The sequence below is a fragment of the Hetaerina americana genome, unplaced genomic scaffold (assembly GCF_022747635.1).
Source record: "Hetaerina americana unplaced genomic scaffold, ioHetAmer1.1.p SCAF_3, whole genome shotgun sequence".
In the NCBI taxonomy this organism is placed as follows: Eukaryota; Metazoa; Arthropoda; class Insecta; order Odonata; family Calopterygidae; genus Hetaerina; species Hetaerina americana.
This window is the reverse complement of record NW_027286874.1, coordinates 73,943,494-74,207,651: the sequence shown is the minus strand read 5'-3', so window position 1 is coordinate 74,207,651 and position 264,158 is coordinate 73,943,494. Positions and strand designations below refer to the sequence as shown.

At 39.2% G+C, this 264,158-nt stretch overlaps 3 protein-coding genes and 1 non-coding gene across 4 annotated transcripts in view; 1 reads left to right on the top strand and 3 right to left on the bottom strand.

Moving 5' to 3' along the window:
• Positions 1 to 26,911: 26,911 nt before the first annotated feature.
• stg1 (stargazin-like protein) lies at positions 26,912 to 160,657 on the top strand. Its single transcript, XM_071587887.1, has 5 exons — positions 26,912 to 27,188; positions 134,024 to 134,116; positions 139,242 to 139,382; positions 158,669 to 159,388; positions 160,530 to 160,657. Exons 1-5 carry the CDS (start codon positions 26,912 to 26,914, stop codon positions 160,655 to 160,657), a joined length of 1,359 nt encoding a protein of 452 aa, XP_071443988.1.
• Positions 160,658 to 205,105: 44,448 nt separating this feature from the next.
• On the bottom strand, positions 205,106 to 205,225 carry LOC139691102 (5S ribosomal RNA). Its single transcript, XR_011701563.1, has one exon. It is a non-coding gene; the product is annotated as a 5S ribosomal RNA (ribosomal RNA).
• A 16,505-nt stretch (positions 205,226 to 221,730) lies between these two features.
• On the bottom strand, positions 221,731 to 228,487 carry LOC139690435 (zinc transporter ZIP2-like). The gene is made up of 2 exons (XM_071587886.1): positions 228,107 to 228,487; positions 221,731 to 222,432 (listed from the first exon to the last, which is right to left on the bottom strand). Exons 1-2 carry the CDS (start codon positions 228,485 to 228,487, stop codon positions 221,731 to 221,733), a joined length of 1,083 nt encoding a protein of 360 aa, XP_071443987.1.
• A 14,998-nt stretch (positions 228,488 to 243,485) lies between these two features.
• LOC139690434 (C-Maf-inducing protein-like) overlaps positions 243,486 to 264,158 on the bottom strand; it is a 191,540-nt gene continuing 170,867 nt past the window's right edge. The window contains exons 9-16 of the mRNA XM_071587885.1: positions 263,638 to 263,741; positions 255,790 to 256,590; positions 254,926 to 255,018; positions 252,412 to 252,808; positions 249,822 to 250,946; positions 248,183 to 248,434; positions 245,147 to 245,252; positions 243,486 to 243,859 (exon numbers count right to left, since the gene is read on the bottom strand). Coding sequence (XP_071443986.1) covers positions 243,735 to 243,859; positions 245,147 to 245,252; positions 248,183 to 248,434; positions 249,822 to 250,946; positions 252,412 to 252,808; positions 254,926 to 255,018; positions 255,790 to 256,590; positions 263,638 to 263,741 — 3,003 coding nt within the window. The 3' untranslated portion in view covers positions 243,486 to 243,734. The remainder of the gene's footprint in view (positions 243,860 to 245,146; positions 245,253 to 248,182; positions 248,435 to 249,821; positions 250,947 to 252,411; positions 252,809 to 254,925; positions 255,019 to 255,789; positions 256,591 to 263,637; positions 263,742 to 264,158) is intronic.

The following is a 264,158-nucleotide window of genomic DNA, read 5'->3' as shown; positions in this document are numbered from 1 at the left end:
AGCTTTTCTGCCAATAAGGACCGAGCAAAAAGGTATTCATTTTGCACCTCATGGCCAATTTCTTAATTTTTTAAAAGGAGAACATTTCACAGCAATGGACACCAGATTAAAAACCACTGTCGCTTGCACTCCCAATTTCCGTAAAGGTCATTTCACACGGGAGGACTATTCTTACGTTTGGCATGAGTAAGCATCCAATAAGATTTCTCCTTTGTCTTCTCATCTACAAGAATTACGTCTCGGTGAAAATAATGCCAGCCAGTGAATTAGAGAGGATCCCAATGGAAATTTTATCTTACTTTTTAAGGCTAGTATAATCCTTCGGATTGTGAATTAAAATTTACGACGCGTATTCGCTCTAGTTCCTATTTTTATTTAGGTAGTATTTTAGCATGCTGTCGCCTCGATTCAATTTCGCGCTGCAGTCCTCTTTTGTTAGCGAGCACCGCACGCTTTCGCGCACAAACTCCCTTCCGGTCGGAGGTGGTCATACGCAACGCAAATGGGAAAATTCTGCTCGCTCCATCCCATTTTTCGCAAATATTTCTCGTGAGACATACTTTAATTAATATAATTAAAAAATATATAAAAAATTCAATTCCACAGACGCGAGTCGTTCTTTCTTCGATGCGAGCGGTGCGAAAATTCGTCCCGTGCGTCGAAAACGGACATTAAAAAGACGCCCAGGATCAATTCATCTTGTTCTCATTTGGAACTCCCACAATCCAGAGAAATAATTAGACAACCTGACGACGGCTCTGGCTGACACACATAATTAGGTGCAGGGATTGTGTCGAGAAAAACGTTTAAGGAAAAGGAATAGAGGACGAGCCTTCCCTCCAACACGGGCGTCGGAGTGATGGACGGAGGAGCGGTGATGGCGTTCGGCCGGCGGACGCAAAGGGGGGGAGGTTGGAGGAGGAAGTGGAGGGAGAAGGATGTGCGGCGTGGCTGTGGCGACCGCCGGGAGAGCAAGTGAGGTACTCCAGTCGCCAAACCTTGAGCGCCGAAGGGGGAAAAAAAACGCATACCGGGAAGTAGGGCGTGAAAATCCCGCGGAAACCAAGGTGATGGCATCGGGAAAAGTCCCGATGATGGGGAGGGAGCGAGCAAAGCAGAGGAGAGCTCTGAATCCGCTGCGGAGAGGAGGAAGAGAGAGAGAGAGTAGCCGCAGGAAGGAGGGACGTTTACGGGCGGATGTTCGGTTTTAGGATGCCCAAGGGTGCTGTGCCTGTGTGAGTAAGTATATACGCCATTCTGTGTGAAAAGAGTGGAAGGGAAGGGGATAGAGGAGACGGGTTAGCCGTTCGCTCCCCTCCCCCAACGGCTTATCTGATATAACGTCCGTTTGGTTTGGATCAAGGGCTAGGTGCTCTCTCCTTAAGGCGTTGGTTCTGTCGGAGGGTGGTGAGATGCAAGGGAAAAAATATAAAAGGGCACACAAGGTCGGGGACCCTGAAAGGGGGTTGGGGAGGGGGAAGATGTGGGTGATGAGTCGAAGCTTAATGCCTTTTGCGGAGGAGCGTATGCAACTAATGCTCTCAAAGCCCTTCGCAGACTCGTGTCGGGGTAGAGCGCCCACGGGCGTCCTTCTACCCGTCGTCTCACCCATTCTCCTCCTTCCCGTCTCGTTCCTATTCCTTCCCCCGGACGGGAGAGGTCAAATGGACGGGGCATGTGCCTTCCCGAGCGCCGCCGCCACCGCCGTCGAAGACCAAGACGAAGCCCGATAAGGGTTTTTGACTCTTTCTCCTCGCAGACTGACTGAGGCTACATCACTCCCTCCCGACTCCCACACCGGACGTACGGATTCGACGGGAGGGATTGAGGCGTCGACGGCGGAGGTCTCACCATAAAAACCCAGGTTCCTTCTCGCCCAGCGTTTCAAAAAGAGGGCGAGTAGAGGGGGTGGATTCAACCGCATTCGGGAGATATCTCTCCTCTCCCCCCCCCTCTTTTGGGGAGGATTTTGAGTCTCGGGAAGATTCAGAATATTCAAAGGTAGCTCTCACCGTACAATCGGAGCCGTTCCCGTCGCAAAAACACCCCTCGATTAGGTCTGGTGAGAGATGCCGATCCGCGCGTTTACTAAACTTGCCGTTGAAACTAGTGGTAGAGTTCTCCCATTTCCTTTTTTTCTGCACCCCCCCCCTCTCTCTCTCTCTGCCCCCCCCCCCCTTTTCCTTCCATTTCTCACGGGTGAGCTGCTTCGGACCTCTCTTTTTGCTGAGGGGATCACATCCAGGGAAATTTTGGGATTTCCGCTTTTTTTAATGTTCCTCGGATATCATCCACTACACCCCGCCGGTGGAACGTACGATGACGTAACTTTTTAAAGCATACGTTCCTCCAAGTAGATTTCGTAGCTGCTCAAAATTTTCTGCAAATATGCCCGTTTTAATTCCTGCCATTTATTCGGTTCTGAAGGAAAAAAAGGATATGATATGACTTTATTTTAATTATTTGGCCAAAATTTGTCACTTGATACCTAATTAGAGCTAAAAAAAATAGCTGTTGTCTAACATTTATTTGATTTTTCCGATATGAATAACAAGATCAAGGGCTAATAGAACATACAAGAGGTAATTCACTGTCGTCGTCACGTTATGAAATATTTGAAGACTTAAAATAACATTGTACCTTGATCAAAAGGTTCCCGGAATAACCACCGTGTGGCGCTCCCATCGTTCCGATTTGAGTTCTGTTTTTTTTGTTAAATTGGTACATCTGTTGTTGATATTCCCTTTAAATCTTAGTGTCATAACTTGACATTTGCAAAAGTTACGTAGCCAAGAGTACATCTATCTCTGTGTGTGTTGGCGATTTTTTACAATTTCAGAAATGGATTTAAATTTGCAACAACGAACTTGTATTAAATTTTGCGTAAAAAACGGATTTAGTGGCGCACGGACGTTGGAAATGTTGGAAAAGTGTTTCGGCAACGATTCTCTAAAAAAAACGGTCGTTTACCAGTGGCACGAGCGGTTCAGAAGTGGTCGTGACTCAATCGAAGATGATGAACGCAGTGGCAGACCATCGACATCGAAAGTCGGTGAAAAAATTGATAAAGGAAAAGAAATGTTGGTCAATAACCGCAAATTAACCATCAGAGAAATAGCGGAGGACTTGAACATTGCCTATGGATCCGCCCAAGACATTGTGGTTAATGATTTGGGTTTCCGTCGTGTAGCAGCAAAGTTGGTGCCGAAAGACCTCAATTTCATGCAAAAAAGAGACCGTGTTGACGTCGCAAAAGACATGATTTGCGAGGCCCACATTCATCAAAAGGATCATTACTGGAGACGAGACGTGGGTTTATGAGTACGACACGCAATCCAGACATCAGGCAAGTGAATGGCGTTCACCAAATGAGCCGAGACCAAAAAAACCACGTCGTTTTCAGTCAAAAAAGAAGGCAATGCTGACGGTTTTCATGGATTACAACGGTGTAGTGCATCATGAATTTTTGCCAGAAGGCACGACAGTAAACAAAGAGTATTATTTGGGCGTTATGAGACGTTTGCGTGAAGCAATTCGCCGAAAGAGACCAGAAATGTGGGCAGAAAACTCGTGGATTTTGCACCATGATAACGCACCGTCGCACAGTGCTATCATTATTCGTAATTTTTTGACGAAAAATGCAACAAATACCATCCAACAGCCACCGAATTCACCTGATTTGGCTCCCTGTGACTTCTTTCTGTTCAATCGAGTTAAAAAACCATTACGGGGAACGCGTTTTAGCAGCCGAGAGGAAGTAATGGAAAAATCGCAGGAAGCACTGATGGACATACCGAAAACCGACCGTAACTTTTGCAAATGTCAAGTTATGACACTAAGATTTAAAGGGAATATCAACAACAGATGTACCAATTTAACAAAAAAAACAGAACTCAAATCGGAACGATGGGAGCGCCACACGGTGGTTATTCCGGGAACTTTTTGATCAAGGAGTATTGAATAAATTAAGTTGGTGTGAAGTCCTAATTGAAGAGTATAAATCAAATAGTGAGGTCGGGAAAACTTTACCGAAAGGCATTTATCATAAAAAAACAATTAATATTTATTCTGGTACCATTGCGCAGGATATTTTGTTTGAAATTTGTAATTAAAAGTTAATACGCTGATTTGTAACGTAAAAAAATGGTTTTACGAACGTTTATCGCAATGAAACTCTGCCTTATTTTATTGGCTTAGAAATATGAATTTGTCTCTACGATCGTCTCTGATAATGCTTCATTTTTAAAGCAAAGAGACTAGATGCGTGTTTTTTACAAATTTATTGTCTTCTATCCTTTATTACCTCCGGAGAGAGGTAGTATAGGATTCCTCGAAAGGATTACAAAAAAATAAAAGAATGGAACCGGTTTCTAATAGAATGAATACCCCCGAATTTCGCTCTCATTTTTTTTTGTTTGAGATCTATTATTTTGATGACTACGGGTCGGTACATACCCTGGCCTGCGAAAGGGTATTACGTTGCATAATTTACTGTTATGAACGGAAACTCTTCAGTTTAAATACAGTTGAGAGGTAGGTAGTTAGATCTCTCTTTCTCTCTCTCTTTCTCTCAGAGGGGTCTGAAAGTGAGTGGATTCTGCATTTACACTGGAACCATTCCGCGGGAGAATATTTTTTCGGATGCCATCATCGTCATCACACCATGCCCAGAGGCATAATCCCATCTTTCCCTTCCCAGCCACGTTGAAGTGGTTCTTCAATTTGAGTTGTAATTGTGTGAATGCTCGCCGAGTGCTTTCGATAATCAAGTTGCGAACGGATAAAGTACCCTCCGCTACTGCGAGTTATCTAACGTACCCGAAGTAAAATAGTTAAACGTACGATCCTTTCCGCTATTTAGATTTTCGGGGAGATCTAGAAGTGAGTTAACAATTTTAGTCTGGATACTTAGATAAAAATTGGGGAGTACCTTTTTCAAAATACATCTCTGACCGTTTAAATGTTTCAAACTCAAGTGTAATTTTAACCCTAGAACGGTGACGCTATTTTTTCACCTTATTCTGCTAACGTGGGATGACAATTTTTTTTTTGATCGTATCTCACACCCACTATGACTATGAGAGTCCTACGGGAGCTTGTATTTTTTTCGTTTTTTAATGTATAATCACGTGCTACATTGATTGGCGTGAATTTTGGTAAAAATCCAGAGTCGCAAACGTAAGCTGTTTTCGTTTGTCGCGGAATTTCAACCCGCTCTGGGGTGTTTTTTCACCCCCGTTACCGTTCTAGGGTTAATTTTATACCGTGTAAATCAGTTTTCCGTCTGGCGTCGTCTGTCGATGGAATATGCATGAACATTAAAATTACAAACAGAGTAACAACTATCAACAGTATAACTTGATTTTCAACAACGATAGATTAAGTTTTAAGCAAGTAAGTAACGATATATCTTGTACATCGTTCTTTCAGTATGAATTCAATTCCATTTCAGTATTTTTTCTATGATTTTGGATGTAGATCCGTATGTAGATTTCAACCAAATTCAGTATATACTCGAAGCACAGTATCAAAATTGTGTATATGTTTGCATGTAGATTTTTCGAATTATTCCCTACAGAAATTTTTACATGATATATTCTTGTTGGCCAAATATTTCGTCGACAGGAAATTATAATTTTCATACAAGTATTTTTAATAGGACAAATATTTTAACCTATAGGATAGTGATCTGCATAAACTATTCCCTTCCACAATTTCCTTTGGATTGTTTCCATTTTATTCGCATGAGATATTTAAACAACGCTCCGCATTTCAATCTAATATCTTATCCTAGACTCAACTGTTGCGAAGTAAAGTACTCAAGTGGAAGAAGAGCCTTACAATTTTCCAATCTTATTAAATAGCATCGAATATAATTTATTCATGATTTTGAATTTTTACAATAATCAGTTATTTTATAGATTTAAGTTGACTAAGTATGTGTTTAGTAACTTAGTAGTAAGTATAAAAGGCATACAAGGTCTCTTCCAAGGGTAGTAGGACATATTTTGTCCCAGATAGAGGGACGAACTAGTGGCGATTTCTCTAGCTGAGCTCGAGAGAGGCTGAAAGCCAGTGGTAGTTGGCTCTAAGCCTTTAAAAATTGGGGATCGTTGGTTTGCAAAACTTCTAAAGCGTGACCCCGTTACACTCCGCAATGAACAGGTTATTGAAACATCTATACACCATCAAATTGTGCGTGGAACTGGGATAAACCGGGAAAACGACCCAACACATGCTTAAGGTAGCTTATGGTGATAACGCCATGAGTAGATCGGGTATTTCGGAGTGGTACAAGTTGTTTCGGGAGAGTAGAGAAGATGTTGAAGACACCGAACGTTCAAGGCACCCTTTGACCTCAAAAAGTGTCGAAAATCCTGTAAGAGTGAAGATTTCGTTGGACAGGGATCGTAGATTAAGTTTTTGCATGGTTTCTGATGAACTTGGTATCCCTAAAAGTGATAGGAAAAGATGTGTGAACATAAACATAGGCATGAGAAAGGTATGTGCAAAGTTAGTGCGGCGAGTACTCTCCAAGTAACGGACTACCTGGCCCGGCAAAATGTGGCAACCCTACCTCTGCCATTATACAGCCCTGACTTTGCCCCACTAGACTTCACCCTCTTATCCCGCCTAAATTTGGTGCTGAAAGGACGTCACCACGGCTCGGTGTGGAAGCGTCACAACAGGCCGTGACGAGAAAGCTTAGCAGCATTCTGAGTGTCCCTCATTCCAGAAGGCGCACGAGGCGTGGAAACCCCGGCAGCAGCTGTGTGTGGACGCAAAAGACGTACTACTTTGAAGAATTTTTAGTAAATGCACCAACTCTGGTAATAATTTTTTTAAATCGACTCAATCCTACTATTGTGGAAAAAAATGTGTTTACTGGTTTTCTCATTTTTTTTACATAGAATAAAAGGACGAAATATTTAATTTTATGATTAAATTCGTGAATTGAATAATAATACCATAGAAATAAAAAATGAAAAAAATATGGAAAGTTTACGCTGAAAAACATATCCATAATTTGTCACCAACTTGTGAATACCAAATGATTGGTTGGCACCTGTTTTAACTAGCTAATGGTCAAATGATATTGGAGAAATCAGTTTAATTTTGGTAATTGTCTTAATTGATCGAATTATCCGATTCATTTGGTTCGGGTGGGACGGATCGTGTGCCACTTTCACACAACGTGCACGCACATATTGATTGAATATCAAGCGCTAAGTCCGAAGTGAACGTGGTGCCTATCCGTTCAAATAATACATTGAAAACAAAATATAATATTTGCTATATAATAGAATTAATGGGATTCATAAAGTGAATTTTTTAAAAGTATATTTTCACTGTCTCTGTGATGAATTAGATTCATAAAATCAATCCCGAAATGTATCCTCCGTAAACAATAATATTGTAGACCTAGTGTTTAATAATACTTCTACGAGTCTACGATAATCTACGATGATATTTCATTGGATAAGCACTTAGGCAAAGTGGGTCATAGAGGGGAGAAAAAATCCTTGATCCTAGATTCCTTTAAGTCCAAATTACCCCATTGTTGGGCCCTTCCCAGGGCTCTTATGGGAGGAAACCCGGAGATTGGTGATGGTGAGCAATACCATCGTGAGGACACCGGCCAACGTTCGTCCCCACAAGTCCCGACATGGCACGCAGCGGATCGGACACGAGAGTCGGATGAGCCGGAGGGATGGCCGGAGACCTCGTCGCTTCCGATGGGGAGCGGTTCATACGAGCAAGGGGGGCAGGATGATGGAGGGAAAAAGAGTTAGCGGGGAGCCGGGTTGGGGGGGGGTGTTTAAAAGTTTCCCCGACGACCGCCGTGCGGACGGCCGGCTTCGTTGGGAGAGAGAGATTTTCGCCTCTTCCCCGGGAAGTTGGCTCTCGTGGGCGGAGTAAGAGGATTCGAGGTAGGGCGAGGGGGATTTCCTGCATCGCCGCTTGCGGTTGTCGACCGCGAGGAAGGGGGGAGTGGGTGGCTGAGAGGAGAGGGGGTCGTGCTGGTGTGTGGAAGCGGAATGGGGGTGGTATGTGGAGTTCCCACCGATCGTTCGTCCCATGGAGATACACCAGACATTTTTTGAAATGGGAATTCAATTGGTTCCCACTCACCTGACATCGGAAATCTTTAAAACATCACTCACTAGAACAAATTCCAAAGAAACTGCGGGAGATGCCTCAACAGTAACTTTTAACGGAGTCATCCGCTAATGTGCATTTCAATGCAACAATTTCAGAGCGTAAAAATCATTCGCCTTGACTGGGACCCGAACCCAGATCCCTCAATATCCGGTCGAGTGCTTTAGCCACTTAAGCTACCGAGGCGTCCTCTTAAACTCTGAAATTTTGGGGCTTTTTTTAAAGGAACTAGATGTTATGACGAAATACCGTACATACAATGTCACATGCATTCGTAGTCGTGCGCGAGGCGCCACTGTCCACGAGGTTAAAGCCAACTTTAAACACTTATGGTGTTTTCCCTTTGACAAATTCCAAAGAAACTGCGGGAGATGCCGCAACAGTAACTTTTAACGGAGTCATCCGCTAATGTGCATTTCAATGCAACAATTTCAGAGCGTAAAAATCATTCGCCCTGACTGGGAGTCCCAGTCAAGGCGAATGATTTTTACGCTCTGAAATTGTTGCATTGGATCACTCACTAGATTTTAAAAATCTCTGTCTACTCTTCTCACACGTTCAGTCGTTTGGCTTAGTAGTAATCTTAGCATTCCTGTTACATTTCTATTTAACACGTTCAGCAGCCCTAATGCTTGAAACATATGTCCCTTTCTGGTGGAGCAATAATTATGTATTCAAAATTGACAAATAATTGATGATATCCGGCGTAACTTTACGGAATCGATTCGCATTGGAAATGAAAAAAGACTAACTTTGTCGTCATCTTTATCTTCAGGTAACAACTCTTACAGACATCCATTTATATATGTATACTACGCGAGGTTCTATACTCGTATATAGACAGATTTATGTAAGATTTGTTACCTGAAGATGGCGTTGAACGTCGAAACCCGGGTCGTATCGTAACACATTTTTTGTGGAATCACAAAGTTACTATTTTTTCATTTCCAATGGTCAGTGAGTGACAATTAAATTAAATAATGTTCTAATTTTAAATGGCATTGCATCAGAAGCGTATAAATAAAAATTTCTTCTCCCATCATTTTCACCTCTCCTCATAAACGGTATTTCATGGAGTCTAAGCTCGTGCAAAAGTATAATGAAATGACCTATTTAGGCTCCTCTATAATTTTTTTTAACTACCATCGTCTTCTAATATCATATTAAAATGTTTTCCAATTCATTTTCAGTTTGCATAGTAAAAGCGTTATTTTTCAACTTTTGGCCAAAAATGAAAATTTTTTTAGTCTCCATTTGTTCGTGGTTGGTAGACTTAAATTGAAAATTGGTGAGAGATGAGATCCGAAAGAACATCCATTCTTCGCATTTACAATATTTTAATAATATGTTATAATCTAATAAATTTCGATTGTAAATGAGAATATGTGCCATTAATTCCAGTTCCTTAAACATAACGGGCATTTAAAATTAACGAATATAGTATTATGCGTTCTCAAAATAAATATGAAATCCATCTCAGAATAAAACACTGAATTATGAGAGAAAATCGGAAAGTTAAGCATGTATGTATAAAATATGATGCATGCGATCGTATTCGTGGTAATATTTCAATAGCATTTTACAGGTAAATTTAAATTCCCTCGACGAGCTGTTTAGTTGCTCGAATAAGGAAAATCCCTGAATGTCATGAAGGTGCTACCAGGGTGTTATTTGGAACAAAAGTGGAGAAGGGAGGAATGAAGGGGTAATGAGGCGTAACTGCCGACCCAAGACATCAATTCGAACTGAAATTCCCGGGGGGCGACCCTGGGAACGGGGTTGAATGGAGAGTAGGGTGCGAAAGAACCTACGCTTCGTTTGTTGTAGGCTTATGATAGATAGGAAAGGAAAACTATACACATGAATAGTAATAGCTCTATCAACGGCATTCCAACCCTCGCAATGATATAATAATATATTATAATGATAAGAGTACGCCCAACCCAATGCTCCTTCGTGGTTAGAATACATTCTCGATGAAAGGCACAGATTAGATGAAGGGAAACCATAGAGTTTCATCTCACGAAACGAAACAAGAAAGAGTTTTTTTCATCTCGTTTTGTGCGATTACCAACCAAGAGTTTGATTTCATACCTAGAACCCCTCTTCGTGAAAATGAAAATCGTATTATTCCAAAATTTTTCCACATTTATATGAGTTTCAATCACAGGACCTCAGCAGACGAGGAAAAGGGAGAAATATGAATTGTTCTGATACAAGGGTTAATCGAACCTCCTCTTATCGAAACTTAACAATATTTGTGCGTCATTATGGAAGGTTATCACCTGTTCACGAAAAGTTCAACTTTCATTTAAAATATCAAAATCAAATGTATATGTACTTTAAAATGAAAAACTTAAACTTAAAAATCTCTCTTAGAAGAGCTTGGTCGATGTCAATATGATTGATTCCTGATAGGTTTAACAATTTGCCAGCAAATATACATGAACACCCAACCCGTACCTTGGATGGATTGTGATATAAAACTTATTTAAACTGAAATCCGTAAAATAAAAGTTGCTTCCAAGACTTTCCTATCAATTGACTGAACATGGCCGACGGATAGGTTGCCCCCGTGCATAGTGGTAATATCTGGTGGCCATCTGGGAAGCTTTTTACAATGGCATTCCTTTTCAAATTTTCTTATTCACGTACGTAAATTTAATCTATTTGAAAACGAGGAGGAAAATTTTGCCTTTTTTTATGTGATGTGATGGTCTGTGGAGGAATAAGCATCCATTAAAAATTGTAATGTACAAGTGATTCATAATTTTCCTGAAATAGTGCACTAAAAAGAATGTATAATTAATTGGTGCTAAAAATTATGCAGTGCTTGTAAAAAGGAACCAAACAAACCTTAATGCACCCAAAAATGTTTTAATAAGTGTTAGTTAATATTTGTTTTGGATTTCACACTCACATCTGGCCTGTAATAAAATAAGCGCATGCTTCAATGGACTCCCTAATTTTAAAAAAATACTGAAGATGGCGAAGATAAATTAGCGGTATGGGAATAATGGCGCCAACTGACACTCATAATGCTTATATGTCACACAATACGCTAATCACATGAGGTGGTTTTGTAGCCTTTACGTAGGATATATCAGCTAGTTTCAGAGCTTCCTTCCTTAGGATACTTGTGAACATATTGGTAACATCGAAGGACACCGTAATACATTTTGGCGGTAGTACTATATCTAAGAACCTTTTCGTGAGCTAGTATGAGTTCTTGATATCGTATTTTTGGGTAAAATGAGCATGTTATCTAAGTATGTAGTTGAACGTATGAGCAAGTAGGTGGGCTGGTGCGGAGTCACTACATACCACTGGTCGGATAGGGATATCACTTATGTGTACTTTTGGAAGACCAAATAATCTGGGCGATTTGGGATTAATTTGTACAAGTTCGATAGCATCACTCGGCTTTAGCAACACTTCACATCTGAACGATAATGTATTGACTGCTTTCTGGTGTTCTGCTGTGGGATCACCAGGAAATCTGACTATTTTATTAGACAAAATGAAGTCTTCAGATATTTTTACATAGGACTCCTTGTCCATTACCACCACTGAACTCCCCTTATCTGCTTTCGTGACAATAAACTCATTTTTAATGGACTGTTTTAGGGATTAGATAGTCTTAATTACTTCTCGTGATCCCACTTTTGAAATTTAAGGAATTCCTTTATTTCGCTATTTCCCTTGAAATTAACTCTTGTGATCCTACGTTTTCATTGCCGAGAGCCAAATCACAATCTACAGAGAGATTTTTTAGATCCTTAATGGTTATTCGGACATTGGAACTGTATATGAGGTCTTTCTGGAGAAGACTCCGTTCCTCGGGCTGAAAAGTGTGATTAGAGAGATTGATAACCCTTTCATTGAATCTTATGGTTTGAGGGGGCAGTTTGAACTCAGTTTCTTTGTCTTTGGTTGACATTTCAATGTTTTTACTCAGGGCAGCCTTTTTAAACGCGACTTCACTCGCTCTCTAACGGACACTATTATCCAAGACCGACCATTCCACCCAATCAATGCGGGGAACAGGTCAACTCTATGAATAATGAAAACAGGCAGTGGAAGATGGAATCCCTCTTGATATATACCATTCGTGTAGTTCTCTCTTGATCTAAGCTCGTCTTGCGGTTGCACCGGCGAAATTTGCTGCCGAAGAATTTTAGCTGCAGGTGACGTAATAAACGAAAGTAAGGAATCATGAAGAAATAAATCTTTGCGTGTAAGTCCAACATTTCTTACTCTACCCTAATCATGAAGGAATTCCACAAAGTTTAGCCTGAAACTATCTCGTACTCTCGTATTCACTACGTACCTCTTACTTCCCTCTTAAAACTCATCATCATAATACCAAAAGAGTGAAAACCGAACGAATGTATACAAATTCTCTCTTTCAGGAATATGTTTTCATAGATTTTATCTTAAAATTCCTTTTGGAAAGCTTTACTGGAATCAAGTATGCATATGAAGACAACTTTGTAAATTAGACTTAATTGAAAGGGAATTGGGGTGGAGCGGTGTCTAAACGTACTGGCTTCCCACCCAGAGGGTTCGGGTTTGAATCCTGAAGGCGGTGGCTACATTGCAGTGGTATCCCGATCCCTAGTTGAGGTGATTTGTGGAGAGCACTTTCAGTGACTATGCCGTCCGTCGGATGGGACGTTTAACTATGGACCCCTTGGCGCCTTTCGTTAACAGCAGGCTAATGCCGACGCTAGGTTTCTCTCCAACCTTCCTCCTTTCTCATTCATCCCCTATGGCACAAATGACCACAGCTGTCTGTCGACTTCCATGAAAAATACTGCAAAACTGAATTGAAGAGAAATAAACCCATGTTGGTTGTCACTACTAATAAATGTTATTTGGCCAAAAATTATGGTGGTTCTTTCGATCAACTTACATAGAAGTATCGAATGATTTCAACATTAACAACCATATTTATTTTTGTTTAATGAACTGAATGAATCCAAAGCAATTTTAAATTCCTTTACTTGGTTGAGGAATTTTGTGTATCAATACTTATAAGCCCTTGCCTCTTATTTTCTCTTTATAAGCAGAGTAGGTTTCACATTAATTAATTGGAGAATGAAGACTTGGCACAGTATTTACGTGAATTTAGCGAAAATCTCCATGTCCAAGTGGTTAAACTTTTAAATCAAGGGGGAGGGATATCACGTGATGAACAAATGAAGGATGGGGATGAGGGATGAAATGATGAACAAATCCCCAGGTCCCGAAAATATACCAGCTAGGGTGATAAAACATTTAGCTCCAAACATCGCCTCGTACCTCGAAGTTATATTTAACAAATCCCTAACAGAGTGCAAAGTCCCTTAAAGTACGAAAACCGCGCAAATAACGCCTATTTTTAAAAGTGGTGCTATAGGGGATATCAGTAATTACAGACCATTTTCTCTCACTTCTACGTATGTGTTATTAAATTTTGGAGTACATAATTGTCATTTCCATGATGAAATACCTTGACAACGTTAACTTTTTAAGTAACAATTAACACGGATTAAGGAAACCCCGCTTATGCGAGACCCAATTAGGATTATTCACATATGACATAGTTTTATCGGGTGAAAATGGTAGGGAAGTGAATGAGATCTTTTTAGATTTTCAAAAGGCTTTTGATAAGGTTCCCCATGGCAGACTTATTCATTAATTCAAGGTTGAACGTATGAAAACGGGCGTAATAAATTGGATTGAAGACTTGCTTTCAGAGCGGGAACCGAGGGTAGTCCTTAACGGCGCTACTTCCTATAGCATACAAGTGACCTCGGGGGTGCCTACTTACTAAATAAATTCAGATCCGCATGTTTCAACATCGAGGTCTCGCAAATTATTTGTACTCCAACATATATTGGTCGCTAAGATCATGTAAATGAAATTCGGGAAATGAACGCCAGAATCAGCAGACTCAAGAACTCACTCTTCCCACGGACAATACGGGATAACAACTGTAGGGTTATAGATAGGCAATAATTCCACTTGCAACCCTCAGCGTCTAGGGAAAAATTGGTTCTACTCAGCCCCTCTCCCCCCTGACACCATACTCAACCGCCCTCTCCGCCTCCCCCATACACACACACCTATTTCCCTTCTCTTTCCCCTCCTCCCACTTTACCAGCACCTCCCCCCTCCTCTCCTCTGTCTAGTATACAAAGCTGTGTCTTCTGTACCTCACCGGATGATGACTTTGCAAGTCAAAACCTAGGTTGAGCATAGTAAAATGTATGTGGAAGAAAAAAGTATTTTCTTTTCCAATAGCTCTACTCAATTTCATGCACTTTCACCAACCTCGTGTGCTTCGTGGTCAAAACCCTTCTAGTATGACCGCATTAGAATGCCATTAAATAATGCAGTGCTCTTTATAGTATTGCTTGCTCTGCTTTGCCTGTTTTTAAGTTTTCCCTTCCATTCTTCTATGGGGGGGACACTCCCGCTATCTCCAGCTAACAGCGTTGGGTCATATTTCCTACCTGTGTCCTTGAGGGAGGAGACCTTTGTATGTTGCATGTTCATATGGCAGTGGGATATCGCCTTCCTACTTTTCAAACTCTAGCTTGCACGTAATTGGATAATTTTTTTAATGCGTCCTAAGGTACAATAGTTTATTTGTTGATAGTATATGTATTTGCATGCGTGTAAGTTGAAAGGATTTTTGCATCAATGTATGCGCCACTGTGGGTGTAGAATTGCTTGAATGTGTTGATTTTGTATATGGTTTTGTTCCCTTTTACGGGTGGTGGCCTTACACCCCCCGCCACACGCCCTTGTGGCGGCTTTCGGGGTATTATGTAGATGAAGTGCATGTGACAAAATTCAGCACTTCATTCCCCTTTCCTTATTTTTCCTTTATCCTACGATCCTCGCCTTACTAGTTCTTGAGGACTCTTGTGGGATCTAAGTATTTATATCAAATTCTATATTAACCATGTTACCCATAGCTGAGGATTTAAATTGATATTTTGTACATTTTATGCCTTCGATTTTATTTCTTCCTAGATTTAGACTCCAACAATAACAAATCTTATAGGGAGAGCACTTCCCTTTTTCCTTACGAAGTTCCTTTTTATGACCAAAGGATAAGGACAGCACAACTTATTATTATTTGGTAGTCTACCATTTAAGGTAGGGCTTGAATGGACGCGGAATGAACACCGCTAAATTTATAAGCCTCTCAAAACAAGGTCTAACATGAAAACGGTAAGACATCACGGCCTCGATCTCGTCCTCGGTAATATGCACGCCCGCCATGAAGGCAACGCCGCGCGTATCTCTATCATAAAGCATGATGATCTCGCCCCCCACCCCTGCGCGGCTGGATAGAGGAACGCGGCAGCGACGGAGCTAATCGCTGACCCGCCTCGTTCGCCCACTCCTCCCGACGCGCGCGATCCGGAACAAACGCCTCTAACTCGGAGTCAATCCCGCTTCCCCGCTTTGTTTGAAGGGCACTCACGGTACGAAGAGCGTTTGTGTGGATGAGGGAATCGAGGGGGATGGAAAGGATTATGAAGCGAGGTGACGAACGGAATTGCCTGAGTTGCCACAAGGCGTCACCGTTGCTGCAGCACTGGTTGGTGGAACGGAAGCAGTTTTGGGGTTCACACATTGGGACACCGCGCCCTAAAATAGTTGGAAAGTGGTTTCTGAGGCTTCCAAAATGGGACGGAAATTGTGCCAAGTGTTGGGAAGTGGTTAGGATGGTCGCAAGGCGTGACGGCCTAGACATGAGGGCGTCTCCCGGACGATAAGTATATTCAGGGGCGACACTGGAATGATCTCTGTCCTGCAGCGAAGTAACTTGATAACGGCGCTAAGTTGGGGAGGACACACGTCGTTCGTTGGAAATGGCCAAAAACCGTTGGCACCAGTTTATGTATCCTTTCCATCCGTAGTAGTTATTTTTTTTCAAGTTTGAAGCCATCATAATCTTCGCTTGCCAATTTCTACTGAGCTAGTAATCTAATAGGTGTTATAAAGACTAGAACACGTTTAGCGGTTTGCTTAACGGAAAAATTCACTATAACTTCCCTGAAATGTTAGAATTTATCTTTACAGTAATGCGTCCTACTCTATCCGATATACAATATTGACCAAAGATTAATGCTCATCAAAGATCATGTTCATAAGTCCGAATAACGTGTTCATTAACTTTTCCGCATATCATTAAAGGTAAAAGATCTCTTAATTATTAATTGTCATTCGGGCATTTTTAATTTTAAAAAATTTAATAACGTGAACTCCAAAATGCACTCTACTTGAGAGACATCTACATCCACATATTTTATGTAATTTAAGAACTTTCGTGATGGTAAAGGAACTTCTATAAATTTCTGTTGCGCCGAGATCGTTTTGCAAGGACTTTTCTCCTTATCTCTTTTTCTGAAGAAGTTGAGCATCTGTTATGTTCCCTCATAAATTCCTATTATAATATTTATATCAACCTCCATTACGAAATTTTCCGGGATGTTTTTAAAGGATAAAGATAACTCTTACAGATGCAAAACCCTAGCTATTTCCGAAAGTTTTCCTGAACAGTGGGACGCTTGTTAGATTTTATGTTCGGGTCCTCCAAATCCCTCCAGCAGCTCCTCCTACAGGAAGTTATCGTATTTTGTCAGACACAGGAAGTTTCCTTCGGAATTCAAACTTCTTGAGCCTGGGTTTACTTTACGAAGGCCTGGGTTTGAACGTACGCATCGGATGCCGTTCTTTCATTGATCGTCTTGACATTATTCTTCGGCTCTCGCGATTGATGAATACGGCAAAGCACCCTTGGATGTAATCGCCGACATGTGGCATGAGGTTCAACTATGGAAGTTGTTGTCAGCTGTTTCATTTTATTCCCAGATTCTACATAATCCCTTTTACGCTTCGAATAGCCGTTATGTTAGATAAAGAAAGAAAACTATAATTCAAACAGACTATTCTATTTCCCTACTCTAATTTTGCGTGACAATTTTTTAAGGAATTATTTAACGTCATTATTAGAAATTATGGCTCAATTTTAACTCTTTTTCAAATTATTTTTTTCATATTCGTACGATTATGAAAAAAATCAGAGTAATTACATTGTAGTAATTAGTTGAGTGAGGGACTGAATAATATGATTAACTCCTAAAAATAAACGTTAAATATGGTTACTTAACTGTCATATTTAAAAATCATTGACGCATTTTTGCTGACCTTAGCTGCGTGATGCTGCTTTGTTTGTACCTCTCCGTATAATTGTTAGCTACATAGTTAATAGTAATGAAAATATCTCATAAATTTTACATTTTTCACAGTGTATTAACATGTCGACTGCATCTTTTCAAGTAAACCGGTTAGTTGATTTCGTGCCGATAAATGGCTAAAAATTTGTTCACATTAGTTTGAACTTATAAATATTCCTCAAGGAATTAGACATGAATTAGATGAGTAAATGGATTTATTCAGTCGGTGATTGAGGTATCATTGCCAAGATTTTGGGTGAAATAAACGCATTAGTATTTCTCTTTTGATCTTGAATCAATCCACATGAACCTAATTTTGCTAAAAGCGTATAAGTGAGCGTTGAAGTTTATTTTTGAACTGCTTCCCTTCAGAATGTTGATGATGGATGATGATAAAAGAAACCAAAAGGCAATGTGTTAGTAATAATGAATCTGTTACGGCATATGATGAAAAATAAAGCCTGGATTTAGTAGGTCTTTGGCATAATCTTAATGTCTTTTGCGCCTCCTCTTCATCTACGATAAGTGCATCTAATAATAGCCACAGTCGAAGAAGGTTCCTTAAACCGTTGTCTGTTTATCCATTATCCATATAACATTTTCCCTGGTTGCCTAGAGAGAGATTTTAAACACGAAAGCACTGTCGCGTTTAATCATCGACGCTGTATCGTTCTTCGTCGCCATTTCAAAAATGCATGAAAAGGTAAATGAGATGTAAATGTGAGGAAAAGAGGATCCGGGAAGTGGTTTTATTCAATAGCACGAGGTCCAAGAGGCTTCACTGAAGGTTTATAAGAGACAGAAGCACTCCTATCTCTCTCTCTCTCGCACGAGGAAGATAGAAGAGTGCAGCCGTAAAATGTAAAAAAAGGTAAATCCCGTCCCGAGCATTATACTACCAGATTAAAGGAAATAAAATCCACACGCAGTTGGAATCCGTCGCCTCTCCGAAGGTACTATAGGAGAGGGAGGGAACATGGCACTGAGAATGTAAATGAGGAGCTTTGGTTGCACCTTACCTCGCCCGGGCTGTGGTGACCCTATCGGACGAGGATCGAGCCAAAATTGTGTCTCTTATGGTCGCTACGAAGTTCCAACTACATGGCTGGAAATATTTTGCCGTTTTCAAAAGTTTTTTCTTGTAATTTTCGTCTAAAGATGTAATAATTTTCGCTCGAGCGCCTCTATATACAACGCCGACCTATTGGAGATTAACCTACCAACATATCAAGAATTTTCTTATCGCCCGAAAGGTAGATCTGAAACGGTAATGTGAAAACTATTACGCATCAATCAGCGATTACCAAACAGTTATGAAAGATGGAAATCAGTATTAAACCTACTTACACTATTTTTCCACATAATTTTATTCTTTCCTTAATCACTACAAAATGCACATGATCTTCCTACCTCTCTGCCACTTGCCTAAAATTCTCCCTTGTGTTACCTTATTTACTTCTTCATTGTATCTTAATATCTTCTTCCTTTAACCCCTCGTCGTTCTCCAACACCCCCATTTAATAATTTCCTCTGAATCTCATTTACCTTTTCAACATTTGTAGGTAGATTTTCGTTACTTTGGATAAGACTCATTCTTTCTTTCGGATCGGTTTGTCTGAAATAATATTGTAAAAGTACGTGTATCCATTCTACGCATGACAAAACCCATTGAAAAAATCATAAAAAAGACAAAGATATCTTGAACGCCTCCTTTAAATTGAACGTCTCACTACTGCAATTTCGTTAAGAGTTGCCATCCACTTTCTAAAACCAAAAATGTTGTCCACATAAATTTTCATTTCCCCTGATCGCCATTCTTCTCTCCATTAAACGATCCTATATTGATAATTTGAAAACAATTACTTTAATGGCGTGCATTCAACTGCTGCCACATGCGTACTTCCTTTCCAAGTAAAAACTCTAATAATTCTCCTTTATTATAGTTCATTACAATTGCTTAAGGGCAGGAGTTACTTTACTTGCCACTCTCCGTTCAATTAATGCATGTAGACCTTCTCTCAAACTATTTATCTTCCTATCAATTAATACAATATTCTAATGCATGTATCCCATAATGTATGAGAAAATCGTCACATTTCTTTACCTTTTCTTTACGAGAACAAATATATTTTCTTGCTTTTCCATTTATTCTCGTGTTTTTATCGATGCCATATTTTAGTGTGCATATTGGGCTATATCGATTGTTTATTTCTCTATATTCCTTAATTATGCTGATCTCTATTTTCTTCTCTTGGTTCTTTTTTATATGTAAACCGTTTGCTAAAACTCCTTAGTCGGTCTTAAGGAAAGAGTTTTCTAATTGTAAACCATCTCAGTTTTTTTATTTGATTCATACAAGCATGTTACTTCAGTCTTACAGTTTGTTCCAAATACTTCATACACACTTAGGTATGCACTTATCTTTGTCGTCGTTAATGGCAATTACTCTGACTCTGCGTTTACTTTTAATATGTCTTCGCATATTTTCTTTAACCTGTCATTGTTGGTCCCTTGCCGATATAATGTTACGCTAGTATTGCAAATTCGTAATGCAACTAAAATGATACTGCCCTAGCCACTGCTGACGTTCTTTAACGGGGTGTACGATTTTAGTGTAATATTGTCATTATTATTTCTTTATTGCAGTGCGATTTCAGAGGAATATCTGAGCATGATGATGTACATATTTCAAATTCATCACGTATTCGCGTCCATTTCCGGCATACAGTATTATAATTAAGTTACGCACTCGTATTCAAAACGAGATGACCAACCGTTTCCTGTCAGTTCCATGATTTCATTGTATAATTATTACCACATATGTATACCGTTAAAAAGATTAAATGTTCGGGAGAATTGGGCCTATTTGAAAAACCTGGAATACTCGCGGAATTTCAGTAACGGGTAAATAATCCATTTCGATCATTTCTGCTTCCTTTTTCATTTTATTATGATCATTCTGGTGAAATTACTTCGTAAATATTTAAAGAAGTGATTATGGCGAATTCCTTCGTTAAATATTTAGAAAGAAAATCATGATTTTCCTTTTCACGAATCTTATCTATCATATTAATTACCTTATAGGATGGAACATTCCCCTCTCTTTAAATTTCCATATATCTTGGTTAATCGCGATGTTGTTACCATCTTTGAATAGTTTCTATTTTTTCCACTGAAAAGCAGCACTCGGTTTGAGCTCCTTTACTTAGCCCCACGGCAATCTGTCGCTTGTTCTTCTTATGATGAGACTATTCTGATTCTTAAAATTTAAATTCAAAACCCACCTATAAGTTAATTAAAATATTTAACACATAAATTAGCATTGTGCGTATCAGGCTGAGCTAATTTCTTAAACTAGTCATGCACGGGTTTTCATCATGGTTATGCCCCGCAGTATTTTTATCGTGTTCTTATTATTTTATAAATTCTCACTGAGGGAATATAACTTATTCCAAATGTTTCGAAATTGCTGGAAAATTGAACCATCATATCCAAGGAGCAGAATTATTTGCGTAATCAAATGAAATGCTCTGTTCGAACCATCGCATCAAATCGCTTCGCAGGCGTTGTGTATATGTAACACGTGTTACATTTAAGTATGGCGTGCTACCTACGTTCAAGGATACAAAGGGAAATGAATTAATGCGATGTGAATCTGCGGTAGTGATTATTTAAACGGGAAACATTTACTTAGGAAATATTTCCACGTCGGAGAATGCTTTATTAATATCGTACTAATATCTTATTATACTAGTTGTGCAATATATTGGTTTTCAACATTAATATCCCAGAGGGATTAATCTTCTCAAATACATTACTTCGTGAAAATTTTAAGGATGGGGGCCAAACGGCAAATTACCTTTTACTTGGTCATAGCTGTGGACTTGATTAAATAACCTGCCATAAAGGCGAGAATTTAAGTGATTATTTAATTTTTCAGTGGATAAACAAATCCTCAATAAATTAGCACAGCAATGCCCCCCGCCCCAAATTCGTCAGCTGTCGAAAGGTCTCCTGCATTTGGTGTTAATATTTTTACTGTTCAAATATATTATTTTGATTTCTCCTCGCAAACAAAATTTTAACTACCGTCGTTTATGGTAATTGAAAAAGACAATAAAAATAAAATATGTGAATGTTGATTTACAGTCGAAAGTAATGAATTTCGGAAGCGAAATTAATAAAATCAGACATCTCTCTCACGTGAAAAAAGAAAGGTCTCATTAATTGTTAAACATTTATGTTTTTGCTTTGGTTATTCATACATCGGGCAACCTTCTGCTTCAACAATTATGAATATTAGTGACCATCACCACCGCAGCGCCCAGGGTGTAAAGATATTAAGGCATAAGCCACGCACCAGAATATTTCGGATGACATTTTAGAATGGGAACCTTGGCAGTTATCCAATTCAATTAAAATAATTCCTTTTTCAGATGAACTGCAAATTTTATATATCCAAAGTTTCGATTTGGTTGCTTATATTGGAGATAGAAGCTTCAATGGTCCCCAATTTATTTAAGGAGTTTTCTTTCTCCTTTCTCCTTCCTACTTTTAAACCTTATTTTTTTATTAATAATTGATTGTGGAGGAGGCATTTAACATGGAAGCATCATTCCTTTTCCCCTTTGTTATTAACGATTGGATCGTCTCTCCTCTCCTTCGAGAGAGGGGATATTTAGATCTGATAATGCAAATTGATTTCTCAGGGTGGAAACCCCTCTAATTTGGATTCAAATAATCGCTTGGCGGCTTTATTCAATTGAACGAAATATTCCTAAATACGATTTCAATACAAACAAGTGTGTTTGAAGTCACATTAGTACTCTGATTGATATTGGTGAATGAGTATTTGAAATTACTTCGAAAAGGATTAGAATGAAATATTTATTTGGTCTCAATAACCTCCGTTGTCTTCATTTTTCCAAAACATTGCACTACACCTTGTAGTTGCTTAAATATTTATAAAAAACCATGTGTGCCAACATCCATCTCATTTGATGTGATATCGATAAAATATTGAAATGTAATCATTTATAAATGTACCTCTAAACATTTTCTTTTCAAGAAAGAAATTATAGTAATACTTGTGAAACAACAACTTTTATTTTTTTAAGCAGAAAAATTACAAAATATTTTGTTTTATAAGTTTGCAAAAACATAAAAATGCTGGACGATCTCATACAAAAAATTAATTAATTAATAAAATAAAAGCCAAAACAATATATAAAATATTGTGATATTGAGCACAAACTAGTTCGCATAATTCTTTTTATTCTCCCATATAAATTTCTTCTCGCTAATATCAAAATATAACTTCATATAAAAATTGGTGATATGTTTCCACCGATTCATTAATTCATCCAATGGCAGACATAGGTCGGCAAGTACCATGATTTTTATATGTTTCCTATTTTCCTAGGTCAATAAATGAACCTCCTATAATATAAACAAAAAAAATCATTTTTTGTTGCTTTCATTTGAAACAGTTCTAAGTATTAAATTCATCCATGCTAATTATAATTTAAAATTCTTCCAGTAATATCTGTATTGCTCGTAATGGTACTTGTATAGATTTTTTGCTTCATAGCCACTTCATTCCAAAATCAATTGATGATTATTATATCAATTTTGGAAAGTGATAGAGGTGGGAATTTTTAGCAAGGGAGGTGTATGGGAAAGTATCTAGGAACAAAGAAATAGGGGGGGGGAATAAAGTAAGATCAGGTGCTTTCCCAACGTATTGAGTGTAGAAATTCCTCTTAGATCCTCCATCGTGTGATAGTTTCCATTTGGGCCGACGTTTTGATGCTCGACTTGTGCATCGTCTTCAAGCCAAGACAGTTATTTCTCCCTTTTTGGCTGCCTTATATACTTTTACCTGCTAGTAAGGTACTGCGCGATTGGTCGACGCGGAAAGATGAGTTCCATATGATTTTTGTCTTCCCCGTGATTTTTTCCTTCCTTTGGCGTTTGCCGTAATCTATTTAAATTGGATTTCCAGGCATTACCGAGCGAAAACCTAGAATCTCGATTGAAACTTCTCTTTTCAAATCGGATTATGAATCTTTTACATGGCGATCCCAATAGCTTAGGGAGTTGGTATGTGTAGGGAGGAGATGTAAAAACTGTGCATTGAAAAGATTTAGTTTATGCAAAATAATTAAATTTTAATGTTTCAAAAGATATTTATTTAGTACAGCGCGTTTGAATTCTTATGGTTCACCCTCAGCATTCAATGCACGTTACTAGGTCCATAAGAGGTATGCATGCATACTGCAAAATAGGGGTAGATAGGAATTGGCGGCGTGAGTTTACGGAGGGATAGGAGAGCTGGAGGGGTGGTGTGGTCACGGATGGTTATTAGTTGCTATAATGTTTACGGATTGCTGTAATCATAGGAATGAAAGGTTGGCGCTAAGAAGAAACAATAACTGTTAAACCAGAGCAATTCAGAATTTTCCATCTTATTCTATTTCCGTCTCATTCTATTAAATTTTCCATCCTTTCCAATAGTTCCACAATTTTGCAGTTGATTTCGTCGAAGTAACACGGAAGTGTTGAATAGTATTGAACTTGGATAGTAACAAACAATATAAGAGCACATAAAACGTTTGAGTGATCTTTTTATGTGTTCTTATATTTTTTGTTGCTGTCCAAGTTTGTTATATGTATATATATATATATATATATATATATATATATATATATATATATATATATATATATACTCATATATACAGAAACAGATATAAGGAAAAGGGATAGGAGCACATATAAAGGACGAACACAATAAAGGTGTGTGTTTAACACCTTTATTGTGTTCGTCCTTTATATGTGTTCCTATCCCTTTTCCTTATATCTGTTTCTGTATATATGAGTATTTATTCGCCTTTTGGCGGGATTTCGTGTTTGAATGTATATATATATATATATATATATATATATATATATATATATATATATATATATATATATACATACATACAAATTTAAAGTGGTTTGTTGTGAATCATTATTTTTTGTTGTAGAGTAAGTTTGGGGAGCAATCGATTAGTCCCTATCAGGACGCAAAATCTTTCTTAGTTCTACTCATCCGGGATTGTTAGACCACACTGAAATGTAATATTTGATATTTTGATATTTGTGGCTAGAGTAGCAATTTCTTCCGCGTCGCCATCCCTCCTCTGTCTAAGATTCACCCATTAAAAGGGAAATAAGTTAGGAAAACGAAGTTCAATTATCGCGTGCTTCCTGCGTCTTCTAAAGGATATCTTGCATTTGAAAAAATTCACATCTTAGGTGAATTAGTGCTCAGAGTCTATCGGATGTGAATCCGAGCCCTCCGATTTGTGGCCAAACAGTCGACCCTCTCTCTACTGTTGGATTCAAAATGATTGAAACCGTGGATTCAGCAATTTTGTTACTTTGGGCACTTTTGACAAAAAGTAAAAAATTTTAAGGGTTTTGAAAATATCACCTACAAACTATAAACATTGTTTGTAAAATAATTTGCCGACGTAATTTTGACTAAAAGTTCACAAGAAATGACAAGGGAAAAACCACTCAAAAGGGGCCTTACATTACAAACATTACCTTCTCATCACGAGAAGGTAATGTTTGGTCAAATTTTTGGCATTCGTAAATGAATACTGAGATGCTCAGTTAGACTATAAACTCATCGTATATAAAGGCAAATATTGACTTAATGACAGTTCCAAAATATTGAATAAATATTTATTTCTCCAAGAAATATGGATGGAAGGAAAATTGTATAAACTCACTCGGTTTATTAATTATGGTTTTAATTTGATTTGGATTAAAAGAATCACTTTGTACATTTCCACTATTTATTCACACCACCATGGCTTTGCTACTGAGTTTCATCAACTATGTTTTGGGTAGGTGGCCCATAACATGAATTGGCTACATAAGCTTTGGAAGGAGGAAGGGTTTGTTTCTTAATTGGATTGCAGATATTTTGAGAAATAAGACGATATTCAACGACTATACTTGTATATAGGCAGAGAGTTGTTGTTTTGCACAATTAAAAAGCAGAATTACATTCAAAAACAGAATTACATTCATCATATGAATATCTCATGTTATTTATGTCGTTTCTCTTGTTATATTCTGACGTTTCTTATGCTAATTTCTTATTATATTCATTTTTGCCATGATATTTGACAAGAACACATGTAAATATATTCAAAATACATAATTAAGCTTCAAATTGCCACTGGTACTGCATCTTGGAACTGCTTTTGCGCTTCTTCATCAAGCAAAAAATGATACCCTTACAATAGGCCTGGAAAAATAGGGTCTGTTAGGGAGAGGATTCAAGACAGACCTCGAGCTCTCGGTCAGCCACATTTGAATGCTCCTTTCTCTCATCCTCACTGGAACTGGGATTTTTGGCGCCATGCTTTCGGCCAGAATAAAATATAGAAATATAATATATCCAAAATTGTAAGCGATTTTCGCTTCGATAAATTTTCTTGAACACTGTTTTCATACTGTTATGTAAAACTCTCACGATAGAAAATAACAAACTAAGGATTGATGTTTTGCGAGCTAATAGATTCCTTGAATAGGGGATGCCTTGAATAGTAATTTCTTCTTCATTTAAGGATTGAAATCGATTTTGTTTTACTATGTAATTTTTCATGAGGTAAAAACAACGGTTATAGCCTTATATTTACCGCATTGCCTTCAAGTTACCTTTCGCCTTTCCTAGACGTTTTATGTTGCTTTTTCTCCTTAAACATCACTGCCTGATTAGGCAAAACGTGACTGTTTATTGAACGTATAAATGAAGACTTTTTATCTGTGGAATTTGGGTAATTTAAAATCTGGCTCTCTTACTCTATTGGTAAAGTAGGCTAAATGACAAAATCATTTCAAACTCCATGGTTATATTACTTTGAATCCGAGAATAGGTGACCATAAATTTCTAATAATTCTATCTACCAATGTAAAAAGGCACACCGTAATCCCATTCCGTTCTGAGTTCGGTAACATTTAACGTTAGTCTGGCAAGCTTGATCAAATACGCCAAACCCTTTGTCACTTTCGCACGAGAAGGCCGTCAAATCTGTTTGCTCGGTAATATCACCCTCTACTACCGTCAAAACTTATGTCTCATATCGTCTAATGGTCAAATACCCCTTCCGCAGGTCCCACCGGCGACGATGCCTCTAAGAAGCAAGCCGGCCTCCGCTCGTCTCCGGCATCTCTTCTCCACCGCCCCCAGTGACACTTCCGCCCGGCCGTCAAGGGGGTTGGAGAGGCCCGGGAGGAAGAGGCGAGGGGTCGACCCCGCCGGGGGTCCGCCGCCCGGACCCGCACCCCGGTGACTCGCTGCCATGCGTTGGGAGGCGGTGGGCCAGGGGGGAGCGGTGGTGGGCCCGGGGACCCCGAGGGGGCCTCCGCGAGGGGCCCCGCCTCCCGGGGGGGTCGCTCCGCCCGGGCGCAGCTGAGGGCCCGGGCCGGGGCGGGAGGACGTCGGCATGCCCGGCGGCGTCCCAGGCGTGCCCTCGCCAGCCTGCTCCGGACCCCGGGGCCTGGCGGCCGGCAGCAATCTGGACACGGCCGTGAGCGTGCTGTGGCTCGTGACGCCGCTCTCGGCCACCCTCTCGCTCGTCATCGTGTGCATCGCCATGGGAACGAACCAGTGGTTGGAGTCAGAGGAAAAGATGCCCAACCCACACTACAATGGCACGGGGGAGAGGTCGTACCTCTCGAAGCTCACCATCAGCGGACTGTGGACGCTGTGCTACACAGACCGTGAGTCCTGAACTCCCGCACCCTAGAGTGCATTACTTTTTCATTCTCCTAGTTTTTAAACACGATGTGTGTGTATATTTATATATATATATATATATATATATATATATATATATATATATATATAATTATATATATATATATATACATACATACATATATATGTATATATATGCATAAATATTTATTTATATATATATATATGTATTTATATATACATCTATATATATATATATATATATATATATGTTTCGTGGGTTCTATTGAGATAAACTTTAGTTCGTCCAGCTTATAGGAAGCATGTCATTCTTACAATCTTAAATTCTTAAAATTACTAAGCAGGAGGGCTTTTCCCGGGCACGCCCTTATTAGATAACTAAAATTCGAAATTGACCAAATATTTAATGACGCTTAATCTGTAGCATTTGAAATCCTCAAGATAATGAACCGATTTAAATTATCAACTTTTAATAAACTCCACTGCTAGAGTGGTACGACTAAGTGGAATATTTATGCATTCATAGAGCCTAGATGAAGAACAACCTTACTATCGTATTCCAAGGAAAATATTTTTAATGGCACGAGGCGTTTCATCGTTTTATGGCATCATCAGGTACCTGAAATAAAATTAGATTTATGGCGCACTTAAATCACGCGAATATTGCACGGTGCGCCACAGGCTTCTCATATTCCTCGAGCATGAAAAGGTCTTCCAAATAAACCTTATAGAGTTCAGTACGGAAGGATGCTGCAGCATCCAAAAAATGGAAATGAGAACATTTACCATTTACGCTTTCAAAAAAATGTTTCTCTCTCACAAAATCTAAACGTTCTTTGGGGTTTTCCATCAGTATTGCTATATCAACATAAAGGTATATTTCTTAATGAACTGCATTCCTAGCTGTAAATATTGTAAACATTCGCTCGTAACTCAAAATAATCATTCAGATCAAACGCTATAATGTATAATGTTAAAATTGTCTGCTCCATACCATAGAAATAATTCTTCAGAATATATTTTAATATCATCTATCCGAGCAGTGCGATTAAGAAATACAGTTTAAGTAAAGTAAGTAGTTTTATCTTTAAACTTTGGTCTCCTACCTTTTAGATTCTATTTTAATGAAACATATGAAATGCCCATGTCGTCATTTTTGTTTTATCGCCTGATAACGTAATAAGATCGTCATAAAGAAGAACTTATAAAAGAAGAATATAAAAAGCATAAAATCATCACTTGCTTACCCATTCTATTGTATGTAATAAATGGTACTCCTAGGTGATTGTACGAAATCTACCAAATTATGTTCCTTGGATACCTCAGCTGCCATTTAAATTTCAAATTAAAATTTCAGCGTTTTAAAAAAATATTATTTTCAAGTAAGCTATGAAAAAAATTTTTAAGGTTAAGTTGCCACATTTTACGCGAGCTAAAAAAACGAATTCATTGTTTGCTTTTTTTCTCGACTGAAGAAAAGATATCCTTTGACGGAAGTTTCCACTCGGAAACTCCCCCGCTTTTTTCCTTTGATTTTTGGGGCCTCTGCAAAAATATTGGATAATTTTTCCTTAAATCCAAATTTTCCAGTAGTTTACTGGCCAGTAAATCGGTATTTTAACGTTCCATCGGTGTTTCAATCACCTATATTCGACCTTCTTTCCCTCCTTCCATGTCTCCGGATCCTCCCCCTCCTCACCCACTCCCCTGATGACCCCGCTTACAGCAAATTATCCCACCCACTCTTCATGCCAGGGCCACACTCCAACTTCATGAAACTTTTCATTTTCGCCGATAATGCGTTTTCCTCCCGTTGTTGCTAGGAACAACTCGAGATGGCGGCGTAACTGAGGCGAGATAAAGGAATTTTTTCTCCGGACAGACCGGCTTTCAAATTTCTTCATCCAGGAACATTGCGAGGCATGGTGGGGAAATCCGGTGAAAGGGGAGAGAGAAAAAAAAGTCCGGTAGGGACCTTTGACATACACAGCGTATCTTATTTACGAGTCTCCAGTGACGCTCCATAACATAAGTCATACAGAGAGCGCATTACCATATTGTTGGCGGCACGCTTGCGCTTCCGGTCAGTCATTCATTTCGTAAACATGTTTCACTTTCCTTTCTGAGCACTGTCATGAAAAAATCTTTCTTTGAATATTTTTTCTAATTTTGTATGGCGAGTATTTTATAACTTCAAATCGCCTACATGTTATTTTAGAGCCTTAATCTTGCTCTGTATTATGTTATAACTATGTATATTATATGTATAGTTATAACATAATATAGATCTATCTATGTAAAAGCAAATTTTAACGCGTGTGGGAAGAAATGCAAAGAGGAAGGAATCATTAGGATGGAGGTTGTAATGTATCCCCGACCGACTACCTCCGGGACACGTACCTATGTATGCAAGCATGTGAGTGGCAAGGTATATGTGATACATGGTAGATTGAGAGAATTTTCATTGCGAATGGACGAGATAGAAACGTTCAGACGGCTCTGTCTCCTACAACGAGAGGTAATGGACCTTCATAAAGTGTGGAAACATTGCTCTAAACCGCTATCTAACACCGTCACGGCAACCTGATGACTTTAATGGGAAAAAAGAAACAAAACATTTATCCTGAAAAGAATCTCAACCAAACCCGTTTCATTTCAAGCAAACATCCTTTGAATTTTATTCTAGTTTTTTTATTGTTTTTTTTAAGTTTCACTTATTCGAGTATTTTAATTATGATTTGTCCATGGTATGACTAATAAATGGTTTAATTCATACGACTGGTAAAGGTACAATTTCAGAAAATTCCAGTAAAGATTTCTCATCATCAAGTTTTTTAATTCAAGTAATCATGTGCGTTTACCAAGATTTGATGAAGGTTTTGCTCCAAAAGCTTTTCTTTCAAGAATTGATTCTATATTTTTAATTTAATTCGTTCAGTTGTAGCTCCACATTTTAATTCCTTGAACACGAAACCCCAAAGGGTTCATATTAGTTCTGCGTGATCATTTCAATCCATTACTTGGGGCGAATGTTGGAAGAAGAGGGCAAATGGAAAGCATTAATCAAATTTATAAAATTGAAGTAGAAAAAACAGAATCCATTCCAGTCGCTCTAACCTGTGTGCTTACAAAGTTGTCAGGTTAATCGACTATGATGAAATACTTCCAATATTCCGGTTTTTGTGTGTTAAATATTGATTTTGGAAGCGAGATTAAACGACCTTCTCATCCATGTAATTCAATATAAAATTCTTAATTATGCTTAAAATTTTAGCCTAAATGTTGTAGCAAACGTTCATTAGTACTTTGTGGTTTGTTGACATGATAATAATAATTATTTTCACTCCAAGAAAAATTTTATTCTATTATCATTCTCAGTCTTCTAGTTCAGAAAGCCTCAGGGTATTAACCCCCATTTATTAATGTTACAAGCATTTTATCGAGGCTATTGCGAGTACGTTATGCACTTAAAATATTCAGCGAAGACCTTTTACCCATCGCTCCTGAGACTCATACCACGCGCGGCCTTAAGAGAAGATAATGGGAATAAATTAGTTCCGCATTTTTGGCTTTTCAGTGTGTGCGTACATTACACGCGCACCTCCATTTTCATTCAAATTTATTTCGTAAACGGAAAAAGTACATTTTTTTTATCCCTTGCGGCGGCGGCGGCGAAGACGTCAAACAACGAGGTCTGAAGTGCGAGAGGGAGAGAGGAGGAAGAAAAAGAATTGCGGGATGTTCCTCCTCTCGTCCGCTGTGCTCTCTCCCCCGCAAACGCCCCCGTCTCCACACGAAAGGAGAGTGGGGCGGTGTGGTTCTTCCTGTCCGGGTATCCCGAAATATCCACACACACACACACATACACACACCCCCTACGGGCATCACGCTCTCTGCTCCCCCCGCTACCCTCCGCGCACCCAGAAACCGACCGCACCCTCTTCCTCCCTTGCATCCATAATTTCCGCGTCGACTCGCCTCTTCCCTCCCCTGCACCATCCCCTTCACCTCCCTCTCACCCCCACCAACCCCGGCCGCCTCCACACGGGGAGGAGAAGGGATAGAGTGAGATGGAGGGAGTGAGATGGGAGTAAGAGGTGGGGGTGAGTCGGTTCTAAAGAAACGAAGGCGTGCGTGTGCGCGCGTCTGTGTTGGTGTGTTTGCCTGCGTGTCGGAAGCTGTTGAAAGCTCGCTGAGGGACTTCTCTCTCTCCCTTTTTCCCTCTCCCTCCCTCTCCACTTCGACTACCACCCATATTTTTCTCCTTCCTGGTCCAATCCTCCCATTCCTCCATCTCCGTTGTTTTTCATTTACCTCTACGTCATCTCTCTCTCTCTCTCTCTCTCTCTCTCTCTCTCTCTCTCTCTCTCTCTCTCTCAGTCTCCCATTTCTTCCTTCTCTCACATCCCATCCGCCACTTACTCCTCCTCCTCCTTAGTCTTGTCACTAGAGACACGCAAGTCTTACGGGGGTGGGGGGCTTAGGGGTGAATTTGGGTCTTATTTTTACTTCTCGGTGTACACCCTAAGGGAGCATCTATCTTTTCCACTTTCTCCCTCTCCCTTACTCTCTCTCCCTGCCTCGTCTTGTTCAAAAAATTAATGTTTCATCGGCCGAAATTGTGAATAAATTACTTCCTTTTTCCTGCTCGCATTAGTACTCATTTTATTTTCATTCCTTAAATGCATTAATTATTTATTACTGAAACCTTTCAATCATATTTAATGCCTGCATGACCAATGGGTCGGAGAAAAGAGGGAATAATTCTATCCCATCCGGTCCAGTTTAATCGGAAATAAAAAAGAAACAAATCAAATCCCTCCATCTCTTCATCTATCTGTTTTCTGTCTCTCAGTAGTATAGAACTGAAACGTCGCATTCCGATTGTCTAGCTCGAAACGAAACTGGAAGCCTAAAGTACATCATTCCCTCGATCGCTTCGAATTATGTTTCCTCCCCCAGATAGGGGGCTTAGGATTCTCCCACGATGGGCATGGACGCCGGAAATCGGTTCGGGGGACCTAAGGGAGTTAAGAAAATCTTTATATCCTCTCCCCGGGAAGGAAATGGCAGGATTTTTAAAGGCACCGGATGCAGCAACGGAGTGGGAGGGGAGTCTTTCAATCCGAGTCTTGAGCGCTGGACAAGACGCTTGTCCGAGAAAACGAATCCACATGCCACCCCAGGACCACGTCCCGAATTTCCGTGATTAAATTCAGTTTCGCGTAAATACACATGCGCGTACCCCAAAACCCCATGATGCTTAGCGTGCTGCGTTGCCCACTCTCGTCTCGCACACGTAGGCGCGTTGTCCCACGCGATTAATACAGCACACGCGCGTAAATTGGCCCACCCGGGCACTGGTGTCTTCCTTCGAGACTCGGTCAAATGCGCTGTAGTGGAAATTTCAACGTTGAGACGCTAAACACGAAACAAACTAGGACGCCCGACCGCAAATCCCGCTGCCTGGTGCTCGAGGCCCATGTGTTGTCGACCAAGGGCCTAGTTCAATATGGTGGTGGAGTCCATTTGGTAGGAGTGAGGATAAAATTACGGAATTGCTGATTGTATTGAGAAAAAGAATAATAAATAACAAGCCAGAACTTATCTCCAATCAAGAGAGGAAATATAAATTTCGGATAAGTGAGGAAGAAAATACTTTGCTTTTTACTAAATTTAAATTTATCTCCGACCGGTTGCTGCGCAGAGTATCATCATTTGACCCTCTCGGCCCTGTGTGAGATTTCGAATCAAAACTATTTACATTTAGTGGAAGCGTGACGTTTATATTTTGTTGTAAACATTTATGTTTTGAGGAAAAGCAAAGTATTTTCTTCCGTTCTCATCATAAAGGCGTTGTACAAAGTAACATCATCTGCCATAAGTGTTCAATTTAAACGGGCAGTGAAAAGGTTTTGACACCATTTCGTGGTAAAATAAGTTCAAAACATTATCATGCAAGTTCACGTAACGCTATGATTTTTAATAACTACGATAGCTAGGGAGTTCTTTCACTTGGGGAACACTGTCAACTAAGGACTTTTTATTTCCGAGATAAAGATTTTGATATGGGGGAGTGTGTGGGGTAAATGAAGTGTGTGGAGGTAAAATAACATGCGTACTGGATTGAATGAACGGTGTAATGAAGTATTCGGAGTCGAAGAATAATTACTTGCAATGAATATTTTAGAAAGTTTATTTGATCTCTTGTTTTGTGGGCATTATCAACAATACTCATGGGTTTTGGATCCCTCAAAAACTTATCATGATCAGAGGACTATTCTTAAAAATTGTGATCAAAAATAATTTTTTTTTAAAGTGCACCTTTTGTTAAGTTTTTTGGCCTGATTTTAAAATATTCAGTGCTTTAGGAAAACTCACGAAACGATGAATGTAAGTTGAGTTGTGTTCGAGAGAGGAACATACTTTTGAGTCCCATAAATACATTTGTATACATATTCTAGGCATTAATTCATTCTTGTGGAATGATTTCGCAATAATATCTACCGTGGATGGATGGATGGGTCTCAAGATTTTGATGCCTTCTTCATATTTCATTTCTCAGTTCGCAGGAAATATCGCTGGGCGGGATCCCATCGTGGAATTTTTTTTCAAGGCGTCGGGTGAAACTGTTGCTCCTTAAATTTCATCAAAGGCGGCATTTGACCAAGCTCCCTTGTTTATCTCCAACTTATCCAATCCCAGTTCTTGCACCAGTTTTCGACTTCTCACTTTAAGTTCAAGACTTCCAAATGACATAACTCCATTTGAAGTTCTACGGATAAATTCCGAGCGTGTGCCCTTTGGCATAAATGGAGGTACGACCGAAAGGAATGGGTGGGAGAGTGAGGGAGGAGGAGGGTCTTTGGCCTCATTCGTTATATGAAATGGGAAGAAAGTTTTCCGCTTTGAAAGACCCCGCTTTGCTCAAGACTCAAAGTGCTACTTCAAAGGTGTTTGTTTCCTATACATCTCTGCATAGAAAGCCAGCCAGGACATGCGGCTCGCGGTGCTAAGCACAGATGTGGATAAATAAGAGGCTGTAGGGGGAAGTGGGTGAAGAAAAATTAGTTTTGAAGGTGTGCAATTTTGAGTACGGAATTTAAAGTTCGTGATTTGAGGTATTGGTTATATCGGTCTCGGAAAAGAGGAGTCCCAAAACATATTATTTCTGCCATTTCTTCCTTTTTGGTTCAATTGGTAAATTAATTTGGGATTCGACTGATTGCCGGAACATCAGAGACCAACCAACATTTTCTCCTCTATTCTTCATGCTCTAGTTTCAGAACAGCGTTTAATGTTCCACTTGCTAATGACTTAAAATTGAAGTCTCCTAATACTGTCCTGGGATTGACCGGGATAGTATTGGTAGACCGCGATATATCATTTGACCACAAAAATAACTATTTTGCAAAAAAGCTCATTTCGAATAGATGAGTGAATAAAGTATTTTGATTCTGTATTTCGAGTATTTTTTTAAGTTTATCCGAAATAGGTTTATGATAATTGCTGTCAATTGTTATCTACATTTTTATTCCTTTAACCAGAAAACTTCGGAACTCTAGAGAGCTATTAAGTGGGAAGATAAAATTTGAAAATTTTCTCAATCTCTTTCTAGTAATCGGAGAAGGGTCATGAGCATCATGTTGAAATCTTTTAAATTTCCGTGACCTAAAGTCGAATGGCTTATGTCTAAAACCTCGAAATCCAAATTTTGCTTCATTATTCAGTACTCTTGTTAAGACTCTACCGTTAAATAAAGGAAATTGAACTAATCTTTGGTATACGTAAATTACAGAAAATAGCAATCCAATTTTTGTATTTAATGAATAATTTAAAGGAAAAATAATATTGTATTTGACAGTGTCAACAATTAGTGATTAGGTTTTTTAAAATATTTCAATATTATGAACAGAGTATTTTTTTCAATACATCACGTCTTATTAGGATTTAACATTTTTATTGTAACAGCTCGTTGAAATAATTTGGAAGTTATTTTATTTGCACACAAAAATCTACATACGTTTTGTTAAATCAGCAAACTTCCTTCTCCGTCAGGATTGCTTTTTTCCATTAAGATATGTTTCATTGGACACCGTATGAATTTATAAATGTGTATTTTCTTTTTATTGAAGCAGAGAATACCGTCTAGATTCGTATTTTCAGGGCCGTCCGTAGATGAGGACTGGACGCACCTCAGGTTGAGACGGTTTAACATCAATTCGAACCAATACCTTTTTGTGCGGGTCAAAGTCACGCAGTTGACACCGCCCGTGATTATCTTTTGCTATGCACGGCTTCGATTTTTTACGACACGAGGGAGTTTGACAAGCGATGGAAGGGAAAACGTTTCGTGGAACAAAGACTCTGAAACTGAGGCGTCAGGAAAAATTATGGGAGGAAAGTATTTGGAGAGGAACAAGGTCGTTGTGCCAATTAACCCGAATGGCGACTCGAGAACCAAGGATAGAATCCATATCAGGCAAAACCCAAAGGTCAGTCAAATTCACGCGTTTCGGTATATAAGTAAGAGAATTTTCTTGCATAGTTTCTCAATTTTTAACGTGAATTTGGCATTTACTTGCATTTTTTCTAGATTAAACTTTATTTTTAAATTCGTCATAATATATTTTGTCCTCACAATTTTCTGCCAATTTGCACAACATTTTACTTTAAAAAGTTGTCATCTGACCACTTTGTCTCTATGAATTTCAGCTTTTCAAAAATAAATAAATCCATCCCCCTATTTCGCCGGCGTTCCTTCAGTGATCTTGGACTGTGCCTAAATATCACACGGATAGGGCGAAGGAGAGTTTGTCCAGAGGCATTCCACGGGTTCGAAAAATATTATTTATCAGGGGGGGAAGGCAACCGACAGTTGGGTAAGTCTGCATCAGCAAGGGGTATAGGTAGATAATATGGTAGGGCTAGAGTTTTTCGGGGATTGGGAGAAGGGTGAAGAGAACCCCGGTGTCGTCAATAGTCAACTGTTAGCGAAAGGCGCCAAGGGGTCACGAAATTCACCGTCCCATCCGACAGTTGGCGTATTACACGTGAGCTGCTTTCTCCACATGTCACCCAAGTAAGGAATCGCGAGACATCTGACAAACTTGCCTGCCATTGCCGGGATTCGAAGATGGGCCCTCGAGGTAGGAGGCCAGTACACTGTATTTCACGCCAGCCCCTCTCGGTTGTGTCACCGAACACAACCCCGCACTCAATGTGTAACCAAATCAACATGATGATGCGGATTCAAAAAAAGAATGGACCTTTGAAGGGCGGGTGAGTTAGGAGAATGAGAAAAGGTGGAAAATTATTTAAAAAAACCTTTTACGGATACACAAAAATTAAACTAAGAAAGATGGAGAATGTGCGTGGGTGCGGAAAATACGCGTCAGGGAAGCATGAGGGTATTTACCCTATTTTCAGAATGGGGGTGGAATATTGGAGGGATACGTTACGTAGGAGGAGGTCAGGGGTTCATCAGGAGTGTGTTGTGAGGGGGCGATCCGAACGGGTCGCGATGGGAAGAGTGCATGGGTCGGTGGAGATATACCTGGAAATGTATTGTCACCGTAATCGAAACCAACCGCCCACAGACATTCCCAAGTTCCTTGGCTGAGATCCCCTGGGAAACTAACTCTTTATTTCCTTTTGTTTTACTCGCCATTCCCTTCTCCACATGCTTGTGGGTGCTCCTCTCCCCACCCCAGTCAATCCGTCTTCGTATTTATCCTTCTCGCTCCGTTAAGCTTTTCCTCTCGCGATTAGTGGAGAGCACATAAGCATTGAGGTGAATATGTCTGCCTATCTCATCAGGATGGTTGAATGAAGATGTCACACATTCAAAGTTGCATGATTAGCAGCAAAAATAGGGTTTTTTTCATTATAAAATTAATAAAAAATGTATATTTTATCATTGAAACCTATAATTTTTTACCATTTCAATTATGGTGAAAGTTTAAGTTTCACATTTTTGGAAGGATGCATTCGATTGATGGCCACACAACAAGTAAACTAGAAAAAATATATAAGAATATGATCGATTGTGGGCAATAGATAGATAGATCGTCGTCTTTATTTTGGGGCGAGATTGAGACTGTGGAGTCTCTTCTACCACCGAACCCTCAATGATAATAATGTAAGAGAAGGTAAAGAGATTTATCATTTTTTCAAGACGGGATGTCTAAAAAGCCTAAAAATTATTTTCAAACTGGCATGTCCTCTGTGGCATAACAGAGTGGTAAATATAACAAAATATTATTGGACTCTTTTGAATACTGGGAAATATCAAAATTTTGCTTGGCATGCAATTAATATATGGCATAATTAATAAAAGAAGGCATTCCATGCGAAATTAGTTTCTCGGAGATTGATCGAAGTTTATATCGAGGAAATCCGGATAAAGTTGAAAAGGTGGGAGGATGAAATTTTGAAAGATCTGCTGAAGAGCTGTTGAAGGCCGTTATGAGAAGGAAAATTTTGGATAAGCGGGGTAGAAGAGGGAAGATAATGGGCTTTTTATGGACAGCATTAATGAAGGCATGAATTACAAATAAATAAGGGTAGAAATTATTAAGGGCATGGAAAACACTCTACTGGCTCGCCTATAGTCTTCTATAAGCCCAAGGTCAACCGATCGAATTCGGCGATCCAGTGGCAACCCAGGAAACAAAGAAATTATTTAAATTTATTTATTTTAGTACCCTACAAGCCATCGCTATGGTGTGTGGCAGGGGGTGAATACACACAAGACTATTTTTTACCCGAATATGACCCCACGGCGGTTGGATAATGTTTTTCTGATCCCTTTTCGCTCGTGTGAAAAATGACATCTAGAATCTATCTGTTCAACATTTGATCTCTCTAATTTTAAAACATTATTACTCATCATGAGCGCAGGAGAAGCATCATTACATATTAATCGAATATACAGCTGCTTTTCCTATTTCATCCATGCACTCTTACATCTTTAGTTTCACCCAAAATGTCCTCACAGTTCATATCGTTCATGATGTTGATATCGCAATTATATCGACTCAAACAGATGTCGTCATTAACCTTAAGAGCAATCTTAGACCATTTATGTATATGCCTGTTTCTGAAAATTATCCAGATTGACCTGGTGAAACTGAAATTATATCGATACTGTATGGTGGGATATACTGTATCGATAATGTATATGGTGCTAGGCCCACTGTTTCGATATTTTCCTTCCTGTCGACCTCTCACACCCACCCATCGCAATCTCTCACGTCTCTCCTCTTAACTCCTGCCCTTCCTCCGCAACGCCTCTCTCCCCTCACATTCCTTCTCCCTTCTAGTTCCCCTGGCTTACTTAGGTCGATATCAATAACAGTCCTCGGCTCTGGGAGTCGGCGATTTATAAGGGAGCTAATCTCCAGCTTATTTATCTTCTTTAACTTTCGCAGCGTTTTCATACACACACGCACACATTTATAACCCTTCTCACGCCCTTCAGATGATTTTTCATTCAGTTAGGAAAGTTTCTTTGCAAATGTCAGGTGAGCCAACATTTAGGAGGTTTTGCGAGCCAATGAGCGCATTGCAACATCGTTTAGGGGTTCCACTGAATTTGTTGACTCTATGTTCAAATTAAATTTAAAATTCTTCCGTTTAGACGGAGAGGATCATTCTTCAAGGCATTATTTTAAAGAATAATTTTTTTACACAACTATTATTTGAAGCTTTTCCTATCCTAAATAGAGTCTTTACATTGCTTAAAACGTACATTACATAGGTATAAGTGATTATTCTCTTTGCCTCATAATTATTTATCATTTTTGGGAGTCTATCGTTTAAGATAGGTTTTGAATGGGCACAGGCTGATCATTGCTACACTCATCAAGACCCAAAACTTATACCCGATGTTTCATTAAGCTGTTATGCAATTCCGAATACCTTCTTTGTCCTTACATTCTGCCCAACATACTTATCTTTTTCCTTTCCCTTCCTTGCCTGCCTAACGTTCTCCTTTCCGTCACAGTCTTCAGCATTATTTTACCATACATTTTATCGCTGATCAAAATTCTCTGTATTCATCTTCCCTACCTCATTTATACGTCTCCCAACGATTCTCCTTCCTCTTCCATCATGCCTAGCCCGTCCTCAATTGTTTTCCATTGCGAATATTTCACCTTTGCTATCTTTCTACACACACCCACACACACTTAATAAGACACCAATCTACGCGTATCATTTTGCTTCTATGACCATGTTCCCACACCGTGCATAACCACGCTCTATTTAGAAGTTTACACTAAATGTTTCTTAACATCCTTACTCAGCATCCCTGTATCTGTATCAGCATCTGTCACCGCATTAAACTCATGTGAAACAATTCTTATCATGTAACGTCATACGTTTTTTAACTGAAAAAATACACCCTTATACCGATAATAGTTTCGATTAACTTAAGCGTTTAAACATTATTGTAGTGTGGTTTTCACGGAAAATAGAAACCGATATTAATAATTAAGTCGCAATCCTCCATTCAAGTACCGCATATTCATGAATTTCCATTCCATTATAGTCCTCATATAGCTGCTTTAAAGAGCGTTGGTGATTAAGGGCACCCAATCATTCTCAATCCTTACATAATGAATTTCAGCACTTATCCTGCTAATTTGACCCCTTTAGTCATCCACCCCACCCCAACCCTTTCGTTCTCTATCTTTATCCTTCCTAACTCCAGCCCATCCACTCTCCCACGCACTCTCCCCTCCCTTCTTCCACTGAGTCAGCCCCTCCCTTCCCACAAAAAGAACCCTCGGAGGGGGTGGAGTAAATCGAACCTTGGAAATCCGCAGCGGGGCGCAGTCCCCCAAATCCCTGACGCCGTGGGATAATGCGCGATGAGATAGCACAGAGAGCAGTTATTACATCCACGGGTCAATTGCCATCCGCGTGAGAGTAATAGGGATTTTCTACCGGTCAACGTCTCTGTGAACGATACCATTACATTGGCCGACGGTTAATGGTATAATGGTTCCCTCTATCTCTCTCTGCACACGGTGACCGTGTAAAATCCGACTTTTCCACGTGTTGATCGCGATTGCCCAATACTCGGAGTAGGTGCCCCGTTTTTCTTTCCGCTGTATTATCCTAACAGCATCATCCATGCCCTCCTAATCCACCTCGGTGTCCTTCGGAAGGTAGTCAATTTAATCGCCTTCTGCTTGATTAGGGACAACTCCTCTCGACGTTTTTTTCGGTCGTCGTATCCCCAACAGCCAACAATAAATCTTCCCGTCCTACTTATTCGATTCGAAACTAAAGGAATTCTTTACCTTCCGCATTCACATGAGATAACAAATAAAAATTTAGTTTTCGTAAAAAAAAACCATTATGTGAAAAAAAAACAGCTGCACGGGTTTTCTTGCAAAACTTTTAAATTTCCAGCCTTGATTCTATTTTTTTTGTGTTCTGAGGTTTGTTCGGTGGTCGTGGGGAGGGGTCGACGGGAACAGGCAGATTCCCAGGGCCGCAAGCACAAATAGGGTTTCCAGCAATCTTAAAATCTTGCTGAATGTATTCCTTGTTATTTTAACCCAGCGAATTGACACAGTTTCCTCTTTTGTCACTCTGTTAGGGAAATCTACGGTACGCCACGATGTCATTTCTCAAAAATAAGGTCGTAAGTTTTTGTTGGTACCGTCGAAAGACTACGCAATAATCTGGCAAAGTTTCTGTCGCAAATATTTTTCGAATATTTCAATGGAATAATTTGTTTCCATGCTTGAAATTTTACATACTCTACGGAAAATCTTTACATGAATGTGGACGTACCTCATGTTGGGAATCTCTCTACCAGTTCCATAAATTAATGCATGGAATGTCATTCGTTTTCATTTATCTGTGCGACGAAAGAATTCCATCAACTAACGACTCAAATAGTTCCATCATTTGCTGGTCCATCCAAAATTATTGGAGTACAATACGAAATCTTTGAACACTATTTATTCTAACAAGAAATCTCTACATTTAGGCCCAACCTTCAAAGCTAATTGTCGTAACTTTTAACTTTTTCTACTTGTTTCCCCGACGCAATTACCGAACGTGGTGCTAATGAATTGCGTCAAGTAGTTGAACCTGAAACCAATGAGGAAACCGTACAATAATAAAAATACCATTTTTTAAGTCATGTCATTCCTTTTAATTAACACAGTGGGGCGAATTTCATCGAAAGACAGGACAAAATGAAATGTGGAGACCGATACTACCGAAGAAATGATTCTGACAGTTTGATGAAACCAAATCTTTTTTTTCAATTCCTCATCCATTCTTATTATTACCAATAGAACTTCCAAATGGCCATTATTCATTTACGATGCTATTAAACACAAACCGTAGAAGCGGAAAATATTCATCTGAACCTTTATGAAACAAGAATTTCTCAAGAGTAAACAGACCGCGGAGTATTCTCTCGTTTCTGAAGAGCGAGAGAAAATGTAGAAAATGCAAAAAAATGAGTGTAGTTTTTACATTAGTGCACGTGGAATATGAATTTGTGTCATATATAAAACGAATTGCACTGAGATTTTATGAAAAAATTATATTTTTTATTGCACCAATTGCAAACGGCTATATATTTACTATTACAATTGCATGTGCGTAGAATACAAGATATTAAACTCGGAGAGTCTATAGAAATTTCCGTATTCAACGTTACATAAATTACAAACAACTATATTTTCACATTTACAGTGGAAGAATGTAGCATGCAGAACATTTCATATGGAGATGTAAAGAAAAATTCAATATTTATCGCATCGCATCGATTGGAAATGTATATTTTTAAACTTATGGGTGCATGCACGTAGCATACATAAATATCTCCCCGGTAAAACTATGCGAGATTTTTTTAAAATTTAATGTGAGTACAGTCTCTAAAATTCCTCCATCCTTTATATGTGTTCTTACGACGTGGTCTCACCACCGGTCCAGGACCACCGCAGTTAAGTAATAGGGGAAAACCCTTTCCGGCTTCTACTTGGGCAGCTAGGAGGGATTTTCATTCCGAGGTTAGCACTTTCTAAGCCTTTCCCGACCTTTCTTACAAATATTCTAGTCCGGTTTATGACACTACCGCCTGTCTCCAACCAAACATCACGACGACCCAACAGGACTCCTGCGGATACACTAGCCTCCGTAACCTCTCGGATGGAGGAGGTTGGGAGGGAAAGGTCTCTAGGTTCCTGATGGTCCAACCCCCCCCCCCGCCGCCAACCTATAATACTCACGCGGCCGAAAAAAAACGCCCCCCCCCCGTTCGCATTCGCGGAAAAACCGTGGACTCAATCCTCACCCTCCCCTCTCCCAAAGTATCTTCTTCAATCAAGCGGCGGCAATAAGTCGACGGCCTCCACCACCACCATCTCTCTTTAACCCCCTCGAACTTTTCCTCTCGCAACCACTCCTCATCCTCTTTTCCGCGTCTATCTCTCTTTTCCTTAACCGTGTCACCATCCCTCCCCCGCCCCCCTCATCCACTCCCTCGCAGACACGCGCGGGAGCACATCCAACCCTTCTCCCTCACCGTCCGTGTTCCACAATTCCTTCCAACCTCCCCCCCCCCAACCACCCATTTCTCTCTCACGTCTTCCAATCAAAAAGGCTCTCACCTTTTCCTCCCCTACTAAGACACTTTTTTTCCTCTCTCTCCTCCTCCCTGCTGCTCATCGCCAAATATCTCCCGTCTCCCACCCAAGCTTCATCCCCCATATCTTCTCACCCCCGTTACGCCCACATCCATTTCCAGCTCCTCCTCGGCATTCTCCCTCCTTCCCCGCCCCAACTCCATCTCCCCCCTTCCCTCTTCCACCCTTGTATTTGCAATTCTCGCCGCAATCTCCCACCTCACCCTCGCTTCTTCACTACCACCCCCGCAGTCTCTCTCCCTTCCCCCACCTCCCTCCCTCCCCATCTCCTCTCTCTCTCCCTTTCCATTCTGCTCCTCTCTCCTCTCCTCCTCACGAGCAAGTCTCTCCATCTCTCATTCTCTCTAACCCTCCATCTCCTCTTCCTCCTCCTTCCATACCCCATACTGCTGGCTCCGTAACAAGCCGAGTTGTTATTCTCGAGGAAATAATGCAGTCTGGGCGATGTGCCGTGCGGGCCTCATAAATCCACAAGGGGGGAGTGGAAGGTGGTGTCAGGGTGGGGGAGGGTCGTTGTAGATGGGCGGAGCGGGAAGGGTGGGAAGAAGGGTGCGGGTGGGGTGAGCGTGGAGATGGGTGGTTGGCCACGGGGGTGGGACACCCCATTTGAAACCGCGGAGGGAATAGAGGAGAGGGGAGTGGGGTCGGAGAAAAAAACCCGAGGGAGAGATTGTGTGCGTGTGTGTGTGTGTGCCAGTGCAGAGGGGGTGGGTGATCTCACGGGGGCGGGAGGGGGTGTTTTTGATTCTCTAGGAACCTTTCAGGGTCTTGGGGGCCGGGGTGAGGGTAGGGGAGAGAGAGGAAGAGAACGGGGAAGGGGGAAGGAAGAGGTGGTGTGTCTCTGGTCGTGTGTGCGAGACTGACGGAGGTCGGGTTGGGGTGATTTTCTTTATTATATTTTTTTGGGGGCAGTGGATGAGAGGTGTGGGAAGTGGGGGTTTCGAGAGAAAAGATTCACGAGGGGGGGGGCAGGAGAGGGAAGGGAGGTGCAGGAGAAGGAAGGGAGGTGTGGGAGAAGAGACGGGGTTTTAGAGTAAGGGGTGAAGAAGAAGAGTAGTGTGTGCAAGGGGGCGGGGGGTGAGAAAGGGGTGGAAGGGTTGGTGTGTGTATGGTTGCGTGTGTGTGCGTGAGTGTGTCGGAGGGCGTGGACGCCACTACGAGGCTCCGATAAATCTCCAAGGGAGCTCCGGAATAGGGAAATACAGAGAGGGTGTGGGGGAGTCAGGGGATAAGGGTGTGGCGGTGTAGGCGTGAGCGGGTCGGATGATGGTGAAGTAGGGGAGAAATAAGACGTTCGACGCTGAGGAGGGTGCGGTTCGGGCGTGTGTGTTTGTGTGTGTGTGTGGAGTCGAGAGAAAGGGCCGAGGAGAGGAGGGAACTGTGTGCATTCGCGGGCTCCTGGAATCAGACAGACATGGATGCTTCTCTATCTCCATAGAGTACCGCGCGTCAGGCCAAAAGGTGAGCCCCAGAAGGTAACTTCGGTTCCGAGGGCATGTGGCAACTGTCGGGGAAGGTTTATTTTTCCCAACTGATGCCGTGGGGAAATGATCGGGAGATCTTAAAATGGATTGTGAAATCGGGGAAAGTAACTGTCGAAATAGAACTCACTCCACTCCCTGCGGGAGAGTTAACTTTCTTATGTGGGGTACTCACGGCGCATTAAAGACATGGATATTGTACCTTACTTATTACTGCTTGAATTTGAAATATTTTGAGCACTGCAATAAAAGCTCCCCAGGAAAACGGGCTGTATATATATATATATATATATATATATATATATATATGTATAACACTTATTGAAAGTCTCACGGACGTGAAAAATGATGTATAAAATTTATCACTAGAGGACACAGACAAAAACACAAAAACTTAGCGAGTTTCTTCTTTTTTGTGTTTTTGTCTGTGCCCACTAAAGCTAAATTTTATACAAATATATATATATATATATATATATATATATATATATATATATATTATAAATATTATATATATTATATATATATTATAAATATTATATATATATATATATATTGGTATAAAATTTAGCTTTATTGGTATTGGTATTGCACTCTTCCAATAATACAAAGTTCGTTATATGTATATTTATATATAATATATATATATATATAACAAACTTTGTATTATTTGAAGAGTGCAATTCTGTCTCTGTGCAATGTTACACTGGAGCTGTTTTTTCCGATGTGTGATTGAAAGAAAAACGCGGGATTTCCCTTGAAAAAAGAGAGAGAAATTTTTTGTTGGATTAGTATAAGTGTTATGGAACAATATAATCGAAAGGTCATAAGCTATCCAGAGGAAACTTAAAGTGGCGGTATAACTTGTGGAACTTCTCAATTGAATAAATGACTTTCCACAGAAGACTTGATTTCTCGCTCTACCCGTTTATAATGTCAGAGAATCACACCAAGTACTGTGTAAACATTAAAGGCATCACCGCCAAATTTTCTGATCGTTTTCGATTCATTCCGTCGATCTGTTACGTATTTGGAAGGTTGCTATGATTGTGGAGGTGCCGAGGCAAAATGTAACGTATTGTAACAACCTTTTCGTGACGCATGAATTACACTAAAAATAATTTCTTGTCGATGGAAGTTTTAAGCACAGAATTTTCATATAGAAAGAGTGATACAAGGAAATAAATAATCAGGAAAATTTGCCCCAAATGTCAATTAGCCTTATTAGTAATATGCATTCAGGCGTCTTCTTAAAGAAAGAACGCTCCCATTTGGGTACATTAAAATCACCAAGTAAATTTCCTCACTAACTTTTTCTAGCGTATTATGGTTTCATTACTATGCGTAGTTATTATATGTGATGGATAATCAAGATCTTGATAGTGGTACAAAGATCGTTTAAATAAAACAATTGCGGAAATTTACCAATTGATTTTAATTTATCATAATGGGCGCAAACGATTTACCCATAGTAACTCCTACTGCTATTTCTTTTCTAATCATTTCGTACTAATGGATATTTCGTGTGCTTTTTTTCTCAGTAAACATTTGAAACGACGCAAGAAGATGTTAGGTTCGAACAATCGGACGCCTTTCAATGCCATATTCAAAATATTAGAGCAAAAAGGTTTCTCCTGTGCCATGGTATTTGAAAGATGATACAAAAATTCTATGAAAAATATGAAGAATTCAATAAACAGTTAATGTTCCGCCAAAGTCACTTAAAGTGTTGGGAGTACTTATAAGACGCGTCCTCAAATTATACCGAATGGTTTACGATTTGAAGGTTTCACATAAAAAATCGAGCTTGTTCCGATTTTGAACAGCTGAAAAATTGAGTGATGATGGTTGGCTGTTATTGTCGAGAGAAAATAATAAAATTGAAAATGTGAGATTGGGAATATAAGTAAAAGCATCTCTTGGTGATTTTTCTTTTTGAAGAAAATACTCGTGTCATATGCGCTCAAGTAAGACTCTCTTGAGTAATCCCTTAGTTTCACTTTTGATTCGTGAAGAAATGATAGATCGGTGTAATATAGTATATATTCTGGATCAAATATAAAACACACAATGATTGGATATTACAATACTCTTAACATTTTTAAGAAAAAACAACTGGTGTTTCAGTGGCTATTAATTCAGTTCAATTTTTTTAATGCACAAAAAATGCTTATTTTGCCAGATTTATTGTAATGACCCTGCGGTCATCATTCTGGGGAGAGGGGTGGGGGGAGAGGACGGGAGCAAAGGAAGATAAAAACGTAAAGCTGCTGCGTGGAATAAATTCATTGCCTTAAATGGGATTCATCAGAGGTGCCCCTGTTTACACTTCTCACGCAAGGGGATTAAATACGCGACCGAAGAATTACGCGGTCCATATTCTATGCTTCACTTCAGGGATCTCCCACAATTGTTTTTGGTCGCGGGTCGTTTAGTCAAGTTCTGAAGTGTTGGCAGGGCCACGCAAGCCCGTAATTAGTATTCCACGAATACAAACATAGGTATTTCATTATAAATTCAAAGTTTCATCGTCCATGCGGATCCCTGGGATCTGATTGCAAGCACCGCAGGATACCTAGCGACCGCTGCTTTAATGAAACGTTTGTATACGTTAGTGCACTCGACAGTGCTTTGAAGGAAGGTCGTCCGACCAATGCGGTTCCACCGAATGGAAGCAACGTAATGAGCTGCTTTGAAATGGACCAAGTCGTAGTAGGCAATACGTTTTATCCTTCCCTTAGTTCCCTCCTTTTGTTCCTTTAATCATTTCCCGCAATGGACGAAAACCGAAGTCACAAAAATTGATCGACTAAGGTCGTTCACTTCGTCCGCGGAGGTGCGAGTGAGGTATGCACCAAAATAGTATTTTGGCTGATTCAGTGCTCGATTTTCGATATGCTGCAGTGCCGTACGTAAATAGATTTTAATAAAATGTTCGATTAATCGACGTGATGATATTCAGGGCCCACTATGAAAGTAATGCACATCCTCTGGGAGAAATAGTTTTATTAATCACACTCGTGTAAATGCTTTAAATTCTTCAAAATACTCTCCCCCTGCATCAATACACTTAGGGAGACGTGTGTATCTTCCACACCTTGAAGGCATCCTGAAACTCCTCGACGGTAATGTCTCTCAGGAACGTTGTAACATTCTTTTGGATGTTTTCCTCGGTCTCCCAATGCTTTCCATTCAGCACTCTCTTCAGTCTGGGAAGCAAAATAATTATGCTTTTAACATTCAACAAAAAAGTTAATAAATTCTACTTGAATCAAGTGTTGCATCCGTAGCAGAACCAATGAGCATCGGACGTTAGTCTAACGAGAGTAGAACTCAACTGAGACACCCTCCGATCATTAGTCCATAGCACTACCCACTGGATTACCAAAGTCTCTTCAACATTAAATGCATGAAGTAATTTTTTTCCTGAACACTGAAACGGGGACAGATATGGAGGTGGACTGGGGAAGAAGACATCTCTTGTGAAGTCTCGCACCATTCACGCCATTTGAATCGGGAAACATAAGTCAACGTGGCGTCCATTCGCTCTACTCCGTATAGTAGGAATAGTTGTGGTGAGGTTGGGTGGGGTGGTGGGGGTTTGGAAAGGGGGGGGGTGGAGGGGGAGGGGGGGAGGCATACATGTGTAGACAATGCTTCATACACCAGATCTATTCCCTCGACGATTTTTGATTTTCAAATCGACAGTCGATAACCGAGGTGAAATATCGCATCCGCGAATTTACATCTTCCCATCGCAGCTCACCGCCCGGCGTTCCTGCGTCTGGAAAATCCAATGTCGCGTGCACATCGCGGCGACGATAAATCGCCGCATCGTACTGAGAGATGGCAGAAAGGGGTTTGAGAAAGAAGAAAAGGGTTGGGGCGGGAAGGAGGGGAGGAAGGAGTGGATTGGGAGAAGAGGCCGAGGTGTATTGAGGGGAGAGAGAGAGAGAAAAAGAAATATATAAAGGAATGGGTACGAGAAAGGGCGAAATATACGAAGAGGAAGAGAAAGATGGAGGTAGTTGAAAGAAAAATCCTATTCCTATTTCTTCCCCCACTTTCATTCTCTCCTTCAAAACCCCCCTTGAGTCGCAAATATCAGGTCAAAGACCCGTCTGTCCTAGCTTTGGAATATTTCGCCCATATTTTTGCGCGCGGTATTCCTTTCGCCTAAATCCAAAATCCTCTCCGTACCGCTCCCTTCATTCAATCTTCTCCTCCCCCTTATCCTTTGCTCCCATCCTCCTTCGTCTTGCATCAGAATGGGAAGGGTTTTTTTTGGGGGGGAGGGGGTAAGGGAAAGGTTTGGAAATCGGTACTCCACCACCAGAGACTTAGTTCCTTCCTCTCCTTATTTCCTTATATTTTGTTTATTATGAGACCATAAAATAGGCGCATATCCCGTCCCTTTCACTCCACACGAGACGCAGGAGCCAAAAAAGAGAGGGAGAGATATAGTATGGGGGAGTGGGTGTGTGGAGGGAGCCCTAATATTGCACATAAAAAAACACATTAAGGCATTAAAAATCGTCCGGGAAGGAAATGGGCAACTCCCGAAGTCGTGACCTTCGACCTTATTTGAAGGCTTCGGAGGAATATGCCGCATTGAGGAGGTATTCTAGGATTCCCCATAAGGAGTAATTTTCCAGGGTTTAGATCTTGCGAGGTGAGAATCTGCCCATGGGAGTCGATCCCGGGACTGCGGAAGAACGAGAGCTCTCCCTTCAAACTCACCGCTAAAGTCACGGGAAAGGGAGATGGAACCGTTTCCGATTCCTTCGAGAGTGACCCGAGGAAGAGGAAAGCTGCACTGCCGGCGAGGATCTCTCAGATTGAATTTTTTTTCAATATTCCAGCGGCGAAAACGAACCATCCACTCACTTTTTCCGATCTGAAATGTCCTCACCCTTTGCCAAAAAACCTTTGTGCTAGTGATTTAGTGCCGTTTCGTGGCAATACAGTGGAAAGCGTCTGCGCAGATGTTTCTCTGTTTAAAATTCATTCGAGAGCCTGTGAGAGTGGTAACAGTTGGGAGGTAATAAAGGTGGTGGGGGGGAGGGGGGGAGACTATAAACTTAAGTCAGAACCTCGCGGTCGGAGTTAGTTTGGTTTTTAGTCGAAAGGAAAAACCAAATTTTTTTTCTACGCGTGTGCGCCGGAGTGAATGTAGCACCTAAAATCAAGAGTGAGAAGTCAAGAGTCGGCCACGCGCGGTTCTAAGCAATCGCTCAAGTGCGCTGCATACAACTGACGGAGCAGTGAAATACGCACAATGGAGTCTGCCGAAGCCATTGTACGTATTTTTCATTGTTTTCCCTTGAAAGACCGAGCTGAACGAGAGAGATAGCCTCCCAAAAGCTTCCTTTATGCTTTAGAAAACGCGACACTATCCCATTTGTCGGCGTTTCTCCTTCAAAAGCATATCCATTACACCCCAGGCTAGACGAAAATAACAACTCATGACATCCTTTTTAACGGGCGTTAGTTCTATTATAAATCTATTGTTTACCTTAACGTCCGCTTTGGAATGTGTAAAAAAGACAGCTCAGTTCGGGCAGCACTTTCAAGAAGGGGCTGCAACGTCTGCCTTAGGATTCACATGGCTTTGTACCGCGTTATTTTCTACGTTCTCCGATGGATGGAAGACATGCCGTAACACCCATAGAGTACCACATGTAGTATTTAATAAACGCAACTCCATACCCGAACCCAATTAAATTGAAAGAATTAAGGAGTATGCTAAAAAAAAAAGAGGTGACATAAGGGAGGGGGGGTTTTAGGGAATCAGAACCGAATAGAAAAGAATGGAGGGCTGCAATATCGTGAACCAATCTCATGGTTGAAATACTGATGATGATGGCCGAAGTAAGATTCGAGCAATCCAAACACATGATAAAAAACTGGCGAGCTCGAACAACTGGGTATTGTGCTGCTACCATTGAATATTATTTCGATCAAAGCAAGATGAGAGTAGCATCTTCACTCAAAAACTCTCGGTTCCGCGAATTAAGGACTCATGCCTTCGCAATCGGATGCTGATACGTCCCTTGATCGATTCAATCTCCTTCCTTTTACCATTAGGTTCAGTTTTTTTTTTTTTAATTGGGATTCTACCAATTTCACGGTAAACCATTTCAGGAAATCGTTATCCGTAACGACGGGCCAACTGAGAATTCACAAACGTTTCCAAAGGAAAAGTTTGATGGTCTTTATACTCTCATGCTACTCAGGTAGAAAAAAAGGATATTTTTTTAACAATCGCGACACACCTCAAAGCGGCATTTTTAAAGTTTGCGCCCAATCTTGGGCAAGTCTTACATATTCAAGCGAGGTAGTGACAATTCTTGTAGAGTAGGGGAAAGGACGTGAAAACCTACGGAATTGGAGAAAGAGGGCAAATTTTTACTTTACTTTGCCCCAGTTCTCCCTCTCCCTCCCTCTCTCTCTCTCTCTCTCTCTCTCTCTCTTTCTCTCGCCTACTTTCTCTATGCCCCTGCTAAAATTGTAAATATTTATCCGCCGTGCAGCAGTAGAGTAAGTGTGAGTGAGGTAAGGTGAGTTTGGGGTCGTCTTTGGACAGCGGACTCGGTAGAAACAAAAGAGCGAACTCAAATAAAGGAATAGCGGTGGGGAATGCAGAGAGGGGAGGAGGGTCGGGCGGAGGACGGGCCGAGGGAAGAGAGAAGGGACATTTTGAGTGAGACCAACAGCAAAGGGAGGGGGGAGGAGGGAGGAGACAGGTGTTGGACCGACTGTTGTGTACACACCTACGGTTAAAACAAAAAAAAACAGAGGTCTGCGGCACTTACCGACGGCGGAACTGGAAACACTAATGAGACCACGGGAAAGTAAACCATTACGCATTCGTTTTGTTTAAATTTCAAATCTTTTCGCAACACCTTGTGAGTAAATGTGCATTTGCACGAAATAAGCAAATGATCGAGGGATTCAAACGAGAAGAGATTGAAACTACTCCGATGCAAAATATCCCTCCTCGACCGAAGCAAAAAATGCTGCGTCTTTGAAAAAAAAATTAGGAACGTATTTTGGGGAAGAGAGACTCGCTGACTGACACAATAGCTTCCAAACTTAAGGTTTCGACACAGATGTCGAGTTTTGAGTCGTGTGGGTTCCTCGCGAGCGTCGCAAACTTTACGCGAACCAAAAAAAATAATATTCATTAACATGGTGAATAATATAATAGACCTTAGACGAAAATGCAAGTTTAAAAATTTCGCCAACAGTTGGTACGTTACGGTAGCTCTCATTGTAATAAGTGCATACATTGTTCATTGGTTATATTTTCCATCCCTTGGTTCTTTTTCTGGTTTCATGTCGTACGGAATGTTTTAAAAAAAACCCCGAGGGCGTCGTCATGACAAAAACTTCTGGAAAGCAGAGATGGAATCGTGCCGATCGATTGTTACTTCACTACTTTATCAACGCGCACCGGTATTCCTGCAAACTGGAATTGAACCGTGACGTTCATTCAACTCGTCACTTTATTCGACGAGTAAATAATGCATTTTCGATGCTGTAACATTTGTAATGAAACTTATCCCTGCAACATCATTGTTTTTGAATTAGTGCATGCTTGGATTTGGACTTCTGTTTCCCCGAATCCTCCTTACAAATATAACCTCTCAAAAATTCCACAAGGGTCGCAAAGATTTATGAAAGTATTTTTCCTTAACTCATATTCGCCATTGCAGTCTCCCATTATATATATTTCCCATTGCAAAATGCGCATTCCCACATTAATGAATCAATTCAGTGTTCTATCTTCTACTATACAGGGATGTTCTGTTTACAACTTGGAGCATTATAAAATAATATGCCTTATTGTTAGATATATCTGATGTGTCATAATCTTACTGATATATAAATCTGAAAATTAATTATTTTGTTGGTTACTTTCGAGATAAATCACGCCGAGACAGTTAGAGAGTCTAATTTTTTTGTATCAATAGAGTAATAGTACACAAACTAACAAAGGTCAGATCCGATTTGTATTATTTTTCTGAAAGATTTTTGTTTGAAAAAAACGATGTTACTAAATATTTTTCACACACAGATGATGGCTAACTTTTTACTCAAAATCAACATTTTAATTCTTTCAATTCAATGAGGAGCGAGAATTCAACTTTCGCAATAATTATATATATATATATATATATATATATATATATATATATATATATATATATATATATCATATTTATTTATCTTGGGAATGATACACGGCCGATTGGGCCGAGCCCCGAGGTTGCCAGGACTCAAAATCTCTTTAGTGACCATCATATTTATCCTGGGAATGATAATTGAGGTGGTTTCCCGTTACGAGGAAGTGTTTTTAACGTGACACCATCACTTACTGGCCGCCCACTGGGGTCAGAGGCCATTGCAGCCGCCTCACTGAGGAACAAACGCTGCGTGGACTACCTTTCGTCTGGCTCCTAACCTTCGACCTATCTGGCATGGGTGACCCTACCCGGAGAAATTATTATTACTCCCGCCAGCACCGCTCTAGGGGTCATCGGAACGCGCAAGCCCTTCCACCACGTCAAGGTTGTAGTCCGGGGAGGGACTGTAATAGAGGGGAGAATGTTAGGCACATGCGGAAAGGAAAGGAACATTATAGGGATGTTGGACGGGATGAAGGGAGGAAGAAAGTACTCAGAGATGAAGAGAGACCTGATATAGAGTAGGATGCTGGATTTTGTGTTTTACTACGAGTCACAAAATATATATTTAGCATCTTTGTCCATCCAAAAACCTATCTTAACCGGTATATTACCTAATAATAATAATAAGATATATATGTATATATATATATATATATATATATTACTATGTCATTTACAAACGTATTGTACATTTTTATTTATGCTGATAGCTTTGCAGTTGCTTCGTATATGGTAAACAATTGCTTCCAAGTCGAAAGTCACAAATTATTTCTGTAAGGTTCACTTTAAAAGTGCATCGTTTCCATGCCTGGCAAAACCATATACCATACCATACATACCATAAACCATCATACAAATCATTCGTCCTAAACCATCTTCAAGATTACCTACTAGGAGTCAAAAATGTGATAGAGAAACTCTCTTTACATAAAAAGCCAATAATACGGATTAAATTCATTTGCAATCGTACGGCTACATTTGTCCGACGGAGATAGACATAACTCATTGTCTCATAAGAGATGGCACATTGTAATGGCAATAAAGGATATGAACTCATCGTTCTTTTTCGGTGTAAGAAGAGTGAAAATAAATCTAATATTATTTCAGTAATCATTCTCCATTCTGTTATTTTCTTCCAGAATCCTGTTCTTGCAGTCTCCTTTCTCTTCCATAATATTCATTTATTGCTTCGCCTGTTTGAATCTATATCTTCTGTTGCTGAAACTTCAAATATTCAATTCTTTAAAGGTATCTTCGACTACAATCATTCATACTTTCAAACGTTTACCCTTTCTTCGAAAATCAAATAATCTTCTTTCATATAACGGCAAACCACTCCATAATTCACTTATGTCAGTTTTATTTTAACGGTAGATACCCATAATCTAGTAGGTCAGCATTTTTTACTTAAACACGAGTAAATTAAGGGGACTTGCCTAGGAGTAAAATCTTTAAATATTGCACCAATAATGTGCTGCCTACTTCCTAAATGTTGTCTGGTGGCACCTTGTATTTTCCTTCAGTCGAGGCACATCAAAAATTAATGCAATGACTTTTTGCAATTTCGTTTCAATACGTCCCATTTAGGGAAATATTATACATCAACTTCACTGTGATGGCTTTTCCTTTCTAAATTTTCATCTGGAAATAATTGAAAAATAGACATGGAAAGCATGAAAAGATGTGGAAAATTCATAAATCAAATCTTAAGTATATAATGCAACAATTTCAGAGCGTAAAAATCATTCGCCTTGACTGGGACTCGAACCCAGATCCCTCAATATCCGGTCGAGTGCTTTAGCCACTTAAGCTACCGAGGCGTCCTCTTAAACTCTGAAATTTTGGGGCTTTTAAAGGAACTAGATGTTATGACGAAATACCGTACATACAATGTCACATGCACTTAACATGCACTTACACATGTTACTTAAGTATATAGATTTTTTGTACGATTTTCTTGCAGCATGTATTTCATTTTTTGATGAAAATAGAGAGCGCTGATCTTACACCGTGGCTTTCAAGTCCCATATTCATGCGTAAATTCAAACGTTCGAACCTGTGAAAATATATTCGCGAACTTCAATTCTCGACAAACCCCAGAGCAATGCGTTGTTTTCACTCAACTGCGCGCGGTTCTCGTTCTATTGTTCCGACATCGAAGGTCAATAACTCCCCTTAGAAAGTGGTTTCTGGGAAAAATTTTAATTTTTTAGCAGAAAATTATGGGACGCAGAGGTTTCGACGGCCTATCACACGATAAAGGGAGAAACTCCTTTGATGCATGCATGCAGGGTGAGAAGATGACGCACCAGACTTTTCAATGGATATCCGATTATAATTTCAACAATATGACGCGTGCTTTCGTGCCATTGAAATCAGCATTTCATCTATCAAACGGAACTTTTAATTTGGGATACAGTGGATTCTTCCCTTAAAAGTAGACAAAAATTGTTTACTATTCTGACCATAGTGGAGTCTTATCACCGCTCTGGAATGAATAAATAATATTTGTCTCCGATGTCGTCTCTTTTTATTTCTAGTTCGCTTCATTTTCATGGCAGACCATATATTGTGATTTTCTTTGAATGGATACGCAAAAACCGATAAATAATATCGCACAGTATGTTGTCGTCTACGTCATGGGATGGTTTCTTCTTAAAAAGAAGACACATATTTATTCGTAAACCGAACTACTGATTACAACCCGAAGGTTGTTTTGGTAGGTGAGTGTGGAATTATTATACATATAATATATGTATATGTAATGTGATATATATACATATGTATCGGTGTCGTGACCATCCTCTTCAGGTTAACGAAGAGGACCGTAATATATATGTATATGTACTCGTATATATACATATTAATATATATATATATATATATATATATATATATATATATATATATATATATGTATGTATATAGGTGTGTGTATACAAATATAACCATAGGCAGCACAAGGAAAGGAATTAGTCCCCTAACCTGGGGTGTTAACTGACAGGCAATTTCACACGCAGGTGGGGTTTGTGGATCACTGCTTTTCTATATACACACACGTATATGTATATACATACACCTATACATTTGTGTGTATATATACTATATATTATATATGTATATATATACATGTATGTGTATATGTATATATATATACATATATATATATTTGTGTGTGTGTGTGTGTATATATATATATATATATATATATATATATATATAAATGTTTGTTCGGTAGTTGTGTCCATCCAAAAACCTACCTTAACCGGTAGATTACCTTATATATATATATATATATATATATATATATATATATTTATTTATTTATATATATATACATACATACTCGTATACATGGCATGCACGTACTCATATTAATACCTATACCATACCGTTCCAGCCACTCCTGGGGTCGCTTTAATGACCAAATGATTTACGCGGAAGGGAAAGGTTTAATGGAACGGAACAGATTGAAAACTGCGTACAAACCCTACCCTTAATTCAGGTATCCCCCTTAATTCACACATTTTACTTCCGATCAAACCCCCGCGTTTTTTCACCCTCTCCCGTCCTGGGGGTGGGTATCGCCCGAACTCACCTCGGCCCATTCAAAGTCGCCGCCCTCCATTCTCTCAAACGCACCCCTCTTGCTTAAAACTCCGTCCCAATTCACTTCTCTCTCTCTCTTTTCTCCCATAAAAAATTCCCAGGGAAGGGTTTTTCGAACGGCGTGCAACCCATAACTCATTATACCCGCACGCTCCCCTTACCTCCGGCCGAGGCCGGCCCACCCGTTCTCTTTGCCCCCGCTGGTTCTGTACTCTGTCGGCTCCCCACCTCTTCCTCCCTACTCTTTCGCCAGATAAATCTCATCTACAAATAATTCACCTTAAAACAGTTCATTCTCCCCAGGACGATTTCCCGAGCTGAGTTAAATAATTCACCTTCGCCGGCACGGGTTTTCTTCGACCAGTTTCTTTGTGTTACCCCTCTTACCGAACAGTTCACCAGGACTTCATGGGATTTTTAACTAGCTTACCCCCTGAAAATCGAATAAAACTATCCGTAAGGAACCGCCAATCCCTGGGCGGTTCCTTGAGGGGTAGTGATCATCGCTAGGAACCATTGAGATGTGGGAGTGGTGACTCTTCAAAAAAGGCGAAAATGGGTCGAAATTTCCCTCTAGGAAGGGAGTCTGGTAGGGAACTGGTGGAAGAATTACTAGAAGCGTAATTTCACCGGTATCAAATGGACATGTCGTATGGGACGTCCAATCAATCGAAGTATTCGTGAAACTTTCCCAAGATAATTTTTCTGATAAAAAGGCGTGCATTATTGTCCGATTCCGCACCTCACGGACACCCGTTAGGAGGAGAAGATGACTGTCTATTGGCGAAATGCGACAACAGCGAACGCCGTTTGGCCTGCCGATGCAGACAGGTCTGGAAGCTCACTCAGCATGGAGAGATGAAAAAGGGTGGCCCTTTTTAAGACCCCGTTATAAAATCTTTTGCACGACAATGGGACACAATTGACCGGGGAACATGTGACATTTTCTACTTCGGTAGTGTCATCGTCGTCGTCATTGGGTTATTAAAGATTCCAGTCAGGCACTTTTTCCATGCAAAATAATCGCATTCGGTCTCCGCAAAGCCAATCGTTTATTCCTCGTCTCTTTTTTAAGCATTAAAGTCCTCTCTCAGGAAGGGCGCGGAAGTCTGTTCGATTTCCTCCAACTCGACGCCGTTTTCTAAGCGTTTATCTTTTTTTCCCCCTCTCCACCTCCATCGTTCCCGCCGAACGCGGTCTGACGTATGGGCCACCGGGAGGATTGCATTCAACAGGGGATTGTGGCCGTCCAGCGCCGAGGTGCTCACAGTCGCGTTATGCAAATCACCTTGACTCCCGTTCAACGTGAATCTGATTCGAAGCGGGGGAAGTCCCGACTCAATATTTTCCGCGGGCGATGATAGCATCTCCTCTTGTCAGTGCAGTTCGCAACGGTCGAATTCCCTCCCGTATTGAGTAGAAAGTAAAGAGAAGGAACGAGTTCATTCGGTCCGCGATTAATAATGAAAGCCGCCCTTTTTGCTGCTGCGCTCCGATGCACGTTGTATTTTTTCCGAAATTTCTTTGAAACATCGCCGCAATAAATAATCAATTGCCGTAAAGTTTGTTGGTTTTGTCGACTTGATTTCTTTTTTTTTGTCCTATATTCCTCAACATTTCTGAATCTCACCTCCTACCCCAAACCGAAAGACATTTATTTCGCTGGGGCGACGAAATTAAATGTGAATGATTCGTCGTAAAAATTCCATTTGAATGAATTTTTACGAACTGGATTCCTTTCTTATTAAACAACTAACGGCAAATTTTTTATCCGCTTCCCAAATGAATTTATGTATCCTCCCCTGTTCGTTTTTATGGGCAATAATGGTTTTTAAAAAAATCGCACATTACACCACAATAAATAACGTATTCACAGTTGGACTCTAATACTACCAACAGCCCCAGCCAACCTATGTTCAATCTAGACAAAATGTTTCGTAGTCTCTGCATTGGCCTATTATGTGTTATTTTTCATTTATTTTTTCTCTTTAATGGTCAACTATTCTCTCCAAAAATATTGTATTCCAAAAAGATTACTTCCTCTTGAAATCAGTACGAGTAGAAATCAATATATATGGATCAAACACACACACACATAAATATATAAATATATATATATATGTATTTGATATTAATATAAAATATATATATATATATATATACATACATAGTAGCCTTCAAGTCATCACTCGGGTGTATGGCAGGGGATTGCTACAGAAGAAACTGCAATTTTGTTAATTCAGGCGTGATTATGTGACAGGTAAACATGGTCAATTTATAGCAAATAATAATGCAATATTCTGCTGCTAATAAAATTATTATGCCCATTGATCAAATTTTACTAACCGTGAAATAGCGCATTCATATTTGTCGCGAGGGTACTTTTGATTCAAAATACTTTTCTCCCCTAGCGAATTCGAAGCTGTTTTAAATTATTGTTCACTGATGAAATGCAAAACATTTTGAACTATTTGTTGTATCAGGCGTAACTTTGTGGAATTTGCATAACATATTGAAATGTAATGAAATAATTGACTTTGTAATTCCACACACTTTTTATTTTGGGTTTTCTTACACTGAAGGTTGATGTACTTCGGGAAAACTCCAAGGGAGATGCAGCGGCTGTTGAAGAAGATGTTCAATGACGCATTTCGGTATTTTATGGAGAGTCTTCTGTAGAGGCTTGCCATAACTGCGTTACTGGCGCACTTAATAAAATTTGTTGTCTCAGGCGTAACTTTGTGGAATTTGCATAACATATTGAAATGTAATGAAATAATAAAAGTGTGTGGAATTACAAAGTCAATTATTTCATTACATTTCAATTTTGAACTATATTAATTTACCTCGCTTTTATGGGTAATTTTGCCTATTCTGAAAGAGAAAATGTTTAATCATTTCAAATGTATAAATGTTTGATACTCTTAATAATAAGGTTATGTCAGTGTGCTTCGGCCCGTACTTGGGTGTGAGATAAACGTGTTTTTAAAACGGTGCAAGTAGTAACATAAAGCACTTAATCATCTGAAAAGTGTAATACCTCACTTCCAAATATCTAAAGTTCGATAAACTGAATACTAGTCCTCGTAGTTTAACTTGGTTAATAGATAATATAAATGGAAATGTTTTACATTGGTATCGATATTTTAGTTTCACCAATTTCAATGACGATAACTTTTCATGAAATTATAAACCGCATTCATGTGATTTTTCCTCATTCTGTAGCCTCGCGGAATTATATTTTTCTCACATTTTATCTGCGGATTCCGCTAAGTCACCGTCCGCATTTTCTCCGCACCATGTTGTTTCAAGGAATCTTGGTGTCATTTAAAAATTTTTTTGTTAAAATTCATAGCCTTCATTCAGGAAGGATAATGTTACTGTTTTATTTTCCTTACTTCTCGAAGGTGAGCGATTTAAAGGCACATTTTTCACGAGACGCTAAAGAACCGGTACCTTAACAGTTTCTTTATTGCAGGTTAGTCGGCACTTTGTTTTCTCTCAAGACACGCACGTGATAGATTTTCTCCTTTCTCCGTAGGTTAGTAGTTTTTACCAGGAGAGATTGCTTCAGTTAGTTCCCAGTTTCCGTCACTAAATCCTTCACTGCTGAAAGCGGCAGTTTGGTATGTGGCTCCATTCGCTCTTAGCTCGATTTAACTCCAAAACAAGGGTAAAATAAAAACAGCGAAAGTCACGCCTATTGATTTTCCATGTCTATCGAAATCCATTAGTGAAAAAAGTATATCTTTTTGGCAATAAAACGACCTTTTGAGTTAATTATGTGCATGCAGTCATTCAATCCTTCAAGTTCGTTTCAGCTTTCAGAGGTAGTTTTTTTTAAGGTTCCTTATGATTGTATATCGTGTGTATTTCATCTTGTTAACCCCATATTATTTCCTTCTCCAGTATCTTCAGCATAGATATTTACCTGAAAATATCAATGTAAACGAAACCTATCATATTTATTTAAGAATGAATACACTCACCCACACTTTTATAGGCACTCATGTTGTCAAAAGTTAGCCTTCAAATATTTGCCCTCCATCTATCATTTCTATATTTAAACCCGAATATTTTAGCTGAACGAATTTGAGGATAAATTAATAACGTAGCATTTCAATAAACGAAATGTTCTCAAGTTGACAGATGCGCATTAGAGGGTATATCATTTAACACCGTGGGCAGAGTAGTCCAGCGCCTAGAACGCCGAACTACTGAATAGAGGGCCAGGGTTCCAATTCAAGTTTCAAGTTGTATTTTTTTAAACACCAGATCTTTCTGAGGAATCATAGATGGCACAGAGAAAGGAAGTAGCCCTTCTACTTAAACTGTGTGAATTTAAAACGCTGTTGGGCTTGGCACGTAAAAGGTTAGATCTACCATCACCTCTCAAACCAACCTTCGAGTCGATCGATTTAATTACCGGTGAAATTTCTCTACAAAGGTTTTGAAAGAAACTTGTGTCGAAATGAAAATGTATAAAGGTAAAGCGCCATAAATCATAAATGATCGTTATACCTTTTCGCAATTTTTCATTATTTTTCACTCATGAATGAGAGGCGAATTTTAATATCTACTTATATTTGAAAATTTTCATTATTCATTCGTCAAAATCCTTCTCACTTTTTTCGTTAACTTCGAGGACGAAAATCAGGTGTTTTCTATCAATCAATAAATCAAACTCTAAGATTTAATTGCGCCACTATTCGAATTTCTTTTACTCCTTTTCCAATGTCTATTCGACCTCCGTCATTGTTCCCGGCGCGCCCTCCTTACCGTCGCCCTAACCATTCTTTGGGCTGTCCCCCCCACTCTCCCCATCTTTCCCTCTCTCCCATTTTTTCCCGTGTCATTTAACCTTTCTCCCTCTCTCATTACGCTCTCCTTAAACTTTCACCCTCTTCCTTCCCATTTATCCTTCCACAAACCCTTAATCGAAAGCTTTCCTTCAACCAAACCCTCCCTGAACGAACAATCAGTCCCCGGCTGGTCCATTTTTATCTTTTTTATTTTTCTTTTGTCCTTTCTCCCTGCTGCGGTTCCTCCTCAACCCACTTTTCCCGGATCTCCGCTTCCAAAGATCTCGTTCCCTCCCTAAAACCTCCACATACTCACACACACACACACTCCTCTTTAACTCTTCCCCAACCTAAGAGACCACTTTCGTCCCGGAACAATAAAGTTATTTCCATTTCTTTCTATTAAACTTTCTCCTCGTCCATCTTCTCCATCACCCCCTCCCCTTTCCTGATCACCTCCGGGATTTGGGACGCGCGGTGGAAAGATTGCTCAGGAACGTTTCTGTATGTGTGTGTGTGTGTCTTCTTTCATCTCCCTCATTCTGTTTCCCTATATCTGCCTCATCCCTCCACATTCTTTCTCATTCCCTCCCTTCTAGGTCACCCTCTCGTTACGAATAAGCTCGGACGAGACCCAAGGGAGTTGGGCTCGTTCAGATTAAAACCACTCGCATGTCCTTTTCATCCCCCGTCTCCTTCACTCCCTCCCTCTCTCCTCCTTATTTTTCTTCTCCACACACACACACACCCCTCCAGAGCCGCTTTCTTCTTCTTTCACTTCCCGGAAATCCGTTGGTTCTCCGTCTCCGTCTTTGGATTCGCACAACTGGGGGACCTGCACGACGAAGCATGAGCTGAGAAAGGGGAGATTAGGGTGTGTAGGAGCGAAGTGGCCAGGGGAGTGAAAAGGGGGCAGAATAGTGGGGGGGCGAGTTCAGGGGTCGGTAGAGGGCAGGGGCCGTAGAAACCGGGCAAGAGCTCGGGGAGTAAAACTTGATTTAACCCGAGCGTCTCCAAGTCCATATTCCCAACTCGAAACACGGCCCAAGTCTCAAGGATTCGTGTGGTAAATCGGATAGAGCTCGCGCCGCGGGGGTTCAGGGTACATTTTTGCGTGCGATGAACAGAGAGCGGGATCACAGGGGACATCCCCTCGGGGAACGTTTGCGTGCCCGCGCGAGCTTGTCCTTCAGAACGCCGAAGTACATACTTGTACATATAGATGCGTGCGTTGTCGCGGGAGTCCCTTGTGTGTTGTGGTGGCTTTCGGAGTGAAATTTCGGTAACTCAAGACGGGACGTGCGTGGAATTCGTGGAGGGGTCTGAATACTTTGCCTCCCCAGAAAGAGCAGGGGCGCTGAATTTGCAGTCCGTCCGTCGCAAACAGCACGACTGAGTTCGTTTGCGGTGCGTCCTTTGCCTCGAAGCAGAGCGAGTCGGATGGAAAAATGGCCGTTATAAAGGTGAGTGGAATTCGAATAAATGAGCGGAGGATGTGAACAGGAGTGAAGGTAATGGAGTCATAATTCGAGCAACTATCGTACAAATGTTTGATGTTCATTTTTATTCCTTCCTATTTAATACACCCGACAACGTCGAAGGATAATACAGGGCCCGGCAACATAAATTCCTTATTTTCAAACGCAAAACGCTTTCAAAAAAGGAAGTTACGTGGCTGCACCCTGTAAAATAGGTAAAATTGCAACTTCTTTAAAATTAAATTTGTCACTAATATATATACAGGGAAAGGAACTGGTCCCCCTACCATGATGTGTGAATTTCATACGCCTTCGGGCTTAGTACTGGGTGAACTCTACCATCACCTACCAAACCGACCTTCGAGTTGATTACTGTGTTAATGGATTTATGGTTTACATATACATATACATGTATATATATATATATATATATATATATATATATATATATATATATATATATATATATATATAAGATTGTACGAAAAACCTCACACGAGCGGCACAATAATGGGCTGACACAATATAACACAAATAGAATAGAATAACAACATTTAAAAGGACACTCACACGAGCTTTCGGCCCTCTCAGAGGCCTTCTTCAAGTGAGTCTCACTTGAGTGAGACACAAGTGAGACTCCCTTCAGTTCTCAAGTGAGTCTACCGTGTGAGTGTCCTTTTAAATGTTGCTATTCTATTCTATTTGTGTTATATTGTGTCAGCCCATTATATATATATATATATATATATATATATATAATGGGCTTCTTAGTTTCGGTGATTGAAACCCTTCCTAGCCAAACCTATATATATATATATATATATATATATATAGGTTTGGCTAGGAAGGGTTTCAATCACCGAAACTAAGAAGCCGTCATCAAAAGAGGTAAAGTACGAGGTCAATTTTCAGGTGCAATTCATTGTTCACCACAAACGGGCGACCACTTTTGTCATCATCATGGACGTTTTTGTTAACTCATAAACGAACGACCGCATTCACGCACAACTCTAGTCACTTATCACATTTGGTCGGTACAGAGCCTAAATTTCCCGATTAATGCCAGTAACTTTGGAGTTTTTTTATCAGTGAAAAACCTTATCACTGAACGGACTTCAAATTTGACGGGAATTTCAAATGTATTGCTCATTTTTACTTGCTATTTCAAAAAAACTACTGCAGCTCGAGGCTTACTGACCTACTGTGTCCATTAATGAAGCAACCATTCGGTTACCTTCCGCTTCTCACGCCACACGAAAGCGGATGTTACTCTTTGGAGAGCCCTCGTACATACTTATTAATATGTATGTGTGTGTGTGTATGTATATATATATATATATATATATATATATATATATATATATATATATATATATATATATATATATATATATATACATATACATAATATACATATATATATATATATATATATATATATATATATATATATATATATATATATATATATATATATATATATATATATATGTATATATATATTTTTTTTTTCGGGTACCAGATCTTCCTGGGAAACCATAACCGGCACAGGGAAAGGAACTAGCCCCTCTACCCTGTTGTGTGAATTTCACGCGCCGTCGGGCTTAGTACTGGGTGTACTCTACCATCACCTACAGTACTGTGCGGGATGGTTTCCCAGGAAGATCTGGTACCCGAAAAATCACAAAGCTTGGGTGGAGCTGCAGGTGCCCAGAGACAATTATGTATGTATATATATATATATATATATATATATATATATATATATATATATATATATATATACACATATACATATATAGTTTATATCACTACCTTCCACGTTCTTTTCAAGATGCAAGTTGATGTTTTTTTTACTCTTTTCCTAACCCTTTAAACACTCTCCCTAATCCTTCACCCTTTCCACCTGGTGCTTACGCTCCCTGCCGTATACCTTTTTGCTGAATCGCGGGATAATTGTGTAGATGTTACGTAGATGAACCGTCCGATAGAACGGAAGGTTATTAAAGACATGGGAAATCAAAGTTTGCATTAATGTTCTCCATTTTTTAAATATTTATATGTTTTTTAACTTCCACCGTCCACGTTCTTTTCATACTACAATTGGTTACGCCGAATTGGAACTTTGCTGGCGGGACTTTGACGTAACATCTGAACTTATCCGCTGGACCATTAACCAATAATTCAATCTGTGTTCGACCCCTTTCTCCGGGATTGGTTTCTCCATTTCGACTTTTTTCTGAATTCGAGTTTTCTCTCTTGGCGTTCCTGCGAGCATTAGATGGCAGGAAGGGACTGGATCGCGTCGATTTTCCTGTTGAAGGAGAATCCCACATGCATCCTCGACTTTACGCGCCAACTACGCATTGAAGTGGGGAATTAGTGAAATGCAGCCAACCGAACTGGATTTGTGTATTCCTACTCTGGCCGTTATTTAGAGACTCAGTCATTTTTGGCCATGTTTTTGACATGACATTATCCAGCATTGCTTTCAAATTTGCAACTCTGCATATGGAAAGAGAATTAGCACGATTCCACTTCCTAGAAATGTTAATTATGTTCGTCGATATCTGCTCTATGTTATGGAATTTCCATTATGGAACAAATATATTCGTCCTTTTTAAAGGGGAGGGGGCTGACAGCTGAGGTTATTTGCGCCATTAGGAATGGGCAGGAAAGGATGAAGGGTTGAGAGAAACCCGGCGTCCGCATTAGCCTACTCTTAACGAAAGGCGCCAAGGGGTTTAACGTCCAGTCCAACAGACGGCGGACTCTCTCATAGTGCTCTCCACAAAGCACCTAAATTATGGATCGGGATATCACTGAAAAATTTTGGCCGTCTCTACGATTCGAACCTTGGCCTTCTCGGAGGGAATCCAGTATGTTAGTCATGGCACTATCCCGATCCCCTTCATCCTTCATATTTGTGTCGAGATCCTTTTGTTTAGTTTGTTAATAGATGCAGACGAAATAAGACTTTCATTGGTCATGTAAAAATGTAGTGTTTAAAAAATATATGTGTGCTCTGGAGTATAGTGTTAACTGTTTACATTTCATGGGAGCATTTTAAGAAAATTTAATTTTTTTTTTATATTGTTATGGAATTCCGCAAAGTCTCGGCTTCGAACATCTCCCACAAAAATTTAGGATCTAAATGACTCTTCTGTAATCAATAATTTGCCACTTTTTGACACCTCTTATTGCACGCACGCTAATGAAGAAATTATATTCGAAACTTAAGCGAATGATATTGGTTTGCACGCGTGAATTTAGGAAAATGTCTGGAATTATTTTTCAAATGACACGGATTCTTCTTCGAATGGTACAAATTACAGGTTGTTAATTAAACAGAAATTAAAATCCAGGGATAATGTTTTTCATACTCCTTAATGTTCACCCTAAAGAGAGGTAGAACGTATGTGGAATTAAGTAAGGTTTGATTGTAATGTTTAGAGTACCACGTAGCGTCTAGTTTGATGAGGTTTAGAAAAAGAAGGCTGCTAAGTTTGTGTTAATATAAAACCTGCCATAAGTTATATACAACTGACCATCCATTTTACTTTTACGGTAAATGTAACATAATTTGAGAATAATGGAATGCTTTCTAAATATCACGATACAGTATCTCAATATTTAAGATTATAATAAATTTGACTAAATCTTATCAAATGAAGTGTACATTCAAATATATATATAATTAAAACAAATTGGCTTAAAAATGATTAGACATTTTTGTAAATCAAATTTTATGATTAAAAATTTCTCAAACATATATAATGCATGAATTCGTGGGAATAATAATTGTTGAATGATGTTTTTCAATTTCGATCAGTAATTCATTATGTTAATTCATTTGAGGAATCTTTTTGAAAGTCTACAATTGAGCGTTGATTTAGCATATTTTTACATTTGATTGTAAAAATTAGTCTTCGTTTTGTTAAAAAAAATCATGTAATGCACACATAAGTATTCAGTTACACAAAGTTTCCGTTTTTTATGAAGCCTTTGTCACGCATTCGAAGCCTGTTTTTTGCGGAAATGGGTTATTCCTACCATAACGACATCTCATTTCCAAGACCGGGGTTCAGTTCTCATTTTTGACTGGGTTTTGCAATGTCGTCCCTCTTTAAGCCATCGCCAATGATTCTTCAGAAATAAAATCGACAATTATTTTTCATTTCACTCATCCTATTGTCCCTATCCTCTACTATAGAGTAATGGCCAAGCGAGTACAATGGACTTAAACGAACTTCAACAGGGCTTAGTGCATTTTTTTTAAATCCACCAACGGGTGTTATAGTCGATTTAAACAATTCTTATTTAAGATATGAATTCGGTATTGATTTCAAAAATATTCAAATCTAATCTTTTTTAACCGTGGAATCGTACACTAAAAATGAATTTATTTCTTTTTACAATACGAAAAACCAAGTGTCAATGTTATTTATTATACATTCGATTCTTGAATCCAAGCACCAATCACAGACGAGTTGGAGCGGGACTAACAAAAGTCATTATTTTCCCAAACAATTCTGATGTCTAGGGAAAAACAAAACAAAGGTGTTTGCGCATGTGCTGAAAGTCGAAAACAGTACTGGATCGTATAATCAGAATAATCAGAGACTTAACATGGAGTTCGCAGTCAATATTTAACATATTGATTTCAACAACTCAGGTAAGTATCCTATCAAACAGTCTTTTTTGTAGGATGTCTCTTTGTGTCGAATTCAATTGTGGAACTACTGCCTGGATTCTAAATAAATTATCACACGTGCATATTCTAGTCGGTGTGAAGTACTCCAGCACCCACCGCGCATTTCCTCGTCACGAACCACGCGCAGCAAGCGTAAAATAAGTGTTATTTTTTTCCTTCCATTAGGAAGCAGTTTTCCATGGAGTTTTGACTCACAATGACCTACAACGGCGTTAGTGTTTTGTGTCCTCGTCGTTCTTCTCGGCGACAATGCCGCTGCACGCCGCGCAGCCCCCAGGGCCCCTCTTCCATCGCAGGGCCCGGCCCGCCCACTTCCGCCGTTCCGCAGTCGTACCCGGTCACGCCGGAGGGCGTTCCTTGTCCTTTCAGGAATTCGCAAGGACGCAATAAGCACCTCTCCTCCAACCTCTACTACCACCACCCCCCCCCCCACCTCACCCCTTCCCTTCGACTCCCTCACCCCCCCCCCATCCCTCCCCTCCAAATGTTGAATTTTAATCCTACCCGCGCTCGCTAGTTAGCGCACGAACTTCCTACGTTGGCTCATCATCTGAGTTTGTGCGAAATAGTTCCATTTCGGGCTAAGGTACTCGTTTTCTTAACCCTTAGCCGAATGAAGTTATCGCATTAAATGAAAAAGAAACTGCCAGAAAATGAATCGAAACGACAGTTTCAAACTGAATTTTCAAACAGCGTGTAATTGTTCTCGCGAAATGATTATGTTCAGTTCTCCTAGTTAATCTCTTCACTAATGCCAATCAGGTAATATGCATAATGGCAGTTAAGTTACTCGTAGTTTCCCTCATTTGAGTCATATAGGAGAGGTAACTGCAACGGCGTAGTTTAAGTTAAACTGTATACTTGAACTGTATATTTTCATATTTTAGAATTGCCCTAGCGCATTCTCTAAAATTGGTCCTTTCAACCATTGCGATTGCGGAGAATTGCTATGAATATTGCCTGGGAAACGTAGAAAATGGAAGAACACTCCTTCAATTTCTTGAGAAATGGCAGGTTGTTGAAGTAAATTAATTATTTGAAGATATTAATGGGATCGTTTAGAAAGAGAATGGCATTAAATAAAAAATGAATTGTGCGTGTGTGTATATATTTACAGTATATATATATATATATATATATATATATATATATATAGAAATATATAGAAAAAATATATATATATATTTATTTATTTGTACACACACATGATATAGTTTGCAGAAATTATAACTTTGTGGCGTTAAACGTCGTCAATTGCACACACATATAAAAAACATTTTAGCGTTTAAATAATAAAAAATTAATAAAAAAATATAACACCCACTTATGACTTTTATGTTTCGGTGATCTCAGCCTTAGTTTACTGCTCGTAATCTGTCGAAGGTGAATGGGGATACCGAAATATGAAAGTCTCTAAAAAAATACTGAAATACACACACACACGCACATATATTTTTTATAATAATTATATATATATATATATATATATATATATATATATATATATATATATATATATAAACCATAAACACAGAAATCAACCCGAAGGTCGGTTTGGTATGTGATGGTAGAGTTCACCCAGTAGAGTTCACCCAGTACTAAGCGTGATATTCACACATCAGGGTAGGGGGACCAGTTCCTTTCCCTGTGCCGGTTATGGTTTCCCAGGAAGACCAGGTACCCGAAAAATCACATAGCTTGGGTGGAGCTGCAGGTTCCCAGGGACTTTATTATATATATATATATATATATATATACGTATATATATATACGTATATATACGCACATATGTATATGTGTATATATGTGTGTATATATATATATATACATGGGTTGTCTGAAAAGTTTCCAACCTTGAAATTTTCAGAAAAAGTGTCTTGTATCATTGTTAGGTATACCACCACCCTCGAAGATAAATTATATATATATATATATATATATATATATATATATATATATATATATATATATATATATATATATATATATACACGCACAAACATATATATATACACACACATATATACACACACACACACATATATATATATACACACACACACATATATGTGTGTGTGTGTTTATATATGAATATATGACAGTATTTCAATCATAAGAAGATTGGTTTATTCAGGTGTTAATTCCCTCATCCCCTGATAGCTTCTCTGTTTTATGTTCCTCTTAATTTGTCCCTTCCTCGCGGGACCTGCCCTTCAATTTTTCCTTCTTTTATGTTTTTGAATAATCCACTCTACCTTGAAGTGTACCCAATTCATCTAGTTCTTCCTACCCGTGGAGATCGCTTCATTTGGTCCTTTTCTCTTCTGCTCTTTCATATTATTCCTCGTTCCTAACTTATCCTTTTAATCTGCCGCTTTTGGTCTCTGGCTCCTTGTTTCAAATACCTCTCTTCTTCGCTGCTCGACTTTAATTATGTTCCCTGTCTCTGGTCCATAGAGTACTCCTCATGAATATTTTGACGAACTATTTCCTTTTGTTCCAAATTATGTCATTTCTGAAAATTAGATTGAATGCCTTTTTTTCATTGGGTTTTGAAATTTATTTCATTCAGGTTCATTCATACGACCTTGGTGAGCGATTCACATGCTGAGTCGTTCAAAAAGGTTGCCTAAAACTCTTCTCAACGCATCTTGCGTTAATCCAGCGATGACATCTGTAATTGCCTCCTTAAGAGCTACCAAGGTCCTTGATCGAACTATGTAAACCTCAGCTTTTAGATATTCTCAAAGAAAAAAATCACATGGGCTCAAGTCTGGGGAGCAAGGGATCCATGGTACATCCCCTCGTAAGGAGATCCGGCGGCGGGGAAATTGTTCTTGCAGGATTTGGCGTGAATTCCGGGCGGTATTAGCCGCGATACCATCTTGTTGAAATCATAAGGCTTCTGAGTCATATTCCTCACCATACTCTTCCATTTCGGGGAGTAAAAAGTTCTCCAGCATCTCACAATAGCGCAGAGAGTTCACAGTAACAGTTGAACCTCGAGATTCAAAAACGCAAGGCCCAATAATGCCTATTTAGGACACAGCGCACCAAACTGTCACTTTGGGGCTATGAAGAGCTCCTGGGTGAAGTTCGCAAGTGTTGTCAGTCGCCCAATAACGAAAATTAAGCTTATTTACTGAGCCGGAGAAGTGAAAATGCGCTTCATCGCTAAGAGCGCAGCACCCTCTGCGACGCCACTACAATATCATTGTTCTTAAATAACATTTCTCCGATAAAGCCTCGATGCTCACTAGATCACTGCATGCTAATTTATAAAAAAGGCGCTGTTTTTCCCAGCTAACACTACTACTCCCATTCCGCTAATTTATCTGCGCGCTCTTCGGGGTTTTTTTTTAAACTGGGGAGTTTATTCTGTCGCATCCAGTGTATAATGATAAAGAAGGCCAAAAGTGCATGTATTAAAAAAATTCAAGAGCAATTACTGCCAATAGTCTTATTAAATACGATTTTTGTGTATTTAATAAGCAGAAAGTGAGATTTTATGTGTAATCATTGGAACAGTAAGTCTTAGGGGATAATTTGCTCAGAGCACTTATTCTCGTGCTTACAAATAAAAAACAATTGTATTAATACCTGAAATCATGGACTAAATTCAATTCCAATTACGTCGGCGCAAATGAACAAGCCACACGTCTCCACCGTCTCTCGTCTCAGCAGAAACCAAAAACATAAGGAAGGGAGGCGAAGGTGTACGCGGGCATCGTTACTCTTTTGCGGAGGATTTTGAGCAGCTAACATTGCTAATGCTAATGAAAACGCATCGCTACCTTAAAGAGGAAAGGGAGTGGAAGCGGAAGGATGAGGTTGCCGCCGTAATGGTGGGGGATGGCGCCTCCACCCTCTCTCGCTACACCCCCCTCCCACCCTCCGAACTTCCGACCCCCTCTTGTCTTTCCCTCGCGTCCTGAGGAACGCCGCCCCCCTCCCCCGCACACACACACACACACCCTTATGTTCCCCCCATCCCTCCAGCTTCCCAAGCTTTACCTTCGCCACGTTTGACCCGATCTCCCATCCTACCACCATTGGCCAAGCTTCCACCCTTCCCCGACAATGCGCGCTCCTTCTTTCTCCCCCTTCCTCCGCCCCATACCCTCTCACCTCTCCACCACCATCACTCCTTCCCCACGCCGAGACTCCACTTTTGCCCCGGGGTGTAAGAAGTAAGATTAATCGCCACAAATGCCGAAAAAGAGATGAGTTATGAAAAGGATGATGCTCCCCCCCCCTCTCCCCATCCGGATGGATATGGCTTAAATCTTTTAAAAATATTTGGCCCACCGCGGGTGGAGGGTGGGGGTTAAGGAGAAGAAGTGTTTGCGGGTGAGGGAGAAAGATTTTGGAGGGGTAATTCGGAAGGTAAAAGGCTTAGGAGGAGTTTCCTAGAGAAGGAGGGAGAGTGGAAGAGAATGAAGACGGGCGTCGCTCGAGGGAGGGCAGCGTTTGTGGTTGTAATGGGGTGGGTGTGTGTGTGTGTTGGGGCTGATCTTGCGAAAGGTTCAAAAAGGGCAAGTGTGTGCTTGCGTGTATGTGTTCGCATTTTCTTGTTTCGACCTTTAGAAGTAAGGTGAGACTCACACTTTATCGACGTCCTAGCTTCCTTCCTCCCCCCACTTACTCCTCCTTCCTCCTACTTTTTCTTGCTTAATGGCCACTGCTGCCTACGCCGGTTTTCTTTCTTTTCCGTGTGGAAAATTTTTCTTCAAAAGAGCGGAGCCCTTTTGCACGTCCTGAGCAAATTTTTCATGTGACAGGCTCTATTTTCCTCGTCCTTCATTCTAAAGACTTTGGATGCTGGCCTTGAATGGAAGTTACGTCACTCTCACGGTCACGTTTAAATGAACACGCTACGTCACCTCCATCCGTGATATACAGCATCCGAGTATACATGTGTGTGAGTGTGTGTGTATATATATATATATAACACTTTTTGAAAGTCTCACGGACGTGAATAACAATGTATAACACTTAGCACTAGTGGACACAGACAAAAACACACAGAAACACACAAAAAAGAGACTCACTATTTTTCGAATTTTCGGTGGTCGTGACCACCTTTATCTAGGAAGAGAGGGACAGAACTGCAGTTCTGTCCTTCCTTGATAAAGGTGGTCACGACCACCGAAAATTCGAAAAATAGTGAGTCTCTTTTTTGTGTGTTTCTGTGTGTTTTTGTCTGTGTCCACTAGAGCTAAGTGTTATACATATTATATGTATATATATACACATATATACACAAACATACATATATTCTTCTTCAAGTTTTAATGGAATGAGAACCTTCGATAGATTGGATCCTGTGATAGTTGTCAGTGAACAAACCTGTGAAAGAAAATGGCATTGTCCTTGAGATGGCAATTTAACCTTGACCTTTCATTGGACATTATTGTTTTATTATTCCCTGATTATTCATCTGCCTAGGTTCATGCATTCACTGAATCCGAGACGAGAATCATGATCAGTATCGTTTTAACTACAAATAACTCTTTAAAGTTCGTCATAATTACCCTTGAAAATGACACCGGTGTGAGAACGCTTGACAAAAACTAAGACTAAAATTCTTCAACAAAGTTTGCCTGGTCGCTCCTACTTTAACTGACCAAAATATTTACTGCAGAAAATATTTTGCGGAGGCATAGGGAAAATAGAAGCATGGCTGTGTACATTAAGATGTCGTCTAAAGATACGAAAGAAGATCGTCTAATCCTAAAGATTATGCTCGGTCCATTCCTCAATGTCTAAACGTGAATACGTAACATTTCGTTGAATCGAGTTACTCAAGCATCACTCCACACTTCATCTTATCTAATCGGAGTCGTAGGTAGACAAGGCGTCCTTTGAGTTTAATACGAATATATAATAAGAATACGATGAAACATAACAACTTAAAAGATACTTTTAACACAATAATGTGAACAAAAATATTATAACTTAGAAAATGAGTTGTCATGTTCAGTCGCATATATTTAGCTGGTTTTATACGAATATATTTAGCTGGTAATTGTTAAACATTATTATCTGGTAGTTACCTAAATTTGATTGGTTCATTGACTTTTACATTTGCACAACAAAATAATTTTATGACCAAACCCAATCAATTCTAATGTAGAATTTGATGCAAAAAATTGCTGAAAAGTTTCTAAACGTCTTTTTCATCTTATAATATCATTAATAAATGAACAAAAAGGACTCTTTCGTTGAGAAATTAAGTTTTTAGCAATTTTTATCAAATTTCATACGATTTTTATCATCTGGCAAGTTTTCACAATAATTTTATTTCGTATTTTTAAATGTAAATGCCCTTTTCGATCTTACATTAATAGTAAGGTATTGGGAAATTCATTTAAATCAGAATAATAGCATTTTCGCCAATATTAATTACACTGTACACATATAAAAGATCGCAAGTTTTTCTTCTTCTTTGTCAATTTTGAAAATTATTTATATTTTGTCGAACCGAAACAAAACAAAACTTTGTTTTGCCGTCGACATTTTCAGGAGCTGAAAAGTTCGACTGTTTGAAGGAACTGGTTTTTCGAATAAATAATTGTGGAACTAACAAAGTTTTACAATGCAACAATTTCAGAGTGTAAAAAGAGATGATTATGACTCCGTTAAAAGTTAATGTTGCGGTATCTCCTGCAGTTTCTTGGAATTTAACAAAGTTTCGTTTTTCCTCCGTGCATCATTAAATTCTGTAAAATTGATTTGTAGTTGTAGTTTTTAGGGGAGGCGACCGGCAGCTGAGGTCAAGTGCACCATTAGGGATGGACCGGAAAGGATGAAGAGAAACTTGGTGTTGGCATTAGTCTACTCTTAACGAAAGGCTCCAAGGGGTCCGCAGTTTAACTTCCCATCCGACGGACGGCGTACTCACTCAAAATATCCCTCCACAAAGAACCTCAAGTAGGGATCGGGACACCACTGAAAAATATACGTCACTGCCGGGAGTCGGAGCCGGGCCCGGGCGGGAAGCCAGTACGTTAGCCACCGCACCATACCGATCCCCTCCATAAAGTTGAATCTAATACTATTGAATTTTTATCGAAATTTTCATAACTTGCTTAGTTTTCAAAACAGCGAATAAATTTTATTCTGCGTGAAATTGAGAAAACGCAAATATTTTCTGCAAGCTTTCAAAAATTTTAACGCATTTCTTAAAATAGAGATTTCTTAGAATTAAAGCGTGTTCAAATTTACGTAATACAAAAGAGCAGTATATTTTTTTAAGTGTTTATCTGTGAATTTCTTTCCATTAGGGAGACTAGGCAGTCGTTTACTCGGTTTGAATAATACCGCGCTAAAGTCCTTTCCACAAGCATGCCATTCAATTTGGGTAATATCTAGTATTTATTCGTTGTCTCCACAAAACAGTACAATTAATCGGATTATGGTTTTCCATAAACTGCGCGGAAGTTGATTACCTACGTTTCGTTCAAGAGAATAATAATACCCCGCACAATGTACTATTTCATTTCGACTGCAGGCCGCATTCGAATTCTTGAATCACTCCCTCACCCTCCCGCTACGTGCTTTGTCGCTCCTAATTAAATTAATCCTGGCTCTCCCTATTCAACCCATGCAACCTACCCGAAAATTAGTTGCCTAGCAGGCGTTTTAATTACGTCGAATCCTTGCGACTCGAGGCCGAATGTGCCATATTCGCGCTAGAAATTTCAACTATGAGTACGGCACCTCACACCAAGGGCAACTGAGCACAAACCCTTGTTTGATCCCTTTCCCCCATTCCAATCGCCTAGATGACCTTCTCATCTCCCTTCCCTTTTGTCTTCCCTCCGTTGGTATTTTGCGCTTACTATTCCCTGTGTTAAGCTTCATGGATAACGCGAAATTCTGGAGAAGATGTTAATTCAGCGCAGGGATCAGCAATGATTAAAACGGAGGGACTATTCAGTTTCTGTATAAAGTTGCCTCGAATTGAGCTAACATTGTAATATAATTGTCCGGGAAATAGTTTGGGGCGTTTCAACATACGTGTTCCTTTCGACTAGAACGTTTCATTAGGTTGTTATTCGTACTTGAAAGTTATAGGTGGTTTAATTTCGTCGTTTTTGCTCGTCCATTTTATATGCTAACGATGGAAATGCAAAGCTTTAGTTTTTGCCTCCCAACCCCTTCTCTACAGTTGGGACTAGTCCAGTGGGTAACGCATTCCCTCACTGCTCCAGAAACCGCGACTGGACTGTTCGGAGGTACACCTAACCTGGTATTCAATCAATCGTGTCGTTATTGTTTATAGCAGGTCCCTATAGCAATGCTCGCCGTTAAATTATCGGCCAATCAGAGCTGATCATGATCTAGCACCTCACTTCTGAAAAAGTGTCACTTCAAAAGGAATGGTTGACTCTGAATGGAAAATTCATGGCTTGATGTAATTTGTTTTGTCTTGCTAAATACGAAAAATATAATTGAAAATAACCCTTTTTATTTCATCATATTATTTGATACCATTGCTCCCAAATCCATTCCCGGGCAACTTTATTTGTCCAACGCTTTCCTCAGAAGCTCGGCCAAAAATTCAACGTGCGTAGAAAAGTGTAAAAATGGAGGAGTGACAGAAAGTGCAGAAATGTTGGCTTCATTTTCGTAGGCGAGGCGGTCACTTCACTGAAAATTAAGGGCATAATAATAGGAATAATGAGCTTGAAGGTATGAACTTAATAAACATTAATAAATACAAAATCCATATTATTACTCTTAGTAGTTATTAGTAATAGTGTATTGGTTAGTTTAGATTTTTCATGGAAATGCACTAGGAACTGTAAACACGGACCAGTCGTCCGCATGTTCATTGCTATTTAGGTGGTCATCAGTAAGGAAACCAAGAAACTTAATTTAATCCGCATGTTGCACTTGTTCATCACCAATACGATATTTATTGGTGTCATAACTTTTTAAATTTTATATCATTTAATTGTCAGATATTCAAGTTTATGTTGCAATTGAGCTCGCCATTTGTAGTGCACATACATTCATTTACCTCACTTTAAAATTCATTAGTATTTATATATGCATATATAAATAAAATAAATATATACTAGTATATAACTATATTTATATTGCCCCTGAACACAGTAATCAACCCTAAGGTCGATTAAGTAGGTGACGGTAGAGTTCAACCAGTAGTTATCCAGACGTCGTGTGAAATACACTCATCATGGTAGGGGGGCCATATATATAGTATATATATGTATATACACAGGGTTCGTCCGGAAAATAAGTGTACTGATTTTTTCCCGCCGCTCCAGGCGCGCCCAGCACCGCTCTGACGGGCTGCGATTGGAGGGGGGTATGTTGGCAAGCGACGCTGAAAAAGGCAGTCGGCTCTGAGCTGTGGTGTAGTGAGGAGCTCTGTTAACGCGAACCTCCACGCTCGACCCACGTCACGGAACGCGATGCCGAAGTTTTTGGAGCAGCGTTATTCCATCAAATTTGCGGTAAAGCTTGGGAAATCGTCTACCGAAACTGTCGGTATGATTAACCAGGCTTACGGGGAGTCAGCCATGTCCAGAAACATGATCTTTCGGTGGCACAAGATGTTCGTGGAGGGCAGAGAAGAGGTCGACGACGAACCACGGCCTGGACGCCCATCAACGACACTCACCGACGAAAATGTGCGAAAAGTTCGCGATGTACTGAACTCTGATCGTCGTCTTAGTGTTCGGATGATAGCAGAGCAGTGTAATGTGCCAAAAATAATCGCCCGCGTCCGGCCAGCGATCAAAAACATCTGGCGGCTGCATCACGACAATGCGCCGTCTCACACCGCGCTTGTCGTGTCGGACTTCTTGGCCAAGCACGGCGTGGCAACGCTGCCGTACCCGCCCTACAGCCCGGACTTGGCACCACCGAACTTCTTTCTGTTCCCGAAGATAAAGAGGAGTTTGAAAGGAACGCGATACGGGACTTTGGACGCCGTCAAAGAGGCCGTGACGTAGTGTCTTCGAGAGGTTCCCGATGATGCCTTCGCGGGAGCGTTCCAGGAATGGGAACGCCGCTGGAACAAGTGTATCGACTCACAAGGGTCCTATTTTGAGGAATATTAGCTTAAGATATGTAAAAGTGTAATACATTTTTTTTCCTGAGCTCAGTACACTTATTTTCCGGACGAACCCTGTATATATATATATATATATATATATTTCGCAGAACAATCTTTTCTACTTTATCCATGCATAAAGAGGCCTACCTCGAACTTCGAATACACAAGAGATATGATCGTGTGAGTAATATTATTCACTTCGTCTGGTCTATCTTTAGTGCGAAAAACTTTGAAACATTTTTATCTCTCTATCAGATTGAGTTTTCGCTACAAGAAATATACGAGCAACTAGGGGGGGGGTGGACGGCTATTACGAAAAGACTCGAAAATTCCGCTTTATTGGAAAGAACGATCGCACACTTAAAATAAATGTACAGGTAGAGATGATGGAAAATTAGCAAAGAAAATATTCCTCCGTAAACCTTTAGATAGAGGATTGTAATTTCTTGCCTGAAGAAGACTAGAATCCTTTTCTTGATGACCTAAAAATATTGAAGCGGAGGTTTCAGGACAATAGGTAAATTTCAAGCAAAATAGAAGTGTTCTGTGTGTACTTCGTTAATGTACGTTCTTAATATTTATTTTAAAGGGCCAAGTTACCCACACACATTAGCCACGTAATGTGTATTCATGGATATGTATAAGGCTTTGATACTTAGTGGTCAATGCCGTTTTTGTCGTAGTTCTTCATTTAAATTTCAAACTCGTTTTTCCATTCAATGGCTGTTAATTATTTAATAAAATAGGGTAATTATTTTATAAAATATAAATAGAATTCCAACAATTTTCGTCTCCCACTCATTCACCCTAAGCTAACAAATCAGAGTATTTTATAAATAGCTATTGAGGCATAGGAGAGTTGGAGACAGAAATGAAATTCAGTGGATAAATCATTCAATCGGTGAGGTTTCCATGTGATCGAACTTTAGTTTTCCAAGCAGCCGAGGGCTAAAAGTTAGTATAAATCGCATTGGAAAATCAGAGTCTTTGGCTTTGTATGAGGATAAATATTAACAGAACAAAGGTAATGGGGGTTTCGAGAAAGAGGAAAGCTACGTTAGACGTTGAAATAATACTACTAATACAACTACAAGGGTATGCTCTACAGTTGTATTTAATTCATTTCGGTCATTCTGATTTCGTTGAATTATCGTTCAAATTTATTGTTTAGCCATTGGCAGTCGTCTTTCAGGGAAAAAAATAACCGTTTCATTAGAATTACAATTTGTCAATTTCACATCACCTGCGAAATGAAAAGCCTAATAAAACATGAAAGTTTTCTCATTAAATCCTAAAATTTTCTGCACGTCATGCAGAAATCATTTAAGGCATTCCTCCTCATCCTTAGGTGAGGATTTAAGGCATTCCTCCTCCTCATCCATTTTGAGTGACGTAGCCATAATTCAGAAGCCACACGGTATTACGTGTACAATAGCGAAATAAGACTGAATATTTCGAGTGAGCACGCCATTCTATGACTTATAAAAATGTTTGATTGCCTTACAATTATGATATGTGGTCATCTAAAATTTTCTTAGCTAGCTCAATGTCTAGGTAGTGGTTCAGGAAATTACGCCCTCCTTTCCTTCCGTCACAACATTGCAATGATTGATCCAATTTGGTAATAATAGGACTTCACATCAAAGATGATTGATCGTTCACTCAGATTAGTGATCGCATTCACGATCTGTGGATCAGATTAATCTAGCTCGTGACGGTACCTGTGGCCAGTATTGCTGGGGCATGAGTGATTATGCCTCTCGAGCATTCGAGTGCACGTTTAAATACCTTGAGGAGAGTCATCACATTGCTGCCAAGGTGAATCATACTTACCTTTGAATGCCAAAGAGGCTCACATCATCAAGATTTAACTCAATGATTCTCGCCAAATGAAAGCGAATATAGAGGGTAGAGTTGCATGCATCTGTTATTTTTTTAATTGGTAAAATTAGCAGATTGTTTTCCCAATATAATAAGCGGTTCATACGGCCCTTTCCTCTTCTGCCCTCTTATATACTTCCTCGTTCCTCGCTTAGTCCGGCCATTTGATTTTCAACATTCTCCTCCTCAGCACTATGTTTGAAAAGGGTTTGTCTATTCATCACTGGTTCACTTTCCCAACGTTCTCTGTTTCTGATTCATAGAGTGCCATTCTCCATACGAACGTTTTAGCAAGCTGCTTCCTTGTTTGCAACCTCAGGTTCTCTGAAAATAGGAGGTTGCATCTCCTTCATAAATGCCTTCCTTCTACGTCTGAAGTCAGTCGAACTTTTTTCCACCCCATGTTATATTGCTGCCAAGATAAATGTAATATTCCACTTGCTCTAGTTTACTCCTCTTCATCTTCTCCCTTTCACAAAAAATATTTCAGTTTTCTTCTTGATGATGGTCATATTAAAGTCCTGAAGCACTTGGTCCATATCATGTATGGTTTTCTTTAGGCTCTGTTGCGTTTCTGCTACTACTGCGACCTCATCTCTGAGTCGGAGCATGCTAATTTCTTCGCCATTCACCTTGGCTCATTTGATGCCCAATTCTTTTACTTTTATTGTCTCTTCAAGATATACGTGCGTTGAATAGTCCTGGCAAGAGGTTGCATCCTTATCCTTTTTCTATTTTCTTTGGTTTCCATTTCTCTTTTTTCATGTTTTTTTTTATTTTTGTAGAGGCGATGGATTATTTTTCTCTTAATACAGTTCATTCCAAACCATTTTAGCACCTTGAATTTGTTGTTTCATTTGACGTTGTCGGAGCCTTTCTGCAATTCCACGAATGTCAAACGTAGCGTGTGCATCATTTTTTCGGTCGGTGATCTCTATCTGAGTACTGCCTCTCTTGCTTCTTGTTTTCTCTAGAATGTGATTTGGTTTTCTCTTTCGGATTTTTATCTCTTGCAGAATCTAATCATATCGCTATTAAAGAAGCATCTTACTTAATTGTGAGTAACATAGAAGCTCACATGACCAACATTAAACTCAATCATTCTGCCGGTTAAAAGCAAAAATTGGAGAAATATTTGAGGACATCTGTTTTTTTTTAATGGTTAACGTAACAATATTCCCAACTTTTCATTCTCAAAAAAATTGAATGCCATACATTCGACTGCGAAAAGCGGGCATTAAAATCTATCAATGCTGAAGCTTTGAATCTCTCTTGTGTTATCTGGGTGAACTATGTTGCCGATATAGTTACAGAGTCTAATGATATTCTTGTATCAAGAGTTATAGTTGGGGTCTTCTTCAGAAAGCTGATGCCGTTTGTTCGTTTGACAGAGCTTTGGTAAAAAGAATGATTATGCTGGAATGCTTTCGTATTTCCAATTTTGTTTGCTTTGGTATAATTTCTTTGAGTGCTTTAGTAAGTTTCGTTTAGTAAGTTTAGTTTCTTTGAGTGTTTACATTACTTTAATTGTTTACTTTGATCTCAATGTTTGACAGGGTATTTATTGAACTTCGTGAGTTTGATTCAGTTAATGAGGGAATTTACGGATATACATTATGCTTTTATTGGATGATTTCTGAGTGAGAAGAGCTTTACACACCCAAAGACTTTGTATTCAAAATAAAGGCAGGAAATAATTCTGACCAGTAATGATATGGAGGAGTAATGGTGATATCATAAAAGATTCTGTCATACTTCTATACGTCCACTTGGGCCGTCGCAAAAATAAGTAGAATAAATCCGGGTAAAAAAGGTACTTGCAGATCAAAGTACAAATTACTAAATGTCCTCTAAATAGCGCCCTTGTGCATCGATACACCAACGCCAGCGCCTCGGTCAATTTCTGTACGCTTTCTAAAAGACATCGACGGAAACCTCGTTCAGGCACCTAGTCAAGGCATATTTGACGTTATCCAGCGTTCCAAAATGGTTGCCTTGCCAGCTCCTTTTTATTCTTGGGACCAAAAAAGAGTCCGACGATGTCACATTGGGACTTTAGAGTGGCTGGGGCAGCGTTGCCACCTTATGCTAGGTTAGGTACTCGATCACTATGAAGGCGATCTGGGAAAGCGCGTTGTCGTGGTGCAGATACCAGTTAGCAAAGATTTCCTTCCTGCCACGTTCCGCTCTTTATCGCAGCCTTTTGAGGGCTTTCATGTTGAACTTACTGTTACTTGTCGGTTCATGTGGCACAAACTCATGGTGGATAACGCTTTTTTAGTCGAAAAAGGCGATATTATTGATTCCAACGACAAGAATTTCGAGACTACTGCGGATTTCCTGTGCAGTTGGAGTAGACGTATATAAGTATTACATAAGAACAAGTTCTCACACGGTGAGTTTGTAATTTACAACGCAGCAGTAAACTGACAGGAAAAGTGTGCGTATTCCTTACTACAGAAAACAAAACTTAATAGGAGGAGATTGTCCAGAGGTTTAAATTGACCAAAGTGTCTTTTCACGACGGAAATATTAATATATTTTCAACATAAAAACAAACGGCTTTCGCTTTATGAACAAGATTTGAGTATAGCTCCGTAGTTTTCTCATGTCTTAGGCCGGTGTAAAGAAACTGGTGTCTGCTGCGAGTATTTCTTATGGGTCACCTACGTCAAAGATTTATTTGCGAATTTAGGCCCAGAAGTCAACTAAGAGATTCCCATATGCGCGAGACACCTATTTTACTTTAACATTTGATGGTGATTTTTGTTTCCTTTTTTCCCTGCTACTCTGAGTTCAATGGGCAACATTTTTAGTTTAAAAAATCCCTTGAATTATTAGCTTCGATATTTATCAAAGTTCCACAAATTTTCCTGGGCATAAATTGAATTGGGAAAGCAAATGTGACTAAGATCTCTAGCGTGATCTTCAGCGCGAATGAAGGCTTCATTCCTCATTTACTATTTTAGGAAGTCTTCACTTTCTTATGAATGAAACGAGAATAGTGGTGGGAGATAAAAAGCATTGCTGAAACGTTTATAGAGGGAAATAATTGTCGGTCAGGGCCACGTTTAGTAAGCACCTGCTCTGACCACTGTCCCCGCTCTGGGCGGTCGAATTGATGGCGATCAACTAACATCAATATTTCGAGAGTCATTTTCAAAATTATTTAATGTTTAGGCCATATATGTACATTTATCGCTAAGATGTCTTATCCATCACATTGTTAGTGAAATAGGAGGGGTGCCCGTTTGAAATGAACAAATTAAATTAGGTTTTTATGAAAAAATTATTGCGCTTTACATATGGAAGGGGTTTTTACAATTTATATCATATTAATCTTTTGAAACACTTTTTATTTACCTGCATCACTTTTCTCATCAAAATAATTACTGCGTATGATTGTTTTTTTCTATGCTAAAACTTGAGTCACGCATAATTGAAAACATAAATGATTCGTTAGCAAGAATCAGGCAGTTAGGTGGGCAGCAATTCGGTGATTCCAAACTTTTGTGTGGCGAAAGTAATGCTGGAGTGCTTCGGAAAAATGTGACTTCAGCATGATTATTTTTTTAACTCTCGGAACCGTAATACGTTTTTAAAGTGACATATCGCCATCTTCTGAAGGGACTCCCTTTACAGCGCTTTCGTGTCGATCGCCACCCTAATAAAAATCGTACTTACTGTACTGCCCCTGCAACTATGCTGATAGTAGATTATGGCGAAAGGACCCCAATTCCACTTCCAAGTCGGAAGTGAAAATAGGAAACTTTCGGTTGGAAATGTACTACCGTGTGTGTCGGTTTAATTCCGAAAATGTATCTGCTTTTGGAAGCCAAATATGATTGAGATGAAAGATTAGTCGCCGACTGTTTACTTATTTTCACTCGGAACGTAATTATACGAGGGTTAATTTTTTAGTTTGGTCTTTTTGGTAATTGAAAAACGCATATTTGTTAGAAAAAGTTTCAAACCGTTGTCTGCCAAGCCAATGTTACATATGCAAGAAGAGGAAATAGTCACCAGGTGCAATCTCCATCCTTCGAAAGCAGTCCAAAAATACACGTCCCCTCAACATTCTTTGCTGCTTGGGTCGGTCAGTAAGCATAGTTGTTACCCTTCTTGCGCACATTTTGTGATATTCGATCTTTTTTTAATACGTAAAAATCTTTTAAATAGCGGTGCATACAAGAGGTAATTAATCAGCCAGGGCATTAATCGTCGATCAGGTTGCAGTTCTTGGTCTACTTGAACTAGTATATCATGCGTCTGGATACTGGGCCTACCGCTCCGTTATTCGCCATGCACATTTGAGCGGGCATTTTTCGGAAATCTCGATACCATTGTCCTACATTTTCTTCTCTGATTCCTGTGTATCTATAAACTAGGTACAACTCTCGATGAATTTGGGCAGTCGATGCTCCTTTTGCTCACACGAATCGAATCACAGCACGCACTTCGCAAATGGCGGGCGCAACGATTTTCGCGAGCATTGTTATCTGCATTCACCAACAGGTAAACGCCTACTGAATCAAAACAATAACTTCCTTGGCTTCGTAAACAATCAATAAATGGCGCTGCATGCGTACAACTTTGTTCTGACCCGCCAAATATTTAAATATTAGAAAGCGGCCCTTATTTTTCGAATACGTGTCGTACATCGGGACAAGTTTGAAGTGTCGTATCAGTACGTTCGCTTACTTTCGGCCCAGGATATTTTTTACTCCAGCTTCTTTCATTCTTTTGCACTAGTCATCACTCCACCGGTTTCCTCCCATTGAGGTTGGGTCATGTATGCACGGGTCAAAATGCCATCTTAGTTTATCTATTAATGACTTGAGGTTCAATGATTAAACAGATATGATGTGAATATATGGCTTCAAAGCACTCTTTTGAGGTTCTTATTAATTTTTAAAGAGTGTTCTGAACCTTATTTTGGAATATTTCTAAGGCGGCAAACTTTGAAACTATGCGATTTCGGCTATTTTCCCACAAATTAATTAATCTTAAAAAAGGATGCCTAGCTACTGTTATGCTAACACTTTCATATGATTGAGCACAACATATCTGTTTTTCGTGAGTTAAGTTGTATTTTCTAGAAAATTACTCCATGATTCAGGTGTTCTTTCTACACTATCATGAAGGCACATGTAAAAATCTTGAAATTTCAATTTCTAAGTAAACCAACGTTGTAAGAACGTCTTTTATCATTGTCATTGGATGTTGTGCTCTTAGGATTTCAAATAAGGAAAATTTTATCAAAATGACATATGGCTGACACCTCGATGCAGTCTTCTTGAATCCCCGCTCTATCCCTCGTTCCATTTAGTCTCTACATTTCGCTTCGCAGAAGAGAGACACCCCCCCCCCCCCGCCAATTCGAACTTTCACTAATTTCGACTTTGCCCGTGCTTCGATCGCCGCACTGGGAATACTCGCCGCTTACCTCCATGCCCCTCGGAGCACTCGAGGAGGGGGGAGGGCACTCCCTCCAACACCCTTCCTCACCCCTTCCCGACCCCTTTCGCGGACGCCGACGGAAGCTACGGACGCGCACCCGAGTTGGTGCGCGAAGAGCACAATCGGAGCGCACTCACGACCGGATGCGGTCCCCAAAGGAATCAGCCGGCATGAACACGAAACACATGCATCGCGCACCGTGCAACCGGGGATTACAAAAAAAATATAAAAATCATTCGCAAGAGATGACCCAAAAATAAAACAAAATTTTCGAATCAACCATATTTGCACGCATGCACGGTTCCCATCTATGACAATTGTTATTGCTTCTTCATCACAGCGTTGGTTTTTTTTAATTTTACATTTTGAGTTGAATGGTACAGGGCAGTTTGTTGATTTTATTTGATTTTTGCATCATTTGGACGTGAGCGTCGATTCAAAAGTTCAAATATTCGCCTGAGCACTTTCACCATGTGGCCTAATGTGAGGAAAATTATGCCGGGATGATGAAATCGTATAAAGATTTGTAATTTCTTAAAATTATTCAAAACCTTTTAAGTCTTGGTTTTTATTTATTCTCGTGGTTCTCTAATATTTTCGATTTCAAGATCAGAGTACTAAATCGTGGATAAATTCAAAGTAATGAGTAAGGAATAATTTATTTGATGAAAAACTTTACCTTGGTAAAGTGTCTTATGAAACTCCTACGCAATCTTTCATTATTTGAATATATCAGTGGTAGTGTGATTAGGTGTACTTGAAATACAGTTGCCATGGGTACTAGTCTACCTGCCCAGGGACCTCACACTACTGTGCATCTAACGCCTGAATAACATGCCTCAAAATATCCTAAGACTCAAAATGAAACATTGAAATGACTTATTCCTAAGCTTCCCATTCTTCCTCGCCTCGCTTTCCCAGAATCCTCCCCTCCAATATCGTCTCCAGCATCCCTATCCCTCTCCCAGCTTCTCCTGCGTCGACCTTTCCTGCCTTCATCGAATTCCTTCCAACAATCGGCTATCTTCCCCTCTTACCATGCCCAGAAACTCCCCTCCATCCGTTTTGTCACATGCCTATCGTTTTGAAATTCCACCAAAAGTTTTCAAGTTTCTACTGAGTAAATATTTTTTTATTTCGCTCTTGGTTTCAATGAAACATTGCAAATTCGCCTGGGATCCGTTCCTCAAAAATACTATTATACGAGAAAGTTCTTTTGCTACGCAAAAATTGAGTCGTGCAATTTTAAAACAAATTGTTCTAAACTTTCTACACATAAGTTTACGGCACGCCTGTGCAGGAATTTTTTGATAGGATTTGCAAATTGACTCAGGGCTTAGATAAACACGCCCCTGGTGATGATGCAGTAGAGCAACATTGATCACGATAAGAAATTTCATCCAGCGTAAGATTGCGATATTTTATTAGACGTCAAAAAGTCTGATATCAGTTTATTTCATCGCCACCCTAAGGCTACTCAATAGGAGTACTAACGGGAACGTAACTTTTAAAGATTTAGATAAGTTTCAGAATGATTTATTCATTTATTACCTACTGAAATTATCTGCTGAAATATTTTTAAATGATCAAAGTAAGTCCTCTGTCTTACAATCTTAAACCGGAAATTTCCTTACAGTCGTGCGGAGCACAGTCTGGAAAATCTTCAATTTCATCCTCACACCCACTTTTTTAATAAAATAATATGCTCACTTCCTGCCGGCAGAAATTGCAGTCGCATTCCACTTCAAAAAGTACATTTGGATGGGAAATATGATTTGAACCGGATTTCAGAGGTCACACACAACTGTGTAAATTTCATAATAATGAAAATAAATTTCATGAAGTTTTCTCGGATCTTCCACTGGGTCAGGGGTTCCATATTGGACAACGTTTCGATGCCCGACTCGTGCATCGTCCTCAGGGTAGATGATCATCATCTACCCTGAGAACGATGCACGATTCGGGTATCGAAACGTCGGCCAACATGGAACCCCTGACCCCGTGGAAGACCCGAGAAAACTTCATGAAGCAAATACGCTGGGAAAGCACCAGGTCTTACTTCAATGAAAATAAATGCATGTCCTCATTTTTTCTCTTGTCCATAGTAGAATCATACATTTTTGGACAACAAAGACATTATAATTAAATCTTGAAAAACGGAACGACGTTGCAAAACACGATGTCTCTTCTTAAAGTAATGTCGAAATGGAGCGTGACGAACGGAATTCGTCCGACAGAGGAAATCGGGGTTGAACGACCGAATGCAGAATTTTCAATACAATAGGTTGAAAATCAGCTCATTCTTACGTTAAGTTAACTTAAGTTACGATTCAGTTAAGTCAACCGTTGGAAATTTGCATTAACGAACTTTTTATTCAAGTTTTATTCTCCTGATTCCCCCAACCTTCGCCGTGAACTCGATCCCCTGACCGGTCGAGTTATTCGGTGTAACGATGAAAACAAAAAATAACTAAAGTGAAAAATATAGAGAGACAACCCTTTCTCTCTCATTCCCTATATCTCTCTGTTTCTACGCACGGTCTCGCAGAATGTTGGGGAGGGAAATGGGGACGGGGTCGCAACCCATTCGCAAAATCAACCAGGCGAGTTCATTCGTTCGGGCCGCAGTTTAATACACTCTGCTCCTGAGTTCAAAGTTCAAAAACGAGAGGGGAAGCGACGGGATCGGGGGCAGGGGGGGGGAGGTGAGGTGAGGGGGTGGCTCGTTATGTCCTCCGCCTTTTATCCTTCTACTTTGCGACCCACCATCATCGCTGGCGGGGAGGGGTTTGAATGGAGGTCGAAAGGCCTGGCGACCTCCGCCCCCCATCCCGCTGGATGGGGAATGCAACGGTCGCGCGATATCAAAGAGATTGACGAAAGAGAGAACGGAAAGGGGTTCACGAGAGGGAGAAAGTGAGTGAGTGAGTGGTGTTGTGGCGTCACGTTTTCGAAATATCCCGCCATCGGGCCCGTCGAGCGTTTCCAACGCACAACAGTCCTCTGCGCTGCAGTTCGGCTCGCTAATTTGAAGCGGAACGACTTCCATAATTCAACTCTAGAGCCGAAATCGACTTCTCCCTCCATCCTACGGTCCCTCTCCAATCGGTTCGGCCTGGGTATCCCACCGTTGTGACTGCGTAAAGAGACCCAGAACGTTTTGGCGCGCGAAGTAATAGGCGAGGTCGGACGAAGGAAAGAAAGTAAGGGTACCAAAATGAGTTTAATGTCGCGGGCAAACAGTTTCTTTCAAGAGCCTAAAATCCTTTAAAGACCTCTAGATATAACTTAAATATTTACTTGAATAAAATAGTCATCATCATCATTGGTATTTAATTCTAAGATTGTTTTACAGCAGCCCACCATTCTTCTCTACTTAGTGTGAATTACCTCTGACCCCGCACTCTATTCAGTCTTAATTTCCTGCTCCCTTGACATTTTCTGTGTTTTACGTCCTTCTTCACTTCTCCAACGTACTTCTCTCTTGGTCTTCCTCACAGTATCTTCCCTTTATCTTTCCCTTCTATTATGTTTCCGCAAAAATTCATTAATACCTCAAGGTATGTTTTATCCATATAATTCTTCTTTCCCGTAGAGTTTAAAACAATTTAAAATAATCATACCATTTCTCCATATGGTTCTTTCCCCTTCTCATCTTCTGTAAGCTTCCTCGTCCCTCATTTTATCAGACCATTTAATTTTCAGCATTCTCCTCCAGCACCATTTTTCAATTTTTCCTTGTTATCTGATCCACTTTTCCAATATTCCATATATTTGATTCGTAGAGTGCATTTCTCCATGTGAACGTTTTGACGAACTGTTACGGTGTTAATTATGAGTATAACCTTAGGTTCTTTGAACGCAGTAGTTGTCTCTTGCGTTCAATCACCTTTGATATGAAGTCCTATTACTGCCAAATGACATATTCAGTCATATTTTGCTTTTGTACACGTATTACTGTTGGCTTCTGAATTATGGCTACGTCACTCAAAATGCTATCTGAGGATGTGAAATCCCTCGAATGCTTTCTGCACGACGTGCAGAACATTTTAGGATTTAATGAGAAAACTTTCAAGTTTTATTACTTTTCATTTCGCAGGTGATATGAAATTCATAAATTGTAGTTCTAATGGAACCGGTATTTATTTCCTGAAAGACGGCTGCCAATGGATATATAAAATTTATTTGAACAATTATTCAACGAAGTAAGTACGACCGAAATAAATTGAATACAAATGTAGAGCAGACACTGGTAGTCCTATATTAGTAGTACTATTTTAACGCCTAACTTAGCTTTGCTCTTTCTCAAAAACCCCATTAACCTTTGTTTTGTTTACATTTATTCTATTGCCCAGAAGGATAAAGCATTCCACTTTCTTTAGTTTCACTGAAATGTTCATTTTGAAAAAAATCAAAGCTGTGGAAACATTCACATTTGTGAATTTCCTGGTCCAATGCATAAATGTAAAAGTATAATACCGATAACACAAAATAACATGTGTACGTAATCGGTATATATGTAGAACTTAGTAAGGCCATTCAACGTTTTCAGCATACTTATCCTAAAAATCAGGTGCATGCCTTGGTTTTGTTACATCTTCGGTCAAGCTTTCCACAGTTTACAACTGGAATGGTCCATGTGCGCGTTTACGATGTGAGTTTGCAAAATCTAGCTAAATTTAAATCCTTTAAAAATTCCGTACAATTCCCTTCCCTTTCATATGCCTAAGGTTTTCGTCTGTGTGGAGGTTTAATGTCTTCCGTAGATGGCATTCGTCTTTTTTGTGCGTTTACGTACCCTGCACTCTACAGATCGAGACCAGTAAGTTGGTAGTTCATGCCGGGCGAGAGCGCAATCCTCGTTTCATTTGTCGTCGTACCCGTACGTTTTATTTCTCTGATCAAGCGGTGGGAGTGCATGGGGAGGGAATGGCACTACTGGAAGGGGATGTGAGGAAGAGAAAGGGGTAGGGCGAAGTGGTTGGATATCCTTGGGGTCCAGTAAAGGGATCTCTCCGTCATCATTCTTCATGGGAGTTGATTTCATCCATGGGAAAAAAATTGCCAACCAAACAATCGTTCGAAACTGGTAGCTCATCAACTGATAGCTGCACATCGATCGATCTGGAGCATCGCATGACGTATATTCACGAAGGACTGATTGGAGGTAATTCCGATGAGCAAAATTAAACGTACAAAATAATACACGACGAGAAAGATATTGAATGGTAATCTTATTAGAGGCGTATTTGACGAACGATCGCGTAATTTATTACTTTTAAAGGAAAAAAAAGTGAGCTAACGTCACTACTTTTTCTTAAAATAATCATCTTAATATGCAAAAAAAATTAAGCAATAATTTTCAGTATGTTGAAATGCTGTAATTGTACTCTCATATTTTTTAATGGGTAGATGTTAATTTAATCGAAAATTATTTATAGTCTTAAAAAATCAATTAATTAATTTAACAAGATTTTTTCTTATAATATAGATATGAAAAAAATATATAATGTTGGAATAAAAGACGATAAATTTACATGAAGTGTCAGGTACACTTTCCTTGAAATAACGCTACCTAAATGTGACATGGATCGCCATGAAAAAGCTTTAGGGATGAGGCAGGAGTTATATCGACACTCGATATTCGAACTCCCAATGAAAGAGTGAAAGGTTGTAAAAGAAACACTTGGGCTGAAGTGTATGAATTTCAACGCAGTATCTCTTCCGAACAATTCCCACGTAGCACTGGAACTTCCCATTGGGGCAGGACAAATTCTCAGGGAGTTTCTAGGGACATCCCAGGGTACTTCCTTCATCCACTCCCATGGGATGCTATGCAGAATCTCCCAGAGAACTACGTGAGAGGTCCCTTTTTGGACGTGAACTGAACCCGGAGAGCATCTTTTAGAAGAGTGGAGGGGTGACTCTGTGTTACAAATAGAATCCTGGATTCTCACGAAGAAACCTGTCCGGATAATCTCCGGACCTGCCCATTCACCGTCCCCCGTGTCATTATGGAAAGGATGGGAAAGACGTGAGAAGTGAAGTCAGAAGAGGGAAAACCTTGGGAAAGAAACCTACTCCCCTTTGTTTGAATCTCAACCAAGGATGCCGAAAGTATTCGGATTTTAAATCATGTTCCACGAAAATAGTAGCTCATGGACATGCTTACAATCATCTAAATGTAATCAACCTCTTTGGAAATTACGTGTCTTCTGAATAGACAAATATATTTTTATTCAAATATTCATTGTGAAATGGTAATTCGGTATGCTCTTACTAAATGCTGTTTGTCTGACTTAATTAATGGATTCGGTGAAACGAATCAAAGTTTACTCACGAGAAACAATGAATTTGCTTAAATCATGTTCCCTGTCTATTAATGCAAAGGGTTACCGTGTCTATAATAATGTTTTTTTGTGAGAATTTCAGTTTAGTGTGTATGTATTTCTAATGTAGAATCAAATATAATGGACACAAACTTGGCAACAGTGTAGACAAAAATCTGTACGAAACTGGATCTTCTCTATTGTTTCCTTTGGTCACCGAAGGATTGCATAACACGAACCTCAGTTACTGCTACTATATCCTTGGAAGACACTACAAATTTTCACTCTCGAGCAAAGGAAATATAATCTCTTTGGTTCAACCAAGGCATTATTATTTTACCATAAATCGAGGAATTGCTAAGCTTAATTCCCTATGCAAACGTAAATACGACATTTAAATGTGTGATTTCTAGTAACAAATGTCTATCAACCTCAGATTGTTTCACTTTCCAGTACATGAAAGTGTATTAATTCATTTTGTAAAGTAATCCAACAATTGTATCACAAATAATTAAATATTCGTTGCATATTCCTCTCGTTTATCAAAGATTGAAATGCACTCCTGTCGAATCCAATTTTATTAGGTTATAATGGAGTGTGTCTCAATTTAGATAATGAAAGTAGGAAGTGATTGATTGGTCATCAAACTTGCATTCATTTATTTTAGGATGATTGGTGAAACTGTAATTTCAACTGACCTCACAAATTGATTGATTCCGAATAATGCTATTGTAGTATTGCAGTCATTGTTTGGAGGGCCAGACGAACGTGTTCGTAAACTCTCTACTTAAAACTGCTATTTTCTAAAGGTCTAAAAAAACTCCACATCTCGGGGGAAATTTTTCCAGTGATTTGAAAGTATATTTTTCACGTATCTTAACGTGAAATTGAGGAACTTAAAAATAATTATGTTTTACTTACTCATACTTTTCAGAAGGCAACTAAGCCTCGTGAAATGCGAAGGAACTGATTGAAGACAGAAGAAAATTGTAGGAAGGCTTGGAGAAAAAAATTGCAATATTTTGCTTAAAATACGATGAAACAATTTTAATCATAATATTGTGTGGCTTGAGGCTGCTCAATATATTAAATATTTAATTATTAATTTCGACCTGTAGGCCTATCCGAGGTTACTTTTTAAAGTTGTAGGCGTACCTGATAGTTTTTTTAAGCCATAAAAACTCTTTTTTACGTCAAATTCTATATTAACCATGCTCTCTTAAGACAAACCTAAATGTTTTCCATATTTGAACCGCAAGCATGTCCGCAAAACGCCATCAAAAAGTAATTACTTTTTGCAATTTGTCATCCGTACAGAAATCAAATGTAATAATGGTTTAGACTGACACTGTGAAACTAAAAGTTTTGCGCAACTTAAATACCATATTTAGCTAATCGGAACATTATCCTCGAAAATGCATTATTTCCTACGGTCATACTATTCTGCAACGGGCAAAAAATTCAATTTATAAGTAAAGGGAATACATTTTCACAGTATTTATTTTATGAATTATTTTTTAGACATGATCTTTGATAAAATAATTAGATAAATAAAAGAGACAACTTTATTCTGAGGTCACTTTCCTCCAGTGAGTTGGCATTAACAAGATTTCATTAGTGTTCCCGAGCGAGCGTTTGGTTCCATTGGGAAATTTACTCCTCACAGCATCAAGGTATACTCTCGAGAATAGAAGCAGAGGGTAAAAATGTCGTTGACATTGGCTTCCCAATAAAAATAATATCCAAGACGACTTCCTTTGATGTTTCTCAATAAAGAATTGAAAATATAGTCTTAAAGAGGCAATGCTTTTGCTGATAAGATTGAGTTCAAATCTATGTGGCTGTAAAACCAAGTACTTAATAATTCATTAAGCTGTTTTTTTTTCTTATATTTCCAATCCAATGCTTGCAGAATAAGACCTCTGATCCACCTCGTTAATTAATGAAATACGACACTGAGCCTCATCGTCGCTCTCTTGTTAATCAATAAAGTCTCTTTTCCTTTTTCCGAACTTTCGCTTCGTTAATGTCTCCTCTTAATCCGTAAATATTCTTTCCTATATTTTACACACCACCCTTTCGAAGCAGACTGCTGCATACCATCTCATTTTGACTATTCGTGGAATATTTTTATCTACCACGTTTTTTATCTAACACGTTTATGAGTAATCCAGCCCCGTAGATGAGTTTTGCTATGATAGTATAATCATATTTGTCTAGAATTTTGATCGAAACTGTCGCCAATTGTCCGCCTTTTGTGTGAAAGGGTTTTTGTTATCATATTTTTATTTTTTGCAATCGTACCCTTTTCCTCCTGCGCGTACAATCGGTTACTCAGGTATAAAGCAGGGCTCTAGGTTTGGGCTTTCATGATTACATCGTGGTACTACCGCAAAGATTTGACCCCCACAGTACGATAATTTTCTCTGCATTATATTGGGAGATCATTAATTTTCCCCGTTCCAAACCACGAGTAATTATTAATTATCGTAAACGCTCACAACCAAATGTGACGTGCAACATATTAATTATTTCGCGGACGCGTGTGTCATTAGTACGCTTCCACGACATTGGAACAGTCAAGATTGGCGTTTGGTAATTTTTCAGAGAGTTTCAACGCAAGTCAGGCGTTTATGAAGTAATGATATGGCTATCATAATTTTTTAGATCTAATATATATTTACTTTAAAAGTTACTCTTTACATTATATTTTTGTCTTATGTCATAGTCATTCTTCTCATTATATTACTCGGGAGCAACCATTCCAGCGTATTGAACTGTCCCAGAGTTTCCCACAGCATTGTCATTTCCAGATTATTTTTCTGTTGGTCAATCGTTGTAGGTAGATTTTTCCACCCCAAACTACAATAAACTGTTCTTTGATTCCATTAATATTATATCACCTTTTTATTCATTTTAATTCGTCCGTCAGTCATATTTTTTCCACCCCTTAACTCTCATCTAAAAAAAAAGCGCTCATTGAAAGTGTATTGATACATCCTGCAGGAGAGGGAGCTTTCGTTCTGCAGCCTCTGAAGAATATGAACTTGAATAGTTTTCCTCCCTTCCCGAACAATGGCTCTGCTCACTGCCCCAAAGTGGTATGTTCTTTTTTTTCCTAAACAGTAAAATAATCGGGTTACCCTGCCATCAATGGTTGTGATTTTTTTCTCTATTTCAATAAAAAATTAGGTTATATTGCTTGGCGAGCTGAATATAGAGAAATCACTTTCGTCATTAGCTTTAACTACGTGTGCGGTAGAGGATATTTCAACGGGTTTCATGCATAATGCATGTATCATTCTGTTATCGTTCTCGATAGCAGTGTTAGGAAGCCACTTTGTATTGAAAGGTGAGCGAAAACAAACATCTACAACGATCGCATTCGCCTTCGGGTCAAAATACAACAAAAAAATTAAAATTCTTCGTTAGTGAATTGATTAGAGGTGTAGTACGAGTAACTCGTGCCATAAAAGAGCTGTGGAAAATTTATTTTTAAATCGCTCACCTACTGAGTACGCTTTTGAGTGAGATTAATGCTGAATTGCTATTACTAAAAAATGTTCAAAATAAATGTTATTAATGCTCAATTGATGACTCGTCATAAAAGCATGTACTTCAATTCTATGAAGCAGTATTTTTTTATATTGTCGTACTTAATATTTTGACACTTTTTTGGTCCAATTTTATCAATTTCAGCGTGGACTTTATTAATAAATTGTTAAATTGATGGGATAATTTAAAAGCTTGATCTACCGTAGAAGGCTAGGAAAATCCTTCATTTGGTTTTAGTTTTTTAGAAGCATTCCATGAATCTGAGTATTCGTAAAATTTTGAATGATGGATTTTTTTAGGATCAAAAGATTTTTTATGATCACCAAGCCCTCATATTTATGAATAAAACATAAACAAGCCACATATTCATAACTTTGACATGCCCATTTTTGATGAGTGTTTTTTTATTTACATGAACCTCATTGGAAAATATTTGCACCTAAAATGATCCAACCTCCTGAGATCGTGATAATTAATAGTCAAAACATTATCTTATCTAATCAACTGGAAATTAAACGTCAATACATTGCTAATATACATTCAAAGGGGCTGATTGAACTCGGTATCAAGCTCAGTGGATCACCTCTAGAAAAACCTTTCCGTAATTGATCATCTGGGAGCAGTATTGCGCATTAAATGAATTTTAAATCGATCATTGCCGTTACTTGATAAAAAAAAGAATTCCTACACTGTTAAATCGAGATAAATTTCTTGAGATAGCTATCTCCTAAACGTAAATATTATGGAGCATAATGTAAAAACTATTTATATCCTCGTTCGCTTATCAGCTGTGGATTCGTGAAAAAAACACTGTAATGGATGAGCAGGAAGGAATATTCTGATTCGTTCCGCAACCAAAGATTTACTATTCCACAATATAAAAATCGAGACAAGAATCTAGCTGTGGTTTTTTTTCCTCCTGGTGCGTTCTTAGCCTTGATCAATCCTAAATATCTGGATCTATCACAAAGTCATATTGCAAATACGGTTTTAACGATGGGAGCAGATGCTCAGTGTGAATAAGTTCGGGGCCAAATATCGGTACTGGTGTATTATTGAGATTGGGGAGAAAGTGCCAATTCGAAAGCCGTGTAAAGAGTTGAAGGAGGGAGGTGGATGTGGAGAGGGCAGCGTTATTAAGCTCCGTTCACGCGATCATATTTCTCGTGATGAAAGGTTTACCGTAGCAGGTGGCGGCGCCCTAATCGTGATTGTGAAGTGCTATCACGGCCCTTGTGCTTGTTGTAGCTAGTGTGAAGTTTTTTACAAAAGGATTGTAGCTCGAGAATTGAACTCGAGAATGTGATAATGAATGTGCATAGTTCTGTGCCGAGGATTAAATTGAGACTATTTTTAGAAGTGTTGATTAAAAATTAGCCATCAAAATATGAAATAATTAATAATTGTCTCCACCAACGAAAACCTTGAGCATTTTAACAAAACATTTAAAGGGAAATGTATATGTCAAGTACTTAACAACATGACATGGATGATGAACAAAGAGTAACATTTTTTCACTTGATTTTGATCTAATCCACGACTGATTTTGATTTACTACACGATCTTTAGGTGAAAACTGCAGTCAACTGACTTGACTGCAGTTTACACCTGAAGATGATATAGTTTATCGAAACCGGTCGCGGATCAAATCAATATCAAGTGGAAAAGTATTACTTTATGTTCATTATTATTTTCGCATTCCACCATATCACGCCGGAAACTACGCAATTCATGAAGTAAGGATATAAATATTATGAACAAGAAAATAAAAATTAAAACTTTTTAAATTCCCCTTGATGTTTTCATTTTAATATTAAAAGTTAAGATTGAGATTGTAATCTTAGGAATAAAAAATAAGTGTGATTAAGAAAGTTGCAATTTTTTCCAAATTTGATAATTTCCATTTAGTCTACCCCGAAATTATGGATTTTATTATGAATAAAGGTTCGATTAATGCATATTCGTGCCGAAATAAAATCGCCGTCGTTGATTGATATTAAAACGATTGAACTTGTATGAGAAATTAGCATGCAAATTAACTTTCATTTGTAAAAATTCACGAATGAATCACCGATAAAAAAGTTCTTTCATAACCTGTAGCTAGGCCCGAGGTATTTTGACGACATATAGTATAGCGCACGACAGCCTCTGCGCCAAGCGAGGCAGGTGCTTGGTTCACAGGAGAAAAGTAAGAACAGGTTATAATATCTCACTTGCCTCAAGTAGTGCATACTTAAGGTGGAAGGAAGGAGCTCGACAAATATAAAAGTGGTTGCCAAATAAGATAAGATCACGAGAAAGGCAGAAATAAGTGAAAGTATCCGGACGGAGAGTCGATATTTATGAATCAGAGCCAGGAACATTGGACACGAAGTCGATGGCAGAATTGAACCCTTCGAAGCCCTGTTCAAGAGAGGGATTCTGAAGGACAAATGGACAGGTGAAGTGAGAATGGAAGTAGTTCAAGGGGGGAAAGAAAGTATAAGAGGGAGGAGGAAGGAGAGGTATGGGGAGGAAGGGGCTTGTTCTCAAAAATGAAGAGATTCTTGATGTGTCGCCATTTTACAAACATTTTTAGATGAGATTAAAAACACATCACTGAGAGAGCTAAAAGCTATACCAAAGATCGAGTTCCAAAACTATTTCGAGGATTGGAAAAAGCGCTGGCACTAGTGTATTCTATCTAATGGAGATTATTTCAAAGGGAATAACATTGATATAGATGAATAAATAAAATTCTTTTCGGATAACTCGAATTACCTTTATTTAATTAACACGCCTCGTATTTTAGCAGAGCGAATATTTTGAATAGAGTGAGTAGTCAGAGAAAATTTGCTTTAGAAAACTCTCAAAATGAAAAATTAGGATGACCAGCGGAAGAAGAGCGGGTATTAAAAAAACGAATGTGACCGAGGTAAAAAAAAGTATACTAGAACAGAGCTATATAAAAAAATTATTAAAATGGATTTTTTCCTGAAATAACTAAATAATCAAGCTTTTAGACTTTTCATACTCCGAAAAGAATGACTTGAATTGATTCTGGATAAAATAGAATGCATGTCTCTGAGGCTAGTCCCACAGGGCAAACACGAAGGTTACAATATAAGAATTGAGAACATTTTAAACAAAAAGAGAACACGAATGAATAAAGTGATAACAAATGTAGTTTAGAAAATAAAGCATTGATATTAATGCATGCTAATATTGAGTAAAACATTCTTTTACTAAAACATCATACGATTTATTTAAACACTTTCCTGCGTGGGTTTTTACAAGGGTTTTCATGTCCGAACTCCCTAAGTTTTTCCCACAAAATTACATCTTGCGCTTAATTCTTATATATATATATATATATATATATATATATATATATATATATATATATATATATATATATATATATATCTTCGAAATGGAACGCTCTTCGGCCACGCACAAATATATAAAAACACAGATGTAGATTTTTAGAATATAGAGACACAAAGAAAGGACACTCGAAATTTGTTATTTGACGTTTCGACAGCTTGGCTGTCGTCTTCAGAATATATATATTTAAATATATATATATATATATATATATATATATATATATATATATATATATATATATATATTATGTATATATAGTATAAATATACAGAATGTATATTATATATATATATATATGTAAAAAGAATTGTGGACCCATATATATATATATGGCTCCACAATTCTTTTTTCTTTGCCTTTTTTAAATCTTTTCCGAAGCATATCAATGAAGGAATAATGTTCATTGCTGGCAGAAGTAGAAAATAGAAATGTCCCGGATAGGTATGTTTCCAAGCGTTCAGAAACTTAAGCAACCTAATTTCTTTTATATTAGGGAGTAAGACGCTCCTCTTAGCGCAGATTAAAGAAGCAGCGGATAAAATAAATACGAGTGAATTGGAATGATCCACTGGAAGATCTACGAGTGTGTTAAGGGAGTTAGTATAAGAAATTAGAGAATGGAGGAATCCAGTCAAATAAATAGAGCAGAAGTAATTTAGATGACGAAGACGCCAGAGAATATTTATGCTATCTTTCTATTCCGTGGTGGATAGAGAAGACTGGAAAATCTCGACAGCGACAAGATGCTGGCTGATTGGTTCACTCGCAGCACAAGAAAGCTGGATTTCTCGAGTCATATTTCGCACACTCGAACGACAATCGTGAGGGTTGGGTCCGAAAAGGATTTTCCGTGTGGAAGTGCATAACCATAGAGACAGATATAGAGAGAAAGAGAGGGGGAGGGAAGCGCGAGAGAGATGGATCAGCAGAGGCCGCAAAGTTCATCACACCCTCCTTGGTCGTCCCAAATATCAGCCCAACTCTCTCCCACCACACCGCCGTTCATCACTCAAGGGCGCCCAAATTAAAGGCTGCATAAAACACAGCTGAAAGGCACGGATTCCGGCGAAATTAAATGATCGTGACAAGCAATTTCGGCACGGAGCGGGATTCATTCCGGGCTGCATCGGCCTAATGGATGTAATTAATTAGTGCGCTCGCGAACAAGCGGGAGACGGGAGGAGGGATGAGAGGAGTCGTCGGTCGTTAGCTCCCCTTCCTCTTCCGCGTCCTCTCCCCCCCCCCGGCCACTTCTTTTCCTCCTCTGGTCCCAAGGAGGGGGACTTGCGGCGAGGTATGATATTCCCTTTCCCCCCAATCCGCGTCCACCGTGAGCGCGAGGTAAGAAGGGTTCCCTGGGGGGGGGGAATGGAAAGGGTGAGAGGGAAGATGTGGATGGATGGATGGAATGATGGAGGGAGGAAGGGTGGGAGGGTGGATGGTTGGGCAAGCGAGTCAAAGGACTCGACTATTATTAGGATGCAAGGGAAAAGGGGTCCGTAGTGGGCCCCCGGGGGGAGGTATCCGAAAAGCTTTCGGAGCTAGGTGAATGGAGACACGTGCGGAATATAAATAACTTCATTATCGGTGGATTAGATGATCGGTGCCTCGGTCCCTCCGATTTTAGCCAGTGTTCCAGTCTCCGCATTGGATCCGATCGAAGAACGCGCCAAAGTGTGCACCTTCCTTCCTTACATTCCAAATTGTCCAATAGGGCATCGTATTAGAGTATTTGGGTGTCTGCAACAATTCAAGTACAAACTTGTTTTCAACGAAATTTAACGTATTTTACTATCGGGTAATTCTCATAATGATAAGTCCTAATCTATATTATTGTGAGTTCAAATAGTTCGAGGAAATAATTATTCCTTTGATCTACACCGACGCAATACTCCGAGAGGGCGTCAGGCGAGGAATGTTGAAAGCTTCCAACCATGCAACCATGCACAACTATCAGTTAATGCATGAATTTCTATAAATATGTTTGTCTCTATTATGTGTTCCCATCTCTTTTTCCCTATATTCATATCCATGTGAATGAATAATTGTTCGCCATATGGCGGGTTTTTCGTGCTTTAATTTGTGTGTGTTTACATATTTTATATATATATATATATATATATATATATATATATATAGTGTATATAGTGTGTGTGTATGTACACATACATACACACACATATTATATATATAATATATATATATGGTACATATCATATATATATATATATATATGCACCATATATATATATATATATTATATATATAATATGTGTGTGTATGTATGTTCAAGCTTCAATCTGCCCATGCCGTGTCAATATCTCTATTATTTTATCTTTCCATCTTAGTTATCACAGTGGTAGAATTCACCTGTATACACGTAATTTTTTCCCATAATAACTCCCTCGGTGTCACGAGAAAACTTATGTGCCTTGTACCTTTCCAAAAGTCTTGCCTGCTCTCTTCGTGAATCAAAGAGACCTCCAAACTAATTTGTCCGACATACCCGTCACCCTCACACTCCTCCCGCAGCAACTTTTAACTAATCTGCCGTGCCCTCCCATAACCGCTTCCAACTCCCGAATCGTCTTCTCCCAGGGTTGTCGAACACTTGCGGCGCATTCTAAATGTGGTCCAATCGAAGTGAGGCAGCGTATCTCTCCCTTCCTCCTTCCACCTCAATCACACTAGCCTACAACCAGGCCAATGGAACCTAGATTTTTTATCTTTCTCTTCGATTTTCCTTTAACTTACCGCCGTACTTGTCAAAATAATTCTTGGATAGAAATATTTCCCGAGTGGCGCCATTTGGTTGCAAAGATGGTACCCTGCAAGCCAGCGTTAGGGTTCGTTGCAGATGGTGATTACACGCCAGGCATGTCACATCAAAAATTATGTTCTTCTCAAGTTTTAGTAACAATGTATTCCTGTAAATAATTCAAATAAGGACAATTATAACAACGGTACATGCGCTACGCTGTTGAAGTGGGATATACGTCTCTAGGCATACAAGAGGAGCTGTAGGTGACAAGAAGGACAATAAGAAGACGTATACAAGCTTGAGGCAACTAAAGTGTCTAATAATAATAATGAAAAAATGGTACACATTCCTCCATAATGACGTCGAATTTTATTCTCATCCCTTATTGTTCATGGGAAAAATTACACCTTAAATCTACTAGTTCTAAACTTAATCTCTCTAATTTTACTCGCGTGACCTCTCCCACCGTAGTTCGATGGGGGTAATGATGCATTTTCAACAAAACTGCTAAAGAGGCATTCCATTGTAAAAAAAAGTTTTAATATGTAGTAGTAGTAGTATTTAGGGGAGGCGATCGACAGCTGAGGTCATGAGAGCAACCTGGCGTCGGCATTAGCGTACTCTTTATGAAAGGCGCCAAGGGGTCCGCAGCTTAACGTCCCATTCGACCGACGGCGTACTCGCTCGCGAAAGTGCCCTCCTCAAAGTACCTCAAATAGGGATCAAGATACCACTGAAAAATATTCAACACCGCTGGGATTTGAACCCGGGGCATTTGCTTGGTAAGCCAAAACGATAGCCACCCATCTGGATCCCCTTTACCTGTATTTGAACCTATGCTCCTTTAGTGATTTCAAACCTATCTCCTCTAATACTTTTGATGCGCTACTCAGTTGGTCATGCCAACGTTTTACAAATTTAGATCCTCCACGTTACTCGCGATTCAATTCGGCAATCGATCTAACTTCATGAGGATCCCCCATTATTTAGTTCAAGAACCTTTTATCATTTCTTACAGATTACGTATTGTACGTAATCCCCGTGCTTCCTGTGGCCCCCTGCCTAGTTACTATAAAAGTATGAGGCCTTGTATTCGTTCGTATTGATCCTAGTTGAAACTGGGAGATTTTTTTCGCATCAAGTTGAATTTCCACATTAGGTCCCTCATCGCAGAGACCGAAGAGCTAGACTCGCAACCACGGAGAGTTCTGATCGACGTAAAATAATAATATAGTCGTATCCCTCCTTAAAAATTCCATTCTATTACGTATTTTCCCAAATATTCATTTGATGAAGTTAAGTTTCTCCACTGTCACGTCGTAGCTTGTTTCCCTTCGTTACGTGTTTTCTTCCTGTTTAGACCTTTACGATATGTCGTTGTGAATAACCGCGTATTTTGCATGTTCTTATTTTTTCTCACGTCCGAGTTTTGCCGATTAATCTTAGGGCCGGATCGTTTTTGATACACCCGCCCACTCGAGACGACTAAAAAAAAATGACAACCAAATCTAAAGCGTTTCGGCACCCTCCTCCTACCCCCCTCCCCATACCCTCAAGCGAGTTACCACAATTCCCCAATCGTTCAAATCATCCCAAGGCATCGGACGTCCTCTCTCACCCACTCTCTCTATCTCTCAAGTGTATTAGCCTCCAGATTATCCCTTAGATGGATTAGTCGTGTGAGGGCCAATTATCCCCATCCCCTATCCCCACATCGATCTACCCGAAGAAATTGCATAATTTATGTCCACCGCCAGGGACCTGCCACTTCCTAGTTAAGCAGGGTTTTCGGGTGCTGACCGAGTGGATCCCAGATCGGAATCCGAAGTGATGATTCTGCAAGCCCACCCCTCCCCTCCTCCCACCCCCCTTCCTCCCCTCAGGTCAACCCCAAGCTGTGTGATTTCCTACTCAGATTGTGTGGTGCCAGACAATTTCGGGATACCGCAGGCGGTGAAGAAAATGGAACTGCCACCTTTCCCCTTAATGTGAGAATTACTCACGCCGTTGGCCTCAGTACGAGTTGAGCCGAGTCTACCCTCATCTCTATCAAACAGGCCTCTGGGATGAATACTAACTGATTATTCATGCGAAGATCAACCAACCTTGGGTAAACAGTGAAAGTCTTCGTTTTCCTTTTCAAGAGATGCATTTGAATGAATGTGCGGAGTATCTCGTGCACTCCTAATGCGTAGACGTGACATATTCACGCACTATTTACCGAAGCCAAAAAACCGTATTATGTGTTACATGAATCACATATGGAAAGCCAACTTAAGAAAATTAAGCGTAAAAGGAATAACAATAATCCAGTGGAAAAATCCCCCACCAAAAATATCGTACATAATAAGTGTTTAATGCTACACCTTATAGAATATGGAATGCTTTTACATATAAATTTTCAAAATTTGTCATTTCCAGTATTAAAAATAAAGGTTTGGAAATATATTTTCGAAAATCTTGTTACTGAGAGACTAATATTTGATATCGAATTTTCTCCTAATTTTCCTCAGTTTTTATTCAAATTCTCATTGTTTAGTTACGTAATGGTCTATAAAATATTATTCCTCAATTTTCTTGTTTTATTAATATGCATGGTTTTTTGGAATCTCGTACTTCCAAAACCTTATTGATCTCGTTTTCATGTTAACAGATAAGTTTTCCTGAGTTGTGTCATATTTGTAAATAACAGATTTTTTTCCAAATATGTTATCATTTTTATCCATTGTGTTAGTTTTGAGCGGACTTTATTTAATTTCTCTTTTGTGAACTTTTTGTATCCTTTCTTGCTTTGCAATCCACCCATGTTTATGCTGGTAAACCTGTACATATCCATATATAATTATTTCCTTTACATTATATTACATATATATTTATTTTTATTTATAATTTATTAATATATAATTCCAAATTGCTGAATTAATATGGGCTGAACTGCATCTTATGTATCGGTACAATTCATGCTCCAACCCCGAGCAATAAATTCTTTTTCTTCTTAAGTATCGGGCGTCTGCAGAACTAAATTGATTTTTTTCTTTACTTCTGCAATAATATTTGTAAGTACCTCAATCAAGGGGGCTCTTTAATTAACTCCAACGAACTGATTCGGTAGCCTGATAGTCTTGTGCTTTGAGCAGGCAGGGGAGAATCTACATGACCTCATTGTAATGTGCGCCACAGTTGTACTCGACGATCGAACCGCACTTCAATTTTTTTGCATTTTTACTCTTGAAACCTATCAGGCAAGATTAATAGAATGATTTACTTTATTTCCGACATTTTTCGACACTCGTGAATTTTGAGTAATTTGAAGGAAAATGTTTCGAAAGGGTTCATGGTGTTATCACAACTTTTGTCCGATGAGTTTCGCGCATCTGTTTATTCGTCACCCCAGGGGTTGTGGAAAATTGGGCGTCTCCCGTTGTATAAAGTTGCATTGGATCGAGAGGATTTTGTAGCATCGACTTCTGAATATAGTATGTGAAGAATTGATCAATCGCAACTCCTTCTTCCTACCGTCCTTTCATGCGCAACCATGCCATGTTTCCAATAATTTTATTTTTCATTTGTGTGGGTTTTTCTCGAGGTGAGTGAAATGCAAACCCTAACGGCATTCGGCCCTAGGTTAAGTTAAGGGTGGGTCGGATGATGGTCTTGTAGACGAAGTAATTCAATTTAAAGACTTATAAGGGGCCGTTTCCTTTTAGGAGCGGCCAGAGGCTGCTTTTGATGGCCCTCGCCTTTGCCGCTGCGGAGTTAACGTGGCCCTTCCAACGGGGGCTTTTAGCGAAAACTACTCTCAGGGAAGTAGCCGATGACTTCCGGAGGTGAAAATCGATTCGCTCGCGGCTTGCATTTGGTTAGAGTAATGGGACGGGGGAATTCTCTAAGATTTCTGATCCCTTTAATGGCAATTCCCCGCACGGAATCCTTCTCCTCACTCTCTCCTACGTCTGTTTTCTATATCTGACCATGCAGTTTTTTAATCTAATCCTTTTTCGCATTCATTTGCATAAGCACACACCTTCCATTTTTTTCTCTCCCAACATTTTTCGTCGATGGTGCTACCATTTGAATATAATTGAACGGAGAAGTGAGGGAATTTGTTCCCGGAGTGGAAACTTTTCTGAAAAACTTTGACGCTGGAGAAAATTTTGTTTGCGTCCAAGTTTTGTTTTCCAGCGGTCCATAACTTCTGTTTACGTTCCCATTTTGTTTTTTTCTCCTCTTCTTAACTTTCTTTTCGCTTAAAGTGGGTTGGAATCAGGGCGAATGTAGTTTGGATCTCTTGAGAGATGAAAAGTGTGGAAAGACACTTTCCTCAAGTAGGATATATTGTTTAACACGACGTAAATATGGCGAAGTGTATCCCTGCGCATGTATTTCTCCTCCAGGAAAATTGACTTCGTGGACACGAAACCAAACATTAGCACATCTTTTTTCGTCAAATATATTTCACGGCTTAAGACTATCTTCAGGTTACCTTGACCTGCTCATCGATAGAAATCCTTTTCCGAAAGCACTTTAGTGTTAGCGTTCCAGATGATGGAATAGGAAGGATTGATGACGGTTAAGATCTCTTCCGCTTCATCGAGCGCTGAGTATTCTGTATCTGTTTCCGTCGAAATGGCTGAGGAGACGGAAGGGGATGGGAATGATAACGACAGTTCGATAAACGTGTTCCGTGTAGTCTCAATAAAACGCACTGAGCTAGCCGTTGACTATGGTTTCCACGGGTTCTTTATGACCCATTATGTAGGTCTCGGGAGAGAGTGGTTGGGGGGGAGGGGTAGAGGTGGAGGAAAGTGTGTGAATACTAGAGCAAATATACGACAAAGGACGACCATGTTTATCGTACCTATGCGGAGTTTACAGAGCAGGTATTCGTGCGGTTACGAACTCGAGGTCGATCGACGTTCGGTGTTGGCTTTATACTCAGTCCCCATTTGCCGATAACGCTAACCCACCGCCCGCTATTTTATATATCATATCGTCGCGCATGATGCCTCGGAGCTCTTTTTGCTATTGGCGGAAAGTATTAGAATCGAAAACAAAAACTTGACTGAGGATCGGAGACTCCAGAGAGAGAGAGAGATGACCTATTGTTTTGACGGATTGTTTTACGGATAGGTAAACCAAGGGGGAATGGTTTGCCCAGCATCATCCCTCATATTAGAGTTGCATCCTCTTGCCATCTAACTCATCCTTTCATTTGTACCACATTTCTCTTTCTATATTCTCTTCCATTTCTACGGTGCAAGTTGCTCCGTGGTAGGGGGCGCAGTGCATCGATGGTAACCCTTGTTTGGGGGAAGAAATGGAGGGGATCCAGAAATATTATTATCTCACGCCGGGATCAGCTTCTTTCCATTTGCTTTCCCTCCCAATATAATTCATCGTGTTCCTGAGCGGTAGGGAAATATGCGACACGAATGTTTCACCATTTTACCGACCCGTAGATCGGGCATTTGTTCTCGAAAAAAATCGTTCCCAACTTGAACTCGAAGGGGGGATTCCCTCCTCCCAGAAAATTTCGTCCTATTACTCGGTCGCAATGTACTTTTGAAAGAGTAAGAATGTTCCATTGAAATTTGTGTCTTGGGGTGAGACCCAGAATCACTTGCTAGGCTTGATAAAAGTAAATTTATATTCGCACATCCAACAGTCAAAAATATTCAAGCCATTTACATTTATTGAAACATGATTTGTCACAGTTTATTGCAAATGGGAATACTTAACGCAAATATAAATTTATATGTGTCTCATTAAAATTGTTATCCCCAGATTTTTTCCTGCATGTACATGCAAAAATCCATGCAATTAACCGACTATCGTATATAATCCAGTATTGGTCGACCTTTAAATTTAAAAAAATTCCAATGGAAAAAAATCAAGAGTCGACTTTTACACGGGAAAGGTATTTTTTAATAAGATGAACTAGATGTTAAACTTTTTTAAGGTCGCATTTTGTAATGCTGGGTCATTACCACCATGTAATAATAGCGACGCAGTTATGGCTTTTCTTATCGCAAAACTGCTCCCGCCAATTCCTGATGCCTTCGTGTCGTAGTGCATCGGTAAAAGCAAATAATTCTAGTAGTACCTTATGAGCAGTACTTGCGGAGCTGATGTTCAATTTCGGCACCATATCAATGAACATGGTCGATACTGCCGATACATTTAAATAATCGAAATAAATATCGATTATTTAAAACTTGATAAATACTGTTGCAGGTGCTAATTTATTATTCTTTTAGTTGTTTTTACTTGAAATCATAGATTCAACAAAGGTTCACTCGTTGTAACTAGGTTCACCATAGTACATATCTATAAACCATATTAACCGGAGTTAATTTAGAAGCATTTATTTGATGACGAGAAAAACTAGGGTCGACGTACAGCATACACGAGCTATGTGAGAGAAAAGGGAAAATTTTGAGTAAATGTTCGGGGGTCGACCTACTTACGGGCTCGATCTATACAATAAAATATACAAGGCAATATCTTAAACTTTTAATTATTGCCAAGAAATATCCGAGATAAAAACTAAATTTTTACTTGTTATTCTTGTGACTTCTCTGCATAATCTCCATCGAGAGTATTACATTTCTCGCAGTGTCCCTTGACCTTTCGAAGGCCGTCGTTGTAGAACTCAACAGATTGCGTCGAAAACAGTTGTTCCACCTCTTATATCACATCATTTTTGTTGTGAAATCACTGACCCCGATATGGATTTTGAATTCTGGAAATTAAAAAAAAATCGCCCGGGTGATATCGGGAGAATAGGTTGGGTGTGGCAAAATTTCAAAGTCACACAAAGCATTTAGCTTTTCTTTCGCCAGTCGCGCCGTGTTTGCTTCTGAAAAGGAGTCAACAGTCGTGAAGCCCAGAGTGCTGACATCTTTGACATGAGCAGGTCTTCGTGAATTTGTTCCGCGCACTGCTATAACTAATATCACGATCACCTGTATGGTTGCTCTTCGGTTTAATGATAAAACCCTCCACTTTCTTAACTGTGGCGGCATCGTCCGTGAGTGATGATGGACTTCCACTTATTCGATCGTCTATGAGAGGCGTTTGGCCAGTTTGAAAATTTCTTTTCCACCTCGCAACTGTAGCATATGACGGGCTAGCATTTCCATAAACAGAAATCATTTTAACGTGGATTGACCGGGCACTGTAACCTTTCATATGAAGGAACTTAAACGCACTACGAGCCTTTATCTTTTCGAGACTGCGAATTATATCAATCTACGTCTGCCTGAAATAAAAAAACGAACATTTTACTTTAACTTACAACAATATGAGCATGAGGACAAAATCAACATTAAACATGCAGAATAAATTTTGTCGAGATAAATCGGCTATTTCTAAGTAATAGTTACTTAAAAACGATAGCATAACGTGCGGTAGATAAAAATAAAGTTACAGAAAAAAATGGAAATGAGGGAGGCAAATGCTTTAGGCAGGATTTGAAAAAATAACAAGTTCGTTGTGTTTCTTTTCAAACGACGAAAGCGCCGGGAAGCCGACAAAATATTTACTCTCCGGACACCTGAACACTCCAACAATTTTTCATCAAATGAGCGTGGTTTTTCAAACCGCGAATTTTTTCCTGGCATAAAAAAGTCGCGGTTCACGAACTGTAAAAAATTGTTTTAGCTGTTAAAACTTGGAGAACAGAATGTATTAGCAAGTTAGAGGTAAAATGCGAAAAAAGATACGTAAACAGTGATGATAAATTGGTAAACTCTCGTCGAGTGGCCCCTTGCGAGCGCACACGCACATAGCGTAAGAATGTGTTTAAAGAGAGAAACTGAACGGCATAAATCTACTGAGCGATCCCCGTTCCTACCATGCTAATCCCCGGGGCTACTGAAACCGAGTATTTTTTTCTCTGAGTGGATTCATCAGATACGCCTTTAATTTCATTCAAAGTGGCATTAAAATGTAGATTCCTGCGAATGCAATGTTTTTCCTATGATGTACTCTTTGAAGGAACACAGGGGTGTCTAAAAAGAAGGATGGAACGTACATTTATAGACTATTGTACCCATTTTAACTTTCCTGTGACTCCCTCTCTCACCCTCAAAGCTTATGGTAAACATTCCAATAATTTATTTCACGGCCGTGATAGCGTGCTACATGACATACATACATATACATATAAATATCTTCGAAATGGAACGCTCTTCGGCGACGCACAAATATATAAAAACACAGATGCAGATTTTTAGAATATAGAAACACAAAGAAAGGACACTCACATATTGTGAGCGTCCTTTATTTGTGTCTCTATATTCTAAAAATCTGCATCTGTGTTTATATATATATATATATATATATATATACTCATTTATATAGAAACATATAAGGAATATATATATATATACACACACACGTACATTTAAACACAAAAACCCACCATTCCTGGGTTCGCCTTTTTTCCTATCCCTTTTCCTAATATCTGTATCCATGTGTGTGTGTGTGTATATATATATATATATATATATATATATATATATATATATATATATATATTATATAGTATATATATATATATATATATATATATATACATACATATACACACACATGCATATATTTATTGGATCCAATGAGGCACACACACAAACGTGTGTATATTCATATATATATGAACATTGTAGGGTCCAATTAAAAATAAAAGCTTGTCGGAAACTTTGGACGCAGGTTGGAGAAAAATAAGCTCGTTGAGCTTAATATTTTACCCAGTACGTTTTTGGAACATTATAAAATGCTACTTTTATATTTTATGAAAGACCCCTTTCACTCAATAGCGAACTGCGAACCATCACTCTTGTATCACGTTCGTATAAATCAAAATGAAATACTTCACTGCAAAAATACATTTCAGTCGTCACTAAACAATACTACGATGTACGGAATGGAAATAATATAACAGTCTATTATATGGAACGCCATAATACGTATTGTATGCACCGTTATCTAATTCCGCCTTTCGTAATGATTTCCATTTGTGGCGTAATGTAAACTTTTATCCTTCAAAGCGAGACGAAGCGGTAATTCAACATTTGATGGTGGCGTCATTAAGTATTTGAAGTTAGATATTTTGTGTATTCAAATCGAATTTATCTCACATAATGATGCTCGCGTATTTTACTTTTGCCAAATGTTTAAGCGCATTTTATGGAGTACCCATTAATTTCATTTTTACAGGCCTTAAATTTTTGTGTCTAAGAATAAAATCAACGGTTTTTGCTTTAAAAGGCCGAATAATAATATGGCTGCGGATAAATGTGCACGGGTAATTTCCTGCACTGTATTTTATATTTCACTATTTTTATTCGGTAGGCGGTTTGGATCTTACGAAACCCTCGTTAAAAGCATTGGGTGGTATAATTGCGCATGCGTATAATATGTAGACCGGCGATGTGTCTGTTCGTTGTAACACTTAATCGTACTGAGGGGTGTCACTCTGACTCAACGTGTTTCTATCATAAATTGCGACTACACGACGAAATTTCCGTACTATAACTCGCCATCACTATCCTCGTCACCACCACGGCCGCGCAAAATACTTCCATACATTTTATATACTTTTTTACACGCAATACCCTGCAGTTCTTCGCAAGGGCGTGTGGCGGGAGGTGTTATGACGCCAACCATCCATGTATATAAAAGCACTTGTAAATAAATGTTCATTTACAGATTCAAACGAGATAAATATTAACGTTTGGGTACAAAAACTAAATCATGCTAATGAATGCAAATATTTCACTCATTTGAAAAGTATTTAGGATGAGGATGGGCAGATTGGTGGTCACATTAAGAGAAGGATTGCGTTAGCTGAAGAAGCGTTTACATAGAGACGAGATTTAATGACAGGCACTTTTAAGTAAAGATATTTAGAAAAGACTGAAGAAAATTTCAACATGGAGAGTATTTTAAATGGCTCAGAAACTTGGTCGTTAAGGTATAAGGATAAGTGTAGATTGGAAGTCTTTTAAAATCACCCACATTGAGAAGAACGGATGAAGTACAATGGACAGGAAAACATACGATCAAGCACTGCGCATGATAGGGGAAGAGAGATAATAGTTGTGGTAAGAAAGTAGAAAAATGTAGGATAAGTGAATACAGGAGAGATACTGAGACGAAATACAGTATAATGCGAGGATGGAAGGGAGAATGGTGGGAAAGCGGAAAGATCGAGGGAGGAAATGAATAACGGATTTGGAATTGAGTTGAGGGATGTAAGAAGTACGCAGGTAAGGAATGAATTGACGTAACCTGCACAATATAAAGATATTTTGTTGGCAAGGGGATCGAGATGGTGCGGGGGCTAACGTACTGGCTTCCCACCCTGAGGGCGTGGGTTCAAATCCCGGCGGCGTTGAATATTTTTCAGAGGTATCTCGATCCCTACTTGAGGTGCTTTATGGAGGGCACTTTGAGTGAGTACGCCGTCCGTCGGATGGGACGTTAAACTGCGGACCCATTGGCGCCTTTCGTAAAGAGTAGACTAATTGCCGACGTCGGGTTTCTCTCTCCACCCTTCATCCTTTCCTGTCCATCCCCTATGGCGCAAATGACCTCAGCTGTCGGTCGCCTCCCCTAATTACTACTACTAGAAGGCCGCAATCTCAAACAACCTACAATGTGAGTGTCCTTTATTGTGTTACATGTTTTATTTTGTGTTCTATTGTGCCGCTGTATCGCTCTCGTGAGTGCTTCTATATCATCGATATATATATATATATATATATATATATATATATATATATATATATATATATATATATATATATATATATATATATATATATATACACACACTCACATAGATATGTGAGTGTATATGTGAATATTCAACATTATTACAAACAATTAAATTACATACTAATTACAAACAATAGTATTTATTCTCTGCTTCTTAAGTTTCTCGTAAAACCAAATTCATCAAATTTTGTTTCCCGCTGAGTAGCTCTTTACGAAAAATATAGAAACAACTGTCGAGTGAAGAGATTGAAATCATTTTTCTAAACGTAGCTATCATGAATAAACGCTCAGGAATTATTTTTTTTCTATTATTGAAGAATAAATTCAAATTGGGTACGCAGAGAGCTCTCTATAAACTTGGTGACGAGTATGGTACTATTCCTTCGAATTCGCATATACTCGTACTTGAATAGGGCAAACGCATCAAGGTCATAAGTCACGAAAAGCTAACTCGAGGGAAATATAAAGTAAAAAAACTTATTTCGAAGAATTGGGGAATAAAGTCAAGTGATTTCATGCTATTGTGGGCCGAATGAAAACGTAGAATAAAATGGACTCGTGGATATATGGCATGCACTGAAGATACGTAGGTAATATCCTTAATAGCCAGGAGACCCACGTAAAAATGATTCCTTCAAAACATTGATCCGTGACCTTCCTGCAGTGACCGTTTTATTTTATATTTTTCATCTACACATTTCTCACAGTAAAGAAGGTTCATCGGTATTAAAATTTTATCGAACTACCTTAAAAAAAATATTTAAAAAATCTTCACTTTATTGTATTTATAGCGTTCCACTGATGAATGTGTTTTTGATGACAATGGTATATGCTTGTTGGTATTGTAATTTCAAATTAAAAATTGTGATTGATATATGCGTTGGTTTTATAGTATTAAAAACGTCGCGTTTCCTTCCATTTAGTTTCTCATTGCCTGGGATTTCACTATATTTCATTTATAATCAATTTTCTCGGAAATTTTGCCTTCCAAGGACATAATAACTAGGCACATTCAAGCAGTGAGTACCCAATGACATGGGATTTTGCCAACGCCACACAGCTGGACGAAAAAAGTTGAGAAGTCGTTTTTCTGATTTAGATACACGTCTCCAGCCATCCAGTCACCATTCTAAGGCATTCCCAAAGGAGGTCACTGCTTATCCCAGTGATCAGTTTTCAACGATGTTTTGTCCCTTGGACACTATCCAATCTCCAGGTAGCCGGTACATGTCTTCGGGAAAAAGAAACAAGTTTTGCTAGAACGAGGTAAGATTCGGATTGTTAGTTCGGTTAATTGCATACAATCTGCTGCCAAATGTGTGATTTAGCAACATTACGCAATGCTGCGAATGTCTTGGTATTTTAACGCTCCAAAATCACAACCGCTTCGCGTCGGATTCTGAATCGCAAGGCTTATTCCTCGTATCGCTTCTTCCAAGGGCCCATTACGAGGCGTTAATCTGCTTGTACACGCTTTTCTAACCATTGAGTGGAAAGTAAACAGGAGGCAAACAAAAGCGTTTCCAGCGATCTTCATGGATTGGCGGCACTCTCGTTTGACGGTAGCATCAAAGGAGTTGCGATAAGGGCAGGATTACAGATGGGCATTTCGGATGGAATGGAGCGAGGTAGAATTCGTGCGAAATTTAAGAAGAGTTTTTTTTAAGTTTGTGGCGTCAGGTTGTGTCTCGTTAGACGAGGCTAAGAAAAAGTAGTAAGTTTACACAGTATTTGTTCATTCAAAGCCTACTTTAAACGATAATGGATCACCCAATAACGAGTAGTTTTTTTCTCAATACCATTAAAACTTGTAATAATCAAATTTTCAAACGCATTCGAAGTACTATACTCAATCAATTCCTACTCTAGGTGCCCATAGTTTTATCAGGCATATTGTATTATGATGTCTATGAAGCGGTCTCGAGTGATTTTTTTGATTAAATCAAAGATCTGATGCTGTAATTACCTGTATATCACAAAAATACTTGTTCGTCATATAGTATATGAATGAATAGTACGTCATCATAAATTTCTCTTGGCGCAGGATTTTTTCTGGCGATCATATTATTATGATGCGATGGATCTACATCTACCCTGCAAGCCACCAAAAAGGAAGGTGGCAGGGGGTGCAGCACCAGGAGGAAAGGGTAAGGGATGAGGGGGTTAGGGTTTTTCAAATGGATGGGGAAAGGTGAGGGGAACCTGCAAAAAAAATATGTAAATATAATCGTATAACCATGCGCAGTCCCTACCTTGTAGGTTAATACTTATTATGTCGAGCCGGTTCCTGGGGGATTTCGATTACCAGCATTCTGGTCTCTTATTGTTCTCGGAAAAAATGACCATTTAAACCTGTCTGTCATGCAGTCAATCTCTCTAATCTTATATTCGTGATCCCTCCGCCCGTAATACGTTGGGGTTCGTATTATGTTCTTGAAGTCATCGGAAAAGGACCCATCTTTAAATGTTTTAATAAGTCTAATCTATATTGTAACCGCCGCTGTGTAAGGGGATCCCAGCCTAAATTTTCTAGCAAAGTAGTTCCGCTACTGCGTTGGTCATAACAATTTTTGACAAATCTAGCCCCCCTCCGCTGAACTCGATCCAATTCCAAAATCAAATCATGGATGTCTTATTGTATTAAATATCTTTAAATTTGCTTATTTAAATCTTTGAATTGAAAATCTATTGATATATTTTTGGCGTAAAACATCATTTAATCGCATGATATTTGCCACGTATCATATCCCTTGTGGAAAATGTGTCGCCATCATTTCGAGTTTTGAAACCTCCGTTTTCCAAGAAGTTTGGGAAAAATCCTCGAGTGCGCATGGTTATATCTTTTTGATTATTTTAAAAACCCATATACATAAAGACGCCATTGCGAACGACCCATTTTATGGCATGTATGAAAAATTCATTTCGATGACCTCTGCGGTGGGTGTAGACACCCTCGTTTAAAGAGGAAGAGAAACGGAGGTAATTCAATTCAATGCACGTTGCACATTCGAATGCACGAGTAAGTAAACTGATGAAATATTCACTAGTTGGACTAGGTATATCCGGCTCCGGCTACCCGGGAAAGAAACGGCGCGTGACCCCAAAAGAAAAACTTGAAACGTTCAAAGTTCTCCGCAACGAGGTAAGAAAGGAAGAAGGGCAAAGAATGAGGAAGACAAATAAATTTCCGTAAAACAACACGCCATAACTATCCGCGTCACCACCGATGCTACGCGAAATATTTCTGTATTTTTATATACACGCAATGCTTCGTAAGTCTTCGTAAGGGCGTATGGTGGGAGGTGTTACGCCACCACCCATCCATGTACAAATATGCACTTATGCATAAATGTAATGTATATATATATATATATATATATATATATATATATATATATTTACACGTACGACAAGATAAACATAAAAGTTGGGGAGTATAAACTAGAGTAGGTCCACCTATTTGGGTAGTGTTTTCGAAGATGGGTTACCAGATTGGTGGGGACGTAGGAATAAGAATTGCGTCGGTTCAAGGAGCGTTTACGAATAGACTTTACTGAATAGAATACTGAATTTTTGAGTGTATTTTTTCATGGGTCAGACACTTGGCCATAGAGGCAGGATAATGTCCGTAGATTGGAAATGGGTGTCGAAATGAATAGAGGAAACATAATTAACAGGAAAATTAAGGATCAAATGCTGTAGCGGGCCTAGTAGGGGAAAAGGGAGACAGCTTTTGTGAGAAATTTCGAATATATCAGGGCAAGAGGGCGCTGGAGATAATGAGATAGGGAAATGTGATGCTGAAGGCGGTAATAGAGAAGAGAACATTTCAGAAGCGAGGCATTTTGGATCGAAATATGGGAGGTAGACAATATGTAGAGCCAAAGAATGATCTATTTTAACATGCAATCTGAGGATGTTTTGCGTCATGCTACCTTGGGCTCAGGCGTACCTTAGTTTGTATTTTTAGGGTCCCTGAATGACCTCCCCTAACACGTTAACTACAAAACACATACATGCCTATCAACAGCATATAATAAAAGGTATTTTTGGGCAAAATTTTCAATTCGGATTTTTGGAATTTTTAAAGTGGTAGTGGTTACATGTCTTTTGCCATGACTTTTTATCGTGCAATGGAAGAAATAATACTTGAACCAGTCAGTCCTAGTATCTCTCTCTCTCTTGTTTCTTCCTGATAGCCCAATTTACCATTTTGGTAATTTAGGGGTCATAATAATAACCCAGGTCGCTGGTAAACTTGGTGGCTCCGTACATGTCGATTGATCTCTTAGTCATGTTTTCTCCTCTTATGATGCTAAAAGCTTTCATCGTTATTTCTCCGACACATTCATTACGTTTACACTCTTCACAGCCAAATAAATGTTCACCAAATTTTTGACGGAGGAATGAAAGTGGGAAGCTCGCGTGGCGAAACGTTTGCCACTTGAAGAGGAGAAGATTGATACACCGCAGCTTGGAATTGCAACTATCTTTCTCCCTCTCAAGAAATCGCTTAACTGATAGTCTACTGCAATACTTTCAAGCGCACGCCTCAAAAGTGGTCACGGAATGATTCACGCACCAGAGTCCGCTAAGAGTGCCATAGCGATATATATATATATATATATATATATATATATATATATATATATATATATATATAAGAAAGAAATAGTTTATTTCTTTCACTTCAAGCCGAATTCCGGCATGATACGGCTCCCTGTTTTTTTGTTCCCTTTGGTAGTTAAGTATCAAATTTATTTGATGAATCAACGACCATTACTTTTTAAAAATGGGGGTTGTATGAAACAAAAATTACAGAACTTAACTAAATAATTCTATTGAAAAGATCTTTCTCTGTTATGAGGTTTACTTCAGGTAATCGATCAGTGTCATGCCCCAGAATGTATTCTAGGTCTCCCTAATATCTATAGTGAGTGGCGCACAGCCTAGTGAATGTCACACACCATCAGGAGGCGTCTCGCATTGGGAGGACAGTGACATTTCATCGCAATAAGGCAGCATATTCTCCTCAGTGGAGACGAATGTTCACCAGTTCAGCATGTTTTAGCAGTGATTTTGAAAATTTATTATTACTCCTATCGTACTACGGTAGGGGAGACAATGTCAAAACGAGAAATTAGAGAAATTAAGTGTAGAACAGATATATTTATGATATCATTTTTCTACAAACTATAAGGGATCAGAATAACATTTTCCGACGCGCTAGGGTCATATTTGGGTCAAAATTAGTCTGGTGTGTATTCACCCCCTGTCACACACCCTAATGGTGCCTTGCAGGGTACTAAAATATCTTTTAAAAACGTTGCTAGGCAACAGCAATAAAATCCGTGCCCATAGAATGAAGAAGCAGGTCTTCATCAAGTAGGAGGATGGTACACTCCCTGCGGTTCATTTTCCCTGTCGTAACTTAAATCTCCCACTCATGTCATTTGTGGGGCATGTTGCAGTTCAAATATTATTCTCATTTTATGCATAGGATGTGCACCTCCCATGCAATCTCAACTCCTATATTTTTTATGAGTCTCCTTGTGTTTCGTGTCATCAAAACTTCTGAGATGATGTTTTCCCTGTAAATAATATAACAGGATTGTGAATGAGTGGACCTCATAAAGCGATTTGAAATACATTTCCGATTGTGTCAAAAATATGAAACTTAAATATGAATATTTATTTTTTTAAATAACCACCTTTTTCATTCACTCTATCTTTGACAGCCTCCCCCTTTTTTTAAATCTTTTAATGAATGTTGTTAAAGGCATTTTATCAATCATGTTGTTTTCGATGATATTTTCATCCTTAGAGTTAGCCATCGCTTCCTTCGTTCATTATGCATTACCGTGAGCATCTGTGAGATGTAAAAAATTAAATTTTGATCATCAAATATGTCTATGTAATATACGAGGGAAATAAATATTGCTGGAAAATGTGAAGGCCTCGTTAAATTAATTGGAATTCACTCCATTAATGGAATCATGAGATGTATATATATAATATTTTTTATATATATTATATTTTATATATATATATACATACATATGTATATTATATATATATATATATATATATATATATATATATAATGGGTTGACTCAATATAACACAAATAGAAAATAATAGCAACATTTAAAAGAACACTCACACGGTAAATTGTTCGAGCTTTCGGCCCTCTCAGAGGCCTTCTTCAAGTCTCACTTGAAGAAGGTCTCTCTCTGAGAGGGCCGAAAGCTCGAACAATTTACCGTGTGAGTGTTCTTTTAAATGTTGCTATTCTTTTCTATTTGTGTTATATTGTGTCAACCCTTTATTGTGCCGCTCGTGTGAGTTTTTCCTTACAATCATATATATATATATATATATATATATATATATATATATATATATATATATATATATATATATATATATATATATATATATAGATATAAAGAGACAGAAGCAGGTCAGGCAGTTGTGAGCAATCCACGCTTGAATCGTAAATTTTAACATTATCTTATTAATTACATTAACACTGCTGCATTGATTGCAAGCATGAGTTGAACACTCGAGATTTTAAATTCTTCCTCGTCTGATTAATATACGTACTCAGAGTGAAATTATCAGGAATCCATAATTAATAGGAAAATTTGAGCTCATAATTTTCTTTGTCCAGACTAATTAACAGCCCATCGGCTAGCGCTGGTATTTTACTTCTCTCCTAATTTTGATAGTTTGGACTTTCTGGTCGTGTGATTTGACAATTTGATGGCATTGCTAACCAAATATGCATCAGGACGCTTGCACATTCGATTGAACGTTATCTCACTGCATGAGAAAATATAAATAGGCTCGCATTTAAAATTTATCGTAGAACAAACTCAATATGGGAAGCATTTCAATTAAGTAAATGTGTGTTTTCTGACTCAATTTCCTTTCGTGAGATGTACTCTTAAATGAATTACATATTTCAAACAAGATTTTTGATGGATGGAATTGAATAATATTATTGCTTAATGAAATAGTGTTCTATAATACTGGTAATCAATATATGCAAAAGCACTTCCGGTAATTTTACGATCTGCCATTTAAACTTTTAAAAAATTTCTAAAAAAGGATTAGTTAAACCAGACATCCGTTCTCGAACACATTTAGAACCATGTTGCGTACACTAAATTCGGCATATTATATCTAGTCCTTGCGGTGCCGTTTTGGAAGTTATCCATTGTCGAATACGCAGATCAGCACTTTATCTATTCCAGGACCGCGGTTTTGACACATCGTGGGTTGTTCATCGTAAGGTCTCTAACCACACTTCTGTATCGTGGTAGTGGTGCATTGTAATTATTTTGAAATGGATAGCCCAAGTGCTTTTCCCCGTTAAATTCCGTTCAGCAGGAAGATTTCATGGTTATAATCCTTGCGAGTAAGGCCCAACAAGTGCGATTGTATTAATCTTCCATACGGAGAGGAATCTCTGTCGTAAAACCTGCGGTTCCTTCCTCCACCGTTTCATGATGTCTAGGGAGGACACCGAACTTCCCTCGCGCCTTCCCACCTCCCACAACGAAAGCCTGAGTCCTCCTCCTCACCTCCGCAGTCGGCGACGTCGCGAATGACCTGTTGACACCTGCCCATTAAAGATGCAATACTCGGGGACGATGCGGAAGCCATATCCGGGAGAAACCTGAGTGAGTGCGTGGGCGAAATGAAGTGATCCGCCCCTCTCACTCTCCTCCAATGACGTTCTCCCACGAACGAAGTTCGGTCACCACGGTGACGTTCGTCTGCTCCTCGCCCCATCCATTTGTGTGGGTGTGTGTGTGTGCATATGTGTGTGTGTGTATGTGAATATATATATATATGTGTGTGTGTGTGTGTGAACGCGTATGAGTTTGTTCAAAATACGACGATTTTCGTTTTTGAATGTGTGTATATGTGTATATATATGTGTGCATATATGTGTGTGTGTACATGTATATATATATATATATACACACACATATATATACACATATACACACATTCAAAAACGAAAATCGTCATATTGTGGACATACTCATATGCGTTCGCATGAAAATAGATATAAGGAAAAGGGATAGGAACACATAAAAGAGATTAGAGCATCGGCCCGTCAAGTCAAATGGACCGTGGTTCAAGTCCCGGTCAAGGAAATATTTTTGCACTTGTAATCCGCTCGATTCCACCTTCCCCACCTCCCTTGCGTTCGTCTTTTACATGTGTTCCTCTCCCTTTTTCTGATATATATCCCAGTGAATGAGTGTGTGTGTGTATATATATATATATATATATATATATATATATATATATATATATATATATATATATGCATATGCATTCACGTATCTATGTATGTGTATATATATATATGTATCTATATATACATATACACATTCAAACACGAAATCCCGCCAATAAATATATATATACATATATATATATTAATTTTATATATATATTTCTATATATATGTGTGTGTATATAGACATATGTATGTGCATGCCCCCTAATCCAGCCCCAGGGTTCGCGCGAGTGAGAGTCGTGCGGCGAAAAGGAGGGGGCAGTAAAAACCGAAACCAGCCTCACAAATCTAACGAACGTGCAATTGCATCCTCTTCCTCCCATCAAATCCCCCCCTTTAACCCGAGTCCACGCGCGCCTCCGCTCTCTCGTAAACGACCGTCTCCAGCCATCATTTCCCCTCCCTTCCCTGAATATTTCAGCCCCGCGATCCCTTTTACTGTGTCCGCCACTCCTTCCTACACCCTACCTAACCCAAACTAACCCCTGGAGGATTCCCAGCGTTCCATCACGCAATGGGAGGAGGAAACTCTGAGGATATAATATCCTCAGAATCTCTCTTTAAAAGGAGCAATGGTGATAATGTTGGGATTTTTCACCCCTTTTCACCGTTTCCTGCTTGGAAAAGACTGGCTATGCCAGGCGTTGGCTATTTTTCTATGATTTTATCGTCATTTTTGACTCCTGTCACTGTTTATTTTACCCACACCTTTGCAGCGTGTGGAAAAATTGCATTTGGGCACAAGAGAACGGCGTGGATGACGGAATGAAATAAAAAAATATCATATAAATATAGGCTTCTCTTTAAGGTGTTGTGGGACCACTTACCCCCCCCCCCCTATATCACCCCCGAAACCCCTCCCATGTAATGATATTTATTTTATTCGGTTTTAGTATTGTACCCCTTCCCACTCGTCTTCCAAAAGATTTCAACCCTGAATTCCCTCATGGCATTTAAGGAGACGTCTCTTTCGAGACGGCGTCCATACTAAGTATCCCTATTCGACGGACATGTTCAGTTAACTCAAACTTCATTTTGAGTGTCAAACTTAGAATATTTAAATTTTGTGAAAAACTCATAAGGATACCCTTTTTTGCAATGGATCCCATTCGTTGGAACTGAATTTTCTATCTTGTTCACCATATTTCTGCCTAATTTTAAACTTTTTATACTGCTCTCATTTTTTTAACATTTACGCCCAATCGCAATGCCTCAAGAATCCTACTCGTTATTTTTATATGGATTTCATCACATGCTAATAATAAATTATGAAGCATCGGCAAAATTTTTTTTTAAATCGTGTCATCGATATAAATATTTTCAAAGGCCTAACAGGACACAATATCGTTCATTATTTACATTCCAACATTTTCCTCTTTACTTATTCCGCCGCCAAATTTGAATTATTTGCAGGTAAACGTTTTCCTGCATCGATGCACGCGGACGAATGTTTCGCTTATTTATTTCCCAGTTCGTACATACGCGGTCCATTAAAATTCTAATCCGGGTTTGCGAGGTTAAAATTTCGAATTTCCAACCAGAGTTTGCCAGAGGGTTTTTTTTCTCCCCCAAAAATTTCAACTCATGCTGACGTGAAAATGTGATGTCACTTGAAAGCACTTCTTTTGTCACTGCGCTCGCTCCAATTTGGCACACACAGAAGCGCGCATTAAAAATGCGGAAATCGAATTATCAAATGGCTGACTTGGTGTTAGCAAAGGAAACAGACGACGAGAGTCGCGGGTTTCAACTCAGCGGACCACGAATTCGGAACGATCGCGAACTGCAATTTGCGTCGTCTTTTTTATACGCGCACACCAACACACACACACAAACACATATATGTATATATTATTTATTTTGTAGCTGGTGTCGAGTTTTATTTGCGAAACGAGTCGCTCCCGCCTCCTCCAAAAGCCTTGCAAACGCCGGGTGTGAGGAAATTATTACCCGCCGACTCGGCCATAATTGCGTTCCTTGGAATTTCTCCGCCGGAGTGAATTATTCCCGGTGGGGTGGTAGTTTACGGCTCTTCGTGCCGCGGGCAATGAAACACGCCGGCGCAAATCGTATGCCAAGAATGGGAAAGATGGGAAGGGGAGGGGGGAAGTTGGCTTTGCTTTTTCGACGGCCCGGGCGGGCGCGGATATAAGGTCGAGGACACACGTGGGGAAGGTTGGGAGGAGAGCGAGAATTTATCGGGCGGCCTCGGGGATTGGCTTCTTCCATCGCGGAGACAAGCCGTGGGAGGGGATAATGAACTCCCGACGAGAGATGCACATTTCTTTGTAAAATGGAGTTGACCCTAGGACTTCGCTTCCCTCGCTGCCGAAGGGAAACTGTCCCTTATTTTGGTCGCGAATTGATGCGGGGGCTGATTTTGACAGGTAGGGAGGTTCAGACAATAGAGTCATAATCTTCGTTGTAAATGGAATATCTGCTGATGCGTGTTATCGACACGTAATGTTATAGACCCAACCTCATATAGTAAGTAAACAATTACCACACCTCACCAGCTATTGTTGATCGACGCAGCAATAAACACAACAGCAACAGATCGATAAACAGTACCGCGTCATAGCTAATATGGCGGGATTGGTTCATAATGAAATATGGCTTTTGCTGCTTTTTTGAATTTGAAAAAATATTTGTTAAACTGTTGCCGCTGTTTCTACAGAACAGGCACACTACTTGATACTTGATGATGACGTATAAACAAACACTGAAACGACTCAAAACTATTAGTGTTAAGTGGAAAACTGTGAAAACTTCTCCGCTCGATAATATTTACCACGACACCCCGAACTGTTCGGATTGTTAAGCGGAAGATGTTACATTCTGATAACAGAGATAAGCTTTATGTCTCACAAATAAGTTTCATGATAATTCTAAAAGATTTCGACAATGACTGAATTATTATTTCACGTCTTCTCAATTCCGAGTCCATGACAGATAACCCTTTCTGTTCGTTAAATGAAGAACCCAATGTATATTTCCATTATTCTCTATTTACGTACAACTAGTTTCAACGCATAGGCGTCAACATCAAGTACCTGATGATGACGCCTAAGTGTTGAAACTAGCTGTACGTAAATAAAGAACAGTGAAAATAGTAATTTTGCTCTTCATTTAAAGAGCATGAACTTCCATAAAGTTGAGCCTGGAACAATTGAACCCTTTCTGTACTAAAATACCTTCAGCCCAAAGGCCCAGTATCATTTAATGTCCATTCTCTTCCTCTATTCTCGATAAATACGCAGTAGTAAATGCATCAGTTTAGGAATAGCGCCTTCTCCCGCCGAAATATCGTGATCTCCACGTTTCTCGAAACATTTTTCTAATTTAAATGACATAATTACATTGACGGGATACTTAGAGTTTTATCAGAGTAACATGCATCGTTATCATCTCTTTATTTGTAATAACATGCCTGTGATGGTGAACAGGTTTCAGCTTTCTATGATTAAGGATTCAGATGCAAATAAATTACGATGTAGGTGACGAGCGCTGTCGTCAAAGTAATAAAGAGTTTGACTATTGACTGAAAGGCCCGGGTTTCTTTCGCTGTGATTTTTGACGCCAATACTTGCAACCTGAGCGTGTGATATTTTGTGTCCTAGATTTTCATCCTAGCACAAGTTAATTTCACACTTCGTAGGGCTTATTATTAAGAGAGCTCCATCCTCAACTATCAAAGTGACTGCGTTGATTACTGATGCGTATCACGTCACGTGAGGAAATTTTTTTGTAATTTCTTCTTTATTTAATTAAGATTTTCTCATGTAACCTTATTTTGAAGTTCAAAATAAGGTTATATAAGAATCTTTTTAGAGCTTCAATTGAAAAAGGCCGTAAAATTAATCTAATTATGATATTTAATTCATAAATAAACTGTATTTGACATAAAGGAATAGGACCCCATTTATTTCAGCACAAGACGTCCCTGAGCAATAATTCCACGTGATTTCTTTTTTTTTTAGAAAACCTTTAAATGAGAATTGTAATAAAGGTTGTGGGAATCTGTAATCTCTCCATTCATTCATGTGGCTTCTCCATTCTAGCTACCCATTCTTCGGCAAGTGTACCACTTTCATTGAATTAATCATATTGGAAAGATTAAAAACTTATTAATCAGCCAAATGTTCCTTTCGTTACAGTTTTTTTAAGTGATCTTTTTGACGAAATATTTCATATACCAATAGAATTCCGGTCAAAACACTCAATTTTTCACCACATCAAAAATATATTTCGCATAAAACACTTCCGTGCCGTCGAATTGTTGGATTCATAATCGAATCAAAAAAAAATTGATGTTTCCAAATCTTATTCAAGCACCGTTGGGGGGATATTTATCGACGCCGGTCACCGTAAGCCTCCTGTAATCCATAATCAAGAACTGTGCATAATTTATTAAGATGAGAATCCGATATTATTTACCGCTATTCTGAACCCTTTGGTTACTCCCTCTGCCGCTTCTATTATGACCAGAAATGTCTATTTAAGAGCAAGAATTCCCTCCGGCGTTTCTTTGGCAAACCCTTCACTTCCTTCCCAATTATTCCGCGTTGGTAAAATTCAACGTTTCGCTCAAACAAAAGCCTCATATTTTCAAGCGTCATTCTTTGGTGCTCCATTATATGTCATGAATTAAATACACATGGTAAAATTCATAAAAACTTTTTTTTATATATTTTCCAACTCTGGGAACGACTTGTAAAAGTTACGACAAAAGGAAGGAAATGACTTTTGGATGAGTCGAAACTTGGATCGGAAAAATAAAAATAAAACATTTTCGTGGATTTTATTTTTACTAAATTTTTTCAGTCTCAATTTTGCTCACGTGTGGTTCGGTAAGCGTAGGTTGGAGGCTTTTGAAATGTGGGTGCGGAGAAGGATGAAAAAGTTAAAATGGAGAGAAAGGAAAACAAACGAGGAAGTACCATTCATGTTTGGAGAGGAGATGGGATTTTTGGGAGAAATCCAAAAAAGGCAGGAAAAGTGTATGAGGAGTATTTCAATTGAGGATAGGATGATATAGACTGTAAGAGAGGAGAGAATGATAGGCAAGCGAGGAAGGGATAGGATATGATAGGGATGTTGGACAGAATGAAGGGAGGATGGAAGTATGCGGAGTAGAAGAATGGTTTTATGTTGTACGTATTGGATGTCAGGTTGTGTTTTGATAGAGACACGGAAATGGTCACTATATGATCGAATTCCATTCGAAACCTATCTTAAACGTTTATATTTAATAATAGTTACAAGGTAGCCTATTTTCGCAAATTATATATATATATATATATGTTATATATAATATATATTTTATATATTTATATATATATATTAATACAATATATATATAATCCCTCCCCGGACTACAACCTTGACGTGGTGGAAGGGCTTGTGCGTTCCGATGACCCCTAGAGCTGTGCTGGCGGGAGTAATAAAAATTGTTCCTGGTAGGGTCACCCATGCCAGATAGGTCGAAGGTTAGGAGCCAGACGAAAGGTAGTCCACGCAGCGTCTGTTCCTCAGTGAGGCGGCTGCAATGGCGTCTGACCCCAGTGGGGCGGCCAGTAAGTGATGGTGTCACGTTAAAAACACTATTGAGGAAGGCAACGGGAAACCACCTCAATTATCATTCCCTAGAAAAATATGATGGACAATAGAGATATTTTGAGTCCTGGCAACCACGGGGCTCGGCCCAATCGGCCGTGTGTCGTGCCCGGCAGCGGGGGAGGCAAGGCTTCCGCGGTCGTCATCCCACGAAACCCTTGCAAGGAAAAACCAGCAGCAGCAGGACAGAAGACGCAGGAGAAGAAGACAAAATTAGTTAGAATAGGAACGTGGAATGTTAGGACAATGATGAGGACAGGGAAATTGGAGAATGTTAAGCGAGAGATGGAAAGGGGAAATATAGATATTTTAGGTCTATGCGAGGTGAGATGGAAAGATAGCGGGGATTACTGGAGTGATAAGTATAGAATAATATACAGCGGCGGGGACGAGAGCCAACGAGGGGTTGCCATAGTATTAAATGAAGAGGTAGGAAGAAGCGTAGTCAACATAGAGCAGGTAACGGATAGAATACTACTAGTGGAGATAAAAGCAGAACCGACGAACTTAGTTATTATTCAGGTATACATGCCACCGAGCAACCATAAGGAAGAAGAGGTCGATAGGATATACGATCAGTTAGAGAACATGATCGCGTGTGTTCCTGCAGGGAAACATTTGATAGTGATGGGGGATTGGAATGCGACGGTAGGTGAAGGAAGAGATGGTGATGAGGTGGGGGACTACGGTTTAGGCACGAGGAATGACCGCGGGGAGAAAGCAGTTGAGTTCTGCAGGAGACAGGGGTTAGTCATCACCAACACTTGGTTTAGACACCACAAAAGACGCAGGTATACATGGAAAATGCCAGGTGACTCAGGAAGATATCAGCTAGATTATATCCTGGTTAGACACAGGTTTAGGAATAGTGTGATAAATTCCCACAGCTTCCCGGGAGCGGATGCGGACTCAGACCACAATTTAGTTGTTATGAAATGTAGCGTACGTTTCAAAAAGATAAGGCAGGGGCGGCGAGTTAGAAAATGGAATGTAGAAGCATTAAATGGGTTGAAAAGGAAGGAATACAAACAGGCGGTGGAGAAAATCATGGAGGATGGTAAAGAGCTAAGTACTATCGAAGAAAAATGGGAAATGATCAAGAAGGGGTTGTCTAAAGCCGCAAAAGACACTATTGGAACCGTTAACGCTAAAAGGACTAGGAAACCATAGATCACGGATGAGATGATTACAAAGATGGATGAGCGGCGAAAATGGAAGAATGTAAATACAGAGTTAGGCAAAATGAAGTACAAAGAATTAAACAATAAATTGAGGCGGCAACAAATAAAGCAAAAGAAGCCTGGTGGAAGACGCAGTGCGAGGATATGGAGAGTCTCCAGAGGAAGGGTGAAATCGGTGCGCTGTACAGCAAAGTTAAATCGTTATCGGGAAGTAAGAAAGGAAGAGCTATGCTAACAGTTAGAGATAGGGCGGGTAAGGTAATAGTTGACGCAGGAAAGATCCAAGAGAGATGGAAGGAGTATATAGAAGAACTGTATGGTAAAGAACTCAGACCAACAAAGTTAGACATTGAAAAAGAAAATGACGTAGAGGAGGACAGCTTAGGTCCAGGCATACTAGACAATGAAATAGAAAGGGCATTAAGGGAGATGAAACTAAATAAGGCCGTGGGGGTAGATAACATTCCCGTGGAACTTTTAAAATGCTTAGCAAAATGTGGGAGGAAGAGGCTATATGGGCTGATCCGTAGTATTTATGAGGAGGGAATCTGGCCGGAAGACTTTGTGAGATCAGTTTTAGATAGATGTAGATCGTATGTAAATGAGTAGCAAAAGGTGTTTCGGGATGGTAGAGAAGATGTTGAAGACACCGAACGTTCAGGATGCCCTTCGACCTCAAAAAAAAACGAAAATCTTGCTAGAGTGAAGGCTTTCTTGAGCAGGGATCTCAGGCTGAGTATTTGCGTGGTTTCTGATAAACTTAGCATTCCTTAAAGTGATGTTCATGGACTTGTGACCGAAAACATGGGTATGAGAATGGGCGTGTTCGAAGTTGGTGCTGAGATTGCTCCCGGACGAACAAAAGGAAACTCGCACGCGGATCTACTAAGAACTTCTCGACCATGTGAGTGCGGATCCAAATCCGCTCTACAGCCCTGACGTTGCCCTACCATACTTCTTCTTCTTCCCCCGCCTCAAATCCCAGCTGAAAGGACGTCACCAGGGCTCGGTGGAAGCGTTGCAACAGGCCGTAACTAGGGAACCTAGCAGCATTCCGGGCGTCGCCAAAGGTGCTACTTTGTAGCCTTTTGAGTGAATATATCAATTCTTGCAATATTTATTTTTTAATTGACTCAGTCCTACTACTTTTGGGACAGACCTTGTGCATATGTACATTTAACGACTCAGTCAGTACACCTGCCTTATTCAAGCATGGATATAACACTGCACAGGTTGTGGTTTTTAGACACATCTTAATTTTCGGTGGTTCCATCGACTTTCGTTAGTATTCTAGCATGTAGTACATACCCAGATGAATTATATATCGTTTTCACTCCAGTTTTGGGAGTTGGAAAAAAATTCAGTCGAACGTAATCTAAAAACTTTGTCTCTTTTAGTGTTGCGACCAAGAGATGGAATTTTGATCCAAAGTTCGCGGAAATTTATGTACTCACCGTGGGATATGGATTTATCTTCATTTTTGGTACATTTTATGACTTGAGTTAAAACATGAAAGGACGAATGACATGTGACAATTAACAAAACTGCACACCCAATGCATACGCTTGAAAAGATATCCAACTGATTATAAGTTACTTATTTGACATTCATATGTACCATTTTTGCCTTTGGATTTCATATTAGGCTTCTACTACTAGTTTCCGTCCATTTCTTTGGTTTTGTATCGTTAAAAACCATCTTTAATGAATTTCTTACGGACTTTATTCTCGTTACCTCATTCATTTTTTACTTTCCATTCCCTGAGTATTTTCTTTTCACAATTTTTTTATATTCTCAAAACCTTGAACCACTTGAAATACAAATAATAAAAAACTTTTAAATTACAAAGCTTGCGCTTATAATTTAGACTTTTAAATTATAAGCCTAAGCATTCGGCTTACTATATTTACTCAAACAAGGTATTTTCCCCTCTATCGGGTCCTCGATATACTTAGTATTTCTTACGTCTTTCAAGTCCCGAGATTTGGAGGGAAGCCCAGAGGCTGAAGGAGTGAAGGAAGGGGAATAATATTATTTTTATGATTTTAGAGTGCGAGAGTTCAGGGATCGAGGTTGACTTATTTCCAATAACACAATATTTTCCCTTCATCCCTGCTGGATTGAAACAGTGCCTATATCGGTTCAGCTTTTACAGCCTTGAAGAAACGCAAGTGGCCTTTCATTTAAACGTCTTGGCTATCGCCACTCGGTCTCAAATATAGTAAGTCCTCGAGATGATTCGTTTACGCCTTTATCCTCCTCTGGAGGTAAACCTTAAATCCCTTCGACCCTTTTGAAAATTAATTCACCCTTTTCAGCCCAAGACCGTGCGAAAACCTATTACTACAATTCGCAAATGAAATATGTAGTAAATGCTCTGTAAAACTTTAAGTTAATCGTTAAAACACATGTTGGAGCAATCTCTATATGCTCAGAACATTATTAAATTTCTTAGCGAATCAGATAATCGATAATGTTTATTTCATATATTTATTTATACAAGTAGTCTACCATTTAAGGTAGGATTTGGGTGCACACAGCCTGAGCACCCCTGGTTTTCCTATCCTCGTCTAACATGATACAACATAACACCCCAAGTTACAACAAACCCTTCCACATACAGTAATTGGCAAAAGCTCAGAAGATATAATTTAATGTTACAAAACTAGACGGATATATTATTGAAACAACAATATTTTGAATCGATATTCTTACCTTCTGAGTCTTTTATCATTAATGAGCTTTGTATTGATTAAAAAGGTCGTAGCAGTTCAAAACTTATTGTGACTAATAAAATCTAAATATCTCCCATTCCTCTACAATAAATGCATGCTAGTGATAAACATATTTATGAGTGTAAACAAACCTGGTCAAAACGAAGTCTTCAACCCAGAGTACTCGTTCTTATGCTGAGATTCGTAAATGGAGCATTCATACATTAAAGGAGAGCCTTAAAAATCAAAATGAGGGGTGATTTTTCCAAATATTCTGCGAGCCCAAATCTAGTGCCTACATGGAGAAAATTTCAAGGACAATTTTTTTCAGATTACTGGCTACCTTGTAGTAAAAAATATAGATTTAAGAATAAATGTACAAAAAATCATTAATGAACTTTTGGTAACAACTTGAGAAAAATAAAAATATGTAACAGTATAATGCCACAGAGTGAAATATTTCGTGACGCTTGTATCACGAGTTATTGATTTCGTGAGCTGTGAACATTACTCCGTAAGAAACCAATTTTTAAAGTAAATTTAAGCCATTCTAGGGAAAGCATTGCTTGATACAAGCATTCCAATCGCTGTCCATCAGTTTTGCTTTCCGCATTAGACTCCAAGGCGTAAGGATAAACCTTGAGGCAACCTGCGAAAGATTTGAGAACCGAAATAATAAGCAATGAGATTAAGTTACAAAAGATGATCCGGGAGGGGAGGTAATGGGTTCGGGAGATGGCTCAGACCAGCAGAGATTGAGTAGATCATGACAGGCTAGACGTCCCGGAGCTCCATGAAGGGTTGGGCCCCTATATGACGTTGGTGAGCTGAACAAATACTGCAGAAATAAATATTTTCATTTCAAATTTTATAAAACATTCTGCTACCTGCAGAAAAAAGAACAGACTGTATTAGAAGCTGTATTATCGAATTGAGGCAATCTATTGCAAAGCAATAAATTACATCTTTAAGGATATTCATTTATATGCTTGATTTTATATATTGAAAATATTTTTTCCTTGCATATTTGACCAAATTAAAGTTAATTTTGTTTGAAAGAAACAGTCGGTTTTCGCAGCTCAAGAAAACATTGGTCCTATTTCGCGTGTTTCGATGCTCTGTCAATTGTCACCTATTTATCTTGCACTTTTCAGAATAGTAAAAGCCTAGGAAGTGATGAAAAGCATAAGAGATGGATAATAAAGAGTTTAGAAGCCAATTTATTTTTATGGGAAAAATCAAAGATATCGTAAAGTTATTCAAAGTCACTTTACTTCCGAAAGGAAAAAGATAACTCTATTGCAGTGCCGGTATAATCGCGCATTAGTGTTAGTTATACAGAAGCCATGTGGTTGAATTAAAATATTCAACCTATATCCTAACCTAAAACGATTAAATCTAATCTAAAAATAAATTCAGGGTTAAATTTTTACATTTGTTATCGGTGTTTCATTATTTTATGCTCAGCGAAATACGAGGTGTGTTCAATAAATAACGGGAATATGATTATTTGGAAAGAATTTTATTTATTCGTCTACATCAATGTTACCCCCTTCGAAGAAATCCCCATTATATATTATACACTGGTGTCAGCGCTTTCTCTAATTCTCGAAATAATTCTGGAACTCGATCTTTGGTATGGCTTTTAACTCTCCCAGCGATGCGTTTTTAATCTCATCTATGGAGGTAAAAGGATGGCCCTTAAAAGTTTTCTTTATTTTTGGGAACAGGTAAAATTCACGCGGGTACAATGTCTGGCGAATATGGAGGCTGTGACATCAACACAGTGCTGTTTTTGATCGAAAACTCACGAACAATCATTGAAGTGTGAGCAGGTGCAATCTTTCGTGATGCAAAAGCCGTGACTTGTTTAGCCAAGATTACGAGCATTCTTTTCGTAATGTTACATGAAAATGGCAATGAACCCATAAGAAGTACTCTTTATTGATATTTCGACATTCTAGCAAGAACTTATGGTGCACTTTGTGAAATTACAAAATTCCCGTTACTTTTAAACACACCTCTTATGTGAGTACTCAAAGAGAGTGTAAAATTTGACGCATTTAAAGCAAACATTTTAAACGACTTTTTTTTCATTTCGGTCGCGTCGAATAAGTCCAATTAATCGCTGGGTTAGGTTTATTTTTAATCATACGAGGTTCTGGGGCGACTCTTTGATGTTCAACCCAGCGTGTATCCTCCACCACCGCCACACCATTCGTACGTTTGCATACGTCCAACAAAAAGATGGACCAAGACGTAATCGGGACGGTTCAAAAATTCTACACCACAAACGCCCATCCTTCCCCTCTCTCCCTCCCCCCTACCCCGACCCCTTTCGCATCTCCCTTTCCGCACCCTCACTCCTCAGAGACGCAGCAGCGCTCATTTCCCCTAACAACGGAGATTAACACTTTAAACAAGTTTTCGCTCGCATGAATATGCGAGCTCCCGGAGATTTGGCGGAAACGGAAGCCGAGGCGGCGATTGCAGTGGAGGATGAGGAGGACCGACGCTAGAGGTGCGTCGGAGAGAAGAAGAGAGACAGAGAGATCAGTCGCGAGGTGATGAGAATCAAGCAAAAGCCGCGGGAGTAATCGTTGTGGAGGAGGGTGAGAGGAGAAGAGCGGTTTTTGGCGTTGAGCGCGGTAGGAAGGGGGGATTGGGAGGGGGGGGGAGTTGTGGAAAAGGATTGTCGGCGGGAGAAAAGGAAATTACATGGGAGGAAGGAGGAAGAGGGCGGGCCAGTGTCGAAGAAAAGGGCTGGAGAGGAAACGGAGGGAGACGGGACAAAAAAGTATTCTCACAAAAGCCCTGGATGGTTTTCTTCCCTTCGACCATTTTTCAGCGATATGGTCGGATGTGTGGAGGATTGACTCAATGGAATAAAAAATGAACTCGGTACTTACTTAAAAATAATGTTTGATTGAAAAGTGGATTAACTATAAAACGGAATTAAACCATGTCAAAAATAGTCGGAAAATAGATTGAATGTCCACAATTTTAAATCGCATTAACAAGACTATATCAATAGACGGTAGCACATTATCATCATAATAAAAATTAACCTCATTCTCAATTAAACCCATGAAAGCTTGTAATTAAACAGGTACGAGATTCCTCATGTGTTAATTGATCCTGGGATATTATTTTTAAGCTCATTCCCATTGAGTTTAATCGCCGGTGTAGGATTAATAAATTTATCTATTATCCTCTTCAGATGAAGTTGATTTCACAAAACTCATACCGTTACACCGTCATATTAATTCCTTAAAATTCCCAATTAACGGCCAATAATTAAACCTAGCTTCATAAAGGAATAATACGGCGTCAGTAAATTCGTTACTAATTCCCTTCCCTGTTCGTGAATACAAGATTAGTCTTGTTAGAGGTTGAAAATTTACCAAAAATTAACGTGTGAACAATTGAATTGTATGTCATTATCTGACACGCGCCTAATAATCGCAGCACGTTCACCTTTTTTATGCCTTTATTCTCTTGGTGTATTTTTTTGGGTTGACAGAATTATGGTGCCCCCGGTGAGCCAATCCTCACATCCACTTACGCATGATTTTCATTTCTCTCTGGACTCCCCAGGAATTATTGAAGAGCATGCAACTTATTTTCTACTCATAACGCGATATCTCGCTGCCCCCCAGATTATAGTGGCGAATGCATGAAAAACTGTTGACACAACAGTAATTTTGACGTATAGGACAACGAGTACAACGAAAAAAAGGCTCATTGCGACACGATGTCATGTAGGAAACGAGATACGAGCATGAGACCATACTTAATAAATAGCAAAATCACGCTTTGAAAATTTATTATGTAGTATTAGTATACGGAACAGATACCATTTCACGAAATCGTTCATTAATTCTTTCATTATTAAAAAAAGATTTAGACCACGAACAGATAAGCGAATGAAATAGATGCATATGCAATAGATGTTTACTTATTTCCCCTTCAAGTTGGGTTAATTCTTTCAGTAAGTACAATAAACTAAGTAGCTTAATTATTGCACAGTAGATTGGGGTTTATGTCATTCTGTCCGTCAATCCATCAGTATTGGCGAAGGCAATTTTTTTTTAATTATTTTTAAGTTTTAAATTTAATTTAAGAAGTCGGCGACTTCTTATTCATCAACTTTATATATATATATACATATATATATATATATATATATATATATATATATATATATATATATATGTATTTAATAGTATATATATATATGTATGGATGTATTTAATAGTATATATATATATATACACATACACACACATATATATTCACCTCCAGGAGTATTTTTAACATTATTTCAATGATTATCTTATTTAAATAAATATTTAATTTAATGTATCTCTCTGATATATTTTCTTCTAAAATTGTGTTTATTTTGATAAGAAATTTATTTTTTTACGGCCAGAGAAACAGTGGCAAAGAAAACCTCAGGATTTAACGAATAAAGTAACAGTCATTGAATGCAATGATACATTCCATTTGGTCTCAGTATTTTATCTTGTAAAGCACACTAAAGATATCATGTGCTACGAATTAGAAGTATTTGGATCTGAAACTAAAAAAGAAACGGTAACAATTTAGAAAATTTAAGAAATTTTTAAAAAAATAAGGGTGGGAAGAATGACACGCTAATCTAATAGCACGTTTGTTTTTAAAAATATATGTTTAAATATTTCGTTTGAACCTTACCTTTGACCAAATTTATCAGCGTGTGCATTGATGTCAAATATTTTCTTTTTCATTGGTGCGTTTCCTTGGCACCGGCTGCTGGATGGATCTTATCATCTGCGCGGCAGCGGGAGACTATGAATATGTGTGCTTCAACATTGATTACTTCCCGAGAGAGGAATACAGTCCCGATCCAAATGACTCAACTATGGCCATTCCATGTAAGTATTTCATTTTTATAAAAACACAATTAATCTGATTGCACGAAGCTCAACATATACGGGCATATCATAATTTTAAATATAGCTTGCAATCCAATTTAACACATCATTTCTCAGCATATTAATATACAGCATTTCTTCGTCGATTCTCGCGCTCTATGTTGTATTCAATTAGTTTTTGTTTCTCGCAACTCAACCAAGAATAAGAATATCTCTTTTCTTCGTTCTCCGAGACAGCTGAAAAAAAATAAGCGTAAAACTCTTACAAAACTAAGTAGGTAAAAAGAACCTACCTCTAACAAATTTATCGTCATTAGCTTATTTGGTTGAAACAACCACCTGGTCATGCGGAAATCTAGAAGCTTCCACCCACGATTCTCTAAATTAATATTATTTAATAAATTAAATCTTTGATGTAAAAAAATGTTGAATAACCGTAAGATTGAATATAAATATATATATATATATATATATATATATATATATATATATATATATATATATATATATATATATATATATATATATATGTATGTATTGTGTGTATATATATTTATATTTTTATAAATAAAAATATACACACACACACCATATGGTATATATAGTATATATATATATACTAGCTGAATACCCGGCTTTGCACGGGTTAGGGAGAAACAATAATATAAATATACTACATAAATAAAAACAACAAATTATAAAGTACAATAATACACTACTTCATACAAATTTAAGAATCTTTTTTATTTAACACCTGTTTGTAAACTACATTTTTTGTTTCATATCCAGGAGAAAGAATATATAAATTTTTAGGCGAACCTACTCTGGAGCAAGCAACATAAAGTTGCCCGTGGCTAAAACATGGCGATCTTAGATCAACACCACAAAACTTTAAAGACTGTCCCTGTGATTTATTAATGGTAATTGAAAAAGCTACCCGGACTGGAAACTGTAATCTTTTGAAGTTGAAGGGAAGATCAGTTGGGATTAGAAGTATCCGTGGAATAAAAATTATTTCACCTTTTCCTTTCCAGTTAAAATGACTGCCTGGATTGTATTTTCCATTAATTTTGTCACACACAATCACACATTGCAGAGTTTTGGTGGATCTAAATTTCGCAATAAAATGATTGGAGATCCTACTTTAAGTATAAGGCGATGTTGTGGCAATCCAGCTGGATCAAGTGAATTTAGGAATTCCGTTGGATAATTGACGGCTTCGTCAGCATCCACTACGGTATCAACCGATTTATATTCAATCACGTCTCCAGGCAGCATGGCTAGTATCTCCTTGTTAATTTCATTAACATCATCGTTCTTAGGAGCAAGAATGGCTCTTTCTCGCAACCATTCTAAATTTTTATAATTTTGATTAACGTTAGGATAGACTGCTTGTAACATATCGTGGACAGTTTTCACCGATACACATAAATCTGATGACAATTTTATCATACCAGATGCTTCAATAACTAATCTATCTTCTCCAATCTCCAAAAGTTTATTTGCAAAATTTTGAGCATTCCCATCTCTTAAGAGGATTCGCATGTTTTGTACAAGGCTAATTTCTTGGACATGATTCCATAGAACAGAATGTTTTAAACAGGCATAAATTTCATCGGCTGGAGTCGATTTTGGAATGACAGGCAGAGTTTGACGGAAGTCTCCACACAGGAGTACCAGAGCTCCTCCCATTAAACTGCAGTTTCCTCTAAGATCTTGAAGTGTTGCGTTGAGGGCCTCAAGTGATTTTTTATGAGCCATCACACACTCATCCCATACTATCAATTTACATTCTATAAGAACTTGTGCCTGGCCGCTTGTTTTATTTATATGACATGTGGGATTTTCTTGTCGGGAAATATTAAGTGGCAACTTAAGGGCAGAGTGGGCTGTTCTTCCTCCTTCCATTAATGTCGCTTCAATACCTGAAGATGCAACGGCTAGAGCAATTTCTCCATGAACCCTGATTTCAGCGAGAACTAAATTAATTAAAAATGTTTTTCCCGTGCCACCAGCAGCATCAAGAAAAATGATACCTCCTTCTTGTTTATCTACTTGATCCATTATTGTTTCGTACGCGAATTTCTGATCTTCATTAAGAAGTGGCTTTTTATCCGCGATGTATGCTTCTAAGTCTAAGACATTGTAGCTAGTTTCACGTATATAATCTGGATAAAATACACCCTGTTGATCTTGTACAGGTGCAAAAAGACCGAGTTCCACTAAAGTCTTGTTAACCATGGTGATACACTTTTCCTCCAAAATAATCAAAGTTTTATTAAAAATGTCGGAGTTAAACGTAATATCCAATGTAGGATTTTCACTTCGAACTTTAGCCAGTATATCCTCACTCATTGATTCTTTATATTTTTCCCATATTGTTTTTGGGTTAGATGGATTACAGGAGGTTATTATGATGGCAAACAAAATTCGGATTTGTCCTGGAAGAGAAATCAAACTGGCCTCTCGCAATGAGTCATCCCAGTGTTGATCTCCTTCTAGCAACCCTAAATTCTGGCAAGCTTCTCTGAATGTCTCGCATATTTCTCCGTTTACCGTTCTTAATTCTGCAAATGAGCGAGGTCCTCTAATGATATGTAGAAGCATTATTAAAAAATAACATTCGGCGTTGTTAGGATGGACTGTGTAGACTCGGCCCAATGCGTCACATGAATAAATATTATTCTCAGGATCAAAGTTGCCCATTTTTCTTCTACAAAAGACTTTCCTTGATGTATTCCACGCATAATATCTCGGCAATTCTGAATACAATAGTGTTCTTGCAAAAGTATCCTGCTGGCATAGTTGGAAAAATGCTGTTTCTATGACAGCAAAAAAGTAAACAAATTACATACATACAAACAAACACTCTCCTTTATATATATAGATATACATATATATACACACTTATATGAATTAGATATGTTATATTAACCTAAAAAACCATAAACCATGTTCAAATGTTATATATCTAACATAATACCTGTCCTTTTACACGTATATACGAGCGTCATTGAATAAATAAAGAGACAAATGCTCTCATTTTAAAGCTATTCAATGAATCTTTAACATTTTTCAGGGGTGTTAGTTGGTAACCTTCGAATGAGGTCTGATTAGCTGATCGATTATATTATGCCAACGTAAACTCACAATCTTTAGTTCACCATGGCAAGTCCACTAGAAGGTTTCCCCTTAGAAGAGCAGCACTCTGGCTTTAGATCTTCAGTCGCGCAAGGTGTAAAACCAAATTAATTACCTTCTAAAATATTGATACAATACGGCAAAGGTTTTAATAACAGTGTCAATGTTTAAAAATGGGTTGACCGGTTTATAACTGACCGAACAAATGTGGGCAATGGACCACGAAGTTGACGTCCTGTCGAATTTTCTGTTCCCTCGTTGAAATCGAGGATTGATGAAATCCACCTTCCTATAGGGAAGGCTTATTTCCTTCTCTCCTTAGAGGAGGGTGGTTTGGCCACCGAAAATTCGAAAACCTGTGAGTTTCTTTTCTATTTTGTTTGTTCCTGTGTTTTTGTTTTTGTTCGCTATTGTTAACTTTATACATTCGTGACACTTTCTCATAAGTTATATATATATATATATATATATATATATATATATATATATATATATATATATATATACACACACGAGGGTCATCCGGAAAGTAGTACCCGTTCGTGCCGCATGAAGTGCTGACGACGCGAGTAGCCGCTGGACGAGGTCAGATAGCTTCAGTGGCTTGTCTGCCTTCTCTGAGCCAAGTTGCGTGACGCTAGCATTGCCTGTGTTGTTTCTGTGATTGTTTACAATGTTTAAAAAAATTGAGAACGCCGCCAGTTGTGAAGTGAGGGCAGTGATTAAATTCCTCAATGCAAGAAACGTTCGCCCATGTGATATTCATCGCCAATTAAAGGAGGTGTATGGAGACAATGTAATGGACGAGTCGTCTGTTCGGCGGTGGTGTCGCAACTTCAACATGGGGAGGGGGAACACACACGACGATGAGCGTTCGGGGAGACCGTCTGTCATTACAGACCAACTGGTGAGCTCAGTTGACGAATTCGTGAGGAACGATCGGCGCGTCACAATTGATGACATCTGTGAGCATTTTCCCAATGTTTCTCGAACAATTGTTCATGAAATTGTTAAACACCATCTGCATTATGCAAAAATTTGTGCAAGATGGGTCCCTCGCGTATCTCAATGAGCTGGCGGCGAAGGACTATGCAGCAGGAATACAGAAACTTGTCACACGTTATGACAAATGCCTTAATTTGCTTGGAGATTATGTTGAGAAGTAGTTTAAAGTATCCTCTTTCAAATAAAATTTTTTATGTTTGTTAATATTTACTTTTGTCTTTTTATTTCACGAACGGGTACTACTTTCCGGATGACCCTCGTATATGTATATATATATATATATATATATATATATATATATATATATATATATATATATATATATATATATATATATATATATATATATATATATATATATATATATATATATATATATATATATATATATATATATATATATATATATATATATATATCACTTAGCACTAGTGGACACAGACAAAAACACAGAAACACACAAAAAAGAGTTCTGTCCCTCTCTTCCTTGATAAAGGTGCCCACGACCACCGAAAATTCGAAAAATAGTGAGTCTCTTGTGTTATATATATATATATATATATATATATATATATATATATATATATATATAAACATAAAAAATACATATATATACATGATGTATTCAGTATAAATTTACTTGTAAACTAATTTGATCTCAATGACTGTGGTGTGGTGGCAACCTTTACTCAGCAACTCAACTAAATTTTCTCCCTTTTCTGGGCACCGAATTAAAATACTCATCAAATTTAATTCATTTAACTCTAAAATGTAAAAAGTATAATTTTATTTGGTTATATATTGCCTGGGAATAGATAAGTATCTCAGTGTGATTGTGACTAATTAACCAATTGGTTAGTGATGAAAATAATCTATCAGAAAATTCACTCTTTCACGCAAGATGGAGTTCTTTGGAATTTCAATATTTAGTTATTTCGACCAACATCTGAAGTGATTTGCTGCTTTCTTTCTTTGCAAGACGCCGTAACCAAATCGGCGGCCTTTTTTGTTCTCGCCACTGCCCTCCTGTTCCTCGGAGAATTCTGCTGTTGCTTCGGACACTTCGCGCGACACCGTCGGATCTTCACCTTCATATCAGGCGTCATCTTCATCATATCAGGTGGGTTTTTTAATCTCCAAAATTGGTTCCGTAAGAGTGATTTCAGTCTCTATTTCAAAGGAGTTAAAGTTACCAATGTAGCATTGCACCAGGTGCAATGTAATTTAAACTACATCATGTGATTTGCATTCATTTCAATTGTCAAAAAAGATGTATTACACCATTTATTAATATCCCACGCTGTAAACGACCGCAGTGACCGGTCTCGACAACTCAGTCTTCTAGTGGCTTATATAAGATAAATTAATCGACAATATAAGCCTTTTCTGTCATAGAAAGCGTGGAATATTGCATATTTGGTTAATTTGCTCATATACTAAGTTTATTCAAGTTCAACATGCCAACCATCTACTTTATCGTTTATTCATATTAGAAAGTTTTTCCTTTATTATGTGTAAGAATCTAGAAGTACTCATAAATTGATGTCCTTTGAGAAATTCTCTGAGTATTTCCATGGCGATCTGTTTCATAATCCACATAAAATAATATTGCCACAGAAAACTCAATATTTAATCAAAATAATATTGCCACAGAAAAATCAATATTTAATCAAACTAACATTTTCAGAGTTAACCTTCCTTTATGAATCTCTCTCTACTCCTGATTTATTATTTTCTCTTGCACACAAGATTAGTAGCGTCAGGCTGCAATGCAATATATTTCGGTTGATTAGTCCAAACCTCTCGGAACATCTCCGCACCGTCAAGTATATATATATATATATATATATATATATATATATATATATATATATATACTTGACGGTGCGGAGATGTTATATATATATATATATGTCGATCTATGTATACTGTTGGTTAGCAAGTGTTTTTATATATGCTTTACATATTTACTATTTCAGTGTAAGCTCATATTCAGCTTCTATTTTGTTGCTTTCAAATACGTGACAGATCTATGGGATACATTTGTCCATCGGGTTCAATTGTCTCCCTTTTTCATTCAATTTAATCTGCCTAAAACACTTCCCTTATATTTTTGAAAGAAAGAATTACGCACCCGTGACATGTATCCAAATTAGGTAGAATATGCATTGTGTTGTCTCACAATATAAATATCAATTTCATATTAGGGTATGTTGGCGTTTGCGCGAGTGTGTGCGTGCCCATGAGCACGCGCGTGTGTGTGTGCTTACATGCTTGTACGCGTGAGGGTATAATCGATCCCAACCCACTCTCATCCCCTAAAGGTGCATTAAGAGTTAATTTACTTCCATACCGAAACCTTTGGCTAATATTCAATTAACATTTTAAAATTAATGTTCAAACGTACCGACCGCATAGACCAACTCGAAGGTTGATTTTAAAGGTTTTTAGACCTCAAAATCTCACTGAACCCAACGGGTCGAGGAATCACACGCTATCGGATTTGAAAGAGTCAGTTTCATCATCCATGAAATGAAGAAAAATACTTTGGTTGAGTCAACCAAAAAAATAGGAAAATGTGTCATAGGCACACCCTGAATTAGCTCCAAAAAATCAATAGTTGAGGTAATCTTGTACATTTTTGATTGTACCTTTCATTTTAGTGTTGAATAAATTAAGGGATATTTCGTATACTGATGAAGATTCTAACTATGCATTTCCTATAAGAGACTGTTTTAGCCGTTACTCTGTGGAATTTTTCCATCGTACAGAAAGAAAGAAAACACAGCAATTCCACATTTACACATTGTAAATGTGGAATTGCTGTGTTTTCTTTCTTTCTACACTATTAATTTCCTGATGGTAAATCCAATTATTACTGAAGAAATCTTCTCCATAGTATTTTCCGGGTTCAAATTTCAAATAAACACTTAATCATATCAATTATTAATATGCATATATATAAAAAAATCATAAACACAGTAATCAACCCGAAGGTCAGTCTGATAGGTAACGGTAGAGTTCACCCTGTACTAACCACTCTGGTCAGCAGCACATATATGTATATATATATATATATATATATATATATATATATATATATATATATATATTTATTTATTTATTTATTTATTTATTTATATATTATATATATGTGTGTGTGTGTGGGTCGCGGTAGTCCAGGGGTAGACCGTTAGGCCGCTGACGGAGGGTTGGTTTCAATTTCCGGTATCCGGTATAAAATTTACAATAGGTATTTTTATTTTAACGCAGCTCATTGAATTGTCAATTAAACTAGACCTTTTAAAAATGACCTTTTTTAAAGAAGATTTTATTTACACATCAATGATTATACTATTCTGTTTATGTAATATGTGTATTTAACGGCAATGCAGTGAACAAGACGGTTTCAAGAACACTTACTATTATTGAATTTCCGAGCAATAAAAAGATACAGGAATGAGGAACGTTACCGTTTCTTCGGCGTAGTTAGTCATGTCATTTAGGTAAGAGCCTTACCGAATTGGAAATACGGAAAAAAATGGACAGGCTCCTTCCACGTATCTTATAAATTCTGTAATAAATCAGTTTTATAAAATTTCACTCTCTTAAGGACTGTTCAAAAAAAATAAAGCGTTCAAACAACGGAAAAGTATCAACCTCAATCAATTAAACATATATTCATTCATTTTGGTTTGTTTTCACACAGACGGAAGATTTTTTTTGTTGATGATATCATGACTGATGAAGAGGAGAAATAGCTCCCTTGTTGCAACTGAGAATTCCTCTTTTTGTCTAATCTAAGGTTTTTCTAATCTAAGGTCTCTAAGGTTTTTGTCTAATTTTAAGAAAAGATACTTCCTTTGTTATTATCTTGCTACTATGTTACTATTACTTGTTTTTGCTGTAACAGTCCAGATCAGGTCATAAGCTTTGTCGCTTCTAGACATGTATTCTCAAGCCATGTTTCAAAAATGTTAAAATTTTTTGAGTAAATTTTCAATGAAGGGGATAAAAAAGAGAGATCAGTTTGAAATCTAATTTTCAAATTTCTATAAATGTTTACCCTTCGCATTTCACATTGTTTTCAACTCAAAATAGTTCTAAACAAGCCATTTGAAAAACGCTGAAGATTTTTTAAGCATATTAATGAAAATATTTTCCAACTTTTTAATTCACAGATAATCCACCTCCAATTTGTTTATCGCCACTCGTTACTATTTGATAATATTGCGACGTTTCCAAGTATTTTCCCCTTTATTTGACATTTCGAAATCCTTTCCCGGAGTTCACTTTTTTACCGCAGCTACTTTCAACAATTTCTCGAATTCTGCAAGCAAAGCTATAAAATGTATCTTCTTTGTTTTCCCCATAAAAAACCAATATCATCGTCATCTTCTGTTTCTATAGATGTTCCAAACAGAACTTCAAGCATTTGCACTGTGGGAAATAACATTAGAAAAAATTGATAAACTTATTTTTGCTCGAAAGGAAATATCTCAAACTGCACGTGGCACCATTTTGTATTTCATCTTTTTATTCATTTCTCTTTCAAACTTTTGAAAATATCCACAATTCGAATAGAAAGAGCATTTCAATCTAACAACTAAAATTCATTCTTTTGGCAAAACTGTAGGTGAATTGTTTCATCAAGGGTGTACGTACGTGATTACGCAACAAAATAACATAACATTCAATAAGCTTTAGAAAGATTTTTTGATACCTATCATGGAAAAATTGCTTGAAGAACCAAATTCACCCTGAAAACTTTGCAGTGGCCAGAGGTAATCATGCTTGTGTCTTGCGTCGCCATGCCTACCACCCAACAATATACGGACCAGTTTTTTCCAGCGAAAAATGTCTCATTTAAAGGCTATGACATTGAAAGGATAATCTGACATGGGCAGAGGAGACTTACTAGTAAACTGATGACAATTGCGGATCTCAAAAATATCCTTTACAGCTATAACATCGGGTCAAATGTACCAAAATAGTTCGACAGTCACGGGACTCCTTATTCGGTGCAATTCTAAATTATACCTGAAGCCACTATGAGAACCTGAGGACTTTCGAAAGAGAAAGCGAAGTATTTCCACTAATTTTATTTTTAATTTACCCTCTTTCCGGAATTGTATCCTTCGCAACTCCCACGAATTATTAACTTCTTTTGGAAAAAGCAAACGATATTAGAATTTTGCATTATACGAATGCATATATAGTTGTTCTGCATGGCTTCGTGTACCCGGGAAAGGACGAGAAAGTCATGGGTGAATGTGATCGGATGTTATAACTCTCAGCAGAGCACGTACGAAATACTGAATGAATGTAACAGAAAAAAAAAACAAGTATCCGAGGTCAGGGAGCAATATGGAGCAAATTAAGTGACAGGTATGAAGTTTCCTGAATTGATTTGAAACGAAGTTTTTTTTTATTTTTCGTACGCCGAAAGGGTTACCTTGTCGAAGGGTGTGTTCATTATGCATACAGGTGCTACTAAAAGGTAAACATGTTCGCCTCTTTCTACAGCGAAATTCTACTAATCCGCTCCTTCCAAAGCGAATCGTTCACTGAATACTTTGTGCCCCGCTGATGTTTCTCGGTTTTCTTTTCATTACTGACAATAATAAATTTTATTTAAATCCAAGCCGACCCTGATCACCGTGAATAAAAATTTCAACTCCGCAGAATGCAGGTGACAGTGATGACTTCAGCTGCGTGTATTTTTTCTTAAAAACAGCCATGATAGCAAGTGTGAGGAAATAGTTAAAGCAGCGCGAAAAAACGTTCTCATAGGACTTCAAATCTTTTGGGGAATGTAACTTTTACTGCATTTAGAAATATTCCCTACTTATGTTGCATTCTTAATGGCCGAAAGACGATAATACAACAATCAACGACTCGCTCGCCTATCCAAGTTCGCTGTAGATGTTTTAAAGCATCAATGCACAGAAAATTCGTACATATTTTCCACAGTAAGATCATTTACTAAGACGTAGTATTTCAAACCAACATGTGTTGATAACTTCACTTCATACGAACATCGAAAGCATTGAAATTCCACAGTGAATTGAAAATCCACTGTGGCTCATGTGCCATATTCACAAACACGAGTGGTTCCAAAAGATTCCAACAAGTCTTCAGGACGAGATGATGTCACTGATGATGTCACTGATGTGATCATGTCACTGATCGTGAATGATTAAGTATTGATTTATTTCGTGACAATCATTCAGGATAAATCTTTCCATCAAATCTCAGAAGTAGGTTTTTTGGGTAATCTTAAGGACTATTTATTTCTAAGTACCGATGGGAACTTCATTTTTTCGTTAACTTCTTCTGCCTGACTTCACGCTGTCTAAGAAGCACACTCTCTTTCTTCCTCTGCGCCACTTTCTCAAAGTTTCCCCCTCTAAATCAAGGCCTTCAGCATGCCACTACTTCTAATATTTCCCACATTCGCTCACTCGGATTAATAATTTCAATTGTTCCTGTAAAACTTCCTGGACCTCATACGTTTTTGTTTCATTTCCCACGATTTTTTTCGCAAGTTTACGTAGGCAGTGGAATCCCGACCATACAATCACATGAACACCTGGTGTTTCCAGGCAACGGAGAGAATCAACTCAGGATCCGGTTAACCTATTCGGTGGGGAGTGACTCCCAAAAGTGATCGCCTCTGAATCGTTTTAAGTATGACATGTCGCAATATTAGAGCACAATTTTGTCATAAAATATTTCTCATAACCAAAGTTAACCTGAAATGTTAGTCACTCATGTTTGATTTGGTATATGATCTCGGGCTCTGATCAATCCATGTTAATGAAAAAGCATTCATTTGACGTGATCCTCATGGTCAGAAAAGGGAATTAACAATGAATAAACGTGTCACGGAAATAACTATTAGCTGAATGAACTAAAATTCCATGAAATGCAATTACGTGGCCTGCTCATTATGGCGACATCACCGCAGGAATTATCTCTACGTAGGGAACGCATTTCATGTCATTTGATCGCACGCCACAGAAGGCGAATCCGATACTGAATGTTTTGATACATAATCCGTTCCGCAATCAAATGAACTCACTGCACACGAAAAATCCCCAGGATTAGTTGTTATTACATTTAATGAGCAAGGATTTTAATTACCATGGCGAAGTTACGAATGTGGAAGGGGATCGTGTTTGTCGTAAAAATACCTTTTTTCTTACTTCTCCTACGCAACATTGCTCCCCTGTGCATTCATTGTCGACGTTTTAAAATTCAAAGACGAGAACAAATATATATACTATATGTATGCATGTGTATGTGTCTGTATATTATTTATATATACACACATACCTACACACACACACACGAGGGTAGGTTGAAAAGTAATGCAAACATTCTTATAGAGCGCGTGTATGTGTATATATATATATATATATATATATATATATATATATATATATATATATATATATATATATATATATATACACACATACATATATATATACATATGCATATATATATACATACATATATATATACATATGCATATATATATATACATACATATATATATATATATATATATATATATATATATATACATATGCATATATATATACATATATATATACTATATATATGTTATATATATATATATATATATATACCATAAACACAGTTATCAACCCGAAGGTCGGTTTGGTAGGCGATGGTAGAGTTCACCCAGTACTAAGCCCGACGGCGTGTGAAATTCACACATCAGGATAGGGGGGCCAGTTCCTTTCCCTGTGCCGGTTATGGTTTCCCAGGAAGGCCTGGTACCCGAAAAATCACCTAGCTTGGGTAGAGCTGTAGATGCCTAGAGTGCCTTGCCCGGGAATCGAACCCGGGCTCCTCTGGTCAGTCCAACGTTCTACCACTGGACTACCGCGACCCATATATATCTCTCTCTATATATATTTGTCTATATATATATATATATATATGTATTTATTTATTTATTTATTATGAATTTATACATTTACACACACATACATACACACACACACACGAGGGTAGGCTGAAAAGTAATGCTCACATACTTGTAGACCACAAACAATGACCATCAGAAGTACTTCTGGTAGCATGCGGAAGTAACATTCCCCCTCGACACGCAAGCGAAGGTTTGCGGTCGTTACATTCATCTAGTGAATTTCAAGAAGCGGAAGTATGGAGACGTGTTCTAAGTGCTATGTCAACGCGAGTTAAACAGTGTGCTGTTATTGAATTTTTAACTGCTGAAAAAGTGACTCCTACTGAGATTCATCGTAGTTAAAAGGTTGTTAATGGTAATCTACCGGTTAAGGTAGGTTTTTGGGTGGACATAATTATTAATTAAATAATTTGTGACACCTAGCAAAACACAATATCCTACTCTACATCAGATCCCTCTTCATCTCTGAGTACTGTCTTCCTCCCTTCACCCCGTCCAACATCCATATCCTGTTCCTTCCCTTTCCTCGTTTGCCTAACATTCTCCCCTCAATCACTGTCTTCAACATCCCGCTGCCGGTCAATACCCCCTTCAGCCACTTTTCCTGCCTCCTTATGATTTCTCCCAAAAATAGATAATTTGGTTTCTAAATATCACCATTTTTGATAGGGTTTCCCTGGAATTGTGTTAATGAATCCCTTTTCATCCGAGATTACTTCCACGTATAATGGTTTTAATATAAATATTGTACTGGCATTGTAGTCGATTTTTAACAGTGAGGAAGTCTAATGCAACACCAGCAAGAATTTTGGGTCAAAAATGTAATACCAATCATGATATCTCGTAATAAATTCAATAATTTATAATCATATTCGTACCCTTTCTGTCTCCATGATTAATTCTCTGATCAGAAAAAAGAAACCGCATCTGCCATAGGGAAAAGAATTACACCCAAAATTAAGGACAGAATGAGACGATAGAATGAATACAGAAGTAATTCGACCCGATGGTTTGTTTTTTTCATAGCCGAGATTAGAGCGCTCCTCGTCCTTGCCGTAAGGCGTGAGGTAATTCACGCATAAGGGCAGCTCCCGGTTTACGTTCGACCTATTTCGCAGTAAGACATGGTACCGAAAAATCACATGCTACAGCTAGGTGTTTTTCAGATTCGTCACGACTGATTTGAACTCTGGTCTGCGTCCGGACACTAAACTACTCATGTCGTCCTGGTGAATTTAATAGATCAAGAATGGAAAGCAGCGCAGTGGAAGTTTATCGTAGTGTAAATAATATTCGGCAACTGATTGAAGTACCTTCCTTAAATTTTTGCCTAAGTGAATGAAAATGAATTCTGATTTTTTTTTAATTCTTGAATGGAAGGATTGTTACTGCAGCAAAGGTTTTAGTAATATCAACCAACCTACAGAACCCATTAGTCTGTAGACCCATGGCCTCATAAGGGACGTGGGTGAAAAGTTATTTTATATAAAAAAGTTTAAAAAATCTCTTGAGATTCTCAGTTTTTAAATGGTTATATCATTTCCTTTTTTTCATTTTCCTTCTCTTACCGTCCTCGACAAATTCTCCTTGCCCTCCGGGAAATTGATCCTGAGTGCTGGCGATGCCATGACCCGCCAGTAGCGACAAATTTAATTCTCTCGGAAGTGGGGATCATTGATTGAAAGACCGGGCGGCTCGCTATTAAGACCGGAGTGAGAGGGGTGAATGAGTGAGGGGTGGGGTGTGGGGAGAGGGGTTGGGAGGGGTTTGGATGCATTCGGCAGATCATTGGGCGTATCCTCGCGTGCAGACAAATCGAGGCCATCGGCGGTCGGCGAAGAATAATGGACGAATGGCCGTGCCAATTTCATCGCCGCCTCGTAGGAAGAGGGGTGAGGGGTTGGCGGGAGGCTGGGGTGTGCCGAAAGCCAATCGCCCGCCAGTGGGCCGCTACAAGATTAATAGTTCGCCCGTTTGTTTCGCGTCCAACTGTTTTGCGAAATAATTATTGTGCCATTTCCGTGCCTCGCGCGGACATTAACATCTTAACACGAAGTTGTCATAACACCGTGATTGCCCCGCGTCCTAATTGCCCGGGAGACGCGGAATTATTGGGAGTCTGAAGTCCGTAAACGACGTCCCGCGCTTTTAACGGTCAGCAAGATGGAGAGTGTGGGGGGGGGGGGGCAGGAGGCTGGTGTTGGCGGTGAGTGGGGCGTTAGAGCTGTGATCGCCGCCGGCTGTCGGCGAGGCGGGTGGGTGGGTGGTTGGTTGGCGAGGGGGATTAAAGCCCGAACGACGTCGTCAAATTCGCAACGCGACAGTGTATTATTTTTGTTTATTCATTTTCCGTCAGGGTCCCAACCGAAAAAAAATGGAGGGTCGTTTGGCGTAATTTCGTTGCCGTGGAGAAAATTTATTCGCGCCTCCTCCTCCACCTCCTGATCCCCAAAAGGCGTCTACGACAATGGCACACTAATGCTTTGGCGGGGCCTGCAGCAACTTGACTTATTTTCATCAATCACGCACATTTAAATTTGTATTTTCCACTTAACGTACTCGTTCTCCTCGCACCCCTTTGAAAAATAAATGAAAAGAGAAGCAATTCGACCGGCTTCGTTTATGATTGGGTCAATCCCACCAATAAAAAAGCCAGAGTTGGTAATGTAAAAAGAATATGAATCGGTTGGCTTTGTCTGTCGTCTCCTTTTTTTGAGATCGCTGTTGAACTCTAAGGCCTCGATTCTCAGAATTCGCTCATATCGTTTGCGTGTGTGCTTGATAATTTGGAGAGCGCCTTTGATTGGTCCAGCCGGAAATAAGTCACTTTATTCAATTGGTCACTTTCCTGAGTCAGGCAGTCAACTAGTTCAACGCTTCCTTCTCTATAAACAAATATTTCATTGCCAATACAGTCATTGCCATATTACTTTTAGGTGGTATTTCTTTTATTTCACTATGAGAGTGAACTTTAGTCTGAGATTTTTCGTGGCTCAAAATTATTCAGTGCTTTTCCTGAGAATAATCTGTATGATTGTGACTCCGGTGCCCCGCAGATTAATATCCTCCATGGTCTAGGAAAACTTAATAGTGCTTCCCTTTGATCAATTTTTTCCAGGAATTATTTCGTCCCAAAGCCCGGTTTACTGAAACGATGTTACGTACTTACTGAAATACTAATAAGTGCATATGCCGTGGGGTCGGGGTAGTCCAGGGGTAGAGCGTAAACGCTCGGATTCCATTTACGGGCAAGCCCATCAGGGCACCGTCCGCTCCTCTCAAGCTTTGTGATTTTTCAGGTTCCAGATCTCCCTGGGAAACCATAACCGGCATAGGGAAAGATACTGGACCCCCTACCCTGATGCGTGAATTTCACAACGCGGTCGGGCTCAATACTTGGTGAACTCTACCCTACACCTATCAAACCGACCTGCGGGTCGATTACTGTGTTATGTACACAAACACACACGCATATATATATATATATATATACACATATATATAATAGGTAGATATTGTGAGTGTATATATATATATATATATATATATATATATATATATATATATATATATATATATATATATATATATATTTTATATATATATATATTTTATATATATATATATTTTATATATATATATATATATATATATATATATATATTATATATATATAAACATAAAGCATAAACTCGATGAAAATCTTATGACAGCATAACTAATCCTCTTACTACATTATCGGTGTTCATGGCGTCCTAATTTCCTCGTAACTTTATATTTATTTTTCGTTTTGGAATTGAGGATTTTGTGTAATATAAAACTTTGAGGCTACTAGCCTGGTATCAAAAAATAATATTGACGATTTTTTTCAACTGTTAGATATTTGCGGATATATGTAATATGTAGACTATAAAGTTGAATAATATCAAGTGCGTTGACACTCATCAACACTTTTCGTAACGATAAGACAAAAGAAAAAAATCACAACTAATAACTGTACAAAAAATTTTTTTTATTCGCCTTCTTCATTTTCTGGATGATTTCTAATTATGGTAACTACTATTCGAAATCTTGTTCGCAATGGTTATTTGTGTACATGATTGATTATTATTATCAATTTACTCAGCCTGAAATTAGTTTTTCTTCGTAGAAACATACGTAGTATAAGATGCGGGATAATATTACCGGCAAGTTAGCTGATTTTACTTTTGCATAATTTTGGTTCTACAAGAATCGAATTGTGCTCGTAAAATATCTTATTTCACAGGGTCAAAAAAACAAGCTTTTTTTACGGAAAATAATATCAGAATATAGAGAAAAATAAATCTTTTATTACTATTTGATTATTAAATACTAATAAAAAACATTTGTGCATTGGGAATCGGGATGGTGCGGCAGCTAACCATCTACGAGACCCTGGTTTGAATCCCAAAGGTAGCAGGATATTTTTGTGTTATCCCGATCACTATTTGAGTGCTATGTGAAGAGCACTTCGAGTTGAATTCGCCTTCTCTCGGATTGGACGTTAATTAAGCCCTGTGACCCTTTAACACCTTTCGTTGAGAGTAGGCTAATGTTTTTCTCTGCCCTTCTCCCATTCCTTGAATATCCCATCTCTACCAAATTGCCAAGCCATTTCTAGCACAGCAAGTGATCTTAGTTGACGGTCGCCTTCCTCTAATAATTATTGCTATCAAATGGTTGAATTTATTCCACACTATCCTCAAAGAAACAAATCATTACTAGGTTCAGCATATGGAAAGATGATATCGTAATATATTAATGCTTTTTATGAATATACATTGCGTCACTAAACAATATGTGGAATGTTATTACCTTGTCTTTTCAAATAAAAATCTTTTATTTTTCAACGTTTTGAAAAAAAATCACCTTTACAATTTGTAGGCAAATAAGTTAGCGTCTTGTAGGTGTTAAGTGAGGCTGGTCGAATTTCAGTGTCTCCAGCCAAAAGGAAGGGATGAATATCTCAACCTTCCCCTGTGTTCAAGGTTAGAAGTGGGGTGTCTTATAGCACATGGAAATGAGGGAATATCAAGTTTTGTTTGCTGGCTTCTCCAATAGGTGGCTATCAGACAGATTATTGCCACCTGAGCTAGTTCGAGGTTTGAAACCATACTCTCCTTCCTTGTTAAGTCAAATGCATGCTGAAATTCCGTCTTGTATTATGGCTCTTATTTGTGACGAAAACATTGTTGAGTTTTATTGCGTCTTAATGCCGAAGCGAATGACGTAAACACTTCATGAAAACTTTATCCGTGTGACATTCATTGCAGACTTTTTTTGTTCTTTGCTGAGAGGCTTTAATGTGCATAAAAGGTTGTTTCTAAAGTTTATGTTTGTATTAAACTATCATAGAACCACTTTTGAAATACTCTTTGTTGATAGAGAGGTGATTTTTTTTATTTGCGAGCGTAATTTCATAAAAGCACTTGTAATTTTGCTGTTTCTGCACTTAAACTTTTTTAATGTGGCCTAGTAAAATAAATAAAGTTTTTATTCTTCGATTACAAGAGATTTTTGCTTGAGCACCGACTATTGATGCAGTTACGTCGTGAAGAAACTCACATAAATGGGTAAGCAGGATAACAACTTGTAACAAATACGCTTTTGTAATAGGCATACTCGAAATTATCCGTGTTTTGGGAAATAAAATGAGTAGACACTCGAGAGAGAGTCGACCTACCTTTTAATAGGTCGTCTCTTTGACTCTCGTTTTCCCACCGTGAAACTTTAAAGCATAGACTTGGGTGTGGAAAAAGTGTACGATGCTTAAAGATTAACTAAGATTATGAAAAAAGCATGAAAATTATAAATTGTATCGCTAGGAATTGAATAACAAAGACTTATGAATCATTTATTATCCTAATCCAACGCAGGGCAGGACTGAAGGAAGGAACAGAAGGAAGTTTTTAGAGAAAATTTAGGGGAAATAAATCACGGTGAAATGAGTTAACTTACACCATTCCTATAATATTTTCACATCAATCTAACGCGGTTCATTGGTCCTTCATATTGGTCAAATTGGTCAAAGATAATTACACGAAAGCTTTGTTATTTCATTATTATCATTGTCATCGTCATTGCCAATATCATCATCATTGCCATTTTCATCGTCATTGTAATCGTCATTGTCATCGTCATTGTAATCGTCATTGTAATCAACATTGTAATCGTCATTGTAATCAACATTGTAATCGTTATTTTCACTATCATAAATTTCATCATTTTTATTATAATTATAGTTGTCATTGTTATAGAATGATAATTAAGGGTTAATATGAAAATTTACGAATCGATTCATTTCAGAAAGACACGTGTGAATTACAGTTTTTCCATTTGAAAATATATTTCCGTGAATTCATTAGGCTTGAAGATACCTCGATCTTCTAATTTACTGCTAAATTCATACGCTTGCATGCCTTTATCCATGATTATCGTTCCTTTATCCGTCGTGGAGGATAGATGAAGACTTAAAAGGTAACAATATAGCGGAGGGACAAACAAGCTGAGACATCCGTCTTAGGAATTGGTCGGAGCAGGTGTATGCACACCCAAAATATTTATATTTTGTTTCGTTCATCGTAGTAAAATAAAGGAAGATGGATTGGTATAATTTTTGATAAATTAAAATGGGTTAGTGCAGGATATCTTCACGTAAAAGCCCTGTTCATAATCTGTGCGCCTTCATTGAATTACTCTTTTAATAAAGAGACAACAAATCTTCAGTGGTGAAAGGAATCCAACGTCTTAAATATTGAGATTGAATGAATACGTGAAACAATGCGAGTGAACCAAGTCATCTTTTCATTTTACTTGAAAAAAAAATTTGAAGGGATTTTTTAAAAACTATTTTAATGAATTGAAAAGAATTTATTTCATTGGAAGTTTGTTAAAATACGTGTCCATGTGTAAAAATAATTCATTCATTGAAAATATTTCATGAAACATCCAAAAACACCCTCACAATTATGTTTTGAATGCATTCGCATCATTTACAGGTAAAGTTTTCGCATGGTGTCTCTCTGTTCAGCTATTATATTTGCGAGTGGGTGTGCCCATATATAATAGCTGAACAATGCATTAAAAAAAAAATATATATATATATATATATATATATATATATATATATATATATATATATATATTTATTTATTTATTTATTTATTTATTTATGCATGTATGAGAGACAGGCACACTGTCTAATGAGTGTGTGTGTTCATATATATATACATATATATATATACACACGCACACACAATAGAGTGGGACTAATGGGGGTGGGAGAGAGGTGTGGAGCGGTGACAACGAAGTGGTGGACGGGGGGAGAGGAACCGGTTTTTTTCCTCGCCTCCTTTACAAGGATATGGAATAAAAGCCACAAGTACTCGTTAATCAGAGTGGCTTGAGTGTCATGAATTCTTTTCAAAACATTGAGCTCTTCATGGGCATTAAGTTCGCGTCCATTATTAAGAAAATAAAACCTCCAGCATTATACGCGTATTTTATGATGATTTTCAAAAATACATTTTATAGAAATGCTTTCGTTGTCACACTTCATTGTTAAATTTTTGACATGTTTTCTTTTCTCATGTTATAAATTCTATGAGAGATCAAAATTTCCCATTTCTTCTCCCCTCCCCCCAGTCCACCTTCCCGAATGTATGACAAGAGATAAGTAACTTCAAACTTAAATGGTGATAATTCATAGAAGATAGAGTCATAGAGAATTCCATTTTAATTAATCATTTTGTAAACAATTTAATGTCTAGCTAAATTGAAGATTTTGGCCAAAACTGTTATGACTGCTTGTTAAGTTCAAAACCAAGAAATTGCGGGAGTAATATTACCACTGTGGAATCTCCCGCAGTTTCTTGGAATTTGTCAAAGGTAAAAACAGCCAAAAACAGTAAAAAAAGTGTTTAAAAGTTGGCTTTAACCTCGTGGACTGTGGCGCGTCGCGCACGACTACGAATGCCTGTGACATTTTATGTACGGTATTTCGTCACAATATCTTGTTCCTTTAAAAGCCCCCAAAAATTTCAAAGTTTAAGAGGACGCCTCGATAACTTAACAAGCTAGAGCACTCGTCCGTACATCGAGGGATCCGGGTTCGAATCCTGGCTAAGGTAAATATTTTTTACACTGAAGTGATTCATTTACATTCAATAACAATCAATATTATTTGCTTATATAATCGGTTTTTTCGGTAATCTTCAAGTTAAGTTAACGTTCACATTAACTAACGAGATATTTTAAAACAAGGCCATTAGGTTACAAAAAAAGAAATTTACTTTAATTTTTTTTTAATTTTTAGTTATAAACATTTTAAATGTTTAAAAAAAAAATTTATTCTTTGATTCGTGTATAATCCATTGGTGAATGAAATGGTAGCATTACTACATCGAGGGGGGAGGTACCGTGAATAAAATAACATGATTGATAGATTTCAAGGGTTTCGTGGCGAAGTATCTATAGGGGAGTGAGTGGTTACAGGAATTTTGGCCAGGTTTGGGTGAGTCATTAGGACACTAATGCATTTGAGACGTTCCCATGTCGAGCGCCAAGTTTGCAGGGGGGGATAGCTAGGGCCAGGTGGAGGGGTGCTTGGCTTTCGAGGCAAAGGGATGGCCGCCAGGACCGACGGCGGTCTCCGCGGTCGGCCGCTGGGGAGGAGGCGGTTATGGTCCCGAACAGTTCCCAGGGTTCCAAAATTGGCCCCGGGTCTTGAAGCTTACTGGGGTATGTATGGGAAAGACCAAAGTGCACTGAAGTTCACCTACGTAGAGTGCCTCAGATGTGTGGGCACTTGAGATACCATCTGGTCTTGGCTTTGAATGTTCTGATTTGGGGTAATTAGCTGATTTAAATTCGTCTAATATACGAACATGGAAGATTATTCGGTTCGATTTTTATTTATTTCAAGTTTATTTCAAATTTCTCTTTCTTATTTGGGAAGCATGGTTTGGTTAATTTTCACTTTTCACAGATTTAATTTTTTTAAATAATGGTTTACATAGGATAGAATCATAATATAGGATAGACTGTTATTAATAACCAAGTCTAGTTTATTTTTATGATTGTCAAATAAGTATAATCTACCTTGGCAATAGTCGAACCTATGACCTCTTGGTCAGCAGACAAGAAAGTTATTCCGCTACTGCTATTAAGACCAATTTTATTTATTTTTTAGTTTATCCTATGCATATATGTGTATATGTTTAATATATAATATATATATATATATATATATATATATATATATATATATATATATATATATATATAATATATATATATGGGTCGCGGTAGTCCAGTGGGTAGAGCGTTGGACTGCTGACCGGAGGGTCCCGGGTTCGATTCCCGGGCAAGGCACTCTGGGCACCTGCAGCTCGACCCAAGCTGAAGTGATTTTTCGGGTACCAGGTCTTCCTGGGAAACCATAACCGGCACAGGGAATATATATATATATATATATTCACTGTGCCACAGGGAATATATATATATACTATATATATGTTATACATGTATATATATACTATATATATGTTATACATAGTACCTGTATTGTACATACATAGTATATACATATATATATACAGGTATACTATATATATTGTAGTAGTAGTATTTAGGGGAGGCGACCGACTGCTAAGGTCATTTGCGGCATAGGATGGACAGGAAAGGATGAAGGGTGATTAGAAACCCGGCGTCGGTATTTGCCTACTCTTTACGAAAGGCACCAAGGGGTCCGCAGCTTAACGTCCCATACGACGGACGGCGTACTCACTCAAAGTGCCCTCCACAAAAAACCTCAAGTAGGGATCGACATACCTCTGAAAAAATGTTCAACACAACCGGGATTTGAACCCAAGCCCTCTGGGTGGGATGCCAGTACGATAGCCACTGCACCAATCCCGATCCCCCATACACATTTATATATATATATATATATATATATATATATATATATATATATATATATATATATATATATATATGTATATATATATATATATATATGTATATACTTGCACATATTTAATGTCAAACCTCATCCTTTCTTTCACAATCCAATTTTTTTATATCTTCCTTTAAAAATGGAACAATATTTTGGGATCCAACATTGTTTCTCCAACGTCATTAGCATTTTAAAAATATTTCCCTTTCATTCTCAATTTCAAACTCGGGTAATTTTAAACCTCTTCACATATCTGTCACTCTAAATTACAACTTGGTCGTATTACCTGGAATTGCATTCCTTGGGTCACAGTTTTTTTTAATACCGCAAACCATATTCCTTTTTCCTTGAGACTCTCCTGGACGTTATTATGACCGCTGTTTCAATATTTGCAACCTTTCTCATACCGTAAGCCATATACGTTATCCGGTCCGTACGCCATGCTTCGTCTTCGTTATCCGGTCTCTTCCACGACCGTTCACACGACGGACGCCCTCTTGTTTCTAATAAGCTAGCACGCGGGTACATTATTTTCAAATAAACTGTCTGAAAGTTTCAGATCCATTTTCGTTGGTGTAACATAATGCTGATTGGAATTTCGAACATCAACTTTATAAAAACCCAAACTGTTTCCTAGAAACTTTATCTGTATAATTATGATGGTAAGGTGAAACGTTCTCGGCCTGACAATGAAATACTGCGGTTTTCAGTTAAAAAAAAATAAGTTTATTTGTCTACATAATCTCCCTCGACTTGAACACACTTGGTCCAGCGTTTCTCCAACGTCGGTTGTTCTTCCCGGAAGTGAAGAGTCTGGAAGGCTGTGAAAATATCCATCTATGGTCCTCTAAACTTCTTCATTTGGACGCAAAGCGCTTCCCAGAAACAAATTTCTTCAAGTTTGGGAACCCATGGAAGTCTGAGGATGCTAAATTAGGAGAATAGACGGATAGAGGTCTTCATTTGGGTGAAATTGAGACCAAAAGGTTCCTTCTTCCATTTAACCATTGATAGAGAGAATGGCCGAGGAAATCGTACCCCAAATCCCGTAGTTTTCCCATCGCCAACGCACCTTCGTGAGCAGGTCTCGGTGGTCCTCCTATTGAATTTTACCTCGCACTTAACGAGTCGTGAATTCATGCCTCCTTTCATTTAGGAAGGTAAAGAGTTCCCTCCACACTTGCACCCGCATATCGTCCGTCGTCAATGGTGGGAACCAGACAGACATATTTACGGAAGTGACTTATACAAATGCGGTCGAAGGAATCGATAATGGTCTTGCGTACGTCGAACCTCAAGACTGTCTCTCAGTGGGCGTTCAGAGCGAAAACGGAAAGTTCGGCGACGTGATCGCGGCTCGCCTTTTTTCATAGCTGCAATTCAATTGTAAGTACTCGATGAACAAACGGAAACGGTATCGATAGTAATCTAAACCGCTTATTTTGTGAAATGAATATGTGACAAGTTATAACCATAGTTGATTCTATTATAAGGGGCTGAGTAGTCAAACAAAAGGCCAAGAAAACTTATTTTTTAACTAAGGAACAATATGTATCGAACATGCATGGGTGTTAGCAGTTGAAGGTTAAGATAGCTGGAGTGCGACGTCACGGTAGAGAATCTCTCCATTTCTCCTTCCACGTAAACGAAGTATTAGGGGCAGTCAAATGAAAACCTAACGGACGACCAGACCAGTAGACTAGACCCAGTAGACTAGACCAGTCCGCGCCCAATAAAGGGCATTATCCAACAACTGCGTGAACCTGTGAGTTGTCGCAACGCTGTTCTCCCATCACAGCAATATCAGTATCGATACATAACAACAATGTTACCACCTTTCGCGCGAAGTTTGGTTTGGCGGGTATTCAGTTTTCATTTGACTGCCCATATTCTGCAAACCACTGCATAGTCTGCAAATAAACGTATCTCACTAGTGACTACGGAGTCAATATCGTTAATATAAAGTAAGGATAAAATAGGTCCGATATCACTTCCCTGAGGAACATCTGACTTAACTTCAACTGCATTTGAGCTCTCCGTCTACGACTAGTCTTTGTACCCGACCATTCAAAAAGTCTTTAATCCAACCCCGGATATTTTTACCTATTCCATATGCTTCTAAATGTAAAGGGAAAATCTTGAGTTCTATTGAAGCTTAAGTACGGTTTCATTTGCGGTCCCATTTACGTCTTAACTAATCCCGTGTCTAGGGTGAGTTGAGGACAATAACGGTCAAGATTGAGAGAGAGCTATTGTTAGTCACACATCGACCGAGAGATAAGCACTAATTTTATGCTCGAAGATCCAGCCGATGTCTGAGATGGAAGCGTGGCAACAACATTGGGGCTATTTCCCCTGCTACCTGTTCTTCGAAAAGAGTCCAAACAGACAACGAGCTCAAGACGCTAGAGAAGGGAGGTGTTTCCCCGTTCTGAAAAGAACCTTCTGTCCCGTTTCCTTCCAGGGCTGCTGATGCTCATCGGTCTGGTCATGTACATAAGCATCTTTAAAGCGGAGATTGGGAGCAAGCTGAGGCCCCGCTCAACCCTCGACCCGCCCCTCTTCACCTTCCGCTACGGCTACAGCTTCCTGCTGGTCGTCACGGGCTTCATATCTACCGAGCTGGCGGGCACCGCCGCCGTCTTCCTCTACATCTACTGGCACCAGGCGGAGTGGAGCCGGAAGGGCCGCTCCCGGCGCCATCACCAGCTCCTCTACGGTCCCAGGCCCCCCGTGCCCCCAGGCCAAAACTACTACGGCTGGGCTTGTCGGCGGAGGCCCCTACCCCCTTGCGCCTCCGTCTGCCCCGGTGGTTGCCCCCCGCCCCCGCCCGACCTCGGCTGCCAGGTGGGGGCCTATGGCGGTCCCCCGCCGCCGCACCCCGCCTTCCTGCCGCCGATGGGGGCAGCCGCCGTCGCGGGCCGCTCCCCCCGTGTCGTGCACTCCGGCGGCTGCCGAATCCTGCCCGCCGGCCCCCCGCCCCCGTCCGAGGACGGCCCCGTCCGCATCTCCCCTCTGCCCCCGCCACCGCCCCCACCGCCTCCTCCCCCGCCGCCCCCCTGCCGGAGACACCCAATGCACTGCCAGGGTAACGTGTGCCACGGGGGCTCGCCCGGCCCGCCCTCAATGGGCTACGGGTACCCGGGCCACTACGGCGGTGGGGGTCGGGTGGACAGGGGGACGGGTGAGGAGGAAGAGGAGGACGAAGAGGAGGAAGAGGAGGAGGAAGGTGATCAATATTATTCGCTATTATTCCCTAGTTTAATTTTAATTTAATGATACTATTGGTCCGATCAAGGTATGCCCATAATGTTCACAAAAACCAACCACCCCTAAATTCCTATGAATAACCTACAATGACCACGGTGAGGTCAAGGTTGGTTCATCACATTATAATAATTGGTATTCTACCGAGTAAAGGAGGTTTTTAGGGAAACTATACATATATACAACGGCACAACGATACATTTCTTTTTCTCTCCTTTAATTCCGCATACTTCCGTCCTCCGTTAATTCCGTCCAACATCCTTATCCTTTTCCTCCCTCTCCCTCGTTTGTCTAACATTCTCCCCTCTATCACCGTCTTCAGCACCCCATCGCCAATCAAAATAGAACTCTTCATCCACCTTTCCTGCAGCCTTCCTCGTTTGTTTTCCTTTCTATCCACTTCACCTTATCCCTCCTTCTCCACACTCACGTTTCAAAATTTTCTAAATTTTCCAAAATTATCCATTCTGCTTCAATGACCATCTTTTAGTGCCATGCAAAACCAAGTTTTATGCCAAAGTTTATGAAGAGCCGTATCTTAACATTTTTATTCTACGTCCCTTCATCAATTCTCTCCTTCTTTCTAGAGTTTCTTTGCCGAACGCAATTCTTCTTCCTATGTCGCCACTACTTTCACTATATTTTGGTGCTCAACTCTTTTGAGATAGGTTTACTCTTCCATCTGCTCTATTTCATGATTTTCAATTTTAACATCAAACTTATCTTTCCTCTTTCTCTAAAACCGCATAACCTTTGCTTTGTTCACATTAATAGTGGCATATATGTAGAAAACAGAGTTACGCCTATTGATACAAATTGACGCTTCATACCGTTGAAATCTTACTTTCACTCGGGTAAATTTATCATTTTATGTTTCATGTTAGCCAGCCGTGTAACGTTACTCGTGGGTACAATGTATATACTGACAAGTTACCACAGCATATAACAGTCATTTAAAGTTCGGAAAAAATTTGGCTGACTTATAAGGAGTGAGCAAAGCGGTTGGCACTCTCATGAAGATGAATTTCAGATACCTACTTAAAAGAAATTTTGCACAGCATTACCCTCTCTAGCTGCAACCCCTGTTGATAGCCCTAGGGACCGCCTGCAAAACATTAAACCCTTCTTCAAGACTAACATGTGTATTCTAAACGGCCCTAATAATGAGCAAAAGATTCAAACTTAAAGAGTGAAAGAAAGTCTCATAATTCCTCTCAGGTGATCCCTATACATCCCCCCTTGAATTTGCCTCTACCTCCTGAGTATCATAAGCGAATGAAGGTTTATATATTCTTTTGTTCATTTAGAATGTCCCTCTTATTATTATTAATTGGAATGTTATGTTAAATCAACGTTGTAAGAGAAAGCCTTTAATTTACATGTACAGCACATGTATGGAACCTTATTTTTTTTGTTTTATTTGGTATCTTTAGAGAGGAAATTTTAACTGCAAAGACTCAACGCACAGCACATAACACGAATGCGTTCGGACACACAAAAATTGTAATCATACAGAGACAAGGCATTCGTTTTAAAGTTAGCAGGCACGCATTCCATTTCTACCACCTCTCCATTTAAAAAGTTTGAGGACATCATTAACAAGACAAGGTGCATTTTTTAAACTAATGAAGCACTTTCCCAGCGCGAGAGGTTCTCATATCACATTCACTGTTTTTTTTTCAATTATAAAACTCCACCGTTCGTGATGCTATTTCCTTATTTTCATTAGCTTTGACATTTTGTTACCGAAATAAGAAATGCATGACGATTTATAATTGTTTATTCATAGAAAATGCATGTATATTTTCATTGTAATGGAAAATTAAAATTACAATTTTTAATTTGTGTGTACGTGTGTGTGTATATCTCAAAGGTCAGATAAAGTCTATAAGGGGGGTTTGGTAGCATTTTCTGACCCGATTAGGGTCAAAAGTCAACCAACACTCGGTAAAACAAGCGATCCCCGATATCTTCCATCTCGTAACATTACCGCACCACAACCTTAAGATCTCCACATCGGTTATTTCAGCTCCTACAAATTGCAGTCCCGGTGATCTCAGAACCCTGCTGTATATCTCTCTACATCGATCGATGGCATATGTGAGAATGTTAATGAGCAAGATTAAATTAAATGATGCAGCAATGCGCGGTTAAATACGGTTCGGGTACCGTAGTATACATAGATGAAACTCGGGACTGATATATCAGGAGTCGAAAAGTAGCGGGGATGAAAGGACATGATGTGGTAGCACCTTGGGGCAGTGAAGACATGTCATCGGGGTTGATTGGGCTGGGACTCCACATATGTGATACCCAGATTTGGACTGTCAAATCATGAACTGTTCACCGTCACTTACCCCCCTTATGACCTTTTAAAAAAACAGCATTGTTGCATCTATGTCTACACAATATCCCGAAAAGACGTGTGGGACGCCAGCTTTTTATGCATGAAAATTCACACATGTATAATATTATATTCACACATGCATAAACAGACGAATACTTAACGCACAAACATGCTATTTATCTACCATATGAAATTATGAATGAATAGTTTCATATTTTTCTATTTGAATTAAGAAAGAATGAGTGGTAAGACCGATTTTGTTATTATCACGTATTTATCGTGCGACAGTGTAAAGAGTACTTGAATCAGTCTGTTCCGAACACAGACTATTATATTTTAACCTAGTGGTTTAATTTGCCAATGTGAGGTGAGTGGAGGTGGGTAGTAATACCCCCGATGTCACTAGAGCACTCAGCTGTTCTGTGACCGTCCAATAGAGTTAGTCTTGCTTGCTATTTTCGTGACTCATGAGGACCATTTCCCTATTCCTCGAAAATATCTGTCAGCCTAAAATTGTGTGCGAAATCCAAGTGTACGAAATCGTAAGTTCAAGTGGAGATTTCTATTTCTACATGTTGCCCTGCAAAGCCACCGCCAGAGTGTGTGGCAGGGGGTGAGTAAACACTAGGCATGCAAAATAAAAAGTTAAAACTTTCCTAACTTTTAGTTACAATGTATGAATTCAAATTATGTAAATTGTGATAAGTACAGTTGCATACACTACGGTATCTAAGTGAGATATACTTCTGTACGCATACGAGAGGAGCTGTTTGTAGCAAGACGGAAAATAATCAAGATTAGATGAGTCGATGACAACATACTATCCTAATATTCCACCGCCAGCATAACCAGTTACAGTTATTCTGTTCTCTTATCGTTTGTGGGGAAGTTGACATCTTAAAAATATCTTTTCAACCCTAGAACTCACTAATGTAATTTGCATCATCTCTCCTACCGAGGTATGATTGGGCTTATAACGTCCTGCAAACTGGATCAAAATACGCCTCGTTGACCTTGGGTTACCAACAATTGGTCAGCGGGTGAATGATATTATTTTTATTAAGCATCTCAATTTTCCCCTTCGCTGATAATCGCAATACCCCTTTGGCAAACACGGATGATATGATTTTCGGTCGGTCCGGACATAGGTTTTGTCTCCCACATATTAGGAGTAGATAGGACAGAAGATTTCTGTGTTTCGTCCATTCAGGTGAGGAGGAGGGCGAGGAGGAGGGGGAGGAGGAGAATGAGGAGGAGGAGGGCGCCACAATGGGCCCGGTGGGAGTAGACGCGGCGGTGGCGGAGGAGGAGGTGGCGTCGATGGTGCCGGGCACCTACCACCGCCCGCGGAGTAAATCGCAGCAGATGCTGGGGACGGAGGGAGGCGTAGGGGGGCCGGGAGCCGCGGAGGAAGGCCTGCTCCGCGGAGCCGGGGACGGCGGCTGTCGTCCCGCCCTCCGGAGGGACGTCGCCTCGTACTACTGCCTCCCATCCCCCGGCCCCGCCCACCATCACCACCATCATCACCACCACCTCCAGCCACCACCGCCGCACCACAACCTCGCCTCCGTCGGAGGAAGCGCCCTGGGCCCCCGCTCGGGCTGGGCCTCGACGGCCGTGGGGCCCCCGGCGGACTCCATCACCTCCATGCTCACCACCTCTTCGTCCGCCGCGTCCGGCGGCCCCCCAAGGACCCGCGACGCTACTTGCAACACGGACTCGACGATCGCGCTCAGCGTGGATGCGGGCACCGAGTCCGAGGACTTGGGCACGGCGTTCGAGCTGGCGGAGGACAGCCCGCCCTCGCCAGGCGAGCCAGCGGTCCCCATGGCGTCGAATCCCCCCCCGCTCGGAACCCCGGTGGCGTCCAGGGTCCCCTACAGCCCCTACGACAACCTGAGGAAGACCACCCCAGTGTGAAACCCTTGCCAACTCTCTCTCTCTCTCTCTCTCTTACACGGAGGAGTAGGATTGGGAATTAGTTGTTTTTCTACCAAGCATGCATCCTATCCAAACTGGACGGCGATTTCCTTTTGATTCGATGAATGTTTCTTTTTGCACTAAGGATAATATTCGCTTGGAGGTTCATGCGTCGGACTGACGACGTCTTAAAAGAAGGAGCCTTAGGCCCGCGGAAGGTTTTAAAGCAGTAGGCGGCGAGCATCTAAGTGCCCAAAAATTTTAATCGCAGAAAAAAAACCTTTTAATCATCCACAGATTTACATAAAATATTATCAACACGAGAAGGGGAGAAACATCCACATGGAGGTGTTTCAATCACGGAGCACGTAAGTTTGTTTTGATATGAGCGCCAAAATGATGGATTTTTCACTGTACCATGAGATATGTCAATTCTAGATTAAATTCATTGAAATAGTACGACACTGTGGTTCCAATGTTTTGCTTTCACTTCATTCAATTGACGATGTTTGTGTCACAGTAGTCATCGCTAGTGCTGCAATTTTATAGTGATTTATCAAGGGAAGAAGGAAGAAGCCGGCTCCCGTTTGACATTGGCATTTTCTATTTGCGATTTGAAACGGAAGGGGTAATTTCACCGCAGGTATCGCATCATGTTACGGAGAGGAAACCGTTTTTACCCTCGTTCATCGTGAAGGGCATTGTCTGAAGGAAACAAAGAAAAAGACAACAACGGTGCAGTTTTTTTTCTGGAATGGGAAAAAATTAAAGACAACAATATTCTTCGGATATGATGGCGAAAAGTGGAAGAAGCTTTAAGTGTCTGTTATAAACGTTCAACTTTTTCGTTCCCCTCTCCCTCAACCCCCACCCTCCTCAAGCGTTTAAAAGCCTCCTTGGAAAAATATACCCCTCCCGCGCGCGTGCGTGTGTGTTTGTTTGCGCGCGTGTGTGTGTGTGGTTTGTGTGTGTGTGTGGTTGGATTTAAGAAAAAAATAACCTGTATGAGTAGTGTCCAGAGGTGTGAAGATCGAAAACTTACCCCCTTACCCCCCCCCCCTCCCCCCAAATTGAAGGGATGAGGTTGTTATTGATAACTGCCTCTCGTGGAATTTCCACTCGTTTAATCCTCCATTGGTGTGTTTTGTCAGATAGGGATGAGATGTCAGATAAATGGAATACCTAACGCGAAGACGAAGATAATTACCGTTAAAGCACTGCCTTGTGTTCTCCATATACTCCGAAGGAGGTGGACGGTAGGGTTTTGGAATCTCAGGTATTTATGGAGCATCTCCCCGTTCCTCTACCATCAGCTGTGCTCCTTCTATCAGTGACAAATTCAAGGCCTTCCGTATCATGGTCTAACATTAAATTTGTTCATCAACATGAGTGATTGTTACGGTTATTTCACTGTGAATGAAGTTTATATTAGAAACATAACAATAAATAATAATAACTTGAAATGGAAATGTGAGTGCTTTCATTTCTATCCAAGACTTAATATTTATATATTTTCGTGCCTGATTACAGGCATTTGTTGTTTGTTGTCCAGTTGTCGTGGTAATATATTTTTCATCTCTAAAAATGCTTATGGAAACTCCGGCATCACCTTATTCGTTCTGAGTCTCCTCGATTGAGCATTTGTCTACTGATACCATATATTTCGATTTATTATAATCTCTTTTGTACATTTAATTTGTTTGATTGTCATAGTAAAGTTTGGTTATATTTAAGCGTTCAGTTCTAAACATATGCCAAAATTGTTCTAGGACAAATTTTTCTTGAAACTTCAGTCGTGAAGAACTTACTCAGGAACTCAAAAACGAACTGAAAAAATACTTATTAAAACCAAAAATCGTTTCAGAAATGTGCTTATGTGCATTAATCTAATGTTTTTTTCTTTAAACGTAATCAAGTGAGATAACTCCTGGTTTTTTTTCATACCATTTTAACATATAATAATATTTATTCAATTTTTGAGCATTCAGATTTTTATTATTTTTTTCTCGGAGATTTTCGTGGCGAATAAAAGCAGGCGTGTTCGTTCATAATAGTTCCTACTATTGTTTATATTGGGAATAAATTCATACGCGCCTCCATCGCATGAAGTCATTTATTCAAGCCCGAGGACATTGAATTCTGGATCGAGATGTATTCCCTGCCTTTTCGGCAACAGAAGCTAATATCCGAAATCCTGTTTCCTCACTCTCCGTCCCCAAGGGCGTCAAATTTCCATCCCGAAAACCTCAAACTTCTGAGGAACACAAGGGCATCTCAAAGGCCAAATGGGTGGGGTGGCTCCCAGACCCCTTGGGCGCAAACTGTAATGACTACATCCAGCGCCGAGATATCCCCATTTAAATAACTAATACTGTTATTTTCCTAGCGCTCACCAACACACGCAGGATTGGGTTCGTTGAAAACGGAATATCCTGACCAATTCTACCTCTCTTTCCCAACGGATTCAAAGGCTATACATTGGTCTTGTACAAAATAAAAGCGTTCCAACTTGATTAATCCCACCTCACGTCTGAAATTAAATCTAAAATTCGAAATTCCTTCCCCTTAATTTGCTAATGTGATCCACTCGGTCTGTTAAAAAGCATTCCACCCTCATCCAAGGATATATATTCCGTAATGAATTTCCAGGAGCAAGCGGACGGATCCGGCCGCTATCCTGATGAAGTCGATCCTCCCCGTGGTGCTCTCTTGATAAAATAGAATCCTCACGTCAAACCTACGAGGCTATATATTGATTGCTTTGTTTTCTGATTGACACCATCCGCGGGGGCGCAATTCTGAGTCTAGGAGGGTGCGCCCAACTTCAATTAAATCGGTCTCTCACCCTTCCCTCCTCATCCTCAACCTCCCCAAGAAAAAAATACCTCGTGGAAATCGAGGGTACGTGGAAAACCTTTGGTGGGACAGAGGTCGATCCTCCCGCCATGACTTTTTTCTTCTATCTTCCATCCACCACCAACCCCCGGGAGAGTGAGTTATTTCGACTGATGGTCGGTCCGCCCCCAATACCCGCGTCCAGCACATCGACCCATGATGGGCCGACAAATCATTGTGGTGGGAAAGTTCGCCGGCCATCGTCGACCCCCAATGGAATCCCTCCTCCCACACGAAATACTCCCACGCGTCCCCCTGACCATGACTGATTAAAAAGAAGGAACTTCATTGCGATACAATATTGATTTCCTTGAAAACTTTCTCGCATCCACCGCCCAAGTTTCTGCTCTGCTCTCCTCTAGGGAGCGAACCCTTGAAGATGCGGGGGCGCGCGTAAGATGAGCGTTAATGTTCTTTCGCCGTTAGTCCTACGAGTCATCCTCCGGTGTATTTGAAGCCAAGGGTACATTTCGTCGAGTACGTGACGTGGATTCTGTTAATTTCATACTCTCTAACCCCTTCCTTCACACGGCTTTATTTGTGTTCATGTAAACTCGTTTAACATGTAATTGTATACGTTATACATTTATTACGTGATGCAATGTTTAAACCTATGGCATACATTGACTAAAATGGTTGAGCTCTTGGCTGGTGACGTAAGACAAAAATATTATAAAAACAGTACTGTCTGTTACTGTTGGCTTTGTTTTTTTTATTGGTAAACATTTCTCGGCCATGTTTTCTGTTTTTTGGAGGAAATAAGTAATTCAAACAATCACTAAATGGTTCTTTAATGAATGGAGTTTCATAAAGGTTCTTCATTGAAGATGAATATTTCTTCCAAAGTATTAAATGTCTTTAAAATCTTATTGCATTGCAGGTATACACGCGCATGGAGTATAACACGGGGTGACAAGGTGCGTTTTCCTCATCCTCGCCCGCCTACGCCCCCCCCTCCCCCCCCCCCCCCCCGACGAAGTAGATCATGCTTTTTGATTCACCTCTGAGAAAGAGTTCCTTTGTGAACGTCTGCAGCGTCCTGAAAACACAAAGTTACTTACGAAGAGTGTTTTCATTTATCTAGTTGCAAGAATACCCTCAAATCATTTCCAAGACACAAGTCCTATTCATCATGGAGTGAAGATTATCTCTCTCACAGAAATAATACACAATGACAAATTTGCCCCCATCTATCTCTTATTCTCGCAATACTGTTTTTTAAAAGTCAATTCTTAAGCAATTAGTATTATCAAAATATCATCGCTGTATTTTGAAGAATATTTGGTGAGAATATTCCACTCTAGCATTTCCTTGACTGCAAAGTCAATATTTTACACTCAGTACGATGCTCTTTTTTCCAGTCCTAACGCTTAAGATTGTTCCGGAACACTTTGCAAAACACTTTGTCCACAAAAGTGAACTGTGAACACTTAACTCGATATCGAACTCTTTCTTGTGATGTGATTCCGACCGAAACAAGAATGTAATTTGAAAAAATACTTTGCAAAACCCAAAAATTTCAATATCAACTTACAGTTGGGTTGAAACTTGAATCCTCACCGAAAATGTCACTTAAAAATATGATCGCTCGCAATAAAAATAAACACTTTTTCCCACGCTCCATGAATTTCAGCTCGGATAATAGTGCTTCCCCGTGAATCACTCCCGTCCATAGTTTCCAACGAGGGATTTGAAATATCTACTCGTACGTCTGCTTCATTCCCCATCCTTCCGTATCCCCTGCATAACGGATGTGGAAGAAGCTAGGGTGAAGAACTCTTTCGAAAAACAAAACGTAATCACGTGCTGTAATAGTCTATTTCCCGCTTCACTTACACCCATCCTTCGCGATGCCTTCACTCGCATTGTGATCAATGGTGCATGCCCCGCCGTGTTTGTTTAAAAAAAAAGGGAGGTGTTCTTCACTCGATTTTAACATGCCAGGAAGTCATGACAGTTCCCATATTCACGCACATGACCTCTAACTGACATTATCCTTTGTACAGCACTGATAAGTGTAGCTAAATTTGTGACTTGGCGTTTCTGTAACTACACTCAATCTAAATGATAGTTGATTGGAAATATTTACATATATTCATTCCTCCCTTCACGATTTATAAGTTCTCGTCAACAGATGCAACTGTGTCACACTTTGCGATCCGCCAATATGATCTAGACCGGAGCTAGTCACTCATCATCAGGTCAAAACGTCAAAATCCTGGTCATATCCATGTCAATTTCGCGTGAAATTAAGTGAGTATTTTCGTTTCGATTCAAATATGAATAGATTTCATAAAGTTTAGGCGAAATCTATGAGTTTTTATTCGCTAAATTTGATTTCTGCAACTTTTGAGACGTGATATTTTTATTTTACGAAACGTGCGGAAAGGAAATAAACAACCAAAACACAAACGTCGCCCGTGAAAGCGCTTTGGTTGACGTCATTAACCTCGTGTCTTTTGAGGAAAGGCAACCAACGGTATATCATGGCATGAACTGCTTTTTAGTCTCGACGAAATTTCCCCGGCGTGAAATCCTCCCCCTATAAATGAACTGTCACTCACCATCTCCGAAGCCCCGATATAGCGCAGAATTTACGCGCGATAACGATTGTCAGATGAAACCAGGAAGAAATCAAATGGTTTTTGATGTGGCGGCGAAAGTGACATCGCAGAGGTCACCTTTTAACCTTATAGGTTAGTCTTTTTTTTTTCTTTCCGCGGCTTGACCAAATCAAAATCATAAAAAAGAATGTACGGGAAACCCAGTGCCGCCCGCCTTTGATCTTCCCTCCGAGTTAATTCATTCATTAAATTATTTGGAAATCGAAATTTTCGTAAATTTTTTTAAGTTCAAGTCTCAAGAGTTTATTACACTGAATATGTTACAACAGCTGTAAACTCCGATTAGAATTGAATGTTGCGATGGGCCGCCAACTTTAGTGTTTTTCAACAATTTAAATCGGTAAACCCTCTCCTTTTCGTGCTCTAAAGAGATTATTTCTTTTTTTTTAATTTCATTTCCAGGTTTAAAAGTGAGAAGGGAGTGCGTCGTTCTGTTTCCTGCGAGCGTGTCATGTTTCCCTTCACGAAAGAAGAATTAATTATTCAACCCAAATGAGTGGGTAGACTTTCACCACGCCTCTCCCCAGTCGAGAAAGTCAAGAGTCCCTTTATATTTCTCTCATTTGGACTGAATTAAGCTTAATAATGGAGCACAACATTTCAAATTTGACTCGCTCCCCCGAAAGAAACGACTACTATGTATTTCTTGTTAATTTTGTGAAGTGTGGAAATGTGCATTTCCAAAGTAGGCCATCTACAGAAGAAAAGTCTTATCTTTCTTTGTCCCCTCCCCCCACCACCACCCTCCCCCTTACCTTCCTGAGAAGAATATCCTGAAAGGGAACTTAGAGCAAGAATCGAGGGGGCCAAGGATAATTCTGTGGTCGCTCTTAATTCCCTCTCTTGCCAAAATCCTAAATTTGATTAAATCTACGAATATGAGAGAGGTCGTCTACAACCTCATTGCTGAGCTATTCCTACCGGCTTGTCAGATTCAAATTTTTATTCCGGTTACTATCCGCATTATTCCGTTAATTCACGACACAGTAATTCGGAGATGGCCCTCATAATCCCATTTTTTCACTGAATCAATATATATATATATATATATATATATATATATATATATATATATATATATATATATATATATATATATATATCATGTGCTCCCAGAATAAGAAGACCGTAGCTAATGATGTAAATGATCTCAAAATACTTTTTGTTCGAGGATTCTTTGTACAAAATGCGTTTTTTTTCCTCCCCTCGCCTATAAAATCTAATCTTCTCACTCTCAGCTCCATGTTTTCATTAGCCCTCTGATTTTATTTATTACTGAGAGATGCTACTTAGCTACGAACTAACAGCAAACTTGAAGGTAACATTAAAATGAAAAACAGCTGAGTGATTCGTGGCTCGAAGCTTTTAACAACCACATTTAAAATTATACACGACCCGGGTTTCAATGCATTAGCGTCATCGTCAATTGTGATTGAATATCACAAACTTTTTTCAAGGAGCGTGTTTTAAAATAACTGATGCCCTTAGCAGTGTAAAACAAATTAGTTTGGGACTATCCAAAAAGTTAAATACTTTCGAATGTGGTTCAGGAAAAATGATATGCTAAAATGCGTACTTTCTCGTCAGTCGCTCATAATTTAGTGACCGAGTTGAAGGCGTAAAAGAACCAAAAATATGAAGTTGTTTGCGGTTTCAAATCTCCCATTCTGCACCAAAGTGCCCCATATAGGTGCACTTCGCGTGATTTGATCTTCATCCCCATTGGTAAAACGTCATTCGTTGCTCGTAGTGATTCTCACAATTGGATTTATTTGCAACTTTTACCATCCCGCCATTTCAATCACCCAGTTGTCTCTTTCCCTCCCTCTTTCTCTCTCTTTCTCTGAATTGCTATTTTTTGTCAAGTACAAAATTTACAGTCAGCGATGAAGAAACGTCTATCCTTTATGCCTGATCTTCCAGGGGTTGATGACAAGGAGGAGGAAAGGGAGGAATGATATATTCCTTACTCTGTTCCCCTCTATTCCTCCACTGGCTTCATCAAGAAGAGTCAAATAAGGAAACAAATAGGGCCGGCTCACGTGCAACGAAGTCGCTAATTACCTCTTGGCATTCTACTCATATATAACGGACGATTCAAATTACGTTGACTACATACCTTTACCTACACGACACCCAGCTTCCAGACAAATGAAGGTTTTAGGGCGCCAGCCATGAGATGAGTTCAGTGGGAATGTAACGTCCATATTCCTGTGTTCACCAGTTCCCCCCCACATTCCCATCTTAATTTCTCCCACCCCTCCCCCTTTGCGTTGTTGTCGTGAATAGTGCGCGGGAAAAAAACGAATGCTTTAATTTCCCGTTCGGCTGCCTATTTATCTCATTCAATGACGATTGTCTGTCCTGCCGACATAATTGGGGGATTGAATGACATCTTCTGCGTCGGATGCAAAACCACATGAATGTATCTTTGAAATAGATTTAATCTGGCACTATGCTTCAGCATTTCAAATGGTTCCCATCCCGGATCTTTGTAGCAAATTCGTGACGATCTTCGTTCTGTCGTATGGATTTCACACGAATCTTCCACCAGTAAAGCTGTCCAAGGAATGAATGATAACGATACAAAATAATTTCTATCATGGCGTAACTCAAGAAATTTTTACGTTTCATCAGCCGACGTTTCAACCTCTCATTTACTCAGTATACATGGATGACTCTTGTGAAATTATCATACAAATATGCACAGTTCCTACCTTCGACAGCATGAGTCACACCTTCATCTATCTTCTACCCGTTCAAGACAAAAGGAGGCATTAATCTAAAATATATAAAATTCAACATGTCAAGTTTCAGCATTCGTATTTGAATTTTATTCAAGATTTTTTAAACAAGTTTAGAAGGAAACAGGGGGATATGGTGAATGGTAAAGGAAATGATATTTTATAAGTCCCTCTCCTCTCCCCCCTTCCCCATTTCCACGTGATCCGTTGTGATCTACTGGCCGTGTTACAATGATGATCATTTCAATTCAAGGCCTAGCGTGAGTCCGTGTGGATTTGGTTGGTACGGTAGCTCCAATGCACCGGCCTCTTACCCCAAGGGCTCCGGGTTCAAATCCCGGAGGTGATAGGATTTTTCAATGATAACCCGATCTCTACTTGGGTGCCATGTGGAGACTACTTTAAGGTTGAGTAGACCACCCCGTCGGATGGGACGTTAACTTGTGGACCCCTTTGCGCCTTTCGTTCTAAAAATGGGATAAAGTCGCGAGGTCGGGTTTCTTACCACCCTACCTTCATTCCCTGAACATCCTACCCCTACTAAATTTTCTCATCTATCACCCTTACGATGCAAATGATCCTAGCTGTCGGTTACTTCCCCTAATAATTACTACTATGAGAGTCCGTACACTTGGGGGATTTTTAATCTAATAATTGAATTTCTCTTGATTTTAAGTGGAATCCTAATTAAATAATTCGCAATACAACATTGAAAGGAATGATTTTTTTAATTTACCCTTTGTGTCCGACGGAAACCTTTCAGGACAAGAAAGCTAATGCTGATATAAAAAAAATTAATGTTGATTGATGACGTCTGATTACATTAACTCTCACACATGACAAGTAGTGTTGCTGTGGATACAGTCAACTAAAGAGTTGAACTAGAATAATTCTTTGGGTGTGATGAAGTGAATTGACCTCATTTAAATGCTATGGGCGTGCATCCCTCTGGTCCTGTTAAAATGCACACATATCATTCTCATCGCTGGATCATAACATTCATCGGAGGTTAACTAAAACCTCATATTTCTACTTGTAGGTTGTAAATTTACGTGGGCTAACAAGTACCGTTTTGGCCATAAAGATTTTCAAAGAACTCGTGGGAGATGCCGCGACAGGTCCCACGGACAGGAAAATGCAGGATCACGAATTTTAGTCCGCATTAGCGCTGGACTACGTTTATGCAACTCGATATCCACCGCAGTTCTTTGAATCCTTCATAAAGATAACGCCTTCAGGTATTTAAACGTGGGCTTTAAACTTGTGGACTTCGGCGCAACGCGCGCGATCACGAAGGCTTGTGATAGTTTGTGTAATCCGCCGTAATACATAAGACGCCTCGGTATCTTAATTGATTGAAACACTTGGGCGAATAGCTAGTGTATCCAGGTTAGAGTTCCGGTCGAGGCGAATGATTTTAATCACACTTTGAAACTTCTACATTTCCTCATAGGATTTATTTACTTTCTTCACCAATATCAATGGAGACCCATTTCGTCGTACTTGGATGGGTCAAATCTATACTCGGATTCCGAGCGTGTGTCCATCTAGTGTTTTGGGTGTTTTATGAACCAAAGAGCGCGGAAGGAACCAGGGAACACACTAAAATCAATTTCCACTGGTTTTCTCTGTAATTTATTTCCTGAAAATATATGCATGAGATCTCAGCTTAGATGTTTTTAAGTGATCTCAAACAGTGAAAGGAAAACTGTATGCAATTCCCGTCTACAATGTGACTAAGGTAAGTAATGCTGTCACAGATTCAAGAGAGAGATAAGGATGCATCCCTAAGAAAACTGGAAAAAAATCCACGGTGACGCAAGAGCCAAGAGACCTAGATCGAATGTGTGCGGAATGGACTAAGTGACGCAGAATTGGAAACAGTATTGGTGAGTACTGGTGAGATAAAATCAACAACTTAGAAATCTTTACTTCTTTAAACTCTACTTGTTGAAAAGAATTTTTCCTGTGATTTGAAAATTATACAATTTTTTTCGATCATGACTTCATCTAGATATAGAATAAAATAATCGTTCCGTATGTATCAACGGATATCGCAATTTACTGAGACTTAACTACTCGAGTGAAAAGATCTGAAGAATTGAAGCATTTCTTTGATAATCTTCGGTGTAGTCCTCATCGGATGATCGGAAACTTGGTGCCACTAGTCCTGCCGCCAGTGACCACTTGTTGCGGGCGCCACGTCATTCACGTTCAGTAACCCGTGGATTTTATTGATCTGTGACGCAAAATTTTAAGTGAGCATCATGGAACGCTTTAAAGTTTTGTTCACCTGCTTCCACAATTCACAATATTTAACTATCTTCCATCTTTTGATCAGTGCGTCAAGATAATTATATTATTCTTAAATTACGTGCAATCAAGTAATTATTTTATTTGGTATATTCTATTCTTCAATTTTCGTTTACTATGCACAGTTCGGCGAATTTTATTCTTTGCGAAGCAAACACGTCGTGAATTATATCGCATCAAAAAGTGCAATTTTACTGTGAAAACGCCCATCATACTTGAAATATATAGACGTAAAGAAAATACTAGTAAAAAAACTCTAATATGGATTGAAGTATTATGCTTCGCGGAAACATTCCGTTGAGGCAGGAGGATTAATGTAGATTGGAGTAAGCTTTTGAGATGTGGGTATGGAGGAGGATCGAAGAGTGAAATGGGCCGAAAGGAAAACAGATGAAGTTCTATTCATGCCATGAAACTGCGGGAGATGCCGTGTCAGTAACTTTTTGACGGAGTCATCCGCTAATATGCATTTCAATGCAACAATTTCGGAGTGTAAAAATCATCAAATTTCGTAGTGTAATAGAACGCCTCGATAGGTTAACTGAGTAAAGCACTCTGCCGGATATCGAGGGATCTGGGTTCGAATCCCGGTTAAGACGAATGATTTTTACACTCTGAAGTTGTTGCATTGAAGTTCTATTCATGTTGGGGGAAGAGAGAATGATGTACACAGAAAGACAAAGGAGGCATAAGATTTGGGTGCACACATTGATTGGTGATGGAAATTCGAAGACTGAGAGAGGGGAGAACATTAGGTAAACAAGGTAGAGGTAGGAGTGGGATAGGTATGATGGACGGAATGAAGGGAGGCATAAAGTATGTGGAGTTAGAGAATGTTTCATCGTAATCCAGATTTTAGAGTACCTATTTATTCAGTATCGTCTTAGTTTGAGCGTAGAAATGTAACAGATCGATCAAAAACCCACCTTCATCGATGGACTTCTCTTAATAAATAATAACTTTGGCACGTTCTTAAGGACACACGTGTGGTATATTCGTGCCAGATTTATCCCGTGACCTCTCGCCGGCTGACCGAAAGATTGTAGGGTCGGATTCTTCTTCGAATATCCTGTCCCATGGCCTTTTTGAAAATGCCCAAATTTTCCTCTCCCTGCGTTTGTTTACTTTGGGTCGCCACCTTACCTCATTCCCTTTACGTCCTTACTTCCCCCAAATTGCTACCCCAGCTATCCGCCATATACTTTCTCTCCCACTTGTTCGCTTTTCTTCCTGTGCCCTCCTACTTCCCCTCCCCCCTTTTGCCTGCCCGCACAGCTATGAGTTCAGTCTCTTCCTTTCCAATGTCTATTTCATTCTGTTCTGATGCGCCTTCCCACTTGATTCCGATGAACCTGCAATCCTGTTTTAGACCATGCGGAGGCCTCTCTATCCGGTTAAAATCCACCTTGGCCACCCTCCAAATTTACTCTGCTCCGTTTTTTTCTCCTCTCTGTCGATTCTGCAATCCGAATGCAACGACCCTCCCCTCCTCCCCCACTACCCATAACTCCCATACCCACTCTCCCATCTCCCCATTCCTCCCTTACATACCCTTGTTCCCGATACCTCCAAAGCAGTTTTGTCTTCAAAACCTCAATCACACTAGGCGCAGCCATGAGGAAAAGAAATGCGACACCCTCTTGAGCCTCTCCCCCATTTTCGAGCGGGTGCTGTGGTATTGAGAAGCAGAGCAGTGGTGCACCCCAAAATCAAAAAGAGTCAGAGTCCGCTTTGGGTGCTCGTGTTGTGCTTTGCAACTTTTTTCCTTGCCCTATGGGACTAATCCCAGAGCATAATAAATATAATTTTATTAGTTATTCTATTCTACAGTAATCCTCTTACTTCTGTAGCTCAACAAACTAAGAACGAGGCAGCACAAATCAAATGAATGTAATTATCGTAGTTGAGGATAAACTATTGCATTTTATGGACACGGGGTGAATTCACGACTTGGCTCGTCTCCCGAATCCCCTCCTCACACCTCCCCCCTCCCCATTGCTCAAGCTTTCCCTCCTACTCCCCAGTAACCTACCTCTTACCCCTTTCTATTCTCTTTTTATCAAGCTTGTTTGCCTCAAGTCATGCTCGTTCCCTCGACACCCGCAGAGCCAATCACCACCCACCTTCACAATCGCGGCCAGCTTGGTCGCCTCATTCGCTATGTAGGCTCCGTGAGTGTCGGACGTTGAGATCTCCGGTTGGAATCTTCGACTCGTTCTTACGGCGTTCAAGAAGCAGCATGAATTAAAGAACGGAAAAAGTACATGCCGATTAAAGACCGTGCCTACTACACCAACATTCCCACGTGAGTCACATTTTTTTCATTGATTCCTGTTAATGTTATGAATTGAAATTTCATTTTGTCAGTTCGAATATTGTTTTGTCTGACGCAAGAAGTACAAAGTCTAGACTAAAGGATTCATGTGCGCTCTGATTCATTCAGAATGTTCATCTGGTTTGCACTTTATACAGCCTTATTGAATTATAGGTTTTCGAAATGGTCTGATCACTGACTCTTGAACATAAGGAACTTGTGTGAAGATTAGTAAATATATTTGAGCATGTAGAAATGTCTCAGGGGGTTAACACGTCATGGCAAATGGGGAACTAACTATGAGTCTTACATTGCATAATACGCTTCGTGTGTGACCAAATTGTCCAAGATTTAGACTTTAACTTAGCGAGTCAGTGCATCGTGTATTAGAATCCGTTTATTTATTCGTGCATACTGAGACAATACTCCTTTAGACTAGGGTCAGGGCGCGAGATCCGACCGTGTTGTTCGGGTCGGGCAGCTGATCTCCCACCAATCAAAAAGTCGCGGGTTCTATTCCGACGAAGATTTGAATTTCCTTTAACGGCGTAATCATTATATCGCCACGAAAGTATGGTCCATGTTTGTTGTTGCCTGTGACTCGCTGCTGTAGCATCGTTCTCAACGTTTATATCACATCAGGAAAAGGTTTCGGGATGAATTTATTTCCCTCAAAGGATTTCGCTGGATTTTTGGTTTCATAAAATCACAGTTTGCAATGTAGTTTGGTGTTGACTGTTGGATTTGAGCTTTTTGTCCTAAAATAAAAGTCTATTACTGATTAGGCTAGTTTCTCAAGTTTCTCTAAATTTTATCTATGGCAACAGTTAACTCGTTATATAAACACAAACTCAGTATCACGTGTTTCAGGAACGGCAATTTCTCACTTCAATTGTGGCTAACGTACTGGCTTCCCACTCAGAGGACCCAGGTTAGAATCCTTGGGTTGCTTTGTGGAGAGCACTTTGAGTGAGTACACCGTCCGTCGGATGGGATGTTAAACTGCGGACCCCATGGTGCCTTTCGTTAAAGAGTAGGCTAATGCCGCCGCTAGGTTCCTCTCCATCCCCAATGGTGCAAATGACCTCAGCTCAGCCTCCCCTAAAACTACATAATTTTTCAAAGTGAGAATGTAGCGACGCTCTCAGTGATAACTATACAAATTTGTCTGCTTGAAGGCGGGAGCATTTGGATCATTCATGATAATATATTGGTACTTTTGAATTTCTTTAATTCTCAAGCATATAGCTTCCACATTGTATTATTTTTTTATTGTGGGAAATAACCGGTCTCGACGTATGCCTCCCATTTGATGACTGCTCTCAGCTTCTGTGAAAGAAAATATAAAACCTTGGAAAGTATGCTGCCCCCTCCCCTCAGCCGTTCCAATTTTTCAGCAATTACTTCACGGTACCATAAAAAAAAATGACTTCGGTCAAAGTAAATATTTGTTTGAATTAATATAAATTTTCGTTTCATTTTATTGGCACTTAAAAGTTTCTGCCTCATTTCCTCTACAGTTCGAATTATTGTTCTCAAGTAAGTACCGTGAGTTCTGCAAACAACAATCATTGACACATTAACCACAAATGGTTACCGACACCCTTTGGAATGTTATGCTTTAACTCTCTTAAGAGATTGTCACCGCTGGAATTATCTTTAAAATCCACTCCTTATTTTCCAGTTAATTTGCGTCATGGAAATCGCTAGGTGATCGTATATATGTTAATTGTACCATTGATTAGCTGCGTTTCCTGGAAGGCATGCAGTTCATGTCCCTCAGGGATGTTGTCATTCCTGTACCATCAGCAACTGAGGATGGACCACCACCAATGATGTCTTTTTGGTTTCCTTGGTTTCCTCAGCATAAAAGGACCTAATGGAAGCCCTCATAGTCATAGCTCGTCGGATGGCGTCACTCCAGGGGTCCTCATACCTCTCTTTGCAGACATGAAAAGTGTGTTTCACCCCTGCTGTCCTGGAAGACTCCATGAATATGCTCTAAATCCCTCCCAAACAACCCCTGGGGTCAACCGCAGTTACAATTGTACTGACTCCGGTAAGGTGAGTTCATAACGTGCCCCATAATTTGTTTGGTGTTTAGTTGAAAATGTTTCATTGGATATTTCTTTTCGGTTATGAATTCTACGAGGGTCATCCGGAAAGTAGTACCCGTTCGTGAAATAAAAAGACAAAAGTAAATATTAACAAACATAAAAAATTTTATTTGAAAGAGGATACTTTAAACTACTTCTCAACATAATCTCCAAGCAAATTAAGGCATTTGTCATAACGTGTGACAAGTTTCTGTATTCCTGCTGCATAGTCCTTCGCCGCCAGCTCATTGAGATACAGGGTCACTCCTTCTTTAAGTTCTTCATCGCTGTCAAATCTTTTTCCTGCCAAAAAGTCTTTAAGCTTTGTAAAGAGATGAAAATCTGAAGGGGCCAAGTCCGGGCTATACGGTGGATGGTCGAAAGTTTCCCATTTGAATTGCTGCAAAAGTTTTTGTGTTATCCCAGCTGCATGAGGCCTGGCATTGTCATGAACGAGAATGACACCAGTAGACAATAGACCTCGCCGCCGATTTTGTATTGCCCGCCGTAATTTCTTTAATGTTTCACAATACGCATTGGCATTAATAGTGTCTCCACGGGCCATAAAATCAATAAGCAATACACCTCGTCGATCCCAGAAAATGGTTGCCATGAGTTTCCTGGTGGACAGAACTGTCTTGAATTTTTTTGGTTTGTTTGGTGAATGAGCATGATGCCACTCCATTGACTGTCGTTTACTCTCAGGTGATGCATAACAAACCCATGTTTCGTCACCAGTAATTATGCGAGTCAAGAAAGAGTCTCCTTCATCAGAATAACGTCCCAAAAACGTCAGTGCTGCAGCCATACGCTTGGTTTTGTGCTCATCTGTAAGCTTGCGAGGGACCCATCTTGCACAAATTTTTGCATAATGCAGATGGTGTTTAACAATTTCATGAACAATTGTTCGAGAAACATTGGGAAAATGCTCACAGATGTCATCAATTGTGACGCGCCGATCGTTCCTCACGAATTCGTCAACTGAGCTCACCAGTTGGTCTGTAATGACAGACGGTCTCCCCGAACGCTCATCGTCGTGTGTGTTCCCCCTCCCCATGTTGAAGTTGCGACACCACCGCCGAACAGACGACTCGTCCATTACATTGTCTCCATACACCTCCTTTAATTGGCGATGAATATCACATGGGCGAACGTTTCTTGCATTGAGGAATTTAATCACTGCCCTCACTTCACAACTGGCGGCGTTCTCAATTTTTTTAAACATTGTAAACAATCACAGAAACAACACAGGCAATGCTAGCGTCACGCAACTTGGCTCAGAGAAGGCAGACAAGCCACTGAAGCTATCTGACCTCGTCCAGCGGCTACTCGCGTCGTCAGCACTTCATGCGGCACGAACGGGTACTACTTTCCGGATGACCCTCGTAGCAAAGATAATTTTCATTCCAATTTATTTTCATCTTTTCAAATGCAATGCATTTTACATTTGCATTGATTAGTACACAAAGGAAAATGTCACTATTACCTTCAGATAATATTGTCTCATCATTGACTTTATTGGATATTAGTTTTAAAACTGAAGTAAGACTATTGAATTATGACCATTGAGTAGTATTGATTTTTGTGGAGTTGAGATAAATCTACTGACAAATTGTTTTTTTCACCTGTCATATGTTAATTTACTGGTACACATAAAGAGTATTCCCATATATTCACAGTGTAATTCATGCTTCCACCAAGAAACATAATGTGGTACAGAGTCCTTTCAGTCCCAAAGACCAGTCAAATCATTGCTTAGCAGAAGATTCCACAGTCCTCTGTAGAGGAGGGAAACTTCTCAACAATCGATTTTGATTGAGAGGCTAGGCTAAAATTAGGCACATATGTGTTGGGGTCCTATCCAGAATTATGTCTGGTAAGTTATCTATAAATATCTTTTTCTATATTCCCCTGAAAAAAAATATAGTACATACATGTATATGGTTTGAGAATTTATATTGGAGAAAGATATATTTAGAATAATAATCACCCTAGTGTGACTACTGCATGATTAATTTTAGCGTAGAAACAAGTCAAAACTTGTGCAGAAATCGATGGTGATATCAACCTACTCTCAAAATGGCAATAATCATGCATAAATTAATTCTCAAGGGATATTAGCCAACATGCTCTCGTGAGAACTGTTTTAGAATACTATATTACACCGATCTATCATTTCTTCACGAATCAAAAGTGAAACTAAGGGATTACTCAAGAGAGTCTTACTTGAGCGCATATGACACGAGTATTTTCTTCAAAAAGAAAAATCACCAAGAGATGCTTTTACTTATATTCCCAATCTCACATTTTCAATTTTATTATTTTCTCTCGACAATAACAGCCAACCATCATCACTCAATTTTTCAGCTGTTCAAAATCGGAACAAGCTCGATTTTTTATGTGAAACCTTCAAATCGTAAACCATTCGGTATAATTTGAGGACGCGTCTTATAAGTACTCCCAACACTTTAAGTGACTTTGGCGGAACATTAACTGTTTATTGAATTCTTCATATTTTTCATAGAATTTTTGTATCATCTTTCAAATACCATGGCACAGGAGAAACCTTTTTGCTCTAATATTTTGAATATGGCATTGAAAGGCGTCCGATTGTTCGAACCTAACATCTTCTTGCGTCGTTTCAAATGTTTACTGAGAAAAAAAGCACACGAAATATCCATTAGTACGAAATGATTAGAAAAGAAATAGCAGTAGGAGTTACTATGGGTAAATCGTTTGCGCCCATTATGATAAATTAAAATCAATTGGTAAATTTCCGCAATTGTTTTATTTAAACGATCTTTGTACCACTATCAAGATCTTGATTATCCATCACATATAATAACTACGCATAGTAATGAAACCATAATACGCTAGAAAAAGTTAGTGAGGAAATTTACTTGGTGATTTTAATGTACCCAAATGGGAGCGTTCTTTCTTTAAGAAGACGCCTGAATGCATATTACTAATAAGGCTAATTGACATTTGGGGCAAATTTTCCTGATTATTTATTTCCTTGTATCACTCTTTCTATATGAAAATTCTGTGCTTAAAACTTCCATCGACAAGAAATTATTTTTAGTGTAATTCATGCGTCACGAAAAGGTTGTTACAATACGTTACATTTTGCCTCGGCACCTCCACAATCATAGCAACCTTCCAAATACGTAACAGATCGACGGAATGAATCGAAAACGATCAGAAAATTTGGCGGTGATGCCTTTAATGTTTACACAGTACTTGGTGTGATTCTCTGACATTATAAACGGGTAGAGCGAGAAATCAAGTCTTCTGTGGAAAGTCATTTATTCAATTGAGAAGTTCCACAAGTTATACCGCCACTTTGTTTCCTCTGGATAGCTTATGACCTTTCGATTATATTGTTCCATAACACTTATACTAATCCAACAAAAAATTTCTCTCTCTTTTTTCAAGGGAAATCCCGCGTTTTTCTTTCAATCACACATCGGAAAAAACAGCTCCAGTGTAACATTGCACAGAGACAGAATTGCACTCTTCAAATAATACAAAGTTTGTTATATATATATATATTATATATAAATATACATATAACGAACTTTGTATTATTGGAAGAGTGCAATACCAATACCAATAAAGCTAAATTTTATACCAATATATATATATATATATATATATATATATATATATATATATATAATATTTATAATATATATATAATATATATAATATATATAATATTTATAATATATATATATATATATATATATATATATATATATATATATTTGTATAAAATTTAGCTTTAGTGGGCACAGACAAAAACACAAAAAAGAAGAAACTCGCTAAGTTTTTGTGTTTTTGTCTGTGTCCTCTAGTGATAAATTTTATACATCATTTTTCACGTCCGTGAGACTTTCAATAAGTGTTATACATATATATATATATATATATATATATATATATATATATATATATATATATATATATATATATATATATACAGCCCGTTTTCCTGGGGAGCTTTTATTGCAGTGCTCAAAATATTTCAAATTCAAGCAGTAATAAGTAAGGTACAATATCCATGTCTTTAATGCGCCGTGAGTACCCCACATAAGAAAGTTAACTCTCCCGCAGGGAGTGGAGTGAGTTCTATTTCGACAGTTACTTTCCCCGATTTCACAATCCATTTTAAGATCTCCCGATCATTTCCCCACGGCATCAGTTGGGAAAAATAAACCTTCCCCGACAGTTGCCACATGCCCTCGGAACCGAAGTTACCTTCTGGGGCTCACCTTTTGGCCTGACGCGCGGTACTCTATGGAGATAGAGGAGCATCCATGTCTGTCTGATTCCAGGAGCCCGCGAATGCACACAGTTCCCTCCTCTCCTCGGCCCTTTCTCTCGACTCCACACACACACACAAACACACACGCCCGAACCGCACCCTCCTCAGCGTCGAACGTCTTATTTCTCCCCTACTTCACCATCATCCGACCCGCTCACGCCTACACCGCCACACCCTTATCCCCTGACTCCCCCACACCCTCTCTGTATTTCCCTATTCCGGAGCTCCCTTGGAGATTTATCGGAGCCTCGTAGTGGCGTCCACGCCCTCCGACACACTCACGCACACACACGCAACCATACACACACCAACCCTTCCACCCCTTTCTACAGTCCATGCACTACAGTCCATGGGTTTGAAGCCAACTTCAAACACTGAGAGCGTTTTACTTTTGACATTCCAAGAAACTGCAGAGGATGCCACAACAGTAACTTTTAATGGACATCTAAGGGATCTGGGTTCGAATCCTGGTCAAAGTAAATGATTTTTTCACTCTGAAATTGTTGCATTGTGATGCACATTTGGCTGATAACTCCATTAAAAGTTACTGTTGCGGTATCTCCCGCAGCTTTTTGGACTACATCAGTTAATCAAATCATGAAGAATATAATATTTGAGAAATAGATGCCAGAACTAATAGACTTGATGGCTCTTCCTTTCCGCAGAAAATGCAAGATAAGGACAGGAGGATTATAGAAAACATTAATGCCACTTGACAACCGCAATGTCTAGGGAATAAATATTTGCCCATATATGCCAGGTCTTATATAACTGATCTACTATATTTTTTGATGAATCCCTTGCTAAATGATTGAGTAAGATTGAAATAAAATCTAATGTAGTGAATGTTGAAATACTCCGTAAAACCTTTTGCTCCTCTCCATGGAGGCGATGCTTCAAGTGGTCAGCTGCCATGAGAAGAGTACCATTTTTTCTAAGTGTGGCATCAGGTGTGGGAAACTCAAGTGGTATAGCCAGGGTGATAGGATGGGAAGGTTGGGGCATTTCAAGGTGTTGTTATGCACCCATCACAGCATGTGCTTCTTCCAAACTATATGACAAAAAATCTATCCCAAAAAAGTTCCTTGCTAACACCATAGCTATTCCACAGAATTCACAGGTTTTCAGTTTGAGTAACCATTGTTTAAAGGAAAAATAATATATTTGGACCGTCTCTTACTCTTAATAACTAGTTATATATCACTCTCTGAATCTCTATAGATACTACAGCGTATATATGTATGTAATATTTACAAATGACCACCAAGAAATATTAATGAGAATTTTGAATGAAATACTACTTACTACAACAATAAATGAACAGCAGATGATGATCATTAGAGAAGTAAATTTTGAATAACATAAGTGAATAAATTGATGAAAGAAAAATAGTGCCATGAAATTTAGTGTGTTAACCAAAAAAAAGTTTTAGTTTTCAATATTAAAATTTCTCCTAAATCTTTGTCCTGGCTATGGCCATAACTTAATGCCTTTGTGATAAGTTAAGACTAATAATATTTATTAGAATAATTTGAAGGAAAATTTTGTGATTGTCATGTCTACTATGCTTTTTCATTTTCCAGTAAATTTGCTACCACATTTTCCCTCTTTTATTATACAGAAGTTGGGTCTCCATATATTTTGATACAATATTTCCTATTCAAGTATGTGTTTAATATTTTTTCATTTCACATTATTTTTTGTAATGTAGTGTGCTCTATAGTTTCATGTAAGTTGGGGATCAGATTCATTCCTTGTTTCATTCTTGCTCTTTTCAACATGTTGACATCCCCACTTAAGAGTACCACTCCATCTTGGTGGGACCTACTTTTTCCTTTTAAAGAAAATGCGAGTTCGGAAATAGAAACATCCACTTCTACCCTCCTCCCACACTCCCATTCACCCACTTTACCTTTGAACATCATCATTTCTTAGTTCTGTTTCTACAGGCAAATTATATCAAGGAAATTACATCAACAAATGGTCTTCTGTAAAGTTTTTTAATTAATTTACACTAGATAAAATTAGCATGTTTTCGTGCTGGTTTCAGAATTTGTTTTTTGCCATAAAATTGATTGTACCCATAACATTACCCGCATGAAAGTTGCAAATAGTGGCCAGTTAGTACAATTTTGAGTTCAATTTGAGTGAAAATCATTGATGTGTATTTATTTCCATGGAAAGACTTAAAATTAAATATTGTACTACTTAATTGAAATAGTTTTCCACTAAATTGTTTTCATGACTGATGTCCAGTTTGGTTGAAAATAAATCTTCAATAGTTTGTCACAGATTTTCAGTAACTCTTTGTCAAATTTAAAATCTTGAACAGAACTTATATCCATCAGAATATTTTTGCCTTAATGTTTGCAAACTATTAAAAATTCGTTTTTGTTACATTTTGTTTTGCAGTTGGGCACATAAATTTTCTCTGGAGATCACTAATGTAATTTTGATGCTGCTTGGACTTCAGCTCCAGACATTTGAATTGTAAAATAATTGTTTCCTGTCACCATATTGCTGTCTGCATATCAATGGAAGTTGTAAGATGTAGGATTCTTTCTGAAAACAGAAGACTCATTTAAGTACCATTGGTAGAGATAATTTTAGTAGCTGTCCACTTGAAAGAATAAACATCCAGGTAACAAACATTTTTTTATTTTCTAAGTGTATTTTGTGAGGTAAGATGTTTTTCAAAGAATTCACTTTATGAAACAATTTTATTTCTTGTGCTAAGTGATATTTCAGTTAGGTGCCTTGACAGATAAGCTTAACTTGTTTCACATTATTTTATGAACATGTCTTTGTTTAAGATAATTAAATAGAACTACCTTTTTTCCGATTTCAATTTGATATTTCCTCTAATTTTTTTAAGATACTTTGGTCACTTTCTGCTCAGAATTATCATTTTAACTCTCTTTAATAGTAATAATTGTTTATTAGAGTTATAATCAATTGCTTTTATTGACAAATTGTTAGCATATTAGCAAATGTCCATCAAAGTGCCAAGCTATGAAAACATGATGTATTTTATGAATAGTCTAATGTATGCTGAGGCCTGCATAATTATAATAATGATAATACATTATATTTGTCTAGCGATCAAGTTGTTACAACTGTTACACTTGATATAAGACACGTCAGGGTAAATTAACAAAATACATACATGGATACAAGACACATATCAGGCATTATTAAAAAGTTTAGCAATTGAATAAAACATTTTTAATGTTAAGAATTGAAGTAGATTGACTTTCAATGCAGCCACACTTCTTTGGGCATTAATCTCAGGTGGAAGTTTATAAGAAAGTTGAAGGCCCATAAAATTTGGACCAGCACCTGCATTTATTGCATGTACATATAAAATGTGTAGTTGCTCATTCTACCTAGCAGAATATTTATAGATAATGCAATTTTTCACATACTCAGATTTTTTTGTTTGTACTTCTACATGAAAAATATAATGTTTCAATGAAATAGCTCACTTATGGGTTGTCTCCAGGGTGAAAGAGACAGAGAGATATCAATTCTGTGTAGTATATTTCTTCAATTATGCATATCTCTCTTTACTAATTAATGAAGGATAGTTTCCAGAAGGAGATAATATTTTAATAATTGTTTTAAGATTGCAGCCTTACTGCTATTCATAGACACTTCACTTAATTGTTAAAAGATCAACAGGATACATTCTTTTCAATCATTTTAGATTGTTGAACTGTAATGAAAATGCAAATATGATCTCATAATTGCATTGTTAAAGATTCTTAGCACATTTTTCATACGCCTACATCTATCATTCAGTCCCACAGTTCCCATCGGTTGAATAGAACTATGTCAGGCTAATTCTCAGGAACTCTTCTCCTGTACTAACTTGAGAAACATTCATTCATTCGGGATAGCCATGAGGCAATTTTCTACTGGGCTAACTTAAGAATCGTTCATTCATGCACCCCACAAAAATTACTATTTCACTAATTACATGTTCTGAGTAATTCCCCTAATGTGACTGTAATTAGGCATATGTCTGCTGTCAATTTCCAGCATTAGCAAAACCAGAAAACAGTTCATTAGTCCCCAAATATCTGGTAAAATCATACAACATAGCATTGTGGAAACTTAGAAGTAACAGTATGCTGTTACTCCAATCGTACTTCTAGCTCCAAAAGGATTTAGGTGTTGATTAATCAATATTAAATTTGTGAAAGAGATCATAAACCCTATTCAGTGGTACAGTTTTTATCAGGTGGTTGAGATAATTCTCATTATATGAATGACAATGAAAATTGTAGAGAATTGCAGAAATGCCTTTAGAAAATAAGAAAATGTTAGGATACAATTCTTTTGTTTTGGCCAGTATTTTTGTTGCATATAAAAAACCAAAAATCATTCAGGATTTGAACCTGGATCCTTTGCTACTCTGAAATTGTTGCATTGTAATGCACAGCTAGTGGATGACTCAGTTGAAAGTTACTGTCATGGCATATCCCCCATTTTCTTGGAAAAAAGCTAAACTTACTTTAAATATTTCATTGTTGCCCCCATGTTGATTCTCAATCTGCCTCATTCATTTTTATTTTTAATGTAGATCAACTTGATTGGTTATCATGTCCTTTGTCAAAAACGGAGCAGCATTTAAAATGTGTATAGACAATAAAATTGATGATTAGTACTCCTTCACTAAACAAAGCTCAGTTTCCTAGGTACTAAATTGTATAGCACATATGATATACCTTAAAAGTAACTATAAAAATGTAATGGAGAACCTATGATTAGCGATTTGGTGCTTTTCCGGATACTGTTCAGAGATGAAAAACTTAAGTAACAGGTATAGACAAAAGACACTGATACTGATAAACTTACTGATAAGTAAATGCTACTCAAAGTGAATCTTCATGCATAAAGTTAAATTACCCATTGTCCTTGGTGTACTCAGATGCTTGTCTTGGGTAACACCCAGTGGCAGTGAAGGGCAGCTAAAAATTTATTAACAGAAATTTAGTAATTACAGGGATGGGTTTCTCTGGTTTTTTCTCTGGTCTACTTTAATATTTATTTTAAGACAATGGATTGATTAGTAATAGCAATATATTGTGCATTTTTTTCAACGGCTGTATTAAATTATTTTAGTGTCAGTAATATAGTAGATAGATACTCTTAAACTTAAATCTTCTATGAATTTTTATTTTTTTTCTTATGCATAATGGTATTTTAAAGCTGTCGATTTTGAAGTTTGAAATGCTATGGCATTGGAATAATTTGGGAAGTATGTGCATGTGTGTGATCTATTTAAAGTATAATATTCTAATTCTGTATTTTAAAAGGGAAGTTGAAGGGATAATCCAATTATTTCTGGTCGCTTAGATGATTAGGGAAAACTATAATTTGCTAGTTAATGTTTAGTATTAGGATTATAAATCCTAGCTGAAGTCTTTTAAAAAATGTTGAGCCATCATCTCAATGTATGCACTGAATTATGTTTCTATGTATCTACCATTATGTGCATTCACTTGTGTTTAGATCATTGCTAGCTAGAATGACAGTGGTTGGATGGAAGACTGTTGTATATGTGTAATCAAGTTGCTGTTGTTTTGTACAAGGTTGGTAACATTGTCTCTTTTGGGCTGGCTTGAGCGATGTTTGTATGTGTTTGCTTTTGTTTTTGTAGAATAAAAGTAGGAAGTCGTTTTTTTTTAAACGTCACTTCCGGCCCCACGTTAAGTTGAACATGTCGTCTCAATAATTGCTAAAGATCCTAAATCCTGTTTCGTCACCACGCTGCAAGAAGATCACAACAGGTTATGGGCCCAGAATGTGGAAATAGGAGTGTGAGATCAGTTTGCATGAGATAATTAGGTTCAATTAAACTGATTCCGGCCTTGTAGTCAACCGAGCTGTACTCGTAAATTGTTGCCTCGTGTTTGGATGACAAGTACAATGGAATCAAATGTCATCAACAACATCACGTACGGAGGTTCATTGCCTCAAATTGATAAATTGCGAGGATCGGTGAATTACGAGCAGTGGAAAATGGACGTGGAAATGTACTTGCTTCACGAAGACCTTTGGGACTACGTGGAGAGTGAAGTAGCAATGGACGCGTCAGCTCATGAACGAAAGCAGTCACAGCGAGCAAGGGCGAAAATATATTTGCTACTAGAACAAGGACCGAAAATGGAAGTCATGGAGTGCAAGACAGCCAAAGGTATGTGGGACAAGCTGCAGCACACCTATGAAGATAAGGGTGTGAACAGGCATGTCGCCCTTATAGACCAGCTGTTCGACATCAATTTGGGAACGTGCACAAATATGGAGGACTATGTTCAACGTTTCACAACAGTCGATGCGAAACTAAAAAGCATTGGCAAGAAGATTGACGACGAGCTGCTCGCGGTTTTGATGCTGCGGGGCCTGACGGTTGAGTACAGACCGTTTCGAATGGCTCTAGAGAATACAGTCACAGGGGTCATCAAGTCTGACCTAGTGAAGCAGAGGCTACTGCAGGAAGGGTACAAACGGGCCACAGATTCCAAGGAGCAGCAGGTTGTATTCTATGCCAAGCGGAACCAGAGGCATCAGGGAGAGTGCTCATCGTCCTCGGAGCAGAGTTCGAGTACGTCCGGGGCCAGAGGTAAGCAGAACAAGAAGTCCACCTTCGATCCGAGAAAGGCCAGGTGCTTTAAGTGCGGAGTGATCGGGCACATCAAGAGCGATTGTCCCGAGGAAGGGGCAAAGGTGTCGTGCGGGAACAGCAAATCAAGTGGGGGTGCCAAGAAAGGGAATCCAGTTGCCTGGTTGACAGCCCTTCGTTGTGAAGTGGGGAGTCATAAATGGTACATTGATTCTGGGGCGAATTCCCATATGGCAAGAACTACGGAGTACTTTTCAGATTTTCGACCAGATGCAAGTGACGAAGTAACAGTTGCTAACCATGACAAAATCAAAGTGTCAGGTATTGGTAGTGCATCAATGGATTTGATTCAGGGAAGTACTGCCACCATATCAAATGTTAATTATGTGCCAGATCTTTCAACTAATTTGTTGTCTGTAAATAGGTTAGTGCAAAAGGGTACTGCTGTTTTATTTGATTCATCTGGGTGCAAACTATTTGATGCTGAAACTTTACATGTAAAGGGAGTCATTCAAGCCTCGGGAACAGAGGAGAATGGGTTGTACAGTCTAGATTTAAAACAGTGTACCTCAGGTGACAATGTTGTCAGGGAGGGTGCTGTGGGATTAGCTGCAACTACTGAAGGGAATCATTCTCAGCTATTATGGCACAGAAGGTTAGCGCACTTGGGGCATAAAAATATGCAGACATTAAGGGGGCGTGCCAGTGGTCTGGATTATCCATGTAATAAGCCTCTTCAACCGTGTGTGGCATGTGTAGAAGGAAAGCTTGTTAAAAAACCTTTCACTGTGGGACCGAGAACGGAAAGGGTGAGTGAAAAGCTGAGTTTGGTGCACTCAGACCTGTGTGGTCCAATGGACCCTCCTGGCAATAGGGGAGAACTGTACATGCTCACATTTATTGATGATTGCACTAGAAAAATTTTTGCCTTCTTCATTAAAGGCAAGGAAACACATGTTATCCTAGAATGTTTCGTAACCTTTAAGGCTAGGGTAGAAAATGAAACGGGGAACAGGATTAAGTGTTTGCGGACGGATAATGGTAGTGAGTACATGGGGCGGGCTCTGCAAGAAGAGCTTAGAGCAAAGGGAATAAAACATGAGACAACGATACCATATAATCCTGAGCAGAATGGGCTAGCTGAAAGGGCAAATCGCGTCATTATAGAGAGGGCTAGATGCATGTTATCCGAGTGCAAGTTACCTAAGAGCTATTGGGTTGAAGCATGTAAAACAGCTGTGTATTTAAAGAATAGAGTACCAGCTAAGGGAATTGGGAATGAATTACCTGAGGAGAGATGGACAGGTCATAAGGTTGACCTTAGTCATTTGAGGGTGTTTGGTTGTATTGCCTATGCTCATGTGGCCAAGGCCATGAGAAAAAAGCTAGATGCCACATCCAAACGGTATTACTTTGTCGGATATTGTGAGGAATCCAAAGGTTATCTCCTGGCGAATCCTGAAAACATTGGACGAGTAACAAAAGCGAGGGATGTAGTGTTTTTTGAGGACAGTTTCAGGGAAGAGCATTTAACTGGGAAAACATTGAGGAATACAATTATTCTGCCTGAACTTTTAGGGGGGGGCGTGTGTTTCACCTCCCAGCCCCAGACAGAGGTCAGCATAAATGATCAGGCTGAAACTAATGAAAACACTAGCACAAGTAGTGAGGGTAATAATGATACCTCAAACATTGAGACTGAAGGAAGTGGTCGTGTCTATTGTGGGCAAAATTCAAGCTCAGGTGATGATAGCCAGAGGGAGGAGAGTATTGATCCGGGAGAAAGTAGGTATCCTGTTAGGAATAGAATACCAAAGGAATTTCCAGATCATGTTTTATTTTTGGCATCAATTAATTCAGCCTGTAATCAACCAATGTCTTTGTACTGTGATCCTCAGACTGTTCAAGAAGCTTTGTCTTCAAATGGGGATGAATGGAGGAAGGCCATGCAGGAAGAATGGGAAGCTTTAGCAAGGAAGGGCGTCCTTTCTTTAGCTGATTTGCCTGAAAACAAAAAAGTTGTAAAATGTAAATGGGTTTTCAAGCGAAAGGTGAATGCAGCTGGGGAAATAGAGCGTTTCAAGGCAAGGCTGGTAGCAAAGGGTTATTCCCAGGAGTATGGTATTGATTACCATGAAACATTCTCTCCTGTAGTAAGTTATTCTGCCTTGAGATTGTTGATTGCATTGTCTGTGGAGCTAGATTTAAATATCACTCATCTAGATGTGACTGCAGCCTTCTTGAATGGTGATCTTAAAGAGTCAATTTACATTGAGCAGCCTGAAGGTTTTGTAATTGAAGGGGCGGAGAGTAAGGTGTATTTGCTGCATAAGGCAATATATGGTTTAAAACAAGCATCCAAGGCATGGTATGACAAATGTCGGAGTATTTTTAAAGGTCTTGGTTTCAAGAATTTGACAACAGATAATGTATTTATGTTAAGGGTATTGGACTTGATATTTGTGTAATAGCTGTATATGTGGATGATTTTTTGGTGTTTTGTAAGAATGGTGACACTGTGAACAAGTTAGTTTCATCATTAAAAAAAACATTTTGAGCTGAAAAATCTTGGAGAGGCCAAAAGTATTCTAGGGATGAGGTTAACTAGAACCAGTGAGGGAATTGAACTGGATCAGGAAGAGTACATCAAAAGCATGCTGGTTAAGTTTAACATGTCTGATGCTTGTGCAGCCTCTACACCCATGGAAGTTGGGTTGGATGTAGCTCCTGGAGATCCAGATAAATGTCCTGATGTACCTTATCAAGGATTAATTGGTTGTTTAATGTACGCAATGACCTGTACTAGGCCTGACATTGCTTTTGCTGTTTCAAAATTAAGTAAGTTTAATAATAGCTTTAATATGGAACATTGGAAGTTGGCAAAAAGGGTTTTGAGATATTTAAAGGGCACATCAACGTATCGCCTTGCCTACTCAAAATCTGGTGGGTTCCTTGAGGGCTATGCTGATGCAGATTTTGCCAGTGATAAGATTGATAGACTATCTCGTACAGGGTATGTTTTTAAATTTGCTAAAGGGGCTGTAGCATGGGAAAGTAAAAAACAATCCTGTGTGGCTTTATCCACAATGGAAGCAGAGTATGTCAGCCTAACTGCTTGTACCAAGAAAGCTATTATATTGTGTCGAATCCTGAGGGAAATTTTGAAACAGGATTGCAGAAAAATATTTGGCACAGAATCTGTGTGCATGTATAATGACAATCAGTCAGCAGTTAAGAATGCCAATTGTGTTGATGTAAAGGAAAGATCTAAGCATATAGATGTAAGGTTCCATTTTGTAAAAACAGCTGTGACAGATGGTAAAGTGTTTGTGAAATTTAAGTCAACACATGAGATGCCTGCAGATATGCTAACTAAAAGTTTATCTAAGAAAAAACATTTTAACTGCATGAAGGATGTGAATGTCTGGGGCAACTAGATTAAGTGAGGGTGTTGTATATGTGTAATCAAGTTGCTGTTGTTTTGTACAAGGTTGGTAACATTGTCTCTTTTGGGCTGGCTTGAGCGATGTTTGTATGTGTTTGCTTTTGTTTTTGTAGAATAAAAGTAGGAAGTCGTTTTTTTTAAACGTCACTTCCGGCCCCACGTTAAGTTGAACATGTCGTCTCAATAATTGCTAAAGATCCTAAATCCTGTTTCGTCACCACGCTGCAAGAAGATCACAACAAAGACCATGATTGCTGGCTGTGGAGTGAGTGGAAGTGAATGATGCTCATTGCTGCTAAATACTAGTGTGCACTTTATCATTTCATCGGGCCACCTGAATAAATATCTGCACAAAAGTTTACCTAGACATAAAAATGAATTTTGTACAGTTTAGCTGGCTCTCTTAATCTTTATTCCATGGCTTCTAAACAAAAATTTTATGAATGTCAATGATGATTATAGGTATGATTCTAACACTAAATTTGCATTTTTTTATCTAGAGAGACATTCTAATCTATTTTAATATGTATGCTCTACAATTTTACTTATTTGATTGTGTCAGTTAGTGTTTTTCTAAAATTAAATACTGAACCCTAATGACGTAATATTGAATACTAAAGTACATTATACATACTGTTTTGAAAAGGGGAATGACTTTCTACCTCTATTTTCCCTCTTGTAATCAAAAGACCATGAATGAAATACGTTAAAAACCATTGTAATCAACCCAAAGATTGGTAGAGCTCATCCAATGTTGTGTAAAATTCACTCATCAGGGTAATAAGGGTAAGGCCAGTTACTTTCTCTGCGACGCCAGTAGTTTCCCAGGAAGATCTGGTACAAGAAAAATCACACGGCTGGGATGAAGGTGCCCAGAAGTGTCCCTGGGAATTGAACCAGGGTTCTATGGACAGTTGCTGTAAGCTCTACCCGCTGGGCTACCATGCTACTACAAGATGAATATATGGGCTTATATTATCATTCATTCTTACTGTAGAACTTTTCCTTCATTCTAATCTAAATTCATTAAAATTACATTGTTGAAGACTTTTTCTGGATTAAGTTCCCCATTTTTGTTGATATACTTTTAAAATATGTGAACTTTGAGCCTCTTCAAATAGTTTTAAATTCTTTCCAAATGTCTCCAAGTATTTAGATCAATGGCAGGATTCAAACCAGAAATTTTTGGGTAATTTTATTTCCAGAAAATTAATATTAATGTAATTTTCAGGAATTTTTATAAATGCTTTGCTGAAATCTTCACTCCATTCCTTTTGAGAAGCAAGGGTATAAATGCACTCCAAAGGTCAATAATTAGATACACATTCCTGTACCCTATAAGTTTGATTGAATTCCTGTAATGGAATTAAACAAATATCTTGGAAACCAATAAAAGATCAAATTATCTCATTTTACTGCAGACAATTTTATAAAATGTTCAAATAATGCATAATGTACAAATACTGTTCCTTCAGCAGGTATTAATTTTAAAATATCATGTCTTAACTATCAGTTATTTAACTTTTTCTTGAAATTTGATTTATATTACTTTTAAAAAGATAAACTTTTGTTTTCTAAAAGTCTTTCATTTTTAACTGGATTTCAATGTCTTTTCATGTCTTTGTGTGCAGTATATATTTATAATTCCTGTGAAAATTGGTATATTCTTGTAAACAATGAAAAAAACTAAATATTAAATGTAAACCTTAGATGTTGTGGTACAACTATACCCAAATTGTGACCAACCAAATGTATGTAGGGAATGGTTACCTATGTATTTTAATATGCAAGTAATACTTGTAAATCATTTATTCTTTACTTGTACTGGTATAAATATTACTGCAGTAATCCAACATTTGAGTTAGGCCTTGGGCTAACAAACTAACTAACTACTACAAAATTTTTAAGACGCGACTAATAAAACATGACATATGTGTATAATAGGCACTTGTTCATTCCCACGTACTTCCTTTCTTCCTTAGGTCCATCCAAAATGCCTCTTCTTATATTCCCTCTGTGTTGCTATCCTGCCATTCCTCCCCCTCGCCTCTATTACTGCTTTCAACATCTTATTGTCCACAAGTATCTCCTGTATTCACTTGTACAGCTTTCTTCCAATTTCTCCCAACAGCTGTCTCTTTCCTAACCATATCCAGAACTTCGTCATTCGTTTTCCTTTCTATTTTATTTTTACATTTCTCCGCACACCCACACTTCTATGCTTATCCTTATGCTTCAATGACAAGTCTCCACACCATGCAAAAAAATGCAATTCATGTCAATTTTTTCAGTAATATTTTCTTGATACTTGTGCTTGAAGTCTCTTTCATTACCTTTCTACTCTCCCTCTGCCCAAAGCAATTCTTTTATATCCTTCGGCATCAACTAGCTTCGTTCAAAACACTTCCAAGATCTGTAAGCTGCACCATCCGCTCCAGTTTATATGCTCTAATTTTAATGTTGTCTAGCTGTCACATTCCTCAAAAATATCATTACTTCTGTTTTGCTTATCTTGAATTTCATCACGTTTTATTCTTGTGGTACATCTACATCCTTTGTCCTGCATCAGCTCTGTGAAGCACTCCACATTGTGATCTCTAGGCTCTCTAGGTAAATATTGTTTAATGATCTCTAAACCCGATTTCTTTACCCCACTGCCTACCCGATTTCATTACTTTGCCATCCACTACTACTACCAGCTTGGGCTGTGGCTACGTAACCCTTAGCATTTCCTAAGCACATACTTCAAGAAATTCAGGCAATGAAGCTGGGAACTTCATAACTTGTTACTCTACTGTGTTTAACTGCCATTTCAATACTCTAATTACCCATACAAATATAGTCTGATTCATATAAAGGTTTCAAATAAGTCTATTCCTATTTTCCACAGTACTTGCATTAAATTTTTATGCACTACTCACACCTTCACAAATCTAAAAACCTCACAGACATTCTGAACATATTAGAAGTTCCTTTCCACTAATGCATTCATCTCCACATTGGTATCATTTGATACTTTCCCCTGCATAAACAGTGGGTAATACTTGACCAGAAAAGGTTTGCACTTTCATGGGAGTAACATCTTAATAATGATTATTAGGTCTACCATTGCTGGATGTGAAATTAAAAGTAACATCCCATAGACCTCGCTTACTGATGCTTTATTCCTTATCCAGATGAGGATCAAACTAAATGAAGTGCCCAGGGCAAAGTCTACCCTCCTAATTGCGAGGTGCAAATAAAATAATCACTTTTTTTACCCTCAACACTTGAGTATTTCTACTGGGATATTATCAGTTTCCCTATGCTTCCTTCTAATTTATTTTCCATTGAGCTTTTTCTGCATTACTATCAACTCTGAATTTGAGATTTTAAGCTATTCATGTTGTCCACCTTTCTAATTCTAAGATGTCCAGCTTAATCTCACTACTAGACAGTTCTTCCAAACTTACTTTCTAATTTTCCTGAATCTCTTTGCTTTCCTTTAATATCTTCAATGATTGATCCGATTTGGTAAGTGTACTTTTTTATTTAGCTAACTCCTGTCAATTTTCTTGTCTTCTTGGGTAGCTTATACTACTTAACTTATATGTTTCCCTCTCTTTGAACTGTCTCTCCATATTTTGTTAAGACTCCTCCCACCATGTTTGCTTGAATATAATTGTTTTTAAACTAATTTAATTACTCAGTTTTCTCTTTATTCTTCTTCTAAATTCTCTTATTTTCAGCTACATATGTAGTTTATTGCTGTAATGTAGAAAATTATTTATCCCCAAATGGGAACTAGGAATCATAATAATGACTGTTCAGTGTTAATTTTCTTTTGAACTTTCGCGGTAATATATTCTTTGATTATTTCATGGCAATGTGTTATTTCCATTTTAGATTCGTATATTTTTTGTAAATAAGAAAATCAAGTTTTTACATACAACATGATTGGTTGTTCCAAATATCTCTTAAATTGATGTATGTAGTTGCTTATTTTACCATATCTCCTTGACTGATGTCACCTGCAAATGGTGGTGACATAAGTGCAACACCATCAAAACAAAAAGGTAAGATTTGCAAATGCAAAAACCATTATCCTGATTTGATGTCAATCTCTGCATTTAAAGTTGAAGACCTGTCACACAGACTTACTGTAACCTGTCATTTAGGATACTTCATAAAGTGGTTTGAATTCTACAAATTTATTTGGTGTAGTATCATCTTTGAGTTAGTCTCTTTGTTGCTGTACATTGAAGAAATGAGATTGCCTTATTTTTTTTGCTGAGAGAGATTTGATTTAGTGGAATGAAATGTAGTTGATTGATACACGAATAAAGCCATGATATTTTATATCACGAACTCTTGAAGAAAATAGTTCCAAGAATTTTTTGTTGGGGTTTTTTTTAGACATTTTAATCTGTATCTGAAATGGTCTGTGGTACTTGATTCAGCGCTAAATTTTACTAAGTTTTATTTTAAAAATTTTTTATAAGATTGGTAAAATATTCCAATATTACCTCATGCACATCATTGTAGATGAACTCCTCTTGCTCCTTATTTGGTAATTACTCTTTAAGATTTCTTTGGGTCTACATATTTATAATGTGGAGTATATTTTTCTCATGGTAAAGTCTACCCCCATTCCTAGGCTAATCCAATTCTATCTGTACTTATTTAATGGGGCAATAAATATGCGATGTGTATTAAGAAGAACCCTTTTGTTTATAGTATAATTTTATGCGGTTACATTTTTTTGACTGTCATTAAATTTGAAAATTATCTTCCACTTTTACCCAAGGATTTTTCTTCATTTTAATCCAACTAATTTAGTTTGGCATTAAATTATGAATTCTATGCATAAACAGATTTATATGCATCATATTTGTTAATGTAACTTTGTTAGTGGCGGAGTTCTCAATAAAAAAACCTGGAATATTAAATGCCTCAATGAAATTGAAGTTCGAAATAAAAACTTCTTATAGAAATCATAGAGGGGTGCAGAATTAAACTATTCACGACCTTAAAATAGGGTGAACTCTTTAATGTATTGGATGATGGCTGGTGTACGCTATAACATCACAATCACATAATTGCTAGTTCCTCTCGGGGTTAATGAATGTCTCGAATATATTTGGAATCGATCGAAGTTAAAGGAGCCAGAATTGAATTGGCAATGAGTTTTTCAAGTTATATTTGCTAGTGTGGTGATAAATTATTCGCGTATATTAATTTTCTGTTCCCGATACTGTTTCATTGGAAAATGGAAATTCGATGTCTGATGGGAGGAAGTGATAGTAAAATGACCTCCATAAACTCGGCTGGAATTAATTGACCGGATTGAAAATTGGAGCAGGATCTACGTAGATATGGAAAAATTTCTTGTTTTTACAGGGATGATAAATTTTCATCGTTATAGCACTGGTATATGGTGCCCCAGGTAATCGGTGTATTCAAATGTAATTTTGAAAATTTTAATAAAATTATTCAATCCTATGAGCTTGTCTTTTAATGAAAGTGTACATCAATTATAAACTCGCTTATGACGCGATCGTTCCGTTTGAGAAAATTAATTTAACTGACGGCGCATTCAATTTTGCGTGGAGAATGCCTATAAATGAATTAACAGGAAACAAATAGGTTTTTCAGAAATGCTCTTAAGGGGTAGCTGGTATCTTATTAACAATTTGTAAAATAAAATTCTATCGATACGCTTTTTTTAATAAAAAACTTCGTTATTAAGAGGCCCAAAATCGTACTCCATTAAATACATAGTCGATATATACATGCATATATTTTTTGCTTCAGCGTATCGGAAGAGCTGTGAGCGAGATATCGAACGATTTGAGCGATTCGACTGACTACCATCTAATGGGGAGCGATATTCTTTCTGCTACGGATTGCACAAATTAGTCTTTCAGTGAAGGTGTACGCCATCTGTTGACCAGTCCACGAACTACTCATTCCGATTTTTTTTCTGCAGGAAATATACCAAAAAACATTGATTAGAAACTTTTACAGTGGTTTCAGGGCAACGCGAGGGACCAGGAAAAATAATTTCTTCAAGCAGTTTTCCGATAATGGCCCAGCATTTTTCGCCGGCCCGGCGCCCCGGCCGGCCAGCCGGGGTTGCACTTTCCTGTGACTATACCACTAATTTAGTGTTTTCTCGGTCTTTCGCGATGCCCTGAAGCTGCTGCAGAAGTTTCTGGTAAAGATTTTCCGACCCCGGGGCCCCAAAAAAAATTTTTGCAAAAAAAAATTTTTTGACGAAAAAATAGGACGCGAATCAAGACGGGTATAATGCTCTAACTATGAATCCACCTCTCTAAGCCCCGGGCTAGCCGGTTGCTTATGATAAAGGGGTTTGGAACTTGTATATATTTGACAATAGTCGGGACTTAGTCAATTTTTGGGAAATTTTCCCTCGCCGAGCGCGAGGGCAGTCGCCAAGGCTCTGCCTCGGGCGATCCGTAGGGTATATGCTTTGATATCTCTAGAGGCGCTCTGGACTTAGAATATTTTCGAGCAGTGGACTTGAGAGCAAGACCTTGCGAGCCAGCCGTAGGGTTCGGTGCAGTTCGTGCACTTCTCTCGGCTATATAGAAAGTTTGGACGGGGAAATTTTTTTCTACCAAAGCACTTCCAGCAAGTAAGATGGATTCCGCGGGGATGATTACCTCGGTGATACGGTAATTCAGGTCTTGAAATTTCTCATAAAAAGAAACTACATCTTCTCTGTGACCAACAAGGATACCAACATTAAAATTTATCATTCTTTTGACGGGAATTTCTAATTTTTATCTGAGATAACATTATAAGTTGGTCAGTGCACACCTAGAGACTACCAATACACCATTTTAAGGGATTTATTTACTTTTTGGGATAGTTCTGGACAATTTACCAAGAAAGTACCATTGATACGAATTCAAGGGATGTTTATAAATTTTAGCGTCACTGATGTTTATTAATTATTCATTACCCGACAAGCTGTGTTGTCATTGGCAAGTTAAAATCCTTTATTGCCCTAGTGCAATTTTATATCATTGTATCACTCTGCTTAGAGATAAGAAAAACCATCAAATTTTTAAAAATAGTGGGTTAACATCTGTAACAAAATGTTATTAACTTATTTTTGGATTTTTCTCCTCCAGTGTGACCAATATGACCAATTTGCAAACTTTAAGGTATTATACACCAACGAAAGTTTTGAATTTTTAATTTTGAGTTATAAAATAGCTTATACTACGTTAAGATTGGGTATAATTATTTTAGATTTGGAGAAACTACATGCGATGCCCATTGGTTACGGCATTCTTACTTTCGTGATAACAGATTTCTTTTACTACAACCGCCTCTTTTGTCTTCGCAAAATATAAAAAACAAAGGATTCCGTTCAGCTTATATATTTTTATCAATATGGGGAAAAATGGACAAGTCAAAATATATCAGTTATTTTCACACATTTATTGATTTCAGCACTTTTAGAGAAGGAATATACAAGTGAATCGAAAGACATTCATAGCCACATATCAGAGTCTTGTCAGGTAAAAGAGATTAGGGATTGGCCGAAGGTCAAAATGATGTCCAATTGCAGCTGCCTCCGTGCACAGATCACTGAATGACTGCGGCCGAAAGACATGTACCACTTCTACCGCCCTTGGCCAGGGAAGATGCATTCACATTATCCTCACTTGCACATGCAGTTTCTCTCCTTAGCCAAATTTCTGGACACTTTGGAGAAGGATACGTCCGGACACGCTATGCTATGACGTTACCTGCAGGAAGAAAGTGGGACAGTAAATTATATGGAAGCCGAAATATCGGAATAATAATGTTTGAGAAATAGGTCGAGACATAATGGCAATAATTTATGGTCCACTTATGTACTTAAGTTACTTAAGTATTACTCGTTACTTAACAATACTTGTTACTTAAGTATTGCGCCAATAGGGATGGGTGGGTTAATTGGTAGAGGTAGGATGTTCTGAAAATATGGTGGAGGGTAGACAGAAACCCGGCGTCGCGGCATTATCATATTCTTAGAACGGAAGGCACTAAGGCCTCACACAGTTTAACATTCCATCCGACGGACGGCATATACCACATTGTACCTGTAGAAGGGATAAGGATACCACTAAATTATCCTGCCACCTCTAGTATTCGAACCCGGAGAGCTCGGCTTGCGAAGAGACTACCCTAGCCACAGTACCAACTCGATACCCTATTTTTATTTTAAATTGAAACAAAGATTGCATCGGATTGCATTACAAAGAGAATACGTGGATTTACCTTAATGCCAATGCTTTTGTTTCCTAGTTTATCTCGGGGTCATCTTGATAAAAAACAAATCCAATGACCCCTTCCCCCATGTGAAGTTCTTGCCGCATATCTTCATTCATGCAGGTAGAGGATATTCTACAAGGATAAGTGGTAAGACATTAAAATTATTTATTGGAGAAATATAAAGCAATTACCAATGTAAATTGACAAGATCAATTTTGGTTGACGATAAAATATTCCCGATGTGCAATTGGCCATTAGTAGATAGTCATTATGTCTGGGCGTACACAAGTTTAAAGGTTATTAAATAGGGACATAAGGCGTCCATATTTAGCAAGTCGCTCTACACACTGATATTGTAAGAAAACAATCAAATATCTGTTTTAATCCGGATAAATGACTAATTACCAGTTCTCTTTTTAATTAAAAAAATGTTAAGAAATTCAGTTCACCTTAAAAACTATGTCAGTAAAAACCTTTTATTTCAAACTTTAAATGTTCAAAGGAAAAAAAGGAATCCTCTTTCGATAAAAAACAGAGGTATATACATTTTGGTATATACACAAGGTATAGACCTTGAAAGCTAAAAATTCACTTTATACTTTAAAGAAAATTGCCCTCCAAAGTGAACTATTTGGAACGGTAGCTGTAACGGTTAAAATTTCCTCCTCAGCAGTCAACCGAAGGTCCTTTTTGTCAGTCATTGCACAATCTTCATAATTGTTTTAATATAATTCATATAGTCCGCATAATTAATGCGGCTCATCAAATGTTTAATCATAGTGACAAAACTTTTCAAAATAGATATATGACAAGATTCAATTTAAAAAGTTTTCCGTCGATTCAATGATGCTTATTTTTGTCTAGAATTACGCAACCTGAGAAACGAGTACGTGGGAATTCATATTACATGGTTTATATTTCAAAAAAAGGTAAAAACTTTCTTCACCTTTTTCTATAACAAAAAATGTTATTACCGAGACCAATAAAAATAATAAAAAAACTTAAGAAGCGTTTTAGACCACAGCAATAAACAGAAAATCTACAGAAATTATCACGCCATACATGTTTTCAAAGGCAGAAGTATTTTTTCCACAATCGCAGTGACATAAGAGCACAACATTCTTAAGTCAAGGTTTAACCCTTTACCAAGTTAAGAGAATTCATTTAAGATATTCTACCAATTTAAAGATTAGTTTCGGTACGGCCCCTTACGAAAATTGACTTCAAAAGTATCCCGAGAACTTCCTCTTCCATGGTCGTTAAATTGTTTCTTTCCTCGTTTCTCCCTAACCCCTGCCTGCCTTAAATCCGTCTAGAAAGCCTACTCTCTCCCTCCCTTCACCTCACTTACCCAACGTTCTTTATTATCTCGATTTTCACATACTTTTCAATGTTACCGCCATTCACTCTGTCTGCTTTTTTCCGCATTTCCCCATTTTTTTTTCTTTTCGCCCATTAATTGAAACCTTAAATGTTCGTCCTCCGATGCCCAACTTTTTTCCTCTCACGAGAATGCCGTGTGAATATAACAGCAATGCAAATATAGCCATGAGATATTAAATAAACACTTCCTATGTCAAGGGTAATGCAATTCGCTGAAAAATGTATAGATCGAGGGCTGACAGAGTTACCTCTGCGGGATAGGGAGCTGCGTGAACAGCGAGGTCGTCGCTAGGTCCGACAATAACGCCGGATCAGCTGATCGACGACGGGAGAGCACCGCCGAGCGTAGCTGCCTTCCCGCTTCTAAGCTCGTCCTCCTCCCCTCTCCTCTTGTAGACGCGCTGTTAAGTCGTCGTCCACCCAACGACGATAAAAGAATATCCGTCTAAATATCTCGACACACCAAATAGGACTAACCCAAAATGGTCAGATAGGAATGTAGTCTTTTAGTCTTCCCAAGGATTTTTAAGATTCAAAGGAATCTCCAACTAACTGTGAAATAAAATAAAAGTGGACCCAGGAAATCATTGGTCAAATGGGTCCAAAAATTAAATTAATTTAAAAAAAAGTATTCCCAAGGAGATTGTACGGCCCTATTGTGTTGGGGCAGCATGGTCGCAGCGATTCACTTTTCCGTCCATTCCAGGATTTCATCTTGTCGACGGGAATGTCAAAAAAGATAAATATATCAATGTTACATATTTTTACGATACATCTGCAGATTTTAGAAGAAACAATATTAAACCTTTACATTCCTTTAAAGTCACCGTCACGACCAAATTGACAAATTCAGATAGTTCATTTGATATTAATGTTCAAACTATTGTTTTTAATGGAAATTTATATAGGAAATTATGAGCGTTATCTCCAAATGAAAAACACGTTTTTATTAAATCATGGAACACATGCAAATCATAGTCTAAACTTATTTGAATAGAAATTTTAAAATTAATCATAACTTATCTCGATCATAACTTAATTTCCATGTTGACCGTGATTTCATTTTTGATTTTCGTTTTCAAACATTTTACCGCGTCTTTTATTTCACATTATACTATTTTTTTATTGTTTTCCAATTCGCCAAAATATTTTACACTTGTTTCCTTATGCGAAATCAACTTTTATGAGTTTCTCTCCGCGTTTTAAAATAATTTTCTCGAGCCCAAATAATTGTCTCGATTGCGGGTGGGGTTGGGAAAATCTAATTTATTAGCCATGCATGCCCACAAGTTGGAAGATATAGAGAAGAAGTGAAACTATGGCTGCTCCTCTATCGAACACTAATGAAAATTCTTGAGATGGAGGACAACCCGCACCTGAGACCTCTCATTTTACTGAAAATTATTGTTCTTTCACGTGTCTTCTTAATTCATTATGCACGCAAGGTTAATTACTTTTCGCGGATGAAAGATTCATTACGCTCAGACTTCGTTATTAAATCATGATCACGTTAACTGTTTTGAACTAAACGCTTACACCAAAATGTTTTCAAATGAATTGACGAACCAAACACTTTTCTACGGACGAATTCCACATTTTTTTGCAATCACGACACCTCTTCAGGGTGAAGATATTTCCTTAGGCATGGAACATATATATTCCCAAGAGGAAATATTTGGTCTTAACTTTTTCCCGAGGGGTTATTTGACTAATCTTATATGAAAGAAGAGTCCATTCCAAAGTCAAACTACACTAAAATCCACATTAAAAAATTCTCCCGGTATGAAAAATATAACGAACAATACATACAATTTTAGGGGCGAAGATTTGATCACTAGTAATATTGTAAACCCTTGACTACGTCGCAAGAGATTTAAAACCTAATATAGTACACACGCAAGTTTAACTCCATTGAAATTTTCCACTCCGATAAAGGTATAGAAAAACAAAACTCCCGCAAACTGAATTTTTATAATCGCGACCAATATTTCGAATCCGGGATTGGAAACATTCAGTAGTAGTGGTATTTAGGGGAGGTGATCGACAGCTGAGGTCATTTGCGCCATTATGGATGGACAGGAAAGGATGAAGGGTGGAGAGAAACCTGGCGTCGGCATTAACCTACTCTTTACGAAAGGCACTAAGGGGTTCGCAGCTTAACGTCCCATCCGACGGACGGCGTACTCACTCAAAGTGCCTTCCACAAAGCACCTCAAGCAGGGATCGAGATGCCTCTGAAAAATATTCAACACCGCCGGGATATGAACTCGGGCCTTCTGGGTGGGAATATGGTAGCCAGCGCACCATCTCGATCCCAAAAAATCAGAAGCAAACGGCACCGGGTGTTCCCAGGCGGTCACCCATCCAAGCACTATCCGGGCCCGACGCTGCTTAACTTCGGTGATTGGGACGAGAACCGGTGTATTCAGTGTGGTATGGCCGTTGGCTGGAAACATTCAGGCCCCGAGGATGGCTCGAGATATGAAACCCTGGTAGTGATAATAAAAGCTCCGTTAGCGGAAATTGCAAGTATTTTCTATAACTTCACCGCATACAAATGGCTATCAAGAATAGTTGCAAATATTAGAAACTCTTTAACTCACTCACTCTTAAGGACCACATGTACAATGTCATCTTCTCGCCCCATTTCCTCCTTAAAATGTCTCCGACAGCTTTTCCCAAGAAGACCCGACCTCTCACTGCTCGGGTCGCTAAAGGAATACGTGCGCTCCACAGCGATAGCGTAGTGAATGAGTGAAATGTCTAAAGAGATTGGTGGACAGCGGTGAGGGTTGGGAGGGAGTGAGTGACTGGAGGGGGGGAGGGCGGTTTTGAAGTGCACAGGAAGAAGGAAAGGGAAGTGGAGGGTGGTGAGTTTGGCGGGTAAAAAAGTGAATGTGGGGCGGCGGAATATTTTCGCTGAAAAGTAATGAAAAATGAGAAAGAGTTAGATTAAAATACACATCACCAGCACTTTCTGAGATTTCGAATATATTATTACTCCGAGACAGTTTTGTGTTACTACTCAGATGACCCCTTGATCATGTTATGTGAAAAACGTAATGCGTGACAAGAGAAGTTAAAACACTGAAGCCTTCCACCGCATAATATATTTTGGTACAATTTCACGCCGAGCAGAAACAGAAACTAAGAGATACAAGCGCGGGAGAAATAAGGATTTGAATAAGAATCCTTTGCATATTATCTCAGAAAATTTCAGAAAAAATGTCTTGTGTCTATGTTAGGTCGAAAACTTTTCAGACCACCCTCGTAATGCCGAAGTTGGATGAAAATGATCTTAGCTGTCGAACGCCTCCCCAAGCAACCACTATTGCTCCAAATTTGGAGAGGGTAGGAATGAAAAAGAAAGTTTGGAATTGAATCGAGTTGTTTATGAAGAAACAAAATTAATTTTCCATGGGGTCTCTGTAAGGGAGAATATGAGTAACTACAAGCATACCTGTGCCTCGCATACCGATGGTTGCCTCGAAGTGAACTCATTTCTTTAAGATGGCTTGCCATGTAATGACGCCTTGGAGACTGCCATGAAAGGACAATGGTTATGCCAGAGCATTTTGAACGAGACTCAAAACTTTGCGAGTCTAATCCTCACACTGCTCCCGTTGACTTATCTAAGTATAGTACACTTCGGAGAATTTGAATGGCGCTCGCCGGATGCTTCAATGGGAAAGCCCGAATTTTACAAAAGAAGAGCCGGTCGGCGTTTGATTTCCCGGGGGAGCCTGAGGACTTCTGATGCCAAATTTGATTCCACTAAAACATTTAGAGAGGATCACTTTTATGTTTTAGATGTGACATAAAAACATGACCCCACCGTCACACTCCGGACTCCGTAGCAGCCCGTGTGGTTTGAAGCGTTATTCTATGAGCCATTCCATCAAATGGGGCGTTAAGCTGCGGACCCCTTGGCGCCTTTCGTAAAGAGTAGGCTAATGCCGCCGCCAGGTTTCTCTCCACCCTTCCTCCTTTCCTGTCCATATCTAATGGCGCAAATGACCTCAGCCGTCGGTTGCCTCCCCTAAATACCACTACTCTAAGAGCCATTAGACAAGGCGCCGCACCAATCCGATCCTAATCACAGAACCTCCAGGTGGAGTGATTTGAGATTCTCCTGATACCGAGGTCTTGAGCGGATCACACCGCCAGACTGCACCGGCACCCCCGCAGTGACCGCGGAGTGCAGCGTGGTCGCTTGAGTGCCCTCGCGTCCAACACCCTTAGCGGATTGGAATGCGGGGTCCCGTCCCGACGTCTTCTGCGGGCAAGGAGTGGGTGAAGGGTGGGGGGGAGGGAGGAAGGGGTAGGGGGGGAAGACATTTTCGACCCTAGGCGGGAAGGCATCCTTTCTTTCCTCCATAACCCAACACTCTGTCTAAATCCAAAAAACTGCCATTTCCAATCGCAGTAAAGATAATCCAGTGAATATTACAGCTGAACGAAAGCAGCGACAGAGATTGTAATCTTAAGAAGTGGAAATATAGTATGATACCACGGAAATACATTCAAAGTAAACTGGACAAATTTGGTGATTAGGGAAGATCTTCTCCAATGAGAGGGATGAAGAGAGACGTTTTCATGAATGGGAGACACAAACATGAAGAATACGAAAACTATTTGAAGGCATTCCGAGACGGAGTAGTTTGATGAATACCAAAATTGAAGAAATCGTTCAAGGGGAGAGCACTATACGGAGTAAACACAAGGATGCATTAAGTGAAGGAGGTGATGTAACAGGTCGGAGCAAGAGACTGTTAAGATGTGAAGAGTAATTTCTCCTCCGCGTCAGAAATATTGGCTTCCTTAAAATCACCCTAGACTGTCGATTTTGAAGTTCACAAGAAATTAATTTCATTCATTTAAATAATCCACCTGTTTAATGAAGGTTTCAGACGGGCTCATAACGGCTATTATCTTATAAGTATCATGAAAACTACCCTTCGTTCACCCTACGTACATTATTTCTCAGCTCATTTCCTAATAACTTCTACATGATGACTAAAAAGTCTATCCTCTCCCTTCCCCGTTTGCCCTTCTCCCTTCAATCAAGGCCTTCAGTATCCTAATACCTTTCCATTTTTCCTCCAACCAAATTCTCGGCTTTAATTCGAATTTCCTCTCTTCGCCCACCATTTTTAAAACGTCAGCATCTGTCTCCTTCGTTTTCTGTGTGGTTTATTTTCTCAATTCTCCCACACATCCACGACTCAAAGCCCTCCAATCCATTCTCATCCTCTTGATACGATTACGAGAGGATTTAGCGTCTCTTTTCACAACAACGGAGTTCTTTCCAAGAAACATACCTATTATCGGGAGCGCAGTAGCTCAATTGGGTAGCGCGTTTGTCTACTGGCCGGATGATCTCATGATAAACTCTCGGGGACATTCCTTAGGGAAACCCGTTGCGATACCCGAGTACTGGAATTTTATTCTGACTAGAACTACGAGGAAAGCCGACTGGTGACACTAGGAAAGAGAGATAAACTGTTCTATCAGCTCTAGTCTTTTTCATCAATTGTAGCGTTTAATTTAGCCTCAAACCTTCTTCAAAACTTCTTTGCCTTAGTATTGTTTAAATTTTTCTTCACTCCCTACTAATCACACTGATATAATACTGCATCCAGCAATGGTTATAACGCTTTGCTGAATGGAAAACTAAAGGTTGATTATCCGCAAATCCAACCAATCCGTTTCCAATCCAATCTCCGGTCAATCCTATACTTTCTTTTCCATTCCCATTGAATCGATATCGAAATGAACGCATGATAGTGGGCCCCCGGTCTAATTCCACTGCCTAGCACTGCCCATCCCACCTCATCCATCACTAGCTCCTGAGCGGTCTGAAATATGCGTATGTCGCGGATAAGTCACCTAATCCTTCCAACCTACTCCTATCTTCTGTAATACTATCATTGATTCCGACCAATTCAGTCTCTTGAACGCCTACTCGAAATCATTTAAATAAACAAATACATACTGAGTGTAGTCTATTCTCCTCTCTATCACTGATCTAATTACTGCTATGGCATCACGCGTACCTCCCCCCTTCCTGAATCCAAACTGAGCATCCCCTGAATAATCATTCGTCCTCGTCTCGATCCTCTTAGTCATGATCCTTAGATCCAATTCATTTGGTTAAATAAGATATATCTCCGCAGGGCCCACTTATTTTCCCTTTTTTAGGATGGGTATTTCAATTTGAATAACTTTCAAGAAAAGACAAATTCATGACTTCTATTTCTAAGTCAAGCCAATTTCATACGTATCAATAACAAAGTGCGAGCGTAGTTCGTAATTTCGAGGTTTGTTATCACCCAAACATTCGAGGTGGGAAAACTGAAAATCAAGATCCAATTTCGTTTTTATTTCCTACATGATACCCTGTGAGCCAAAGCTGAGGGTTCATTGCAAGGAATGATTACCCACCAATCATACAACATCATAAAATTAAGTTTTCCTAATTTTAGTGACAGTATATTTCCATAAAATCATTCAATTAAGTAAGATAATGATAAATACAAGTACGTGCACTACGGTATTTACGTGAGATACACATCTTGATGCACACGAGAGGAGCTGTAAGTAACTAGAAGAACAAAAACAAAAGCTAGATCATGAGGGTAGAAAAAGAAACTTTACACTTCCATGTAAAGATTCGCACGACCATGGTTTCTACGCTACGCATCATCATCAGGATGCACCAGCACCGAAACCATGGTCGCATGAAGTATTAAATCTTTATGTGGAAGTGCAAAGTTTCTTTTTCTACCCTCACCATGAAGGAATTCCACAAAGTTAATCCTTAAACTGTTTTGTTTACAAAGCTAGATGAGCTGAAGATAACACACTAGGCTAGTAAGAAAAAATAAAAATACTTTCCCTCTAGCGCGGTCGGATAGTAATACTTATATTCTGGTCCATTATCGTCCGCGGGAAAAATCTCTCTCATTTCATTCACATGATCTCTCCAAGCGCAGGATAATTTGGCTAATTATACGTTTTGACTACATCAACGCCGAAGAGACCTTCTTCTAATTTATAAAAGAGAGTTTATCTCTACTTAAACCTTCGCTCCATCATTGACGCCGAACTTCACTGCTTCCATAATCTTGATACACAACTCAGTTTATCATGACAACGTTTTACAAATCTAGCTCCTCTATGCTGCACACATTTTATTTCAGCCACGAATCCAACTTCGTTATGGCCTCATGTACTAACAGCATATTACTACAAATGAGGTCTAACGGGCGAGAGATAATTTGTTATTTAACCTTCTCGTCAATTTTTTCCAATGTTCTTCCAATAAATCTTAATTTTTAGGTTGCTTTTCCTGAAATTCCCCATATATGTTTTGCTCGTTAGAGCTCACGAGTAAGGGTTAACTCACAAGTCTTTAATCGTGTTTCCACTTTCTATTTCGGTATTCCTGATGAAGTAGGCATTCTGGAGGGAATAGTTCTCGTTTCAAAAATTCTTATACTTATCTCGAAAACAAAGCAGCGGTTTGATTTTATATTTTTTTCCCAAATTTTATCCACATATTTTTATTACACTCAACGTTCAATCGGATTAACTGGACAACCACAGGAAGTTTACCCAAAATGTTAGCAGCGAGCATGCGCGCCAGGGAAACACGCTGACTCTACAAAAAGGCAAATAAGGGACGAAATAAAGGAAAACAATCGCGGACGCATTTAAAAAAAACACATGCTATATTTGAGTTATCACCGCACGCAAAGAGATAGCGCTTGTCCTTGATGAAATAAATAACAAGGACTAACGCAACGGCACAATCGGCTTTACAAGGCACGACAGGCGGACGGAATATCCAAGAAGAAAGAAAAAAAATATTTTTATTCGTACTATATTTTCATTCTGCAGAGAAGAAATACATATTTCAAAGTTTCAAACCAACGTGATAGCCTTTAAAATACCATGCTTCATGAAATTCGTCAAAAAAATAATACTCATTTATCACTCAAGCCATCGACGAAGCCGATATGTAGCCGATCGTACAGCCAGAAGGTAGATGGATTGAAAATATTAAATATTTACCAAAATTCCGGCAGGTGAAATATTTCATTTTAGGGATATTGATCATTGTCTGGACACGCCATGGTTTTGCATCATTCCAATGAGCACGTGGACTTCATATGACGTAGACTTCTCCCCACGCACAGCGCATGCGAGTTACCGGATGAAACAACATGATGAGTTAAAGATTAAAAGAATAAAAATAAACTTCAAATCAAAAATCCTCATACCTCTATACCGTATATATCACCCATGCCAGATAGGTCGAAGGCTAGGAGCTAGACGAAAAGTAGTCCACGCAGCGTCTGTTCCTCGGTGAGCCGGCTGCAAAGGCGTTTGACCCCCGTGGGGTGGCCATAGAGTGATGGTGTCACGTTAACAACACTATTGAGGAAGACAACGGGAAACCACCTCAATTATCATTCCCAAGGTTAAAATGATGGACACTACAGAGAATATAAGGCTTGGCAACTACGGGGCTCGGCCCAACCGGCCGTGTGTCGTGCCCGGCAGCGGCGCAGGCGAGGCTTCCGCGGTCGTCATCTCACGAAACCCTTGCAAAAGATACCGACAAAAGCAGGACAGAAGACACAGAATAAGAAGACCAATTTAGTTAGAATAGGAACTCGGAATGTTAGGACAATGTTAAGGACAGGAAAATTAGATAGTATTAAGTGAGAGATGGAAGGACGAAATACAGATATTTTAGGTATATGCGAGCTGAGATGGAAGGATAGCCGGGATTATTGGAGTGATAATTAAAGAAAAATATACAGCGTCGGGGACGAGAGCCAACGAGGGGTTGCCATAGTATTAAATGAAGAGGTAGGAAGAAGCGTAGTCAACATAGAGCAGGTAACGGATAACTACTAGTGGAGATAAAAGCAGAACCGACGAACTTGGTCATTGTTCAGGTATACATGCAACCAAGCAATCATAAGGAGGAAGAGGTCAATAGGATATACAATCAGTTACGGGACATTATCGCGAGTGCTCCTGCAGGGAAACATTTGATAGTGATGGGGGATTGGAATACGACGGTAGGCGAAGGAAGAGATGGTGATGAAGTGGAAGACTATGGTTTAGGTACTAGGAATGACCGCGGGGAGAAAGCAATTGAGTTCTGTAGGAGACAGGGGTTAGTCATCACCAACACTTGGTTTAGACACCACAAAAGGCGTAGTTATACATGGAAAATGCCAGGTGGACTCTAAAAGGTATCAGATATATTATAGTTAGGCACAGGTTTAGGAAGTGTGATCAATTCGCAGTTTTCGGGAGCGAATGCAGACTCTGACCACAATTTCGTTATTATGAAGTGTAGCTTCCGTTTCAAAAAATAAGACGGGCGGCAGGTTAGGAAATGGAATGTAGAAGCATCAAATAGATTGAAAAGGAAGGAGTATCCGCAGGTTGTAGAGAAAATCATGGATGAGGGTAAAGAGCCTAGTACTATTTTGGAACAAAAATTTACCACGTTAAAAGGAAACTCTTTTGCGCTGAAAGACTGTCGCTAGGAATTTCGCAGCAAAAGAAGGTTCCATACATGTTGGAGCCGAACTTCATGAGGACATCCTGAATGAAAAATTTAAATATAATACGCGCATGCAACGAGGGGAAAATTACATTACTCACATTTCCTAGTTGAAGTAATACCGCATTTTTCTCCCGCCCTGTGTACAGATTCCATTTGATTCCATGAAGTCATTACTCTCGACAGCCGCAATAGTACATACCACACATCCGCTGTTCAAAACGCCGCGGCTGAATGCTAACTCGAGTGATGATCGTCACCTGATGTGTTTAGTTCATAAAATTGCGAAGAGCGGCGCTGAGTGAAACAGGTTCCTGCTAAGGAATAGAATGATGGTTAAAGGGGACCGGAAGAGTTGGGAGTCACTTGTGCTTCGCAGCGTTTAGACAAGAATAAAATTGGTTAATGAGAAAGCAGATGGTCGGATATGGGAGAAGGGACTATGGAAAACCAAGAAAACTTGTCGAATTCATTTACCTGCCGCTGAGCATTATACGTACCCACAGATAAGGTAAAATTCTGGACCAGTATGGGAAAGATATAGAGACTTCTGAATTAGAATGAGTGACCTGACCTGATCGGAGACCTCACCTGACCTGATTGGAGATACGAGACCACCTGACCGAGGATAGACCATCAGACCTGGATATACCCACTGAAATTTCGACGTACGCCTCCCTTGGAATATACTACTGGATACTTCTAACCCTGGTTGCTGACATCATTAAATAATCGAGGGACAGCGAAGCAAGGCGCCGGTGGCGCCCAATATGGACATCGTGCCGCTGCCAGCGGACACTATAAGGACTCCTCTCGACCAGCAGCTGGAAAATACTTCTTCAAACCCTGTTCATACTGCCGGCGCTCTAAATATGGACGTTTCCATGCATCAGAACGGGCCGTCTGCCCCTGCCGCGAAATTCAACGACGACTGGCGACACGTCAAGGATCCCAGAGGAGCCGGGAAGCGTAGCGCACCATTCCTTTCCATTGAAGAAGCAACTAATAAGCGCCCGGTAAGCACGAGTAATAAATTCTCACCGCTCGTCACGGATCCGGACACGGACATCTCTTCTGCTCCCGTGGCGATGGAGGCTGAAAATTCATCTGCACCATCTGGATCCCCGGCAAGCCGAAAAAAGGAACCACGCCCCCCGGCACTCATCATATACGATGTAGTAGACCACGCGGCCTTGCTGAAACTTGTCCGATCCAAGGCAACGGACAAGTCCTTTACTGCAATCCACACAGCCGACTCGACGAAACTTCAGCTAAAGACTGCGGCTGATTATGCGGCCGTAAAGCAGCTGTTGGTGCAGTCAAATGCACAATTCTCGACCTGGGGCCCGAAATCCCTACGAGCCAATTTCTACGCGGTTCGTGGACTTCCGTGCACCTACCCAGTTGAGCTACTGAAAGAGGATATGGACGCCATGGGGATTCCGGTGGAACGGATGCATCTGGTGCGGCAGGGAACCTTCTTCCTTGTCGTTGTCAAGGAAAACCCTGAATGGCAAACAAAAGAAATGCTTGCCATAAGATACATCGGCAATTCCCGTGTCAGGGTGGCAAAATATCAGCACAGGGAGCCACAAATGTGTTACCGGTGCACCCGATTCGGACACGCATCTTCCAACTGCACGGCAGCCCCGCGATGCTACAAGTGTGCTGGTGCACATGAAGGCATCCAATGTCCGGATACGGAAAGGAAGAAGACTTGTTGCTGTAACTGCGGAGGAAACCATCCTGTATTTTTCAGGACCTGCCCTGTCTACACCAAACAGAAGGAGATGAAGATGGCTAGCCTCCGGAGGAAAGGCGCACCAACCCAGGGGGCGAAGAACACCGCCGCTGAAACAGAGCTGCCTTCTCCTCAACAGAAGACGTTTGGTACCTTCAACGCGTGGAAGCCGGGACACCCAACCAACGCAACCCAACGTCTGACCATGTGCAAGCATCTTGACTTTCCTCCACTCTCGACGCCGGCTCCGGTCGCCAGGGAGACAGCAGAAGAAATAAAAATTCCTCTTCTCCAGAAGAGGCGGGCTGCAGACTCGCAGATGCCGACTCCAACTTTGGCTACATCCCTCTCTTCCATCCTGGAAGCATTGACGTCCTCTGCTGCGCTATTGCAACAACAGCTGCAGGCTCTAACTGTCGCCCTTACCGCTATTTTCCCAAACCAAAATGGACCATAGGCGAGAATCAAATAAATCTATCATCCTAGCCACATGGAATGTCGGCGGCGCTTTGAAGCGAAAGACCCCTGAATTGCTTGCCTTTCTACGGAAGGCAAGAATCTCAATCGTCTGTCTGCAAGAGACTCATCTCCGTCCTGGAACTTCATACGGCGTTCCAGGCTATGCAGTTTACCGAGATGACCGGCAAACAAGAGGAGGGGGCACGGCGGTCCTCGTTTCGCTTGACCTGGCTGCGAGAAAAATTGACCTACCAGCTCGACTGCATCTAGAGGCGACAGCAATTGAAGTAGATACTTCGCTCGGCTCTCTCACAGTGGGGTCACTCTATCTCCCCCCAAAACGACCTCTAGCCACACAGGATTTCGAAGTCATCTTCTCCGGGTCACGGCCGTCGCTTTTTCTCGGGGATCTAAATGCAAAAAATGCTGCATGGCATTCAATTACACCGAACCCTCGGGGTGAAGCGCTGCTCACATGGGCTCAGAACAATGGAGTACGCGTCGCGGGTCCACATGGGCCAACGTATCAGCATCACGGCAGCAGCGAAGACGTCTTAGATATTGCGCTGCACCGTAGGCTCACGAGTTCGCTTTCTCTCGTAGCGACACCGACGTTGGACAGCGACCACTACCCAGTCTGCGCCTATCTGGGATGCTGCCCAACGTTACTTCCCCCACGGCCGGTGCGATGCCTGGATAAAACAGACTGGACAGGGTACAGGCAGATACTGTCCGACATTTTACCGGAACAGCCGCCATCACTGACGTCACAAGCTATGCTGGACGAATATACTTCTGTCATAACAGCTGGCGTGGACCAAGCATTACAGAACACCGTGCCAATAAAAGTGATCCGCCCTTCTGGACATCTGACGCTGCCGCATTCCATCCTTCGCCGCATCCGCGAAAGAAATCGGCTTCGACGACGATTTCAAAGAACCAAATGTCCCGCGGATGGGGCACGGTTTAGAAGAAAACGAGCCGAAGTGAGGCAGCTCATCCAGGACCACAGGCAGACGACGTGGGAAAGGAAGGTTGCTTCCCTCCGAACCGAAGATGGGAGCATCTGGAGAATGGCAGCTTCTCTTCACCACAACATTCGGATCGACCCACCGATCGACTCACCTGGTGGCCCTCTTATCACGGAAGAGGAAAAGGCTGAATTTGCAGCAACTACGCTGGAGGCCACTTTCACGTCGACTCCGGATCCACTGGTACCAGATGATCCTAGCGACTTTCCTGAAGAGGATGAAACAACGGAGGAGGGCACCATGACGGTAACGAAGGTTACCGAAAACGACCTGAGAGCAGCCCTTGGACGACTACGCTGCAAGAAAGCACCAGGAGAGGACAACATCCCGAACGAGGCCCTTCGACAGATGCCTGTCTCGCTCGCAACTCACCTGATTACGCTCTTTACGGCCTGCTTCTCCATGGGACATTTTCCGGCCATCTGGAAATCGGCAAAAGTCATCCTATTGCCGAAGCCGCCGAAGTCCGCTAGGAACGTAGAGAACTACCGCCCGATCGCCCAGCTAGCGACCCTGGGAAAGCTGCTTGAGAGGGTACTGCTGCCACATCTCCTGAAGCACATCGCGGCCTACTCAATCTTGCCGGCATCACAGTACGGTTTTCGAGAGGAACACTCCACCACACACCAGCTCGTCCGACTCGTGGAACAGGTGACGGCCGGATTCAATCGGCGATGCTGCTCAACGGCGGCGTTCTTTGACATCAGGAAAGCCTTCGACCGGGTATGGCACGCTGGTCTCAGGCGAAAACTTGCAATACAGCGGTTTCCAAATTGGCAGCGCCGCTTGCTAACATCATACCTGACAGGAAGGACTTTCCGTGTCGCCTGGGGACGCGCGCTGTCACAGCCGAAACAGGTCCACGCAGGCGTGCCGCAAGGATCGGTGCTCGGACCGATACTTTTTAATCTATATACGGCGGACCTCCCGGTAGACCATGGACGACATACCATGGTTGCCCTGTATGCGGATGACGCAGCAATAGTGACCACTTCGCGGAGAGCACACATGGCGGCAACATACCTGCAGCGAGCAGTAGACAAACTGCTGGAGTGGTACGCCCTGTGGCGAATCAGCGTCAACAACGCAAAGACGCAGACGATTCTTTTTTCACCTGGAGGACTGCGAGAACCAGGAGAAATCCTCGTGGGCACCGAGGAGGCGCCATGGAAGGAAGAGGTGACCTATCTAGGCGTGATACTGGATAAAAGACTGACATTCAAAAGTCACGCCCTCGCTGCCACCAGGAAGGCAAGAGGAAGACGACTACAACTCTCGCCGCTGCTGCGTTCACCGTCCCTCTCTATCAAGACAAAGACGTATCTGTACGTGGCGGCAATTCGCCCAATCTTGATGTACGCTTCACCGGCATGGAGTGGCAGAATGACTCAAGACGGCCTTCCACCACTTGGAGGTGACGGAAAGAGGGGCACTCAACAGTGTACTTGGGCTTGGCTGGAACTATGCCGCAGAAATTCTCCACGCCTTAACTGAAACTGCGCCCATTGGAGATGTCATCAAGACTCGCGCGACGGCCTTTTATGAGGAGCTTGAAGGCAAAAAAGAAGAGCACTTGCGGTCGATCGGCGGCTTAAAACCTGTCTCCTGGGAAAGGCACAAACGCCCAAGAGCAGCAACGGGACGGGACGACGACCAACCACCATTGAAAAGGAAAAGGAGTTGATTGGACCTTCCTTCATCGACGGGCTAAGAAGCCGCAAACACAGCAGCTGAATGATTAAATCATCGGGCAGCTGCAAGCCAAGCGTCAAGAGGGAACGTTTTGGCAAAAAGAAGACGAGTATGGGAAATCTCTGAACGTGCAGTGCTAGTGTACCATGTACCTTTCATGGGCATAATTAAACTTTTAATATCTGCAAGAAATAGAATGAACAATAAGTACTACTTCATGTTGCGTAAAAATGCATGTCATTTATTTACAATTTTTAAACTTTAATACGAGGATTGGTTTTACTTTAGTCCCGTTTAATCATGAAGAAATATTTGGCTCTTGTTGGCAACGGATGTTGAGGTCGAATTCAGGCTACATTTTCTGCGAATGATAATTAATTACCTGAATTGCACACGCCGTTGGGCTTAGTACTAGGTGAGCTCTAAGCCTCACCCATCAAACCAATCTTCGAGCCGGTCATTGTGTTGGTAATAATAAATTTTTGTGACAAAGGAAAGCGTTATCACGTGCCTCGTATTGACTGTCTGCGAGATGAAGCACAATATTTAAAATGCATGAGCGAGCAAACCTTCTTCTCAACCATAATTCTTATATGGTAAACTCAAAACTCCGGAATCCCTTCCCAGGTAACACCTTCACGGACAGACGATCTGCTCGGGTATCGTCGGAATTCGAGAAACGAGGATCGCCACCCGAATCGTGAATTACATCATAACGCTCACGAAGAGCAGCATTTACCGGTGCTTCGCGGTGGTGAGCAAGGGGTAACGCGCGAACCCAAACTACGATACGTGGTCGGCTACCTAACATTCTTAAAGAAGCGTATCCTAAGAGAGTACTCATGCTGCCAAGCCGAGAGGAAGGGAGATTCGTTCCGACGGAACAGGACCATCGGAGAGGTCGTGTGCCGGACCACGGGAGACAACCTACAAATAAAAACGCATGGGGAGGACCATCCACAGGGGACCACAGACGACAACAACAGCAGCTGAGAGAGAGAAAACGTACGGTGTTCAATCTCAAGGAGGGTGAAGGAGCGGCTCATGTACGGCTGGAATGGGAGACCAAGGTTGCGGTACAAGCACCTTCGGCGGCTTCCTCCTGACGCACGCCCACTCCCTGACGCCCAAATCGAAAATAACAAACATATAAAATGTTGATTTGAAAAATAAAATGAGGCGACGATGAGAGTATAAACTAAATTCATACCGCACGGCTAAATAATAATAACAAGATGAAGTGTATAATTTGATTGATGGAAACTTCATGAAATTGTAGGCATAATAATGATGAATGACGAAGAAACGAACGATATTTAAAATTGAAAATCTCCGAATTGTGAAACTGGAAATTTGTAGTTTTACCCTATGTAAACCTATCCACCACATCGATATTGATCCTTAACGTACGCCAAATACTTAGTGATGAAGAGAAACGTATTTCGGTGTAAATTTCAACTGTAGAACCCAATGCCGACAGAAATTTGACAATACTTGAGTATCTGTGGTTTCGACTGGTTGTAATACTATACGTCAACCGAGGCTCATTTCGAATGTTATTTACAAGGACTGAAACTTAAACGTCCCAATTTTTCGTCGCACCTTTGTCTTTCAAGAAGATTGTTGGGCCATTAGATTACACAACATACAAGATGCATGTTTGTTTTCATCACATAAGATAATAATCTGCTTGCTACGTAAATTGTTAAGCAACGCACCTTTTGTATTGACTTGGGATCCGGAGCAAATCAAGTCAGTAGACAACTTTGCCCCTTTGATTGGGTACGATCAAGGTTCACGAAATGTCCACATGTCTGCGATAACAATAATAGCACAACGGCCCGCAGCAGTCATTTGTTTTTGAGGAGCTCTGCCTGATGAGGGTATTATGAAACGCGAACTCAGTTCAAGGAAACCCATTCCGGTAAAACTTAATGGGCACAATTTTCACAGCGAAATTATACCCCCACAATGCGTAATGTCGGGATATGTGCCCTCCCAATGGTTTCTGCAAAACGTAAAGACCCGACTACAATAAGGAGCCAATCAAAAATTTCGGAATAATCAAAACATATATATATATATATATATATATATATACACACACACATATATATATACATATATAGTATATATACACACATATATACATGCATATAAACATACATATACATACATATGTATGCATATCTTACATATATATATATATATATATATATATATATATATATATATATATATATATATATATATATATATATATGAATATACGTACATATACATATATAACCATCTCTACACCTCCTTTCCGCCCAAAGAAGGCTTAGAAGCCCTGAAATATTACCTCTCCCCACGATCCACACCACACACCCCATCCACAGATTTCCCCATCGAACTAAGCCAAATCGTCCTCAACAAAAATGCTTTACAATTCAAAGACAAAATATATTTGTAAATAAAAGGCTCACTCTCAGTCCTTGGCTTCCGTTCTGCAACAACACCCCTTCCCAATAGAAATACTTATACCAGCTACATGACTCTTTCAGAAAATATGGGTACCCTGAAAAGCTACTAAACAGTACAATTCTTAAACCGTCAGCCTAATACACTCCTCTCCCCAAACCAAACCGCCCAAAATGCCCTAATCTTATCATCACTTTCTTCCCCGGAACACACAAAATTGAACATTTAATCCGTGACTTCTTCCCAATTATTAATGACAGTCAGTCCGCATCACTTTTATTCCCACATTGTCCCTCCGTTTCGTTTAAACGCCCGTCGAATTTGCGAGACATCTTCAAGTCGACAAAACCAACTGCCAGCACCCCCGGCTCTTCCCCGCCCTTATCCGCACTCATATTGTGAGTGTCCTTTCTTTGTGTTTCTATGTTTTAAAAATCTACACCTGTGTTTTTATGTATTTGTACATCGCCAAAGGGCGTTCCATTTCGAAGAAATTTATGTAGAATATATATATATATATATAAAAGTATGTATGCATGTGAATTTCGACAAAGGAATTTTTTGAAATGAATTTTTTTGTTTTACCAGAAGGCCGTTTGCCAAACATAAGCCAGTCCTGAATATAGCGTGCTGTTCGGTAAACTGATGGGACAGTCGGGTGAGACTTCTGTCTACGTAGTACCACAGAGGTGCCACAGAGTGGAGGTTCCCGAATACTACTGTATACTATGTTTTTCTCTGATAGGAACACAATGGTGGCGCTGCAATATTTCGTCAGGGTTGGATAAGAAAGGCGGGGGAAGGATGGGTGGAGGTTGGATGGGTGGGGGGGAGGATTTAGTTCATCGAAGAAACGAATGAATGCACAAGCATCTTATTACGTATAATGAAAAACTACAACTTAGCGATTCCGCAGTATTTTATTTGTGTACGAAACATTTTTGACGTTCCACGTCACCACCAGAGGAATACTTTGAGCGTCGAAACCTGGATTTTACCTAACTAAATATACTGTGGGATCACGAAGTAATATTTTTTCATTATAATATTAATTGATTCCATGCAATCACGCCTGAAACTACCAATTACACCAAAACATGGTTTATTCTACATTTATGAATCAATTACTCAATTTACTGTCACTTCCTATATTTATTGCAACTAATCAATCCAGAATATTTTCCGACAAAATCATGGCTTCATAACTAAGACACTGCTCATGAACTTTTTGTCTATTAATATCCATCAAATGTGCACGGCTCTGCAATGCTCCATTTTCATCCCTGAAATGTATTCATAGGTTTATGCATTAACACAATCAACTTTAATATTCAGGATGATGACTCAGTCTATTGGTATGTCAAAAGAGAAATCGAGGATATAATTATGTCCCAGGAATAAAATTAAAAATTAACTCATTGACGACGAGTAGTTTACACTTTAAAACACAGCAGTCAAAGTTCTTACGACAAGTATTGCATCACACACAAAAAGAGCAAGTTCCAAAGGAGCATGCCCAAATAAATAAAAATACGTCAGCACTCAATGACAAAAAATAACAGCACAGTGAGTCTCGTAAGACAAATATTTGTTTGAAATCTAAAATAGAAAAAAAATGAAATGGCATCCACTATAAATTATATACAATTTTCCAGTAACACCAAACCACTTCAGTTTCATTATGCTAGTTTCTCTTTTCACTACGCACTCAACTTTTAGCCACATCCTCTCCTCTTATGCCATTTCCCGAATGACCCCCGTCACGAGAATTGAACAATCTTCAATGCTTCATTTTAAAACAACCCGTCTCCTGTGACAGCAACACATTCCCATTATGGATCCAGTATTGTACAGTTACTAGGGAACGTCGGAACAATGATTAAATAGACGGAAGGATAACCCGGAGTGTCTTTCTTCCCTCACGCCTGATTCATCCTCGGAGCATGGTGTGGACGTCACCGACCGGAGGGTCGCTCTTCAGTACGAGATGAAGTTGAGCCCTACCGGCGTAGCAAACCCCAAAGTGACTCCGATGAACTGAAACAAACCTATTGAATGGCAACGAGCCCTCTCTCGCGGGATGATCTCGATAAGGGAGACATAGACGAGGGCCCCGGAGGCGATGGCCTGAAGGAACGCGCCTACCACCTCGCTCCTCTCGGCCTCCAAGCCCGAGTGCCCGACCATTGCGCCGGCAAAGATTCCCACAGCGGAAGAGAGGGAAAATATGGCCAGGAAAATGGCGGCCTTGCCAACGGATGCGGGGGTTTCCTGGCGTCCCTCGCTGGGTCCCACGAACAGAACCGTCTCGGCCCCAAGGTAGAAGGCGATGGCGAACTTGTGCACAGCGACCATTATGAGCATGAAGAGAACCCCCTTGGCTGTCGACTCGATGCCGATGGCCAACCCCTCGATACTGGAGTGGAGAGATAGGGCAAGGAGAAGCATCGTGGTGGGGAGTGGAGATGAGGAGATAGCTGCCTCTGGGTCATGATCGCTGGGAGCCGTCGGAGACTGCAACGGCCGACCGCCACCGGGAGCCACCACTTCCTCTCCGCGGGGGACTGAACCGATTAGATTCTCGGTCTCGCGCTGCCGGTACTCGTTCAATGGGGGCATGCAAACCTCCAGGCTGCCGTAGCACGGGGGTCCGTCACCCCTCGGGCGAAAGGGAGCTTCCTGAAAACGGTTAGACGTCCCGATTATTGCTGGCGCAGTGATGTAACCATAGTGTGGAATTAAACATGTGTATAAGTGGGTTGTTAGTCCTTTTGAGTAACGAAGAGAACAAGTAAGAGTCAAGGCTATTGGATAGGCACCGACTACCCGAGTTTTCTTGTGACACCGAGGGAACTACTATCTGCCCGTATTACATAGGGAGATTGGAACATCAACGATAAGATGAAAGAGATACACAGTGTTAAGATTCATGTGCTCGTTCTTGCCTAGCGCGATGCATATTCATAACAAAATCGGACGTAAGCATCCCTACCCTCTAAATTCAAATAATTTCAAGAATATACTGAGTTTTTTATGCAAAATCATATTGTATACCAAAATAATATTTTAAGTAAAAATTACTGTTTTTTGTTCAGACTTTGAGCATTTTTACCTTTCTTATATTTGAGAAATGTCAAAGGAAGTGTTAGACATAACACTTACGGTCATTAGATAACTATATAACGTTTACGGAAGAGTCACTGGATCAATCAAAAAAACCTCCAACGATTATTAAAATTAGCACGTATAAAAAACTCGCAAGCAAGTAAACTACACTCACGCCATTGAACAATACCCCCAAGAAAAAATTTTTTCCATTCCATTTGAACCAAAATTCATTAAAGGGCTTCAAACCATTTTCAGACAAGTGAAATCTGATATCAGTTTCAGAAACACAAACATTCTATGAAACTTGCTGGATAATCCAAAATATATTAAACGCTCCCAATAGAGAAATCCGTAAGAAATCCTTCACCTTCATCCGAGGTGAAGTGCAGGCACTTGTCACAAATCATTTACTGAACAGACTAAACTCAGTGCCAATACCATGTTCAAGGAACACTTAACACACTGTAATAACGGCCGTTTTGAAAAATTGCCCATCGTAAAACATTTACGAAACTTCTCACTCTATAACGTACACTCAAAGATTTATACCTAATCAGGCACACCCAAAATTTCAAATTCGACGCCACGGAGAAATTGTGCATACACATGCACAAAGGAAAAATCATGAACAGTGAACAAGAAACCATCAACAGTTCCTAAATTGACTTGATTCCCAAGTTTAAAAGTACACCTCCAACGCAATACAATAGCAACCACATCTCCCCCACTTCCCCTTCCCACACCTTGTCTTGTCTCCGCCCACACTCAGAAACCGATCCCTCACTACCTCCGTCGCCTCCTCCAACATGAATACACACACTTGACCACTTGCCATACATCGTTATGTTGCCTTGCCGGCTGTGAAACTGTCACTCCTGTTGATGGTCACCTAGTTGACCCAATTTTCGGTATGAAGTTCCACGAAAAATCAATATTTGCTATATGATTGGCACCTTGCAAATTAAAATTAGTGATTATTGGTTATTAGAATAATTAGAACGATATGCTCTCCACTCTTGAGGGAGTGACTTGAAATATTTATACTTTGTCTTTTCATTCCTTCATCCATTTCGCAAAAAAACAGAACTATGCACCAAATAACTGTGAAATGTGTACATCACTTTTGTATTTCTTCTAGCTTTAGGAGTATTTCATGAATTTAATCCTGAACTTGTATCGTTACCAGAAAAATATAAAAAACATAAAATAAAAGATTTCAATTAATTTTTTTACTTTGCTTGAATCGCTAAAAACCAAAGCTAAATACCAAAATCAGTTAAACGTGGACGTGGTAATATTTGTCCGTCATTTTGCTTCAGAGGAATTTCATGAAATTAACTTTGAATTTATGACCCCCATATCAAACATTTTTTTCCTCATTTTTGGTTTATTTTTACTTCTAGTGCCCTTTATTCAGTTTTGTTCACGATCCACTCTTCCCTGAAGGGACCTTATGGTCTCAATTTCGCCCGAACAAAAACGTTTATTTATCTATTTATTTAGAGAAACACACATTTTTATAAGCTTAGGAGTTAGTTTTTAACAATTTGGGGAATAAGAAAAAATCATAACATTGAAGCAGGGTGGAGGAATCGAATATGTTGATCGTAAATACAAGCGATTGTTATTTTCGAGTTTTTGTTTACATGCAATCTGAATGCAGTAATCAATGAGGTTTTAAAAAATGACCACCAATATTGAATGAACGAACGCTGAGGGAAATGTTTCTCGCACATAGTGCAGTTAAATATATTAAGAGATTTAATATATCCGACGACTGATTTCAATTTGCAACGTGAACACAATACGATCAATGTCTCACGGGAGATCCGACCGTGGTGGAAACAGGCGAGCGCATTGAAGCAGCTGACTCGCAGCCCAGCTCTATACTACGGAGGTTGATTTTGACTAGGCAACGCAATGGATTACTCCAAAGGGGATGTCCTTAAATAACCTGACGCTTTCTTGGATTACGAGGACTATGCCATTATTTCAGTCTTTTCTATTGAGAAGAATTTTAATTATCCTTATTGAAAAACTGGAAGCATTGTCCGCATGCTCAATAATGAAATTTTTGCTTCAGGGTTATTAAAGCACTCATTAATCTGTTGACAAACTTTCGAAATGTTTAGTTTGTTTTATTTCATTCTGTTGTTTATTTTTCTCGAAGCAAAGGGGAGTGGGGGTTAGTTCCTAATGCCCTGTAACGCATGTGCTTTCCCATGGTAGATCTGATACCCAAAAATTCACACGGCTAGGATGAAGCTGAGGGTTCCCAGAGTATCGAACACGTACCCTCCCCCAAATAGCAGCCCAGCGCTCATATTCACTGGAATGCTACAACCGATTTTAATACCAATTAAATAAACAAGTTTCATTCGTGATTGTGTACTTTTTCATTACAAGTATGTAATTCAGGTGACAAGAAGATATTCGCATTTAAAATCTTTCTTCTTAAAAGCGTCTATCTTAGACGTTAAAAACGCTTTTTTTATTACGTGTTTAATACATGTATATCAATTATAGTGTCGATAACATTTAGGATATGGGGATTGAGGGTTCAAACACTACAGACCTCACAAAGGAGCGGGGTAAGAGAGTACAAAAAAGCCGAAAATAACCTTAGGTAATTCAAGGATGCCCCTTAAAGTGATCCTGATTTATAATCGTTCCATAAATATCAATATGAATATTGTCAATTCTCAAGAGAAATATTTAAAATCAACCCAGCGAACCAGCTAAGTTGCTCTTTTTAGTGAGAATAGGTGAATAGTTTGATGGCATTATTTCTGAAACAATACTTTGTTTGGCATGGCTAAAGTAATTGAAATCGATTATTCAAGTATTAAATTACGTGAAGAGATTATCACGCATCAAAAGTGCCAGTGACTGGCGGTGCTTTAAGATAGGGGTTTCGCGAACTCTCCTCGTATCGGACCGGATCGAATAAAAGAGTTTCTCAGTGTGGGCAGACAAATGCTTCTGCAATTAGCTAAACGAGATTTCAGAGTCGTGCAATGCATTCAAGGATTACGACACAACATTTTGACGGAAACGGACCCTGCCCGTGGGTTCTAGTTTTTCGAACCCTAATTGAAATTCCGGAAATTTTTGGAAATAAAATATAAACTGACGTAACGGAAACTCAAATCTATGTCAATTTTCCTATGCTAATCTATCAGCTAATATATTAGCTTTGACTTGTTGAGGTAATATAATGTACTGCCAGCAGTGCGCATTGAAGGTATAAATTTCATATTGGTTAGACACAACCTTGTTTTTTGTTTTACTTTTTATGAATTCTTCGGTGTATAGTGTTCACATCATTTGAAGATACCTAAATAAAATCCGAGATCCAATGGGGGGACATGTCCCCTGCTTGGGGAAAATTTTTAGATTTGACTTATCTTTTGACTGACTTTTCCTACCTGCGGCCGAAACTTTAATACCTGCCGAACCTAGAGTATGAAATTATCAACTGTAGGATGTGTTTTGGCCTCTAACAAACTGCAACTACACAATACTTCGCCAGCCGAAAGCGAGGGGAAGTGGCGGGGCGTGGTAGGTTACCAACCGTCCACTCACCAACATGAGCTCATACATTTGAATACATACATTTTCTCATATACACAAAGACTCGTACAGATTCACACTTATTTGACTATGAGTATATATGTACATCATGCGGTGAATGGTGTATTTGTCTAAATCGTTACATTTAGCTTTTTTGATAAAAATATTTGGGTGTTCGGGTTATATTCTGCCACGATTGCGTATCGTGCGAGGGAAGAACGAGTACATGAAACTGTATTTGACGATTACCAATACAATTTGGTGCCATAATAATGTCCTCAATGTAGCAAGGAAAACGCATGTACAATGTACTTTTCCAACAGTCTTTCCTGCTCTCTTCGAGAATAAATAGTCTCCCAACTTAATTCCTGCAATATTAAGCCTTTAATCGCTTCTCGTAGCACTTATTAACAAATATGTTGGATTTTCCCTGTACCTTTCCCGATTCCTTAAGTTACGTTTCCGCCCATGGATCAAAAATAAGTACTTGCCGCATATTTCAAATATGAACCAATCAAAGTGAAGTGACGCCTATTCTTTACCTCTGCATCCTATTTTTCTTTCAAACCGTCTGATAAAACCTACTCTCTTTACGTTTGACCAACATATAATTCTCATGCACATACCACAGGAAACATTTTATGAAAACGATGCACTCAAGTGTCTAAACCGTACCGAGTTTCTTAATTGTACGGTATATTTTTCATAATTTATAATTTTTCGGGCAATTTACTCGTACGACAAGCTAATGGCGAAATAGTCATATCTGATATTTTAAGATTGTTCAGTAGCATTAATAATCTTAGGGTGAATTTTCGATGAACCCGGGTACTTCACAATACTGTACTCCTAAGATCTAACGAATTTGACACAAAGTATTCTTAAACCCCATCAAACATATTACTATATCTCATTTTTCAGTTTTGCATACGGGGATCGGGATTGGTGCGGTGGCTTCCCACCAAGAGGGCTCGGGTTCAAATCTCAGCGGTGTTGAATATTTTTCAGAGGCATCTCGATCCCTACTTGAGGTGCTTTGTTGAGGGCACTTTGAGTGAGTACGCCGTCCGTCGGATGGAACGTTAAGTTGCGGACCCCTTGGCACCTTTCGTAAAGAGTATGCCGACGCCGGGTTTCTCTCCACCCTTCATCCTTTCCTCTCCATCCCTAATGGCGCAAATGACCTCAGCAGTCGGTCGCCTCCCCTTAATACTACTATTAGTTTTGCATACTTTCAATCTACTCTAATTCAATTCAAAATGAACATTTTTTTCCTCCCTCTACCTGGAATTACCATACCTATTCACATCATTCTGCCCGCAACATACGCGCATATCACCGTCTTCGGCAACCCGTTGTCTCTCACAGTACCTCCTGCACCCACTTTTCCTGCCTCCTTCGAAATTCCTAATCATTTGTCTCTCTTTCCCGACCATTTCTAGAATCTCATCGTTTGTTTTCTTCCTTTCCGTCCACTTTTATTTCTTTCCATTTGCACTTGAAGATACCCGAATAAAATCCCAATAAACCCACCTCGAAAAAGAGCAAAATAGGCACTTTGGACCGAAAAAATATATGTAGGCATTAGATGGGAAGATTGAGATAACTTTTTTCTTTTAGATTAACCTTTATTTCATCCAGCAAACGAACACCTACGATCGCTCGAACTTACCGTTTCGGTGATGCTGGGACGACCGGAGTCGCGTCGGCTGTGACCTCGTGACGTCCCGTGTAGCGCCAAGTGCACCATCTCCTCCGTGAAGTAGACGAGGAGGAACCCGAAGCCCAGGAGAGTCTCCGTGGTGCCAGGGAAGGTCAATTCGAAGTCAGTGAGCTTGGTCCTCGCCTCCCTCGTCATATGCACCAGGGCCGTCCCTAGTAGGAGCCCTGCCCCCGTGCAGAGAAGGCACGACAGACAGGATCTCCAGAAAGATGAGGTGGTCCTGTGGCCACCACAGCGAGCCACAAGGATGGGAGGAAGTAGACCAACAGCCATCGCTCCCAGTCCAAGCACGGCCACGGCCAGCCACTTGGCCATGAGATCGTCCTCCATCGCCGGATCGATCCTCCGGGGGCGCTCTCTGAAGGCAGAAGACCCGTCTGTCCCTCGAGGGTTTCCTGACCCGGCTGACGAAAAGAGCTCGAAAATATCCTTATCAGCGATCGGGCGTCGTAGTCCCAGGAGGAGAAGATAAAGAGTGGTATCGCCGTCGAGCTTCCGTCGGACTAATTTCTGTAGTTAGCCTCCAGTGACAATCTGAGAAAAATGCCACCTCGGCTAGCTGTACTATGGAAAAGCCTTGGGCTATATCACTGCACTAATCAAATTGAGCATTACAACTGAAGGATTGAGCAATAAAGAGTACAACGTTACTTATCGGTTATTCTATCTAGTTTCCTTTATGCGCTTAGAAGTGTTTAACAATAAATAAATTCACGTTCTCTCATTAGGAGCAATTAAAAGGTGAATTTGAAAATCAACAAGGGGAGAGAGTATAACAGGCCTTGTTTTAGTCCTAGAGGGCCCCGTCATTTACCGAATTGACTTGACGTTCCTCAGTGAGTAACCACGCACAAAATGCGGGGAGGAATGGGGGAACAGTGAGGGGTTCGTAACGCCTAACCGTCTTCCGGTTTTCGATTCCCCAATGTTTCTTTCGGTCCGAGGTAAAATATGCCCGGACGAAAGTAATCGACGTGCCGACGTTCAATTCACCGCGATGTGAAGTTCTCCAGAAAACAGAAATGCGGTATGCGAACTCTTTTTGACTGTGATACGAAATAGGTTGGTTTCGTTATTTTTTTCTTCTTTTAGAATCCGTCCCGAAGTCAAACCAAATGGAGCCTCTTGCGAACTGTTGGGTTAACTCGAAGAAAATAGCGGATGGGCCTTCCGAAACCTTTCGTATCACTTAGACTTGCTAAGAAAAATAAATATTGATAGAATAGTCATGGACTTCAACTGATGTGATAAACACTGGTCCTTATCGGCCATGCGCGGTCGAATTACGATCGCTCGCTCGCTCCCATACTGTGCTCGCCAAGTTTTCGTTTGAATCTCTCATTCTAAGAGAGAGGAATTTAGAGATTTCGAAATCTTTCCCATTCCAGCCAGAGTGTTCGGGCCGAAGTGAAGCAGACAGCCGGAATGTTGTTGAAATCGATGTCATCTGGAAACAACGCGAAGTGGTAGAAACGCGATATTCACGCACCCTGCATACGCATCGAGAAAGTTCGTCGCACACGAATGGTGTAGGTATTAATAAGCACTTTACATAATGGATGGCCTCGGTGTATGATTGATAAAACCTCGTAATGTGTGATGAAGGTAGCTTCTATATGCGAATAAAAATATTTTTTGAACCTTTTCTAGAAGTAATGTAAAACTCTAACTCAATTAAATACTTGCCGCACTTATTTAGATACCATAAAGCACCCTCCAGTAGACAAGTTTGCGTTCGGGTTCAAAAAGGTGTTCAAAAGTAGTGTTGGGCATTAATTAATATTTATTTCGAATTTTATTGAAGCCAAATGTATTTCGCAAGGAGGCGGTCGTGGTGCCAATTCACCCAGCTTGTCCTTCACCCCTTGGATCTACCTACAGATTGACTTCCGAAATAATTTCCCGCGAGCTTTTCCTCCGATCAGCTGAGCGAATTCAAGCTCAGCGAAATACGTCCTTATTTCCTTCGGGTCGATTCACTGCATCATCCGTCTCCCTCTCGTATCCTGCTGCTAACGCAAGGGAAGATGGTCGGCTCTCTTCACGCTTCTCCTGCTTATGCGTGCCTAGCCTTGCTCACTAGACTGATTCGAGGACGATATAAGGGCAGGGAGAGGTAAAAGGGGAGAAGGAGAGCCCCGTCAGGCTTAAATAAACATTCAAACACGAAAACGCTTCAAAAATCTAAAACATATCCATACTTACGTAGTAGACAAAGAGAAAAGGGATGTAAGAACTTATGAAGTACGAACATAAGGTTAGTGGAGAAGGTGGAACGTTGCGGATTCAAAGCAGAAAAATTCTCTTCGTTGAAAATCGGCAGTACCATAATAAAAAAAAACAAAAATTACTACGTATTTGTGAATGATAAAAAATACTGAATAAATACCTAAAATATAATTCTTTACATTGACGGCTTATTCTCTTTGAACTTTTTCCATGATTCAGTGGGAAACAAAGGTGCCAGAGCACCCCTGTTTCCCTCAACATGACGCTCACGGCCAAGGGGTCAACAGAATAGTGTTATTTTCAAAGGGAGTGGTATACTGTCTTTCAGATCCCTCATCACACCTATCAGGAAGACATTGATAATAATATCCTCATTCTCAATAATATCTGCCATGAAAAATGATTTAACGATAACTTCATTAGACCGCAGATGTAGCTTTTGTGGTTCCCACAAGGGGGAACCATGCCGCATTCCGCCTAACAGGCTGGAGCTATGAGCGCCTAGAGCCGGCGCTGAGGGTGCCCCTAGCACAACGCCAGGTCCTGAAGGGTCGATCTGGGTCCCTTTCATAAAAATGCAAAGGAATTACCTCATAATGAACGAATGTAATTTATCATTGATTACATGGGGTTACTTACTGGTGTGAAGATAAATGCAAGATTCCAAGAAACTTCTGGAGATACCGCGAGAGTAACTATTATAAAGGAGTCATCCGCTAAATGTGCATTACAATGCAACAATATCGGAGGGCAAAAATCATTCGCATTGACCTTTTAACTTTGACAAATTTAATGCATATTGTTATTGTTGCATTGTGATGCACATTTAACGGAAGACTTCGCTGAAAGTTACTGTCGCGACATCTTCCGCAGTTTCTTGGAATTTGTCAAAGGTAAAACACCCCTAGTGTGTTTTGAGTTGGCTTTAACCTCGAGGACTGTGGCGCATAGCGCACGACTACGAATGCCAGTGACATTGCATGTACGGTGTTTCCTTATAGCATCTTGCTCCTTTAAAGCCCCCAAATCTCGGTAAAGGCGAATGATTTTTACATTCTGAAATTGTTGTATAAATGCAAGAATTTTCCAGTGTATAAATCATCTTCCATAGTCTGGATCTCGAATCCAATGTCTAATATTTATCATCGGAATTTGAAAAATCAAGGTCTTTTCCTTGATATAATCAGGAAACACCACAAAAAAATATGATACTTAGTCATGGTCGTGCCTTGAATCCACAAAGTTATTGAGTTGGTTTATAACTAATGTAGTAGTTGGGCAAGTCACCCCGAGACTTATCTGTCAAAGATTGGAGCACCACTGAACCCTAACCCTTGGGTGTGGTAAGGAAATGAACCTAACCACAACAGTCTGATCCCAAATCACAAGTCCTCAGTTCCATTTTCTTTGATTTTCATGTACGACAAATAGAAAAGTGTCAATTAATATTTTCAATAAAATTAAAAAGATACCAAAATATCCATCTCCCAACAGGTACCTAGATTCAACTTAATGGTTTAAGTATTCCAATGCAATTAGCAACTTCAATGGTACAGCCAAACAAAAGACATTCCTCTCATGAAGAGTTATGACTGGTTGTATACTATAAATCACTGAGAGCAAATGTAACACCAGGAGGATTAATGGCAGATGGATTTTTAAATTATTTCTTTTGAAAAGAGAGATTTTTTTCTGTATGCACCATTTCCTCATTCCACTAAGTTTATCAGGTAATATGCACAGTAGAGAGGCAAATATCTACTAAACAAATACCAGGAAAAAAGGAATCCAGGATATGCAGCATCTTACAAAGGAGCAATAAATTCAAATAGAATTTACTTTTTTCTAAGTGAATTATTTCATACGGCATAAACTGAATACCAAAAAAATTCTACCGATAGATTAAATGGCTGGAGGTTTTTCAATACTCTATACAATCAATTCAGAGTATTGCAGTATCACAATTAGAAAGTGTTTTAGCTGATGACCTTATGGTTCTAGTTTTATGAGTAGATGATCTCTGAGCACCCCAGACAAACCTATATACTCCTACCCAGAGTTCATGATTTGGAAAGTATCATTAATCGATTAATAAAAGCAACAAATCCAACTTACCAATGAGATATGGCCTGTTGTGATTTTATACGTTTTTCCACTGAGTCCACATCCACAAATATTATCCATCTATTGCCAATAAGAATAAATGCCATGCATCTGCACCAAAGCCCTATTGTTTATCAAGCAAACCATATTCCTCATTGTCATTCTTCACTTTAAGGGCTAATGGGTAATTAGAGCGTTTGCTTGAAAATACTATGGGTTGTTGACTGGGATTGCCTTGCTTCATTCTCAGAATGTCAGTTTCCTTTTCCAGTTGCATTTTCTAGATTTAGCCTCAGGCATTATATCAGGCAATGACTTTTGAACCGAATTTTGATTTGTGTAATTATTTAAATGCATACATACATGCATACAATGGCACTGTAATATGGTAGGGCATTTATGATTTACAAGCTTTTGAAGGAGGTCCTTCTCAGGGAACCTCCATAGGATGAGAAACTTGTTTCATCAAGCTGCAATTAATGATTGAGGATAGTTTTATGGGTTTTATGGGTAAGCTAAGGGAGGAGTTTACATAATTAGTTCTGTAAATGAAAAGAAGAAACTTGAATGAAGTCCTGATAGTTGTCATATCAAGAATTAAGAAAAATAATTTCAGATGCCCACACACAGAGAAAATATTGGAATGTAAATTCCTAAGATTTATTAGGCATATTGTGCCCAATCACCTTCAACATAATATAATGTGCACATGGAAACATGTTGAGGGAAACTTAGATAGGTAAAGATGTTTTTCTATTAGTAGCTGATCAAATAGCAGTTTTTTCAGAAACATCTTATGAATTCCTAATGTATATCAGCAATATGCTATCTTTAGTGGAGAGTTAAGAAGATAATGATAATTCAAGATGTATTTACATTTTTTCAGATTTTCAAACTAACAGGAAAATTAACCTGAGGATCAGGATAACTTCTGAGAATTATAATGTATTTAAATGCTTCAAATGTTTCAGTTTCACAGAGTTTTGACTGGAAACAAAAACTTATTTTGGTCATAGTAATTGAGAGAATGCATCAACAAAATTAAAATGTCCCATCATATTCACAAGTATTGATTATTTCCAAGAGGATGTCAAATTTCTGTAACAAAACATTTTTCTTGAGCAACAGTTGAACCAGAAAATCCCAGTTTTCTACCGCAGATCTTTAGATAGTTTTGCAGTGTAATGTGTCAATAATCCTATATGATTTTAGGAGTCCCAAATCCAAATTTTATTAGAGTGCATTAAAAATAACCAGGTTAATAATGCACAATGGTGGCTGAGAGTGACAGAGTTTGTTAGGCACACACATTAATTTAGCTGAAGACCTGAGTTAAATGAAACTACATTTGTATTATAATTACTGGGCAAAATATTTCTGAACAATATGTAAGGAAACTTAAATTTATCAAATCTTTTGCGCAAAATAATTAAGTTGGTTAGATGAAAGAATTACTGCATTTGACAGCAAATAAGATGATAGAGCTTGTTGAATAATCACAAAAGTTCACCATATAAAAATGTATTATCACCATGGTTTTGATGTAACTTCATCATCTTTAGGTGAATAATGAACCAGAGAGCAGGTTTACATAAAGTTTTTTTCAAACAAGAGGAAAGTTTTGGGTTATTTGGAAGTGGGAGAAATGAGAGGGGGGCAAAAGAAAAGGTAGGCATTATGTTTATGGTTTACAAACAAAGGCAAATTCACACACAAAGTAATGAAAGACAGTCATCAGTTAATCCTTTCCTCCTCCTCCCCAAGGGCAAGAGAGCCAATACTGGATTTTACTCACCCAGCTCCACCCCTGATGACAACACATGGTGGGCAACCAACAACCACTGCCGTGGATCTCCAGCTATGGATCTCTCCCTCACACTAGGGTGACTATGTGCTGCAGGACTCCAACTGAAGAATTGTCTTTCAATACTGTATGAATGAATTTGCCTTTGTTTGTTAAGTCTCACCTTCATCCTTCCCTCTCCCTTCCTCTCCCTAAAAATAACAACAAACTTCCCCCTCCCCTTGCTTAAAAAATTGAACAGAAGTACACTTTTGACAATTGTTCACCACACAATTACAAAGTAGTATTGGCACCATGGTCATAATAAATCTTTATATATATATACATGATGGATTATTGGGATTCCTTAACAAGTTATCATTCATCACCAATGAGAAATGAGCTTAAGCTACCTTGTCATTCACAGAGGAGGGTCCAGACATTTCAATTTGGGACTATTGATCCTGAAAGGAAGACAGACAGAGGGATATGGGTGGAAAATCTGACAGAGAGAAGGAAGATGGAAATTACAAAGAAGGCTGAGTTCAAGACACAAAGTAAAAACAGAAACAAACAAAGGAAAATGGAGAGTGTGACTGCATTTTTCTTTAGCGAGACTCCTCATGTGTGGTGCAAGTGACTCAACAGCAATGGTGTGTGTATGTATTGTATCGCCATGCAGAATGAAAGCTTATCTCTCATGTGCAAGCAGGAAAATTAACTTGAGTATTTAACCAGGAGTGGGCGAAATAGTGGTTACAATTATTTGAATTAGCCTTCCCAGGGTTGCATGTAAACTTGAGGAAAAGAAGAGACTATGAAGGAAATGGAAATGGATGAGAAATGATAGTGCAATGACTGAAAGTTGGGAGGTAGCAAATTTGATGAGAATTAAATGCACACATGGGAAGAATTATTAAAGATATTTAAGTTTTAACAGTGGTTTTGGAGAAGGAGAAAGAAACGAGCCTAAATAAAGGACAGAGATCTAAGCAATAGCCTCTGATAAAGCAACCCTCAGTATATAATGATCATCAATTAATATAAAAACCCTGGGACTGAGAAGGAATTATCTGTTATCTATTTTCTATTATGACTGTAGATAGTTTTCCATCACAACACAAATTAGTTGTTATGAAACTTACCAAAACAGTAAAATATAAAAGTAGGAAGAAGGATACCCTGGATAAAATGAAGGATTTAAAATTGGAGGACTCAAAAGAGAGAGCCAATGAATGTGACCGAGAGATTCTTAGATGGAGAGAGAATATAATAAGATCATGCTGGGGACAAGGAATGGAATATGGAGAATACTGGAATATTGGCAAGGAAGGGGTCATCACTGTCCAAAGAGTAGCACTAACGAAATACAGTGGTGCCTAAAAGAAGTCTTGATAGTTCAAAAGAAATAATATAAAAATGTAAATATATCAAAAAAATATATATGCATTGGAGAGAAAATCTAATTTCAAGTCATTTTAAGTAAAATATATAAGGAATGGTACATGAATGACTTTCAAGGATACTGATAAAGTCAGTATTTGGTGGAAAGAGAAATTTATGCACTACATTCCAAAATTAAGAAAATTTTTATGAAATATTGGTAAGCCAAACAAAGATTTGGTTTCAAGAATACAAAGAGATGCAATAAAATAATCTCGAGGGAGATTTTATATAGGACAACAGAGGGCTAGGTAGAAACTCAGCAGAACAATGATAAAATTTGAGTAGCAGGACTAAACTAATTCTTGGATTTCCTGGAGGCTTTTGTGGAAGAAAGAATTCCAAGATAATGAAGATAAAACGTGGTAATATCTATAAAGTTGGCAAGAAGTAGCATCCAGGAGTGGAGAAACTATTTCAAGGGTGATTTTGTGTCTCAAAAAATGCCAAATTTTTTAAACTATAATAAATTAATGTCTCAGAAAATGAATAATGATAAGGAAGAGATAGTTTGGATTTAAAAAACAGAAAAGTATGATAAATGCAACATTTGCACTGAGAGAGGTGCAACAGACAACATAGAGTATGGAGAGATTGAAAAATATTGCTATTGGCCTTCATAAATGTGAAGAAGAGACATAAGTGGGTCATGCCAGAAATTTAGGATGAGAGAGGAACCACTAACTAAGCATATGCGAACATTGTGCCATGTATGAACTAAGGACTTGACTTAAGGGGAAAATATGCATGCATATTTTATGTCTCTACCTTGAAGGTGCCACCATTCAAGAACTTTTCACTTGGAAACTATTTTCAATAGAAAGAAACAAAGGAAACATATTACTCCTTAGACACCCTCATTAAATATGCTGTGGACATATGACAAACATCTCAAGTAACATTGATTCATGGCAATTCAATGCAAGATACCTGGCCACATAAGTCATCACACAATTACCAACAACCTATGACCTAGGATAGGATCTCATGGATGAATGAGAGATATAAAAGTATTACACTCTTTACAGGTGCATCAATTGTGTGGCTTTCCTGGTGGCATTGAGGAAATAATTAGTCTCAATATATGTCAGCTGGATCACAATAGCCCACAAACATAGCCTTTAAAAAGCATGGCCTAGACCAACATGGTTTGCCATTGAAATACAGCCCTCCATTAAATTGTTTAAACCAACAAAATATGGTCGATTGTTAAAGAACATCTTCCCGGTAATCCCGCTGCCACATCCCACATGCTTCCACAGTGGATGTCACATGTGACTGATGCAGGAGTTCAAAGCCATTCACAGCTCATTACTTACCCACTCTATTTTCCATAGGCAACTGCTGACCATGAGTGCCCTGTTGGTGCACTGCTATTGTGCAATTATATTGGTACCATACCCATATCAATGTGGCTGCTTACTGAGTTCTGTGTGCATATAGCTTTAGGGGAGTATCCTAATACACAGACAGATAGGATGCAGTATAGGGTCTATAGAATATTTCTCACCAAGAGTAGGATCTGGGGTCATCCTTTAGCTAATGTGTTTGCATTGGGAATTAATGTCATCAAAAAAAAGGGGGCTAAGTAAAGCTAAGTGTACAATAGGCTATTTGCTGATGATAGTGTGTCATAAAGTAAGTAGAAAGGGAGAAGATTTGTAAAGAGTATTCAAAAATCAGAGAGGATTGATCAAGAATAGTAGGAAGAAAATGTACTGTTAAATTTTATGGAAAATCGAGAGGATTGGAAAAATGAGCTTTCATTGAGAGAAATTGCATAAAGAATGAAAGTTGGATCAAAATTGAATGACAATAGTGGACTTGAATAAAGAAATAAATCACAGAGTACAATTAAGTTGGGGTAACTGAAAGAAGGTATCAAGGGGTAAGAAATGAATTATTAGAGGATTAAGGATAAGCTATGGATGTGAAGAGTGTACTCATACTAGACTTCTTGCACTTACACCAGAAATGTGGTAATTAGAAAAGAATGTTAATTGAAAATGAATGGGATGAAAACATAATGTTAAAATGAGTGGAGCAACTGTTATGGACAAAGCTAAGAATATACAAATAAGATGCAGCTAGGTAAATGTGGGTGTATTGCCAATGAAGTTAAATGAAAGGAGGCCGGAGTAGAATGAAATGACAAGTGAAGGAAAAACTATGAAGGAAAAGGTTAAGAAAAATATGTTCAATGAAACTAGAACTGCAGGGGAAAAAGAAAAGATATGGAGTCAAAAAATAAGATGACTGATTGGAGGAGTGGAGACCTTGGTGGGAGGAGACTGGTATCAGAAGATGCAAAGTATGTGAAGTGAAAGAGGCTTACTACATCCAGGGACATCAATTAGGGTGAAAAAAAATGGTGGAATCAATTTCTAAAAATAGGTCTGATATGAAAATTAAAATTTTAAGATATGATAATGCCATGGTATGGTACAAAATGTAAAATAGTTATTACTCTACACTCCATAAAAGTTTAAGTGCTGCAGTTCTATTTGGTTGCTAGCAATACAAATGTTTTCAATTGACCAAAATATGGTTTCCCAGGAAGACCTGGTACCCAAAAAATCACTTTAGCTTGGGTGCAGCTACAGGTACCCAGAGTGCCTTGCCCGGGAATCGAACCCGGGACCCTCCGGTCACAAGTCCAACGCTCTACCCAATGGACTACCACGACCCACTGGTAGGGACATATACCATCGAAATGAAATTGAGAAAATCAGTCAAATTGCATTCAATTGATATGTGTCTAATCATACAATGACTTCACGTAGTGCAAAAATAAAAATTTGGTTAAATCAATGTCCTATATAAGAGCTTTAACAACACCGCATCAAGACTTTGATACAATCATAAACCAATAGCAAAAGATAAAACTAAAACCTTAAAAAGGGACATTTTAAATGCTGCATTACCATACAAAAGGCAAACTCACACAATTGTGTAGTTATGACAATCATAAAAACAAAATTAGCAGAGGAAATCAAAATATTTGCTTCAATTTAGAGTTATGTAGGTGACTAATAACAACAGAATTATCAAACTCATGTAAATTGTCAAATAATTCCACCTTAAAACCATCTAATATCACAAAGCTCCATATTAATCCACTGCATTCAAACAGGAGTTGATTAGCAATCATTCGAGACTTACAGCTATCATAAAGTCTGTATAATTAGCCAGGAAAAACTAGTTGCCAAATGTAGTATAACAGGAAGAATATAATTTCATATACTACTACTGCTATTCTAGTAAGGAGGAGTGAAGTAAGTAATTTCGCAAGTGGGTTGTTCAATAAGTCCTTATAAAATCCAAGAGAAGGCAATCACCGTATTGGAAAAGATTTGCTTCCAGTGAGCCTTCTCTCTTACAACACTAATGTTAAGGTTTCATTTTCGTAGTTGATTGAAGCACACATATTTCTTTATTTTAAGCAATGAAAAAGTTGAGTTTGGTGTGATGATTGAACAATTTTATTTAAAGGGTTTAGGGCCAAAAGAGATTAAAACCAAGCTGGATGAAGTTCATGGCACATCTTCTCCTTTGTTAGCAACCGTTTACAACTAGTTAAATGAATTTAAATGTGCCAGTAGATCTACAAATGATAAACATTATTTGGGATGTCTAGTGAAAGTGACTTCCGCAAAAATGATTGCCGGAATTCATGATATTTTTTTGAGTGATACACAAACGAAAGTGTGTGAAATACCTGAGGCAACAGACATATCACAATGTACAGTGTTTTCAATTTTGCACAAAACATTGGGTATGACAAAAATGGGTTTTGCCATGATCGTTCTCAGAGGAGAATAAATACAATCGTGTGGTTGATTCTGAGGCTGGTTTGGTGCCTTTCATTTGCTGTCCTGATAAGTTTCTGCATCAATACATAACTGAGGATAAGATATGGATACCATACTACACTCCAGAGAAAATTGAACACACAAAACTGTGTTTCTTAAGGAGATCCAACTCCAAAGAAGGCAAAGAGAGTAAAATTGGTGGACAAGGTGATGGCTATGGTTTTTGGGATGCACAAGGAGTTATCTAAATCGATTACTAGAAAAAAGGAAAAACTATAAATGGAGAGTATTATGCACTGTTATTTTAATTTGAGAAATAAGATCAAGAAGAACGTTCTAATTTGGAAAAAAAATATTCTCCTCCATCAAGTCAATGTTCATGTGGACAACTGCGCAGTTTTCACAGCAAAAATTATGGAATTAAAGTTCGAATTATTACAACATGCATTGCATTCACCAGTTTTGGCCCCCACTGACTTTTATTATTTCCAAACTTGAAAATGAATCGGCACTAAGCAATTAACATAGAATGAGGAGGTCATCGCCAACTTTGAAGCCTATTTTGAGGACCTTGAAAAATTCTACTTTTTGGACGGCTTAGAAAAGTTGGAGAAATGCTGAGAAAAGTGCATCAAGCTTAAAGGAGAATATGTTGAAAACTAAAAAAAAATCTATCCAAAATAATTTGTTTTTCTAATTATACCGAAGGATTAATTAACGACTCATGTATTCATGTTTGTTTCTGCACATGCAGAAGTCATGCTCCAGCAAAATTGTGGCAATTCACTCCATACAGTCTCCTTCCAGAGTAAATAGATTTGCTTTGGGTTATCTTAGAAACTATGCATTTTGTGTGAACACATTTTTGAAACCTTAAAATATTTGGTATCATAACCTTTCAACTGTTTACTGGTTCATATCATGGATGTGACATATTTTCCAAGGATATTGTCTTCTCCTCCATGTTTCCTCATATGCGTTTCCTAACATTCATTCCTTGATCTCCTTTGATATATTTATCCCATGGGAAACTAAGCATAAATGTCGACAACAAATGCATGATGTTATGTTTTAACTTAAGATTGTTTTGAAACAAACCTTAGCTGGCCATAATTAAAATGAAACGTAAAACATAATTTAACATTAATTTTATTCAATATAATGAATCAATAATTATCTATGCACTACCAAGACTATTGTGACTAGCTTACTCAAATTTTAACATTTCATAAAATGAATTTTCTTAAATACAGTAGCATTCAGGACATGGGTAAAGTAGCAAGGTACATAGTAGTACATTTGAGTACAATCAACTCCATAGTCACAATAGGCCAAGTATTCCAACCATTGTTAAAGACATTAAGATTTGTTATATGGAGACTCCATTGTGCATCAGATGCACCAAATTTCCAGAAAGTGGGATATGTAGAACACCATCAGTGGTCATTTAGATTTATATTTGAACATATTTTGTCACTATTATCAAAATAATTTTCACCTTTATAGAAAAGAGAGCTGGAAGATGAAGTTAGTGACATAGACATCTCCATAACATCTGGGCAAAAACATTTCCTAGACCTTTCTATCAAACTCTTAAATAGAATAAATATAATATTCTCTCAGAGGGATTTTTTTCTTCATCTGGTCCATTTTTATATTCAATGCCAAGTACATATTTTAAATTTTTTAACAGCGAAATGAATAAGATACAGCAGAGAATAGTTAATATAACAGGCTACCTGCATTATTTCAACTTGTGTCATCACTTGGCAAAAAATGTTAAAACATTGAAAGTAAAGAATCTTTATAAGGAGTACATTCAAACAATTTTCAATGAATAATCAACAGTTGAAAATCAAATATTTACCCAGCCATAGTCTTCATCCGTATTTAGCAGTATTTTAACATGAGATATCCCAAACAAAAGATACTAACTTGCAAAAACTTGTAAAGGCTATGAAACAAATTACCGTGATAACTTTAATTTTGAAATGGAAATACAATTAATGGATTATACATTCAATAATTAAATAAGCATCAAAATAACATTATCCAATCAATTAATTCCATATTCAATCATTTTAATTTATGAATCCGTTACCTTGTCAACACGGCACATAACTAGCCCTATATCCTGGCTTTGGGAAGATAAACTTTGACAAGGATTGAATTCCCAAACAACAGATAACAGAAACAAAAGTATCCTAAATGCTGGTATACCTATACAATTATATATAAAAACTGGCACACAAAAAATGCTCTCAATATTAACCCTATTCCAGATTTCAAACAAGTAATATGTACAATTTTTCAAAAATCTGTTAATTGTTCTTCTCTCCCTGAAATATATTTTAATTATGAAAAGTCTATGTTGGCCTTTAAAGCTTTAATCTTAACCTAGAAATGCATCCTTCCACATATCTGAAAATAAATTTATAAAAACAAAGCAGATTTCATCAGTCTCAATGTTTTCTAATATAGCGGAGTGATAAGGGGGAAACATACCACAGTTAGTAACAGAGTGACTATAGTTAATTGATTTCATTGGTGGGATATTCTACGTGATTCCATTGCAATGCATCGAAGGAGTTTTGCTGAGGCATGTTAAATTATACTGTAGAATAGTTCAATTTTTCTCAAAATAAAATTAAAGAATTGATAATGATCTTTTAAGATTTCAGCCTTCATTTTTTTCCAGCAAAAAAAACTGCTTTCAAAAGAAAGAAGCAATCCAAAGTTTTCAATTTATGCAATATGATATCTATCAATAAAAAGTTAGTAGACAATTAATTGGACCACGTTTGTGGATGTGCAATAGAAAATACTGTATCACACTCCTCTATTGACTTGACAACATATTTTAATTACCAACAACTACATAATCACAATTACCTTTTTGGAAGAGTATGAAGGTGAAATGAATTTAACAACTCACATGGTAAAGAGAGTCACTTTTTTTCATGGGCAGAATATGATTCAATGAAAAAACTCCCCTCCTGTCACAGATTTATGACTATAGTCATGGAACCAACCATCTTTCTCTTTTAAACAAGGTGCCCTTCCAACTAACTTTTCCCATGAAGACATTAACGAACAATTTCACAGAAATTCAAAACAAAATGTAATCAAATATAAAAATCCTGCATAATTTAAGGGAAACATTCACCTCAGTTTTCCTACCAAGAGTTCGAAACTCATCAATTGAACATTTAAAAATATTTGGTCACCATTAATTTTTTTTATAAATTCATCCATTACAAATCAAGATTCTGAGGAAAGTAGTATTAATAAGCAATGCAAAAGATAATAATGCCTCGTAAAGAAAGATTAGTTATTTTCATGGGGTTATAAGAACATCAAAAAGCTAAAAAACAAGTAAGTCAGCACATGACACAGTAAACAGTTCTAAGCCAAATCTTGTACAGAATGCTCATACACACTTATTGTACCTCCTTCTCAAATATATTTCTTTATAAGCTGCTGATACACTTAATGCTGTAATGCGGTCCCGCAAATAATGACTTCACACATAGCAGAGAATTTAAACTAAGTTTTCACTGCTGCATGTCTTATCAGCTGATTGCATACATCATGCATTTTATTTTGTTAAATGAATGCTCACATAATGATAAATTAATATGTACACATTTCAAATAATAACAATATCCATTGGCAGCTCACTTGTGCTCCACTTCATACATTGACATTCAGTCAAAGCAACAATCCATAATGTTAAATTCATGCCTTACAATTTATACGCACTCAATTTTATTTTCCTTTCTAAAATATTTGTGTAAGGGTATGAATTTCAGTTGTATCAGAATTATATTTTAATGTTGATTTCTAATATTTTATATATACATACATAATTATATATATATATATATATATATATATATATATATATATATATATATATATATATATATATATATATATAATACATAACTAAGTCAAATTTCTTGTGCCTATGATTTGTGCATTTGCAACTTGAATTATTCCAAAGTTGCCTTGAGGAAATTTTTTAACACAAGTAGATCACCACCATTGTTACTCATTACCTGCTTAGCGTATTCTTTTCAATAATATTAATAATCAGTTCATTGTTTTAAGCAAACCTCTTCTCATAAAGGTACATTTTGCAACACCTAAGTAAGCTAATACTCAACTCATGCAGTCATTTTCAGAAGGAATATTGTTGAGAAGATCACCAAGCGTCAGTGTAACGTACATCACATTCTTGGAGGCTCGGCAATTCTGCTTTTAATTTTTCAAATGTTTCTGGCGATAGGCGTGTGCTGTTCAAATTCAGTCGACGAAGATTCTTGAGAGCTAAAAATCAAAAATAAAAACTGGTATGAGAGAAATTCATAATATTGATATAATCCTTCCAAGCCATTTGCAACATCTATCGGAAGACAGTAACCACAAGTAATATTTCCAAGAAATATCACAGCCGCAGAGGCCGATGCGCATGAAGAGAAAAAAAATGTCACTGCTAAGTTCCAATCATTACAAGTTAAATGGCACGCAAGTTTGCTTTAAATTATTTAGCATCTTAAACAACATTATACACTGTCTCTCCTGTAACTTTTGTTCAGCCTTCTATGTGAGTGAATCCACCACCGCCCTTTCCCTCTGCATGAATAACCACCACTACTTGACTAAACCTTCCGCCTTCTTTAATTATTCCATCCCAACTCATACTGCTCCTCATGACCAAATGTTAAGAAACTGCATCTCTGTTTTCTTGATTGAAACCTTCCACAAATCCAAAAGCAATATTAAGGAGAGAACTTGTAAGCTGGCTCATATGTGGGTGCTTAAATCTTTCATACCTCCCAGGCTTAACATCATTCACTAAAATTATTCAATAGCCACCATCCTCTCTCACCCCCTGGACTCATTGTGCCTTACCTCTTTCTCCCCTCCCCCACCACATATTCTCTCCTCTCTTCCCCCGAGAATGGCATTCTGATAAAGATGGATTGAACATCAAAATCTCAAACACATCTGTTAGTGTCCTTTCTTTGCAATACTCTCTTTAGTTAAGTTTTGAACCATTGTGTATACACTGGTTCAAAACTGGGTATTTGGGTCTTTGCAGAACACACACATACATATACTCTTATTTTGGGATTTTAATTTATGACATGAATCCATGTTATAAATGAAGCCAATGATATGCTTTAAAAAATCCACCTCCTTGAATGGGTGTTTATTAAAAGAAAAAAAGAGCTATGCCATAAACATTATTGAAATTCTTGATTTTTGATTTGGCTAACATTCTATGGCTCTACTATATGTTTATTCCATTTTCTTAGTTTTAATTATGCATACGTGTACCTACACCAACAATTTCTCTAGTTTCTAACCATTTATCTTTTGTGTATCCCATATTTTGATCACTGTAGCAGCAGGTTTGGACTTAGACAGTGATTTCAACACTGATTTCTGAATTTTTACAGAGATTAGAGTTAAACTTCAGTTTAATGAGACATTATAAAGCTGGACTTGGAAGGAATAAAAATCCAGAAGCATACAATTTTAATCAATGAAAAACATAGCAACCACCTTAACATGCACAATAACCATTAATTTATTCAGCGCCAAACTTACCAGTTAGACAAAGAATTCCCTTGTCTGTGACTGGGGTTTCACATAAGTTCAGGACCTGGAGACGATGTAAATGTTCACATATAAGTTGAAGACCAGCATCACCAAACTGTTGGGAAAAATGATAAAAGCATTACATAAATAGCATTGAATGTATGAAGGAATTTTCATAACAGCTATAAGAGGCTGGTGAACACAGTTGCCTGGCAGAAGACAAATTGGGATGGGTAAAAACAGGAGGAAACTAGCACACAAAAAATAAAACCACTTGCCTAAGTTTTAATTATAAACACTTTTTTGGATGCAAGAAGAAGAATTGCACTAGGCAAAGAAACTTTCACAAGAAAGAGAGAATTGATGGCAGCTAAGTCGAGTAGGGCTGTTGTTAAAACTTTGACATGGAGCATGGTTTTGTATGGTGTAGAAATATAGCCATTGGAGCAAGATGATACGAGTAGATTGGAGGCTTATGAGATTTGTGGGCATGTAGACAGATGGAAAAGGTGAAGTGGGCAGAAGTGAAAACAAATGGAGAAGTACTATGCAAGGTGAGGGAAGAGAGTGGGTTGTCGGGAAAAATCCAAATGGGGTAGGAAAGGAGGAAAAAGAGCATTTTGATAGACAATGGAATGCTGAAGACTGTGATGGTGGGGAGAATGTAAATCAGGGTATATTAAGGGAGGAAATGGATAGGGATCTTGGATGGAATGAAGGGAGGTAGAATGTATGCAGTATTGAAGAACAGTTTACTCCCACGTGAGGTGTCTTGCTGGTTGAAGCTAAGAAATGCACTGATGTCCAATGTGTGTCCATCCAAAACCAACCTAAAATGGTAGAAAACCATTTTGTATTCAACATTTCAGTGGAATCTTATTATATAGGGGAGTAAAAGGGCAAATGAATACGTGCACTCCAGAAGTAAAGGACTAGAATAGAAGCCAAGAGATCACATGATTTACATTGATTTGGTAAATGACTAACTTCAATGGCAACCCCCATGATTGTGAGAGACAGTAAAAGGAGATAGAAACAGAAAGTTTTGTAATGACATGAGAATTATATCTTTCATTTTAATTCCTCACCAGCAACATCATTACATTTCATCACTGTTTCACTAACTTCAAAACAAACAAAAAAAATTTCCAACATCAAAGTAAAACCGAAGGAATTAGTACCTGCTCAAAAAATGTTTTCCTTCTTTCATTAATACCTATAAAAAAAATGCAACATATTTTTGATGCACTTTTTTGTGTTTGCATAGGTCAATTGCTCAATGTTTAGTTATTCCAAATACAGTGCATTTGAAAAACAGCCCAACTTCCTACCTGATGGTTAATTTTAATGTTATATTCCTTTCAAATTCTCATATGCCTTAGGTCATATGAAATTACTCTACTGAGCTATATCAAGATTTAAATTTTAAAAAATCATTATCACAGTCACCCTTATCGAAGCTTCATGCCCTTTCTTATGGCCAACAGAAAAGGAGAGCATATTTGATAAAATTTAAGCTGGTAACAACTTCTTGGTCACACATCCCAAACCACTACCTCCATTCTCCCACAGTAATCCTCACTCCTACAAGTTCACTCTATCATTCACATCAGAGTGCAAAGCCCTTTTCAATAAGAGACTACAGGGAAGGAAGATGAAGAGTGAGTACCATAGAAGCTGAAAGATTCGAAAGTACAATTCTAAAAAGTTTGAAATTATCTCCTTAAAAGTGTTATTCAAAATCAAAATAGCAAAACCTTTTCATACTTCCAAGACAACATGAAAGTGCTGTAACAAGAACTGTTCACATGCTCATTGTAAAAAAAATGGTAAATGAACATACTGATATAGAGGTGGTAAATGATTTCAAGTCAATATCAGAAGCCAACATTGATACAAAATTGAATCCAGCTCTGACTTAATCTTAAAAACTAGCGTTGGTCTGTAATGGCAAGTGTTATCATATGACACTGGGCCAACCATGGTAGCTAACTTTACTTCAGATCACTGGCCAATTCAACCTAAAAATATTTCAGGGTAGTTTTGCTACCTAGGAAAGGAAAGATGAAAGGTACATGCTATGAAGTAGATCCTACTAGGGCTATCTGGGAAATAACTTCCATTTAAATGGGGTGACATGAGAAGTTGGTCACCACTTTCATGACACAGCATAGCACGATGTGTTTAACTGTGTTGGTCAGTATGTGCAGCTGTTTTCTGCACCGTAAAACTGTCATTCAAAATATGTGCCACAACTGAGAACCCTCTCAACTGCATGGCATGTTCTGTATTTAGTTTCTGTAGGCCGTAATCTGTAAACCAGTTGAGATTTTCTGTCAACCATTTGGTGTTTATGGATTGAACACAATGAGTTGAAGTGTGTGCACAAAAATGCTGCTGAATGCTTTAAAAGTGGACACACCACAAAAATAAATGGCCGACCATCCGTGATGAATGACAAACTGGTGTATGAAAAATTGATAAAAAGATTTCAAGAGAGTGGCGAATCCACCATTACTGAGCCAGCTGTTGGATTTCCTAACACCAATCACTCAGTTCAGATGTTGCTCGGTCTATTACAATATATTGAAAGTATATTAAAGGAGAGAAATTCCAAAGAAACAATGCAAAATGTTGAGTTACAGGGTGATTTTCATACATTGAAATCCCACCCAAACATTACCATCCATGACATTGATCTTTTTGTAATGTTTCAATTAGTGAATGTCTGATAGCCCAGTTTAGGCATCACGTGATGACCAGCAGGATAAATGACTTGCATCCCTGATCCTTCAACATGAGAAGGAATCGCAGCCCAGATTTAAGGCATGGCCAAAATCACATAGAGTGAAATTTTATCAGGAAAGGATGCAAAAGCTTGTAAAATGCTGAGAAAAACATTTAAATTAAAATTAAGATGGTATAATTGAGTGGAACATAATAAAAATTTCTCTGTATTTCCTAACTTTTTCCTGGGAGCCAAATGGAAATTATTTTGCAGACAGATCCTAATATACCTATATTAGGTGCCCATTCAGTACTAACCTGTGTTGACCATAGGTTAAGGTACCGCAGAGTTGGTATGTGAATTAGATGCGTCGCACAAGCCGAAGTGACATGAGTGAACGCCAAACTCAAGCATTCAAGACTCCCGAATCTTCCATATGGAGGGATCCTTGCAAGGGGAAGGTTCTCCTTCTCCTCATTTTCTGGCCAGGATCCCAAAACCAGACGGGTCACGTCGGCATCAGTGGACCGAGGTGGCAGGGATAATTTTCTAGGCCCTCCTTTTTGTTGCTGGAATAAATGCTATATACACTTATTACTTTGGAATTTCATAAAAAGGATGACTGGCTATTTATTCCAGATAAACAATATTGATATTCTGAAGTTTCAATGCATTAGTGTATACTTCCAGCAAGATTCTCACATTACATTACTAGCAATTTATGAAATTTTTGCCACAATATACATAATTCAAAAATAATCAAAAATAAAAACTCACACAGTTAAAAGGTTAAATAGCATTCATTTGAAGAAATTAATATAAAGATAAGCAATCCAATTTTAAAAAATTCTACATGGGTTAATGTTTCTGACAGAGAAATGTGTGGCAAAAAATTTTAATTTCCATTCATCAAAATGCTCAGCAACTTGATTTTTAAATTTAATTTTTCTGTTAGCATGCCTAGGTATTACATCTGCTTCATGATTTTAATTGCTTATGTAAAAGGGGAGAACATAAGGCATCTGGTACATTATAATTACTCATATATATCTGTAAATATCACTAAGTGCACATCTGATTAATGGAAATATGTATAAAGTTAAGTTTACTCCAGCATGTTCACAAAAAAATGAAGATGAGATAAAACAATTCAATACTTTAATGCACAAAGTTATGCATGGCAATGTGAGAAAAACCTACACAAATTTTCTTATTTTAACCAACCTCATAAACCTTGCCATTTAAATGAACACCCCAACATGTAACCTCCCTCTTTGTTGGGTAGCTATTTCAAATCCACAGAATATCGTATATGATAAGAAAATATGCCATCAGTCCAAATAAGTTCCCACATTAAAATTATACAAAACGATCCATTGAATAAGACTTTTAAGTCAGTCAGACTAGCTGGTCAGTAACCAAAAAAATCTTCCCGATGTACAAAAAAACATCACACATTTTCCACTACTTTACATATTCTTTGGTTGATGGAAGACACTCCATTATGACTACTACAGTAATAATTTTTAACCAAAGAATTTTATGCAGAGAGTTAAAGACAAGTTTCATCAAATGAAGATTAGTTGAAATAGATTAACTAAATATACATTTTGTACCCTAAGTATAAGAAAAGGGAATCCGAATATTAGATACTGCAATCACTCAATAAAATCAATCACAATATTTCACAACTACAATAAGAATTGGTAAAGAGAATGGCAGGAATGAGGAATAACTGAAATTTTGAAAATGGATAGTAAAGGTCAAAATACCTCCCTTTATGTGCAAGGGTTCATGAGCTGAAAGTGTCACAATGCTGAAGTTAATTTTATCCAACTTGCATTTAAAATGGACATTATTAATCTTCTATTGCTTTTGCAAAGTGGATATAAATGTCAGCAGGAGTAATGGCTTTTAGAATTTAATTTTTTTATTAAAAACATTTTCAATACTCACCAACTCTCGCAAATGCATTTGTCTCTGGCAGAGGGAAGTATATTTACTCCGGCCTGACTCTGTACTTTGAAGCGTAGTTACAACCTGAAGAGTTCTCTGATCATCCTCTTCATCTTCCTCATCTTCATCATCATCTTCTTCATCATCCTCTTCACTATTATTAACCTCCACAATCACCTCTCTCTTTTCTGGCAGTTCATCTGAAACTAATAATTGTTCATGTATACCCTGATAAGCATCAATTGGCCCTTCAACTAGTCTATCATCACAGAGGTTGGATCCAACAGCTTCCTTCTTCTCCAAGCTTGCTTCTTCTGTTACCCTATCTTTTTCAGCTTGCGAGACACTATCTGCAACCACATTTTCATCTACAGGAAGGGGTAAAACAGGTATCGATGATGTTTTACTCGTGATGGGATCAAAAAACTCCAACAAGTTGTTCGATGTCAACGTGCACACTTTCCCATCAGGAAGTTCCTTACACTCTGTCCCCTGTTCATGCCCTTTGTCAGACTTATTTCCTTCACTCCTACCTGAGGCACTCAAGTCACTAGCAACAAGATCTAATTTAGGATTAATATTTGATACAAGCGTTATTTCTGGATCCGATTCACGGTTCACATTGCATTCATTTTCCCCATACTTCATTGAATCACCCTCATTTTTCGGGAAAAAATTCTCATTCTCCAGTGCCCTGGTCACAGCTTCGTCACTGCTTTTGTACTTGGCAGACTTATCACCCCCCTTAAGGTGGCGTCGCATGCTGAGTCTGCCTTCGTTCAGGTTCATACCAGGAACACTACCACTGTTGATTATGATCCTCCTACGAACCGTTCTCTTCCGTCTCCTCACGCCCCTCTCACCCCCCTTCCTCCCTTCCGGTGGCTCATCGCCATCCTTGCCTTCTCCCCCTGTAGAATCCTTGGACTTGCCCTCCGACCCCTCTGAGCCCTCTCGCCCACCTCCTCTCCCACCCAGGAGGTTCCACTCTAGCATCAAGCAGAGGGCATCCTGGGCTTGTGGCTGGTCACGAAGGGCCAGGAGCATGCAAGCCTCCAAGTGGCGGTTGGCCAGCATTGACACAAACTGCTTGCGACGACAGCAGCAGCCAAGGAGAGTCCCCAGCTGAAAGTGAAGCAGAGTGTGATCCAAAAGCATAGCACAGAAGAAGTAAGGCATGCATACTCCCTAAAGGAAGGGTACTCACTCACAGGTTTAAAGGAAAACTTGATCAAATTGATAACCTATCGAAACCTCTACCTTTTCAACAAAAAATAATCTCATGATGAGCATTAAAACAGTAGCACTTAAGGTACTTCCGCATATTCTTCGAAGCAAAGGGCACACCAGCAAATCCAATCCATGTGTCGCATTATATTGCCCTCCTTGCCTATCATACACCAACTTTGCCTCCCTTATCACCCCATTTCCATTTTAACCTTTTCATCTACCTAGTTTTGGTCATATGATTAACTGACAGTGCACCACTCAAGTGGATATACCAGTGAATTCAAGATGAACACACTACAAGACAACATTTGTGGAGGGATAAGATGATTTTCAAAAGGTCTTCGAATATAATTTCAGTTAGTTCGCAGTAGCCTTATTTACTTACCCAAGGGTTATAAATTATGTCACAAGAGTTGGATAACTTAACCCTTCAGTTATGCAATTACTATTACAAATAAATAAATCATTCATGCCATAAATAACAATCCTCATACAGTGAATGAAGTGAACATTCTTTTTGAGGCTACATTTATTGAAGGCTGAATTCTTGAATGATCTCTCAAAAGGAATAATGAGAGAGGCATGCTTAATATTAATCTCCATAATCTGAAAGATATCATTAAATGAAAGCATCATTTTTGAGTTTAAAAGGCAAATTATTTCTTCTTAAATTGGCTCAATAAAGCATCTAATATTCTCATACATATATTTATGTTCCAAAACATCTGCATTCCAGTTACTAAGCTATAGTCTAAGGAATTTATGCCTGGAAAAATTTGGCAACTCAATATAAGTTAGGGTTAAGAAATTTATGAAAATCACAAAAAAATAGAAGGTAAAAACATTCTGCATTATTTGATACTGAAAACTAAATTAGCTCATATGGCGATGGTTGATTATCATTCACCAAAACATAGTAGGGAGAATTTTTAAGTATAACTAGTTCCTAGACACACAGGATTGAATATATACATATCATCAACACACTGCCCACTCAAAATAAATGTTCACTGTGAAAATCAATGGCAGACATCCACATAAAATAAACATGATAAGAAGCTCCTAGTTTTCTAAAGCTTGAGCACTCATGACCTTATAGATATGACATAATAATAACAGGTCTGAATAAAGCAAATTTAAACTTTTATCAAGACTCGGCCTGAAGCAAAATGGTCTGCTATGACTGGAAAATAATTCAACCTCAAATATGTTTATACGGTGATTGATTCATTTATAGGGTAAATGTCTTTACTCTCATTATATCAGCATTTTCAGAAGAAAGTGCACTTTGGAAACAGGATGGAGAGGATTACATTTAGACCAAGGTTATCATCGATGCCTGCAGTGACTCAACACTTACAATATCACACCACAGGTTGCCGTCATCATAGCAGATTTCTTCTGGATGAAATGGCCGTGAATAGGGAGGAGCTGAGTAAGGGGGTCCTGAGTAAGGGGACGATGGGCATGACGTTGGGAAGGGAGGCGCTGAGGCAGGTAGCGCCACCGTTGGGCAGAGATGCTGCTGGAATGAGGGCGGAGGGAAGTGGGTCAGAGGGGTTGGGGAGGAAGGGAAAGGGAAGGTGGGGGAGGGCATGGGAGAGGGTGAGAAGTATGGAGGTGGGGAAGTGGATGACGATGACGTCGGACAATATAAGGAGAAGAGACCCGGCTTCCCTTCACGAACTCCTAGCACCATTTGATGAACCTCGCAGCGGGGGTCTGTGCCGATTCGGCGAACCACAGGAACCAGGCCACTGAAACGTGTCGTTCGAATCAGTAAATACTGGACCATTCCTGTCACATTGCTGCATTGAATAACCCGTAAATTAAAACTGCACATGAATTTCCAAGGGTCAAGAGTCTTTAGAGAAATCCAAAAACTTCATGACACATCCTCCTCCTAGGGTGAACATGTCCATGTAAATTTTTAGACAGCCAATTGCCATTTCTTTCAAAAGATTAACATGAAATTCAAGAGTTATGAGGGTTCCTCATTGGAAATTCTATAAAATATTGTTTTTTTGAGTAAAGTGTCTGCATAATAATTTCAAAAGTTTCTGTCACACATCAGCGGGGATATTTTATCAAAGGTTAAACCATGAACATACTTATGCACTTATAGATATTAGCTATTACATGCAACATATACCTTTTCTATAAACACCAGTGGTCCCAAATTTGCAATAAAATGGAATACATTGAGCAAACCTCAAGGGGTGGACCAGCTAGGATGGAGGAAATATTTTTTTTTCATAAAGATATTCAACAAAAGAAATAAAACACAAATTTTGTGGAACTAACAAACATTTTGGGGCCAAAGCTTGCCCCCTTCATCAGCATAAGAAGCTGGCAAAAATTGCTTCCTCTTCTGGTGGAAATAATATTTAGGTATAATTTCAACCATGTACACATACAACAACATGCACTCTCATGGAGGGAAGTTTGATGATTTGATGACAATGGAAATTGTTCTTTAAATTGAGAGGGGAGGAAAAGAATTGAGAGTACATATTATGGAGGAGAAGTGTATGCAAGAATAATGATATCAAAGGACCATTCACATTAATTAATAATTTGGATAGTATTTACTATCAGAACACAGCAAGGGGCTAAAACTAAATGTGCCATACCTGAAATTTAAATCATCTCTGCCACTGGTAAAATGGTGTAAAAACTTAATGGCATGAAATTTGCCATAGAAATTTGAATTGTGTAGTGAGAGACATGTGCTTGCATGATTTTCATAATTCTCGAGTCCACCATTCTTGGTTCATCTAACTGCTAATAAATATACATACTATATATATATATATATATATATATATATATATATATATATATATATATATATATATATATTTATATATCAAGTCCACAAATCCAACTTCAAGCACCCCCGTCTCTCCCCCGCCCCTATCCGCACCATGCAACCGCCCACGCTGCAAATGCTGTCATCTTTTAAGACCCTCCCCCTCACTCAGTACCAACTCCCAACCACTCGCCACCTGTACCTCAAAAAATATTATATATCGCCTCTCCTGTAACTTCTGCCCGGCCTTCTACGTGGACGAATGCACGACCGCACTTTCCCTCCGCATGAATAACCACCGATATTCCACCAAATCTCCCACTTTTCTTAATTATCCCATCCCTACTCACACCGCTTCCCACAATCAATCTTTTGACGACTGCTTCTCCGTTTCGGTGATTGAAATCCTTCCCAAATCTGCAAGTATAATAGAGGTGAGTACCCGCGAGATGGCGCATATCTGGGTGGCCCAATCATTCAAACCGCCCGGGCTGAACCAAGCCCACTGAATGCATCAATTGGCTGCCTACATATCCCCCCCACACCCTTGTTCATTTCCTATTGGTCCCTTTACCTCTCCTTCCCCCACCTCTCCCCCGCACATCCTCTCCGCTCTTCCCCGAGAACGCCATTCTGAAGACGACAGCCGTGCTGTCGAAACGTCAAATAACAAATTGTGAGTGTCCTTTCTTTGTGTTTCTATATTCTAAAAATCTAAATCTGTGTTTTTACATATTTGTGCGTCGCCGAAGAGCGTTCCAGTAGTAGTAGTTTTGAGGGGAGGCGACCGACAGCTAAGGTCATTTGCGCCATAGGGGATGGACAGGAAAGGATGAAGGGTGGAGAGAAACCCGGCGTCGGCATTAGCCTACTCTTTACGAAAGGCGCCAAGGGGTCCGCAGTTTAACGTCCCATCCGACGGACGGCGTACTCCCTCAAAGTGCCCTCCACAAAGCCCGAAGAGCGTTCCATTTCGAATATATTTTATATTTATATATATATATTTATATATATATATATATATATATATATATATATATATATATATAAATGAATTCTTACCTTAAGAAAGGCTCGTGAGCAAGTGCATCATCTGGAAAAGGAATTGGTTGGAGCAGCTGTGCTAGACCTGGCCGCCAATCATCATACTCAGAACTGAAAGAGACAAATTGCACAAATATCAAATGGGTCTCCTAACATATAATCAAAACATTATCATAAGAAAAATATTAAGACTGTAATTTAGTTTCTCAAAATAGATTACTCAATTGTGAGAAGAACTGTAATATTTCTGCTGTCCATGTTTGATTTTGAAAATAGACTTTGTGCTGCTTTGAACATTAACAAGCTAAACAAGTTTTACAGCTAATACCTCAAGTGAGCAACTATTCTACCTACTGTTCATTATGAAGTCAACATGATCCATAAAATATGTAGGCAAAAATTGTTTTCATAAACCATCCAAGTTTAAATATAAGGTGGTTCAAATGCTTGGTCAACCATCAGTTTTTAGCCTAAAATATCATCTAAAATCTTTGGTTATAGGATACAAGTAAGTCTAAGTTAAAGCAAATAATTAAATTTAGGTTTGAAGTTTACAATCCAAATGAAATGATGAAGTAGCTTACGACAATGAAATAAAATATGAAAAAAGAATATAAAAATCAATGTACCTGAAGAGAGAACTTCATCATTTTATAGTATTTTGCTGACTGCATGCTTAATTAATTATTAACCGTTAAAGCCAAAATTAACCATACATTAGGTTAAAATAGGAAACAATTTCCCAAATTATGACAAAATTTGAGAGTGTACGGATTTCATCAAAGAATGGGCACTCATGACAGTCATCATATATCAGTGCCAATTAGATAACCTGATAATCACCGAATGACAAAGAATCGCAATGCACTCAAAGTCACTCACATTGCTAGAAAAACTGTAAGGTAGCACTTGAGCTGACTCTCTTCCTCCTCCTCCCGCCTCTTTGTCCTCTCCCCCTCCTTCCAGGCCTTCTCCGCCTCCTCCGCCTCACTCGTCACCCTCTTAGGCCACCGCTTCGCCCCAGGCCCCTTTGCCCCAACGACCTCCTCTCGCTCCTCCGACGAGCCGGCCCTCTGCCGATCCTGGAGAAGCAGCTGGTCACTCTCCCCACAAGGACCTTCCTCCTCCTCTTCATCCTCCACGTCCTCCTCCTGCTGTGCCAGGGGCGCCCCCCCAACCCACCCCTCCCCGGAGAGTCCCTTGGAGCCCACCGACCCCAGCGGCGACGAAGTCGAATCCTCCCTCTGGCTGTGGATGCACGCTATCGTGGGCATCTCCACTCCCTTCGCACCGCCGATCGCCGCCAGACTGTCCAGGGTGTCGTTGCTCCCCCCCGTCGCTCTCTGGCCCCCAGAGGACACGGACGCATCCCCGCCCAGCCTCCCGCCCCCGGGGGCGGGGTCCGACTCCTCCTGCCCCCCGCTCTCGACTCCCCAAGCCCTCCGCGGTCCCCCCCTCCCAGTCACCATCCTCAGCTTCAGCACACGGCGGGACGCGGCGCTGCTGGTGTCAATGGCGTCGCCCTCCGTCTCGCTTCGGCTGACCCCGCCCTTGAGCTGCCTCCGAAGGCGCTGCAGCCTCCGGCACCGGGTCTCGAAGTGGGAGAAGATGGCGCCGAGGCACACGGAGACGAGATTGGGGAGGACTCGGGGGTGGGGGCAGCCGCTGGTTTGGCCGTGGACGCTGCAAAAGCAATACGGAGGGGCATGAGTGGGTCAGCGGCACATCCGACAGGGTCTGAAGGGCACAGCAGGCTCCAGAGCGAAGACGTCACGAAAATCGTGCGTCCCTGAATGATTTTAAACGGGGAGATGGGAGATACCCGAGGGGTTGCAGACACATAAAAGGTACCAGGCCATTCCTGAGGCCATTATCTCCATCATCTCGCCATCTGAGGCCTCCAGGCCATTATCTGAGGAAATCAGTAATTAGATGAAATAATAAACTGTTACTTTTCCACAGCCGTTTATTCCGTAAAACGCGTTTCAATGTTAAAGCATCATCCTCTTAAAATTATACTGCACCAAAGTCCAGTTTTTTTAAAGAGTCCAAAATTTTTATCTACTGCAGAATCGGGGAGGGTAGGTATGGGAGAAGTCGGCTAAGGGAGGGTTTGAAAGAAGGGAGGAGGTGGTGGATGCAGGGATGGTGTCAGTCGGTGTGCGGAGATTGCTGCAATCCAAGGTATTTAAGGTTAGCACCAAGAGGGAGAATGATAGTCTTTGACCTTTCGATTCATTTTGAAGGATTTCCGGAAAAACTTCATTGTATGTTATGAAACTGTCGCATGCCACGATAACAGGAATGAAGACAATCCGAATCCACTCCTCGTGCTTTTTCTATGAATCTGATATCAAAAATTCTTCCCGTCTGACTTATATCAAACACTCCGCAGGTATCACACTTCAAACGTTAGACTCCACATCTCTCATAATCGTCCACTAGGTCTTCAGCTTTATGAAAACGTTTTGATAGAGCTGTGGGAGAACAAATGCATCGTATCTGAAGATGATGCATAAGCATTGAAATGCCTTGTGCGTAATAAATACAGGTAGCTGTGGAAAATATCAATCATAACAGTTTGTACAAGCCGTTGTCCTTAATCTGTAAGGCTCTTCAATCAAGCAAAAGGATAAGCGTAGCATGGAGACTTTTGAGATCTGGATGTGGAGAAGAATGGAAAATAAAATGGAAATGAAGGACAGCAAACGAATTTATAGTAATGGTAGGGGAAAAAAAGAAGGTCAATTCCATTAAGTTTAAAAAAAATTCATTTCATTACGTTTCCTTATCCTGGGGGGGGGGGGGCAAGAGGTATCTTACCTAACGTTCATTACTTCATTTTTTCAGCCATTGTTCAAGAAGGAAGAATTTTTAACTACCCTTAATCACCAAAGAACACATTATTCAAATGCTCACTAATTAAACCGTCGCTTTCGAATCATTTAAGCATTTTTCAATCATTTAAAAGTTTAAGCCAATGTTTTATATCAAGGCATGAGTTTTTATGCCATTGAATAAAAAAAATGAGTTACCTTTCATGGTTTTGTACATTTTCCAGTATGAACACGTCCTTAAAATGTACAGCAGATAATCATAGCGAAACAGGCTTCCGTCAAAATACACTTTTTCTAAAAGAAATAGGGATTCATGTTTGATATAATAGCGATAGCCCTTCAAATTAAGTTAGATGGGGAAACGTGGGGGGGGGATCACATATTTTTTTCTCCTTAAAAAGGGAATGGGGATAGGGGTAAAAAATGGCCTAATAAATTTATGGATGGCCAACAATTTGGATCGAGACTATCAGACTCTCTTCAACAGCCGCACACTATAAAATGTAATGCTGAAGTTATGTAGATATCTTCATTTCCAAAAGAACTCTTTACAACCAATGGAATTCAGAGAATGGAAGAACGGTTAAAATTATCGCAATATTGGCATTCATTGAACGGTAGGCACTAGGGAGGTGATACGAGTAGTAGTTCCAAGTCTCTAAGGCACGTAGTTATAAGTCACTCTGAGAGGTCGGAGTGCCTGTCAGCCACCGTATGCCAAACACAAAGATCGTTTTCACCTTTTTCCAATCCTCGACAAACCAGTGACTGTTTACAGAATTTTTGAAATGATAGCACAATGGGAATGAATATGTTAAATACCCTTCAATTTAAACTCAAATCCATAAAAAATGAGATAGCAACGGAATAAATCGGGACTGCAGAGCGGGTGGGGCAGCGTCCAGGAGACCACACGAGATTGTCGCCCGAGCAGCCTTCGGATATTCCGACGGCACCGAGGTGGCCATCTTGACACAAACCTTTCCCATGGCTATATCTTCTGTAAGAATGCGATGCAATGTGTTTTTTTTATATTGAACTCGTCCGCTAGTATTATGATACTCAGGAGATTATCGAAATCGGGCATGTCTCCCACTCTTTGCACATTTTCGTCGCACTGTGTCGTTGACGAGGGTTCCTTTGTCGTCAACCTTCTTTCTCCCCTTCCGAAAAATCTGCTCCAGTGGAAAATTATTCCTTGAAAGAATTTCATGTCCTACGAACCCGAATCCCTGGACTTAACACAACATTTTATCGCATGGAAAATGGCATCGTGGATTTGTGACGCGATGCTCCAACAGGGATCTCATCTAGCAGAGATCCGCACACTGTACCGGCCCGCAGACAACCGATTCCGGTCGCGTTGCTTTCTCAAGAATTCTGACTATTTTTCCCGCCACAAATCGTCCCACTCCAGTTTTCCGCTTCGCCAAGAAAAATCGTTTGGGACAGACCCTATGTATATATGTGTGTGTGTGTTAGTGTGTTTGTGGGGGTCGTGGTAGTCCATGGGTACAACAGCGTTGGACTACTGACCGGAGGGCCCGAGTTCGACTCCCAGGCACGCCTCTCTGGGCACCTACAGCTCCACCCAAGCTATGTGATTTTTCGGGTACCAGATCTATCTGGGACACCATAATCGGCACAGAGAAAGGAACTGGCCCCCTTATCCTGATGTCGCCGCACGCGGTCAGGCTTAGTACTGGGTGAACTCTAACATCACCTACCAAACCGACCTTCGGGTTGATTACTCTGTTTATGGTTTCATATGAATATATTACACCTAAATCCCTCATTCTGAGGGTCTCGCATCTCTACGCCAGCACCTCATCGAAACATCCGACTCCACACATTCCCAGCACTGAATTTCTTCTTAACTTATCCCCCTTTATCTTGAATCACAATTCCTTCCTGTTCCATGATAAAAATTACCTCCACATCAAAGGCTGTACGATGGGAGGTTAGATCCAGCCCTTCACATGCACCCCTCCACCTAGCCCTCCTCGAGAAATATTTTCTTTCCTTTTGATCCTCTGCAACCTCTCTTATGTGCTAGATACGTAGATAACATATTCCTTCTTTGACCACACAGAATTGATTCCTTCAAAACATTTATTTCTTCCTGAAATTAGTTTATCTCTTACCTTTCATCAGTTATCTCTTCCTGAAATGATTTTCCTCGATGTTAATATATCTCCCACCAATCACAAATTCCACATTTCTATCCACATAAAACCCACCAACAAACACTAGTACTTCCACTACAGCAGCTTTGCGCATTTCACCCATTTCACCCAACACTCTCCCAGACTAAAATCCCTTGGTAAATTTCTTTCAATTCATACATTCCTTTACTTAGCCACGGAGATCTAGAGTCCCTTTTAAATTTAAAAAACCTCCAAAATATTCACGCTTCCCAAACCTTTCCAAGACTACCTCTCCATATGCACAACTTACTTCCCAGAAATTCAGTCCCCAAAACATATCCTCGAAGACATTTTCCCCATTCTGACAAAAACCGGCAAAAATATTGCCTAAATGTTATGTCCCTTCGTCACATGTAAACAAACCGCTAATCGGACAATCTGAAATCCACTAAACCCTTATCCAACAAAGACACCTAGCAATCGACCCAAATGTATAAAACATATCCCATCTCCATCAACCCTCCTCTCCCTCCACAACTGACCAATTCTCCTCTCCCCCCCTCCCACTCTAAGCCCTCATGCACATCCCGTAATGTAATTCACCAACTGATTCACAGACTTTGCCTCTCCTTCTATGCTGAGCAATTAACCACACCCCACAAACATCTGAATAAATAAACGACCTGCCACTTGCAACCTTTCTTCCGCCTCAACCACTCTAGTAGTTACCAAACAAGCCCCCCCTCCACGATGTCTCCGTTAATGACTGTTTTAATGTTTCAATTATCGCCTCCCTTTCCCCCCTTAAACTCATTGTTCAAGTCCCAAACCCTCAAGGTGGCGTGCATTTGGCTCTTAAGAGCATGCTCGGACACGGGCCTTGCACACTAGGGGAACCCTCCCACTTCACGCAGACAGATTCAACAAATTCTTTTTTTTAATTCACCGATGAAGAGATTTATCATCAATCGTCAAAGGTTGAGTAAGTGCTTTGTGGCAGTACTTCTATTGCCTTCGTTTGCTCAAAACTGAATTTTAGTATTTGAACACTCACATAAAAAAACAAAAACGACCATATTATTCTTCCACCATCCTCTCCGATTCGGCTGAATATTATTCCTACGGCGAAATGCCACTCATTCATTCTTTCACTCTTTCTTCTCGTCTTTCCATTCGCGAGTCGGGCTACTATTTTCAATGTTCTCCTCTGTATTTCCCCGCATATCGCTCGCCTATCAGACATTCAGTGGCACACAAAGAAGTAACTGTACTCTAAAAACATATCAATGAACAGCAGGAAATGCCGCGACAGTTACTTCGATGGGATCATCCGCGGATGCGCACACAAATGCGAAAATTTCAAAATGTAAAACTCATTCATTCGCCTTGACCCGGATTCGACCCCGGATCCCTCGTTTTCCGAATGAGTGCCAAACAAGTTCATCTCGGGACGCCTTGGTTGCTTGATTGACTGAAGCACTCGGTCGGATAACGAAGGATCCGGGTTCGAATCTGGGTCAAAACGAATGATTTTATTTTTTACGCTTCGGATTTCTCGCAATCGCATCTCGCCTTTGTTTACCCGATGTCACGAATTAGAAAGTTACGATATTTCATGACATAAATTTTACCATGCGGAATAAAAAGACGCAATTGGGGTGAACATTTCTGCCGCCAACCCTTCTTCTTTCGCGCGGACGGTCTGAAAGCGCCAGGGTAGGCAGTGGAAGGGGAAAGAGGACAATGCGACGTACGATACACATTCAGCCACCAATGATCTGATTCTCATGAAATTCAAACCGGCGTAACTAGGAGAAAGAACAATGTAAACAAGCACGTGCATCAAAAACAAAGATGGCCAACAAGCGATAATAGATCGTGGACTATTGAACTCCTCTCCTTCGGCAAGCAAGCTTCGTAGACAACTCCCGCTCGTGGTCTCCAGCCTCACGTCTATTCCGCGACGCGTCAACCGGAAAACAGGAGTGGGGTAATTCATTGATGTTTCCGCCGAAACTTCAATTAACGCGGCGGGACCAATGGTTCTGACGCGACCGCGAGGCTGAGCGAATGGGCAATGCGGACTGCGATGCTGCCCGACTGATTGCCGCCGGGCGAAAGAAGGAAGAGGGAAGCAGTGGACGATTTCCCAAATTTAATGGGACGCTGGTTTTGCGAGGAGTTGATTAACTCTGAAAATAAAGATGGGCGGCGAAATAATGAGCGAACACGAAACGGAAGCGGGGCAAGAGGTTACTTTCGTTGCCCACGTCAAACGGGATGACGTCAGTGAACCGAGTGTCACCGATTGGTTGCGCGCAAAAAACCAACAGGCGCACGAGGAATCAAAAGAAACCGTTGGGTTACTTGATGGGGAAATCCTCGGAATGATTGAAAAAATGGGATTCCTTCACGTCTCTCGACCAACTTGGTTCCAAACCAGCGTGTGAAACCACATGCGCAAATGGCAACCATCCTTCGGAACATTATCAAGTAATGAGCACACGATCAAATAATCCTACTCTACACAAAAAGATAAACCAAAAACTACTAAGTATTCCTGCAACAATTGCATGTGACGTTAGTTTTTTTCAAGAATCACATGTCGAACAGCTTTCAAACTTTTTACATTATTAAATGTCGCCCAGGTGTGGAACAACTCACGAAAATTGCACATTATTGATTACACATTATCACTTTGCCATTAATATTCTACTTCTCGGAGCCCTTAGATTTTTATCACTTGAAGACTTTATCACATTTACAAAATTAAAATAGAAATAATGGTTACACGAAATCGAAAAAAGTGGCGTAAGGAAGGATAATAAGGTTAATTCCTTATTTCGATCATCAATTTTTGTTTTTGATTTAAAATTGCGATAACTTTTACAAATTTTCAGAAATTCAGCTTATTCGAAAAGCATTCTCTTGCCAATCCGAGCCATTGTTGAAGAATTCATAGGAAAAACGCCCAAAAGGCATTAAATGGAGAAATGACATATGATTTATTCATTTAGTCACTTCCTGAGTGTTAATAACACAGGTCAAGAGGGGCGGAAAGCGGAAGCTTATGAAAGAAGAAAGAAGAAACACTGGAGACCTCCCACGTGAGTAAGGAAAATTTAGAAGTTTAATCTAATTTTGTTTCTTTCAAAGGCAACGCCAACGCTTATGCTTCAACACTTTATCATGTCATAGCTATTCTAGCGAAGAATGCGGATTTTTAGACTCTAAAAGTCAAGTTTTAGGTAAATACTCGTACTTTAAATAATATTATTAGAAAATTAGAAAAAATGTACGTCCAATATCGATATTAATTCCTGAAAAGGTCAAACATACACAAATTACCATTCAACGAGGTATACTGTGATTTCAAAGACCAAAATATTTCAGCAACATCCACTGAAATGCATTATTTATTTATATTTAAATACGTTACTATGACATCCCTTCTTTACTTATATTTACATACGTTACCATGCCATTTTTCCATAATTTATTTATATTTTAACAACGTACTGTTCACAACGTAGGTATTATAGAGTGCTAATTTTTCTTCCTTAATATTAAATAATCAGATAAAGAGGGTGGCTGAACACCAAAGTACTTTTTTTAATTCTGTGTGTTTTTTAAACACCTCACAACACCACCGGCGTCACTGGGCTCATGCATACACAAGGTTAATGAAAGTCATCCTCCAACATTGAGATTATAAAAAAATGATAAAATTAAGTGTTGGAACATACCTGGAAACAAATCCACGGACCACGTCACAGCCGCCGTTGTGAGAATGCAGGGCTCGAATGTAATCCTGCACGAACCTGCGCATGTGAGGGTTCTTCCCGAAGTCCTGTGAAAAAGAGTACAGGGTACTATTAGGATACTGTGTGACAATCGTGACGCCCATGCTGTTGGTTTAATCTGTTGAGCGGACTCAAGTCCTCGGAAGAAACCAACACCGTAAGGACGAGTCTCGACGGTAGAGATGAAAAGAAATCGGAGGGTTCCTGTACACTCCACGCGGAGGTGTTAAAGAAGTGGTGTTGCTTTTCTCTGGGCGGACGCACGTCAGTGAAAGGTTCTGAATTGAATAAGAACGGAGTTTTTTGCTAGCAAATTTTTCATCAAAAGAATCGAAGAGATACTTTTAATATTAATTTTAGAAGAACAGATGTCTCCTTTCCCAAAACAAATTGAATCCAATCAGATGGTAAGGAACTTAAAATTAAACCACTTGGCTTTTCCACATAGAAAAATTCTATATTTT

Bases quoted from the DNA above. Each gene is read 5' to 3' on its own strand.
- stg1 (XM_071587887.1), top strand. From the start codon at position 26,912: ATGCCCGGCGGCGTCCCAGGCGTGCCCTCGCCAGCCTGCTCCGGACCC. The intron at 134,117-139,241 runs GTAAGTATTTCA...TTTCTTTGCAAG, and splicing joins CTCAACTATGGCCATTCCAT to ACGCCGTAACCAAATCGGCG. The intron at 159,389-160,529 runs GTGAGGAGGAAG...AATTTTGCACAG, and splicing joins TCGGGTGGACAGGGGGACGG to CATTACCCTCTCTAGCTGCA.
- LOC139690435 (XM_071587886.1), bottom strand. From the start codon at position 228,487: ATGGAGGACGATCTCATGGCCAAGTGGCTGGCCGTGGCCGTGCTTGGA. The intron at 222,433-228,106 runs GTAAGTTCGAGC...AACCGTTTTCAG, and splicing joins GTCCCAGCATCACCGAAACG to GAAGCTCCCTTTCGCCCGAG.